This window comes from Nycticebus coucang, chromosome 16 (assembly GCF_027406575.1).
Source record: "Nycticebus coucang isolate mNycCou1 chromosome 16, mNycCou1.pri, whole genome shotgun sequence".
Classification (NCBI taxonomy): Eukaryota; Metazoa; Chordata; class Mammalia; order Primates; family Lorisidae; genus Nycticebus; species Nycticebus coucang.
Genome location: NC_069795.1, coordinates 61,523,308 through 61,811,665, shown reverse-complemented (window position 1 = coordinate 61,811,665; position 288,358 = coordinate 61,523,308). Strand labels below are relative to the sequence as shown.

Sequence of the window (288,358 nt, the reverse complement as noted above, 5' to 3'; positions counted from 1 at the left end):
CTTGGTTTTCTATTAGATTTCAAGTGTTTATGTCTCTATTTTTGTGCTAGTACCACACTGTCTTGACCACTATGGCTTTGTAATACAGACTAAAATCTGGTATGCTGATGCCCCCAGCTTTATTTTTATTACTAAGAACTTCCTTAGCTATATGGGGTTTTTTCTAGTTCTGTACAAAACACAGAATCATTTTTTCCAAATCTTGAAAGTACAGTGTTGGTATTTTGATAGGAATGGCATTGAATAGGTAGATTGCTTTGGGAAGTATAGATATTTTAACAATGTTGATTCTTCCCATCCATGAGCATGGTGTGTTCTTCCATTTGTTAAAATCCTCTGCTATTTCCTTTCTGAGGATTTCATAATTTTCTTTATAGAGGTCCTTCACCTCCTTTGTTAGGTATATTCCTAGGTATTTCATTTTCTTCGAAACTATGGTGAAGGGAATTGTGTCCTTAATTAGCTTCTCATCTTCACTGTTATTGGTGTATACAAAGGCTACTGACTTGTGGACATTGATTTTATAACCTGAAACATTACTGTGTTTTTTGATGACTTCTAGGAGTCTTGTGGTTGAGTCTTGGGATTCTCTAAGTATAGGATCATGTCGTCAGCAAAGAGGGAGAGTTACTTCCCCACTCTTCTATCCATTAGTCCTCGGAACTTATGTGAAATAAATTACTATCACTTATAATCTTTTTTTGGTAGCTATTCCAGGAAACCCCAATTTAGGACAAACTCTAGCCACATTGTTTTGTGGTAAAGATGGTTGTTCTGTCCATTGAGCAGTCAATTTATTGAGGTCATAATACAGATGGAGAAATAGTGCTCTGGAGGTTTCAAGTGCAGATTTTGGGATGATTGTCACCTGGGCGAATACCAAGTAGTACATTAAAAGGAACACGCTTCTCCTCTTATTCAAGACTGTTTTCCAATTACTCATCCTCTATTTCCTGTTCAGTGTCCCCTTTTCCCAGACAGTTCTCTTCATCTAGCAACTCTCCTTTGCTCGTGTTTCATATTTTCCTAGGCCCTCTATCCTTCAAGCCCAGGCCCTGCATTATTTACTTTTCTTTCCTGCAGTAACCTTCAATAGCTATGAAATCTGGGGCTCAAATCACCAGCAATTAAACACTAGTGTCTCTTTCCAGGGTCTGGACACTTAGTCATCATACACTATGGGGTAGTAGGGGTGGATGTTTGCTTTTCCTCCTGGGAGTGGGGAGTAATGGGAATGAGGAAGGTCAGAGAAAGTTCCTTCCCTCCTAGAATGGGTTTAATCACTCCTTCCATTGCAAAGAAGCAACCCCCAACCCAGAAAACAGGTAGTTTTATACAGGCTAAAACTCATATCCTGCTACCTCCATATTACTATACATTGTGTCTTGTATGTCAGGAGTAATTCCTTGTAATTAAGAGGAAAAAATTATGGTGGCCTGAGAACTCTGTGAATCTTGTCTTCTGCCTGCCCTCTGTTTGATGATATCTGATCAGGTAAGTAGAATGAACCTGATGATAACTGGTTCCATTATAAATTTCTCTTTTTTATTAAGTTACCTGGTCACCAAATCTCTCCAACATCTTTGGCTTGGCAGCAGAGGCAACTGTGGAATATTGTCACACCAAGCAGCTTGGATATCTTTACAGTGTGGAAATGCAAAATGAACAAGAAAAAGCCAGTGTGCTTTTATTAGCAAAATCTCCAGATACTACAATGTGCAAGTCAGAGGAATGAGTGATAGAAAAAAGAGCATTTTGCAATATGTTGAGCCAGCTCTTGAATCTCTAAGGAATGAAATCTTATTTTGGTGTGCACAAAGACTTAAAGTTTCAGGTTTGCTTGTCTCCTGGAAATTTTTCTCTCCCTCCACATTCAACCAGTTGTTTCAGACCCCTAAGCTTATTTTTTTTTTTTTTATTTTTTTTTTTTGTAGAGACAGAGTCTCACTTTATGGCCCTCGGTAGAGTGCCATGGCCTCACACAGCTCACAGCAACCTCCAACTCCTGGGCTTAAGCGATTCTCTTGCCTCAGCCTCCCGAGTAGCTGGGACTACAGGCGCCCGCCACAATGCCCGGCTATTTTTTGGTTGCAGTTTGGCCGGGGCCGGGCTTGAACCCGCCACCCTCGGTATATGGGGCCGGCGCCCTACTCACTGAGCCACAGGCGCCGCCCCAGACCCCTAAGCTTATTAATATTCAGTAATAACTCTAGCCTTGTGTAGATAAAAATAGTCAAGCCATTTCATCTAGAAACAAACTTTTATAAGCACAAGCTTATTTTCTCCACCTCTGCAGGTATAACTGTTTTTTGACTATAACTGTCTATGGATGGATAGTCCATTTCTTACCAGTGACCAGCATCCAGAATAGTGGTTACTTAGTTATTTTGTCACTTCGTTATTTTGTGAAAGGCAGCATTCTTTTGAGCTCTGCACCTTTGTCTGTCTGTTTCTCTTCCTACTACACTTTTACCCGCACCTCCACAAAGATAGTAAAGTGGTTAAGTATCTGTTAAATATCCCTTCTATCTGTTAAGGGAAAGATTCCCCTCCAGTAAAATGCTATCCTTAATCATTCCCCATGTTACCATGATCTTCACACTGTAGAGCTGTGCTGTGTAACACAGATGCTGCTATGCAAATGTGAATATTTAAATGTAAATTTATTAAAATAAAACTAGTTTTTCAGTTGCACAAGCCACATTGCAAGGGCTCCATAGTATACACAGAATGTTTCCATTTTTGCAAAAGTTCGATTCAACAGCACTGCTCTTGAGGCTCATTTGAGTAAAGATGTCTGTTGAAAAAAAAATCAGGTTTTTAAAGAATTAAAGGTAGTTTTGCTCAGAAGTCTGACCAAGGCCTATATCCCAGGATCAGTTCTTTCAGACTGCTTCAGCACAACGTTTTAATCCCTTGCTTATATATAGGCAAAGGTTCAGTACATGCAAAATTGCATCAAACTTGCTCAGAAATAATATTAAAGCAGAATCACATCAAGATTTGGGTATAACAGTACGTTCTGGTTATAGTTTAAGGAAGCATAATCACAAACCCTGCCAGATATTAACTGATGTGCTGGAAAAGGTGAGGAGTGGGGTCATTTATCTCTTAAGAAATAAAGTGCTTTAGTCAAGAGACGTAGAGGAGAGGTAGTGTGTGCTCTATCCTGTTCTGTTTTCAAAGCATCTTTCCTCAGAATCAGGGCCTTTGTGAAATTGTACTGGCAAACAGAGATGAGCAAACATGGCTTCTTACATTTGGTACTTGGTCTCACACATCATACAGAAAGCTCTCAAATTGGCTCTAATGAATATATTTATGCCAATTCAGGAACTCGAATCAAGTTTTACTGAAAGTTTTGTAGGTTTTTTTCTTTGCCAAATAATTCATGTTTTTTAATGTGAAAAACAAACCCTTAGATCTCTTGGATCCTGGATCCATCTAACTGTAGTAATTCAGCTGTCACTACGACTAGGCATAGAGTCTCCCTCCATTTCAGAATGTAGATTCTTTCCCATAAAATAGAAGCAGTTATTTGCCAGCCCTGCTGTTTTATCAATAGGCTGTGATTGTTGTTATGTCTTATTTTTTTTTGTACTCAAGAAGCTTAAAGCAGTGAGTGGTACACAGATGGTGCTCAATAAATGTTCTTTGAACGAAACAATGAAATAATGCACATGGATCTCCTTTTTTCCTTCAGATTCCTCTTCAGTGTGTATGTATATAACTCGGTGGAGAATTTTATTCACCAAAATTTGAGGAAAGGTGCTGCTCGCAATGTGAAACTGGGAGAAGAAAAGATGTCTAAAGAGGATTTTTAGAAAGTTTTAAGGAAGTAACAACAAAGATCTAGTAAATTCTTGAAAGCTTTCTGAGTCAGAGTGATGCTGTTTAACTCTTATACTTGATTACACCTGGCTTCAAAATAAGACTAACTGGGCCTCATTTTATGTGGGTTTCAATCATATGGAGATTAAATATAGATTGTGTAAATTAGTTCCTTAGGACCCATTTAAATGATAAAGAACCTTCTCTTTATTTTTTTTTCTCACTACCTCCAAGTCTGTATTATAACCATAGTTCTGAGAGAGTTTAGAGAGAGTGCAATAACTCCCTGCCCAGTTTCCTCACAGATGTCATATATAAGGCACATCTTTTTATGAACACTCCCAGGGCAAAGCACTGCAGACCACTGACCAATATGCATATCAAAAGTCAGGCTTTTCTCAAGCAGGTTTTAAATGAACAGGGAAATAAGCCAGCCAGCCAGATGTGTGTGCACTAGGATTCCAGCTGAGAGGAGCACAGAAGTCAGGCTGTGCTGGCAGTCTGAAGGAAGGGTTGGGTTACTCTGGGAAGACATTCTGGAAAGAAGGACCAAATGTTCAAAACAGATTAACACCCTGACAGATTGGGAATTGGTTTGAGAATCTTTGGGGCCATGAGACTATGAGGAATACATTGTTCCTTGCTTTTCTTTGTAAAGCCAAAGTGCAGATGTGCTGAGCTCCAGGGGTGAGCTGGCCAGGCACACAGCCCAGTCTCAGCCTCTTTTTACTTTCCAGGGGGATGAAAGTCGGCTTTCTGTAGTCTGTTAGCACAGAAGAACCTGGTTTGGTGCTTTGCCATTCATTGTATGTTACCTTTACTTAGGTGATTTCAGGAGAGGTCATCTCCATTAGGCAGTGTTTGGTGGGCCTACACTCATTTGCATGTTTCAAGTTCCATCAAATCCCTGAAGTGGTAAAATGGCCCTGGCCATTTACTTTTCCAACTCTGGCTTCTGAGTTTCAACATCTTTTTTTAATTTAATGGGAGTGTGGTATACAGGTGAGGAGTCTGGAGAAGTTGTCCCTTTTTTGGTCTGATATTACATTTTTCTGTTACTGCTGAAATTCTCAAAGTACACCTGAAGGTCCTCCAAATATCGATTTGATGCAGAACTAATTTTGTAAATTCAACAAATAACATATTAATATTCTGATATCCCTTTCTTACCACTTTAAAAAAATTGTATTTTAATTTTCTTATTTTTTTGGATAGTGATTCCAGATCCGAGTTTGTTCAAGATGTCAGAAGCTTTTTTGCAGACAATTGGAAGCATTTCAAGCTTTCTCATTTTTGTACTAAAACAAAATTGGCTTTTTATATCCTTTGGCTCTTTATAGTGGACAGAAGTCTGGATCCCTTTGGCCTAAATATGGCCGTAATCACATTAATAATTGATCAGTCCCAAATCCTGGGCATTGCCTCACTCTCCTTTCCCAAAACACATATAATCTCAGCTTATCTTGGGAGACTTTGTGGTGTAGGGAAAGGACACTGGAGGGACAGAGTCCAGAGGCCTAGGTTTTAGTTGCCACCAACCAGCATAGGCAATTCTCTCTACTCTTCTGTCTTCCTTAACTGCAAAGTGATAATGCTGGAATAGGTAATTGCTAAGGCTCTGCAGGCTTCATGCCCTAAAACCATGAAACCTGGAGAAAACTAAGTCAAATAATGATAGGGAGGTAAGAACTCATAAAGAAACTTCATCTTCTCATTGTAATCAGAAGAAAATTCTAAGCAGCAGACTTTAGACTTCTCAAGTGGTACTTTTCGTCTGGTTTGGAAAGAAACCAGAAAGTAAAAGATATCATAAAAAATTTTGCTCAAAACTACTTTTTAATGAATTTCCTTAAAAAGAAATGCCCTAAGTATTTCTCCAGAAATAAGAGATTTCTTTTTTCCCACATCTTCCGATTCCAGGAAGTTGCTAAGTTGCTAAACATTTAGTAAAGTTGTTGACTTATTATATGAGATTATGATAATAATATAGTTATTTTTGGATACTTTTACTTGAATACATCCATGTCTTAGAATTTATAGTGTGTATCAATAAGAAAATGGATCAATTCCCAAGAAAAGTGACATTTCAGAAACGTATCTATTGTGTAAATTAACTCACCTTTTCCCCAAAGTTCCACATTGAGTTTCTGTGCCACATGACTCCACATCCTGTGTGTTCTTTTCTGTTTTGCCCCGCTAACATGTGCACCAAGTTTTGAGCAGTAGCTCCTAGTCCATTTTCATAGCCTCCCATTCTGGCAGAATTTCTATAGAATGTTTGGTCTTTATAAAACAATCTTTCATTCAGCTAATGCAACAAATATTTTATATACCTGACACTTTACTAGGTCATGGAAATGTATGGCTCAAAGGGGTAGGGCGCCAGTCCCATATGCCAGAGGTGGCAGGTTCATACCCAGCCCCGGCCAAAACCCACAAAAAAATAAAATAAAAAATTAAAAAAAAAGAGAGAAAGAAAGAAAGGCCTGCAGTATTGTAAGAGAAGTAGATATTAAATGAATAACAGCTGATTAAACAATGCTTCTTAAGGGAAGTCACTGTGCCTCAAGAGTATAGAATGGGGAATCTTATTTGTCAGTGAATGTGTGGGAAGAAGGTTAGGAAGACCTCCTGGAGGAAATGTTATTTTCTTAGACTTTAAAGGAAGATGAGAAGTTGTCCAATTGAAGACAAAGTTGGGTGATGCCTAGCATATTTGTCAACAAATATTTGCTGAATGAATCCATAGCAAATCTTTTAGCTAGGAGATTGATATTGACTGCAATACTACAAACCATAGTAGTTAGCATGTATAAGAAGGAGGCAAAAGCTACACATAGGGATAGACAGCTCTTATTTATCCTGGCAGTGACAAGGAACTGGGAAAGGCCAGCTGATCTTCTGAGATCAAACTTTTGACCTTGCTTTCTTAACCCAAGACCCTAAACCACCAGGGTGACTAGATACAGACAACTGTGATGTTTGAATACTTTTAAAGCCTTCAATAGGAAGAATATTGACTCTTTTATGAAAAGAACTGTCAATCACGTTTGCATTATAAACTGAAATGTAACAGAATAAACCATGATTGGCCTATATAGTAAAACGATCATATTTTTCATAATAACTGTGTAAAGACATTATGAAATCACAATTTTGGAGTTTCATATCTATCCATTATAGTTCAAGATGAGCAACTTTTGACTATGTAACTTCTGGGCTATAGAGGCTGTGTTCCATCTTTGTGACATTAAAGGTGACAAGCATAAGGGTGGACTGGAATCCCAAAGTTTTCACCTCCCTTTGATTCCAAGCCAATCCTAAACTTTGATCAAAAGTACATAAATCCTTTTACATATTAGTAATCAAGAGTGTGTAACAATTTGCAACATAGGCTATTTCTCTCTTGTAGAGGAAACATCAGCTTCCTTCTTCCCTGCCTGGATCTTTTACCCTGACCTAGGAGAATGAAAATCAATCTCACAACATCTCCACCAGTTTCCTTTCTGCTTGAACACAGTGCACTTCCTCTTAGATAACCAACCGCCCAACATATACTTCATTTGCATGCAAGGAATTCTATCAAGCAATTCACCACTTCCTCCCAGTCTCAAAGAATTTTAAGACTGGCACTCCCAAATCTAAGGTTTGTAGCATCTACAGCCTTTATTAGTCTATACTCAGTTTTTAGCTCTTCTAATGAAAAACAAAAAGAATAATCCAGAAGACAGCTAGTATTTAAAAAGCTCTCTCCCTTAAAACTTAATATTGTGAGTGGCAGAAAATTTGTGAGCAGTACAGAGTTGGTTTGGAAATCCCAAAATACTGAAAAGTGCTTAATTTTTTTAGTACTAGAACATGTCAAGTTTTTATGTGCTTTTTTCAATTCTCTCTGTGGGCATAGAAAATTCAGGTCTATGAAAAACTATAAAACATCTTAACTCTGCCAAGAATTCCATCTGAATGAAGGTTTAATTTAATGGATAAGTCAAAGGTTAGTAACAGGGAGAATTGGAATCTAGTCATAAAATTTCTAATACCCTCTAATATTTCTTGGCTCAAATTTCACCTATTCCTATGTAAAATGGAAAAAATAATCCCAGGCGGTGCCTGTGGCTCAGTGAGTAGGGCGCTGGCCCCATATACTGAGGGTAGCAGATTCGAACCCGTTCCCGGCCAAACTGCAACAAAAAAATAGCCGGGCGTTATGGCAGGCACCTGTTGTCCCAGCTACTCGTGAGGCTGAGGCAAGAGAACCGCCTCAGCCCGAGGGCTGGAGGTTGTTGTGAGCTGTGATGCCATGGCACTGTACCAAGACGGACAAAGTGAGACTCTCTCTAAAAAAAAAAAAGAAAAGAAAAAGAAAGAAAAAACAAACCCCTGAGCCACTCCCATAGTCTTAATGAACTATCCTATAGCTTAGTCCCTGTGTCCTTCACATTAAGGACACATTTTCTGGGTTCATGGCAAATATCAGAGTTGATATTCAAGCATATTCTTTCAAAGTGTTTTGTGAAATACTGAGGTTATCTATCTTTAAACTGCTATTGCAAAAGTATATTCTTTAATTTGTAACCTGAGAGTAAAATATGATATAGATATTTGTAACCTGAGGGTAAAATATGATAGATATCTATAGATATAGATATTACAAATTACAGTGAGATCTTTCTAGATGAAAATGATGTGGCAATCATGAACTCCTATATTATTTCTCACTATCTCATAAAACCTTTTGTATAATTTTGCTCTAAAATGTACAACTCTATATAATTTGAAGAGAAAAGATCATTTGGCCCAGTGGAAAAGTGAAATCAAACAGAACACCTACCTCAGATGGAAACGTGTCCTTTAATTTCCTGTCCTCCTACCCACCTCTTCCATTCTCTCCAGGAATCAAAAATGTATGTTTACAGTGAGACAAAAATCCTTCAACTTATGCATTAGAGCTTTTGAAATGGGAGGGGGGGGTGTTATGGGATAGGACAAATGGAATGACAATATCTTGAAGTAGCATTTGCTAATTCAGACCACACTAAGGTTGTCAGCACAGAATCCGTCTTCCATGTACATGAGGGAACATTACCAGGGCGGTCAGGCTGATTCTTTCAATCTTTTGGAGTTTTCATAAAAGAATTGCATGTCCCACCTTCTCCATGAACTCAGCAAAACTAAACTAAACTCCTCATCTTCACAATTCACCCAAGGGTGCCCACTTTGAACTGTGGATGGGCCTCTTGGGCAGTGCTGGTCTGGCTGGGCACCCTCCCCTCATGGCCTGCATGGTTGACGGCCAGCCTCACGCCTAGTAGGCGTTTAATAGCACATCTCTGCTTTAGCAGCATGACCAGCTTTGCCGATATACTGTGGCTGTCCTGCCCTCAGGGCTGCAGTGCCTGACGGGGTGACATGCGGTCTCGGGCCCCCAGACTCTCTCTGCCTGGCCAGAAAAGAAGTGTCCTTTTGGCTCCTAGCTTCTCTCCTTGACAGCTGCTGGGCCTGGGAGGAAACATACCGCCCACCTTCTTTCCTTGATTGGACAGAAGACTAAGGGGTGTGGCTAGGGGGCGGAGAGTAGGAAGCGAGTTACAGTTACAGCCAGGTAATGCTCCGCAGTCTGAAAATAGTGAGGATCCTCTAGTGACTTTACAGTGACCTGGGCCCCCTTGGGTTCATTATCATATAATTAAATTCGCAACTTTCTACAGCTCTGGGTTCCTTGGGAAGTTTGTGGATGTAACACCAACCTGTCAGTTACCTCAAAGGCAGGAGGCAGCAGCCTTTGGGGAAAAGGTGGGGCAAACTAAGCAGGTTAGTTAGCCTTTAAAAAACCGGGTGTTGAGACTTCAGGTCTCTTCTCCGCTTATGGAGAGGGACCCATTTGGCTCATGGCACATATTATCCTTATGATCTGTGTACTTTTGTTCTGTAAAAGATGTATGTTCATTGTGATTACTTTTGTGATCGCTCCATCATGGGCTAGGCACCAGTGCTCATTTTTGGCACTGGGAGCCAAGAACCAGGGAGCAACCTCTTCTTCCTCCTTGAACCAGAGAACAACCTCCTCATCCTCCTCCTCCTCTGGAGAAACCTAGCCTTCAGCTATTTGCCCTTTTAGGGCCCTCCTTTGCCCTTGCTTTTCTTGCAGTATTAACTACTATGCCCAGGCAAATTGTCTGGGGCTCCAGTATCTTGCTCAGGACTTGACCAGGTTGCAGAATGTTTTTTCAAGTATTTTTGCTGCAGAGGTCCCATTCTAGCTCTTCTAATTGATTAGTTCAGTGTTTTCAGCTACCTGAGTCTTCTAAGTCAAGATAAATGGGTTCTTGGGAGGTTTGTAACTTCTTCTTTGGTTTCTTGTGTTTTCCTGTCTTTGAACTTGAGGAAAACCAGCCCTGGATGACCACAACATTAACCAAACAACTAAACCACGAACCAGAAAGTGCCAGAAGTGCAAGAAATTCTTCATTTCTCTGAAACACACAAAAGTATAATTGAGTGAAACGAGCAGAGTTTCTGGATAAGTCACTACACATTGGATTTTCAAATTAATTTATTCGTGACCATCTCTTATGAGAGATTTTCAGGAGAGGTAGCTATACTCCTAAAAGTCTGTATGCTGGCCTTTATCTTTTCTAATTTACCAAATTCTTGTCAGTTCTGGTCACAGACTTTGATTAAGTCTGTTTCTACTGTCAATTGTTCATACAGTCTAGTAATAGAAAAGGACAGTTTTCAGACTGTGCTCCATGAAGCATGAGGGGTCTGAGAAAGTGTTTCAGGGGCTATTATGGGGCAAGCAGGAGTCTGAGTGAGTCAGGAATTAGATCACATTGTTTCTGTCACCCAAATATATAGAAATAGATAGATATACCCAATATACATATTTACTTTAACAATGAAACCCTGTATAAAACTTTGGGGGAAAGCATTCTTTAGTTAAGATGAGCATGAAAAATCTCTGAGTTGAGTATTCAAAATTCTATATGTAATTGGACACAGCCCATGAAATCCTAAATAATATAGTAATAGAGAACAGAATTGCCAAGATTATACCCCTCTTGATTAAGCTCTGTGTGTTATTAGAAAGAACTCAGTACAGAGAGAAAAACCTGTGCTCATTCATTTACCTAGTCATTAATTCAACTAGTATTTATTGATAATTGTTTTTTGTGCTAGACCCTGGGAAGACTATCTTACTTTTGTGAGATACCATGGTTTTACCTGTAATGCTAATGAACATATTTTAACAAGCACAAATAACACTTAATTTTTTGAGGGCTTACCCTATTTTCTCATTTCTTCTTTTCATCAAACTTTCAACCTGCAAGGTAAGTATTATTATCTGCTTGCCTCAGATAAGGAAAATAACCTCAGAGAGATTAAGGAATTTCTTCATGGTCATTCACCCAGTAAATTGCCTTTCAACTCTTTCCTAGTCCTCACCAGCTTATCAGTGCAGCTGTGGAACCTCAGAGCTCAGCTGAATCATATTTAAAATGTAGCTACTATCTTTCCTATCTCATGTGATTGTAAAAATTAAAACAAGGTAACATGTAATGGTGATTTTCAAGATAAAATGCAAATTTTATACTGGTAATAGGTGATGGATTATTTTTTACTGGATATCATGCCTGATTTTGTATTCTGGGAACAGCTAATCACACACTTATTGATCAAGAGGAAGGCACTGGCGAATGGAAAGACAAGTTAGGACAGTGCACCAGCTAGTTCTTTTCAAACCCCAGTTCCTCATGGATGAATGTACAACATATAAACCTCTCTTTTTCATAAGTTTCAAGGGATTTAAAATGATTATTAAGATGACAAAGCTTAAAAATTTCTAAATGTAATTCTCAATTTCTGTATGAATGTCATTATAGACTGATAAAACAGTTGGCAGTGGCCTGTGAATACACTTTCAATAGCACTGGCTTAAGTGATCTGCAGACTGATTGGAATTTTCAAAATTCTTTACAGAGCTATCCTTGGATCTACAAATAGGAGCCAAAAATGAGCCCCCAAAGAGAAGGGACAATGGGAGAGGACAGCTTCTATAGTCTAATAGCAGTCACACCATGATTTATGCAACAGAAATGCTCCAACTGAAGAGGCCATACAACCAATTTGCATAAGGTATGTTTTATGAGTTTCTATCAGAAAACTCCTCTACATGTTTTAACTGATATTGAGATGAAATTGAAAGATTTTGTTTTCTCCATCACAGAGTGAAGTTCTTTTGATATTATTTGTGCTTTTGAATTGGAAATTGACTCAGTGCCTGGCTATTATAATAAGCCAGCAGAATTTCAGCTTTTGGGTGTACCTTTCTGACCAGAGGCCTCTCTTCCAAGGCTTTTCCCTTGCTATTACGCACAAGTCCTTATAGCAACTCCCATATCTTAGTTCTCTTCTTTTTTCCTAGTAGTTAGAATGTCTAACAAAGCTGTAAGTCGAGTGGCATATTTTGTCATGAGGTTGTACTGATTAATGCAGAAAATTCCCAAGTTAGACACTCTGGGTCATATACAATGAGCAATTCAGAAGTTAACACTTCAGAAAATCAAAAGCTGTTGAAATGAAACATATATTTTTGGCTCCTGGTAGTCTATGTTGCTATAATGGAAGGTTACAGTCAGCAGGTTTAGGAAATATATTTTTGGAGCTTTCTAGAGGGAACAATTTGAATGGTGTCAGCAGCAATTCTTTGTGAGCTTAAGGCCTCATACAGTCAACCTGTCCTTGTAGAAGTGAGAGCAGGTTCTTACAGGCCACATCCTGCCCTTCAGCTAGAGATATCAGCTTCTACCAGAAAATAGTTCCTTTCTTACTACACATAAATAGGTAGTGAGAATAATTAATACCAGCATTTTTTTTTTTTTTATTTATTTGTTTCTTCACAGTGCAGCATGCATAAATGGTGTTTTTATTGCAATAGTCAATGTTACATGAAGGCCCATTCCACAAGTGGGCCAAGTATGAAGTAGGAATAAAAGCAAGAATGGAATCACAGCCTAGATTTTCACAGAGTTACACACCAGTACAGGCAGATTGGTTGTTTGTATCTTGCATCTGTGCTGAGTGATTGGTGGCTGTGCCATTTCAGTTGCTATAGTTTTGAATGCCAGCTCTGGATGCACAGTTAGCCTCTGAAAGCTAAACTGGGGAAATACAGCACATAAATAGATACAACAAGCTATCTTCTGAAACAACCAAAAGAATTCCCCTGAAAGTGAGCCTGAGACTTGGTGCCCATAGTTCAGTGAGTAGGGTGCCAGCCACATACACCAAGGCTGGAGACTTTGAGCCAGCCCGGGCCTGCTAAACAACAATGACAACTGCAACCAAAAGATAGCCAGGAGTGGCAGGTGCCTGTAGTCCCAGTTACTCAGGAGGCTGAAGCAAGCGAATCACTTAAGCCCAAGAGTTTGAGGTTACTGTGAGCTGTGATACCACAGCACCCTACCGAGGGTGATATAGTAAAACTCTGACTCCAAAAAAAAAAAGAAAGAAAGAAAGAAAAGAAGAGAGAAAAAAGAAAGGGAGCCTGAGAAATATAAAAACACTCAAATTCAGGGTGTAAATGGAAAGAAGCAGGTTTAACATGTGATCAAAAGTAAGAAAGCCCACACATAGAAATTTGTATTTACAAATAGTTTTTAAAGGGAATGGAACAGTGCTTGTCCAGGGACCTAGGAAACAGGCTTGCTATAGCCACCTTGCTCTGGAATGTGGAATAACAGGAATTAAGGACAAGACCAGAAAACTTTGATCCCACGTTCCAATGGGATCCCCTGTGCACCAGGATGGGGATGCAGAGGCTTTTTTCTTCTCCCCTCAAGGAAGGCCGTTTCCACTATTTTCTCTTTGGGCTCAAACCAAGGCTTCTAACTTCATCATATCCACGTGGATGGCAAGGAAGGGCATACAAAAGCCTGCCAAAGCAAAGGGAGGGCCAGCCTTCATCTTCCTGTGGGCTGCGGACACTGTTCTATCCAATCTGCCCAGCCCATTTTCTCTCAAAGTGGGTCGAGCCACAGCCCAGAGCAGCTCCTAGTCATCTATTATACCATGTGTAGAGGGAAGAAAGACTCCCAAGAAAGAAAATGCTGAGAAAAGAGACCACAGGGTTTGAATGGGGGCTCAAATAAAAGTCCTTCTTGATATGGCCAGATGTACAGCTCCTCTTTGGGGCTGGAGCCTTGCTTTTATGGGTGCGGATTGGGGTTGGGGGTGGGGAGTGATGAAAAGAAGGGGAATGAAACCAGAGGCCTGGAGCTCCCCCTACAGGACAAATGTATTTTACCCTGACTGAAGAAAGAACCTGGAGTTAAAGGTCTGGTGGCTTATGAAACCTTTAATGAAAGACTAAGAATCAGCAGTATTTTGTTAGCACTATCCAGGAAGGAGAGAAATACTAAATTTAGTGAACATAACTGGGTACTTGAAAGGAAGTGAAGGTCCAAAATCCTGTGTAAGCAATTTCAAAAACTAAAAAATTCTGAAAATAGAAACTCTTTTGAGACTCATCTGGCAACAAACCTTCACCTGATTTATTTTAGTGTGGATATTTTTATCTTTTGTGAGAGATACGTTGATGTGTTTTGAGATGCTGCCCAACTAGGGGTATTTTAATATATGTGTATAGTATATGAACTGTTTATATCTCCATAATCTTAGATAATTTTTTTTTTTTTTTTAATTTGGCCGGGGCTGGGTTTGAACCCGCAACCTCCGGCATATGGGACCGGCGCCCTACCCGCTGAGCCACAGGCGCCGCCCTATATCTCCATAATCTTAATTCTGAAATCTGAACTACATCTGGCCCCAATCAGCTATGGGCTTATGGGCCTGCATTTTATAATATTAATATTAATATTAATATTGTATGGACCTCAATCACAGCTCAGCTGTGCCATGTGACTTCAAATAAGTGACTTCTTGGCTTTCAGGTTTGGTTTCTTCTTTAGTAAGATTGGGCTATTACTAGTTTAGATACTGAAGGAGATGATTCACAGTGTTCAGCCCACAGACAGGCAAATAGCAAACATCTTCTCCTGGTAGTGGTTATTATTACTTGATTTGAAAGAGTGCACACCTCACTGTACTCTGGTTTATAGTCAGCAAGAAGTCATCTGACTACCAGACCAGGTACCAGGCATAAGAGATTTTGGATCACTGATGATCCATTGGAAATCAATAATTTGGCATTCTAAAGAATGTCTCAATCTCTTGAATATTAAAAAAAAAAATCAAACAAAAATCAGAGGTAGCATCAGTTTGGAATAACACCTACACCACTACTGCTTGTCAGCAGCTTTTAGTTAAAGACAGCCAGAAAGCCAAGAGCATTAAAAGTTAGATAAATCAGAGCAAAAGAACTTACAGAATGAATTTTCTTTTTGACACAAGCATGATAATTTTATGAGGGGTTTGGCTACTGGTTTATAATAATGATCCAAGAATCTAGAATAAAATTTTCTAAAATATTTTGCATGAAATGCAAGAGGTTTTGTGAGTAAAAAATTGTTCCTACAAGTTATTTCAAAATGAAACCCTTCCTTCAGGGAACATTTATTAACACCCACATAATTAGTGTTAATGGAGTGTACTTGGGGAAATACTATGTTAGAGAGTATTAGGTTTTAGTATATTTTCTAGGCAGATAGTTTTTAGATATTAAGTGAATTCAAAGGTGTTAAAATTTAACTTTTAAGAGGTAAAGTCATCATTCTCATAGAAATATAAAATGAACGCATGCTGAAGGTTTTATTTAATACATTAATTAATGAAAGAATCTGTAAGATGTGAAGACTGATTCAAAGAAAATCTGCAGAATAGACACATATATGTACAGGTAATTAGCAATGTGGAAATGAATTTACTACTAGTGGATACAGAACTATTTTTATCTACAGAAAAATAAAATGTGATGTTTGGAATCATCTTTTCTACAGAGCAGAAATCAATTATATATCTATCAGACAAAATGCATTTGAATTTCTATAGAGGAAATTTATTTGCATTCCTCTCAGTTTCTCCAACTAACACAGTTATAAAAAAAAATGATGGAATTCTATGCTATACCAAAAGATGGCAACTTGGCATGTGGAATATGTAAATAAGTTTGTATGTTTTTCTGTTATTAATCTGTCTTTTGTTATAAGGGCCTGGAAAATGAGCCAAGATCAGTGCAAGGAAAAGATAATTGTGACACTAATTATCTCTGAATGAGCAGTTCTTCTTTTTAGTAAGTTATGTATCTCTGTAAAAAGTGATCTCTCTTGGTCCTCTCTCTTGAACATTTTTCATCATGTTCAGTGCAATACTGCAAACTTTGAATAACACCTGTGGGACGCATATAAAGCACCACTAGTGATGCCAGAAGTATTTCCAAGAAGCAGAGAAAAGTTGTAAAAAAATGTTGATTGATAGGTACCATAAACTGAAGTCTGTAGCTATGGTTGCCCACCATTTCAAACTTAAGATTCATCTCATAAACAGACAACATAAACTTACAGCATTGATAAATGGAAGTGAAGGAGGAGCTCAGGAAATTTCACCCCAAAATATGATTTCTTGGTATTTTGAATTAAGGGCCTTAGAGATACATGCTCTTGGAAAAGAATAATTGCCTTCCTTTCCCCTCCCTGTTATCTCACTATATTGCAGGGAGAAATAATCAAGAATTCAATCAAGATAAGTCAGTCTGTTCCCCACTAACACCAATTCATTCATCCAAGTATATTCAGCCTCCCTAGCAACTGTTATTGCCATTAAACACAGAATTACCTATACTCATTCCCTCCCCTCTAAAAGGCATGTATAAAAATATCTGGATCCCATTGAGATATTGAATAATCACTCTGTAATTCTCCCCATGGACATAGCAAAATAAATCTTCTTCTTATTAATCAGCCTTAATTGTGAGTTTATCTTTCAGCAAACATTTAGGGGAAAAAGCAAGTTTCCCCTCACTCTCACACTGTAAATATGATACAATACTGTACATGTATTTTCTCTTCCTTATGATTTTTAAAATTTTTTTCTGAGACAGAGTCTCGCTCAGTCACCCTGGCATCATAGCTCACAGCAACCTCAAGCTCCTGGGTTCAAGCTGGATCTCCTGAGTTCACGCAATCCACCCACCTCTGCCTCCCAAAGTGCTAGGATTATTACAGATGTGAGCCACCATGCCTGGGGTGTGAGAAGGGCCTTACGGTTTTCTTAATATCATTTTCTTTTCTCCAGCTTACTTTATTGTAAGAATATAGTATATAATACATATGAGATATAAAATACGTGTTAATGCAATGTTTATGTTATCTCTAAAGCTCTGGTCAACAGTAGGCTATTAGTAGTTAAGTTTGGGGGGAGGCTAAAATTATTCCAATTTCCAACTAAGTGGAGGATCAGCACCCTAATCCTTTACTTGTTTAAGGGGTGACTGTAGTAATGGTATATACCTCTACCCATTCTCTTTCCTATTAGGAGGTTTATTTATTTATTCATTCATTCATTCATTCATTCATTTTTAAATTTATTGAGTGCCTCTAGTGTGCATGACCCTTTGCTAGACATATTAAAATTTAGGCACAAAATAGGTACAAGATCCCTGACCTCAGGACCTTATAATCTAATTAGCAAAATACAGATTAGAAACAGTAGAGAAGATGATTACATGTCAATGCTCAATGACTTGAGTCAACCAACATTGAAGAGCTGGAACTTAAGTAATCCAAAATGGCATCTAATCCTAAAATCATTTATAAAATGTATTTAGCCTTAGAATCCATAGGACTTCAATTAACTGCAGATAAACAGTCACAAAGATGCAAATACTTCGAAACTTAAGAACCCTATTAATGACTTCCGTTATTTTGGATCTTCTGTTTTCTTCTTATCATGGTCTGAAGCCTTCTTAATACCAATTTATTAGACAGAAGCATGTCATCTTGCCATTCTAGATAATCCTACGTGGAGGTTTAATTGAAAATGCTTGGTGTGGGTACAAGACCTAGAATCTAAATTACTAAGTGCAAAAGATATCCTTGAGGAACTTGTACCTCCTCTATCCTTTGCCCTAGGAGGTTAGAATTACAAGCTTTAGAAGAAGGCTGAAGAAAGTGCTTGAAAATGGACAATAGAAAGGAGAGTTGCTGGTGGTGGTGGTGGGGTGTGTGTGTTTGAGAGGAGGGCGTTACTGAATAGGTCTCTCTGAAAAGTCTGTGAAGTCAAAGACCAGGGGATAAAGTAATGCCCCACTTTGGATGAATCCTGTGGAGCACAGCCCCAGAATTGCAGCCAGACCATAGGGCTATATGGAAACAGGTCATCAAGGCTCAGACACAGCAAAGATTACCCTACTAGCCACCCACAATTTCCCCTCAGGGTTGGCAATTTGTGAAAATTTGTAACTTCCTTTTGGTCCCAGAGAGCTTTTGATGTTAGTTGGTAGTTTACATTTATTCACCAATTGTAAGAGGCCACCTGAGACACAAAAACACCAAAGTATGCTCATTGATTTCTGCCTAGGGAAAGAGGTAAAAACACCCTTAACAAAGCAATAAAGGGGTGCAAGGGAGAACTGTAGTAAGGGCCTAAAACTCTGCAAAGGCACAGGCCTAGCTAAAAACAATGAAAATAATCAACCATTATCCCCTGATTGGCTTGTTAATATCAGCTTCTGTCCACCTGATTGCTTCTCTATAACTGCTACTCTGTTGTCACATAGCTTATGGTCGGGAAAATTCTTAACTTTCTCCATAGATAACATCACCTCTTCAAAACCTAAATGTGATATCTTCCAGCCCGCATTACAGTGGAAGGGCTCACCTACCCAGACCAGTGGAACTGATTCAACAGGTCCTGTGACCTCCACCCAAAGACTGACTCAGCAAAGGAGACATTTTTTTATACCCCTATGTTTCTGTATCAAACCCAGCCAATTAACAGACCCAGTTGCCTGGCCTTTTGTCTGCCAAATTGTCTTGAAAAATCTCTTCTCCCAAATTTTCAGGAGATGGATTTGAGAAATTCTTCCCATCTCGCATGGCACCTACAATATTAAACCCTTTCCCTATTGACACCTGCTGTCTCAGTGTGTTGGTTTCCTCTTGAGCAGGAGGTAATGAACATAGTTGGGTGGTAACAAAGGTAGAAGTAGCTACCTGAAGTATTCCAGAAGTCTCCTGGAATCAAGTAAAGCCACAAATCTTCCTAGGGAGAAGAGGGTTGTTACATTACAGTCAGTTTTTACTTGCTAGTCAATATCAGCTGCTCACACTGGCACCAGACTGAGTGAACTCTTGAGCAATGCAGAAAGAGAGAGCACAGGACAGATAGTATGAAATGGAGCATTCTTTTTTCTTCTATCCCAGGCTATTGATCCCAAACTGGCTTAGAGAGGAAAAGAAAGAAACTCTTGGGGAACTGGATTCTTGGATAATAAGAATTTGGATGATGGCAGAAAATTTGGCCCAAGATTTATGTGAAGTTATAGAACAAACTATTTCTGTACTCCTGAGTTAAGTGAACAGTTGTAATGGGGAAACGTCATACCAGTTTTAACAGGCAGGAGCAAATAATTCAGAAGCGAAGTCAGGAGGAAAAAAATCCCAAGAAATCGGATAGAATTGAAGCCAATGTCAAGAAGTTAATGTGTAGGGAAAGTGATTCAGAGGAAGGGGTGATAGAATCTTCCGAAAAAGTAGCAGCAATTGACTCCTCAAACCCACTAAGTACTGGCTGTTTTGCTGATCTCTTTGGGAATTAATTATATAGCTGCCAAAGAAATCTGGAATGTATTGCTGGTGACTTTTGAAGTCCAGGCTACAAATTGAAGCATTTGGAAGAGGGAAAGGCATCAGGGAAGTGAACCGTTGGCCACAGAAATAGTCTAAAGTGTTTTAGTCTATGATTTGTCATGCAAGAACATCTAAGCCTTGGCAAGGGATGAAGTACAGCCCATGAGAAGAAGAAAACTGTGTTTGACAGGAGAATTTCTAACCTGATCAAAAGGGATTTAACCTGAAATATAATGGAGGGAAAAGAATAGACAAATGTCTAAAGTAAGTTCGATAATTAACTGATGCAACATTAGAAGAATCATTACAAAGAAAGTGCTGTTATTCTAACAAGAAAATATCAGAGAAGAGATTCAGCAATTAAATATCAGAGAAGAGATTCAGCAATTACCCTGCCTTAACAGATACCCCAGTGGCTCTATCTTACCAGATATCCCAGTGCACAGGAAACAGCTACAAACCAATAAACCTTTACATTTAGCATGGATGGTCAAAGTGATTTCATGAACATCAAGGAAGACCTAGCAGGATGGGGTTTATGGATGTGATGTAGTATGAAGGGATAACTAAGACTGCTCCAACTGGAGCAGCCACACTGGAGAATTAAGTGGCTGGTCTTGGTCAATTTACTAGATGAATGTCTGCAATACAGCAATTTGTCCTTGGGATCTATATCTCAGAGTCTTTTGCTTAGTCTCTAATTTATCACAACCATTTTGGTGGTGATAGGAAATTGGAGATAATTAGGGTGTCCATCAGGGTAAAAAAAGTAGATAATCAAATGTAATAGATGAATAAATACCATGGAACTTCACATAGCAGCTAGAATCAGCAGATTAGAAGTAGACAAAGCCTCATGAAAAAGTTGTACTGAGTGAAAAAAACAATAATGGTATATACATAATACAGTAGAATAATATATATTCTAAAACATGTTCACATGAAAAAATCATATGTATTTTGAAAGTATATTTATAAACACACACAAATTCATTAGACAGGTGACAGTGATTTGGGGATGTTAAGGTATGGTGATAAAAGGGAACTGGGACAGACCAATATGATAATATATCATGACCTAAGGAGTATGCAAGCTCAAGTCCAAATTGTGCTGAGGAGGGCAGGGGGAAGAGAACAAAAGTGAGAGAATGCCTTAATAGAAGGAGAGAAACCTCTCTGTAGAACAAAATGGAATGAGTGATGCTTATAGAGAAGCCTTTCTGTTTGTCTTTGTGCATGATAAAATCTTGTATAATTATGTCATCAATAACCCAAATAAAATGTAATAATACTTAAAAAATTTTGATGTGACACAAATATTGAATAAGTTGTTACACTGGATAGTGGAAATCAAGGATAACACCTCAGAAGTAGGCAGAGAAACAGTTGCTTTCAAGCCCAATGCCACTGTCTTTCTCTGGTGGTTGTATATGTGATACTTTTGTTGGTGAAGAGGAATCTGGTGACAGGAAGAAAGACTTCTAGAGAAAACAGAGCTGAATCTCTGGGTCTATGGGTCTATGCCATTACTGAATCAATGTTTTTCTACTATAAAGTTGGACACTCAGGAAAAACCCTAACCCTTTATGGGACCTGAAATGTATCCTTCTTACAGGAAAAAACTTAAGGAGTTAACATCATTACTTATTTTTCTTAAGTGATGTTATTAATAACAACACTTACTAAACTCATATTGTGGGCCTAGAACTGTTATAAATCCTTTGCATGTATTATAGGGTGTCCCCCAAATTACCCATACAGTGGCCATACATAGGGAAAATGAGAAATTGTAGCTACACGCACCTTTATTTACAAAATACTAATTACAAAATTTTATAAAGAGTTAGTCAACACATAGAGATTATTTTGTAAATAAAAGTACTTTTAACTACAATTTCCTGTTTTCCCTATGTATGGTGAGTTTATGGGTAATTTGGGGGACAGCCTGCATTTCTTTTAATCCTCATAATGACCCTGTGAAGTAGCACTATCATTATCCCACATTTGTAGATGAGGAAACTGAAGGAAAGTTAAGAGCCATGTCCAAGGTCACATAGCAACAGGAAGTAGAACTAAATTAAGTACCAACCTATCTGAGTCCAAAATCTGTTCTCTTGACTATTATACTGTAGGCTCTCTCCAAGAGTTGCTGCATATTGCACCAAGGAAAGAGAACATGCAATATTGGCAAATTCCCCCTTTAAAAGGCCCCTTTGGCTTGGAAACTCTGCTTACTTGCTTTTTCTATTTTGTTTTATTTTTTGAGTCAGCAAATGGTGGTATCTTTATTTTTTCTGTTATGCACCAAGTTTGCAGTTAGCTTTATTCTTGATTCTCTCAGGCCAAACCTGTACAATTTAAGAGCAGTGAAAATGCTTTTATAAGAAGCATTTGGACACCTGAGGAAGGGACATGACTGAAGCAATCTGTTTCTCCAATTCATTTTGTTTTCTTCAGTGCTTTCTTGAGTTTTTCATCTCTGAAAGAAGAAAGAGAAGCCTGCTCACAGTATTCCAAATGCACCGGGAGAGTAGTGTTTGGATGGCAGCATGCTATACAAGGCTCACTCTCTTGCTGTCAGCCTTGGGTCATTGAGGAAGCAATGCTGGGCTGGAGCCCAGAACTCTTGGAGAAATGAAGAACCCCACTTTCAGGCAGAGGGCAGACAGCCATGTGAGCAATTGCTGGGGATGGCTGGGCACTATTTTTGCTGGATAATAAAGGACATGTAAAACCTGTGATTTCTCCCTCTTAAGTGCCCTGAAAGTTTCATTTCATCATAATCCAAAGTACCACCTATGATCTTGGCCAGTAAAGGGAGAGATTTTTAATTTTGGCAGCCTGACTACATTTTTCTTCCAAGCTCTTACTTTTAAAAGCGATGCCACATTCCTTTACCCAGTCAGAAAAATTTAATCCTTCGATCTTTTTCTGTCCACCAGTCTATTCTTCCCCCCCTCTTTTGTTTTCCTCTCCTTCCTTACCTGTTCTGCTCTACTCTGCTCTACTTTTTGTATTTTGTTTGGTTGTATACTTATCTGACATCCCTACTACATTTCAAGTTTGTTGAGGAAAGGAATCACATTGTTTTGCACCTTTTTCATCCCTCACCTACCAATCTAGCAGAATATTTGAATATAATACTATGCAGCAGTAAAAAAAAAAAAAAAATAGAGACTTTACCTCTTTTATGTTTACATAGATGGAACCGGAAAATATTCTTCTTAGTAAAGTATCTCAGGAATGGGAAAAAAATATCCAATGTACTCAGTACTACTGTGAAACCAATTTATAATAACTCACACTTGCATATGAAAAATGAAACACAATTTTAGCCTAAGATAAAGGAGGGAAGAGGAGGGAGAGGGATGGCGAGGGGCTGGGAGGAATAGTAGGGGATAGTAGAGGGACCACAACTATGGAGCACATTGCAAGTACAAGTTGGATCAATCATGTGCTGAGCACAAATGTCCTAATGTTATAACTGGGTAAATGAGGTGAAAGCTATATTGATTAGTGTGATGTAAACACTCCAATTTATACAAATAATCAACACACTGAAATTGGCATAAATGTATTTATGATCTATGTGCAAAAGACTTAAAAAAAAAGAATATTTGAGTATAGAATTTCCCAATGAATATTTGTAAGTTCATGTATATATGCATCAATTAATTATGGTTACTAATATGTGTCTTTCTAGGAACACCAAGGAAAATTGCCTGTAGTTTTCAGTTGATGCTGTTTCATGACTCTGACCTTCTACACTCTAGAAAATATAACTGAGGTAGTCTACAGATGCTCCTCAATTTACGATGGGGAGTATATCCCAACAAACCTATTGTAAACTGAAAATATCAGAAGTTGAAATGCATCTGATTATATCCTGATAAAAATATTTTATCAATAAATATTTTTGAAATATTTATTGAAAATATTAGTTGAAAAATCCTAAGTTGAACCATTTAGTTGATATTTTTCAACTAATATTTTCAATATTTATTGAAAATATTAGTTGAAAAATCCCCAAGTTGGGGAACTATTTGTATTGTGTAAGGGTAGAAATAAATTCTCCTTACACTGAAACTTACATGCAACTCAGAAAATCTTATTCTCCATTTTATTTCTTTTTCCTCATCCTTTTCCTCTTTTCTTCATTAATATAAGCTGTAAGAATATTTTTTCAAAGAAATAAAATCATTAATTCTAATAAGACTCAGGCCATCAATCATTGTAATAAGTTGTAGGCCTATTATATGTATTTATTGGGTAGACTATTTTTCTTTAAGCCCACGACCTAGGCTGGATTTGATCAATTTTTATGGGCATAAAGATGTAGCCCATTGTTATCTTCTGCTTAGGGTAGGGGTTGGGTGGGGTGGAGCTAAATGTGGTTGGAGGAGGCAGCCTTGGCTTCTGGAGTTTGATTTTGTGCCAGTTTGTGGAAACTTGAGAGTTTCTAGTTCTATTCAATATATTACATAGTAAAGAGAAAAATGTCCAAACTAGGCAGCTGAGAAATAATTTTCCTTAAATCATAGAATAAAAAACTGAAAAACCAATTTTATTTTATTTGGCTGTCATAAAGCAGGGAAAATTAAGAGATATTTAAAGGTACTTAATGTACCAACAAGAGCAAATAGCAATTTAGATGATCCTTACAAAAGGTATGCATTTTTTTCTGTACAGAAAAAATAACGTAGCCTGTTTTGGAATACAAAAACGCTAGTGCTTCAAGTGAAATTCTCAAAAGTGTAATTTATTAATCAGCTTTACAATGTGCCTTTACACTAAGCCAAGATATTTCTTTGAAACTATTAATAGTAATGAATGGCAACTTAGACTTCCGCCCACCTCTTTTTGTTTCTGACCTTCCATTATTTGTGCCATGTATCCAAAGAGTCTCCAATTCTCCCTCTTCCAGAAATGCATTTCTAGTTACTCATCTTTTGGGAATGTGATCAGGGTTAGATAGCCTCATGGAAACATTGTTATCATTCTATATTTATCACTATGTTGTATGTTGTATGACTATGCTGTATGTCCTTTGCCATAGTCATTGGAAAACATTGATTGCTTTTTGGTGTTATCTGACAAATATATCCACTTAAGAAACATGGCACGTAGTGCTTTATTGCATTAACTTTTTATTCTTGGAGACCTATGTAATGTCAAGATCAGCCATGAAAAAATTGTGATAACAATGTATTCTTGTCTCTAATACTGTCCAGAACCCCCTATATGTCTCTGCTAGTTTCTCTGAAGTTTTTACTATGTTTTAAGGGGTTCTGCACTGCTTGAATGAATTCCACATTGCTCATCTAATCTTTCTAGACCTCCTTTTCTGCCTAAGCACATAATATGTTTTTCAGCCCTCATGTAATTATATGTCACCATTTGACTGAGTTCTGGCCAATAAGATTTGGGTGAAAAGAATATGCCCACTTTTAAAAATGGAGACTTTACATCCTTTGTATTAACCTGGATGGAAGTGGAAGACATTATTCTTAGTAAAGCATCACAAGAATAGAGAAGCATGAATCCTATGTACTCAATTTTGATATGAGGACAATTCATGACAATTAAGGTCATGGGGGGGAAGGAAAAGCAGAGAGAGGGAAGGAGGGAGGGGGGTGGGGCCTTGGTGTGTGCCACACTTTCTGGGGGCAAGACATGATTGCAAGAGGGACTTTACCTAACAAATGCAATCAGTGTAACCTGGCTTATTGTACCCTCAATGAATCCCCAACAATAAAAAAAAAAAAAAGAATATGCCCACTTTTAAGCCTAGTCTTTAAAAATCTCTGGATCTATCCTTTAAGCCTTTGTTCTCAGTTGGTAGCAATTTTGCGCATGCATGAAGGTCTGCACACATGTATACACACACTGCCTTAGGAAATTTTGATTGTCCCACCTGGAAGGTGGTTACTGGCATCCAGTGGGTGGAGGCCAGGGATACCACTAACCATCCTACAGTACAGAAGCAAATAAAGCAAATAAAGAATGATCCAGCCCAAAATATCAACAATACTGTATTAGTCACAGTTCTCCAAAGAAACAGAATTAATAGGGTATATGCTACCTATGGATATACACATAAGAGGAGATTGACTTATTTATTATAAATTACGTAATTACAGAGACTGGAAAATCCCATATATTCCAGCTGGGGACTCAGAAAAGCCAGTGATGTAATTCAGTCTGGGTGTGAAAGACTGAAGTCAGGGGAGCTGGCGGTGTAACTTCTGGTCTGAAGCTGAAGGCCTGAGAACTGAGAGGGCAGCTGGTATACATCTCAGAGTTGGACAGTCCAGCTCCAACAGGGAGCTCTGATGTCCAAGAACAGAGAAGATGGATGTTCCAGCTCAAGAAGAGAGTGAGAGAATTCTCACTTCCTCTACCTTATTATACTATTTAAGCTCTCAAGGAATTGCATGAGGCCACCCATGTGGCTGAGGACCCTCAGCCTACTGATTCTAATGCTGATCTCTTCTAGAAACATCCTCAGAGACACACCTAGAAATAATGTTTTACCAACCATTTGGGCATCCTTTGACTCAGCCAAGTTGACACATAAATTTAGCCATCACACATACTAAGACTGAGAAGCCCCTGTTTTAGACACATAAATTTAGCCATCACACATACTAAGGCTGAGAAACCCCTGTTTTAACCCCTTGAGGCAGAAGATCCACAAGAGGATTCTGGGAACCTAAAAGTTGGACAAATTACTTTTGGTCATTCAGAATGGGGCTCTGAATCCTTGCATAATGGCCTTCACTTAATATATGATTAGTGTGGGAACTGAGCAGGAGGAATTACTTTCAGTCATTCAGAATGGGGCTCTGAATCCTTGCACAATGGCCTTCGCTTAACATATGATTAGCCTGGGAACTGAGCAAGAAATAAACCTTTCACTGTGTTAAGCCACTGAGATTTCAGGGCTGTTTATAAAGCTGTAAGAAAACAAAACAAAACTAACAACAACAACAAAAAAAAAAAAAAAAACCTAGTCTAATACAATCTCAGATACTGGCAGACTATGTAATCTCTTCTTATCTTAATTTCCCCGTCATTAAATAGAAATAGTAATAACACCTATTTTCTAGGGTTTTTCTGAGCATTGAATGATTTTGCACTTGTAAACACTTGGAACAGTGCCTAGCTAATGGTAGTTTTTGTGTTCATAAAAACGTATCCGTCCTGTGACCCATATCCATAATTGACTGCTCTGTGACACTTTTTTTTCTCACTCTGTCACCCTCAGTAGAGTGCCATGGCATCACAGCTCAGAGCAACCTCAAACTCTTAGGCTCAAGCAATTCTCTTGCCTCAGCCTTCCAAGTAGCTGAGACTAATGGCTTCTGCCACAATGCCAGGCTATTTTTAAAGATGAGGTCTCTGTCTGGCTCAGGCTGGTCTCAAACCTGTCAACTCAGGCAATCCACCTCAGCTTCCCAGAGTGCTAGGATTACAGGCATGAGCCACCACACCTGACCTCCATAAATGACTGCTCTGTGATACCTGATGAGCATCTCTGAACTCCAGTTCAGGCACTGGAGTTAGGAGCCACATTATGTAAATCATCTCAATCTCTAGGAGGTATCATTGTTGTCTTCATAAGCAAATTGATTCCTGAACAAAATTTCACAGTGACTTCAGTGCAAGACAGAGATTTTAATTCATCTTTAACACCAATAGCAATGCTTTTTCTATAAGGATTAACAATGCCTTGTAGTGCTGTCCTTCTCAAAGAACTGTTTACATAATGGGCTCATTCAGAATTTTTAACCTCAGAGGGAGACTAAAGGTGGTTCCTTCTCTAGGGTATAAACCATCTCTCAACAGTGCTATCCAATGGCACTTTCTATAATGATGCACATGGTCTATGTCTGTGCTGGCCACCACTGTAGTCAAAACCTACATTTAGCTATTAATGTCTCCAAATAACAGCTAGTGCAATCAAGGAACAGAAGTATAAATTTGATTTGATTTTAATTAATTTCAACTTAAATAGCTACAAGTAGCTCGATGCTACTATATTGGACAATGTAACTCCAGAATACAAATTCCATGAGATCAGAGATGTTCTTATTTGTTCATTGTTGTCTCATCAGTGCTCAAACTGTTGCTGGCATATTGGAGCTGCTCAATGAAAACATTGTGAATGAATTTTGGTTCATACAGAAGATTGTATTTAGGGGAGCTATATGCCCATATAATGTAATAAGAGCAAAATTAGTGTCTGGACTAAAATTTGTTTTACCCGTTGTTCTCATTGAAGAGCTCCTTATCTCAGATATGAGTTACTTCATTGCTATTCTGGATTCCCATAATCTTGCACCCAATTATCTGTGTAGCTAAGTAAGACTATACTCTCCTTGACTTTATTGCTGCCTTAGGTACAAGCTCCCACTCACCAGAGCCAAGGCAGGTACCACTGACATATTTCTTTACCATGCTGCACCTTGACACTGCTGAGAGGATGGCAGAAGCCCCTCTTAATATTAATGCAGAAGAAACCCTGAAAGTATGATGATCACTTGCTAGCCATGAGCCTTCCTGATCTAGCCTGAGCAAAGTCTCTGAAGTTAGATGGCCTCATGCAACATCAGTACTGTGGTTACTTGTCTACACTTGCCTGTAGGGCTGAAGCAGATCAGGGAGGAGCTTTGTAGGCCTAGAGGCACAGTGTGGTCATGCTGAACTCCCAGAGATTTGGGTTAATATAAGAAAGTCATGGTGGCCTTATGAAGACCTTGACATAGCCAGTTCACATGTAGGCTGCCTTGCCAGGTCTATAGGGTAAGACACCTACATTTTCCTTTTCATGTTTCTGACTTTGCCAACTTTCCAGCTTGCTGTTGAGTATGCTATGGAAGAGTGTGGCTGTGGGCCTCGAAGATGACCAGCAGTGTATTCTAATTCCTGCACATAGTCATAGATTGTAAGTGGACTTCAGGAAGAAGCCCAACACCTCCCACCTGACAAGGGAAAGCCAGACCTAAGTCGGCAGGGCCCAGAAACTTGGTTCTATAGCAAGTAGGTGTGGAAGGCAGTGGCCTTTGTGAGGAGAAGGTGAATAAAGCTGGTCTTCTCTATATCAGGACCCAATATTTCTATTATTGTTGTGCTTCTCCCTACCATCCTGAGCTTTAGCCTCCATCCCAAGAGCCATGTAGGTCCTTCTGCTACACCCACCCAAGACACCAATATTTCCTTTTATCTTTGAAGACTAATTCTCTGTGGCTCAGCTTTTCCCCAATCTCATCTTTTTCTCCTTTGGAAACTCTCTTCAAGAATTCTGGGATTGACATCTATATTTACCTAAGGAAGTATGGTGGGTCAGACAGCTTCATTTGTACCAAGAAAAACCATTTCTATCCCTAATACTGTTCATATCGGCCCTCTGTATCTATATGCATCTTCAAAATCACTGTGTCTCCAAATCACCTGAGAACTTCATAAAACTACAGATGCCTAGACTCTACCTCCAGAGCATGGGATCCACTGAAGTCAGCATTGAGATTGCTAACATATACCATGCCCTGATTTATAAATTTAAACAAATGACAATCACTCTGCATTTAAAAAATCCAATAGGATGGGTTCCTCAAAAACATAAGAACCAAACCCTGAGGAGACAAATAACTACAGGAACAGATAAGATCTTCAAATATATAGATTGGTTAATAGATTAGATAGATTAGATTTGAAAATTTTGAGAGGCCATTACATCTGTGAAATAAGCTAGGACAGTATAAAGGAGGGGAAAATATTTGCATATAGCATTTAAGATCCGTTTAAACTTCCTCTTTCTCTCCTTACACACCTCCAATTCCTTCTTTGAGGAAAGACCAATGGTATTTAATAAAAGAGTCCCAAAGAGCATCTGCTCTACTCCAAGAGAAGAGCAATGGCATTTAAGAGAAAGAATCTCAAAGAGAAGTGCCAATACAATTGGTCAGCTCACCAGGAAATCCTACTGTAGTGATCTTGCCAAACAATATCTTGGCAAGGCTTGTTTTGCTTTAAGGTATACTCCTAAATTATATATTTCTTAAAAACAGACATAAAGACTCTAGTTGTGATAATAACAATGAGCATTAAGTGTTTACTTACCTAGCACATGTCAGGAACTGAACTTGTGTTTTGCCTAGATTGTCTCACTCAAAATTCAAAATAGCAGCCAGTCAATTAATTAGAAGTTATTATTGACATTTTACATAGGGAGAAACTGGGGCATAGGGCTGTGAAGAAATTTGTCCAAGGTCAGGCAACTCATAAAAAAGCTCCACAGAAAGACCAGTTGACAGCAGTGAGACCGCTGTGAAGAGGATGGCTCACTGTCACACAGACACAGGTCTGAAGTGTGGTATGGTCGAGTAACTTCCAGTTTTGAGCCTCATTTTCTTCATCTTCACGTTCAGGATCATAAAGACTAAATTCTTCAGAGTTATGACGTGTGTAAAGCTTCAAGCAAAATGTCTGGTACACAGTAGGTGTTTAATTAGTGGTTATTATTCCAGAGGCTGAAAGGACCCCTCTGGAATAATATGGACCCCATAGTTCTCTGTGCTCCTGCATTGACCCTGGCTTCCGTTTTTACTTCATTTTTCTGTTTACTCCTGGCCTCAGCATCTATATATTTTGTGGTCAATATTTTATGTCTCACACACTTGCCTCTCCTACTCAACCTATATTTGGGGCCTTTGTGTTCTGGAGGTTTTTACACGTGTATATTTTGTGGTCTACATTTTGTGCCTCAGACGCTTGCCTCTGCTGCTCAGCCTGCATTTGGGGGCCTTTGTGTTCTGGGGTTTTCCTGTGCCCATGTGACCTCTACATTCAGATCGCCCTGCATTCCTAGTCTTGATGCCTGGCTCCCTGGACTTGTGTCCAGTAAGGCTGCTGCTGAGCTGGGACAATTAGGATTCAAAGAAGTTGGAATGGGAAGGTTTAAGTAATGCTTATTAGAAGAGCTGAAGAAAGAATAGCTGCAGAATTAGAGAGCCACAAAACGGAGCAGGAAAACCACTAATGTGGTAACAACAAAGGTTGAAGCTAAGTGTCATTTTCCTCTGACATCTATGTTGTCTGCTCTCAATACTGATACATCCGTGAAACTGCCTTAGGTTAGAGAGTTTGAACCGAATGGAGAACCAGCACCAAAGGAATCTTTTGAAGCATGGTGAGTTGTTATGGCCAAAGAGTAAACTGCTTGCCTACTGTGGGCAGGAGCCCACAAAGCTTGGGAGACATGTGTTTGCGAAGCAAATGCTGGCTCTTTGTAGTTTTGAAAGCTGCCACGGACAAGTTCTTCCCTCTTTTTGTACTAGGCCTCCTGCCAATATCAACAAGCAATTTTAACTCTTAAAAATAAAATATACCTATCTCAAGCTTGACCTCGCAATCTTCAACCACCATCTGCAGAATTGAAAACATTCTTGCATATGATACTTCCTTCTCCTCCATATGGTGGTGAGCTAGTGAGCTGAGGGCTTTGAAACCAAAGGCTAGGAATGTTCCTTAGAGAGAACATCCCTGCTAAGAAGAGGTTAGGACACAGTACATCAAAAAGGTTTATGAGAGTGAGGGAAACTTTAAACCCCAGACTAACAAATAATAAATCAGTGATTGACAATTTGCCTCAAACACATGAATGCAGACCATTTATTTCATTTAACTGAAACACAGCCTAATCTGTTTAATTTGTGATAAATTTTCACAGACATAAGCACACAACACTTTGGTTTTACAGATGCTTATAAAGCAAATTTTGGCCCTAAGTTGAAAAGTGTAAAGAAACAGCTTCCCAGCCTTCTCTATTCCCATCAAGCCATTGAGCAAAAGGAAATCCTGGGGGCAGAGGGAGATGGGGATCTGGGAGAAGGAGTGTGGATTACAATAAATACCTAAGTGTCTAGTTATTGAGTATGAGCCTTTGCACACATACTACCTGGAATGAAGCATAAGACAGTTCCTGGAAAAACTTGAAAGAAGCTTTTATGTTTCAACTTTGGCAGATTAATTTGCTGGAGTTCCCAGCACAGCCAGCCCTTGAAGAAAGCAGCACATGGAATTCGCATGCCCTGAACTTGACCCAGCACAGCATCCTGGCCCCTAGTGTGACCTTCCCAGATGATGGGCTGTTCTTGCCTGGCGTTTTCCCACTGTGCTCTTGCTTCCAGCATTAGTCTTGACAAGTCCTACTGCCATATCCAACATCACCCTCTCATAGTACTCTTTCCTTCAACTCTAGGAAGTTCCCTTGCGATGAAAGAAGCAAGATAACAAGGATTAGGGGCAATGAGCTGACGAATCAGGAGAAACTCATAAGTGTATTCAATCAACAAGTACTATCATATAGTCACCTGTACCAGGCACTAGGACTTCACTGGTCAGTGGGGTTGTCACCAGCTGAGCTTTAAAGAAACTTTGTCTTAAACATGTATGTGCTTGGGTTTCACTGACTATCACATACAGTTAACAACTACTGAACCCTTACTGTGTGCCAGGCATTGTGCAAAGACCTTCATCATACCAAATCCCCACATTATTTACCCTTATTAAGAGGTAAATTTATAGTTTCTATTTTGTTAATTGAAACTCAAGAGGTTGAATCACTTACCCAGGCTCATAGAGGATGTAAAGGGGGAAGCTAGCGTTTTACTCAAGTCTAACTGCTACCTCAGGGCCCTTCTGTGTTGCACTGTGCTGGTTTAACATCACAGATGCTTGCATTGTCACTCTTAAATGTTTATAGAATTGAACTGTTTGTTCAGGAAAATGCTGTAGGATTAGCTTTGTGAATGAGAGAAGGTGGTGACATAGGTGATGATAATATGATGGATTGCATCTGTTCTAGAATTATACCATTGGGATTTATTCTAGGAGGTGACTAATTACTTTCTGTTCAGTTCTCTTTCAAAGAGTGAGTAACTGTGGAGCATGGATGGAGTTTTATATCCAGGCCTGAACATCTTAATGAGCATTGGTTTCATGATCTTTTTTTCCCTCCATACATAATGAATCTCCTAGAAGGGAATTTTGAAGAGCATTTAGAATGCTTTGAGAGCCAGCGAATCTCCCATTGTCATTTGGAGGCTAAGGTTAGTCCTGGGGCTGATAGACATATGTTTTATTAGAAATCAACTACTCTGTTGTGGGACTTTACTTTTGGCAAGGCATCCATCTCAAATCATAGCCTATTTTGTGGTCAGTACTCAGCATTTCTAGGAAACCCACTACTTATCTGAATCTGTAATAATCTCCTTGTTTGGCTGAAATGCTGAACAAAACAACATCCTCCTCTCTGGGTCAACAAGTTTTTTTCTAGCATGGTGAAGTCAGTCTCTCCAGGTGACTTGGAGGACTGCAAATTACATTCAGTCAACCAAGCTATCTTAGAGACTATAGTAGGGAACTTGCTTTGTCCCCATATTGGGAATTTTCTATTGTCAAGGGGAAAGCACATCCAATAAAGCAAAGACCTGGGCAATTATTTCCAAAGACACAGCCATTTTATTGTCCAGGTCTGCAAAAATAGGCATGGCCCCTTCTGGGACAGTACCCTTGTAATTCAGCTATTGTCTAAACTCCAAAGCCTGAAAGTTTTGTTTGGTTTGTAACTCAGCAGTGACATAGTTGTTGTCAATCCCTAGGCAGACACAGCTCTATCTGGTTGGCAGGACAAAGCCCATCTTCACTGGGAAACATGAGACAGTTCTAACATTGTTTAAACCAGTGAATCTCTATAAGAGAAAAAATGTTAATTTCGGACTTGCAAATTTTTTTCTTTCCTGAGCAGACCCAAGGGTACAAAAGGAGTGACATCTTAGTAACAACAACCATTTGTTCCAAGTCTGAGAACCCTTTGCTTTTTTCTACCCACAAAGAAGCAGGTGGCAGAAAGGATCAGGTGGTAAAAGGATTAAGATTTCTCCAAGGAAATACATTCTAAATATGATAATCTTTCAAAAATAATCCATCCAAGAAATTTTTTATCTTATCAACTGATTCATTTTCCCTTTTGAAGGTTAGTGTAATCTTAAGTAATTCTTTCACAGTGCTTGCTCTGTATCAGGAATAGCCTTTTTTAATTTTTTAAATGTAGATTAAGTCCTTAAATTCTCACAGCAACTCAATGAGGTATGCAGCATTTTCATTTCCATTTTACAAAAGGTGAAATGAAGACACAGGATCAGTAATTCACCCACGATTCCTTCCATAGTTAGGAAGTGGTAGAGTCAGGAGTTGAATTTAGGCAGTCTAGCACTAGAGGATTAAGATACTCCAAATGCTTTCATTAGAGTAAAAGAGAGAATTTAAAGACAGATAAAGCAGCATTAGGTATTTCTTTTCTTTGATGCAGTTGAATATGCTTCACATTTAAGTAACAATAATTAATCCACAATTCTCTAACCAGCACCAATGCACTATGGCACTGGAATCCAGAGTTCTGTCCCTTTGTTCTTGTCACTCCCTCCATGGCCTGGCAGGCTCCTCCATAGTCAAGCTGGTATCTGTGCTGATTATGTTAAGCATGGTGTTGGGAAAAATGGCATATGTCCACCAGTAAGCTCAGTCAGCATTTCTTGGTGGGTTGGATCAAGTCACTTTCTTTTCAGATATATTACAGAAGCCCACACATGATCTCTGGTTAGACAGTATGTCACTTTCCAGAACTCAACACATGATTGACATATTTCTATTTGGAGGTGACATTTTATGAAATACCAGATGTTCCTTAATGTTTGACTAAAGTTAAGTAGAAAAACAGCTATGAATCCATAGGTATAGAACAATAATCTCCCCCCAAAAGTTTTCTATCTCTCAGATCACTGACTAATAACTGAGTGAACTAAATTGACTAGGTGAGAGTGTTGCAAAGTGAAGATAATTGGCTATAATGGAAAGGGAGCTCATCCAAGTAGCAAAATAAATGAATTGAGCTCATGGAGGTAACAGAATAAATTTTTGTCATCAATTTGTTTTATGTTGTGTTTCTTATATCCATTTTAGTGACCAGGAAAAAATGTTTTTCACTTTTTGACTCTGTTTTTCCTAGTATTGTAGTAACCTCTATTTTACACCCATTATTTAATATTTCACATTGTAGATTCATGGCAATTGCTTCCAATGCTAAGGTCTCCTCCAACTGTTAAGAGTTTGGAAAAACATTAGGACCATCTGGGCCAATCAACTTGTTTTGTGTATGAAGAGGCTAAGATCCACTCAGGCTAAGGGACTTCTCCAGGTCATGAGTGGTATAGGGAGAGATGACACTTTATAACTTCCTTGGTTTTAGAGCTCAGATGCCAGCAACCACAACATGTGCTGGGATGGAGACACAGGAGGGCAGGAAGCTGTCCAACACTGGCAACATCCATTCTCCAATCTCTGCACTAGGCTGTGCTGTTATGAACACTGGGTTCTGTAGTGATGACTCTGGAAGCAGAAGGGTGAGATAGGGAAGGGATTTTTCCTTTCTTGCTTGATCATTTTTGTTAACAATAGTTTATTTTTACATACAACTAGTTTAGAAATCTAAACGTCCTTTCTTTTATTGATTATTTTTTATTTTTTCTAAATGTCTTTTCTAATGGTTATATTCTGTTATTATTTTGCATTATGCAGAATACAGCCACAATGTATATCCATGTGTGTATTTATTTATATTTATGTTGCAAAATCTACTCGTTCTGATATCTGGAAACTTGTGTGGGAAGCTGCAGGTTCTAAAGTTACACATATTTAATCTAAAATTAAGACCATCTTCTGACTCTTCTTTACAACCTTCAGACGTGGTTTTTCAAGTAAAAATGTCTTTTTTTTTTTTTCAAATCTCTGGCAAAATAACCCCACCATGTTTAGTGGGGGTTTCATAAATCTTTGTATAATACTCCTGTCACACTCCAGGGCTTCCAGACAGGAACCACGGACAATCCTTCAGAATGGGTGATGGATTGAAGGACTCATGACTCCTGTTTAATCCTGATGCCGCTATACTCTGCTACCCTCTGCATGTTATAACTGAGCATGTTGAATTGTTTGGGGGCACAAGTGGCTTTGTCTAGCAAAGGAATCCTCCTATTGATTTGGGAGATTATGAAATAAACATTCACCAAGCTCTGACTCTGCCTGTTGTGAAATAGGCAATCTTTGTCTTTGGTTCCTGACATGGCTTTGTGCTTCTCCTGCAGTCTGCTTCCCTCTCCGCTGTGGGTCTAGGTTATCACCAAACTGCTCTCAACTGGAGCCACCAATCTGACCTCCCTCCCAGGACTTTATTCTGTCCTTGTGTCCTGAGTTATCATATAAGAAATAACTCCCTCCAGTACACTGTTGTTTAATGGGTTGCCCTTCCCAGAAACACTTGTGGCTAGAGGAAAATTCCTGGGGTAAACAGCCTTAATCCCTGGGATGGAATTTTTAATGGTAGAATTTTAAAAAGCATTGAGACAGAGGACAAAAATTAGGATGAAGGGAGGGCAGCTATACCTTTTCAAACTCTTCCATACACTCAACGTGGTAGAGCACATATGGTAAATAGGGTGGTATGATGTTTCTCCCAGAAGGAAAAAGGTACACAGAGGGCCATGTGAAGGTTCTATCTAATCTTTCTTGAGGACAAATGAATTAGAAAAAATGACTGATTTCAGATAAGACTAAAATCAGAGGTAAATCCACGAGATTGTAGAGGTTCACTCTTATATAGTATTTGAGAGAGCTTCACGAGGCTTCAACAGAATGAGAACTATACCCATCACTATTATAAAAGAAAAGAAGGAGGGTAAAATGTTCCCATTTATATCAGTCAATAGATCCATTGGAACATTAATAAGAATGTATCCCAAAGAGTTAATAAATGACTTAAATTGTATTTCAAATGTATTGTACTTTCTTTTGCAATATGTTTAATGTCTTCATGAATGTTAAAATGGGCTATGAAAAGCTGGAAGACTCTAACCTGATAATAAATAAATAAGCTACAAAGTAGACAACCCACAAAATGTATATGTGTGCAAATTACTGTATAACTTTGATTAACACTGTTATATTACATTCAAATGTATTTTTAAATAACTCAAAAGGAAAACCCTAGCCTGGGCAGAAGCCAAGTGCTAGAGCAACTTTAAAAATAAGAACAGCTAGGGCCTAAGTGACATATCAGTAAAGGATAAAACAGAGAAGTTTTCATAGTCAAAAATATAACTTCAGTCCATATCATTTTTATATTTTCATCCAATTGTGGAAGAGAACTGTCATTTAAAATTATTCTATAGGGTTTAAATAGAATAATTAAATCAAGCCTAGGCAGAGAAAAAAATCTTGAATCTAGGAAAAAAGACAGACTGATTTTTATTCTTAATGTCTTAGAGTTTGAACTAAAGTTAGATTGAATTAAATGAGGATTGCAACAATTGAACTTAGTGATAAACAGCAGTCCGTATGTAGGCATAAAGATTTGTATTGGGGGGAGGAGACAAGATGGCTGACTGAAGCCAGCTTTCCACAGAGGCTCCCGTCCAGAAGGAGAGTTAAAGGATAAAAATTCAGCAAGTAACCTGGTGGATTTGAGCTGCACTAAGAGAGAAGGTTGTAGAACGCACGTCAACCCCGCTGAGGCGAGCTGTGACCATAAGGATACAAACAAAAGGTACAAAATCCATCACCAAGCGGACGGGAGTCCCCTGGCCCATGGGAACGGCTCAGAGTGCCCCACAAACAACCAGTCAGAGTTCAAAGTTCCTCCCACTACACTCCACGGGAGAGACCCCCTAAAAACTGGACCTACCTCCCCTACTAGGGTGCCACGGCATCCTCCTGCCAGGCATAAAACTGTATAAACTGTATATAGTCTCTACCTGGAATTCTGAGCTCCCAGTGCTCCCCTTCACTCACACTGGGGTCTGGAGGCCAGTCCTGGTCGGTCGGTGGTGACGGGACTGCACCGGAGTGGCAGTTCCCTGAGGCACAGTGCGACAGCCGTCTTTTGGTGACAATACGGCCAGGCATAAAACTGTGTGGAGCTCTGTGTGTTCTCTGCCCGCAACCCCAGGCACCCAGCGCTCCCCGCACTCCCCTCTACTGTCGCTCCAAGGTCTGGAGGCCTGTCCCCCAGGGGTCTGGACTCTTGGGCGATTGTTCGAGGGGTGTAGACAGTGCTGGGCTGCAGCCTGTTGGTGCAGACTCTGGGGTACAGGAGCAGAGAGAGGACTGTTGGGCAGAGGGGAGCTACACCAGAGCGGCGGTTGCCTGAGCCATAAAGCAGCGGCCCTCTTTTGCTCACTACCGAATATTCTGAAGCCACATCCCCTGTCTCCCTGGGCAACCAGAGACTCTGAGTTTGCCTGAGGCAACTCCAGCTTGCAAACCAGGGAAACTCCCAGGGTGGGGCTGACCCAGAGGTCCCCTTTACTAAACCTAAGACGCACGTGGCCCTCAGGGGATCGTCAGCCTATAGACAATACAGGAGCAAAGACAAGCTGATTTGGAGCTCAATTCAGCTTCTCTTCTGCAGGGGAACTGCAGAGTTGTTCTGTTCTGTCAGTAACATTAATCAGGGGCGAGACTGGACCTGAGTGAAAACCCCTCAACCTTCATTAAGTGCCCGAGGTTGTCAGGCCTCACCTCCTCCTGCTGGAGAGAGGCAGAGCGCAGCGGCCTGGCAGACTTCCTTGTGATTCAGGCAGGTACAAACTCTTGGAGTACTGATTCAAAACAGGCAAATGGGTCAGCCAACTGCAGGGCTATCAGTGACTGGATGTGAAGTGGTGCAAGGTGGGGAAGGAGGCAGCAACCTTCCCAGACTGATTTATTGGCTGGGTGGCTTCTCCTGACTCCACGCGGCACTGGAGCAAGCCACACCACAGTAGTCACCAGACCCCTGTGATCCAGTTCCCAGAGACCTCTTAAACTCTCTCACCCGAGACAGGTGCAGAATGAGACAATTGATTTGGACCTTTTTGAACTGAACCAATCGCCTGAGGACAAATCAGGTGGTGCCCTGGGTGCACGGTGAAGGTTTGATTTTTTCTTCTCCAATTGTTTGCCAGTGGGGGGCGGGGTGACTTAATTGCTGATATTTCTCCACAGCTGAGACTTCAATCCAAAGTATCTGTTTAACTAGGGTGGAACAGAAACCAGCTGAAAACAAGACAGAACCACTTACCCCACCACACCAGACAGGGCCCCAGTTTCTCAGGCCACAACACTGTACGGGCCCTCGAAAAAGCTCCAGGGGAAAAAATCAGAGGGAGTAAAACAACCATGGGGCGGAATCAGCAGAAAAACTCTGGTAACATGAATAACCAGAATAGATCAACCACCCCAAGGAAAGACATGGCAGATGCAATTGAAGATCCCATTCATAAACAACTGGCTGAGATGTCAGAAATCGAATTCAGAATTTGGATTGCAGACAAGATTAACAAAGTGGAATTAGGAATTCGAGGAGAAATTCAAAAGCTGTCTGAAGAATTTAATGAATTTAAAGACAAAACCACCAAAGACTTAGACACACTGAAGCAAGAATTTGCAGCCCTCAAAGATATGAAAAATACAGTAGAATCCCACAGCAACAGAATGGAGCAAGCAGAAGAAAGGATCTCTGACATCGAAGATAAAGCCTTTGAATGCTCCCAAATTCTCAAAGAGGAAGAGAAATGGAGAGCAAAAATGGATCATTCTCTCAGAGAGCTATGGGATAATTCAAAGAAGGCTAATATCTGAATAATTGGAATTCCTGAAACTGATGAAGTGGCCTCCCTGGGCACAGAGGCCCTTCTGCATGAAATTATGAAAGAGAATTTTCCAGACATGCCTAGAGATTCTGAAATTCAGATAGCAGACAGCTTCAGAACCCCAGCACGACTCAACCCCAATAAGACATCCCACAGGCATATCATAGTTAACTTCACTAAAGTTAATATGAAGGAGAAAATCCTCAAAGCTGCCAGGAGAAAGAAAACCATTACCTTCAAAGGGAAGAATACTAGAATGACTGCAGATCTCTCTGCTGAAACTTTTCAAGCCAGAAGAGGGTGGTCACCGACTTTTAATCTCCTAAAGCAAAATAACTTTCAACCCCGGATCTTGTATCCAGCTAAACTGAGTTTCATTTATGATGGAGAAATTAAATACTTTAATGACATTCATATGTTGAAGAAATTTGCCATAACCAAACCAGCTCTTCAGGATATTCTCAGACCTATCCTCCATAATGACCAACCCAATCCTATACCACAAAAGCAAACTCACTCAGAAACTTCGGACCAAACTCCAATTTCCACACTGGCAAAAGGATTAAAAATGCCCACTGGACTTTTGAAAAACTCAATACCCAAAACTTCACCACATTTATCAATATTCTCTATTAATGTGAATGGCTTAAACTGTCCTCTAAAGAGGCATAGGTTAGCTGATTGGATACAAAAACTCAGGCCAGATATTGGTTGCATACAAGAGTCACATCTTAACTTAAAAGACAAATACAGACTCAGGGTGAAAGGATGGTCGTCCATATTTCAGGCAAATAGTAATCAGAAAAAAGCAGGTGTTGCAATTTTATTTGCAGATACAATAGGCTTGAAACCAGCAAAAGGAAGGAAGGACAAGAATGGTCACTTCATATTTGTTAAGGGTAATACTTAATATGATGAGATCTCAATTATTAATATCTATGCACCCAACCAGAATGCACCTCAATTTATAAGAGAAACTCTAACAGACACGATCAACTTGATTTCCTCCAGCTCCATAATCGTCGGAGATTTCAACACTCCTCTGGCAGTGTCCGATTGATCCTCCAACAAGAAGCTGAGCAAAGAAATCTTAGATTTAAACTTAACCATCCAACATTTGGATTTAGCAGACATCTACAGAACATTTCACCCCAACAAAACTGAATACACATACTTCTCATCAGCCCATGGAACTTACTCCAAAATCGATCACATCTTAGGTCACAAGTCTAACCTTAGTAAATTTAAAGGAATAGAAATTATTCCATGCATCTTCTTGGACCACCATGGAATAAAACTTGAACTGAGTAACAACAGGAATCTGCATACTCATACAAAAACATGGAAGTTAATTAACCTTATGCTGAATGATAGCTGGGTCAGAGATGAGATTAAGAAAGAAATCGCCAAATTTTTGGAACAAAACAACAATGAAGACACGAACTATCAGAACCTCTGGGACACCGCAAAGGCAGTTCTAAGAGGGAAATTTATTGCACTACAAGCCTTCCTCAAGAGAACGGAAAGAGAGGAAGTTAACAACTTAATGGAAAATCTCAAGCAACTGGAAAAGGAAGAACATTCCAACCCCAAACCCAGTAGAAGAAAAGAAATATCCAAAATTAGAGCAGAACTAAATGAAATTGAAAACAAAAGAATAATACAACAGATCAATAAATCAAAAAGCTGGTTTTTCGAAAAGCTCAATAAAATAGAAAAACCTTTGGCCAACCTAATCAGGAAAAAAAGAGTAAAATCTCTAATCTCATCACTTAGAAACAACAAAGATGAAATAACAACAGACTCCTCAGAAATCAAAAAAATCCTTAATGAATATTACAAGAAACTTTATTCTCAGAAATATGAAAATCTGAAGGAAATTGACCAATACTTGGAAGCACATCACCTTCCAAGACTTAGCCAGAATCAAGTGGAAATGTTGAACAAGCCCATATCAAGTTCGGAAATAGCATCAACCATACAAAACCTCACTAAAAAAAAAAAGCCCGGGACCAGATGGTTTCATGTCTGAATTCTACCAAACCTTTAAAGAGGAATTAGTACCTATATTACTTAACCTGTTCCAAAAGGTAGAAAAAGAAGGAAGACTACCCAACACGTTCTATGAAGCAAACATCACCCTGATCCCCAAACCAGGAAAAGACCCAACAAGAAAAGAATATTATAGACCAATATCACTAATGAATATAGATGCAAAAATATTCAACAAGATCCTAACAAACAGAATCCAGCAACACATCAAACAAATTATACATCATGACCAAGTCGGTTTTATCCCAGGATCTCAAGGCTGGTTCAATATATGTAAATCTATAAATGTAATTCAGCACATAAACAAATTAAAAAACAAAGACCATATGATTCTCTCACTTGATGCAGAAAAAGCTTTTGATAATATCCAGCATCCCTTCATGATCAGAACACTCAAGAAAATTGGTATAGAAGGGACATTTCTTAAACTGATAGAGGCCATCTACAGCAAACCCACAGCCAGTATCATATTGAATGGAGTTAAATTAGAATCATTTCCACTCAGATCAGGAACCAGACAAGGCTGCCCATTGTCTCCATTGCTTTTTAACATTGTAATGGAAGTTTTAGCCACTGCAATTAGGGAAGAAAAGGCGATCAAGGGTATCCATATAGGGTCAGAAGAGATCAAACTTTCGCTCTTTGCAGATGATATGATAGTATATCTGGAAAACACTAGGGACTCTACTACAAAACTTTTAGAAGTGATCAAGGAATACAGCAGCGTCTCAGGTTACAAAATCAACATTCATAAATCAGTAGCCTTTATATACACCAACAACAGTCAAGTTGAAAAAACAGTTAAGGACTCTATCCCATTCACAGTAGTGCCAAAGAAAATGAAATATTTGGGAATTTATCTAACAAAGGATGTGAAAGATCTCTATAAAGAGAACTATGAAACTCTAAGAAAAGAAATAGCTGAAAATATTAACAAATGGAAAAACATACCATGCTCATGGCTGGGAAGAATCAATATTGTTAAAATGTCTATACTACCCAAAGCAATATATAATTTCAATGCAATCCCTATTAAAGCTCCACTGTCATACTTTAAAGATCCTGAAAAAACAATACTTTGTTTTATATGGAATCAGAAAAAACCTCGAATAGCCAAGACATTACTCAAAAATAAAAACAAAGCAGGAGGAATCACGCTACCAGACCTCAGACTATACTACAAATCAATAGTGATCAAAACAGCATGGAATTGGCACAAAAACAGAGAAGTAGATGTGTGGAACAGAATAGAGAACCAAGAGATGAATCCAGCTACTTACTGTTATTTAATCTTTGACAAGCCAATTAAAAACATTCAGTGGGGAAAAGATTCCCTATTTAACAAATGGTGCTGGGTGAACTGGCTGGCAACCTGTAAAAGACTGAAAGTGGACCCACACCTTTCACCATTAACTAAGATAGACTCTCACTGGATCAAAGATTTGAACTTAAGACATGAAACTATAAAAATACTAGAAGAGAGTGCAGGGAAAACCCTTGAAGAAATCGGGCTGGGCGAGTATTTTATGAGGAGGAACCCCCGGGCAATTGAAGCAGCTTCAAAAATACACTACTGGAACTTGATCAAACTAAAAAGCTTCTGCACAGCCAAGAACACAGTAAGTAAAGCAAGCAAACAGCCCTCAGAATGGGAGAAGATATTTGCAGGTTATGTCTCTGACAAAGGTTTAATAACCAGAATCCACAGAGAACTCAAATGCATTAGCAAGAATAGAACAAGGGATCCCATCGCAGGCTGGGCAAGGGATTTGAAGAGATACTTCTCTGAAGAAGACAGGCGTGTGGCCTTCAGACATATGAGAAAATGCTCATCATCTTTAATCATCAGAGAAATGCAAATCAAAACTACTTTGAGATACCATCTAATTTCAGTGAGACTAGCCTACATCACAAAATCCCAAGACCAGAGATGTTGGCACGGATGTGGAGAAAAGGGGACACTTTTGCACTGCTGGTGGGAATGCAAATTAATACATTCCTTTTGGAAAGAGATATGGAGAACACTTAGAGATCTAAAAATAGATCTGCCATTCAATCCTGTAATTTCTCTACTGGGCATATACCCAGAAGACCAAAAAGCACATCATAACAAAGATATTTGTACCAGAATGTTTATTGCAGCTCAATTCATAATTGCTAAGTCATGGAATAAGCCCAAGTGCCCATCGATCCATGAATGGGTTAATAAATTGTGGTACATGTACACCATGGAATATTATGCAACCTTAAAGAAAGATGAAGACTTTACCTCTTTTATGTTTACATGGATGGAAACATATTGTTCTTAGTAAAGTATCTCAAGAATGGAAGAAAAAGTACCCAATGTACTCAGACCTACTATGAAACTAATTTAGGGTTTGCACATGAAAGCTATAACCCAGTTACAACCTAAGAATAGGGGGAAAGGGAGGGGAGGGAGAGGTGAGGTGGGTAGAGGGAAGGGGATTGGTGAGATTACACTAGCGGTGCATCTTACAAGGGTATATGTGAAACTTGGTAAATGGTCTGTAAAGCTAGTGAATGATGCCCCATGATCATATCAATGTATACAGCTATGATTTTATAAAAAAAAAAAGATTTATATTTATAAAAATCCTGTTTCAGTTTATTCTTTAACTCTTTCTTGCACATATATTTTAACTAGATATGATTTTCCTTAATTTGATATTTAATATTAAAGTTAAAATTTTTAAAGAAAACATTGAATGTATATTCTTAGTTCATCAAGTCAGGGAAATATTGGTTTATTAAATATGAAATGTCCAATTTCATTAAGTACTAAGTTTGACAGTTAATGTCTCTGACATTTCTTTTTGACACTTTCTTTTTGTTGTGAAGGTACAACCTCATTTTTTTCAAACACGTGTTTTGGCTTGCGATTATCTTTCAAATTTTTTTTAGAGCAATCTTTGCTCTAAATGGATAAGTCAAAAATTTGTGTTATTCTGGAAAATGAGTTCCATTGTGAACCAGTGCTACACAGGCAACTTGAAATATAAAAGAAGTATTTGGGAAGGATATGGCTAACGATGCACAGTACTTCAATAGCTTGAGAAGTTCTGTTCTAGTGATTTTAATCTTGGAATTGAGCCACCTGGGTGATCTGAGACCAAGTTAGATAATGAAGAGCTGAAAGCTATAATCGAAGTGAATCCATCTCAACTCACAGGTGAATTAGCAGCAAAATTTGACATTATTCCAGCAATATTAGATCATTTGAAATAAATTAGCAGGGCAAATAAGCTGGACATAATAGGTTCCACACAAATTAAACGAGCATCAGAAGAGAAAAGCCTTCTCATAGCTTGCCTTTGTTTGCTGTCACAACATAAAGGAGAGCCATTTCTACATTGTATCCTTATGTATGATGAAAATGGATTCTTTTTAATAATTGCAAGTGTTTGGCACAATGGTTGGATAAAGATGAAGTGCCAAAATGCAGTCCAAATCCAAATACTCATCGAACAAAGCGAATTGTGCCTGTTTAGTGGTCCACCGCTGGTACGTATATCATTCACTACAGCTTCATGAAATCCAGTCATCATTTGTAGCACATGTCTACTACAACAAATCAGATGAAATGATGAGGATGCTTGTGATTAAGCAGCTGAGATTGGCCAATAAAGACAGGCCAATCCTCTTACAAGACAAAGCTCAACCACATGTTGTACAAATAATCCTCAAACTACAGAAGCTGGACTTGGAAACTCTGTCATCCTCTGTATTCATTAGACCATGCAACAACTAACTATTACTCCTTCCAGGTTTTGGACAACTTCTTGCAAGGAAAAATATTCAACAAGCTGTGGAAAACGCCTTTTGCAATTTCATCACCACTCACTCTCCAGGCTTCACCACTGCTGGCAGACACAAGCTACTGTTAAGATGGCAAAATCACATCAATAGTTTAGGTGCATACTTTGTTTGCACCTTGTTTGAAATATAATAAACTAAACTTCTGATTCAAATCAGACATTTCTTGTTTAGTGACCTAAATACTATGGATCAAACACGACAATAATGAAGGCATCCCCCTTCACATGGTGGCAGCTGCCACAGGAGAGGAATGAAAGGAAAATGGGATCTTTTTATTTATGGCAAATATCACAGGATACTTCAAAGCTGGGTTTAATTTTCCCATTTCCAAGAGGCAAAAAAAAAAGCCTCTAAGAATTTCTCTGACCTGACCACAATGAAGCTTGGCAAAGGAGGACTGAAGACTGTTCAATGTACCAATGTGTTCAATTTGCCTATTCTGCATCTCTTCTCTTTGCAGAATTTATACTCAGCCAAATTCGTTGGCTTAGATATTTCCTCAGATAAATAGCTCCAAAGTGGGCTGTGAATCACAGTTGCCCAAGAATATTGAGTACACTATTTTATAAATCCCTGTATCTAAAGTCTTCAGAGAGTAAGAAAACAACATCCTAAAATATCCTAAAGATTTGGCAGAGGCTAGGAAATATGAGCTTGTTAGGGGAGAGAATTTCATTGAGACTTCTGAAGGAAGGGTGTATTTCAGTCTTCTGATTTCAGTAGTCAGTGAAAGGGATGTTAGCTGGATGCCAGATAGGGAAATGAAACCAGTAATAAAAAACCCTACCATCAGAAATCCAACCACATCTTCCTAACACTCACTGGAATTTTGTAAAACAGCTTTTGCAAAGTAACCTAAGAAGTATAAACATTACACTCACATCAGCCTACTGCACTAATCTGCCTAGGATTTGTATGTTCTTCAGCTCCGAAAAACAGAGAAATAAAGGTACTCCTTAAATTATATTAGATAGATAATCTGTAGTCTTAGGAAGAAACCAAGATAGGAAGGCTAAGCCCAGCCCTTACTGGCTACATGCAGCCTACATATGCTTACTTAGCTTCAAAAGAAACTCCAGCTTGGCTGGGTGTGATGGCTCATGTCTGTAATCCTAGCACTCTGGGAGGCCAAGGTGGGTGGATTGCCTGAGCTCAGAAGCTGGAGACCAGCCTGAGCAAGAGGGAGACTCTGTCTCTAAAAATATCTGGGGCCTTAAGTCTTAGCTACTTGGGAGGCTGAAACAGGAGTATTGATTGAGCCCAAGAATTTGAGGTTGTTGTGAGCTATATGCCACAGTACTCTACGAAGGGTAACAAAAGTGAGACTCTGTCTCAAAAAAGAAAAAAGAAACTCCAACTCACCTGAAGTAAAATTTTATCATGGTCAAATGTAACCTTAACAAAGGCCCTGAAGAGTATATCTATATCAATACAATTTTAAATGATTAAAATTATATGAATATTTTCTTTGATAACAATGTAATAAAATTAGAAATCAATAACAGAAAAAATTTGGAAAACTTGTAAATAGGTGGAAATAAAACCCCACACTCCTATGTAACCACTGGGTTAAAAATTACCAAAATGGACTCAAGAAGAAATAGGAAATTTGAGCAGATCTGTAACAAGAGATCAAATCAGTAATTAGAAACCTCCCAACACTATATGTAATTACAAAAGACCAACAAACACTATATGAATTCATTGGTGAATTATACTAAGTAATTAAAGAAGAATCGATCCAAATCCTCAAACTTCTCAAAAAATTAGAAAAAAAGGGAATAGTTTCCAACTTATTCTATGAGGTCAGCATTACCTTGATGTTTAAACAAGACAAAAGTATCATTTAAAAGAAAAAGAAAACAACTATAGAACAATTTCCCTCATAAATATAGATGTAAAAATATTCTAAACAAAATTTTAACAATATAAAACCAATAATATGTAAAAGGAATAATATATCATGAACAAATTTTGTTTATCCCAGGAGTGTAGTGAAATTCAGCATTTTTCATGTTTGTTGACCATTTGTCTATCTTCTTTTGAAAAGCTTCTGTTCGTGTCTTTTGGGCCTTAAAAAAATTTTTTTTCTTGCTGATTTGAGTTCTTTGTAGATTCTAGATCTTAGCCCTTTATCAGACATATAGATTATGAGTATTTTTTCCTATTCTATAGGTTGTCTATTTGTTCTATTCATTATTTCCTTTGCTATGCACAAGTTTTTTTAATCAAGTCCCATTTATTTATTTTTGTTGTTGCTGATTTTGTAACCTGAAAATCTGCTGAATTTATTTATCAGTTCTAGTTGTCTGTTGGTAGAATCTTTGGGATTTTCTAGTTACAAGATCATATTGTCAGTGAAAAGTGACCCCAAAGGCAATTACCACCCTAGGCTGATGTATAGAAGAGTTTTTTTCTACATTTTCTTTTAGAATTTGTATGATTTCATGTCTTACATTGAAGTCTTTTATCTATTGTTTTTTGTTTTTTTTCTCAAGAGACAGAGTCTTACTTTGTCACCCTGGGTAGAGTGCTATGGTGTCACAGCTCACAGCAACCTCCACCTCTTGGGCTTAGGTGATTCTCTTGCCTCAACCTCCCGAGTAGCTGGGACTACAGGCATCCGCCACGATGCCCGGCTATTTTTTTGTTGTTGTTGCAGTTTGGCTGGGGCCGGGTTTGAACCCACCACCCTTGGTATATGGGGCCAGCACCCTACTCACTGAGCCACAGGTGCCGCTTATGAATTATTTTTTGTAAGTGGTGAGAGATGGGGGTCCTGCTTCATTTTTCTGCCTGTGGCTATCCAATTTTCCCAGCACCATTTATTGAATAGGGCTTTCCCCCCCCAATACATGTTGTCTCCTTTGTCAAAGAGCAGTTGGTTGTAGGTAATTGGTTTCACTTCTGTGTTCTATGTTTTATTCCATTGGTCTATGTCTGTATTTTTGTAACAATATCATTCTGGCTTGATTACTATAGGCTAGAGCATATATTGCCTCAATGTAATGCTTGCAGATTTTTTTTTTTTTACTTAAGATTGCCTTGGCTTTTTATGCTTTCTTTGTTTCAAACAAAATATAGAATTATTTTTTCTAGATTTGTGAAATATGATGTTGGTATTTTAATGGAGATTGCATTGAATCTGTAAGTCACTTTAGGCAGCGTGGACATTTTAATAATATTGATTCTATCAATCCATGAGCAAGGGATGTTTTCCCACTTGTTTGTGTCATCTGTGATTTCTTTCCTCAATGTTTTGTAGGTCCCCTTATTGAGATCTTTCGCCTCCTTGGTTAGGTATATTCCTTAGTATTTTATTTTCTTTGCAGCCGTTGTGAATAGTATTGACTCTTTGATTGACTCTTGGCTTGATTGCTATTGGTATGTAGAAATGCTACTGATTTGTGCACATTGGTTTTGTAACCTGAAAATCTGCTAAATTTATTTATCAATTCCAGGTGTCTCTTGGTGGAGCCTTTGAGATTTTCTATATACAAGATCATATGATCAGTGACAAGTGATAGTTTGACCTTCTCTTTCCTTATTTGCATATACTTTATTTCTTTATTTTGTCTGATTGCTTTGGCTGGGACTTCCAGTACTATGTTGAATAAAAATAAATGACAGTGGGCACTCTTTTCCTGTTCCAGTTCTCAGAAGGAATGCTTTCAACTTTTAAGAAATTTTATATTTCTTTTCAAATAATCAACCTTTTGTTTTTTTGATCCTTTGTATTGTTATTTTATTTTTCATTTTGTTTAGTTCTGCTATGACCTTTGCTATTTCTTTCCTGCTACTGGCTTTGGATTTGGTTTGCTCTTCCTTTTCTAGCTCCTTGAAATGAGACATTAAGTTGTTAATTTGTGGTCCTTCTGTCTTTCTGTTATAGGCACTTATGGCCATGAATTTTCTCCTCAGGACTGCTTTTTCCAGATGTTATAAATTTTGAAAACTTGTTTTCCCTTTGTCTCTCAGTTTAAGGAATCTTTTTATTTCAATCTTAATTTTATTACTGACTGAATATTAGTTCAGCAGCAGCTTGTTTACTTTCTATGCATTTGTCTATATTCAAGTATTTCTCTTGGAATTGATTTCTAGTTTTATTCCCCTGTAGTCTGAAAATACACATGTATGATTTCAATTTTTCAAATTTTGTTGAGACATGTTTTGTGGTCTCAGAGATAATCAATCTCAAATAATGTCCCATGTGCTGATAAGAAGAATGTATATTTAGTAATTTTGGGATAGAATATTCTGTAACTGTCTGCCAGTTTCATTTGTTCTAGAGTTCCATTTTAGTCCAGTGTTTATTTATTTTCTGCTTGGATAATCTGTCCAGATCTGTCAGTGGAGTGTTGGAGTCCCTGGCAATTATGATGTTAGCATTATACATGTATGTATCTCTTTGCTTAGATATAATAGAATTTGCTTTATGAATCTGGGAGTTCTTGTGTTAGGAGCATTTATATGTCTTGTTTAATTGCTCCTTTTACCATTATATAGTGATCATCTTTGTCTATCTTTATCATTGCTGATTTAAAGTCAATTTTATCTGATATGAGAACTGCTACACCCACTCTCCTTTGGTTTGCATTTGCATGGAATATTTTTGTCCATCCCTTCACCTTAATTCTGTGTAAGTCTTTGTGGTTTACATGTGTTTCCTGAAGACAACAGATATTTGGGTGGTTTTTTTCATTTCCATTCAGCCAGCCTATGTCTTTGAGCGGGGCATTAAGACTGCTAACATTGAGTGAGAGAATTGAGATGTGGGATAATGTTCCATTCATCATGTTGAGTAGTACTTATTGCTTTGTTTTCCCCCCCTGTACTATTGATTTATATGAGCTGTGAACTATACCTTTTCATAATTCTACCCTGGTGGGCATTTATTGTGTTGATCCATGTATAATGCAGTTCTAAGTATATTTTGCAGGGCAGGTCTGGTCACAAAAAATTTGCTCAGTGTTTGCTTACCTGGAAAAGTCTTTAATTCTCCTTCATTTATTAAACTTAGTTTTGCAGAATTAGAAATGTTATGCTGGCAGTTGATCTGTTTAAGAAGACTGACAGTAGGAGTCCAATCCCTTTTGGTTTGATAGTTCTCCACTGAGAAGTCTATAGTTAGCCTGATAGGTTCTTCTTTATAAGTTACTCAATGTTTTTGCCTCACAGCTCAGGAATTCCGAATTCCTCCTTCATGTTGACTTTGGCCAGTCTGATGACAATACATCTTTGCAGTTAATCCTCCGGGTGTTTGTTACATTTCTTCTATCTGGATGTCTAAATCTCTAGCAAGACCAACAAATTTTTCCTCAATTATTCCCTCAAGTAGGTTTTCCAGGCCTTGTACTTTTTCTTCTTCACCCTCAGGGATGTCTACAACTCTTTTATTTGGCCATTTTACATAATGCCATATTTCTTATAGACTTTGTTCACTTCTCTTGATTGTTTTTGCTTTATTTTTGACTATCTGGGTAAATTCAAAAGAGTTGTCTTCAAGCTCCAAAATTCTTTCTTCTGCTTACTCTAGTCTTTTCTTAATGCTGTCCATTATGCTTTTTATTTCCTTAAATTCTTTTTGTTGTTCTCTAATCAGAGATCAATATGTTGTTCTCTTATCAGAGATCAATATGTTGATCTCTTCAGTGATTTTTTTCATTCATTTCTTGAGTTGTTGTTCTGGTTTCTTTGAGGTGGTTTTCATTTTCTCTTGAATTTCATTGATCTTTACAATTCATATTTGGATCTCTTTATCTATCATGTCAGTGTTCTCATTTTGATTGAGATCCGTTGCTAAAGAGCTGGAGAGCTCCTTTGGAGGGATCCTTTTACTCTGATTTTTCACACTTATAGAATTCTTGCACTGATTCCTTCTCATCTGGGGCATCTGTTACTTCTTGTTTTGGATTTTCTTCTGTTTAGATGGAGATTTCTCACCACCACCCCTTCTCACTGTTAAGGGCATGTCTGTAGCATATGTTGGGTAGTGACCTTTGGCTTTGCTTGTGGGTACTTTGATAGGGAGTCTAGGTTATAGATTTCTTTAGTGTGGTAGTTTGATCAGTTGGTAGTTATTTGTAGGCTGTAGTGGTGATGTATTATGTGTGTTGAGAAATTTCTTGTCTCTTGTTGATGAGGGGATATGGCGGTCTTAAAAATCCTTTCTCTTTCCCCAGTCCCTTGGTCTTAACAGTGTGAATTATAGGGGGACATTTAATTTAATCTCTGAGACAGTAGGTGGTGCTTATGGTTAAGAATCAGCCACACCCTGTATGATTCAGTCAGTAAAAGATGGAATGTGATGCACAAGTTGTCTTTCTTGCCAGTAGGTGGAGTTTAGAGGACAGAACCAGCTGCTGTGTTGTTATTTGGAACCTATGACTGCCTTTAGCCCCTCAGGAGAAGCACTCAAATGCTTCAGGTACTGGGCAGGGGCCCTGGACCTTCCAAGTGAGTCCTTATTCTCCACCACAATAAAGGTACGTGGAGGAGTGAGGTTGGGCAGGGCTGGGTCAGATGAACCTAGTTTCAGGCTCCACAAAGGTAGGCACAATAACTGTCTTGGCAGGGGTTGAGGGTCACTTCCCAGGCTACTTAGAGTATTCACTCTTTACAGCTGCATTACACTCTCTCTCTTGAGACAAAAATCTCATTTGATTGCTGAACTGAGCTTACTGTCTTAAAGTATAAATATTAAAAGAGGAGGGAGACCTCCAGGAAACCAGGAAAGACGGTGAAATAAGGGTCAGAAAGTCACCCAGAATTGAGTTCTTTAGAGATAGTCTTAAATCTGGCTGTGCACCTGTCCTGCCAGGGCATCCTGACTCTGCGTGTAATATTCTACTGCCTACGTCAAGTAGGTCAGCCTAGATCTTAACTCTTTTTCTCTTTTGTGTAGATTGCCTCTGTTTCTGCTCCAGGCCAATCTTGATATGCAAGGCCTTTCACCAACTTTCATAAGAAATACAATCACACTAGGCAACTCCACAGTTTTGTTTGTAGTTTTAGGGGAGATCTGGAGATTTATGGGAAAGGGGTGCATCTCTCAATGCACAGCTATTCTCAGTCCTTCCATCTGTGTAAGTATCTGCTTTACTAAGGCCTTCTTCCCTCCCCCAGCCACACTCCCATCATTCCTCACATTTCCCTTACAGCACTTGGTCCTACTCTTCCTTCTACAACTAGGCCAACTAGGCTGTGTCTTCTCTCCTCCTCACAACATCAAAGACATTCTTCCTTGGGAAATTATCATGCCACTGCTAAGAAGATACTTGTGCCTCCATATCCTATTAGGTACTCTTGCTGTCTTCCCAAGGCTGACCTGATAAGTGCATTGCTATTGTGAACACATCTTAAAGAAAAAGTATGGAAAATGAGACAGGACCTATTTTCTAAGGAGGAATCTCAGCCCTTAGGTCTAAAACTCAGAGACTAAGGCTCAGCACCCAGAGCACAGCGGTTACAGCGCCAGCCACATACACCTAAGTTGGTGTTTGAACCTGGGTTCGAACCCGGCCCAGGCCAGCTAAAAAACAATGACAACTGCATAAAAAATAGCTGGGTGTTGTGGCTGGCGCCTGTAGTCCCAGCTACTTGGGAGGCTGAGGCAAGAGAATCACTTAAGCCCAAGAGTTTGAGGTTCTGTGAGGCACTCCACTGAAGGTGACACAGTGAAACTGTCTCAAAAAACAAACAAACAAAAAATAGAGGCTAAAGCTCAAGTACCCCTCAGGAATCAGATCTAGGTTTTTTAGACTGACATCAGATATCCATTGGTAGCTAGTGGGCTCGCCTATATCAATTTGTATGGTTCTATTAGGGAAATGATGTAAAAGATTTGCACACTTTTCCCCTTCCCACAGTCTTTGCCCAGCTGCTTTTCTTGGGCTTGCAAAACATAGTTTCATACATTAAAGTGGAATTAATACAGGAGGCATTTATAACTCAAGGTCTCAGGTCTTCAGGGGTAGGAAAAACAGAACTAGGGTAATGTCTGCTACCAGTCTGGATTGCCCCTGCCATCCCCTCTCTGTGATAGCATTCAGGAGAGTAAGGGGTAGAAAGGGAGAATGAGAGAGTGGCTGGGGCCTCTCCAGCAGTTTGTGCACTATGAGGTGGTGAGCAGGATATGCACTGTGAAGGAAGTGAAATCCCTGTGGGATTTGTCCTGCCTCTTCTTTGCTATGCACTAGCTCATGCACTCCAGAGAAGACTAAGCAGCTGATTCATTGATGGCACACCCAGAGGAGGGGTTCAAAATTGAGAAAGGCTGGGGAGGGTACAAGTCATAATGCCCGTATCCCACAAGAGCAGAGGGTATGTTTAAATATGTGTGGCTGGGAGAGAGGGCTAGGAGGTAGGAGGTGTCTGTAAGCATGTCTTTTGATCACTTCCAGCATTTTACAAAGGCCTGAATTAGTTGCCAACATGTTCAAAAATTGAGATCTTTTTCTTACATGAAAATTTAGAATTCATGAATTAACATCAGCTAATCTGGTGTCTTCACCCGTATTATTTTAATAACTTCCTAGCTGGTCTCCCTGATTCCATTGTTGCCTCCCTTACAGTCTGTTTTCAACCCAGAAGCCACAGTGATCATTTTCCAATGCAAGTCAAATTATATCATTCCACTCATTAAGATCTTCCCATGTTGTCCCATCTCATTCAGAGCCGAAGTCAGAGTCCCAGATATGATCTGCAAAACCTTATATGGAGTGGGGGGGATTCGGCTGTACCTTTCCTCTCTCTCTGCTTTCCTCCTTCTTCTCCAACCACTATTACTAGTATAGAAGCTGAAGCTAGATTATTCTCTGGCTCTATTTTCTGTGTGTTTTGGGGTAGATTTCTTAACTGATCTATGCCTCACTTCATCATCTTTAAAATGAGGCTAACAATCGTATGGTTAAATGAGGACAAAGTGAGTTAATATTTTTAAAAGTCCTTAAAACAGTGCCTGACATAAAGTAAGGAAAATGATGTTGCACCCCTAATCCAGCCATACTCACTTCCTTAATTTTCCTCAAATAAAACAAATTTGCCCACACCTCCATGCCTATGTAGTGCTGCTTTCTCTACCTAGACCTCGCATCCACAGATACCCACAAGATTTCAAGCCTTTGTTGCTGGTATTTGGAATAAATCAAAAATTAAAAACCAAAGCGGAAGTGAATAAAAAAATCCAACAAAGAAGAAACGAAGAATATTGATTAAATTCAGGAACAAGTAAAAGAAAAAGACAAAATCTTTTTCAAAATAAAGACTCAATTCCCAAGTGGCTTAAGGAGAAGAGATTAAAATGAAATTTTAACAAGGAGCATTGGGGAAAAAAAAAAGAAAATAACCAAGATAATTAAAGTATGGGATACTTTTTTTCTAGAAAGTCATAAGGACACCTTGAGTATAATATGCATCAGCACTGTCTACTTTATGATTTACCTTAAGGCATCTTACTGCTCTAGGTATTTCTGCCAAGCACCCAAGACCAGGTTTCCACTGTCCCTGACCATCAGAAAATCTTTTTGCCACTTGCTTCCTTTCTGCTTCCTTCCCAGTCTGAGCTTAACTGTCTTGTTTGGACCCATGGCCCACGAGGAAGCAGTGGGTCCTGATTCCTTGTACTTGTATCCAGGCCAGGCTGACTTGTCCACCACCAGGCACCTATGACCATCCGAGTAGCAAATCATGCCACATGCACATCTGCTCAGCCGCTCTACACCCTCTGCATCTTTTCTTCCCTCTCCAATCTCCAGGTCCTCCTCTGACCCTGTGCCTCTCCTGTTTCTATTCAGCATGCCAGAAGTTATTGCTTTCATTCACCCATCAATAAAGATTTATTGTAAGCCATTAAGTACCTAGCATTATTTTTCCCCAAAGAACTCTGAACAATTTTATGTTTTAAAAAATTATTTCCAGAGAGTTCTGAAAACTCACTGGAAGATACTTGGAGACTTTAGTATTTATTCATAAATCATCCATTCAGAGATAAGGAGAGGATGAGAGAGGGACACTCTTCACATTCTCTTTGTGGTCTTGGGGAAATGAAATCACATAGAAGGATCTCATCTATCCCATCTGGAAAATTGTTTTTAGCTCCTGGTCCTCTTGGCCCTTGATGATTCCTGTTTGGGGCTCTTCCCTTTACAGGGAGGCCCTGTCCAAGCATAGATTCCTAGCAAGAATCTACCTCCCCACTTTGTCCTAAAGAAGTGAGGCTTAAGTCTGGGAGACCCAAAGTCAAAAAAATGGACTCAAAGAAGTGAAAATGAATGTCAAATGATGGAAAAGTCTTCAAAATATTAATAACCTCAGAGTGGAGAGGATGAACAAAAATATAGGGAAAATACCAAAACATTTGTATGGATTTTGTTTGATTTCATTTGAATGAGATAGAGCTGGAGGAAAAGTAGAGAGAATAGAGTTGTTAGCTTTTCCCATAGAATTTTTCTTTTTTTAATGGATTTGTGAGACTCAGATGTTAATTTATTTTTGTATTAAGGAAGTTGTCAGATAGACTCCTCATTTAACCACTGTCTGTCTCTTCAAATGAGATCATTGTTTGCCTAATATGTTTTGGGGTGGAAAAAAGTTCTATGGATATGTTACAGAATAGATAGTGTCATTGTGACTGGTTCATTGTTTGATTACAAAATTTCCCTTTTTGAAATGCTAATAAATTCACCATTCTGCCATGCTCTCTCCCCTCCTCTGATCTCCTGAAACTAGAAGCAGAGTTCTATGAGCAGGGTGTGAAGAGATGCTCTGGTTCCATGTTCTCACCCAAATGGGACCCTAATGAGCATTTGCATGACCCTATTCAGGATGTCACTGTTGTCTTGGCTTTGGGCAAAAAGAGAAAAGAGCAAGAAGCAGTGCCAGGGAGAAGGATAAATTAAGAGGCCAAACATAACATTCATGAATGTTTTCTAATGAAAATTGATGTTTACACAAATGTTGATTCTGAAAATAACAAATTCTTCAGAAATCCTAATTTGTACATTTTTACATTTAAGACCATATTAGTATTCATTTCTGTCATTACACAATATACCACTTCCCCCAGTTTCTCATCCAACCCCACTATTACCACAGCCTGCAATTGTGTAAGATTGTACTGCTTGAATTTTGACTTTTGAAATAACATATGTTTATAAATATAAAATAAGCTGCCATTTGAAAACTCAGAAGTGAATGGCTTTCAGGCTATTACCCACATTGAGAGTATCAGGGCTTGAAGGACAATTTTATTTATGTCCTCATGCCCTTCAGACCTTGCCATCTGCCCCATGCACATCCTTGACCACCTCTGCTCCCCCTCACTACCACTGGATGAAGCCTGGTTGCTGTCTCTGAATGATGGTGTGTCGTAAAGGATCGTGGTTAATACCACAATGATAGCAAGCTGCCTGGCACCTCACTCTGGTGGCTCTCTTGCTTCTTAACTGTGTCACCTTGGGAAAGTCAAAAAATCTCTGTGCTGTATCATTTTTAATATAGAGGATCATTTAGAACTTATAAGGATATTATAAGGAATAAAATAAGATGTATAAAGTGCCTAGAACAGTGCCTGACAATGTTGTGGGATGTAAAATATTGTTATTTTTGATCCTAGTATTTACATTCTTCCTCTATGAACCCCTCCAGGATTTCTCTTCTTGCTAATAATTTAACCAACCCTTGTCCTTTCAGTTTAGATAAATCTCCTTTTTCCTGAAATCTTTGCTTGTACCATATACTTAATACATTCCATATTCTATCTGACTGTGTTTTTTTTTTCCTTATGAACTTTTCATCTTTTAAAAATAGACTACTATCTTCAAGGACAATGAGATTTCTGCCATCTTTTAATCTTCTGTGTCTCTCCTCTATTTAACATTCAAACTTCCATTCCTTGTTCTCTATGGAAAAGAGTTTTTGTTCTGTGATGTTCCAGACTCTTCTTGCCTTTACATAAATGGTTCCCCTGGCAGTAATATCCACCGAGCTTTTCTCTCTAGCTAAATGCTTGGCACACAGTAGAGCATTGAGTATATTTTTGTTATTGGAACTAGTGAAGAGAGCAATTATGCAGATTTTGGAAATAAGAGCATGGCAAAAAAAAAAAGTAAAGAAACTCTATTTTTGGTATATTGGCTCCTGTTCTAAGATGAAAGAATCCAGATCATCTATGCAGGCAAAAAGGCAGAATTTTCATCTTTTCTGGATTGGTGACCCTGGAATCAACATAGTTTCCTTTGTTGATACCATGTGGGTTTTATTTGAAATGTTGCCACATTTGGCACACGGGTGGGGATTTTCATTTATCCTCAAATTGGTCTGATAAGGAAAAGATATGGACATCCTTCAGCCAATGCAGTTCTGATTCTAATTCAGTATTTCTGCAATAGTCTACAGTCCTTCTGCAGAAATCTCTGCAGGATTTTGGCAGAGGGTTACTCAGCACGTGGTTACCACATGTAATTATCTAGAAGACAGGGACTCTGTACAGACTGGTGTGACTGGTGTTCTTGGTGAGATTCCAAGATGGGTGCACGAAAGTCAATGCAAGAAGTGGAGAGCAGAGACAGACAGGCATAAAGGCCAGCTCACGCTCTCTACTGCTCAGGGGGAGGAGCCTCCCTAACTTGGCTTAATTTTTAGAGGCTATGGGTTTGTGCTGGGAAGAACGCAAATGGAAAGAGTTTGCTGTAAATCTAAGCTCAGTGCTTGAAACACTAGTGCCAAATTAATGTCTGTTGAATGAAGAAATGAGTGAATCACTTTAAGAGATCCAAGTTTGGTTCTAGGCCCTCAACTCTGAAAGATGTGAAAAAGACAAGGTTGGTTTGAGTGTCTGTCCCAGAGGCTTCTGGGACACACACCGTCTCCTGAGTTTTTGAATAAAATGGTGTCATGAACTTGTACACTTTTTTTACCCAAGGCTCTAAAGCTTATACAATCCTCTAATCCATTGTTAGAGTTGAGACACAAATGTGATCATATAACAGACCCTCCTTCAGGGGCTTTTTGCTGTGCTCAGGAAAACTTTTAAGACCTCAGCATAGCATGCAAAGTGTTCCCTGTTTTTTCTTTTGCCCTTTATTCCTATCTTGTCTCTTATCTCTCCTCTGTTCAACATTCAAACTTTCATTTCTTGTGCTTTGACTGTAGAAGGGATTTTTTGTTCTTCGATATGCTAGACTCTCTCAGACCTTCTCGGCTTTTCTTTTCTTTCTTTCTTTTTTTTTATTAAATCATAGCTGTGTACATTAATGTGATCATGGGGCACCATACACTAGTTTCATAAATGATTCCTCTGCAGGATTGCCCACCAGGCTTTTCAGCTTTATCTGATTCCCTCCTAGGCAGTTAGCTGCTCTCTTTTCTGTGTCCTCCCAGCAACCTTTGCCAGTCTCTTGTTTCACACTTAACCTGTCCCTCAAGACTGTGGCTTAATTGATAACAAATATTCCATCATATCATAGAACATAATTGTGATAGTTACTGCTGTCTATAAATATAATTATGAATTTTAATATTACTACATAAAATTGGTTATATTATGAAGTTGAAGTTAGTTGAGTCTGTTTGCATCATAGGACCTCCATATTTGGAACTGTGTCAATTGGGTAACCTCTCTAAGCCTGGATTTCTTCATCTGTAAAATAGAAATAATAATTATATCTACCTCATAGCCTTGTGTATTAAGCAAAACAATGTTTGAAGATGTCTCAGCAGCACCTTGAACACAGTATGTATTCAATATCATAGCTGCAGGTCCAGCTGGAGATAAAATTTGTTTTGATTTTTCTCTGCTTCAACAAGAAAGAAGCTAGAAAACCACTTTGACCTCACCAAGACCAATGGTCCATAGTACCTAAGGTTGAGATTAGGAATATTCTTTGGAATCACCATAGGTGGCTATGTTTAGATGGTGACTGCCTCATTGTCTAGGGCAAAAGGGTGGAATAAGACGCTATGCTTTGAAGCCTAAACCCTGGGCTGGAAGTGGGGAGGAAAGAAGAATGGAATCAGAGTCTGCACTGGCCAACTGAGCTGAACTCAACTCTATACTCTAGGCCCAGCTAGCAGCTAAAGTGGAGTGAGCCTGTAGAAGGGAAACAGTGACATAAAAAGGCTTGAGTGGAGAACTGGCCCTGCAACTCAGTGTAAAGGTCTGGTCTCTAGGCCAACTTCAATTAGTGTAGCAATGTGGGATGGTGCTGGACTGGAATCTCCTCAGCCCGTAATACACTTACATTGTAATAAAATAGAAAGTCCAGCATCTTGGTTCCCATTACTAGCAGGTAGAAGGATGGGCGTGTTCATCAATTCTCTGAGTTGAGCTGGGTCATGTTAGTTACATAAGAAAATTTTGAAAGGGGTATGGGATATCCACATGTTATTGTCATTGATTGTTAAATGAATGCTGTAATGAGGACTTGTTTTTGAATAGCCTAGTAATTTCTACATGGGATGAATGTATCACAGAGGTGCACAAGATAATCCACTGTCTTATTAGATACATTTCAACAAGGCAAAAGAGGCTATCAATTGAAGAATCATTTTGCCTCTATGTGTAATAATTTTTTTCTTTCCTTTTCTTCAAGCCATGGATTCTTTACTATTCTCTGACACCAGACAGATATATGCCAAATGGGAAGTATAATCATAACTGGTATAATGTTTGTTCTCATATAGGAAGTTTTGGCCACAACTGTGTGAATACTTTTCTTTCTGGGACTTTAAGTTGCTCGGAAATTTTCATTAAGAAATAAAAACTGGCAGGGCGCCCATAGGGCACCAGCCACATGCTCCAGGACTTGTGGGTTTGAACCCCACCTAGGCCTGAGACAAAAAAAAAAAATAGCCAGGAATTGTGGTGGGCACCTGTAGTCCCAGCTACTAAGGAAGCTTGAGGCAAGAGAATCACTTGAGCCCAAGAGTTGGAGGTTGCTGTGAGCTATGAAGCCACAGCACTCTACCGATGGTGACAAAGTGAGACTCTATCTCAACTAAAAAGAAAAAAATGAAAAACTGATAAACATTCTGTTAAAAATCTAACATAGACTCAGTGACTTAGATTTTAGGATTTCCTGTAAGATAATCACTTCCATTAAAAATATTAAAACTAAAACTTCATTTAATCTTAATAAGAAAATCAGAATTGCAATATACTCAAGATTACATATATGTACTCTCTTCAAATTAAGAAAGGAAAAAAATTACATTTATGTATTTTACTATATCCTTTATTTAAGAGAGTAACAGAGACCAATCCATCAGGTAGTTCAGAAACTGCTATCATTTTTAGACAAAAATGCTCATTTTCTACCTTTCTTCTGAAGAACCATGCCTACAACTTGCAAATATAATGAATGCCAAACTTTCCAATGTATGGTTATGGGTTGTCCTGAATACTGTTCCACTTATCTTCAACCTTCCTCCAAGCCTAACACCAAATCTCAGGAAGGTCCTGGGGAGAGGAGAATAAAATACATCAGTTAGGTTTAGGTTCATCTGAGAGTGACATGGACAACTCTGTCTCTCCCCTGCTCCCTTCCACACACATGCACAAAGTACCTTTAAAATAGGTAGATGTGTCATTCTCTCTTATGTAACATAATTTCAGAAATATTAAATCCAGTAATGTTAGTCACCTCATCAGGAAATGGGCTTTCTCCAAGGCTCTGCTTCAACATGATTAAGGTGGTCCTTGTTCGAAATGGCTGCTGAGACTCTAGCCATCACATCAGCTGGATGGAAAAAGTGGGGGTGGGGTGGGGAAATTAATCAGTCTTTAACCCTATGGACACAAGAACCCAGAAAAACAGTTTGATTTTTTTTCCCTATGTCCTGAGAACCCAAAAAGCCAGTTTTATTAATAGTGGCTTAATCCCTGAAGTCTGATAGATAGTTCACTTTATTATTTGCTGACACTGAATATTACAGAGCATGTGAGACAATTTTACTTTTTCCTATATAAATATATGGTATAATGTTTTTATAACTTATGAAATGTTTTTTGTGTTGAAAATTCTAAATAATGAGAAAATTGCTGAGGAATTCAGGGATGGGGTTAAACTGGTACGGACTGGAACTTTTAAAGATAACTCCTGAAATATCACACAATACCTCCACTTATATCTTATATGCCAAAATTAAGCCCATGGTGACCCCCATTTAAAAGGAAGATTGGGTAAAATATGGAATTCTTATTATTAAAAAAGATAGGGAGAATGACTATTGAGAGGCAACTACAGTATCAACTTGTCATGCCTCCCATTCCTTCCTTCAATTATTTCATATTTTATAAGCCTATTTCAACTATGTAAAGGGAAACCTTTTGCACTGTGGCATCTTCACCATTTTATTCCATTTTCCAAAGACTTTTGAGTTACTGGCTGGAAACAAAACCCCAGATGGCTATATTTTCATGACAGTTGCTTCTTGATGCAACTTCTTTCTTTGCTCCAATCCAAAGGCCAATGATTCCTCAAACCATTTTTTAAATTAATGATTTATTCCCTTATTATTAATAATAATAGCCACTAAGACTAAATAATCTCCAATATATTCAGATTCACAACTTATACTCAGAATTCTAAGCAGTGCTATTCAAAGTGTGACCCAGGAACTGGTACTATAGTCTGTAACAACATGAGGACAAATACTAAGAGGTTTTAGAAACTTTGTAGCAAGTTGGTCTTGCTATGATTTCCAAACACCTATTTTCTTTTCTGGCAACTTATTCTTACTGTATTATAAAAAGTATTAGTTTAAAACCAGATGTACATTTAAAAAAAAATTAGAACTTTATCATACAGAGTTTGAGAAGCACTGACTCAAGGTACTCAAAGTTCAGTCCTTTCCACATTAGACTTGAGAATACTAAAACTCAGAGTGCTCAACACCATAGCCCGGTGGTAGGGTGCCTGCCACATGCACCAAGGCTGGCAGGTTTGAACCCGGCCCAGGCCTGCTAAACAACGATGAATGACAACTACAACAATGGAAGAGGAAGATTGGGTAAAATATGGAATAGCAGGGCATTGTGGCAGGCACCTGTAGTCCCAGCTGCTTGGGAGGCTGAGGCAAGAAAATCGCTTAAGCCCAAGAGTTTGAGGTTGCTATGAGCTGTGATGTCACAGCACTCTATCGAGGGTGACATAGTGAGACTCTGTCTCAATAAATAAATAAATAAATAAATAAATAAATCTTACAGAAGTAAAGCTAGCAAATTAGAAGCAGACTTTGAACCTAGGCATCCCAATTCCTGTTCCACTGCACTTTCTCCAATGACTCTCAATCCCAAAACTAAAATTACAATTTGTCACTTGAGTTAGAGTATCCAGTCCACTATCTCTTTTTTTCTTTTTCCTCTTTTTCAGCCTATACTAGGGGACCATTTTAGGACTCAGAAATATCTCTACCAGTGGGGGATTCCAAGGTAACTTGGAAAGAGGGCAGAGAAAGGCTGACATTTTGGAGCCCTACGTCCCTGTGTTCTTCTCTTCTGCCAAGTAAGGTGGGAGGCACCAGACATCATGTATTCATGCATGGTATAGGCGATACCTGATGTCAGGAGCCCTTGCCTGTCTAGAAATAGGTCTCCTTAGTCTTTGGACAGAAATCTTAAATTCCTATTACTAGACCATTAGAAAACATCCTTTTCCCCTTTCCTGGTAACATGAAATACACTTTAGTACATTTGTCTCTCTCCTTGGAATTTTGGGGGCTTTTTTCTTTACTTGAAGATGGCTCATTATGTACTGAGTACTCATTGCCCATCTGGAAAATCAAACAAAACTCCTATTCTTCAAAAGGTAGTAGAGATGGAAAAAAAGAAGCTTGGTCAATGGAGAACTAAAAAATGGTTTCGGAAACATTAGTCCCCAGGGATAGTTATATGGGGAAGGGCAAAAGGTCAGACTCCCCTATCAGTGTGACATCCCAGCCCAAGCCATTTCCACTCAGGTCTGAGTTTCCCTGAAAAGGGGCGTGTTTTCTTCTTAGCCTGCCTCTTCCCCTTAACATTCTCCCAGTTTCCTCTAAGAATTTTCTCTAAGAATGCCTTTTGGAAAATCCCCATCCCTCTCAACTAATCAAAAGGAGAGATCAAACGGACTGAAAGACAAGATACCCAGGAGGATCTAAAGGTATGGGGGTCCAGAGGTGGTGGCCACATGTATTTGGAGAGATAGGAGAGAAGGGGAGAGAACTCTGGGGATCATTTTGATGATATGTATCTCTTTCTGCCTGGCCCTTCTTTTCTTGTCGCTTTGACCCTCCTTTGCATTAGACAACTAGAGGCAGAGGTATACTCTTCCCAGAAGTCCTCAACAACTAGGGGCTGGGAAGGAAGGCCCTTGAAGATGAGAGGCTTCATGGGCACCATCACAAAGATGGAGGAATCCTAGTGGCTAACTATCTCCTTAGAGTGCACAAAGGAATCAGGGATGGAGATTTTGAAGGCAGGGTGGAACACCATAGTAAGGACTAGAAATGCTTATGAAAAATGGGTAGCAGTGGGGTCAGGAAACTGGGGATGAAGAGCTAGGACTGAGGGGCAGACCCTGAGAGGGGAACTAAATGTAGAGACTAACCCCTTCATGATTTCTCCAGGACTGGGTTTATGATGAAATTATAATGTGAGGTGAACTTTTGCTCCCATAGATAACATACACTCTTCTCCAGGTTTCTTGAATCTGAATGAGTTTTGTATAGCACTTAGGAACTATTTTAAATTATTGAAATTTTATATTTAATAAAATGGCACTGGGTGGGAAACAGTTATCTTTTTTTTTAAAAAAGGAATAGAATTATAGGTCCTACAATATCTCACTGTTACCAAATTTCCAGATACTAAAACATTGTGAGATCACAACTACTTGATGATTGCCCACTTCTTTATTTACAAGGATATTTTGGCCTCATTTTAAAAGTTCTTTCTTCTTATCCAATTCTAAATTTTAGAAAAATCATCTTCTTGATATTTCAATTTATTTTGTAAGGATTTTGTGAGTTATTTGTAATATCTTTCATCTCTAATTCAAAATTTATTAAACCCACTTCTTTATTGTTAGTAACTTCCTTATCTGTCTTCCCTAGTACTTTTTAACATTGTTTCAAAATCATTGGCTGGCTTATCAATAATTCTTAAAACTTTTGGAATTCTTGATAATAGAGGCTACATGTATAAAAATATATATAAATGTGTAAATGTGTACCTCCTGCTTAATTTCTTGCAAAAACATCTTTATATCAGGAAGATATGGAGAGATCAGAGAATTCTAATTGAGCTTTTCCTGTGCTAATGTGGTTCCTTGATTAGAATGTTGTATATAACACTTTTGATGTTTCTAAATGGTCAAAGACAACATATAATGCTCCATGCATGGTTTTCACAAGATGCTTTGTTAAAACTTTTAGTTAATGAAATAGAGGAGTTAAAATTAATTTACATGTTTGTATAAAATTTGTATATACCTTTCGATTGGCCCTCATGTGTTTTCTGGTTTATTCTTCATCAACTGAAGGCTTCAGGTCACTATTGTTCCCTTGATGTTGTTCTTATGGCTTTATCTGTTCTCCTTCACTCATTCTGATTCATCAGAGTAAGAAGGGGAGAGCAAAAAAAAAAAAAAGCGTTGGAGGCATAGACAAAGAGAGAGGAGGGCAGCAGTTACGGGTATGTCAGAGGTCATGACATGAGTCAGGTAACTATCTCCTTCAAAATTATCCCTGTTTATTGTATTAGGATTGCAGGGTATATCTTATGAAAACCTGAAGAGTGAACATCCTCTGGGTCTACAGCTGCTTAGATCAGGAAAAGGCCATAAAGAACTATTATGGTGGCACACCCCAGCAGGAGGAGGAGGCTGGAGAAGTATACAGGTGGGTAGTAAGGCTGGAGGATCCCAGAACTCTTCCAAGACCTGAGCCAGACAATTGAAGGGGAGGACCTGATGACGAAGAAATGACAGTTAACACCGGGGTGCATGACAGTTGTAAATCCTGAGAGGTCAGGACTAGGGATTATGGTAAAGAAAGGAAATTGTTCTTATCCATGTAGGTGGAGATGACAGGGAAGATGGACAGAGCTTTGGAGGTATCTGCAAGGATATCTTCTCTTGCTTTATGTTTCCAGAAGAGTGCTGATCTCTCTGGATGTAGTATCTCCACAAAACCAACTAAAAGCCAGGAAGCCAGGTGCTCGTCAAAGAAAAGAGACTACTTCTCTACCTTCAGAGAAAGAACTTCTGTTTCTATTTAAATTGATGTGATATTAATTGCCACATTGTGGAAGCAATTTAAGTGCCATCAACCCATGAATGGATCAACAAACTGTGGTATATGTACACCATGGAATATTATTCAGCTGTTAAAAAAGATGGAGACATTACATCTTTTACATTTACATGAATGGAGTTGAAATACATTCTTCTTAGTAAAGTATCACAAAAATGGGAAAATAAATACCCAATGTACTCCATAGTAATATGAAATCAATATATAAACAATTGCATGGTCATAAGAACAATAAAACACTAATATAGTCCAGTTGGGAGGTAGTGGGAAGTGGGACGGGGGAGGCTGTTTGGCAGAAGGAGGGAAGGCATGAGGTAGGATCTCACCTAATGTGCACATTGTGAGAGTGTATAATACGCTCCCTGGGTGAGGGGCTCTTCTACAAATGGAACTTTACCCTGGAAGTGAGAATAATGTAATCTAAAAATTGAACCCTCATATTAATTTGAAAAAATTAAAAAATACTCATAAAATAAATTGATACGATTTTTTAGAAAACCCCATTTAGAAGGTACATTTTTAATATTTTCAGAGTTGGCATTTCAATGCCTTAAAATAGCTATGTATGTTTCTTTCAAGAGGGTTGTTGCAGTGAAGAACCTGACAACAATTCTAAAGTATGACCATGAAGACAATAAAAAGGAGACATGAGATAAAATTTTGAAAAGTTTGGTTCACATAAATATTTTGCACTGCCAGAGAGCCCATGGGATCTGAAATTTCCACAAAAGATTCTGTATGATGTTAGTCCTGGATCACATTTTGAGGGTAATGGTTGCATTCAAGGATGATTAGATGTTGCTAATCTGCTATGTTTTTTTAGACCTTTCTTTACATCCATATCACCATGACAGGGATGTGGTGTAGATACCAAACAGGGCTCATGAGAATTTTATTAGAGCACAGAGCTTTGGCCTTGAGGTCTTATGTTTCGATCCAAAACACTTTGTGAATGACTAATACCTGCTGCTGCTTACCAGTAGTTTAGTAATTGAGGTCTGCACAAAAACAAAGAAAACTTCATTATGACTACAACCACAGTAAATATTGAAGGCACAGATTTCATGGGGAGTGGTAAAGGTAGATTAACATAAACTTGTAAATGAAATGAATTCCCACTTAGAAGTCATGTTAAAACATGCTATCTTTCAGAGGAATTATTACAGTTTTGGATTGAGCTTCCCAAAAGCAAACTGATATGGAAAAGTCAAAGAAATACCATCCGTATGTCTCCATGAGGTCAGGCGTGGTGGCTCACACCTACAATCCTAACACTCTGGGAGGCCCAGGTGAGTGGATTGCTTAAGCTCAGGAATTTGAAACCAGCCTAAGCAAGAGTGGGATCCCATCTCTAAAAATAGCCAGGCATTGTAGTGGGCACCTGTATTGCTAGCTACTCGGGAGGCTGAGACAAGAAGATCACTTGAGCCCAAGAGTTTGAGGTTGCTGTGAGTTGTGATGCCATAGCACTTTACCAAGGGCAACAAAGTGAGACTCTCTCTTAAAAATAAATAAATAAATAAATAAATAAATAGCACACAAACTTATGGACACCCTATATATTGCTGGCATGACAAAACAAAGTAAACACATTTAATAAGTAACAATAATCATAATAAGCAGACACTAAATATTAAACTCTTACTTAAAAAATAATTCTTTTTAAGTGTCTTGCTTTGTCACCCAGATTGAAGTGGCATGATCATAGCTCACTGTAACCTCTAATTATTTGGCTCAGAGATGCTGCCTCAGCCTCCTGAGTAACTAAGACTACAGGCACCTGCCACCACTCTTGACTAAATTCTTTAATTCTTTACAGAGATGGGATCTCACTATGTTGCCCTGGCTTATCTCAAACTCCTGGATTCAAGCCATCCTTCCTCCTCAGCCTCCTAAAATGCTGGTGATTTTAGGTGTGAGCTACCACATCCATTCCGAAACTCTCACGTTCTCATGTATGCACTAACAAAACACAAATTCTCAAGCATCATGATTTGACCACCAACCACAGTGTGAAATGGTTATGAAAGAAGACTCAGAAAAATACAAAGTAGGCTCGGCGCCTATAGCACAGTGGTTACAGTGCCAGCCACCTACACCGAGGCTGGAGGATTTGAACCCAGCCTAGGCCAGCTAAACAATGACGACTGCAACAAAAAATAGCCGGGCGTTGTGGTAGGCGCCTGTAGTCTCAGCTACTTGGGAAGCTGAGGCAAGAGAATCACTTTAAGCCCAAGCGTTTGAGGTTGCTGTCAGCTGTGATGCCACAGCACTCTACCAAGGGCAACATGGTGAGATTCTGACTCAAAAAAAGAAAAAATACAAAGTAAAGTTTCCTGTTTTGAGTTTAGGTACAACTATTGTTGTTAAACCAGAAGAAAAAATATCTTCCCCCAAATTTCATACAGAAAACAGAAGATTTGGACATTCAATAAAAAATTAAATTTGTCATTTGAATTTAAAATTTTTTTATTTGAATTTTACAGATTTTAAAATAAAGCATGCTTAGAAATAAAGCGGGAATGTCTACATTTTACAAATAGAAGTGATGATAATACCCACTTCATCACGTTGTTCACCTACATAACTCCAGTTGCAAGGAGGATGCTCCGCACATTTGTTTCCGCTCCTCAAAGAGAATCATCACAATGTAACTATAAATACTCCTCCGGATCACTAAGCACAAAATAAACTGAGATGGATATTTAGTTATTGTTTACTCTCAGTTCAAAACAATTCTTTTAGAGGAAAGCAGTGAACTACAGTAGAGATAGAGAAATGTTTAGAAGATTGCCCTCTCTCTGCACCCCAACTATCCTCACACAATGCTACTAATGGACGTGGCAATAGTGACTAAGCCCCTATTCAATGACTCTGGTGTCTATAATTAATAGACAAATATTTAAGTTCAATTAACAAAATTCTGAAGAGAACTTCTTTAATAAAAAGGGAAATACAATGAAATTGGTTTCAAACAACAACAAATAAAGGACAACTTAAAGGCCTCTTGTGGGAGACTGATGTGATGGAAAAACACATGCTGTCTATATTCATATAATATAATCATATAATGTGTATGGAATTCCAGTCACACACATAACTACTGTGTGTCTTGGAGATTATCTTTCCCTGACTGTGATATGAAGATGAGACCGGCTGTGAGATTAAAAATAGTGAGTGTAATAGACTTAGCCCACTACATGGTTCATAGTATTCACTCATTCATTTATTCAACAAACATGTAATGAGTTTTTGTACCATGTCTGAAAATGCGATGAACACTGAAAATTAAACAGTGAAAAAATAGACATGGTTTCTGCTTTCATGGAGTTTAACATATGGCAGATCAATGGTGCAAATAATAGTTTAATAAATAAGTAAGAGTTGATTCTGACTAAAAGTTCCCTTTCTTTTTTATAATGGAAAAACACCTGTTTTTTCTACTTTCTCTTAACAAAAACTAAATAAAATAACGGATGCAAATATACTTTGTAAATTCTGCACAGTAAAGCTCTCTACAAATATTTATTGCTATATTTGTAATAAATATTTGCCTAGCACATGTTCTTCATAAGGCCCTAGTGAAAGTAGAAAGAATAAATAGAAACAGGTTCTACCTACCCCTGTTGGAGGAAGGTAGGATAATTGGGCACTAGGAGCTATATTTCTGGCCAGAAAGAACTAATAGGTGCTTTGAGACAGGGATGGGGAAAGGGATTAAATATTTGGAAGAGAGAGAGATTGGCTCAGTTGGGAGGGCTCAGGGAAGACTTTAGGTAGCAGATACATTTGAGCTTGGTCTAAACAATTAGGGGACATCTGAACTTGAGGAGATCAGGAAGCTGAATAAAGAAAAGCACAGAAGTGGGTGAACAAGGGGCAACAAAAATCCCCAGTGTGGGGTGGCGCTTGTGGCTCAAGGAGTAGGGTGCTGGCCCCATATACCGGGGGTGGCGAGTTCAAGCCTGGCCCCAGCCAAAACTGCAAAAAAAAAAAAAAAAAAATCCCCAGTATATAGTCCATTTGGTTAGATTGAAAGAGGCATTAATGGCAATAGTCAGCAACAAGGATTTGAACAAGTAGTTTGAGATCAGGATGTAGAGGGCCTTGAATGCTGAGCTAAACCGCGTGAACTGTATTTTTAACATCTGTGAGCTATTGGAGGAAACTGGGCAACAGAACAACACAACTGAGACTGAGAATCAGGAAGGGTGAGCTGCTAGGCAAAAAGAGTCAGCTACAGCTGCATGTAGGATAGGTTGTTATAACTATTGAATGACTTTACTGAAGAGTTTGAAAGAGAATCTTTAATCTTATATTTTAGCCCTCTTGAAATTCAGGGTCCAGAAGTGTCATAAATTTTTGTATTTGATGGTACTGAGGCATGTAACAAACTTTTTTGTTGTTGCTGTTGTTTTAGAGTTTATTATAACCACTTCTTGGGTGCAGGACACGACCTAAACTTTTTTCTTTGAATAATATGGAACTCATAAATTGGGCCCAAAGAGCATATTTCTTTGGAGAAAATAAAGCACTCTCTGTAACTACATATGCCTTAAAACAAGTCACATTCTCTGTAACCTCATACCATAGAAATAGGGAAGAGTAACGCCATGAGATAAAAACAATTGCTCTAAAACCTAGGCTGCTATGACTCAGTATCCTAAAAGGTACATACCAGACCCTCTGCCTCTTTCACTCCCACTCAGAGCTGTGACTTTAGCATTCAGCAATGGCTGACCACAGCATTTTCATGAAACATCCTCCCTGGTTCTGGAGCTCCTATGGGCTGTGCACACAAAACAACCTAACCCTGACCTTATCCCTTCCCATGAGGCTTCAGAGCCAAACCAGCTGTGGGAGATGAGTGGCAGCTGGTCAGCCAATGGACAAGCAGCTGGTGGATGACAGTTCTATTTGTGACTCTACACAGATGGCAGAGGAAGCCAAGTTACCCTGCCCAGCTGTGTTTAGAACCTTTCCATGGAAAGAGAAGAACAGATGTTCACTTAAAAAACAAATTCCAAACCCCAAAACATAATTTTACTGCATATACTCATGCCAGTGAATGTTTGGAGGATAAGAACACATTTTGCCAGTCCTCACAGGGTGTCTGGATGACAAACACAGAGAGAAAGGTCTGCGTATTTCTAACCTCCATCACATTTCTATGATGAGCTCCAGAAAGTATGAGACACTGTCTTGGTATTTCCCACGGAGCTGCTGTCAGGCTTGTGCTGAATCTGTTGAGAGCCAGGGGCAAACATGAGACTGGGCTACCTATTCCCAAGGCAAGGAGAGCTAATTAAGTAGGAGCAAGATGGGTAGCTGAAGACTTTGTCCTATTACCTCATGTAAAAGTCATTGCATTAAACAAACACATCTGGCATGAATTTACCAACATAGAGGAAAATGACACCAAGCCAACCAGATAAGCTTTTAACGAATTCAAAATCCAGAATTTAAAATTCTCTTTATCCAAATAAGCAACCAGTTCCTAGCACTGGGCCCTCAGGGATGAAAGATTATGTAATAAAGGAAGGCAGCCAGAGGTTAAACCCTTTCTCCCAATAATGAGCAAATAAAGAACTCCCAAAAAGAAGAATGGTACTCAAGGCCTTTCCTTCAAAAACTTTGCCTTCCTACTTTACCTCAAAGGTCAGTGTATTTATGGCCAAAATCTGAGGTCATGAATTCTATAAAGGGCAAGGAAGGTGCTAGAAAGGTCTTGAAAGGCTTTCTGCTATCTCTCAGGCTTGTCTTTGGGCTCTAATCTACATTTGTGGCTCTTTCTTTACTGAAATTGCCTCTAAAGTCCTCCTTTAGAGGCTCCAATATAAAGAAGACTTATTGCCCCACCTCAGTACCAGGATTTCCTAACCACTCATCTTACTCCTGGGGCATTGCTCTGTGACCAGGGAAGGAACAAATTGACTTCCAGTAAACTGGAGTTTGAGAGTATCCAGGGAACTTTTTGGTAATTCATTGGTAAGATGCAGTGTTGGGAAACAGTGAGATTTACTTTAAGAACCATAAGTAATACCTCTGAGGATTGTGGGAGTAGAATTTGACTCATACCCTAAGACTAATGTGCTGACCCCCAAAATGCTGAAGGTGGTCAAGAGGCTGAGGCAGGGTTCAAAGAGCAGAGGTCACAGGCGGAGCTGCGAGAAACCTAGCTCAAGAGTAGATAATTCTGTCCAGATATGTTGAATCCTCTAAAAATATGATCCAGTCACCCATAATGGCATTCAATGACCAACACCCCATGGGATGCTCCTGACTTGCATAAACTGCTTTTAGTCTAATTAATTAATGGAATTATCTTAGATTCCTAAAGAGCTTTTGACACAGAGGCTTAGACTTGTCCCATTATTATTATTATTATTATTATTTTGCAGTTTTTGGCCGGGGCTGGATTTGAACCCACCACCTCTGGCATATGGGACCGGCGCCCTACTCCTTTGAGCCACAGGCGCCGCCCAACTTGTCCCTTTTTAATTGACATATACCTGCTATTTCTGCTGTGAGTTTGTATAGAGTAGGAAAATTTAAATAATTTCTTAAAATTCATTAATATGATGCATCTCATTCTATATATTTGTTTTCAGGTTGTTTTAAGGAGCTCCCTTTGAAATCACCAAAGTTTTTGTTTCTCGACAAAAATTTAGTCCTAAAAAACGGTCACTAAAAGTAACCCATCTCAACAGGTAATCAATGTCATAGAAATAAAGTGTGTTTGAAACTATCTTGAAATATAACAGAAAAATATGACAGGTTTAATTTTACATTTGACAAATTGAGTTGTATTAATAACAAATGTTCACTAAACTTAGGATAATGAAAGAGTTACTTAGCTGTTGATTTGGGGTAAAGCAAAACTACATAACATGACCTTGTGTGCATTGCTTCACAGTTGGATTTTTATAGCATAATTGTACCAAGGATCACAATTTTAGGCCAATTTGATAGCTTTTTTTGAGAGACTTTTCTTTTAAACTGTTGATATCCAAATAATTGTCTCTTGAAGAACCAATCGTGTTTTTATTCCTGTTGATTTTCTCCTCTGCTAGGTCCATTTGTTAGTATCTTTGCATATGATTTTAGCAGTTCTTGATCATCTCTTGTTTGATAAAGGTACTGATTGATGGGCAAAAGTTGTTACATGGAAGAGGATGTTTAAGAACTACTTTTGTTAAGTGGACAGTTCATTAGGAAATATTTTTGTGTTACAATAACACTTGTTTCTCCTATCTTGTGCTTTTAGATGACAATTCTGAAAAGGGGTATTTCATGCAATTTTTTTTTCTTAAAAGGAAACCAGAGAAATTATTGTATCAATTCATACATAGTAATTAGAATAACCATGGATTCCCAGACTCTTCTAGGTTAAACATTCACCTGGTTTAGCCTCTCACAAATGCTTAAGTTCTCTGTTAAGGATTTCTTCTTTTAAAACCTTCAAGAGGGGGATCACTGGCTCCCCAGGCATCTCTCTGCATCTTTGAATATGTCTGATATTTATAGCATGTCTCTTATCGTAAGCTGAAATGTTCTCTAGTATTTGGACTTGTGAAAGTACAGCTGAATAGATGCTTGAAAACACAATAAAGGAAAAGGAGGGGAAAAAAATCAACTTTTTTTTTTTCATTGAAGTAAGTTGAATTTGAATAGTCAGGCAAAATTTAATTGGCTTTATTGCAATTGAAAACACAGAAGAGAAATTGGTTCTTCAAACCATCAATCAAGCTCTGACTATTTGTTCTATAAATAGTTTCAGATTCACCCTAGGTAATTATGCCATGTCAATAAGCTGGGTAGATATTATTCACTTGCACATAATAACATAATTGCTTTCAAGAAAAACTCTCGAAAATAACTCCTGGATTTAAGATATTATTTTCTTCTATATTTCTATATATAATCATTTACTTATACAGAAATCTTGCTAGTTCATACTAGCTCTCCATGAATAGGTATACATGTGGCATGTTTTAATGACATTCTATTTTGAGATGCCATTAAATTAAAAATAAAATTAAACCCACAACTTAAGAAAAAATAAGTTATTTTGTTCTGAAAAAAATAGAATTAAAGCCACATTCTGCCTTTAAAATGTAGCTTTACATATAGCCAGGTTAATTTTGGTCCAATATGGTAAAAAATTCCAAGTTTGGACTCGAGCACATTTTTTATAACTAAGTTGTTAAAACTCTTAATTAATGGAATCACTGCCTCTCAATTTCCAAATCATGCTATTGAGCTGCTGTTTAATTGGAAGCAGAGGCTCCATGGTTTTGCTTTCCCTTCATATAAGGGAATGTTCATTATTCAGTGTGCACCATGAGGTGTGTCTAGAATGCTATGTAATTTCAGTAAATTTTGTGTATCCCACACAGGTTTTGTAGGTTAGGAATTTGGGAGCAGGCTTGTCCTCTCTCATGGGGTGTAGTCAAGATGTTGATCAAGACTCTAGTCACATGGAAGATAGCCATGTGACTAGAGATAGCCCATTCACATGGAAGACAAGTCAGTGTTGGCCGTTGTCAGGAAGCCTCATTTCCTTAGCACGTGGCCTGCTCCACAGGGCTGCTTCAGTGTTAGATAGCCATGTGACTTAGAGATAGCCCATTCACATGGAAGACAAGTCAGTGTTGGCCGTTGTCAGGAAGGCTCATTTCCTTAGCATGTGGACTGCTCCACAGGGCTGCTTCAGTGTTTTCACAATATGGCAATTGGCTTCTTTCAGGGCAAATTATCCAAGAAAGTATAAAGCAGAAGTGGCTATGTCTTTTGTGACTAGACTTGGAAATCACTCTATGTCCTTTCACAATATCTAGTTAGTTATATAGTAAGTGTTTGAGAAGTGTTTATGGGAAAAAACAAATTCTGTAAAATAATTTAGAGAAGTTTATTCTGAGCTGAGTATGAGTTACTGCCAACCTAAGAAACATAGCTCAAGAGGTCCTGAGAAAATGCACCTGACAAGGCAAGGTTATAGTTTGGTTTTGCCCATTAAAATATACTAGAGAAATATATTTTGGTGTGTAATATTGTTGTTGTTGTTGTTTTTTTAACAAGCTGATATTGCTAGTGGTGGAACTTGACTTTCTGCAGACATAGAAGGTTTTAATTGATTTTAGAGCCCTGTTTCCCATAATTCATCTGTCAGTTTTGACCAAGAGTTGGTCAGATCCAATGTAAAACAGACTAAAACCAAAAATAGAAAAAGCAATTACACAACTAATATACTGTTAAGATCTCTAAGCATAAGGAGACATTGTAGCCAGCTGACAATAAGCCTTAACCTTTAGTTATCAAATTCTAAATGAAACCCAGACCATCTCTTTACCTGGAGATGGGACCCAAGCTGAAGACTGTTCTCTGTTGTCAAAGTAGCAAGAAACTCCTTATTAGAAGCAAGCAAAATTCCTTTAAGGAGTTTCCTGGCAAAATCAACCTTGGATCTCAAACCAAAATGTTGGGAAACTGGGGAACTCAGGAGGAAGCCACTGTTCCCCTAATGTTGGAATTGGTTAGAGTAAAACTTTAGCTGGTGTTAACATTAATAATGGCCTAAAAAGTGGTAAAAACATTTTCTGTCTCTTAAAAACCTCTTCACCCTTTTTGAGAACTAAAATCTGCATCTCTGCTTCAGGCCAGTGCATGGGAGGGGCAGAGGAGTGTCATTTGTACTTTGTGCCATAGGAGATGCCTCAACAGAATTGGCCAGATGGAAGTCCAAAAAAATTGTCTTCACTCCAGGTGGGACAGATCAAAATAGCAATAGTGTGAAGCTGGAAACCCTCCCTTTGAAAGTTCTGTTTTTCTGCTTATGAACAGGATGATAGCCTTTTAACACTTGAGTTTCCATCCTCCTCATTTGCTGGCAAATTAATAAACTTCTCTTTCCTTTTCATTAACCACTTGTCCTTGTTCTTTTGATGAAGCCTTGTGCTAGGAGAATCCCTTCGAGTCAAAAGGGACTCTACTCTGAAGTATCTGTTCAATGTGGCTGCCATTAAGAAAATCCAAAATAAGTGACTGAGGCAATGGTTTATTAAGCCAAAGTTTAAGGATGTGCCCAGGAAAACACGTACTACAGACATATCTGTGACTGTTTTCTGCTGGTGAATTTGGGAACAGCAGTATCTAAAGGGGACAAGAGAAACAGAAAGAAAAAGTGGTTGGTGACAGTGAGGCAAAATGGCTGCATACTTAAGAGGTCCAGAAAATATATATTTTATATGAGATAAAGTGAATATTTGAAGAGAAATAGGGGGGGAAGAATCTTTTATATGGACATTCCTGGGTAGCTGGAAGAATGATTGATTGTGTCATCTCTGTTCTGCACTTGGGAAAATAAACTTGTAGTCAACATTATTAGTGTAGAATCCAGTGGACTTTAGTTTTAGGAACTAGACTTAGTCTGAAGACCCAAAGTTACAATTTTCAGGCACTTGTTTATGGGAAGGCAACAAAGAATATCCTTCAAATGCTCTGGGAGTAGTGTTTTAGATGCCTTAGATCTTTCACCTTCCCCTGGAGACCTGGCTGATGTTAGCAACACCCTTTTCCAAACTTTGGAAGGGGGTGTTGCCTGACTCAGCCTCCAGGCTTTGCCTTTCCTTTTGCATAAGGAGTTAGGGAGGGAACAGGAATTGCTGGTAAAATCAGGTCAATATATAGAAAGTACACATTGGTTTGGCCTGAAAGGGCAGGACTTCTGGAATCAGAGGTTTACGGGTTATAGATGGCTTCTGAGATTCTTTTATTTGTAACTGGTTAGAGAACTAAACCTCTATCTAAAGGGTTGGAATCCGTAGAAAGGAATGTTTTAAGATAAGGAAGTATATTAGTTATAGAGCATGCCACAATGCACTGACTTCAAGTGATTTGTTAAAAGCAAATTTGTGGCATAGAGGCATGACTTAACCTTTGCCTTAGAAGGCTTTAAGTCTCCTTTGCAACTAGTCAAAACTCTGGAAGTGCTTGACCTCCCTTTCCTTCATCATTGGGAACTGAGTTTTACAGTTTTTCTGGGGTCTTTTTGGCCAAGAGAGGGGCTCATTCAGTCAGCAGGAGATTTAGGATTTTATTTTTAGTTTACAAAGGACTGTGGAACAAGCCACAGAGTAAAAAAATACCTCCTTGTATCCACTGAGAAGAAGAACTGTTTCTTGCAAGTATGAGGTAATAGCAACACTAAGTATGAACCTGTAGGTCCAACAATTCATATATATATGAGTGTGTAGTATGTGTATATAATAGGGGTGCCAAAAATGTATGTGCATTTTAAGAGATGTTATCTGTATATTACTCTTCAAAATAGAATTGAATTACGACAGCAATGTGTAGTATGATGCTTATGGCATTAATCAAATGAATGCTAGCATCACCATGTGACAGGCAGTCACAGAAAATGACAGAAGCATGACTGTCATTCAAAAAGTGCAAGGCCATTTTGAAGTGGTATTTAAAATACACAATGACAATGGAGGTGTGAGTATTCAACAGAACCTTCAACACACCTAACAATTGCATACATTCTTGGTAAGTTTGAGGAGCATGGTGTGTGTGATATGCATGAGGGAATATCTGGGAGGTCTCACACAGTAACAAGTGCTTTTGTCAATGCTGTTTAACAGTTGTCTGGACCCTGATGGTAACCACTGTGAGCAGCTCTTGTAAATGCAGAGGTCAAACATGACTTATATTCATCTTTTGTTATCAGTATATATTGAGTATTACAATTTTAATACTGTTTTTTCCTTTCTTAAAACATGTATACATTTTTTGCCATCCTCTGAACATATACTCACATGTGTAAATAGGTATAGATATAAGCATATTTAAATAATGCTAAACTTTGGGTGTGTTTTAAAAATGCAAGTAGTAGGCATAATCAGAGATGCTCATATTTATATTTAACAGTTACTGCTTAATCATGGATTTTCCTTTTCTGACTAAAGTAGAAACCAGTTTTCCATTCATTCCAAAATGCTACTTTGAATAAAAACCTATAAGTTTTTGTGTGTTTGTCATATCATTCATTCACTCATTCAACAAATTGCAACTGAGAGTTTACTATCTACTAATTAAACTGTGTTTGATAGATCCTGAGAACACAGTCCTTGCTTTCAAATTGCTTAGTGTTTAGGGTAGGGAAATAGACTGGAAATGGTGCTCATTAAAAAGTAGAATCTACAGATTTTTATAAAAGTGTAGAGAGGGGCACCAAGTTCAGTCTACTTGGAGAGTGGCCAGAAAATTCTTCTAAGTGTTATTATAAGACATTAAAGCAGAGCTTTGAAGGGTGAATAAAAATTAGGTAGACAGATACATGATGAAGGGCGAGGGGCTTTCCAGAAGGAAGGAGAAGCACGAATCCTATGTACTCAATTTTGATATGAGGACAATTAATGACAATTAAGGTTATGGGGGGGGAAGCAGAAAGAGGGACGGAGGGAGGGGGGTGGGGCCTTAGTGTGTGTCACACTTTATGGGGGCAAGACATGATTGCAAGAGGGACTTTACCTAACAATTGCAATCAGTGTAACTGGCTTATTGTACCCTCAATGAATCCCCAACAATAAAAAAAAAAAAAAGGAAGGAATATCATAACCCTGGATGCCAAGATGTGAGAGAGGAAACGGTGTCCTAGGAATGGTAACAGAGCTACAATAGTTTTCAACGTAGGTATGCAAGGGAGTAGGAAAGCCAAGATTATACATGTAGAATAGACCACGGAGGCCTGGTGACTCTCATTTAGAGGTTGAAACGTAGCTTGAGGACAGTGAGGAAAAATGGTATGGAATTTGCAGCAAGAATAGAATATTGATATTTTGGGAAAATTATAGTGATGGCCATTTGGAGGATGGATTACAGAGATTGAATTTGGCGGCCATAAGACCAAGTGGAAGACTACTGTCGCCATGGAAGTGAGAGCCAATGGGAGACACAAAGTACATACACTGCTCTGTCTTCTGATTTCATGACCAGTTGTCATGGAAATATTTAACAGATACATCTCACATTTTTTAATCATTTCTCTTTGCATTGGATGCTTTGTACCTCTGTCTGACCCTTGAGTTCTTTCACACGTTGTTTTGATAGCCTTTAGCCTTTTGGCTGTAAGTTTGAGTTTAGGACTTCTCTTCAACAGGTTTCATTTCCTCCACAGTTAGCTGGGGATAGCAGTGTGCTAGGCACACATTGTAAATTAAAAATAACTATTCACAGTTAAATTCAAAGACACAGAAAGTAAAATAGTGGTTATCAGAGACTAAGGAAAGCAGGGAGCAGGGAGTTACTGTTTAATGGGTACAGAGTTTCAGTTTGGGGTGACGGAAAAGTTCTAGAGATAGACAGTAGTGATGGTTGTGTAACAATGCAAATGTACTTAATGCTATTTAATTGTGAACTTAAAAATGATAAAGTGGTAAATTTTATGTATCTAGAGCAAATTAACCCAGAAGTTTGCTCATCTTCAGGACATTTTAGTTGTGTAAGCCAACAAATTTCTTACCAAGTAGATGGGGATTTTTCTGCTATTTGAACTAGAAAGCACTCTAATAAGTCATCCTAAAAAATTTAACCCTGTTGTTAATATAAAAAAATTCACATTTTTATAAAGGAACAGGTTCAGGAAAATTGACAGCTCGCCCAAGTCACACAACTAGTGAGCAGCAAACCTAGATTTCAAATTAAGGTCTATTTGGCTGAAAATTTTGCACTGCCCTCTCAAAAACAAAACAAATCTTATTCAATACATGTAATATCCAAATATGGGGACTGTTGTCCAATCTGGAGTATTTTTTTTAATCCAAACTATTTCTCTTGTCTTTGATGCAATTACTTACTAGCATTCATTTCAATTGACTCTGAATTTTCCTGATAGTTAATGACAATGTTTCTGCCCAAACCATTACAAATTATTTATAAAGGAATCACATGCTTCTATTTTCTATACTTAACTTTTAAAAAAATAACATTTAATACTTTGGAATGTTACCCATTATATTCAGAACAAATTCTACTTTACACATTTTAATTCATTTCGAAGACTATGTATTGTCTTTGATCTTTGTTCTGGAAATTTTGCAAAAGACGTTGTTTAAAAGAATCTAAGCTATAACTTAATATAGCTTTTAAATAGAGCTTTATGAGATGTGATTACAAACTAATGTGAATATTGAAAAAGAACAACCAGCAGAATTCAAATTATTGTCATTGACTTCAAAGCAGTCATCTTGGGAAACTGTAGATAGTGATGTTTAAATTACTCATTTATTGAAACACATAGAATTTATTCTATACTAGACACTCAATGGATTTTTTTTTAATTTCTTTTACATATTTATTTTTGAAGTCAGTTAATGAGCTGTGTGGGAAACTTATTTCTTTATAGCCATCTATTATTTTGACTCCGACCAGAATTAAACAATTTGATCTACCTCATTCAATAGAATTGAGTTATAGAGATTTCAAATGAAGGAGCTCAGGAAATTTTACCACCAAATATGACACCTTGTTATAAAGAGCATTTTGAATTAAATTCCCTTAGAGATTAACAGGCATTGGAAGGGGTTTTCCCTCAATCTGCATAAAGCAGACTGACACATTAAAAAGAAAAATTAACTTACTTTCCCTTCCATGTTATATCAATATATTGTAGGAAAGATGATCAACAATGCAACCAAACCTGGCTCAAATCATTTGTAATATAATGCCTGTCTCTCAGGTTAATTTATTTAGCAAAGAGAATCATTTACAACTGCAGTCTCCAGTCCCCTCCTGATACCTGTCCAAAGCCTATTAGGAACTGGGCTTCACAGCAGGAGGTGAGCAGTGAGCAAGCCAGGGAAGCTTCATTTGTATTTACAGCCCTTCCCATTGCTTGCGTCACTGCTTGAGGTCTGCCTCCTGATAGAAGGCAGCAGCATTAGATTCTCACAGGAGCATGAACCCTACTGTACATTGTACATGGAAAGGATCTAGGTTAAATGCTCCTTATGAGAATCTAATGCCTGATGATCTGCCCCTGGCAGCTCTATTTTCACAATACATGCCGAATAGGATGACTTTTCTACACCCACCCTGCTGCTAGCACCCCAGTTTAAGCTGCAGGCCCCAGTATAATATCTTCCTCACTGTTCTCCTGCTGCCATTCCTGCCCTCACACTCTATTCTCCAGATAGCAGTCATAGCAATCCTTAAGGATCATATATCAGGTTCTACCCTATCTTTGCTTAAAATCCCTCAACATAGCTCTTGGGGAACACACTTGTAAAACAGCCCCCACTTTAGCACCTTGCATGCTCACTGTTCCATCTATTTTGAATGTTCTTCCCATCCCCAATGCTTGGGTGACTTGCTCCCTGCCTCTTTTAGAGCCATCCTTGCCCCCCATTCAAATGTCCTCCTTCTCATCATCACCTTTCACTTCCATCCCTTTTAAAAATCTCCTTCAAGCAGGTATCCAGGTATATTTGTTTTTATTCTTACTGTTTGTTTCCCACCATTGTAATGTAAGTTCTCTGAGGTCATAAAATATTCATTGTTTATGTAGTTATTATTGTGGTGAGAACAACAACAACAAAAAAGGTAATGTTCACTGCTATATCCTTAGTAACTACAACAGTGCCTGGCCTTGAGTAAATATTTGTTGAATAAATGAACTGTCTTTCTTTTGGTTTACACTTTTTTTTCTTTCTTTTTTTTTCAAGCATGAAACAAAGTTTATCGGGGAAGAGAAAGATAGGTTTACAGAGTAAGAGCAAGATATAGGCTGATAGAGCAAGATACATTCACCATAAATAGAGACTACGTCCCACTGTCCCAACAAAGAAAAGGCAAGGAGGCCCACACTTTCTTATATAAGGTAATGTTCGAATGACATGATCAAATCCTGGCTTGCAAGATCAGTACAGTGAAAAACAGAGCAGGACAGGTGCAGGAGGCAGTGCCGAGATTGGGACTGGAAGAATGAGCAAGGAAAGATCGTCAGTCAATCTAACACATCCCGTCAGGCAGAGTATCTGGGGCTTGCAGATTCCACAGCCAATGGAACATGCCAACCAAGATCTTCCAGGTGACACACAGTTGCTGTCACAGGGAGCCTGTTTCTATGTCCAACCTGCTCTAGGAATCAGAGAAGTAAAGTCTCCAGCAGAAATGGATTCTCTGCATGTTGGCTGCAGTCATAGTTAGCACTGAATTTTTATATGCAGAGAAAGTTGGCAGTGCTGCTGCAGAGAGTATAATATTTGTTTATCATCTCCAGTGGGGTATGAGCTTCTAGCCAGGAGAGGCTGCCTGGTTCTCCATCATTCTTGGTGTGAAGTCTGCACTTTCGGCAAATGTTTGAGAGAAAGGTTGAACAAACAGAAAAAAAAAATATATTGTATTATCTTCACTTTTTAGTTGCACCTAAGGGCATGGAGAGAGGTACAATCAGAAAGTTCCCCTGTAAGCCCAGTGGAGATAAATCTTTTGTATGTATTAAATGGCTCCTGATTAAGATGAATCCACTCCTTCCAAACCTAATCCTCCAAAGTAGCAAATTCATATGCCCACAAGTTCACACTTTCCACATAGAGCACCAATCAATTAAGATCCGAACTTCAAATCACTGACCTTAGAGTTTTAAAATGAATCATTAGGTCATTCACACAGCTCTTTAATTTCTACTAGGGCAAGACCATTCAATGCACTGGTTTTTAATATTTGATTTTTTAATTTAGTTTCCCCATTTATCAGGGGAACAAGACATTTTCTTAAATAAAAACCTTCTGCCTAGAAAAAGGGGCCTTTAAGTTATTCCCAACAAACTCTAGTTAAAAATAAATGAATAAATACAGAACATTAACAACTGCTCTTCCCAAGAGTTTTGGCCATTATCTCACCCAGTAAATTTTTTTTAAGTGTGCATTTCCTTCAAGTTTGGCTTAATGTTAACATGTGCCCTTGTTAACATTTCAGGGACAACATCAATATTTCTTTTTAGGGGTCATCCTTTCTCAGAATCTTCTGGGTCTGCAACAACATCTTAAGTGAATTATCATCCTGGGTTACCCCCCTCAAATTTGCAGTTCATTTTTTTTAGTTTATCCTGCACTGTTGAGTTTTAACAAAGCAGAATTCTTTTTCATTCTGAAGGACACAAATGGAGCTTAAGAGTGAACATTTGATTAAGATCTGCAAACGGAAAAAAAAAAGATCTGCAAATGGAAAAAGAAAGCATGTAGCAATATCCTTAATGTGGGAAAATTAAAGATCTGCAAATTGAAAGAAAAAACATGTAGCAATATCCTTAATGTGGGAAAATTGTTTGTGTCTGCTATAGAGATGTGAAGAAAATGGCTCTGCTAACTTTTCTTCTGGGGATACCAATGATTACAGAGCCGAAGAGGTGGTTACCTTCCAAGACCACACTGAAAAGCGTATTATTTTTCTTCTTCCTCTTCTTCTTCCTCCTCCTTTTTTTGGCTTCCTCTTGAGCAAATGATTTTTTTCAAGCAATAGAACAATATTTTGAATTTGGTTCAGTAACATCCACGAAGGGTTACTTTGTGCAAGAGAACCAACTGCAGGCAACAAGAACCTTTGTTTCTCGAGGGTGCCTGGGACAATGTGTTTCCCTGAGCCTTGGTGCCAGGTTACTGAAGCCTTAGGTCAGCTAGCATGCCCCCTTTCTGGATGCCTTCTCACATTCACTCCAGACTTCATCAAATAACTTGCCCCTGACCCTAGTTTCTCTAAAGCAATTCTGGTTTGTATTAATACGTTCTTTCCTTTCCTCTCCCCAAATTACTGTGCAACCAATATCAGATAGTTTCCTGTAAGTTAATTCCTAAATAAGCATTTCTAAAATATAGTTTTGAATCTTATTTCTTTCACCTTTCTCTGACTCAATGGCTTCTTCTCAGTTACCCCCACCCTGCCCCTGCCACGCTCATTGGTTTGGTTGTTTCTTTCTTAAATTGCAGAAAAATGAAAAGATCTAAATAAGGGACTTTTTAATACTGAGCTCTTAAATAATGGACTAGGAATCGAAAATCATTACAAGCCAGAAGTCATTAAGGCTTCGCCAGAATTGGATGGATGTGAACTTTTAATTAGTTTTATTAAGCATGTGTTCCACAGACTTCCCTAGGGGTCTTTTCTGGGATCGCAGGTAAGGATTCGGACTTTAAGATGGAAAAATCCTGAATAAACATGAGAAGGTCTACTTGCCAGTGCGTATGTATGTGTGTTAGGAGGAATAGGGAACCTTCCCTAGGGGGTAACAGTGATGGCGGAGTGTTAGTTCCTCTCTCGAGTGTGTGTCTAGCGCGCCATCTAGTGACTGAAGCTCGCAGAGAGAGTAACACAAGTCCAGGGAAGACAAATAACAGCTCAGCACCAGGGTAAGCGCACCTTCTGGGTTATTTCCAGGTCACTAATATGGCTGCAGTTTAGCTTTAACAAAGCAAGGGTGATGAAGGTGGTGCACATCATAGAGAGTTTGGTGGAAGCCATGAGATATTCAAGAAAAAGAGAGAAAGGCCTTAATGACCTATTAAGAATGGCAAAAAGCACAGATACACAGTTATTCCAGAAAGTAAGACTCGAATCAAATGAATGAGACTCTTCTGAGGATGTGGGAAACCCAAAAAGGTATCAAAAAAGAGGGGGGGAAGGTATGGGAAGAAAATGAAAAAGGGAGACAGAATAACATCACACTTTGAAGACAGTCTTAAACATGAGTTCAAATTTCAGAACTATTGCTCACCATTTGTGGGATAGTATGCAATTTATTTAAACTCACCAAGCCTCAGTTTGCTCATCTATAAAATGGGGATCATCTTACTTCATAGGGGTATTGTAAGGGTTAAATAAAAGAACATATGAAAGTACTAAGCATAAAGCTTTACGTGGCAATGCTCAATAACAAACAATAGTTGTTATTAGCAGAAGAAGAGAAAAAGGAGAGAAAACACATCAGGGAGACAGCTCCGTAAGAATAGTGTGAAACACATTAGGAAATCATGAGAAAGGAAATAACATCTAGGACCTTCCAACTTATTAGCACCTGGAATTTGATCAGCCTAACAGGTGAATCCCATGGAAGCTGAAATCTTCTCTTATGCCAGGGGATAGAGGTCTCTGTCTGAAGCTCACCTTGTCACTGTACTCACAAGTGTCTGAGAGGGTGCCTCAGGAGGGTCTTCCTTCTCAGCATTCCTTGGACTTCAAGCTGTTAGCTAAGAGCTCTATACTTAACAGGACTTCCTCAGTTTCATGCTCTTAGCTTGACATGACAGACAAATCAGCAGGACCGACAAATGTGACCAGGATTAGACGGGGCTGAGCAAGGGGTAGGGACTAGAGATAAGGTTTGATCCAATGGGAAAAGCCATTAGTGTGGCCAGGTTGCAAGGAGGCTTCTGAGAACCTTGCCTTGCCACTGTCGGTGGCAGTTGATACTGACTTGTAGAGGCAGTACACCCTTGAAGAGTCTGAAAGAAATATCTGTATAACCTGAGGCACCTTCTCTGTCCACAAAAAGCTGAATCCTTGCGGGAAATCCAGGAGGCGAAAACACAAATCTGCCCCAAACTCTCCTTTGGAACCAGACAATGCTATTTCTAAAGATTGCCTTAAGCTCTCCAGATACCTTGAGCCTCCAGACAGCAAAATATTGCATGCATACATACACTCATGACCTCCAAGGAAAGCTTTAGTCTACCACCTGTAGCCAAAGCGCTGAAGCTGGAGATCATAATGCCCATTCCCCGATGATAACAGTCAACTGTAATCTCAGGGGATGAGCAGCCATTGCCTGAATCTCTGACCTTTTACCAGCTTCCTTTCATGCCAATGGGGAAACTAAGACCAAGAACACAGTAACATGATCCCTAATTAGCATAAATAAAAACAACCCAGTCATGTTTTCCATGGGCTTTTCTAACCTCAAACTAAAAGCATGAAGCAGGGATAAAGAGATAAAAATATACTCATGAAAACAAATATATTCCCATGAATATATATATGAATGCGGGAGAGAGACTGTGTCTGCATAGCTAAACACCCTGACTCAAATGAATATCTGTCTCTTAAGAAAACCAAGCAGCCAGCTACTGAAATCTGAGAATGTTCTCCTTTCAAAGTTCAGTGTAAGAAAAGACAAGAAGAAAGGACCATGATGACTTGGTATGGAATGGGTTAAGTCCTCACTCATCCTATTCCAAAGTGATTTATGATGATGTGTAGAGTTTCAAAACTTCCCCCCACTCCAGAGAACAGCCCTCTGTCTCCTCACTGAGTCCACTCTCAACGTGCTGAAATGGGAAGGAGGCGGTGTTTTGCTGATCTGTTAAATTCTTAGTGAAGTTTCCTTGATTTCCAGTGGCTGCTGTTGTTTGAGTTTGGTTTGGAGCAAAACTGAGGTAGTCCTGACATTTCTGGGACTGAATCCAGGCAAGAAGAAGAAGAAAAAGAAGGGGAAGGAAAAGAGAAGAAAAAAGGTGGGGAGAAGTAAGGGAGGGGAGAAGTGTAGGAAAAGAAAAAAAGTCCTTTTCAACATCACATTCCTGTGTTTTCCCTCAGCCTGGAAAACATATTAATCCCAGAGCTTTTACGCCCGGAAACAAAGGGACTAAGCCAGACTGTGGGGGAAAGGGAGATAAGAAGGATCCTGGAACCTTAAAGAGGGAAAGAGCAAGCTTCAGAAATCGCCAGGACTCAACTTCAAGGGACGTCCTGTGTCAGCACAAGAGACTGGCTCACAACAGACACATACGACCAAGGAGAAACAACAGACAAATGGAGATACAAAGACTTAGAAGGACAGCTCCTTTCACCTCATCCTACTTGTCCAGAAGGTAAAAGGACACAGCCGGAAGGAAAAAGAATCTGCTCAGCTCTCACATCAGGACACTGGTGCTGTGGATCCGTGGTGCTGGAGCTGCAGCATACCCCTTTTGCATTGCTCACCCTCAGAAAGCAGGCAGAGGGCTGGGAGGAAGAGTGCTTCGTCTAGGAAACTGTCCTGGGGACCAAACTTCACTTTTCTTTTGAAACGCTCTGCATTCCATCTCTATGAGCCACTATGTAAGTGTGTAATCCTTTCTATCTTTGCTGTGTTTGTTTCTTTGGGGCTTATTTGAAAGAAATGAAATGTGAGTGTTGTCATAATTAATAAGCTCAGTTTGCATTTTCTCTGGAGCATCCAGAGTGTTAGTTGAAACAGTGCAAGCATGATGATTGGGGAACTGAGTTGGATTTCCTGCCTAATGTAACCGTCTCTGCTAAACACTGACAAATTACAGGGACTTAAAAGTAACAAGATCTCATCCTATTTTCCATTCCGTGACCTCCTTCCTTCTTCTCTAATCACTCCTTTCCCCTCCCCTTGGCCAAGATGGAAAAAGAGAAAATGACCAGCTCTGTTTTCAATTAAATAATTTTCTTTCTTTTCTCTCCCCATCCCTTTCTGTCTTATGCATCCCAAAGTGGATTACACAATGACGTGGAGAATGGGACCCCGTTTCACCATGCTGATGGCAATGTGGCTGGTGTGTGGGTCAGAACCCCACCCCCATGCCACGAATAGAAGGAGCCACGGAGGGCAGAAACTGCCTTTGGTTTCCCCAGTGGGCAGTAGGCCAGCTCGGCTTCTGAGGCATACTGGGAGGTCTCGTGGAATTGAGAAATCCACTGTGGAAGACACAAACCTTCAGCCTCTCCAGAGAAGGAGGACTGTGCCAGGGTTGAGACTAGCTCGCCCAGCCGAGCTGCCAGCTGCCTTGGGCATCAATGGAGCCGCAGTGAGACCTGAGCAGAGACCAGGAGCCAGGCGCTCTCCCCGGGAGATGGTCCGAGATGAGGGGTCCTCATCTCGGTCGAGAATCTTGCGCTTCCCCTCCGGGTCCAGCTCTCCCAACATCCTTGCCAGCTTCGCGGGGAAGAACCGGGTATGGGTCATCTCGGCCCCTCACGCCTCGGAAGGCTACTACCGCCTCATGATGAGCCTGCTGAAGGACGACGTGTACTGTGAGCTGGCGGAAAGGCACATCCAGCAGCTCGTGCTGTTCCACCAGGAGGGCGAGGAAGGGGGCAAGGTGCGCAGGATCACCAGCGAGGGCCAGATCCTGGAGCAGCCGCTGGACCCCAGCCTCATCCCGAAGCTGATGAGCTTCCTGAAGTTGGAGAAGGGCAAGTTTGGCATGGTGCTGCTGAAGAAGACGCTGCAGGTGGAGGAGCGCTACCCTTACCCTGTCAGGCTGGAGGCCATGTACGAGCTCATCGACCAAGGCCCCATCCGCAGGATCGAGAAAATCAGGCAGAAGGGTTTCGTGCAGAAATGCAAAGCAGCGGGCATGGAGGGCCAGGTGGTGGAGGAGGGGAATGGTGGTGGGGGAGGAGCAGGAAGGCAGAGCCCGGGCAGCGAGAGGAGGAAAGAGGACCCGAGGAGAGCCCAAGTGCCGCCGACCAGAGAGAGCCGGGTGAAGGTGCTCAGGAAACCTGCCACCACCACGGTGGCTTTGCCCCCTCCTCCCCCAACCCCGCGGCCCACAACCCTTCCTCCAGTTCCAGCCACAACAGGGACTAGGGCCACGGCCCGGGTGGTAACGCCAGCCAGGAGACCTACCACCACCACTGCCTTTCCGACCACTCCGCGGCTCTGGACCCCCTCGGCCTCCCACAGGCCCCCTGCGCCGACTGACGTGACCACTGCCAGGGGCCCCTCAGTCTCAGAGAATCTCTACCCTCCAGCTCGGAAGGAGCAGCACAGGGAGAGGCCTCTGGCCACCAGGCGGCCCGGCAAGGCCACCAGCTTCGAGAGCGTCACAGCCGCCCCTCCCACCACCTTCTCCGAGCCCAGCACGAGGGCTGCTGGCCCCGGCCGTGTCCGGGACAACCGCACGGACAGGCGGGAACACGGCCACCAGGACCCACATGTGGTGCCAGGTCCTCACAAGCCAGCCAAGGAGAAACCTCCCAAAAAGAAGGCCCAGGACAAAATTCTCAGCAACGAGTACGAGGATAAGTATGACCTCAGCCGGCCTACCGCCTCCCAGCTAGAGGAGGAGCTGCAGGTGGCGAATAATTCCCCCCCGAAAACCAAGGAGTCTAAAAAGCACGAAAGGCTTGAGAAACCAGAGAAGGAGAAGAAAAAAAAAGTGAAGAATGAGAAAGCAGACAAGTTACTCAAGAGTGAAAAACAAATGAAGAAGGCTGAGAAAAAGAGCAAGCAGGAGAAAGAGAAGAGCAAGAAGAAGAAAGCAGGTAAAACAGAGCAGGATGGCTACCAGAAACCCGCCGGCAGACATTCCACCCAGAGCTCCGGGAAGTCGGCAGCCGACCTGCTGGGGTCCTTTGAAGGCAAGCGCAGGCTCCTTGTAAGTAAGCTTCTCCTTGGCGTTGTTCTGAGCCAGGCGTGTTAATGTCTGTCTCGTTTGTGTAAAATCACACTGCTAGATGCCAGACTGTAGCTGAACCTGCACCGAGTCAGGAAGATCCGGAAGTCTGGCAAGAGAGAGCAGCAGGCCAGTAGCTCCTTTAGATGAGGTGTGAAGTGCTTTGCACACAACTCGTGTCCCTGAGGAGATGGGGTCAATGCCAGGGGGCCCTAGGCACAAGAGAGGGCTCTAGAGGCATCTTCTTCCAGACCCAGAGGACCTCTCCACCATCTTTATCACTCTATTCCAAGGGTGAAAAAGAATGGAAGAGTTCCTAAAATGGACACATTATCTCTAGTGACAACTTAGGAAAAGGGTTCTTGGCTGTGTGAACTTGGGAATCAGAAGAATGTGTATGGGAAAATGGCTTAGTTTCCCTCTCTCTAACTAGCTGTGTTTCAACATTGGAGGCCTCAAAGAGGAAAGTAAGGCGACCTGGGAAGGGAGGTGGGTAGGACTGGGAGAAGGGAAGGGGCTTGCTGGACCCTCATGAATCCTTTTAAAACCCATTGGCTGAAATCTTCTCCATTGAAAGGTTGCCTTCCCCATCACTGCCAACTACCAGTAAAAGCCAAGGGAATGGAGTGTGGGAAACTGAGTTAATTGCTCTGAATTTCGAGTCTAAATGTCAGTTTCTCCTGAGCTCCAGTGAAATGAAATGTGTGAATGTGTGCATGTACCTGTGTGCAAAAAGAGACGAGCGGTCCCTCATTCCCCTTTGCCTGTGCAAGTCACAGATTCATCTCAGTAATCCTCTCTTTTGGCCATTACTTAGCACCATCCAAAGAATGATAATAGAATTAGGTCAACTGAATGAGGGCTTTGGGTCAGAATAAGCCCATCCTAAGTGTCAGGGCAGGTTTATCCGTGACATGGGAACCGCTCTTTCTCCTGTCATGTTGCCCTTCCCTCTCTTTTAGCACCCCTTCAAGATTTCTATGCCTGGCTTCTTCAGCCTATATTTTTACTCCAGGCTGTCAGGGGTGTGTTACAATTAACTTAAAGTAAAATATCAGTAAATTAATGTGCGGTGATAAGAGTTAGGAATGATTTTCTCGGGTACCTAGCTGAGAGAACCAACTCATGCCATAAGGAGAGCACCCACCCCACTGAAGGTGCCAGGTGACTCCATGCCACGCATTCCCATACCAAAAGAGACAGGCACTCTCTCTCAAAGCATTTTTCAGAAGCTCGTGTAGTTATTCTAATCTGGTCTAAATTTAGATTGATGGTCAGGTCAGGGGGACTTTGGTACCCATTTATCTCTAGTAGTTTCAAAAAGCTTAAATGTGCATTTGAAATATTACTCAGAGCCAAGTTCTTTATGATGCTTATCATAGGTAGAGCATGTCTCATATTCTCATAGCTGTTTCCATCAACAGTGGATCTGAATATTAGAACAAAACTTAGCTTTAGTTGATTCTAAGGATATGTGTGTCTTGTTACATAGTTTTTGTTCTTGCAATTTCTAACCAGAGACTTAGGTAACTAAATGCAGGTTATCAGATGATAGGCTATCCGTTAAAGTAGTTTAACAGCTGCTTGGATATTCCCAGAGTATTTAAAGTGGGAATGTTCCAGTTAGAACCAAAAAAATCACTGATTTCAGAGTAGAACTCTACTTGGCACCTGAAGATCTATTATTGGGCCATGGGGCAAACTGCCTCTTTGGGGCATGGAAAAGCATTAGTGGTATACCTCATTTTTCTTCTCCACAATACCTGGGACTTTGGCCCACTAACGCACATCACCCAACTCTGCCCATTTAGCTGACAGGGCAGGCAAAGTGTTCCTTGTGGTCAGATTTTAACCAGAGAAAAATAGTCATGAGTGAAATGTCAGAATTGTAACTGTGCACCCATCTGGCAAATACTTCCATGGCCCCTAGTTTCTGAGTCAAAAGAAAGGGGTTTTCATACCATATTACTGATATTCATTGTGCTTTCCATTTCTCCCTCCTTTTCTTTACTCCCTTAGTCAGGGATCTGAAAGCCCAGCTGGGTCTTTTCTGCTTTTAACAGTATCCCTGGTCATAAATTTCTAGCAAATGAAACTCAAACGACAGCTTCTGCTGATGTCATGTGAGGCAAAACAGAAACCAGCTGGAATCGCTCTTGGTGGCAGTTGGCTCTGGGCTAGTGAGAGAATCAGGTTTGTTGTTAGAAAGAAAATACCAACAGGAGGCAGTTCAGTCTTTCAATCCTACACATGCCCAGCAGATGATCAGAAATGTGTTTTCTGAAGAGGTAATGGTGTTTTGTGTAAGAATGGATTAGGAAAGATCTGATGAACTAACATAATGCAAAAGGAAAGGAGAGAGAGAAAAAAGTGTTTCACCCGATAGAGGAGACCAGTGCGGGGGGGGCGGGGGGGAAGCATTGTTGGTGCCATTTATCCCTTTTCTTTTCAACTCACTTTCCCCCATCAAAGTTGGCTGATGTTATTCAGGAAGCTTGGTGATTCACTTGCTATTCATTAGGGCTCAGCACTCTCAAGCTGTTCTAGTATGGCTGAGAAGGTTTACAACTGCCCTCAACTAAACCCAGGGTTAAGCAGGTTTGCATTCCAAGAAATTATGCAGGCCTTTCAGCTCATCTTTCCAGCTTTTCAGTAACCTGGTAACTTCTAAAGCCCTAGAAGTTTGCATTTATTTTTACCATTCTTTAAATGTGAACACATCACATAACTACTACTTAACCAATTACTTAGAGAAAAACACTGGCAACAAAGGTATGGGTTATGGTTGAATATGTGGCATCCTCAAGCCTTCCCAGGAGCTGCAAATGGACCCAGGCCTGTTATTAGGACAGAGTTCAATCCTTCAAGTTCACCCCTGCAGCCAGTTTGTATAGAAAAAGACACTCCTGCTTTGCAGAGTCTGTGTGGATTCATTCTTGCAAAAATCCCACTTTAAAGATGAGAAAACAGAAGCTTAGAGAGGAGGAGAAATTACCCAGGATGAATAGCTAGTGTGTGGGCAAGCCAGTATCAGAACTCAGGTCTGTTTTATTTGCAAGCTGGAATTCTGTCTTCCTGTGGTTCTGAGCTTCCTGTGGAGTATACCGTGATATGCTATGAAGCAAAGGGGAAACTGAGGAATTAATCTTGTTATTTAATACATATGAACACCATAAAATTCATTTTCAACCTTGAGTTTCCAAATAAATGTTAAGGGTTAGCAACTGTCAACATTTTGTGCTAAGCAAAAATGTGAAGTTTCTGCCTTTAATACCCAGATAGTTCTCTGCACCTCAGTTCTCTGGCTTTCTGGGCGGTCAGTCAAGAACAATAGAATGAATCCCAATTAACCTAATCCTTTAGACAGCATGGCATTAGTTTGGGGTTGACTATTTTGAGAATAGGTAAGCTTTTTATCACTGAAACATTGAACTGTGGGGAATATAACTGACAAGCCATCATTTTGTGCTCTGAGATCTACTTACTTGTCAGTTAATAAGGGGACTTAACTGCTGAATTGCTTAAATACAATTGCAAATTTAAGCATTCTTTGGCAACTGAACCTCCTGTAATTGAAGTGGGTTAATATTTTCAACTTTACTTTAGAAATCTAGATATTGGGACAAAAGTCTACTTACTTGGTTTCATTTTAGAAAACAAGTTAAAGTTCTGCTTTACTAAGACAGAATGCTAGTCTGAAAGTTATTATTTAGAACCTTATAAAAATCTAGTCTTTTGAGCCTAACACAGTTTGTAGAATAATCTGAGATTTAAAGTATCTTCCCCCAGCCTCTTCCTATTCTTTATTCCCATTACTTATGAAACAGCCTTCCTTAGCCTCTGAGGCTCATTGAGTCAACACACTAGTTGGAAAATAGAAACATGAAAAAGAACCACAACACCATTTCAAATTCATGATACATCCTCTGATTTATTGACAGCAAACTGGTAAGCAGCCAAGTGACAGACAATAATGTTTACTGAGGAGTTCTAGGATGCTCTTTTTAGGAACAGGGTTCTAGATATGGTTTCAGTTTTAAACACTGTTTGAAATATTGCCAAACTAGAAAGTGAATGGGATAAAGATGCCAAAACATAGTGAAAGAGTCCCTGAAATGTGTTCAGATGGTCCGCCACCTCTATGGTCTCTTATGCCAACTGAGGGGGAGCAGATTAAATGTACAGGAAAGTATCTTCACTAACTGATTTGTGTGCCCCAGTATATACCCTGTTTCCCCGAAAATAAGACAGTGTCTTATATTAAGGTGTGCTCCCAAAGATGTGCTAGGTCTTATTTTCAGGGGACGTCTTATCTTTCCTGTGAGTAGGTCTTATTTCGGAGGATGTCTTATTTTTGGGGAAACAGGGTAGACTTTCACTACCAGGGAGCCCCTTTGTTCCTGAGTCCCTCCACTACTGTGGCTGGAGTGATCTGTGTAACCAGAGGAACCTGGGCCAGCATTTGTGGCCCAGTAATAGGGTCTGGGGCTTCAGTGCCTTGAGGAATTTATACTCTGGGAGATGTGACATTTAAGATAGTAAATGAAGGAAAAACTTGAATTCCAAGTGAATAATGCCGATAATAAGAACAGTAAATCAAAGGAGAAGGTGGGACCATTGCCGGCTATAAAAGGCTTTAAGGAGGATGACGCATTGGAAGAAAGACTCAGATTCAGAGAAGAGGGGCCATTCGAGGTGGGAGGAGTGAGTTGGGCAAAGACAGAGGAAGGAATGTGTGTGAACTATTCAGAGACAGCAGTCCTGTATGTGGTCAGGGAACAAGGCTTAGACAGATATATTGATTTTTGCTCAAATTCTCACAGCTCTGTGAGCAGGGAGATTGTTCCATTGTAATGATAACTGAGCTTCATAAGATTAAGGGGCCTTATTAAAACTACAACTAGCCAAGCGTTTAACTGAGGCTAAAATGCTAGCCCCAGACTTTGGCTGTGATTGCCCTTTTTCTATGCCTCTCTGCCCAAGATTCCTTTCATTTCCTAATTTAGACTGCTCTTGCTATGGGAGGTGAAGAGGAAGGAATAGGAGGACTTTCCTGGGGCCAGACCATGGAGACCAGAATCTCACCTCACTGATGGGTAAAGGCCCTGAGGTGAAAATAAACATCAGAGATTTTTATTTATGTAAGCAAGGTTCTCACTGGCTATCTGTGGTCTAATGCTACCATGTGTAGAGCTATGGGAGAACTACCATGCAGGGTGTCTAAGGTTCTGTTTGATTATATATTATCTGAAATTCTTAATCATACACAAGAGGGAAATGACTAGAGGGGGCTTTGAGGACTCATAAAATTGTGTCATATTATGGTCTGTCATGGATTGTAAGGGTCTGTGGTAAAGTATGAGATGAATGAAATTGAGTCTGTGTATGAATTTGGCTAGCTGTCCCCTTCAAACTCCTCTAAATATATTTTAGGTATGAGCTATTCTTACTTTAAAGTAGGGAGTCCAAAATCATTAACAGTACATCTCTTTCTCTTATCTTTGTTTTTTATTGTTTTGTGTTTTTACTTGAATGTTCATTTTATTTATGTCAGTAGAATGTATTATGAGCAAAGAACAGTCAGAAAGAAAGACCTAAAATACACAAACTTAAAACAAAACACTGAGGTCTTGGCTGCCATCGAAACCTGAGGAAATGTTTTCAGATGCCATAAAGCAAATTAAAAATAAATAAGTAAACCAAAATACCACCACCATAGCTTTTTATAGCCTCCTTAAATCTTTTCTTAAGGCTAAGTATGAATCAATGAATAAATTTGGGGGAATTTTATTATTTTCCCCTTAAGAAATTACATTTCTAAAGCAAACATTTCCTACCCACTATGTTCATTTGGCATATAAACACAGAATCAAAAATAAACTAGAGTACATTTATTTAAAATAAATAACAATCAGAAAAAGTAAATAAATGTGAAAATTTTATCCCAGAAAACCTTTGTTAATGTTCCACTTAAAGGCTATTGACCACATTTAATTTCCTTAATTGTGAAGGAGAGTATTTTGTCATTCATATGGAACTCATAGAAGGGAAAGTCTATGGCAGCAATAAACACATCTCTGATAGAGAAAAACAAATAGCTGAGACCAGATTTATTAACCATTTTTGATAAAATAGTTGGAGTAGGCTAATTTCCCCTCTGCAAAATGCTAAGCTAACCACCACAAACTTCAGAAATAGTTTATAAATTTAGGTGGATAAATAGGAATAGACTGAAAAATTTGAATTTGGTCACATGCATGAAATTATTTATAGAAAAATAGGTTATAGAGGCTTGCTTCAGAGCTTAATGATGAGTCAACAAACGGTGAATAGACAGAGTTCATTGTAAACATCAGCATGGTCAACAAAGTCCTGGTCATCAGAATAAAATTTTGCATCCTCCCTCTGCAGCATGAGCAGCACTATACTCACCCACTCATGGAGTGTAGTGCACAGCTCTGTTTCAGCTTGAAAAAACCTGGTGAAATCAGAGAAGGCTCAGAAGAGGGCAACTAAAACAATTGAGGAAGCAGAGATTACTCCGACTAGAGTAGGTTAGATAAAAACGTTGAGACATTCTTAGAGTAAGGGTTTGAGAGGATCTCTAAATAATAGGGCTATCTTCATTTTTTCCCAAATAATTATGTTTTCTCAGATGGCTGGTGAGTAAAGTATGTCTTTCCATTGCTCTTGTCTTTTCCCAGAAGTCAGAGTTCACAAAGTGAGGATTAGATTCAGGGGCCTAAGTGAAAAATAACAGGTCTGCTCAGGGTGACAGCTCGAGACTCTGTCTCAAAAAAAAAAAAAAAAAGAAAAGAAAAGAAAGAAAAATAACAGGTCTGAACTGAAGAGAAGGCTAAACTAAAAGTGAAAACCATTCTGTTGGAGGAGCGATATCAAAACACATCCACCACTGGCTCTATGCAGGCCTAATGTGACAAGGAATATTTTCTGTGTGGCAAAATATGGGCCAAAAAGCAACCATAAAAACTTTCTGCAAGGTTGCTTAATAAAAATTCTAAATCATAGACTGTTTCATAGCACCCAGGGTCTGGCTGGGTGGAATGTGAACAACTAGGTTTAAGTGTCTAGTTAGCTAATGAGGATAATGAAGATCAAAATGAGGGGAGAGATAATATTTATTGAAGAATTAATGCATGCCAAGTATTCACATAATGTTCACAACAGCCTTGCGAAATAAGTATTCCTATGCAGAGTTCACAAATGAGAAAAACAGAGACACCTGGAGACTGGTAATGAAGGTAAATAATGAAAGTGAATAGAAAACTCTAAGCTTCCTGGAGCCGTGGAAAGAAAAAAGAGGCCTTTCCAAATAGCCATTTTGGGGCCCAATTATGCCAGTCGTTCTACAGAATAGTGTGTAGTTTAGGTGTGAGTCATTGCCAGTCTACTCTTCCAAGTCATCACTTTGGGTTTTGCCTCAATCTGAAACTATCACTATAAATTATTATTTGTTTTTACCCACTTTTAGCTGATCACTGCTCCGAAGGCTGAGAACAACATGTATGTGCAACAGCGTGATGAATATTTGGAAAGTTTCTGCAAGATGGCCACCAGGAGAATCTCCGTGATCACTATCTTTGGCCCAGTCAACAACAGCACCATGAAAATCGACCATTTTCAGCTAGGTTCTCTTAAACTTTTTAATTATATTATTGTTTTTCTTATATGTAAGGTGAAACAGACTTTATGGGAGAGATAGGGCAAGGCGATAAAAAGGAAAATACAAGTGTCCAGAGGATGCTGTGCTTTGGTGACACAGATCAGTTTGCCTACTTATTTACACAGCCTTTCTATGGTGGCTCTGGGTTTAAGTTTTCTGCCCTTTGAAGTGAAAAATCAGCAAGCACTCTATTGTCTGAAAGTCAGTAAGATGGAGGAAATTGAGAAAAGTAATACAGTGTGGGGGAGGATCAGAGAGGTATTCAGACATGTTCTTCTGGATCTTGAGTCTTCCTGCCTGTGAGCAATACCATCTGATCTTCCTGCAGACTTTATGCTGCAGGTGACTCATCACAGCTGGGGCCTGCCAGACTCCTGGAAGTACTTGACTCTGGTAAGCCTGAGGAGGGAATTAACCAGAGCTGAGAGAAGCTGTTATGCTAAATGAAAAGTCACTGAAAATATGGACTGAATTGCACCCAAGTCCTTTTGGAGAGCAGAAGAATTTGGCTGAATTTAGAGTTTTCACAATTTTACATATTAATGATGTATGTGAGACTCATGAGGCATACAGCTTAGTGTTGGGCAGCTCAGATCTAACTCATTGCTGTTCTCATGGGAATGTGGCAAGACTTACTGTAATTAGTTAAGCTGCATAGTCAGAAGCCCCAAGTCTGACCCACCCAGTTTCTTTTATAATTACTACATCTCTTGGACTTTATTTAAAAAAAAAACACTAACCTTTTTCTTATATGTATTTTCTACTGTTTTACTGTTGCTGTTCTTGTTTTGATGATAATGAAAATCCTTAGAATAATCTTTCCATTCCATTCTTTGCATAGGCCAAATAGTTTTCATGAAATATATTTAATCTGAAAGCATCTGGCAGAATATAAAATGTATTTTCCCTGTTAGTTAACTTTTAAATTCAATATGTCCAACACATTTTCTCACAGATTTTTCTGGCATATGATCTTTATGTAACTGAACATATATTAGTCATAATTATGTAATAATAATGTCAATTTGATCTGAATATGGTTTAGATTTCTTAATCATATTTTTTTGGTGTACATACACTTGACAAGAAGTCATCCCTCTTAGTAAGTTAAGTGCATAATACAGTATTGTACAGCAGATCCCCAGAACATACTCAGTCAATGTACAGTAGATCCCCAGAACATACTCAGTCAGGGGTAAAATGTCAGTTATTCATTCTCTATATTAATTATTTCACCTTCTCCTAAGATGGTTATAAAGGGAAAATAAATAGCATCTTTTCCAATATACCATCATAAATTACTATGCATCAGTGATTGGTCTGTGGACATTTTTCCTGTGCTGTGTGTATGTCTGCAGGGGGAGAAAATTATTATTGATGTTGTAATTTTGGTCAATGATAAAATAGAAATGTCCTTGACGAAAATTACAACATCAATAATAATCACACAAACAAAAGACAAATCAAGAAATTCTGAAGGCAATCCAGACTCACAATTTCTTTGTTGTATGAGCTTGGGCAAGTTATCTCCTGAGTGTTAGCTTAGAAAAGAATTGAGTCTGTTTTATAGGCTGGGATAATGATTAAATATGATAATGTATACAAATACCTGTCAGGTAATAGGCACTATTATTGTGGTCATTGTCATCACCACCATCTGATTTGGCAGTCATCAGGAGGTCAGTGAGCTGTCCTAGTTGTTACTGGACACGTATAATTAATTGGAAAATACTTATAATTGCTTCTGCTAATTATAGAATGTTGACATGGGAATCCTGACAACTACTTTTTCAGGTCAGCCTGCAGTACTGCTCCTGGTGATAAAACTGCAAACCTACATATGTACTGGTTAACTGGGATTCAGCCCTTTGTTTCCTGGATTTTCAAATAGAAGCATGAAGCCAGTGAGCTTAATTATACTCCAGATGTCTAGAGAGGAAGTAGAGAGACTGGTGCTGGCTGGTGATGAAAGCCCTTCTCAGCCAGGTGTTCCTGGTGTCAAATGTGTTACCCACCAACTCTTCCACAAAGTGTTCTCATTCCTCATTTCAGAATTTGGAAAAATCATTGTACCTCCCACCTCAACCTCTATATGGTCTCATTATGAGCATCTGGTACTCTCTTGGCAAATTTTTAGCACAATCCTGCTGTTTTCTAGACATCTGGATTGAATATGAACTGTAGAGGAGTTGAGGTTTTCTTTTCTGTCTTATGGAAGTCAAGTATTATGACTTGAGTATTTACCTCTCTGAAGGCAGCCTGGACCTGATGGGAGGGCTTTTATTTTGTTTTTCATCTAACTCCTGGAAGGCCTTTTTCTCCTTGTGTCATGTCCCAGGTTACCCTTATGGGGAAAGCTAGCACTTTCAGCCAAGACTGGGAGTCAGCCTTGGGAAAATAAGAATTGGCATGAGCTCTGGTCTCAGTGAACCAAACCCCAGCCTTGACCGACTTTCAGCTGGAAATCTATCAGATGGCCTCACTTTCCTTAAAAATAAATCAAACACTCCTTACTATTCCAGGCTTTTATTGGGCCTTGAAAGTAGAGGCCCACATCCAACTAATGTGTGGGCTGTATTCACCAGTTCATCCATCTTGCTAAATGTATTTGGACATCAGTGATGGACTTACCAAGACCGAGAAAACTTACCTTAACATTTCAGGCTTCCGTCCAAAGAAAGTTGTTTATGCCTGAGTAAATTCCAATGCCACCTGGTTTTGACAAGACAGAGTATACTATACATGAAGTTTAAAATGACCTAACACGGTGGTACCCCTAACAGGTGTCCTCAAACTTTTTAAACAGGGGGACAGTTCACTGTCCCTCAGACCGTTGGAGGTCCGGACTATAGTTTAAAAAAAAAAAAAAACTATGAACAAATTCCTATACACACTGCAGGTATTTTATTTTGAAGTAAAAAAACAAAACGGGAACAAATACAATCACACCGCCTAATGTGGCCCATGGGCTGCAGTTTGAGGACCTCTGGCTTAGGGGGTAGGGTGCTAGCCACATATACCAGGGCTAGTGAGTTCGAACCTGCCTGGGGCCAGCTACAACAACATTGACAACTGCAACAATGACAACAAAAAAATACCTGGGCATTGTGGTGGGTGCCTGTAGTCCCAGCTACTTGGGAGGCTGAGGCAAGAGAATTGTTAAGTCCAAGAGTTTGAGGTTGCTGTGAGCTGTAACACCACAGCACTCTACCCATGGCAACAGGTTAAGACTCTGTCTCAGAAGAATAAATAAATAAATAACCAAATAAAATAAAATGGCCTAAGACATAAAGGCATTCTTTAATGGTATTTAAAATGCTAGGTTGGAGTAGAAATATTGTGGGTGTATGTTAAGTGGGCAGATTATAGACAAAGTTTGTCAGATAGGAGGAAGATGCTGGCTAATGGCACTTTACTGCAGCACGAGGAGAGGGGAGAAATACACAGCAAGCATGTTTCTTAGCAAAATAGAGAGATGAAAAATATGTTGACACACTATTTTATCACCAAGCTTTAAGGGCCAGAACACAGGACATACAAAATCTCCCTAAAAAGAATAGCCCGGGACCAGATGGCTTCACGTCAGAATTCTACCAAACCTTTAAAGAGGAACTAGTACCTATATTACTCAACCTGTTCCAAAATATAGAAAAAGGAGGAAGACTACCCAACACGTTCTACGAAGCAAACATCACTCTGATCCCCAAACCAGGAAAAGACCCAACAAGAAAAGAAAATTATAGACCAATATCACTAATGAATATGGATGCAAAAATATTCAACAAGATCCTAACAAACAGAATCCAGCAACACATCAAACAAATTATACATCATGACCAAGTCGGTTTTATCCCAGGATCTCAAGGCTGGTTCAATATATGTGAATCTATAAATATAATTCAGCACATAAACAAATTAAAAAACAAAGACCATATGATTCTCTCAATTGGTACAGAAAAAGCTTTTGATAATATCCAGCATCTCTTCATGATCAGAACACTTAAGAAAATTGGTATACAAGGGACATTTCTTAAACTGATACAGGCCATCTACAGCAAACCCACAGCCAATATCGTATTGAATGGAGTTAAATTGAAATCATTTACACTCAGATCAGGAACCGACAAGGGTGCCTATTGTCTCCACTGCTCTTTGACATTGAAATGGAAGTTTTAGCCATCACAATTAGGGAAGAAAAGGCGATCAAGGGTATCCACATAGGGTCAGAAGAGATCAAACTTTCGCTCTTCGCAGATGATATAATTGTATATCTGGAAAACACCAGGGATTCTACTACAAAACTCTTAGAAGTGATCAAGGAGTACAGCAGAGTCTCAGGTTACAAAATCAACATTCATAAATTGGTAGCCTTTATATATACCAACAATAGTCAAGCTGAAAAAACAGTTAAGGATTCTATTCTGTTCACAGTAGTGCCAAAAAAGATGAAATATTTGGGAATTTATCTAACAAAGAACGTGAAAGATCTCTATAAAAAGAACTATGAAACTCTAAGAAAAGAAATAGCTGAAAATGTTAACAAATGGAAAAACATACCATGCTCATGGCTGGGAAGAATCAACATTGTTAAAATGTCTATACTACTCAAAGCAATATATAATTTTAATGCAATCCCTATTAAAGCTCCACTGTCATACTTTAAAGATCTTGAAAAAATAATACTTCGTTTTATATGGAATCATAAAAAACCTCAAATAGCCAAGACATTACTCAGAAATAAAAACAAAGCAGGAGGAATCTGCTACCGGACCTCAGACTATACTATAAATCAATAGTGATCAAAACAGCATGGTACCAGCACAAAACCAGAGAGGTAGATGTCTGGAACAGAATAGAGAACCAAGAGGTGAATCCAGCTACTTACCATTATTTGATCTTTGACAAGCCAATTAAAAACATTCAGTGGGGAAAAGGTTCCCTATTTAACAAATGGTGCTGGGTGAACTGGCTGGCAACCTGTAGAAGACTGAAACTGGACACATACCTTTCACCGTTAACTAAGATAGCCTCTCACTGGATTAAAGATTTAAACTTAAGACATGAAACTATAAAAATACTTAAATAAAGTGCAGGGAAAACTCTTGAAGAAATCAGTCTGGGGGAATATTTTATGAGGAGGACCCCCTGGGCAATGGAAGCAGCTTCAAAAATGGGACTTGATCAAACTAAAAAGCTTCTGCACAGCCAAGAACACAGTAAGTAAAGCACATAGACAGCCCTCAGAATGGGAGAAGATATTCACAGGTTATGTCTCTGACAAAGGTTTAATAACCAGAATCCACAGAGAACTCAAATGTATTAGCAAGAAAAGAACAAGTTATCCCATTGCAGGCTGGGCAAGGAACTTGAAGAGAAACTTCTCTGAAGAAGACAGGCGCACGGCCTACAGACATATGAAAAAATGCTCATCATCCTTAATCAGAGAAATGCAAATCAAAAGTTCTTTGAGATAGCATCTAACTCCAGTAAGATTGGCCCATATCACAAAATCCCAAAACCAGAGATGTTGGCGTGGATGTGGAAAAAGGGAACACTTCTGCACTGCTGGTGGGAATGCAAATTAATACATTCTTTTTGGAAAGATGTTTGGAGAACACTTAGATATCTAAAAATAGATATGCCATTCAATCCTATAATTCCTCTACTAGGTATATACCCAGAAGACCAAAAATCACATTATAACAAAGATATTTGTCCCAGAATGTTTTTTGCAGCCCAATTCATAATTGCTAAGTCATGGAAAAAGCCCAAGTGCCCATCGATCCACAAATGGATTAATAAATTTGGTATATGTACACCATGGAATATTATGCAGCCTTAAAGAAAGATGGAGACTTTACCTCTTTCATGTTTACATGGATGGAGCTGGAACATATTCTTCTTAGTAAAGTATCTCAAAAATGGAAGAAAAAGTATCCAATGTACTCAGCCCTACTATGAAACTAATTTATGGCTTTCATATGAAAGCTATAACCCAGTTATAACCTAAGAATATGGGGAAGGGGGAGAGGGAGGGGAGGGAGAGAGGAGGATGGGCAGAGGGAGGGTGATTGGTGGGATTACACCTGCAGAGCATCTTACAAGGGTACATGTGAAACTTAGTAAATGTAGACTATAAATGTCTTAACACAATAACTAAGAAAATGCCAGGAAGGCTATGTTAACCAGTTTGATGAAAATATGTCAAATGGTCTATAGAACCAGTGTATGGTGCCCCATGATTGCATTAATGTACACAGCTATAATTTAATAATAAAAAAAAAGAAAAAAGAGAACACAGGACATTTTATAGGCCAAATGAAGTTCTTCAGTAGCTACTTTTGAAGGAAGGAGAGTTTGAGAATAATCAATAATAAGAGAAGTGGAAAAGTTGAAGAATGTGAACTATGACAAGGAGAATGTGTCCATCTGATCCCTTACTTCGCTGAGTAAGGACTTTATAGGTGAATTTTTAAAATAATATCTATAAATGAGAATAATACAGTACATATCATACTCTGCCTTTGATCCTGTTGAAGAAAGTCATTCTTTATGGATAAGATTCACGATTATCAGGATTCATCTATTGAGTACATTGTAGGGGTATATGGCACCCTTCCTGGGAGAAGGACCCAACTACAACGCAGACTGTGGACTTTATACCTTTCAGATATAAATAATGTAGACTAACTGTTTGTATCCTCATATTAACCCATTAAAAAAAAACCCCAATGCTGCTTTCCCTCTGGGGAATTCTAGAAAATTGACCCTTTGCCCCCAATCCTTTTTTCATTAGTGGGTGACAGAGGCTGGCAGCTGCCTTCTCTATAGTTTGTCACCCTGAGCTGGGAGGTGAGGCTAGAAGGGTTGTTAGATTTCCACATACTGGCCAGGTGTTCCCCTTTGTTTATTCTGTCTTTGCTTATGAACCTCGAGTGCCCTGCAGGCTAGGGAGCCTGTATCCCAACTTGCTGAGTCATCCTAGTCCACTGCCCTTGCTACTTCCAAGGTCAAGCATATCAATGCCAGAGGATCAGAGGGTGAAAAGTCCCTAATAAGTCCAATGTACAAAGTAAGTGTTTGAGGAATACAGTGGAAGGGTTAACTCTTCCATTGGCAGTCATCAAAGTATCAGAGAATCTTGAAAAGTGGGTTGATTTAAAGGAGGGGCCTTGAAAAAGGAGTACTCTTTTTTTTTTTTTCGCAGTTTTTGGCCGGGGCTGGGTTTGAACCCTTCACCTCTGGCATATGGGGCTGGAGTCCTACTCTTTTGAGCCACAGGTGCCACCCAAAATGAGTACCTTTTTTGATAGGTGATGGCTCTATCAAGGTTTCTTGTGTTTTTGTGTAATTTTTCAAAGAAATGATACATTTTCTGGATTCTAAAAAGGTACACACAGAGAAGTTGTATGTTTCTCCTGACCCCTTTATTCTGATACTCCCTGCACCCATAGATAATCATTTTTATAATTCCTTGTTTATACATTTAGTGTTTGTTTATGCAAATGCAAATAAATATAAGTACCTATTTTCCCCTTCTTTGATTCAAAATATGTGTGTATATGTATATTACACACATACACATATGTACACACATACATGTATGTACACACACACACATATATATATTCTGTTTTATACCTTGCCTTTTTCACTTAAATTATATCCTGGATATCTTTTAGACACTTGTATTATTTTTAATATTTTATTATTATATATTATATACATTTCATATATATACATCTCACATACATAGAATAATAACTGTACAAATTTATTACTTGTGAGATTGTTGGTACATATTTATAATAAAGCCTAAGAAGCAGGATTTGTGACCAAACAGAAATATATCTAATTTTGTTGGATACAGCCAGATTTCTCTCCACACAAGTTGTATTATTTTGCCATTCCACCAGTAATATTTAAGATTGTCTATTTCTCCAAACCTCTCCAATTTGAGTATATGATCAAACTTTTGAATATTTTTGACCAATGTGATATGTAAAAATGGTGTCAGTGTGGGGTAGTGTTGGTTTACATGCCTCTTTTTATGAGTATGGTTGAAAAACTTTTTATATGTAAGGGACATTTATATTTCTTTTTTTTTTTTTTTTTTTTTATTGTTGGGGATTCATTGAGGGTACAATAAGCCAGTTACACTGATTGCAATTGTTAGGTAAAGTCCCTCTTGCAATCATGTCTTGCCCCCATAAAGTGTGACACACACTAAGGCCCCACCCTCCTCCCTCCATCCCTCTTTCTGCTTCCCCCCCCCATAAACTTAATTGTCATTAATTGTCCTCATATCAAGATTGAGTACATAGGATTCATGCTTCTGCATTTTTGTGATGCTTTACTAAGAATAATGTATTCCACTTCCATCCAGGTTAATACGAAGGATGTAAAGTCTCCATTTTTTTTAATAGCTGAATAGTATTCCATGGTATACATATACCACAGCTTGTTGATCCATTCCTGGGTTGGTGGGCATTTAGGCTGTTTCCACATTTTGGCAATGGTAAATTGAGCTGCCATAAACAGTCTAGTACAAGTGTCCTTATGATAAAAGGATTTTTTTCCTTCTGGGTAGATGCCCAGTAATGGGATTGCAGGATCGAATGGGAGGTCTAGGTTGAGTGCTTTGAGGTTTCTCCATACTTCCTTCCAGAAAGGTTGTACTAGTTTGCAGTCCCACCAGCAGTGTAAAAGTGTTCCCTTCTCTCCACATCCACGCCAGCATCTGCAGTTTTGAGATTTTGTGATGTGGGCCATTCTCACTGGGGTTAGATGATATCTCAGGGTTGTTTTGATTTGCATTTCTCTAATATATAGAGATGATGAACATTTTTTCATATGTTTGTTAGCCATTCGTCTGTCATCTTTAGAGAAAGTTCTATTCATGTCTCTTGCCCATTGATATAAGGGATTGTTGGCTTTTTTCATGTGGATTAATTTGAGTTCTCTATAGATCCTGGTTATCAAGCTTTTGTCTGATTGAAAATATGCAAATATCCTTTCCCATTGTGTAGGTTGTCTCTTTGCTTTGGTTATTGTGTCCTTAGCTGTACAGAAGCTTTTCAGTTTAATGAAGTCCCATTTGTTTATTTTTGATGTTGTTGCAATTGCCATGGCAGTCTTCTTCATGAAGTCTTCCCCCAGGCCAATATCTTCCAGTGTTTTTCCTATGCTTTCTTTGAGGATTATTATTGTTTCATGCCTTAAATTTAAGTCCTTTATCCATCTTGAATCAATTTTTGTGAGTGGGGAAAGGTGTGGGTCCAGTTTCAGTCTTTTACATGTAGACATCCAGTTCTCCCAACACCATTTATTGAATAGGGAGTCTTTCCCCCAGGGTAAGTTCTTGTTTGGTTTATCAAAGATTAGGTGGTTGTAAGATGTTAGTTTCATATCTTGGTGTTCAATTCGATTCCAAGTGTCTATGTCTCTGTTTTTGTGCCAGTACCATGCTGTCTTGACCACTATGGCTTTGTAGTACAGACTAAATTCTGGTATGCTGATGCCCCCAGCTTTATTTTTGTTACTAAGAACTGCCTTAGCTATACGGGGTTTTTTCCGGTTCCATACAAAACGCAGAATCATTTTTTCCAAATCTTGAAAGTACGATGTAGGTACTTTGATAGGAATGGCATTGAATAGGTAGATTGCTTTGGGAAGTATAGACATTTTAACAATGTTGATTCTTCCCATCCATGAGCATGGTATGTTCTTCCATTTGTTAATATCCTCTGCTATTTCCTTTCTGAGGATTTCATAGTTTTCTTTATAGAGGTCCTTCACCTCCTTCCTTAGGTATATTCCTAGGTATTTCATTTTCTTTGAAACTATGGTGAAGGGAGTTGTGTCCTTAATTAGCTTCTCATCTTGACTGTTATTGGTGTATACAAAGGCTACTGACTTGTGGACATTGATTTTATATCCTGAAACATTACTGTATTTTTTGATGACTTCTAGGAGTCTTGTGGTTGAGTCTTTGGGGTTCTCTAAGTATAAGATCATGTCGTCAGCAAAGAGGGAGAGTTTGACCTCCTCTGCTCCCATTTGGATTCCCTTTATTTCCTTGTCTTGCCTAATTGTATTGGCTAGAACTTCCAGCACTACGTTGAATAGTAAAGGTGACAGAGGACAACCTTGTCTGGTTCCAGTTCTAAGAGGAAAAGCTTTCAGTTTTACTCCATTCAGTAAAATATTGGCTGTGGGTTTGTCATAGATAGCTTCAATCAGTTTTAGAAATGTGCCACCTATGCCTATACTCTTCAGTGTTCTAATTAGAAAAGGATGCTGGATTTTATCAAATGCTTTTTCTGCATCTATTGAGAGGATCATGTGATCTTTATTTTTGCCTCTGTTAATATGGTGGATAACGTTTATGGACTTGCGTATGTTAAACCAGCCTTGCATCCCTGGGATGAAGCCTACTTGATCATGATGAATGACTTTTTTGATGATAAGCTGTAATCTGTTGGCTAGGATTTTGTTGAGAATTTTTGCGTCTATGTTCATGAGTGAGATTGGTCTGAAATTCTCCTTTTTGTTTGGGTCTTTTCCTGGTTTTGGTATCAGGGTGATGTTTGCTTCATAGAATGTGTTGGGGAAGATTCCTTCTTCCTCAGTTTTTTGGAATAATTTCTGCAGTACAGGAATAAGCTCTTCCTTGAAGGTTTGATAGAATTCTGGAGTGAAGCCATCTGGACCAGGGCATTTTTTACTTGGAAGCTTTTTTATTGTTTCTTTGATCTCAGTGCTTGAAATTGGTCTGTTCAGGAGGTCTATTTCTTCCTGGCTAAGTCTAGGGAGAGGGTGTGATTCCAAATATTGATCCATTTCCTTCACATTGTCAAATTTCTGGGCATAGAGTTTCTGGTAGTATTCAGAGATGATCTCTTGTATCTGTGTGGGATCAGTTGTTATTTCCCCTTTATCGTTTCTGATTGAGGTTATTAGAGATTTTACTTTTCTATTTCTAGTTAGTCTGGCTAATGGTTTATCTATTTTATTTATTTTTTCAAAAAACCAACTCCTTGTTTCATTAATTTTCTGAATGATTCTTTTGTTTTCAATTTCATCGATCTCTGATTTGATTTTGGATATTTCTTTTCTTCTACTGAGTTTAGGCTTAGATTGTTCTTCTTTTTCCAATTCCATAAGATCTCTTGTGAGATTGTTGATGTGCTCTCTTTCTGTTTTTCGAATGTAGGCATCTAAAGCGATGAATTTTCCTCTCAAAACTGCTTTTGCAGTATCCCACAGGTTTTGGTAGCTTGTGTCTTCATTGTTGTTATGCTCAAGGAAGTTAATGATTTCCTGTTTTATTTCTTCCTTCACCCATCTGTTATTCAACAGAAGATTGTTTAATTTCCATGCCTTTGGGTGGGCTTGAGCATTTTTGTTAGAGTTGAGTTCCACCTTTAGTGCCTTATGGTCTGAAAAGATACAAGGTAAAATTTCAATTCTTTTGATTCTGTTGATATTTGTTTTGTGTCCCAGGATATGATCAATTTTGGAGAATGTTCCATGGGGTGATGAGAAGAATGTATATTCTTTATCTTTGGGGTGGAGTGTTCTATATGCATCTATCAAGCATAGTTGTTCTAGGGTCTCATTTAAATCTCTGACATCTTTGTTTAATTTCTGTTTAGAGGATCTGTCCAGCTCTGTAAGAGGTGTGTTAAAGTCCCCTGTTATGATGGTATTATCAGATATCATATTGCTCAGACTGAGTAAGGTCTGCTTCAAGAATCTGGGAGCATTTAAATTGGGTGCATAAATATTTAGAATGGAAATGTCTTCTTGTTGTAGTTTTCCCTTGACCAATATAAAGTGACCATCTTTGTCTTTTTTGACTTTAGTTGCTTTAAATCCACATGTATCTGAAAATAAGATTGCAACTCCTCTTTTCTTCTGAATTCTGTTTGCCTGAAAAATTGTCTTCCAACCCTTGACTCGGAGCTTTAATTTGTCTTTTGAGGCCAGGTGTGTTTCTTGCAGACAGCAAATGGATGGCTTGTGTTTTTTAATCCAGTCAGCCAATCTATGTCTCTTCAGTGGGGAATTCAAGCCATTAACATTTATTGAGATAATTGATAAGTGTGGTAGTATTCTATTCGTCTTATTTGGTGAGAGTCCATTGCTTAGTTTTATCTTTTGCATCAGTGTGGAGGTTAGGTTTTGTCCTTTGATTTCTGAGTTCTTACTTTGCTGCTGATCCATTGTGGTGGTCAGTGTGCAGAACAGGTTGAAGTATTTCCTGTAGAGCTGGTCTTGTTGTGGCGAATTTCCTCAATGTTTGTATATCCGTAAATGATTTGATTTCTCTGTCAATTCTGAAGCTTAGCTTAGCAGGGTACAGAATTCTGGGCTGAAAATTTTTCTGTTTAAGTAGGTTAAAGGTAGATGACCATTGTCTTCTTGCTTGGAAAGTTTCATTAGAGAAGTCTGCAGTAACTCTGATGGATTTGCCCCTGTAGGTCAACTGGCGCTTACTCCTGGCAGCTTGCAGAATCTTTTCTTTTGTCTTGACTTTGGACAGGTTCATCACAATGTGTCTTGGAGAAGCTCGGTTAGAGTTGAGGCGACCTGGGGTCCGATATCCCTCTGAAAGCAGTGTGTCAGACTCTTTGGTGATGTTTGGGAAATTTTCTTTTATAATATTCTCTAGTATGGCTTCCATTCCTCTGGGGCATTCTTCTTCCCCTTCTGGAATTCCTATAACTCGTATGTTGGAACGCTTCATAAAGTCCCATAATTCTGACAGTGAACGTTCTGCTTTCTCTCTCTTCTTTTCTGCCTCTTTTACTGTCTGAGTTATCTCAAGAACTTTGTCTTCTACCTCTGAAATTCTTTCTTCTGCATGGTCTAACCTGTTGCTGATACTTTCCATTGTATCTTTAAGTTCCCTAATTGACTGTTTCAGTTCCTTCAGGTCTGCTATATCCTTTTTATATTCTTCATATCGTTCATCTCTTATTTGATTCTGTTTTTGGATTTCCTTTTGGTTATTTTCCACTTTATTAGCAATTTCCTTCATTGTTTCCATCATTTCTTTCATTGTTTTCAACATGTGTATTCTAAATTCCCTTTCTGTCATTCCTAACATTTCTATACTGGTGGAATCATCTGCAGTAGCTACCTCATGGTCCCTTGGTGGGGTTGTTCTAGACTGGTTCTTCATGTTGCCTGGAGTTTTCTGCTGATTCTTCCTCATGAGTGATTTCTTTTATCTGTTTCCTTGCCCTAATTTTCCTTTCACTTCCTCTTGCTCTTTAAGTTCTTGTGCCTGTGGACTAAGGGTTATAGGACCAGAAGGGTGAGAAGGTTGAGGAGCAAAAAAAGGGGATGAAAGAAAGGAGGACTGAGTGATAAGAAAAAAAGAAAGATAGAGAAAGGAGAGGGTTGGGTATAAGGAATATTGACAAAGAGAAGAGAGGCACAGAAAGAGGGAGACAGGGCAATATAGGTGTACAGTAGGGTACTTTGACACAACCTTAAAAAACCCCACCTTCTGGGGGTGCCCAGTTGCGTGGTTCCCTTGAGGTCAGCAGCGCTTTGCTAACCTGATCAGACACAGTACCCCACCTCCACCAAGTAGAGAGGAAAGACAAAAATGCTATAAATCAAACCAAAAGAAGCAAACAGAAAACTTTGCGGGGATAAAATTGGGTGAAAAACCAAATAATATCGGTAGAAACACTAGCAAAAATGAAGTTGAAGTTATTAAAAAAGGCAGCAATGGGAAATTATAATTAAACTAGGAAAATTGAGAAAGAAAAAGGGATCTGTGTGGAAAAGATTGAAATTAAAAAAACAAAAGAACATCAGCAACGTCAAAATAAACAAACAAAAAAAACAACCAAACCAAAAAAAAAAAAGAAGAAAAAAATACACAACCAAAAACAAAGCAGTTTGTATATGTTATTGAATATTGTCTGGGCAACACGTGGTCTTCTGGGGTATGAGATGTTAGTCACAGTTCTGATACGACTGGAGGCTGCTGATTTCTCAAACCCCAGCAGGTAGACACCCTAAATCTCTCTTCAGCCGACTTAAAAGGCACTTTGAACTTGTAAACTTGCTGAGCAGAAGCTTTCCCAGCTTTCTCGCTGGAATCGCTGCTGAAGTGGCTATCCACTTACTCAGTGTGCCAAAACCGGTCTCACTCTGCCCCTGAGGGTTAGGGCTGCAAGGCGGCTCAAACCCCACCCTTAGGCTACTTGGTTGCTGGGTTACCAGCTCCCACCCGTTTCTAGCTCTGGGACCCTGAGGGCGGAGCTTGCCGGGGCAGATCACTGACAATGGATCCGTGTGACCCACCGCCAAACTCTATTAGCTCCGTCTGGCTCAGCGGCTCAGACTGGGGCCCTAGAAAACGGCCAAAGTTCTCCGCACTCCCGCTCAGGCCTTCCCCACGGCGGTTCAACTCAGTGCCAAGTCCAAGGACATCAAAACAGTTCACAGGTAAGGCCTTTCTGGTTTGCAGTCTCGCTGCTACTGAACTTACAGTTGTGGGCGGGTTTAGACGGATTGAACACACGCGACCACCCGCCGGTTTTCCACTGTTTTAGTCCTCCTCTTGGGGTCCAGAAGTCTCTCGCTGACTCCCTGTATCTTCATAGGAGTGATGATAGGCAGTTCCCACCAGCCAGAGATGCCTGGAGTCCTATCTCCCCAGACTCACGGTGCCCAGATGCAAGGAAGCTGTTACTCGGCTGCCATCTTGCTCCGCCTCCGGAACATTTATATTTCATTTTTTGTGTTTTTTGCCCATTTTTCTAATGGATTCTTGGTCTTTTTTATCTTCATACATAAACATTTTATATAAATTAGAAAAAAAAATCAGACTCTGAGCTCCCTTTCCACTCTAAGACAGTGACTCATTACTTTAGGGATAGGGTCCAGGAATCTATATTTTTAAAATGTTGTTCAGGTGATTCTGATTTGCAATTATGTTTGAGTTAGAGTAGAAGGTTGAGTACACAGTAGGATGGAAAGAGAGGGCTAGAAATGTAGTTTGACACCTGATTTTAGATTTCAAATACGAGAACAAAGAATTCAAACTTTATTTGGTAAACAAAGATTTCTGAATGTATTTTTCAAATAAATTTTAAATAGATTTTCAGACTTGGTGGAGTCAGTCTGTAGGGCAGAATATCACCTGGACAGGACACTGATAGGACAAGTTGGTCTTTCTAAAGAAGAAGTGAAAATAGCAACTTCGTGATCAGGAATGGCCAGGTTAGTTCCACCTATCAATTCAATCCAGTCACTCATGCCTCTGTGAGCTAGCATGTAGGAAGATGACTTACTCACAGAGTGAAAGAAGAATAAGTGGATCAACTGTAACATCACTTAAATTTATATATTTCCAATCAAAAGGAAGTAAGTCCCAAGCTAGAGGCCAAGGGTATCCTAATCAAAATAATCTGCCATAGACTGCTCAACAGTCTTGAAAATATTCTTAAAATAAAAGCAATTCAGCTTTTGCTGGAGTCTGCCTCCAAATACATCTTAAGCACAACCAAGAGATTATTAGCCTGTACTGACTTCTCAAAAAGAATAGTTATATTTTAAATACCTTATAAATATGTTTCATACAAACTCAAATTTTAAAAATGTATATGGATGTTTTCTCAAAAACGTTCTGGCTGTTTGTGGGGCTCACAATCTCAAAGGACGGTGTGAGGGTTTGACAGTCCCAGAATCATTCATCTTATTGACTCTGTCCCTCACTACTCTCTTTTTTCATGTGATATGATACCCTTCCTAAGGGAGAGTTTTAATGATTACCAAATCTTTCCAGAGTGCCAGAAAGTGTACAGGCTGGAAGGATATAAAAGACCAAGATTCAGTCTTTGCTGTTGAATTATTGTTAGGGGGAAGACAGGCATGTAATTGGTTGCAATACAAGGTGATAAGCATTATTTCAAAAGAATGCAAAAATGTTTTGAGTGCAAAAGTGACGTAAAGACGGATTGCACAGGTAATTAAGAGGACTCATGTGGACAAGGGGCTGGATAGTATTGCAGGATAAAAAGGCTTGTTTTTAAAAACTAAAAATAAAGAATTAGAGCATAAAATATGGAGGAAGAGTTAATAAATAAGTTAATTCAGATAGGCTGGATCTATGTCAAAAATGGCCTTGCATGCTATGATAAGGATTTGGATTTTATCCTGTGGACAGTAGCTCTGTCCTTAGAGTGCCCCTAAACTTGTTAAAATTCAGATTCCTGGGCCTCACTGCCTATGATTCTGATTCAGTTGGTCTGGATTCAAGGTGTGCAATTGTGACAAGTGACCCAGGTGATTGTGATGAAGGTAGACAGTGGGTCTACTAGAGGGAAACTGGAAAATTCTGAAGCAATGGGAGCGTCTGAAGTAGCCCAGACATTGATGGAATGGTCAGAAGTTAGGGAAGAGGAGGTCAGAGAAGGAGAATCTATGGATGTCACAGAGTAGAAGCAGTTGCATATGGAAGCCTTAAACATGATGTCTGGCACACAGTTAATGTTGAGTATGTAATAATCAAAGCTGAATTTTCTGCAGTGTCATTGCTGTCTATAGTCAGTCATGGAGAGACAAATACATGAAGAGATTTACTATTATCTGAATTTGACCACTGATATTTGAGGCCAGGGTCTCTAAATGATAATGACCTAGGCAAATATCCTACTTCTAGATCCAGTTCTTAATAGCAAGCAACAGAGTTGACCCTTCCTGGCTATCCATTTCCTCAAAAATCTTAGGTGCAAATTTCACATACGGGCTTAGATTTGGAAAACACTTCAGCTGAATCAGTACTGTGTGCACAGTTCAGAATTTTTTTGTTTGTTTGTTTGTTTTTGTTAAATCATAGCTGTGTACATTAATGCAGTCATGGGGTACAATGTGCTGGTTTTATATACAATTTGAAATATTTTCATCAAACCGGTTAACATAGCCTTCATGGCATTTTCTTAGTTATTGTGTTAAGACATTTATATTCTGCATTTAGTAAGTTTCATATGTACCCTTGTAGGGTGCACTGTAGGTGTGGTCCCACCAATCACCCTCCTTCCACCCATCCTCCCCCCTCCCTTTCCCCATATTCTTGGGCTATAATTGGGTTATAGCTCTCATATGAAAGCTATAAATTAGTTTCATAGTAGGGCTGAGTACATTGGATACTTTTTCTTCCATTTTTGAGATACTTTACTAAGAAGAATGTGTTCTAGCTCCATCCATGTAAACATAAAAGAGGTAAGGTCTCCATCTTTCTTTAAGGCTGCATAATATTCCATGGTGTACATATACCACAATTTATTGCTCCATTTGTGGGTCAATGGGCACTTGGGCTTTTTCCATGACTTAGCAATTATGAATTGGGCTGCAATAAACATTCTGGTACAAATATCTTGTTAAAGTATGTTTTTTCATCTTTTTTGTTTCCAATCCCTGCAGCCCTTGACAAGAACTAGAGAGGTTAGATGGAACTTGGATGTATTTAACAAAAAACTGCCAACTCTGTGTTGCTTTCCCAGAGTGAGGAGACCCTCCTGTTTACTTAGCCCAGAAGTAGGCAGAAGGCAGAGTGCAGCAGAGATCTGTGGCGGGAGCAGGAGCTGGCCTCACATGCACGTTCCTCAGACTTTGGTCTGGAGTGGATTCTGTCCTACTGTAGAGTTGCCCCCACCCTAGTTGGATCCAATGCCACTTGTGAACTTTTTTTTTGTTGGCAGATTCTCCTACTCAGCATAAATATGTAGCTATTTCTACAGTTTGTGAGTGCAAAATGTTTCATTTCCAATGTTTGGTTGAAATAATTCAGAAAACATTTTGTCTGAAAGGATAACCTAGACTATGAAATTTGGGTTTTTACTGTATACTAGTAGAACAAAGTTTAACTTAAGTCTTGGTTCTAGGTCCTCTCTACCATTGAGTATGAGGCATTTTGGTGTAGTAGATAGAGTACTGGATGGAGTTACCTGAGTCCAGCCCTTTACCACTCATTATTAAATAGCAATGTGAACTTAAGCAAGTCATTTCTCTTCTCAGGTTCTGTGGCAGACTGAGTTTTCTGAGAAGCAGACTCTGAGTTTTGCATGCAGGAGGTTAATGGGGTGTATGCTCAGAAACAATGCAGTCCAAGGGTAAGGGATGCATGATTGACCCAAGGAAGAATTTGAGCTGCAAAGCATTTAGTTCTTCAGAGTAGTCCACTTGTAGACAAAGGGGGCAGCTTTTACATCTATCCCCTCCCTCATTGCACCAACTATTAAATGTGAGTTGTCCCCTGATGGTGGTGTGACTTGGGGAAGGCAGCTGTCCTCTAAGGACAGCAACTCTCAACTCTCCCGCTGCTAATGTTCATAGCAACGTTAGTTCTGAAGCTAGGATCTGTATGGTACACCACAGTGTCCTCTATAGTTCCTTAGTTTCATCAATAATTGGTTAGGTTGGCCTGGTTGATATCTGTATTCAGTTATCTATTGCTACAGTAAGGCTATGTAGCAAAACCCCACAAAGCTCCATGGTTTACAACAATAAACGTTTATTTAATGACAAGTCTGCAAGGTGCACCAGATCTGGGCTGGGCTTGGTTAGGTTTGCCCATGCATCTGTAATCAGCTATGGTTTGGGTGGGAAGTTCCGCTGATCTTGGCTGGGCTTGAACACATGTTGGGAGTCAACAGGCTGTCAGATGATCTAGATAGGCTTGGCTTAGATGAGAACAGGGTAACTTGGTTGCACTGAAGCTCCAGAAGGCTAGTGTGGACACATTCTCAAGGCAATGGCAGAGGCAAGAACAATCACAAACATATAGGCCCCTTTCTAGCCTCTGTCTGTGTCACATGTGCTGTAATCCCATTGGTCAAACCAAGTCCTGCTGGTAAGGTCAGAATCAAGAGACAGACCATTCAACCTATTCACCATGAAAGAGAGCTACAGTTACAAGGCAAAGGGTGTAGTTTCAGGGAGGGGTAGAGAATTAGTGCCATTTTTCAAATCTACTACAATCTCCAACTTTCTTCCATCTCAGCCATTCAATGGCTTTTGTGACTTTATCTGTTACATTGCTGCTAATTAATGGCCTAATTTTTATTCTAACTTGGAACTTGAACTCTGTCCAAGTTATGGATCTCTGAATCTAGCACCCTGCATAGAACTAACATAGGACACCAGTAATAAATATTTCATTGAATAAACAAAAGCAAAAATAAACTTATGTTGGGAATTAAAAATTATAATTCCTAAGTACAAGATAAAATTTTGTTTGTAAGTCTTAGAATCAGAACATTAATTATTAAGGACATGTTTAAAAATCAGTTTTTAGTGGTTTTATTTATTGTTATTACCATTATTATTACTATTCACAAAGTAAAATATACTTTCTGTTAAAATTTGAATAGTAGAGACATGCAGAGTAAAAGGTAAAAGTTTCTACTTCTTTTCCTACTGTAGACCTTTTCTTATGTGTATTCCATGTAGATATATTTTCTTTTGCTTTATTTCTTTTTAACCAAGGATGAAGTCATACTGTAACTTGCTTTTTATACTCAGTAAGATATAATAAAAGGATCCAGGAATCTAACAATTCTTTTAAATTAACTTATATTTTTTTAATGATAAGAAATGTACATTTGAAAAATTAGCTTATATGTAGAGGCATACCGTTTTTCATTTTGCAGACAGTGTTTGGTCCTCATATAAATTCTCAGCTCCCATGTCTCTGAATCACCTCTGTGAAGCAATGTTACAACTTTGGGAAAGAAAACAGACACATTTCTTTCCCCTCTCATTTTCTGTGTAGGTTGTAAAAATGAAGCTCCTTATTTACATATTTTCAATAATGCTACTCAGGTAAACCAAATAATAGTTCAATTGTAATTGTCACCTTTTTAGCAAGAGTAATAGTCCATGGTATTCAAGCACATTGGAACTTAAACTGGGATAGGCTTATTGGGGAAGGCAGCTGTCCTCTAAGGAACAACAAAATCGTGGTTATTGCTACTGTAGTATATGGTAGTACAGTATTATTCACTGCATGGTGACTAATGGTGGTGGTAACTGACAGACACTCTGCTGATATTCCTATCAGCACACATTTGCTAACTTTAACTTATTCATCCTTGTTTTTAATAAAGGAGATTATTCTGCAGATAAAAAGTTAGGTAGGGTTGAGAAAAACACTGTGACCTGCTTGGGAGAGAACAAGTAAATAAAGCTGCCCTCTCTTTGGAAACAAAATGCTTTTCAGACATACAAGTTGCCACATACAGCCATAGGTGTCTTGATTTTCATGCTTCCCATCAACCCAGTGATATCTTCAGAAATGATTCTGAATTCTAAGGATTTATTTTGGGGGGTTGATGATTGAAAAAATACATGATAATTAAAAACTTCCATAAATTGTCACATTTTGCTTGAAATTATTAACACATCACTTAACAAAATTTGTATTATGAATAGCTTGACTTCTTTTGGAGCTAAAATGAGCCTGTGACTAGTCTTAAACATAAACTTTCTATTTCTCTCTATAGATGTGACATGTTTACTGAATTCCAAAGTCAATTCTGTACTAAAAAGGAAGAACAGACACTGGGTTTAGACCCAGAATTATGTTTAATGGAAATAAAACTTAACAAAAGTGTCTGGGCCTGGTTCCCTGGTGAGCTGGGGTGGCGACTCACTGTCTAGGTGAGGTAGCAGTCTTCTTCCAGGGATGACGCAGCAGTCTCCACTGTCACTTCGTTCCTTCTGATTCATCACGAACAAGAGAAGTCTTGATCATCTTAGAAAAGTGGCTTTCAAGACTCATTTATCCATTTGTTTGTTTCTGTATTTGTTTATTTGCCCTGGAACTTTGGTTCAAACCCAATGTGAGCCCAAATTAATGAAGGCTGGTGTGATTAGATTAGGATGGAGGCCCAGAGCTTCTACTCATTTACTTCCCAATGATATCTGTCTTGCCACACCCATATTTATTCACATTTTATTTGCCTCAAGACAATGAGAAACCCATGCGAGTGGTGGATGATGAAGACTTAGTAGACCAGCATCTCATCAGTGAGCTGAGGAAAGAGTATGGGATGACCTACAATGACTTCTTCATGGTGCTGACAGATGTGGATCTGAGAGTCAAGGTACAGGTTCTTGTTTTGGATGATGCAGTGCTGCTCCTGTGAATAGCAAATCTGATTTTTTTTCTGTCCATTAGAAGTATGAGTAAGCATAAATTATTTCATAAATGAGAAGGTTTTGAAATAGCCCAAATAGTCCATGTTGTTCTATGAATTTGCATCCAGAAATGTGGTCTCTGGAAAAAGACTGAGTTGGAGGGACCTCCCATGGCCCTTGACTCAGAAGTGACTCAGACTAAATTTTTCTTTAACATCAATGTTGTGCATTCATAAGATGCTTGTTAAATAGCAATGATGTGCCAGGACTTAGGGATAAAAGGTGACGAGTAGTCTCTGCCTTCAAAAAAAACAAACCACAGTTAGTATAGGCCTATTTTGGATGGGCCTGCAAGTTCACTTCCTGATCAAACACGGGCAAAACTGTAGGGTTTTAGACCTACTTTCTTCCTGTATTTAGGCACAGAAGTTCTGTATTGTGGAAACTTCTGCCATGTAGTCATATATTAATAATAACACAATTAGCTACTTTACTGAGGGCCTTCCTTACACGAGGCACTCTGCTCAACCCTTTGCAATCCTTATCTCAAATCCTAGTGTTATTTTTCATAGAAGAAAAACTAGAGCCCCCAATGGTTAAGTAATTAGCCCTACTTCACCAGGTAGTGCTGGACTTCATTCCCATACAGGCTGGATCTGGAGAGAGATTACTTCATTAATGCATTCTGCACACGTGCCACCCCATCTTTGATAGGAGGTGTACTAGATAATCTCTAAGGTCCCTGCCAGCTTTGATATACTAAATTCTCATTGTGGGCAGAGCTCTACGGCATGACCAGACTGATCTAAGCTTATGCTGGTTATGCTCATCCAGCCCCCAAATCCATCTCAGGTTGATTGTTTTCTTACGCCCAGATAGCTGTGATTCAGGAATTTTATTGTCTTTAAGTAAGAAAACATGAGCTAATTTTAAAAGATGCTCACTCAGTAAAATAATCCCTGGTAGAAAACCACTCAGGTCACATCCTGTAACATGTCATTCCATTTGGTTTCCTGTGTTAGGTACAGTGTTTCTCCCCTCTTTTCCAGTTGTGTGGTGAACAGGAAACAGCTTAGTCCCAAGGGTAGGGAAATGAATCTATGACTTGAATGGTGAGGAAGGAAGGACCCTTTCTAATAAAAGGAGTGCAATTAAGAAGAATTCCTCGTAAAAATGGCAGTCGTTTCATGGATTCTGAACCTTAAATAATTAGCAGAGGGTAATATTGTAGGAGAGTATTTACACTAATATTGTAGGGAAGTCAATGAGCCCTCTAGGTTCTGATTTCAACGATTTCCCCAGAGATCCTCTGGGTTCTCCCAGGTTCTCTGTCTTCTGAACAGAGAGAAGAATTGCACTTATACATTATATTCATTTTCTTCTTTCTTAAACAGCAATATTATGAAGTGCCTATAGCAATGAAATCTGTGTTCGATCTGGTCGATACTTTCCAGTCCCGAATAAAAGACATGGAAAAGCAGAAGAAGGAGGGCATTGTTTGCAAGGAGGACAAGAAGCAGTCCCTGGAGAACTTCCTATCCAGGTACATTGCCTTTGGTGTCCCTGAAGAGGCAGGCATGAATTTGTTCTGGGTGAACTATGAAAATGCCAAAGAAACACAGAGCCCTGTATGTGTTTACAAAGAATAACCCTCTGTGAAGAGAGGTCTTGTATGTCTCACAGCACTCTGCCTCCTAGGCTTAGTTTTGTCCTGTTGGAAGTGGCTCTGGTCACAAGGCTTGCTGAGTTCAGCTCCAAGTGTGAATGTTGATTTGGTTGCTATGGATAAGTCTTTTCTCTCTTTTCTGCCTTTTTTTTTTTTTTTTTGATATAGGATATAGAATGCTAACCTGCCAAGAAGGCTAAATTATTCAGAGAATTTGGAGAGCTCCCTATCTAGCATTTTTACTTTACATATTTATTTATTAGGCTCTTTCTGGTTCCAAACAGGATTTGGCACACTGTACTTGATTTTCTGTTTCCTTCCACCTCTGCAGAAAACAACAAAAGCCCCACTAAGACCTCAAAAGGAGAAATTCTCTTGATGCATTTTCCCAGTTCTCTGGGAAGAAGAGCCTTCCCATAGCAAGCCTTCCTATAGCAACCCCACTGCAGAAGCATACCCAAAAGAGTATAAGAACAAAAAAACAATCGATCCACATTCTGTCTGTCTCTCCATCCCTTCCCTAATGTTGAGAGAAAATTCTGTGGGGACTTTGAGGCCCTAGGAGGTACAAAGTTTCAGAAATCCCCACACATCAAATTCCCAGAGCCCTTAGTATAAACACCATCTCAACAATACTGTGTGGCTGAGGGCTCCAGAAATGGAGGCTCAGCATTAAATGTGTATCACATAGGCAGAATCTTTACTCATGTTTATAAAAACACATTCCCCATATGTGAGTCAGAGCATGATTAGTAAGTAGATAATAGGAATTCCCATAGATTCAGGAGGCTTGAAGCTTCTAGGACATAACATCATGATATATAAAGAGCAAGGGACTTATCATTCATCCCAGTTTGAGGTCTGCAGCTTACTAACTATGTTGACCCTATGCTTCTCAATTAAGCTGCCTTAAAAATCTCTCACCCATAAAATGAAAAGGATAGTAAGTAACCCTACTTCTATTCTGAGTTGCCGTGATGGCTTTTCTTGTGCTCATCTCTCTTCCAACCATGTCGCCTTCATTCCCTAGTTTAATCCTTACAACAATCCCATGAAGTCAGAACTGTAACTATTGTCATGTTGCAGGAGAGACAACTGAGGCAAGTGGAGATTAAGTAGCTTTCTCTTACCTCTGAACTATTGTCAGGTCTAGGAGCCAGTGTCCCAGGACAATTTGACTTTCAAAGTCTACCTTTCTATCTTATACTCCTTTTGAAAATATAATGTGAATTATTTTCAGTTCTGGATCTAGAGATTGAGAGTTTAGAGCAAAGGAAGATACTCCTAAACCCATAGAATTTCAGAGCTGAAAGAAACCAGAGACTCTTCCTTTATCCAATTTCTCAGTGCAGTGCAAGTATCCAAAATGAAATGGAAGGTCCATGCCTTTGGAAGGACTTAGGACTCAACTCAGCCATCAGGCTTCCCTCCTCTGGGAAAGAGCTCTGAACTTCACTGGACAGGTGGCTTTTTGTCTTGGAGCAGATTTTTTGCTGCTCTTGAGGTATTTTTCTTTTTTCTTTTTAAGGTGGAAAATATTCTTTACAAGTTTACTTTTGATTTTAATAATTAGTGTTAAATATATTCAAGTTTTAAATTCAAGCCCTCGGTTCTCTCTTAAACTTTCAAGTTAGGCTTATCACTTTCATATATAACCTAGTAAATTTTGATCATCACTTTTAAGAGGGAGTTGAGTAACATTAGATCTTGCTTATAAACTCCATAATTAAATAACTTCATCATTTCCTGTAATCATTTTATCTTTAATATATTTCTTTCAATTATTTGATATAAATAAATAAAAGTTCTGTAATTATTTATAATTAAATGATCTGTACTTTTAATAAGTCAATACATTTAATCTAATGCTCTCTTAGATGTTTAAAACCTGTGTACACTTAGATTCTACCTTAAGCCACATATCTAAGCCAATTATTATTCAATTGCACATTCTAATTTGGAATTTCTATGGTGTCATTTTATTAGGCTAAATTATCTGAAGTTTCACAATAACATAAATTATGTATATAAAAACTCCAGAACCCTTCTAATATCTATTACTATGATTTTAATTCTTTAGAAATTTTTCTTCTTAATTCTAAGTCTTCAAAGACTAAAGATGCATACTTTCTGATCCATCTCAGTAAACTCAAGTTGCCCACTCTATAAACCAGATAATTATCGTCCAGTTCACTGATGTTACTTAATACCAGAGACTTGGGTCAATTGTGAGACCTACAATTATAGACATCCTGAATTCTTCTCACCATCCCGAGGCAGAATGTTTATTTGTAATCACTGTTTTATGGGTTTCGAAATTTAAAAGGGAAAGCTAACTTTATCTCACTTAGGTTCACTCACAAATGCTTGCAATACTTATTATACAGGTGGATCACTGGTTTAAATTTGTCATTTCTTTGATGCTTAAGAAATGTACAATTGTTTTGCATCTAAAGTCTTTTGAAATAAGTAAAGTCCTAAGATAGGTGATGTATTTTTCATCTAATATGAGATTTTCAGGGGCTCTTATATTCATTACTATTTCAGGAGCATTCAAAGTGGTATATGATTACAGTTTGGATGTCCCATGCTGTGCCTGACTTGTGATCACAACTCATGAAATCATTCTGCTGATAATTGTCATCAACCTTAAGAAGTAAAGTGCAATAGCCTATTACTTAAAGACATGAGCAAGATAGCCTTGAGTTTGATTCCAGATCTTTCCAATTACTATGTGATCTTGGGCTAATTTCTTAACCACTATGGGCTTAACTTTTCTCATTTGCAAAATGAGGATAAGTGCATCTATTTTTAAGGTTGATGTGAAGGGTAAATTCCACACTAAAAGTAATGATGGGCCAGGACATAGTACAAAGTAAGTAATCAATAAATGCTAACTACCAGTAATCATAGCATCAGTTACTTAGATACTGTTATAAAACTTTGACATCAGTGTGGTGCCTGTGACTTGAGGAGTAAGGTGCCAGCCCCAAATACTGAAGGTGGTGGGTTCAAACTGGACCTGGCCAAAACTGCAAAAAAAACCAAAAAACAAACAAAAGAAAAACTTAGACGTCAAGGGAGAGGTAATAGAAAAAGTTTTAGTAAACACTCCAGAATTGAAATCCTAGCAAAGAGAAATCAGAAAAAAAAATAATAAGTTCTATGAATAAACCAGTATTCAATTGGGAATTTTCCTTCAGATTTGCTGAGTTGTTGGTGTATCTGTACAGCCTGGTTTCAGCTGACTAGACCCTGAAGCCAGTCTGGCCTTCAGTGACGCTCATTTTGGTTCAGGGTATAATTACCTCTCCCTGAGACAGAAGCCCCAAAGAGTGGGCCAAATGCATGCTAATTCGGGAATACCAGCTAAGAGAAGCAAACACATGCATAGTTTGTAAGGTTGTAAGGTTTTTATTTACTAAGAAGCTAAAATGACTGAAAAGCAATTTGCTCAAAATAAGGATCTGGGTCAAGTCCACAACTCTTGTTACATCTTTTGGAAGTTATTTCCTTTCAGTTTCTTTAGCTGAGGCCTTGTCTCTTAATGTAAGGTCTGTGGGAAGATGAATCATTACTTAGGGGAAATGACCTCCTTTCAGTTTTGTCTGGGACAGGGAGTCTCAGATCTCATCCTTCTCCAATCACGACTTCATTCAGTGGTATACAGAGGTAAACAAGCCAAAATAGACCTCACCCAAAATAACTCCCTCCAGGACACCCTACAGCTCTCCGTGAGGCCAGGAGGACTGGCCTGGTTTGGATCCAGGCTGCAGGGCCAGTGCTGGTCTGGCATGACTCCTAAGGAAGCAGGGGAAGTGCAGGAGACCGTGTTTGTGATCCGACAGCAGTCACTGTTCCCTTTCCCAAGGAACTTCTGGCAGTCTCAGACACTCCTCTCTCCTTCTCTGTGCCAAACATATTCATATCCCTATCCTCAGTAGAGAGTTTAGTTTTTCTTTCCCTTTAAAGAAAAACAAGCAGAGGAAGTGAATGTAATGTCACAGCAAGCAATTCTTGGCGAGCCTTGCGACAGGCATCCATTCAGAGGTTGTATTTCATCAGACTATCATTTTCTCTCATTCACCCAAACCACTATTCCCCCAAGAGGCCATTTTCTTGAGGGTTGAAGACTCTCATGTTCACTCTTGAGGCTAGAAGGGGCACAGGGAGAGAAGCTATGAATAAAATTAACTGGCTGCCAGCTCATTGAGCACACTCACACCCTGAGGTCACCTGCTCAGAAGGCAGAAAGCAAAACTCAGTGAAGATGCAACTTGAGACAACTCCGGACAATTGCTCTTTGGATACATACCCTTTCTCATTCATACCCTCTTCAGGACTCTGACAGCACCTTATTTCTGAGGGTGGTAGCTTAGGGAAATCACCAGACTAGGAATCAGAGAAGTCTGTATTTTGGTACCACTCTTAGATTTACTAGCTGAGTAAGTTAGTCACTTCTCAAAGCCTCATTGTGTTATTTGTAAAATTGGGAAAATAAGCCATGCTCTCACTGGGCTCTACTGGGGAACAGTACCTTGCAGATGAGAGTAAGCTATAAAACGATACACATATAGAAGGATTAAAAGTTTATCACTTGGCATCGTAATGGATACTGTCCCCAAGATCTGTTAAAGGACAAAGTTTTATGTCTGAAGGCTACAGATTTAGACACGCTCTTCTATATCCATGTGATCACATGGACAACTCACATTAATAGGTTTTAGGGTTTAATTCTTATAACACCCCTTTGAAAAAGATTCTGCCATTTCTTTTATTTCAAATTAATATGAGGGTACGGATTTTTAGGTTACATTGTTCTCACTTCCAAGGTAACGTTCAAGTTGTAGGAGAGCACCTCACCCAGGGGGGCGTGCTGAATACTCTCACATTGTGCACATCAGGTGAGATCTCATCAGATGTCCTCCCACCTCCCTCCAATTCCCTTTCCCCCTTCTCTTCCCCTCTCCCTCTTCATGTCTCTCTCTTGCTACACTGTATTTGTTTTATCATTCATATGAGTGTGTAAGAATGTACGTGTTGGTTTCATATTAGTATTGAGTGCATTGGATACTTTTTCCCCATTCTTGAGATACTTTACTAAGAAGAATGTTGTCTAATTCCATCTAGATAAACATAAAAGATGTAAAATTCCACGGTATACTTTGGTTAATTGAGTTACATGCTCAAAGACACCCAAAAAAGTAGCAGTGGTGACACTGGAGCTCACGTTTCCCAGCTACAAGACAGAAGCTCTTTCTACAATTTACTGGAACTGTAAGAGCAGAGACCAAGTTTACTATATATTCTAAAGTCCTATGGCTCCAGGCTTGGTACCATTCCACTTCACAGGGGTACTCTTTAAGTGTTGGTTCTTATTAATAATAATAGGATAAGTTTTAGAACTTACATTTGCCTCTGGAAGAACCACTAGCTACTAAGAAAGAACATAAGGTTTTGTTTTCCTAGGAACCCTCTTTGACCTTTTCAGTCACATTCTAACATTTTCTTTTCTTCTTGTCACTGTTACCTATTTAAAATTTAGTACCCCCTGAGATCATAGAGAAAACTTTCCTAAGCCAAGTTCTTTTCTTGCCTGGGTTGCTTATTTCTGTTGTTACAGTTTTACATAATTTTGGCCAGTCTTCCTTGTAACAGAGAGCTTTGTCTCTCCCCAGTGACCTCATCAGGCCTAGTGGCCAAAGACTCATGCTTGATACACCATGTAAATGCGTAAGACTGTGCAGATAGAACAGAAATAGTGCAAGAATGTGGTGATGCAGTTTAATGGTTTTGAGGAGCTATAGGACAATAAAGGTCAGTGTTTTTTATTTGGGGCATAGAAAAAACTGACAGGCAAAGTTACTCTGCTTTCTTACACTGGCCTCTATTGTTTGAAGCAGTAACGGTGGCTGCTTCTTTTCCAGGTTCCGATGGAGGAGGCGGTTGCTGGTGATCTCTGCTCCTAATGATGAAGACTGGGCCTATTCACAGCAGCTCTCTGCCCTCAGTGGTCAAGCATGCAATTTTGGTGAGTGAGAAGCCACCTCATTATGGCTTTCCCATACCACTCTCCTCTTGGTCAATTCTAAAATAGAACATAGAAGCTTAGATCATCCAAATAATTTCCCATAGGTTCACAGACACCTATTCTATTATACTGAGTATAAAGTTGCTTTCATACTGGAGCTTTTAGTCGATGTCCATCTTCCCCCACCGCCGGCCAATATCTGTTTCATTCAAGTGTTTGATATTATCTACTGCTTTACTTTTAATAATCTTTATTATTTTCCCAGTTTGTTTTTTAAAGTTTTGTCTCAAGGCCATAACACTTATCTACCATCATTTACTTAGGTAATATTTATGTAACTCCTTGGGTACCATCCTTGGGTTCTTCTCCATTGATTAATTACCTTTTGTAAAATAAAAATGGCCTTGAGAATTAATGTGTTAATTGATGCAAACTATACCATATTGCCCTTCCCTTAAAAAGGATTTTGATGTATAACTGAGCAGTAGGAAGACAGAAAGATCTGTTAAATAGAACATTGTTTTGAAGACAATCAGGTTAAAGAGAAACATAGTTTACTTTGTATGTTTTTGTAGTGAATTGCTCAGTATTTTGAAAATTAATGTATACATTATTTAGGAAACATTATTATTCTAGTGGCCTGAAAGAGCTAGTATCATTTTGAATATGGATAGACAGTAAAATAAATAGGACAAGGAATTTATTACCAAGCACAATGTAGATAATGACAATTTCAAAAGTAGAAGTCATGACTGAAATCTGAAAGGAGATATGCCTCTGCAAAGTTAGAATTCTGAAAGATTCACGGGGGAGGTTGGGGAGTAGTTAAAGGCTACATGTTAAAAAATTAATAATTAGAACATATATGAATAAGCATTATTTTGATACTTCTGTTAGGAAGAAGAATCATCTATTAGTTATAATACCTGTGTTTGATTTAAAAGGCGGGGGGGCATGTACATTTTGTAAAGCATTAACAGAGCCCCAGTCCTTGTTATGACCTAGTACATGTAAATTACAAGTACATTTCAATTTTAAGATATGACATAACTCAAAAGAAGGCAGAAAACAAGTTCATAATGGTAAAAGTGATAGAAAAATTCATGACTTTTTACTTACACTATTGTCAAGGTTAATAATTTAAGACTTTATATCAAAATATGGAAGATTAGATTATGTTAGCATCAAATTAAGCATATGTTAAATTATCTTAAATTATATATACCCACCAATGGTGCTAGTTAAGATAGTAGTTCTTAGAGACATTAGTGACTCGTGACAATAATATAAATAAAGCCCTAGTTTGTTAATTTTCAAAAGATGCCTTCCCAGCAGCAATTAGGTAGTGCTTTACAGTTTATCTGCACACAGAGCCTATGTCCTATCAGTGACAGCAAGTCCTTCTGTAATATAAAGGAGATGTGAACAAATCATGTCATGAGCCTCCCTTTTGAAATCATGACTCACCAATATTTAGAACAGAATGCTTCACTTCTTTGGGAAAAAAGTAATGATAGAAAAAACATTTTAGGAACAGCATTCTGCCTTGATTTTAGCTTCTCCTTCAAAGAGCTCTCCCATGGCAGTATTCAGTTTTCTCCCCTAAATAATAAGCACCGATAATCTTATTATTAGTTCTGAGCTATTACAATGATTAGGTTGTGATTTTATCTGAAACCATGAAATCTTGACATGAGGACTTGACAGGCCCTTTGGCCTCTTCACCCTTCTCCTGAATCCCTTCAATATGTTCTTTATCTTCAAAAGAATTCCAACAAGCTACCAGGGCCTGACCTTCCCTCCCCTCCTACAACTTTAGCCCAAACATGAAGGCAAGCTAAAGTCTTTCCCCTTTGAATCTTCTAAATAAGTGATAAGAACTTGCCCTTTAAGCCAGCAAACTCTGGTGTGAGGAAGCAGAACTATTTTTTTAACTATCACAGTAGATGGGATCTGCAGTCCTTTCTCTGAAAGTTATCTGTAACAGCTGTTCTAAATTCAGGCTTGACTATTTTCAGAGCATAAAAGCTGAGGCAAGAGAATCACGTAAGCCCAAGAGTTAGAGGTTGCTGTGAGCCGTGTGACGCCATGGCACTCTACCCGAGGGCGGTACAGTGAGACTCTGTCTCTACAAAAAAAAAAAAAAAAGCAGCTTAGATAATCTCAGATCTTTTAAGGTTCCAAGGGCTTTGTTGCTGCTGTTTGTTATTAGTAGAGTGAGAATCACAGTTTAAGAGCAAAATTCTTCTATTTCCATATACGAAAAAGAAACTTGACTCTGTTGTTAATACTAAAATTTGCGATTTGTTTATTTCAATATTTTAAAAGTATTTATTGTAAGTTTATAAAATAGATTATTTCATTTAACTAGGTTATGTTTTATATTATTTTTAAATTTAAGAGATTTTTTGCTCACCATCTTTAATCATCAGAGAAATGCAAATCAAAACTACTTTGAGATATCATCTAACTCCAGTGAGATTAGCCTATATCACAAAGTCCCAAGCCCAGAGATGTTGGCGTGGATGCGGAGAAAAAGGAACACTTTTGCACTGCTGGTGGGAATGCAAATTATTACATTCATTTTGGAAAGATGTATGGAGAACACTTAGAGATCTAAAACTAGAACTGCCATTCAATCCTGTAATTCCTTTACTGGGCATATACCCAGAAGACCAAAAATCACATCATAACAAAGATATTTGCACCAGAATGTTTATTGCAGCCCTATTCATAATCGCTAAGTCATGGAAAAAGCCCAAGTGCCCATTGATCCACGAATGGATTAATAAATTGTGGTATATGTACACCATGGAATATTATGCAGCCTTAAAGAAAGATGGAGACTTTACCTCTTTTATGTTTACATGGATGGAACTAGAAAATATTCTTCTTAGTAAAGTATCTCAAGAATGGGAAAAAAAGTACCCAATGTACTCACCTCTACTATGAAACTAGGGCTTTCACGTGAAAACTGTAACCCAGTTACAACCTAAGAATAGGGGGAAGGGGGAAAGGGAGGGGAGGGAGGGGGGAGGTAGGTAGAGGGAGGGGGACAGGTGGGATTACACCAGCGGTGCATCTTACAAGGATATATGTGAAACTTAGTAAATGTAGAATGTAAATGTCTTAGCACAATAACTAAAAAAACGCCAGGAAGGCTATGTCAACCAGTGTGATGAAAATGTGTCAAACGGTTTATGAAGCTAGTGTATGATGCCCCATGATCATATCAATGTACACAGCTATGATTTAATAAAAAAATAAAAAAATAGAATTAAACAAAACAAAAATAAATAAATAAATAAATTTAAGAGATTTTCTACTGTCAGATATTAGGCTTTTGAAGTAAAAGATGACCTAACATCCTTTCCTCTAATTCTATGGCTTTGTCTTTTTTAAATTTTCTTTCAGGTCTGCGCCATATAACTGTTCTGAAGCTTTTAGGCCTCGGAGATGAAGTCGGAGGAGTGTTAGAACTATTCCCTATTAATGGTAATGTGCCATTATCTTAAAACGGTATAAACTAGTTATGTTTAGCTATATGCAAGCAGTGGTGAACGCAGTTCAGGGAATCCTCTTTCCAATGTGTGTGTGTGTGTGGTGTATGTATAATACGTAAGAAGGAGGCTGGAGTGCAGTGACTAATATTGTTTTTAATATAAAATCATGCAAAGAATAGTAAAAATATCCATTTTCTTAACTAATTTTTTGTTCTATATAGGGTGTTAATTTTCACAATAGTTTTATGAAGAAAACAGGTCATATCTTATTGATAATGTTCAACAGATAAGGACACATAGTCTTAGAGAAGTAAAAAGAAAATTACTATGACTAAAGGTTTCAGAGTGCAAATCTCTTTCTTCTTTCTAAGACAGTGTGTGCAAAATACTTGGCAGAGTGCTGGACAGAGCAGACTCCCCCCTCCCCTCCTCCCTCCTTTTTCCTTCCACTTTCTTCTTTTCACTAATTGCAATAGTTCAAATACATTTATCCAGATCTTAACATAATTGGTATTTTTCAATTGTGTTTCAAGACAGAGTCTTGCTCTGTCACCTGGGCTAGAGTACAATGGCCTTAGCCTACCTCACCACAACTTCAAACTCCTGGGCTCAAGCAATCCTCCTGCCTCAGCCTCTTGAGTAGCTGGGACCGCATACACATGCTGCCACATCTGGCTAATTTTTCTACTTTTAGCAGAGATGGAATCTAGCTTTGCTTAGGTTGGTCTTGAAGTCCTTACCTTAAGTGATCCTCCTGCCTCAGCCTTCCAGGATGCTAAAATTACAGGCATGAGCTACCACACCCAGTCAGTATTTTTCACTTTTGACATAAAAACATTTGTTATAAAGAAAAATGTCAGAAAAGTATAAAGATGTAACTAAGCTAATTGGAAATAAACTTTAAAATATAAATAATATAATCTTCATTAGTGACAAATTTTAAAGAATTTGATCTTACCAGGATTAAATTAAGGGACTGGTTTTATACTTTATAACATTGCTACAGAAGACACATCATGTGCCCCCTAGGTTGATCCGAATAATGTTGTAGAACAGCAGGGACACTTAGTTTCTAGTAAAAACAACCCCTGCAAACTTCTTTAATGGCATTTTGAGCGAAAGAAAGCAGGATCATGGGTCCTTTCCTATTCTAAGTGATTTCCTCTGACTTTGACCAGTTTTCTTGAATACTGACACTTTCTTTAATCCACTAACAACAAGTACTCTAATATCATTCTAGGGAGCTCTGTTGTTGAGCGAGAAGACGTACCAGCCCATTTGGTGAAAGATATACGTAACTATTTTCAAGTAAGCCCAGAGTACTTCTCCATGCTTCTTGTTGGAAAAGATGGAAATGTCAAATCCTGGTATCCTTCTCCCATGTGGTCCATGGTGATTGTGTATGATTTAATTGATTCAATGCAACTTCGGAGACAGGAAATGGCCATTCAGCAGTCACTGGGGATGCGCTGCCCAGAAGATGAGTATGCAGGCTATGGTTACCATAGTTACCACCAAGGATACCAGGATGGTTACCAGGATGATTATCGGCATCATGAGAGTTATCACCATGGATACCCTTACTGAACAGAAAAATGTAACCTTAGCCTCAGCCAGTTTCTCCTGCAGTTGCTAAAGCCACATGTGGCCAGCTCTGTTCTTCTACACTGCCTACATTCCCTGCCTTTTCCTTTCAGTGTTCTTCAATAGCAAACTTTCACCTATTCATGAGTTGTTATTAAAAACTTTAAATTATAAGAGAATTGCTTGTTTCTCCAACTGGATGGGATCTAATGGTGGTACTAAAAATTGGTATTATTTTACTTTTCCTATGTAAAGGACATTATTTGGTATGTGAAATTCTATAACATTTATATCTCTTTTTCTTATTTTTGTATTAATTGCTAAGTGAAAACTCTGAAAATTAAAAATCACAGTGCAAACATTTTCTGGAAACATCTGAACAGATAGAACAAGGAACAGATAGCTTCTTAACTATTTTTGAAATGGAAGCTTGAAAATAATTAAGAAAGCTCTTTGTATGAGTTTCTTATATGAAGCTTGATACCACAGGAGTCCAGCAATCTTAGCAATAAAGGGCGAGAAGGTACCAAACCCACCTTTGTTACCATAGCCCCTTCTGGGCCCTGTTTCTGTTAACTTTGGCGTTTCAGACATAGATCAGAGCGTCAGGAAATCCTCACCACAATCTGACACTGCAAATAGTAGTGATATTTCCAGAATTTTAGCAGGTTGCCATGGAATTCCTGACAGAGTATTTTGACCCTTTGCACTTGAACGCCTGAACTGCACAGGCACATCTTGGAGATATTCCAGGTTCGTTCTGGACCACTACAATAAAGTGATTATTGCAATAAGGTGAGTCACACAATTTTTTTTGATTTCCCAGTGCAAATAAAAGTTATGTCCACACTATGTTGTAGTTTATTTTATTTATTTATTTATTATTTTTTGCAGTTTTTGGCTGGGGCTAGGTTTAAACCCACCACCTCCAGTATATGGGGCCGGCTCCCTACTCCTTGTGCCACAGGCACCACCCTATATTGTAGTTTATTAAGTGTACAATAGAATTATGTCTATAATACACATACCTTAATTTAAAATTACTTCATTAGGCCAGGCATGGTGGCCCATGCCTGTAATCCCAGCACTTTGGGAGGTAAGACAGGAGAATCATCTGAGTCCAGGACTTCAAGACCAGTCTGGGGAACATAACCAGATCCTGCCTCTACAAACTCCATAAACTTTATTCTTGAAGTGTTAACATTCATTTAAGCCCGAATTTTCAGCAAGTCATAATTTTCTTGCTCAGGGTGGAGTTGCCTTTACATTGGTAACTACTGACTGATCCAGGTGATGGTTGTGGATAGGGTGGCTGGGAAATTTCTTAAATAAAACAACAATGAAGTTCACTGCTTCAACTGACTCTTCCTTTCCTGAAGGATTTCTCTATAGCATGCAATACTGTTCGATAGCATTTTGTTCACAGTAGAACTTCTTTCAAAATTGGAGCCAGTCTTCTCTCTTCTGCTGCTCTATCAATTAAGTTTATGTATAATAACATTCTAAGTCCTCTCGTCATTTCAACAATGTTCACAGCTTCTTCACCAGGAATAGGTTCCAACTCAAGAAATCACTTTCTTTGCTCTTCAGGAAGAAGCAAACCTTCATCTGTTAAAAGTTTCATCATGAAACTGCAGCAATTCAGTCACATCTTCAGGCTCCACTTTTAATTCTCGTTCTCTTGCTATTCCCACCACATCTACAGTTTCTTCTTCACTGAAGTCTTGAACCCCTTAAAGTCATCCATGAGGGTTGGAGTCATCTTCTTCAAACTCCCATCAGGTAGCTATTTTAATCTCTTCCCATAAATCACAAATGTTCTCAATGTATCTAGAATGGGAAATCCTTTCCCGAAGATTCTTAATTTACTTTGCCCAGATCCATCAGAGGAATCACTATCTATGGCAGCTATAGCATCATGAAATATATTTCTTAAACAGTAGGATTCAAAAGTCAAAATTACTCAACTCACAGGCTGCAGAATGGACATATTAGCAGGTATGAAAACATTAATCTTACACATCTATATCAGAGCTCTTGGGTAACCAGGTGCATTGTCAATGAACAGTAATATTTTCATGGGAATCTTTTCTTCTGAGTAGCAAGTCTCAACAGTAGGCTTAAAATGTTCAATAAACGATGCTGTAAACAGATGTGCTGACACATAGGGTTTATTGTTCGATTTGAGACCAAGTATAGTAAACTTAGCATAATTCTTAAGGACCCTAGGATTTTTAGAATGGTAAATGAGGAATTGACTTCAACTTAAAGTCAGTAACTATATTAACCCCTAACAGGAGAGTTAGACTATCCTTTGGAACGAAATGGCATCTTTTTCCAAGAGGCAGCTGTTTCTTCTACATTGAAAATCTGCTGCTCAGTGTTGCCACCTTCCTTGATTATCTTAGCTCAACCTTGTTAGGAACGTGTTGCAGCTTCTACATCAACATTTGATGCTTCATTTTGTACTTTCATAGTATGGAGATGGCTTCTTTCTTTAAACTCCATTAAACCAGTCTCTCTTAGCTTCAACCCTATTTCAGGATGTTTGGTTTTGATTCCTGGCCAAGATAAGGGGAAAGGGATTCATGATGTGTTGAAAATCTGCAACTACTCTGGTGATCACCAGAGTCACTTTCTTTAATGATGGTTTCCAACTGGCCTAATAGATTGAATAAGCATGGCTAATTACATGGCCAGAAAGACATAAAGAACCTGCTGGAAAATTTTACTCTGAGCTCTTCAAAAGTCAAGATTCCTTACAAGATCTTGGTGCAAACTGGAGATAATGAAGACAGTGTGGTCTGAGTGTGCAAATAAGGACCTGGGAGCTTATGTATGAAATGTCTTTTGAATCCTCAATGTCTGTGCTCTCTTTTTCTTGCTGGACTATATCCTCCGTTTTTATATAAGTCTTATGTGAGCATGCTCTATGGAGTCTGGTAAATCCTTTCCAATATACAAACTTAGGAGATCTTTACAGGGCGGAATGTGTTCACACATACACACACACACAAGGTGGCCATAAAGTTCGTGTGCAATTTAAAACTGCATACTATTTTAAATTGCACATGAACTTTATAGCCACCTTGTATAATTTTACATAGTTTATAAAACATTAAATCTAAAATACTAAAATATTTTATATATTACATAATAAATATAAAAACATAAAAACATTATATAGTATTTATAAGTATACAATATAAAAAATTCTAATAGCCATAGAAGAAACTTGTGTGCTGTTTCAAGGCACTTTACTTAACCTGACTTCTTACCAAAGCAGGGAGCTTAATCTAAAACAACAAACTAAAACTCCAGTGGTAACTCCCTCCTTAAAAGCAGGAAATAGTATTAACCATATCTGTGTAGGACTGGCCCTGAAAGCAGTAGTTTCAAGCAACACAGAAGGAAAGCACATTCCCTCATTGCAATTTGCTATGGTTCCTGCTTCTCTGCCACCTCCTTGAAGCAGCTTCCTTTAGCATAGTAAATTCAAAGATGGCATTGAAACTGTGTCTAGGTTAAGAGGGATAGGGTAAGGGAGATTGTACCTGCACCAGTCTGTGGCAAATATGAAGATCAACTGGAAAGTTGGGGGGGTTTCTGTTTGTTTTGAGACAGAGTCTCACTCAGTTGCCTGGGGTTGAGTGCTGTGGCGTCACAGCTCATAGCAACCTCAAACTCTCAGGCTTAAGCGATTCTCTTGCTTCAGCCTCCCAAATAGCTGGGACAACAGGTGCCCACTGAAATGCCCAGCTATTATTTTTAGAGACAGGGTATTGCTTGAACCCAGTTCAGGCTGGTCCTGAACTCCTGAGTTCTGACAACCCACCCACCTTGGCCTCCCAGAGTGCTAGGATTACGGGTGTGAGCCACCACACCTGCCTGGAAAGTTAGACTGTGTTTAAAGATGAATCTCCAGAAACTTTAAAGACACATATACATACATACATACACACACACCCATAAAAGGCATTCAAGCTTAAAAAATAGCTTACCAACAAAGAAAAAATATATAAATATTATGTATACATATGTATACACATATACATTTCTAATAGAGAAGGGAAACATTTAATTTCTTGGTAACACTGGATGACACACAACAAAGATAGATCTCTGAAAGAAAAAAAGGGTGACTTAAGAAATATTCTCCAGAGTAGCTGCATTTGTATTAAATGGCTATAGAAAAATGATAAAAAAATGCATAACCTCTTTAAGCAATAAGATTATTATCTACAATGGAGAATAAAAATATTTATTAGATAACCAAATATGTGTAAAATATATTTTAAAAATATACTAAACCTCAGGAAGTGTATCATCCAAAACTCTTTCAAAAAAGAAAAATCTATTTGAGACAGATTATAGATAAAAGATAAATTAGCATTAAAAAAACATGAATAAGGAACTTGCAACATGAACAAATTAATTTTAATTAGTTGTGTTAATTGGGATTACAAACTAAAAGGCAAACTATTAATAATTGAAGGAAAAGGTATACAATACAAATTTTTTAAAAAAATCTTTCATCAAACTATGACAGCACCAATTCTAAAAGACACCACTATTTTATATCTACTCAAAAAGTACACCATCATTTAAACACAATACCATTTTATCATTTAGAATTTTTATTTTATATTTGTTTAAAGAGCTTTTAAAGCTTATTTATCATGTATCACTCTATAATAACATAAAAAGGGAAACAATAAATGAAATAAATTAAACTATTCCTAAAATTCTTCCCATTTTGAGCCAGAATCCTTTGAATCACTTTTTGATGCAAAGCTATAGATGTCTCAGGTTTTCCATACGGAATAGTTCTCTGCACCATTGAGAGAAATGATCATACATAATTTCTTCTTCTTCTTTTTTTTTTTTTTTATTGAGACAGAGTCTCACTATGTCACTCTCAGTAGAGTGCTGTGGTGTCACAGCTCACAGCAACCTCCAACTCTTAGGCTTAAGAGATTCTCTTGCTTCAGCCTTCCAAGTAGCTGGGACTACAGGCGCCTGCCACAATGCCTGGTTATTTTTTGTTGCAGTTGTCACTGTTGTTCAGCTGGACGAGGCCGGTTTCGAATCCATCAGCCTCAGTGTATGTGGCTGGTGACAGGCACTAAGCTGATACATAATTTCTTAAAGGATTTTCTCTGCTGTCTCCAGGATTTTCTTCCAAGATATTAATATCCATTCTGTAAAATCTGACACTGGCATGTTCTTGATCTTACCAGGAAGTATCAATGAAAGACTTTTCAGGCAACAACCAGGACTCATATTTTCTCCTTCTGAAGTGTGTTGTTAACTAAAATGTCAAGAAGTTGTATTTCTCTAGTCATGCCAAACACCTGCTCACATAGGCAAAGACAACCTCATTACTATCACCATGAAGCTGTAGCTATGTTACATGCAAAACATTCTAGTTGCAGAGATGGTAACACATAAAAAATACGAGTCTTAGAATGGTTGCATGCATTATAGTTTGCAGCCCTGGATAAAATTCTCAGAGCTTATGAAGAAAAACTAGGAGATGAAAGAAAATATATTCCAAGCTCCTCATCTTTCAGTGAAAGGAGTCAATTACTACATTTTAATTTTTGAAGTTGGTAAAATTACAAAGTTCTAACTTTGTTTTTAAAAATGCAAAAGTAATCAATAGTTATAAAACAGACTGGAAGTATAAGTGTAATAAATTTAAAATACTATAAGAAGTTCTCAAGACTAGTTCAAATATCAAACCAATGCTAACTTTCTCAAAAAAGTTACTGCATACTAAGGTACAGACGAAAGTACACCTAATAATGCAATCAAATAAAAACAATACTTAATATAATATTAATATTGAGACATCAACATTGCCAACATTAACATTAATATGTAAACATTAGTAATATTACTATTGTAATACTTGTATTATGAAATATTCAAACAGTATTAGCAGTAATAATATTGGACAAGTAAAATTAAATATTAAACAGCATTAAATTAGAAAAAGTGGTAACTCTGTTAATGATTAAAAGCATACATAAATCAGTTAAGATACTATTGGTATGATGCTTTCTATACCAAATATCATAACAGTAAATGACACAAAATAAAGATCGTCAGAATTGAAATACAAGGGGAAAGTGACAGAAACCCTGTAAAAAACTTTGCATTAAGAAAATAAAGTACATTCTATTTAAATGGCCATGAAACATGCATAAAAATAGTCATATAGGAAATATCTATAAATTCCAAAAAACAGAAAGAATACAGATAACATTTTCTAACCAAATGTATGAAAATTAGGAATTAATGAAAGTATGAATAAAAACCTCAATTATTACCCTAGAATCAAAATAATTAGCAAATAATAATACTATAATTCAAAGTCTTTAACAACTATTATATGCTCATAATAATTAAAATTAGAAATTTAACAATATAGTAAAAAAAAACAAAAACAAAGTCTGAAGGATTGGCCTAAGGTATATATACTTCAGGAAAATGTTCCTACAAGCTATAAACATATTCATTAGCAAACAAGAAAGAAAATAAGTGTATTTCAACTAGACACAAGGAAAAAATAACATAAAACAAACCCTACAAATACAGAATATAAAATGAACTTTATTAAAATAAAAATAATTAAACAAGAAGATTCTAGGAAGATGACAGAATAGAAAGCTTCAGAAATCTGTCTCCCCACCTAAACAATACTGCACTGGCAAAGTCTGTCTGATGTATTTTGGAACTCTGGAGTCTATTAACAGGATTGTGAGAAATGAGGGGGGGAAAGCTTCAAGACATATAGAAAACAAATAGTAAAATAACGTAAGTTTCTCCTTACCAGTAATTACTGTAAATGTAAATGAATTAAACTCTCCAATCAACCAACATAGGCAGAATGCATTAAAAAAAATCATTCAGGGCGGCGCCTGTGGCTCAGTGAGCAGGGCACTGGCCCCATATACCGAGGGTGGCGGGTTCAAGCCCAGCCCCGGCCAAACTGCAACAAAAAAATAGCTGGGCATTGTGGCGGGCACCTGTAGTCCCAGCTACTCGGGAGGCTGAGGCAGGAGAATTGCCTAAGCCCAGGAGTTGGAGGTTGCTGTGAGCTGTGTGACGCCACTCTACCGAGGGCAATAAAGTGAAACTCTGTCTCTACAAAAAAAAAAAAAAAATCATTCAATTATTATCACACATTATGCAAGTAATTCACTTTAGTTCCAAAAACATAAGTAGGTTAAAAGTGAAAGAATGGAAAAGGGTATTTCATACAAATAATAACCAAAAGAGAACAGGGGTGACTATACTAATACTAGGCAATATATACTTTAAATCAAAAAAAGTTATAAGAGACAAAGAACATTATATATTAATACATTATTCAATACATCAAGAAGACAGAATAATTGTAAACATTTATATGTCTAGTAACAGACCATCAAAATATATGAAGCAAAAATGGACAGAACTGAAGGAAAAAATGGAAATAACTACAATAACAGTTAGATACTGGGCGGCGCCTGTGGCTCAGTCGGTAAGGCGCCAACCCCATATATCGAGGGTGGCGGGTTCAAACCCGGCCCTGGCTAAACTGCAACCAAAAAATAGCCAGGCGCTGTGGCAGGCGCCTGTAGTCCCAGCTACTCGGGAGGCTGAGGCAAGAGAATCGCTTAAGCCCAGGAGTTGGAGGTTGCTGTGAGCTGTGTGAGGCCACAACACTCTACCGAGGGCCATAAAGTGAGACTCTATCTCTACAAAAAAAAAATAAATAAATAACAGTTAGATACTTCCAATACCCCACACTCAAAAATGGATAGAATAACCACACAGAAGATAAGAAACAGAGGACTTGAACAATACAAGAAAGTACCAGATTTAACAGATATATACAGAACACTCTACATAACCACAGAATACACGTTCTTCTGAAATGCACATGGGGCATTTTCCAGAATAGATTATAGGTAGATTACAAATCATGTCTCATAGATTTTAAAAAACCACATATCACATAAAGTATCTTCACTGACCACAACAGGATGGAGTTAAAAATCAGTAACAAGTAGCAAATTCACAAATATGTGAAAATTAAACAATGTACTCATAATGAATGGATCAAATAAGAAATAACAGGAAATATTTAGAAATGAATGAAAATTATTCAATTCTAAGCTTATTGTTGCCATATATGAAGGTTACTGATTTGTGTACATTGATTTTGTACCCTGAGATTTTGCTTAATTTATTTATCAATTCCAGGAGTCTCTTGAATCTTTGGAGTTTTCTACATATCAGATCTTATCATCAGCAAAGAGTAATACTTTGATCTCTTTTTCCCATATGAACCCCCTTGATTTCTTTCTCTTGCCTGATTACTATGGAGAGAACTTCTACCACTGTGTTGAATAAAAGTGGTGAAAGTGGGCTACTTTTTCTGGCTCCAGTTCTAAGCAGCAATGCTTTCGATTTTTCCCCATTTAATATGATGTTGGCTATAGGTTTGTCATATACAGCTTTTATAATTTTGAGGAATATCCCATCTATACAAATTCTGTTGAGTGTTCTTATCATGAAAGGTGCTGAATTTTGTCAAATGCTTTTTCTGAGTTGATTGGAAGGATCATATGGTTTTTGTTTTTCTATCTATTTATGTGGTGAACTACACATTTATAGAGTTGTATGTTGAACCATCTTTGCATCTCTGGGATGAATCCCACTTGTCCCACTTGATCATGGTGATTTTTTTTTTTTTTTTTTGATGTGCTGCTGAATTTGGTTAGGTAAAATTTTATTGAATATTTTTGCATCTGTATTCAAAAGGAATACCTTTTACCGCAACATCAGAGAAAATAAAATACCTAGAAATATACTAAACAAGGAGGTGAAAGATCTCTATAGGGAGAATTATTAAACATTGAGGAAAGAAAATCTGATGTAAACAGATGGAAAAATACATCATGCTCATGCATTGGTAGAATCAACATTGTTAAAATGGCTATGCTACCTAAAGTGATTTACAGATTCAATGCAAGCCCCATTCAAATACCAACTCCATTTTTTGCAGATCTAGAAAAAGTATCTGTACTTTGTATGGAACCAGAAAAGACTCCAAATAGCCAATGCAACTTATGTAATATGAACAAAGCAAGAGGCATCACTTTATTAGATTCAAGCTATACCATAAGGCTCTAGTACCCAAAAGAGCATAGTACTAACACAAAAACATAAACACAGACCTATGGATCAGAACAGAGAACCCAGAGATGAAATCAACCTCATATTCCCATCTAATTTTTGACAAAAGAAAATACACTGAGGAAAAGAATCCCTATTCAATAAATGGTGCTGGGAAAACTGGATAGCCACACATAAAAGACTGAAACAGGATCGGCACCTCTCACCAATCATAAAAATTAACTCACAGTGGATAAAAGACTTAAACCTAAGGCAGGAAACTATAAGAATTCTAGAAGAAAATGTTGGGAAAACTCCTAATGGTATCAGCCTAGGCAAAGAATTCATAAAGAAGACCCCAAAAGCAATTACAGCAACAACAAACATAGATAAATGGGACCTGATCAAATTAAAAAGCTTCTGCATAGCAAAGGACACAATCAAAAGAGTAAATAGACAATCCACAGAATGGGAAAAAATATTTGCATGCTGTAATTTGATAAAGGACTTATAACCAGAATCTATAAATAATTCAAGCAAATTAACATAAAAAGATTAAACAAAGCCCCTAAAAAGTAGACCAAAGACATGAACAGAAAATTCTAACAAGGACAGACTAATGGTTAACAAACACATGAAAAAAATGCTCAGTGTCTCTAATTATCAGGGAAATGCAAATAAAAACCACATTGAGATTATCACCAAACCCCAGTAGGAATGGCTCACATCATAAAATTCTCAAAAGAATAGATCCTGGCATGGATGTGAAGAAAAGAAACTCTTATACACTGTTGGTGGGACTACAAACTAGTTCAGCCTCTATGGAAATTGTATGGAAGAACTTAAAGTAGACCTACCATTTAATCTAGGAATCCCACTGCTGGGTATATACTCAAAGGAAAAAAAGGTCATTCTGTAAAAAGGACAACTGCAGTCTAATGTTTATAGCAGCAAAATTCCCAATCACAAAGACATGGAAACAACTTAAGTGCCCACCAATACACGCATGAGTTAATAAAATGTGATATATGCATACCATAGAGTACTAATCAGCCATAAAAATAATAGTGACCTACTATCTTTTGTAACAGCCTGGATGGAAGTGGAACCCATTTTTAAGTGAAACATCACAAGAATGGAGAAATGTGTACTCAACACTCAATTGATCAACACTTAAGTGCATATATGGAAGTAAATCTCAGTAAAAATTAAGCTGGGGGGAGGGAGAAGAGGATGGGTAAATCCACACTTATTGGGTACAATGCACACTTATAACTCTCACTCAATCTATACAAAAACAAACTAACAAAGTACGTAAACTAATATGTATACCCCCTAATATTCTGAAATTTTAAAAAATAGAATAAAAAAAGAAATGAGTGAAAATGAAAATACATATTAAATGTATGTGATACAGTGAATACAGTGATAAGGAGAAATTTTACAGTTATAGACATTTTAAAAAACAAGATTTGAAATCAACAACCAAAGGACAACTTAAGGAATTAGAAAAACAACAAAATAACTCAACTCTAGCAAAAGAATGAAAATACTAAAGTGCTGAATACTAAAGAGATAAATGAAATACAGAAAAATAATATAGAAAAGCAACAAAACCCAAAGTTGGTTCTTTGAAAAGGCCAAAAAAAAAAAAATTAACAAAGTTTTAAGTACATGAACTAAGGAAAAAGTCTCAAATTACTGAAATCACAAATAAAAGTGAGGCCATTATAACTGGTTTTACAGAATTAAAAAGGATTATAAGTGAATACTATGAGCAATTGGATATCAACAAATTGGATAACCTGGATGAAATGAACAAACACCTAGAAACCAAAACTACCCAAACTAAGTCACAAACAAATAGAAAATCTGAGTAACATAATCAGTAAGAAGACCGAATCAATAATCAAAAACCTCCCAACAAAGAAAAGCCCTGGTCTGATGGCTTCACTGGTGAGTTCTACAAACATTTAAAAAACGAACACCAGGTAAAGAGGGAAGGAGTCAGTGACACCGGCTGTGTTTTTATCAAGACTATTGGGCCAATACAGAAGAGTAAAAGGATTCCTTGCAGCTCCACAAATTCTAGTCCAGCTTACAAGTAACAGGGCTTTCACATATGGATTCACAGGTAAAAAAAAAGCCTTACAGTTATAAACAGAGTAATTCTGCCCCAAGAGTCACTTCTGCATGTGGATCTTGAAAATCTACAGAAGTAGAATGTAGCTGGCCAAGGACTGGGATACTTGGTTCTGTTTTCTTTCCCTTTATAACAACAAACAGCCATGTTCCGGCTTTTCTTCAGTATTGGACACTTTTCTGCACTAGGAAAAATGACATAGCTATGCTATTCACCGCAGGTCCAAGCAAAGGCTATTCAGAAACTACAAAGATGAAGAAACTATACACAGTCAAAGCATTAGATGGAAGGTCACAATTGCTCGGAAGAGAATTTCAATATAGGAATATAGAAATCACTTAGTCCGACTTCTATACTAATGAAGGAATTTCTTCTAAAACATCCTAATCTTCAGGAAGGCCTTTTCTACTGTTAAAAACATCATTTGTTGGAAGGCTTCTTTATGATGACAAAATAATCATCACCCTGAAACTCTCACTGTAATTTGGTTCTCCAAAGTAGGAAAGAGTCTTCTTTGTCCACATGACAACTGTTCTTTTCTCCAAGTTATATAATTCTTTGATTCCAATAAAAGGGAAGACTTCGACATGTATATACATAATTACAAATTACAAATATTTGATAAACTTATCTCTTTGTATATTTGGAGAGTATGGCTAATGTGATTATTACAAGTTTTTTTGGAAATCTGGAGGGCAAGGGAAATAATCTGAATATATGTCTTGTTGATTTAATAAGTACTGAGCCATTAATGTAGTGTTTGTACTATTAATATTCCTGTATCAGTTCCTTAGAATTCTTTAGCCTTTGAGTCCCCTAAGCCTTGGATGAAATTTTCTAGGGAGTGATTAGATATAAGCAGAATATTATGCTTTGAAAACATTCTTGATCAAAATGAAAAGAAAGATAAATATTCCAAATGCTGAAAATATGAAATAAAAGTTTGTGAGAGCTGCCAACTATATGGGTACCAATTAGAAAGTATCTTCATCTGACTCATCACTCTTGGGTTTGGTAAGTCTTTCCAGTTCTTCTCCATCCTAAAAGGAAATATACGAATCAAATTAAATTAATTAATTAAAACAAAACTAGAAATGTAGCCTTTTTAATGATTACTAAGGGGAAACATTATTAAAAAATCATAGATCTTATTTCATTAAATTGTCAAAATAATACAAATTAAATAAATACTTATGTTCTTATAAAGTTAATTTTAGAAGTATATTTAGATGATGAAAAAGTGAAATGCACTCAGTATTTGAATTTTAAAGTTAACCACATGAGCACCATCTACTGGTCTGGAGGGGAAACAGTTAGAGGCTGGAGAAATTTATAATCTAGGCCTTGTTACATAAATTGATTTTCTTTACTTAAAAATTAGGACAAAGAGCATTATCAGCCCATTGGAAAATAATACAGGATTTCTGAATGTACACTTCTGGCTAATATCAGGGCATCTGGGACATAAGCGTCTAATTTTCTCATGTGAAGAAACTGTTGTATCACCCCTCCAGTGGCATTATACATAAGGAAGCTCTGCCATGAGCTCTAATAAGCAATGGATTAACTTTCCCAAAGAGTGAAATGTCCGTTGTGTGAAACATTTATAGGTAATGTTTTACCTATAAATAGGCATCTAGCTTTAGATTTACAATTTTCATGAAAATTGTAAATCTAAAGCTAGATGCCTATTTCATTTCTTTAAACATACATTTAACGCCTTAAGTTTCCCCAAAATTATTAATAAAATGATGAACTCTTCCAAAACAATTAAAAGCAACTAGAAGATATTCAGAAAAAAACCGCTTAAGTGGTTTTCTAGAAAATATTTCACTCCTACTTGCAGATATCCTTTTGGAAACTATCTTTTTAGTGAAATAAACCCTGCTGTCCTGGCACACTATGGTTTAAGAATTACAGGTAGGCTTTCTATTTAACAACACTTACTAATGTAAAAGATTGTCTTCTTCCATGAATTAACTTATTTTCTCAATTATGACAGAGTAAAAAGAACAGGTGCTAGAAGTCAGATCATGGGTTTAGTACCAGTTCTTTCACTTATTACCTATAAACCACTGAACCTGTTTCTTTACTTGCAAAACCAGGGAGACTGGAAAAGTATAATCTGTGAGGCATCATTTAGATCTGTAATTTGTAATAGTCAATGACACAATTAAGGAATAAAGTCCTTGAGACTGTAATTTATATTTTTTTCTATATCCCTCACTGCATTTATCAGGAGCCCTAGTTCAATGAATGCTTGTTGAGTGATTTTTAAAAGTCACTGAAATCCAATATATTATTTGATAAATCAGTACGGATCTTTCCTTTCCTTTAATAACCATGCTTCAAATTTGGGAGAAACAAGCAAAAAGCGGTATCCTCATAAACTTACCCCACTGGAACGTTCCCAAAGGCTGCTACTTAGATCTCGGATCCTTTCTTGCCTAGGTGCATATTCCAGACCTTGAGAGTTGCTGGCATTATAAATAAATATAGAGAGAAGGACTGATGGAGATTCCAAGAAAAATCCCAGGGAGGGCCTAAAGTCAAAGACCAGGACAGACACTGCTGTGATGATGACAGTGGTGATCTGGGCCATCAAGACATGGAACATGTTATCCAGGAACTTGAGAATGAAAGCCACTGAAAGGCCCTGGAATGCAGTTACAAAAATAAGGGCTACTGAAAACGCATTATGGCCATAAAAAAATCCACAATTCTTAATCTGATCACGGTTACTCTTTTGAAGGTCCAGGGTCAGCCCATTAAAAAGAACACCAAAGAAATAGAGTTTGCTGTTCTGTATGAAGATGCTTTCAGTGAGCTGGTTCCCTTCCTTCAATATCTTTTCATTATAGATATTGGCCATTGAAGAAATAAAACACTGGACTATAATAAGAACATGACCTAACCCAAGACGAATGTGACTGAAAACCTCAGCTGTGGCGTTCCACTTAGCTTCAGGAAAAGTCCACTCCTTTGCTGTGCAATTATCTTTTATGGGACAGTCATTTCTGAACAGAAGGCAGGAATTTGAAGGGCTGAAGAAGGCATCATGATGAAATCCATGTCCTGCCAAGTTATGGTGTGAACTTTTAGTCCCAGCAGTCAAAGCCACAATAGACAAAAACAGAATCAGGAGGCTAGCCCACTGTATCCAGTTTAGGTGCCGCCTGTTCAAAGATGAAAAACAAAATTTTACTACTGTCTCTCCCCCATATCAAGTGTTTCTATAGAAAACTCTAGATACTCGAGAACTTGGTTGAATAAACATACCCAGTTTTTGCTAGCACTTCCTACAATTCAACTTTAAAGAAATTCTGTTGTTGCCACTGCTTCTCAAATGTTGCATTTTTATTTACTTTTATTATGCTCATCCCTCAAGGCAGTGGTTCTCAACCTTCCTAATGCCACAACCCTTTAATATAGTTCCTGTGGGTCGTGACCCACAGGTTGAGAACCGCTGCCTTAAGGCCAGTCATTTCTCCTGTTTGTATGTTTCCTTTTAACTACAGGTTTAACTAACATTCCTTTCTACCTCTAGAGCTGATCTTGAACCTTTGGCACAACTTTTCTCTATATTACTATAAAGTCAATCAGTTACTCTCAGCCTAGTTTCCTGGAATCAGAAAATACATAGATGAGCTTTAGAAATCATCCATATAGGTGAATCTCCAGGCAAGAGATTTTTGAAGCTTTGTCAAATCTACAAAGGTGTTCATAACCCAAAAGATTTAAGGAGGAAGTTAGCTCCTTGATCCCTGGACTAATCATAAAGCATTTTAAAGCAAACTACTGGCTGATAAGATAAGCAAAAAATGGAAGTTTCATTCATTTATTTTTCTGAACTATAAACCTGTGAAATATAGAAAACATGTATTATGATTATTCCATTTCACGGATTCATTCAGTTCAACAGACATTTAGTAAGCAGCTACTATGTGCCAGGCAACCTGGGGAGAAACAAAAAAACTTGGTCTCCATGCTCAAGTTTACACTTGAATAGTGAGAGACCCATGAAACTAAATGATGTGACTATGTTGTGTGACAAGTGATTCATGCAACAACTGGAGTATTCTGAGGAAGAAACACTTGAATTTGAAAATGGAGTCAAGAATTGTTTCAAAGAGAAAATGGCATTTGAGCTAAAAGATAAAAAATAAATTGTAGTTTACCAAGTAAAAAGGGAATTAGTGATATATCCAGGAAAAATCTATGCAAAGGCACGGGAAAACACAGTGCTGAAACAGAGGAATACCATAACTCCCTGTATCTAGAACTCAAGCAACCAGCACGCTCAAGCACCCAGGAGGCGACCCAGCCAGAAAAAAAATAAATAAATAAAAATAAAGAGTTTAAACCTAGCAGAACCATGCCTGGCTTTCAGCAAGCAAAGGTTTTGTGTATCATTCCTGCCAGTAGCAGGTGGTCTTTGTAACAGTTTTAAGTGTTAATGTGTGTTACTTGACGTTAAAAAAGTACTGATAGTGAAGGTGAAAAGTGTATTGACTGCCATTTACCTAAAACTTTACACTGCATTTACAAAACTGTTTAAAATTTGATTCTTTAATGTATTTCCATATTCAATATCAAGTCAATACAGAGTTTATGGTATGATACAGCATAGTATGGGGTACAGAATTAGTGAGAGCTACTTTTTTTTTGGCGAATATATAATATTAATTCTATTCACATTATTACTTTTGCCAAATCCAGAAACTGGTACTATGAGCCCCAACGGCCCACCAAAATAATTACCTGAGCAGTTAGGCCTATTTTTAATAGTAACTCTTAAGCAACTAGAAACAACTTATACAGAATCTACCAATCCCCATAGATGTTGGATAATGGGGGAGATAACTATATCTGACTCAGACTGGAGTAGTCATGGAGGCCTGCAAAGGCAACAAAATCTAGATGTTTATTATTCAGGTAAAGAAGGGGGACACTCAAGAAAATAACATAAGGAAAGGCAACAGTGTAAAGCAACAATGAGAACAAAAAAATTATAAGAACTTTGCTATCAATGGAGCATTTATTGGGCACTTAGTGTGGATCAGAAATTTCTGCTCCAAGAGAGGCAAACAGTTCTGAGGCTGATTTCCCTAAGGTCATGTATTTATGAAAGAGTAAGGAAGGGATCTTATTTATGGTTTTGTAAGTCTTCCTTCTGGATCAACATACATAGTACCTCCTAAGGATATTTCGAGCTCCTACTATGCATATACAGGAAGATGTGTCTTATTTCACCAATGCTACTACAGAGCTTCATGCTCTGAAATTGCTAAATGCAAACCAGCCTAGATAGCAGCCTATTTGTGCACACTATTGTATATTTTCTCATGTATATTATAATTTTCAAATAGCTTTCAACTGAGATCTAGAAATTAGGTATGAGGTTAACATAGCACTAGGCCAGGAGGTAAGAAATTATGAATGAGTCACTTCAATTTCTGAAAGTGCAGCAGGTACACATTACATAGTAGAAAGCAAACACAATGGAAACAGAAAAGATAGAGACAAAAAATGGCTGTCCATTTTACAAAAATCATTATATAAACAATTATTGTACATCACACACAAATGAAGCAATAACAATCTATAGCTCCTTTAGAAATTTTCAATTCTGACAACTACAAATTTTACAAAAGAAAAAGATTGTTGCTTTTATGAAAACTAAGTTGAACACTTTGGAAAGACAGCTGAAGGCCAACCACTCAGAAGATAAAAAGCTGCCTGTGACTTACATATAGGTGAGTTATACTGACATTGGGAAAAAAAGAATCTAAAGAAAATAAACTCTTAAATGAGCTAAAAGTATCTACTGCAAACAATTACTCTTTCAAGGTAATGTTCTAAGGAAGATAAAATTTATTAAGGATTAGGCTAAAAATTAAAAGTGGTGGATTTTTAGCCAAAAAAAATAAAGCCTAAATTACCCTGTAACATCAGTTAATGATCTGTGCTTTTTTTTTTTGAGATCGTCTCAAGCTGTCACCTTGGATAGAGTGCCATGGTGATATCATAGCTCACAGCAACCTCCAACTCTTGGGCTCAAGAGGTCCTCTTGCCTCAGTTTTTTATATTTTTAGTAGAGACAGGTATCAGTCTGGTTCAGGCTGGTCTCGAACTCCTAAGCTCAATCAATCCACCCATCTTGGTCTCCTAGAGATCTGTGCTCTTATAAATGAAGACTGATTTTGCAAGACAGTTTGCCCTTTGGTTTAATTGATGCACACACTAGAAGCTCACTTCACTGATACTTTCCACTAATCCCATGCAACAGTGATCCATGCTCAGAGCTGAATGCATGTGGCTAGGTTACTCTTCTTACTGAAGGTTGCTGCTCCCAACTGAATTGTTTGCTCGTACAGTCTCTGTTACTAAACCTGTGTTTTCCAGGTGACTTCAGTGTTGTCGTTATAAATCTTAAATAATTATGTAAATGATAAATGAGGAGTATGGTGGGCGCCTGTAGTCCCAGCTACTCAGGAGGCTGAGGCAAGAGAATCGCCTAAGCCCAGGAGTTGGAGGTTGCTGTGAGCTGTGTGACGCCACAGCACTCTACCGAGGGTGATAAAAAAGTAAGACTCTTTCTCTACAAAAAAAAAAAAAAATCTTAAAAAAAAAAGATAAAAGATAAATTATGAGTAAAAGAAAAAGATTGTTGTTTTGATGAAGGCAAACCACTCCGAAGATAAAAAGCTGCCTTTGAATTACATATAGACGAGCTAATTATAAAAGATTAGGGAATGAATAATAAAAATATAGAAGAGTTCTATTCTGAAAGTATTTTCAAAGACTTCATGCCTCTTAGGATAAATGAAAAAAGCAATCATGGATAATGTATAATGACTGTGGCTTCATGCAAGAAAGACCTTGAAGAATTCCAAACAGTAAACCCCGTACATGTTCAAATGTCTTAGTTCAGCGTCAAAAGAATGATGAATAATATATTTATATATTTTAATTTAAAATAGTTCAGATATTATGTATGTATACATATATATGATTTCTTACCATAAGTTTTCTTAGTCACCAAACAGTTTCAAATTACTATGTAAGAGTACTTCTACCATATTTGGTGGTAGTAAACTACGGTAGAGGTACAGAACACATTTTTTAGTAGGAGAGTGTGTCAGAAGCAGGCTTATGATTATAGATCATTAAGATTTACCAAGTGAATGAATGATTTTGGAAAAATGCTTGTACTTTCTGAGTGGTACTTTTCTTTATTCTTCCGCTGGTTTGGACAATAACTAAACTTTACCGTAAGTTCCAAGCATCTATCATGCATATTTCAAAATGTGTTTAATGATTTTTTTCCCATAGCTTTTCTTTGTAGAGATTTAGGTAAAAATAAATGTTGGTCTTGGTCATCTTTTGCCCCCAAACCTCAATGTTCAAGTTAATGTTATTTCCCAAAGCCAAAGCAAACAAGACTATACAACTTTACTAAGGCTTAAGAGCAAATCAGTGAGACAGGATGTGAGGCATAATGCCGGCCATCAGTTTCCACTTTGAATCAGTAGCTATACTTCAAAGGAAAAATCTATTTTGACAAAGGATTTCTTTAGAAAAGACAATACAACAATTAGATGGTAATATTTTTCTTTTTCCCACTTTTGAATTTTTCCAAGTAATCCTTACATTAGTCACTAGAGTTATTTTTCTTATTTTTTATTGCCTTATATTCTTTACCTATATGAAAAAGGTATTTGATGGCTCTGCTAGAATCAAGTGTAAGACAACACCGTTAGTATTCTAAATGAAAAATGAGTTATTTATGACAAAGAATATGTAATAGAACTCTTACACTGCTACTCCTAGGTCAAATTTCATCACCTAGGGCAAAAAGGTATTCAAATAATTCACAAAGAGTAAATTAAACAGGGACAAATGACATATACACCAACAATAAAAAGACCAAAATAGAACAAGGTTAAGTTCATTTTAAAATGTAATAATAGAGGTACATACACCAATGCAATATTACTCAGCTTTTAAAAAGGAAATCCTATCATATGTAACAACATGGATGAACTTTGAGAACAATGTGCTAAGTAAAATAAGCCTGTCACAGAAAGACAAATTATATGATTGCATTCATAGGAGGTATCTAAAGTAGTAAAGTTCATAGAAACAGAAAGTAGGTGTTTCTAAGGGGTTGAGAAGATAGGGGAAAAGAGAGTTATTTAATAGGCTTAGAGTTTCAAATTTACAAGATGAAAAAGTTCAAGATCTGTTTCACAACAATGTAAATATAACATTAATGAACTGTATACTTAAAAATGGTTAAGATGATAAATGTTACATTATGTGGTTTTTTGTTTTTTTTTGAGACAGGGTCTCACTTTGTCACCATCAGTAGAGTGCTATGTCATCATAGCTCACAGCAACTTCCAACTCTTGGGCTCAAGTGATTCTCTGGCCTCAGCTTCCCGAGTAGCTGGGACTACAGGTGCCCGCCACAACATTCAGCTATTTTTAGAGACGGGGTCACGCTCTCGCTCAGGCTGGTCTCGAATCAGTGAGCTCAGGGCAATCTACCCACCTTGGCCTCCCAAAAGTGCTAGGATTACAGGCATGAGCCACAGCGCCCAGCCTCTGTTATGTATTTTTTAACACAATTAGAAAAAAGGAGTTGAAAATGTAATAAAAGAAAATGCTTACAAGGTATCCTCATAAAAGACAGCATTAGATTTATTTAGCACATTATTTCAGCTCTATTTAGAGTAAAGTCAGTACTGATTTTTTAATCAGTTAAATTAAGACCCACTCAGGGGGCTATGTTAGCACTTGTGGAAATAATAAGAATGTAATGTTTATGGTTTTATTATTATTCAAAATAAACACTTTTAAAGATTCAAAAATAGACATGTTAATAAAGCAAACACATGCCTAACAATATTACTGCTCTAAAAGAGGTAAAGTATGAAAAAAAAAAATCTTGAACTTTAACTCATACCCCAGTATTAATTACTATTAAAATTACCAAAATGTAATTATTATAATCAATGGTATTAAAAATAAACACTTAAAATTTACAGTATAAATATATTTGAATTTGGTTGTAATTAACTTGCCTAATACAATTTAGCAGAGGATATTTACTTTAGGGCAGAGCTAGAGCTAACTGCCAATTTTGGGTCACGCAATACAGAATTTTTATGTTCTTTCTGGTAAATTCACTTTTAAATTGATATAATTTTGACCTACTACTTGCATACTATATAATAACAAGTATAATACCCTATGTACACATGAACTGCCATTTTATAGGAAAGACCTTTACTCTCTGTTACATAGTGAATCCTTTATTATGTGCTAGAACTAATTTTCTTTATCTTCATGGACGTGCGTGTCTAGTTTTATCCCAGGAATTAATATAAACATATTATTGCTTATATAGATTTTCCCAAAAGTCAATTTTTTAAGCCTACAAAGTGAGTTTCATGTTGATTTTAAAGACTTCAAAATGTTTTTGGAATAGCATTAACTAAAACTATTTTCACAATTCACAAGTAAAATAAACATGATACATAAAGCAAATTTCAATGTATTCTAACACTTAAACTGGACTAAATGTAACATTCATTTTTTTCATCTCTCACATTAAATATCAAATTCAATGTTTCTGTAAGGTAAAAGAATTGCTTCAGGAATTTCATATAATTTATGTATTAAGTACATCATGGATTCAACAAATACAGAGGGTGCCCAAAAAATGTATACACATTTTAAGAAAGGAAAAACTGTATGAAAATTGTAACATTCAATGTATACTAATAAAAAAAGTCACGTTGAACACCTCTTATAATTGCAGAAATCAAATGTGACCTGAGTATTACAACTTTAATACAGTTTTTTTTTCTTTCTTAAAATGTATATACATTTTGGTGCCAAGCCAGTTATCCTTTTGTACACATAAATTATGAAAGAATATTCTATCACATAGCACATTGAGAACCAAAAAAATCAAAAAGAGAGAAGAGAATGTAAAATTAAAAAAAAACACAACAAATATAACAAGAAGTAAATTTTATTTTTTATCATCAAATTAAATTAGAATTAAGTACCCAAATACATATCTTTGATCTTCGCTTTGCAGCACAGCCTTGTTACTTAAAAATGTTTATACTATTCAGTGATCCTCCTGAAGACAGCAAAAATTGTGGATAGCATTTTTTTAAAGTTTAAAAACCTATCATTCTTATTAACTGTAATTTTGACTAGATTCCTCAGAGAAATCTTCTTCCAGTTTAGCTTAAATCATATACTCATCTCAATTAAAGAATACAGAATAAAGAATTTGCCTCTTTTTATCACCTCCAAATTCCACATTACAAAGGTATTAACAATCTTAGAAACCTCTTTGTTCTTTATTAGTATAGAAAGATTTTATATAAAAAGCTCATGAATTCTTTTTAGAAAATATGGCACTAAAAATAAAAATACTAATTATAACTCAGTTAATTATTTTTTATTTTTGAGATGTTCAAGACACTTTATACATCTATTTGCAGAGGATTTAAACAGGGTAGCCCTGGAGCTGCTTTCCCGATGGGTTAAACAACAAGCCCAATACACAAAGCCAATTAGGAACAAAATCCAGGCCTTGGGATTCTGAGGAGTTAGTGTTCTGGGCATATCATCTAAAACCAGGCTGTGCTGTTATAAAGTATGATATATGCTTTCATAACAAGTTACTTACTTCAACACTATCCTGAATAGAAGAGCTGTTGTTATAATGCTAAAATTTGAGAAGATAACAGCCATGGCCTAGAAAGAAAAGAGAAGATAGCGTTACAATCCAAACAAAGTACTGACCTCAGAAATCTCCCAGTTTGCAGTTTACCTGACAAAAAAAGCTTTCTGGTCAAAACCCAGAGGGGTTATTAGGGCAGCTATTCCACTAGAGGATTAAATTCTATTTTTATTGCTTGTTAAATTTATGCAGATATAATCAAATTATTGCCCAGGCTTTGAAAATGTGTTTAAATTCAGCAAATGCCTTTGTAACTAATCTGTATGCGCAGATCTGGAAACAGTTATAAATTCTAAAGGTTTAGGTCTAGAAGTGACAGTTACCATGCTTGTGAAGTATACTTTTCCAAGTTTTTGAAGTGCTTTACAGACTTATAATACTGTTTCTATGGGTACATAGAAGGTAGATACCGTTAGGCCCAATACATAAGAAAACTGAAACATAGATTTTTTTAAGCAGCTTTGCCATTCTAGGAACTACAACAATTTTCCTGGATGAACCGCAATGACTCAATATCAAATGTATATTTGACAATCCTTTGAATGAAATTGTTCAAAACACTTAGAAACGTGTTAGCCAGATTTTATAACAGTTTGTTTTTGTGAATTGTCACAAAACATGAGAGTACTGATCTGAACATTTTGCTCAGAAAGTATGAAATTCCATCATCACTCCTCATAATTGCTCTGACAGGGCTGGATGTGGTGGCTCTAGCCTGTAATCCTAGTACTCTGGGAGGCAGAGGTGGGTGGATAGCTTGAACTCAGGAGTTCGAGACCAGCCTAAGCAAAAGCAAAACCCCATCTCTTCTAAAAAAAATTAGAAAAACTGAGGCAAGAGGATCATTTGATCTCAAGAGCTGGAAGTCGCTGTGAGCTATGACGCCACAGCACTTTACCCAGGGCAACAGCTTGAGACTCTGTCTCCCCAAAAAAAGAAAAATTGGCTTTGACAGTATTAGTAATTTTTATTTTTTAATTTTATTTATTTTTAATTAAATCATAGCTGTGTAAGTATGTTATTTTTAACACAAAGCCTATGATTTAGTTCACTCTGCCTTCCTGCTTGCTATCACATTAACTTGATTAAACCTCAGAGGGTATTAATAGTCACATGTACCACTAATAACAGCAACCACTTTTAGCTAATATACAGCTAAATTAAAGAAATAAGAGTAAAACCAATAAAAACTTGCAACAATTCCGAAATATAAATTTGTTTTCAACTTTTATGGTAATCACCATTTTACAGTTTTCTCAGTGTACCTGACTGTGGACAAATGCCTGTGAACTAGTGAGGAGAACAGCAAAAGATGAGGCAAATGGTTGGTAAGAGTAGGAAAAGTGGAGGGGAAAGTGGTGGCTCTGGTCAATCGCATTAAGGGCAGTGCAGAAGAACCTAGCCAAGCAGCCTGGCTGACTCAATGAATTCTAAAAACTCTCTTCATGTAATAGTATGGAATACATAAAACATCAGAGTTCTTTGCCCCAACCTTCCATGTATCTCTATTTAATTCCTTAAATAGACTCAGGAACAGTAAAACACAAGAGTATGCCATGTGATTTATTTCAAAAGACGTGGGGTGGTACACAATCAGGATGGAAGTGCAAAGCAATCAGCTAGAAGAAGAATAAGGAAGTTGCAGTCTTGTACTGGAGACATGGGAAAAGGGTATATATTTAAAGCTAATCTATTGAATACAAATAAAATAAAACAATGTTTATTTATTGAATGCGAATAATTATGTTGTGTATAGGAATTCTCAGGTCAAAAAAAAGTGGAAATGAGAAAGGAGAGGACACATACTGGATGAACTAGGCACACACTAACATGGATCACAGAGCTAAAAGGAAATTTAGGTGATTAATCTGCCTAGGTCTCTGCCTTTGAGCTGGTATATTATTATATAGATGAGACAACTGAAACTTTAGAGCAGTTGGGGCCTGCCTAGATACATGGCTTCTAAATTGTGGAAGAAAGCCAACCACTTGTTTTCTACTATAGTTCTACATTAACTTCTTTTCATCCCACTCAGTCTGATTCGGTTATATTTAACAGGCTTCACATAGAGGACCGGTGCCAATAAAAAAATCTATTCATAATCAAATGTCTGAATTTACTTTCTAAAGAATTTTAAAACACATTTTGATAATACAGGCAACAGAAATCTTCATTTTATAAAATATTAGGGGGATATATACATGAGACCCAAAATGAGTAACAGGTAAAAGCAGAAGACCAAACTCTAATTCTGATTACTAATGGCTTTTAAAATTATAAGAAAGGATGCTGATAGACATGAGAAGTATTCCTAGAATTATCAGGTATAGATGGTATGTATAGTTGGTAGGACACGATCCCTACCCTTAAAGAACTTCTTGGTTACATGACGGGACTAACAGAACAAAAAATACACATAGAATATATATAAACTACATTAAAATAGATGTAAGAGTTAAAGGAACATAGAATATATAATTTCAGATAATCACGAACATCTGCTTGGAGGTCCTAATGCTAAGATTAGTATTAGAGGCTGGTGGCCATAAATTGGCTCAGGAAATAGGCAGACTGACTAAGGTTACACAAAGAAGGGTGGCTTCAGATTCTCTGGACCAGGAAGCAACTGCTCCATAGTCAGCCCAATTTAATACAGTAATCTTTACCAGTGAGAGCATACGGTAAGCAGACCCAGTAAGTCAGTGTTCAGCTGATTCTGGGCAAATCTCAGGAAGGCCAATGAGGGCAATGAGAAACTAACAATGCCAAAGAAAACAAAAAAAACATTAGTTCTGGGATTCATTTCTCTGTATCTTTTCAATGGTATTTACTTACAGGCTGAAGATAGGATAGGACATAGAAGACAATCAAGTTATCCAGGAAGTAAAAAAACCCAGGAATGGACCACTTCATGAAATTACAGAATTCCTTCCAGGAAGCACATTTCAAGTTTCTATTTTGATGATCTTAAAAAGAAAGAAAGACAACAATGAATAAATCATCTTCATAAGAATGCCCATATTTTTAAAGAAATTACATTGCATTTGATTACTGATACAGTTCTTCAAAAGGGGCTTGAGGCTGAACACCTATAGCTCAAGCAGCTAATGCGCCAGCCACATACACCAGAGCTGGTAGGTTCAAATCCAGTCCAGGCCTGCCAGACAAAAATAACAACTACAACCAAAAAATAGCCAGGCATTGTAGCGGGTGCCTGTAGTCCCAGCTACTTGGGAGGCTGAGGCAAGAGAATCACTTAAGCCGAAGAGTTGGAGGTTGCTATGAGCTATGACGCCAGAGCACTCTACCTAGGGTGACAGCTTGAGGCTCTGTCTCAAAAAAAATTTTTTTTAATTAAAAATAAATAAATAAAAGGGGCTTGAAAAATGTGCCTCCATAAGTGATTAGCCTAAAGAAATCAGATATTAACTTCATTACTGTCCCTCTTTAACCCACCACCGTATTTTATTACTGACAATCAGCAGCACCTTAGGAATACTGAATATCCTAATTCCTGTTAACTTGAGATACTACAAGGACAGCAAGGCACTCAGAATACATAAGTGGTTTCTCTTACTGCTCTGAGAGCATAAGGGCAACAGGAAGATCAAGAGGTACGTAAATCGAAAAAAATAATCAAGCCTTCATTCTGGCATTGCCCCCGCCTCACACCCCTACTTCCCACAGCCAGATCAAGAAAGGGAGATACTAAGTAGAAGTTTATATATCCCATGTCCAGTTTTCCAAAAACTTAGGAAGGTAGTATAGCAGAAAAAATATAAAATACAAACATGGAAAACAAAGGCAGTTTTAAATTTAATCCCTGCAAACGATGCCTGAGTTTTTATGAGATTAAGAAACATACTGAAATCCTTGAGTATGAAAATACATCTTGCTGGGCAAACACTTTCATGCTCTAAATTCTATGTGTACCTCATATGAGAAGGCAGATCAAAGATGTACAGAAAGCTAAGGCTTGATAATTGGGGAACTAAAGTGGAAGAATACGTATTAAGAACCTACACATTCCACAAAAGCCTACATACTTGACATTTGAAAAGATTACTACCACTATTTGATAGTTTAGGAAACTGGAGCTCTGAGAAGTTAAAATAATGTGTCTCGGAACACAGTATTTTTCATTGCAGTGCACTATGCTGCCTTCCCTGCAGGAAATAGGAACTGTTTTGAAATAAATCTATATAGACAGTATAGTAATTTAGAAAACCCCCCGAATTGGAATAAAAACTAACTCACTGCATAGAAGTGTCACAGGAACAAGTCATGAGGTACAGAAATGGGTAAGACATTGGGAAACACGGGTTGGTGTCCCAGTTCTGCCCCTTCCTTTCCAGCTCCATGTAACACTCTCTCTCTGAGCCTGCTTCTCTACCCACAAAACACACTAATTCTTGTACCTTAGCTTCCTCATAGAGAAAACAAATGGATCAGACCAAATGTTATAAAATATTCCTCCAAGTTCTAATACATTTTTGATTCTGTGATCTTTAACAAGTATAGAGTACCATCTCAAGACTCACCTTTCTTTACAACACAGAATGACACAAGCACACAAAAAATGAGCTTTACCAGTTCTGAGCACACATTCACAGTAGTTGGAAGATAATCATACTTGTTCTCTGAAATGTAACAGAAATTTTTTAATAGTAAATTTTATTCTCTAAATATTTGTATACACTAATTTACAATTGTTTTTAAATTTAACAGCTGCATTTAATACTCATTATGTTAAGTTTCTCCTAGTTGGCTTTGCTCGTTTGGATTTTTTCATCAATTCACACAGCGAGCAGAGTCTCACTATGTTGCTCTTGGTAGAGTGCCATGGTGTCACAGCTCATAGCAACCTCAAACTCTTGGACTTAAGTGATTCTCTTGCCTCAGCCTCCAGAGTAGCTGGGACTACAGGCAGCTGCCACAACGCCTGGCTATTTTTTTATTGTTGTTGCAGTTATCATGGTTGTTTAGCAGGCCTGGGCCGATTCGAACCTGCCTGCCAGTGTATGTGGCCAGTGCCCTAACCAGTGGGCTATGGGCACAGAACCTACTTTTTCTTTTTCATAGTGAGGGGTCTTGCTCTTGCTTAGGCTAGTCTTGAACTCCTAACCTCCAGCAATCCTCCTGCTTTGGCCTCCCAGAGTTCTAGGATTACAGATGTGAGCTTTGCACCCAGTCAGAATCAATTCTTTATTCATAGTTCTTCTTCTAGCACTACCTATAAAACTTTTTTAGTACCACTTGTCAGATTCTATTATAATTATTATTATTTTTGTTGTTGTTGTTGTTGCAGTTTTTGGCTGGGGCCTGGTTTGAACCCACCACCTCCAGTATATGGGGCCGATGCCCTACTACTTGAGCCACAGGCACTGCCCTATTATAATTATTTTTTATGTGTTATGTCTTACCCTTAGAATGTAAGCTCCTTCTAAGAAAGGAACTATGTTTCTACCTTCCTATACCTGTCACTTTCTATAACTGTTGATACTCAATAAAGGTTCACCTTAAGTTAAACAATGGCCTATTCAACTTTACCATTATTCAAAGCCTAGTTAAAACATCTCCCATTTCAGAGCTCAAAGCTAGACTTAAATCACACTGTTATCTTGCACTGATACTTCTCATGATCTCTTCCATGATCTCACCTGAGTCAACATGCACACACAGAATGAGAAGCTTCAGATTACAACTTTCAAACCCTTGTCACAGTTTGTGAACTCACTCTTTTCATTGGTTCTATCTTGTATCCTCTGATGGTGGATCCCAAACCGTGTGAAGGCATGGTGACCTCCCTCCACGCCTCTCCTGCCCACAGTCACACACTTGATTGACACTGCACCCATCTACATTGGCTTGTCTTCAGTCCTAGAGGAAGCAGCCATGGCCCTAATATTTACCCACTCTCCCCTTAAAAACCTCTCTTTCTCCTCAGGGACTCAGCACCAGTAAGTATTTTACTCCTCCTAGCTACCATGCCTTCTCTTTCTCTAAAACCGGACCAGCATTCCTTATCTCCACTTTACTCACTTTCCATTCAGGTCTTATACCCAAGGAATTTGCTTTCTCAAACTGCATGCTCTCAGAGGTTACCAAACATCTTCAAATTCCAAAGGGCATGTTTTAATCACTATCTTATCATGATGTGGCAATTCTCTCAGTCTTCAAACTGTTTCCTTCCTTTTTGGGAATCATGTGCATTTTGTTCTCTCCTCTAACAATTTCTTCTTAATGTTCTTCTGAATGTGAGCATGCCACTTAAATGTTGGCACTCCTCAGTTTTTGGCCCTCCTCAGACCTGAGCCCTCTGATCTTACTGTTTTAATTATCAATTTAACCTTAATGTATATAGCTAAAACTATAATCTCTCTGAATTCTTCCCAGCCTACTCTTCCTTCTAATAGTTACCAGCTCAGCTGAGACTGAGCACTCAAATCTGAATGAAACCTTTGAGCCATTCAATATATTATCTCCTTTTATCCTCATTCAATACATTTTCCAAATCCTGTCTTGTCTTTCTTCCTTTTTCTTTTTAGAAATGAGGTCTTGGTCTATTGCCCAGGCTGGAGTACAGTGACATGATCATAGCTCACTATGGCCTTAGGCTAAAGCAATCCTTCCTGCCTCAGCTTCTCAAGTAGTTGGAACTATAGACAAAGCAGGCCTAGCTAATTTTTTATTTTATTTTATTTGTGAAAATGGCATCTCATGCTATGGGGTGGTCAGAACTGGCCTTAAGTGATCTTCCCACTTTGGCCTCTTAAGTTGCTAGGATTACTGACATGAGCCATGTTACCTAACTCAAATCTTATACTTTCTATGTTTTAATCCAAATAATTTCTTGAATCTATCCTCTCTATGACTATTTCAAAAATCCTAAGTTACTTTTCATCCTTTGTGGCTTGAATAGCCCTTAACTGGCTATCCTGCTTCCCATTGTTTGCTCCACTATCCAGCTACCATAATAATCTTTCATTTTATCCTCCTGTTCATAATCCTTCAAGTATTCCTTATCCCCTAGATTCTAGGGTATGATTTTCTTTTTCTTTTTTTTTAGAGACAGAGTCTCACTTTGTCACCCTTGGTAAAGTGCCGTGGTGCCACAGCTCACAGCAACTTCCAGCTCTCAGGCTTAGGCGATTCTCTTGCCTCAGCCTCCCGAGTAGCTGGGACTACAGGTGCCGGCCACAATGCCCGGCTATTTTTTTGTTGTTGTTGCAGTTTGGCCAGGGCTGGGTTTGAACCCGCTAAGTATATGGGGCCAGTGCCCTACTCACTGAGCCACAGCGCCGCCCTGGGGTGTGATTTTCAACTGGTGTGCCATGAGAGAATCTTAGGTGTGCCACAAAAATGTTTAAAGATCATTAATTATTTTCAAAGGAAGTTCAAACCACAGTAAGAATATGTGTTTCTTTACTTTTTTTTTGATCAACATAATGTAAGTGTGCTATGAAGTTTGACTATAGCTTCAAATGTGCTGTGTGATAAAAAAGGTTAAAAAACACTGTTATAGGGGGTGGGGCCTGTGGCTCAAAGGAGTAGGCCGGCCCCATATGCCAGAGGGGGCGGGTTCAAACCCAGCCCCAGCCAAAAAAAAAAATAAATAAATAAAAACACTGTTATAGGGCCTACAGAATAAGGTCCAGCTCCTTAACGTAGCATATGAAATTCTTAACAATCTGATTCTAACTGCCCTCTCAAGCTAAACACTCCTTCCCCCTCCTCCAAATTCTTAAACTTTTTGCTCAGTAATTCGGAACTACATGTTCCAACATTCCTTTTTTGTGCTTCTGTTCTTTTACAGGCTGTTGCTCCTACTTTGAATACCCTTGCCTATTCTGTCTTTAGGTGACAGTTCCCTAATCTGTCTGAGCTCCATATCATCCACTCCCATACAGAATATCAATTTCTCCTCTAGTCTATTTCTATATTTTTTGGCTTATCTATATTCTGCATTTATTATAATGTATTTTCATGTTGTGTTTACATGTGTTATCTTCCCTAATTAAACAGTGAGTTCTTGAAGGCAATGGCTATGTCTCATGCATTTTGAACCATACTGCTAATACTTAGCCTAGTGCCTGGCAAATAAATGTTAACAGAATTGTAGAGACTTATGTATACATCTGACTCCTCAAGAAAGTCATAATGTCATGATTTTATGTATCCTCAATAACTAGTGAGGAGTAATCAATACAGTTTTGTCTGGAACTAATGTTTGTTTAAATTCTTACATTAGGCTCAGGACCCGTAGCTCAGTGAGTAGGGCACCGGCCACATACACCAAGGTTTGCGGGTTCCAGCCCAGATCAGGCCTGCCAAATAACAACTGCAACAAAAAAAATAGCCAGGTGTTGTGGGGGGCGCCTGTAGTCCCAGCTACTCTGGAGGCAGAGGCAAGAGAATCGCTTAAGCCCGAGAGTTTGAGTTTTCTGTGAGTGTGACACCATGGCACTCCATGGAGGACGACATAGTGAGACTCTGTCTCAAAAAAGAAAAATAAATAAATACTTACATTAAGAAAATCGATTTCTTAAACACATATATATCAAAACTTATTATCTATACTGTTGATACCATTGGATAATACAATAATGTTAATACTGTATCACTTATACAGTCATTATGATAGTGCCTCACAAATGCGGAGTGACTGAAAAACACAGCTTATTTCAAAATAAGCGGCAACTATATGTACATTTTGCTATAGGCCCAGAAACACTTGTTGATTGAAGCACTAGGCAGATGTTATGATGTTTTGCACCACAGGGTTCAATTCTATACTTGCCTGACCCAAATTTCATCCATCATCAAAAATTCTTCTTGTTGAGGAAAAACAATCAAATTTAAACATGCTTTATCAATGACACAAAGCAAAGTACTTGATAAGGTATTACCACCACCTTCTGTATGCCAGGAAAGCAAAGAAGAGAGAGATAATGTGGTTAGAGAGAAGTACTCCATACACACTCTGAGTTTTTACCTTACCTTCATTGGCAGAATATTTTACCAATAAGATGCGACTTGAGCTTAAAGTGATGAATATGGCACCTAGCAGGAACGTGTACATTGTTGGCAAGGAACATAACAGAGGCCGACTACAGCACTTTCTTTCCATTCCTGTTTCTTAACTGCCTTAAAAAGAAGAACACTTTCATGAGCAACCCTACTGCCAGACCTGAAGATTAAGCACAATGCCACTACCACTGATTGTGAAGAGCAGAAAAGAAATTGTTACATGTTTGGCTAAGACTATATCAGAACCAAAAAAGCTGAGTCGTATATTAAAAAGTATGGGGTAAGGAAAAGAAAAAGCCAAAATCTAATAGAAAGGCATACTCCAGAGACGGAAAAGGCAGGGCTAGATTACAAGTGCTTATAAAGCAGCAAGTAGACAACTGACACTTTGGGACTACAGAAAAGAATTCTGCAGAAAAGCAATTCTTTAATTTTTATTCTTATTAGCAATTTTGCTGTAGAAGAAATTTCAGAATTGCATTTTTCTCCTTATTACTATCTCTTCCCTCTGAGAAGAAAAGAGAACTTGCTCAGAAAGATTTCATTATAATAATGACCAAAATGGAAATATTTGAAACCCTCCTGTTCATTTTTACTGACCTAGTGTTAGAAACAGAAGCGATCTTAGAAACTGATGAGCCTAAGGGCCTCAACCCAGGCTGGGAAGGTAACCTGCCCAAAGCATCCCCGTGTACCAGTAGGGATGGCGCATAAAGCCTGTGTGGACAGGTGAGAAACGCCAATACTGACAACACACTGCACATGAACCAACAAGAGACCAAGGAGACACCTCCCCACAGGAAGAGGACAGGTTTCCATTCACCGCCAGGGAAACCTTCCCAGTTACACATGCGCACAAGGGATCTCGTCTACCGCGCCCTGCCCTGTTACGCACGCGCAAATCCCCTATCCGCGAGGCGCGGTTACCTCGGTCTCTCAGAAGAGCTTCTTGTGACAGAACGTACATCCTAGAGCTGACACCGTGATTGTCTAGTTCCGTAGTAGCAGCAGGAGCTTTTAGGGTCCATGGTGGAGAAGCTAAAGGTGGAAAACGAAGGCGATCGAGGATCTGCCCCTAAGCCTGGTCGTGCGGAACAAAAAGCACAATTACCTCCCAACAAGGAGGGAGCGCGCCCGGCGCCCATTGCGCAGGCGCGTCCGGTGTTACGCTTCCGGAGGGAGGGGATAAGAGTGGGACCTGATCCCACCCAAGCGCGGCCTTCTTCGCGTCACGTGCCAGGAGAGTCCGCGGTCACGTGAGGCCCAGGTGGCGGCGGAGCTACGGCAAGAGAGTGAGAGAAGGAAGGGGAAGCTGGAAAGAGCGCGAGTGAAGCAAAGGGAAGAAAGACTGCGCCCGAGAGTGCAAGGGGTGCGCGTGCGCCCGTTTCTAACCCCAGCTCTCCCCTCGGCCCCTCTACCCTCACTCAGAGGAGGTCGGGACTGCGGGGCCTGGTACACCCGCGCGCTGCCCGGGGCGCTCGCGCCCTGCCCTCGCGCGCGCGCTGCCCCTCCCCTTCGTCCCGTCTGTCCCGTCGTGTCCAGTCCTGCCCCCTCGGGTGTCGCCGACCCGGTGCTGATGCGAGTCGGCGGCAGCGGGAACATTTTCTGACTTCCCAGCCCCTGTCTCGGCCGCCCTTCCCACCCCTTCGAGGGGCCGGCTGCTACTCCGGCCCCAGGATGCAGAATGTGATTAACACGGTGAAGGGAAAGGCACTGGAAGTGGCTGAGTACCTGACCCCGGTCCTCAAGGTAAGCCAGGCCGAGTTTGCCAGGGGCTGTCAGACACCTGCTCAACTCCGCTGGGACCCCGCGCGGGAGGAGTCATAGTCTTTTTCCAGCGGGGAAAGGTGTAGGAAGGTGGTGAGGGCGGGACGCAGGTCCTGCCCCCATCCGTGGTCTTACCCGACTCTTCGGTAGGGCTTACTGGCTTTTAGGGGTAAACTTGGGGCGACGCTCTGTGCGTGCTCCCCTTTTTTCCGTCATAATTCTGCGCGTCTCGGGAGGTCGGGTTGGAAGAGGGTCAGCAGCCAAATAGGTTTAAGAACGTTAAATGCTAACATATAAGTCTTAAAGCAAGGATTTTGCTTGTCTTTTTAAAAAATGAATTTAATATTTTGTATAAAAATGATATATGTCACTTGCAAGTTTTATAGAAATACTCTTACATGTAGTAAGAGTATTGGAAATACGAAATGGGTAAGTTGTTACTGAGGTCCACTCGGTTAGATTTTAGAGAAAAGAGTTGGAATTTTTAACATCTCATTCTGTAACCTTGAACTCAGCTAATAAGCAAAACCTTTCTTCCCCAAGCTTTTTAAATAGCCGTAGCTGGTTATTTATCTTAAAACAGTGATAGTAAGGAGCGGCTTCATCCTTTTGGATAGTTTTTTTTTTTTTAATTGGTAACAGTATAACATTTTTAAAGCAAAAATTGTGCCACATTAGTTATAACAGCAGCGACTGTTTTCTGGAACAGCGATCAAGTTTTTTAAAAATAACTTCTGTAGTTAAGTTTTTTGTCATAATTTTATTTTTGCTTTCTGAAAAGCGAGCAGTGTTAGTAAATGAATGGCAAGCTTTTTTTTTTTCTTTGAAGTTTTCTTTCAATTAGAATTTTACCAGTCTCAGCGTGGGGGTGACAAACTCTGATGTACGAAGAAAAATAGTGGACAGTTTTACTTTGCTCCCTTTCCATGACAGAGGGAACTGTTAGATCTGTGCTTTTTATTCTCAGACTCCTTTTAAGGTGATACCTTGTTGGGCCAAATAAGAACAAAGTTAGGAACAATTGTAAATGCGAATTCCAACTCCTGTGTGTTTATATTTATTTCCTGTGAAAGTTATCTTAATTAAGATTAGTCAACTTACTTAAAATTTGAAAATAATTTTGATGTTTGAACCAAATGCTTTTACATACTGTTAACCTTTTCAGAATAGCATATCTACTTTCAGAATAGCGTATCTACTTAGCATATCTACTTATACATACATACCATTTTAATAATACACAATCGTTAATGACTTTAGTTTCAGGGAGAGAGAAAAAAACTACCCAAATTAAATATAAAATGGCTATTTTATAGGCCAGTTGTATTTTATTGAACTTATGGCATAGAATTACATTGGGGGAGTCATTTCACTCGTTCATCAAACTGAGAAAGAAGCTTTAATATCTCAGTGTGTAAGGTGTCTATGTTTAGAAAAAAGGAAAGCAGAATTAGCGACCCTTTCCTTGTCACTCTTTTGCAAACTATTGGTTTGCACAGAAAATGTTTATAGTTTCCTGCTAGGTGAGGGAAGGGAAGTAGAAAAAGCAAATCCCCAGGAAAGAAGTAGTGTCCTTCTCTTAGCAAGTAAAAAGAAAAAATCAAATGGAAACCTAATAAACACATGTATATGTAAATTTTTTTTTTAAATTAAGAAGAAATCATGTTTTGTTTGAAGGACATACATGCAGTAAAAACTAAAGTCCATACAAACATTTTTAAGGCTCTGTCTTTTTTTTTTTTGCAGTTTTGGCCCAGGCGGGCTTGAACCTGCCAACCTCTGTATATGGGGCCAGCACCCTACTCCTCGAGCCACAGCCGCTGCCCTTTAAGGCTCTGTCTTTTCCTCTGTACAGTGATTTCTCTTGCTTAAACTAATCTGACCTCCTCTGCATTATTTCATTAAGCACACTCATGCATCCAGGGTTTTTTGTATGTGGTCTTCCCTCTTTCTGCTTGAAATGCTCCTCTTCCTAAAGTCTGACCGCTTGTTCCTTTCCTTAAAGTTTTCAGGTCTGTGAAGTCTTTGTTCTCTTATCATTCTGTTTTAAATGACCATTACCCCCACCTCCCATCGAAGTTTCCTCTCTGCTTCATTTTTCTTTGCCTGTGGTGTTCATTACCAGGCTTTTCTCCCTCAACTACAGTTGAAACTCATTATGAGGGGAAGAATGAGTTAGTTTGGTTTGTTTTATTCACATGCTTGCCTCAAATAGTGCCAGGTGCGTGTAATTAAGTAAACATGAATAATATTGGATGAATAATGTTCATAAATGAATCTTCATTTTTGTAGACTCTACCACACAATCTTTCATATAACTTAAAGTTTAGAAGTAAAGTATCTTAAAGTATCTTGTAGAGATGAGAATTACGGGAAAATGCTAAATGATTTCTAGATTGCTTGCTAGTATTTATTTACTCAGTTTAAATAAGACATTGGCTGAATTGTAAGATGGCTAAGAATCTTTAAGATATTTTTATTGTACTGTAAAATAAAGCTATCTGGTCATTTCACAGGATCACTGTAAAGCTTCATTTTTGTTTAGATCTTGGAATATTTTTCCATGGACCATTATTCTATTATAGCACTAATCAAATACTATTGTAATTATTTTCATGCCGTTTCTTACATTAGATTTGTATATTCCTGTGGTCAGGTACCCAGTATATATATGTATTTTGTATGTGTTCCATGTGTAGAATTTTTCCTAAAACATTTTTAATTGACAGTGAAAGAGTGTAATACTGTTAACTCTATTTGCTCTCTTTAGGAATCTAAGTTTAAGGAAACAGGTGTAATTACCCCAGAAGAGGTGAGTGTTGAAGACATTCTGAAGGCTTTATATTTTACAATTATGTTAAAGTAGGTGGGCTTTTCTGCTTTATAGAAAACATTTTGAACTTTAATTTTAATTTTAGTAAAATTAGATTTTGTTGACTATATTAGTGATTTATTGAGCCTTTTACTTCCCATAGAAGAAAAATGTAACTTCTGTCTGAATTTGCCACTTCTCATATTTCTCTATAGTTCCTCATTAGTTAGAAATGAGGGTGGAGAAGGAATGGAAAAAGAGTCCTATAGTCACTTATCCTTCACTCATATTTGTGTTATCCTGAACAACACAGCAAGCTCTTTAGTGTTTGCTGCCTTGGCTCCATCTATACCAGATGTAAGGTTTTATGGCTTGCCATTAGGAAACTTTGATTACTACTTAGATATTATTTTCTCTTAATGTTCAGCATAAATATTTTATTACTACATACTTGACACGGATTTTTTCAATCATTATTTCACTTGTTCTACCACCCACGTAATGTTGAAAGTGCTTAATGCTGGAACTAACAGCCAATAGGCCAATTGTATTTTATTGAATTTTTCACATAAAATTGTATTTTGAGGAATCTTTTTACTTGTCCATCAAATTTGTATAATACTTTTTTGTTTAGGTAGTTTATTTTATTGTCCCTAGAGAAATAAATACTAGACTAAAACATTTTTGACTCAAGTTTTGTGAATAGTTCTGGCTTTATCAGGCTTTTTTTTGTTTTTTTAAAACTCTTCATTTTGTGCAGGCTGGAATACAAGTGGCATCATTGCTCACTCAGCCTCAAGGCCCTGGGCTCAAGAGATTTCTCTACTTTAGCCTCCTGAGTTACTGGGACTATAGGTGTGCATGCCACTGTGTCTGGCTAATTTTTCTATTTTTATTAGAGATAAGGTCTCGTTCTTGCTCAGGCTGGTCTTGAACCTCCATTTATCCTCCTGCCTCCCAGAATGCTAGGATTACAGGCATGAGATGAACTACCACACCTGACCTTAGAGACTTATTTTGTTCTTAATAAAAGACTATATAAGCTTGATCTTTTAACTCTCACTGAAAATACCACTCATTGGCAATAGAATTCTATTAATTATTTTGAAAAAAGCCATGTTGTGTGATGACACTGTTGCTATAAATTCCAAGGCCTCTAGCCAGAGAATTAACTGATCTTCTAATTTTCAATTGTGATAGAATCTCTATAGTCCAGAATTCTGATGGGTTTTAAGAATGATTTGCTAAATTGATCTTTTATTTACAGTTGTCTTTATTTTTAGTGAAGATAATGTAGTGATATTGAAATAACCTAGGAGCTTGGCTTTCTAGACCCATTTTTCTAATTTCTCTTAATTTCAGCAAATCAGTTAAGCTACCCAGGCTAGGCCTCGTGTTTCTTCATCATAAAATGAAAGGTTTGGGTTAGACATTTTCTGAAGGTCCTATTCTAACTTAGATTTCATTAAGTTAATACCTCAAATGCCAAATAAAACCAAGGTTTGATGTTGAGGATATCATTAACATTCTTGCCAAACAAAGCCGTAATTTAGACCTGGCTCTTTAAGCATCTGAAATCAAGAGTACAGATGAAAAGTATGCTGTTCTTCCTGGTCTCTTTTATCTCCTCTCTGTGAAGATGAATTGTTGAATAGATAGTTGGAGTTAGAGGTACAAGTCGGTGGTCATTGGATAGAATTAAGCTGTTTAAAACAGGGATTCATCCTAGAATAAATAATTATACTTAATTACATTGTAAAATAATTTATGAATTATCCCCTTTTTAAAAATATCCAAGGCAAAACTAACCCAGCTGGGTACCAAGCATATAATGTTGGCTTGGGAAAGAGCACAGGTACAGAAATGAGTTAGACTAGAATGAACTTGGAGGAGGAAAATGGGAAGGCATCATTACTTTAGGTAAATATACTGAGTTGATTTGTTTCCTCTTACTATTTTTGGGTTTCTGCCTGTCAAACTCCAGCTATCTTTTTGTTTTCATTTAGAGGTATGGAAATACTGTGTTTAAAAAAGGGGTAGCTAGTGTCTAATATTCTGTCATCTGAAAAGAACACTTCAGTGTTGGGTATGTGTATGGCTTGATTAAGTAGAAAACTATTAATAGGGTAGCTTGATGAATAGAGTTGTTCACCAAGATACATCGGTACTGTCTTGCTGGAGTGAGTCAAAATTGTTTGTTGATATCACAAGAAAGTATTTAATAACTATGAGTGTTTAAGTATTTAAAAGTATTTAATCATTTAATTTAATGATACTGCAGGCAATGTTGTTCATTTAGAAATTTTGTCTGTAGCTTCCTTTTTATTTGCACATAGGAAGCAGGTAATAGCGATCATTGCCTACAAGGGCAGATGTACACATATACTAATTATTGGTACAGTTCTGCGTGTCTTATAATGTTCCTTAATGTCTAGTGTTTCTGGGTTTTTTTTTAAAACAGATACTGCTGAGGGATAAAATATTACAGTATTGGTACTTCAAGGTAGTATGGTTAAAGAATTTTTATTTTTAAATCTTTGTCTTCCTTGCATTTTGTTTAAATGATTACTTTTGGTCGTAATAAGTTCATGATAACTACAGAGCTAAATGTAACATTTGGTTGCAGTGACCTCAAAATGTTTAAAATTTGAGAAAGAAACTATTGTCTTTATTTTGGTTTTTGTTTTTAACCAGTTTAAATAATAGATTATTTGAGATAAAAGAACAAAAACATTTATAAAGTTCTTTTGGAGATACAGCTTGTTATATCTTGTTCATAATTCCTGCTAAAAGAGGGTTATTTTCAGGATTCTTATTTGGTAGAATTTTACTGTCAAAATAGTGTATTTTATGTAGGCATACTTTCTCAGAAAAATAATAGATGAAGTATATTGTAATTTTTTGCTGTGTAATAAACTCATAAACAATACAAGATTTTAATAAGTTAGAGCTATTGTGAAATAGAAGTAATTGAGAAAGTATGTGCACATACTGCTTGACTTGGGACACTGCCGTTAAGCTGAACAGACTTCTCTGCTCTCAGAAGTAAGCAGGATTTCTGTCCTTTGGTTCATGTCCATGTAAACTAAACTCCTTCTTTCCAAGTTCAGTTTTTAATTCTGAAGAAAAAAACTTGCACAGTTCAGCTTGCGCAGAAAGTTCAGAGTTTGTTTACACAAGCGAAAAGCTTCTAACCTTTTCCCCATTGTTTGGCACTGCATTTCTCTATTAGTGATTCCATAAGAGTATGGAAAGCTTTCAAAATTAGCTATTGCTTAAATTTTTAAAAATAATAAAAGGAAGGAAAAATGTGCACTGTGATGTAGTAAAATAGGTTTACATTATGGACTTGTATCTATTTAGTAAATTTTTCAGATTTTTACTATATTTCAATGATTACTTACTACATTTTATTTATTCTTAAAATGGATTTTGACATTTTAATCTTATAGCCTTACCTTTATTAGTTGCATGATATTGTATGCTTTTTGCATATTTATTTATTTGTTGAGACAGAGTCTCACTTTGTTGCCCTCGGTAGGGTGCTGTGACGTCATAACTCACAGCAACCTCAAACTCTTGGCTCAAGCGATTCTCCTGCCTCAGCCTCCTGAGTAGCTGGGACTATAGGTGTCTGCCACAGCACCTGGCTGTTTTTAGACATGGGGTCTTGCTCTTGCTCAGACTGGTTTCGAACCCATGAGCTCAGGCACTCCACCGACCTCAGCCTCCCAGAGTGCTAGGATTATAGATGTGAGCCACTGCACCCAGTCCTTTTTGCATTTTTAAATCCAATGATAAACATTGAATATTTTTTAAAAAATAGTACTGAGTGTATTTTTCTTCCAAGATTGATTCAAGTTTTTATGGATGTTAAATGTTTTTGGAGATTAATAATGATGAAAATAAATTTTAAGGCTGGTAAAATAGGTTTGGTGCTTTTTGCATTTTAATTATTAAATATTAAAGGTATTCAGAACAATCAGTTTGGTATTTTGCCACCTGATATTCAGTCTTTCTCCCTTTTTTTTACATTCCTTCCACATCCTGAATAGTTTGTGGCAGCTGGAGATCACTTAGTCCATCACTGTCCAACATGGCAATGGTAAGTAATATTGAGTGAAGAAAAAATTAGTAAAAGGTGTGGATTCAGAATTATGGCAAAGTAGGTCAGTGTGTGAAAATTAGAATGAGCAGTTTGTTATCTCAGTAAATTTTATGTTAAAACTGGCTCAATAATAGCCAAAGTAAAATGAAGAACAAGTGAGTGTTACGACTTTTAGCTCTTTAGCACAAAAGTGAACATATTTGAGATAAATGCATTTACTTCCTTTCTTTATTGAATTTAGGTCTGATCTTGTAATTCTTTAAAAAGTAATGTTCAAGAGTTTAATAAATTTGATCAGCTTTTTTATTAATAAATGTTTATTGAACATTTTTTGTGACAGTGTAGAGATTTTGCAGTTTTATGTTCTTTAAAACAAAAGACATGAACATTTTCTGTTAAGATTCAAAAGTATGTGCCCCTTTTAAGGAAGTAAAAATTCATGACCCTGATTATGGTCTTAACCATAAGTCTGCTTCTTAAGAGACTTTAAATTTTAATTTTCCTCAGTAACTTTTCTCTTGGTTACGAAAGTACTTTGAACAATTTAGCAGTTCTCACAACATATATTTTAAAATATCCCAAATACTAATACAGTATCATTATTTTCAAGTACCTATGGTAAAAAATCTCTGACAGTAACTGGAAAAGTGATCTCAGTAGTGACAGAACTATTTTATTTGAACTGGAATTCTTTGGAATTACCACCTTTTTGGATGGGGGTGTTTCAATTTATTTTTATTCAATAACATTTTTCAGTCATAGTTGAAAGGTAGAGTGTTGATTGGGGGTAAAGGTTCTGTAATTAACAAGATTCTAATTGTCATAATGTTTTTGTTACTATCTAAAGAGCTTAAATAATTAAGCTTTTTAAAGTCAGAGTTGGAATTCTGTTTCATCTGTGGCCTATTTTAGACCCCTTCATTCTTATATTTAACTTGTACTTGATATAGTCGTCACTGCTTTTTGTCAGTTGCTTTTTAAATCTCCTACGGCTTTTTAATCTCCTATGGCATACTAAAAAAGATCAAAATATCAGAATCATTTATTTTTATGTCTTTTTCTTTCCCACATGTATTTTTGTTCCATATATAAAATGGGGCTCATCCCGGTAGCTCTCTGATTTAGTAAGAGATTCTTTTTTTGTCTCTATCCTAAATTTTCTGTTTAAAGTATATTTAGCTAAGTTTTGATCTGAATTATATATATATTTCAAGTTAAATAGGTATATAAAATTTAACCTGATATTTTGTGAAAAGAACTGGTTTAGGATTTTTTAATATGATGCATATGCATTGTCTTTATTGAGATTTCTTTGTCATAGCCATTAATTGTCTAAATAGTTTAGGTGTTGATTTATAGTATTGCTATAGGGGTTTATATTATGGACAGAATTTTCTGTTTTTTTTTTTTGTTTGTTTTTGTTTTGTTTTTTTTTTGAGACAGTCTCACTTTGTTGCCCCTAGTAGATTGCATGGCATCATAGCTCACAGCAACCTGAAACGCTTGGGCTCAAGCGATTCTTTTGCCTCAGCCTCCCCAATAAGTGGGACTATATCTGCCCGCCACAGTACTGGTCTGTTTTTAGAAAGGAGGTCTCACTCTGGCTCAGGCTGGTCTCAAACTTGTGAACTCAGGCAATCCACCTATCTCTGCCTCTCAGAATGCTATGTAGAATCTTCCATCTGGTACCACTAGTTTCCATTTATGTTTTATGAATTTATTGTTGCAGTAATTTTATTCTAACTTAGAACTCAGTTACACCCCACCTCATTGTCTACACTTCTGGCTAAATTACTGAGCCAAAGGAATAACTCATTTTAAATCAGAGCTACAAACAGATTATTTCCATGCTTCATATCCAGAAGTGCTATCATGACCTTATTCTAACTCCTTGTAGAACTTCAGGCGTTGCCGTGACATTGTTGAATCTGACAGTTGGCATTTGTAAAAAAACCTAGAAGACTGCCACAGCACCTGGCTAGTTTTTCTATTTTTAGTAGAAATAGGGTCCCACTCTTGCTCAGGCTGGTCAAACTCCTACCCTCAGGTGATCCACCAGCCTTGGCCTCCCAGAGTGCTAGTATTACAGGCATGAGACTGCACCCGGCCAGCATTACCTATCTTTTAGAGTTATGAGAATTAATTGAAAATAGTACATGTTATAGTTCTAAGCTCTATACTTAGGCACTTAGTAATAAGGGATTTCTTGTTATAAATAAGGGATTTCTTGTTATAATTTCAAGCATTATTATTCTCAACATCATCATCTTATTCAAAACATCTTATGTCTCTTAGTTGCAATTTTAATTCAGTGGCAGGAACAGAGATTTTTGCCAACCACCTACATTGTTATATAATGTCATGCAGCTTTTCCCCTGCTTTTTCTTGTCCTCAAGATGAACAATACTTTAGGAATAAAAATCTGAGAGATTATGTAATAGGCTATAAGGAGCAGCATTATGTAATAGGCTACTAAGGAGCAGCATTTTCTTTTTGTATAAAGACAAACATGATAGTTACTAGATTGTTGTCTATTATTCTACTTTGTTGTCTAATATTTAATCCAAATTCTGTTAGCTCTATCTGTATCACTTAGTATATTTCACTTATATTATTATTGTGCTTTTACATGCCCTAACATATAGCTTCCTTCCCGTATCAGTTTTAAAAAGTTTTCTCAGGGGTTTGGATTCTATAGTTTTGAGATTTATATGTTTGAATTTGAGTTTGAGGTTAATATCTTCTGTATTTGCCTTTTTAAATATATTTTGTATTTTTGTGCTTTTTACTGTTTTTAAAGGGCAACGGGGGAGGAGGTAAAAGTGAAGGCATACCTACCAACAACCAAACAATTTTTGGTAACCAAAAATGGTAAGAATTATGTCATGTACATTAGTAAATTTTGTATAGTTATATTAAAATCAACCACATGAAAAACACTTAGCTCTTATTGATCCAAATTTTTGCTTAAAGCTATTCTTATAGCTTCTCTCAAATAGAAATTCAGAAATTTAATGAAGCTCTAGGGTTTTTACTGCTGGAAATTTTTTTTTCTTAGTTGATTTTATCTCTTCCCTTTTTATTTCTTTTTGCCAAAAAGATCTAGGAAACATAAGGAAAGTTAGACTTATTCCTATTGGATTTTTTTAAGTTGACATCATAATCTTTTTAGGTATATGATTTTATCTTCTTTAGACTTAAATTTTTCATGGAAAATGAAGTTGGTACCACCTTTGACATCTAAAAACTCAAAGGTTTTATTATCCATTATGCCATTGAAGGATTGCCTGTAGGCACAAAAAATGTTTGAAACATGTAGTGTCCTTTGAAGGTAATTTAAAACAACATCAAAAAGGTGTTACAGTCCCTAAATAATAAAATAGTACATTGATTTCTACTCTAATTTACTTATAGGAAAAGGGAAAATAATATATACAAAACAACAGTTTTTTTCTTGCCCATAACCATCATAGTAATTTATATCCTGCTTATTTAAAAAAATAGAGTAATTTTAATTTGTTGACCCACACCATGTTTTTACTTTATGTTCACATTTAGGTTTATACATCGTAATATCTGTTAGTTGACATATTTTCTGTATGAAGAACTCTGCACCAGTTTGGAATAAGAAAGTGAAATTGAGCAATTTGGTGAATTTTAAACTATTTATTGGGAATAACTAGAACTTAAATATGAATCTTGAAATTCGTATTGAACATTATTTTAGCTTTGAAAACCAGAGGTTACCTACCACCTCAGAGTATGAGAGGTAGTACCATGTTACGAGAATAAGCCATTAAAACAAGGTAGTATTGGGGCAGCTCCTGTGGCTCAAAGGAGTAGGGCGCCAGCCCCATATATCAGAGGTGACAGGTTCAAACCCAGCCCTGACCAAAAAATAAAAAAATAAATTAATTAATTAAAAAAAAAAAACAAACAAGGTAGTATTCATTAGCCTGAAATTGAACAATGTCATCTCTGTCTTCAGCCTGCTGTTTTTCACAGACTGTCATGGTAAAGAAATACGTAGAACACTCCGAACAGCCTTTCTACTTGTCTTCTGACAAAGCAATATTGAGAAAGATGAATGTGGTCAAATAATTGTCTGTGGCCTAATATAACTTTCATTAAAAGTAAAATATATTCACTTAATATTTTGTTAGTTTATTCCATAAAATATAATATTTACACTATCTCTTCTTTCTAGTGGATTTATGGTTAACAGATTATGTCTTAGTAACTGTATTCGCCATGGTGTGGTGGATTTCTTTTTTTTTTTTATAGTGCCATGTTATAAGCGGTGCAAACAGATGGAATATTCAGATGAATTGGAAGCTATTATTGAAGAAGATGATGGTGATGGAGGCTGGGTAGATACATATCACAACACAGGTAAGAGGAAAATAGAATGGCATGTACTTAGGTTAAGTTGTTTTAAACTCTTTCACAACCTTTTGTAACAGCTTTGAGTGAAAAAGAGGATATGGAAGGCACAGTTTTGTTCCGGTATACTTTTACATGAAAAAGGAAAAGGGACAAATTAGAAACAAAGGAAAAAAATGCCTTTTGGGTGGTGCCTGTGGCTCAAAGGAGGAGGTCGCTGGCCCCATATGCCGGAGGTGGTAGGTTCAAGCCCAGCCCCGGCCAAAAACTGCAAAAAAAAAAAAAATGCCTTTGGAGTGTGCCAAATTTCTATAGTACCTGCTACTTCATTTGCAATTTGAAAATACCCCTATTATTTTCTCTTATGTTTATTTATTTCCTTTTTTTTTTTTTAGAGTGCTAAAGAGTGCCACCCTGGGAAGAGTGCTGTGCCATCATAGCTCACAGCAACCTCGAACTACAGGCTTATGCCACCACTCCTGGCTAGTGTTTCTGTTTTAGTAGAGACAGGGTCTCACTTTTGCTCAAGCTAGTCTTAAATTCCTGAGCTCAAACAATCCACCTGCTTCCGCCCCCCAGAGTGCTAGGATTACAGGTGTGAGCCACTGCTCCTGGCCCTTTTATATTTCTAAATAGAAGAAAAAATAAAGCCAGTCAGAAATACTGAGCATGCCTACTGCATTGCTTTAGAATTTCTTGCTTACATGTCATTTCATTGCTGGCTATGACCTCTGTGACAGGAACTATACTATACTTGTATTTATTTTAACCAGAGGACTGACATGTAAAAGTATTTAATTATTTTTTCAATGACTACTACTAGTCATTCTAGTAGCTTTGAGCTACTAGAATTTCTGAAATTTAGAAATTCTGAGCTCTCTGATTGTGGAGATTCATTGTTGAATTCTCAGTGTCCATCATATTGTATGATATGGAAGTTGTTCATTAAATATTGTTTAATTTAAGGCTTTCATAAGGCTTATTTTGGAACTCCAAGTAAGCTTTTTTATTCTAAGTCCTAAAACCCTTCGTTGCCATTATATTTATGTAACTAGTATTATGTGTTACTTTAGCTACCATTTATGACTTAGTTTTGATGAAGAAAATGTTTTCTAAGTTTAAATTCATAATACTAAAAACAGGTTTTCTCCCTCTGAGTCCTAGGAGGTACACACATTTATCTTTAGCAGTAGTAACAGCAGAGTTTCTCAACCTTGGTGCTGTTGACATTTTGGGCCAGAAATTCTTTATTTCGTGTGCATTGTAAAATGTTTAGCAGTATCTGTAGTTTCTGCCTACTATATGCCAGCAGCGTTCCCTAGTTGTGACAAACAAGAATGTCTACAGACATTACTAAATGTTCTTGGAGGGGAATAATTGCTGCCCCCCCACCCCCCATTGAGAATCATCTGTATTCCACAGAGGGTTGAGTAATCTGCACAGATTAAAGTACCTCCTTCAGTCTGTTTCTCCTGTAGTCTGAGTAAGGGATGCTGCGTGGTTTGCTTATGGAGATAATGGGCATAGATTAAGGACTTGGGCTTTTTGATCTGAAATTTATTTGCTGCCTTATGAGCTAAATATTGTTATATCAAGGCCTAGAGAAAAAACAGGTTGAACAGATTTTTAAAATGATTTCAAAAATTACCCTTTTTTTTTTACCCGCCAAGTAGTGCTGTCAGACTTTTTTCCCCTGAAGTTTCTAAAATTTTTAAACTATTCTGCTTTAGTTTTCCTATAGCAGGAAAATGTTGGCAGCAAATCAGTAGTAAATTCTGTACTGACGGTCTAGCACCATTGATAATAGCGCTGTTTCTGATGTCAAGTTAATGAGTTGTCTAGTTGTAGTCTGCCTTAATCACTGTTCCAAAATTCATGTGCATATTTCACAGTCATTTGTCACATAGATAAGTAGGTGTCAATATGATTGGACACTAAAAAAATCTACAGAAATTCAACTCGCAACTAGAAAGTTTTTCCTAATATTTTCATATAGGGAAAAAAACTACAGTTCATTTAATGTAATAAATTGTAACTGATGTTTATGAGAGATACCCATAGAATTTTATCTTTAAAATTTGTCTTTGTTTTCTGCTGCCATAACAATACCACAGGCTGGGTAATTTATAAAGAAAAGAGGTTTATTTGACTCACAGTTCTGGAGACTAAGAAGTCTAACATCAAAGGGTCACATCTGGTGAGGGCCTTCTTGATGCATTATGACATGGCAGAAGGCATCACCATAATGAGCAAAGAAGTGTGAGAGACTGAGGGGGCTGAACTTCATCATTTTGTCAGGAAACCATTCCCAAGAATATCCTGTTGCCAAAATAATATGTTAATCCATTCAAGAGGGCATACCCCTCATGACATACTCACTTCTTAAAGATCCTCTTAATACCATCACAATGGCAGTTACTAACATGAATTTGGGAGGAGACATTAAAACCATAGCAAATTACGTCCTAATTTGATTAATGCAATGCTTCTAACTTACTCATAAGACCTGGTGCTGGTTACTTATTCAGCTTAGTTCCCCTTGCTTCAGCTCTGCTTTAACTGGGTTTCTTTTTTTTCTGTTAGCCCTTGTATTTGTTTTGTCTCTTCAGAGAACAGAGTATCCCTCTTATCTTCAATTCTGCTTTCTATACCTTCAGTTAAATGTGGCCATCCACTGTCCAAAAATGTTAAATGGAAAATTCCAGAAATAATAATATATCAGTTTTAAATTGCACAGTGTTTTGAACAAATAGCTTACAGGTAGAGTATCTCTAATCCAAAAGTCCACAATCTGAAATGGCTTCTGTTGTCCCACCCCAACCTGCCCAAGATGTAGGTCATCCCTTTGTTCATATTCTATATACTACCCACCCATTAGTCACTTAACTGTCTGGTTATCAGATTGACTGTTGCTCATAATGTATATAGTATTTAATACAATCTGGTTTCAGGCATAAGTGGGGATGACTGCATAGACATAGATGTAGATATAGATAGATTTATTTTAAGGAATTGGCTCACATGATCACAGGGGTGGCAAGTCTGAATTCTACAGGGCACACCTGCAGATTGGAAATTCTGCAAAGTGTTGATGTTGCAGTTGAGTCCTAAGGCAGTCTAGAGGCTGAATTTCCTTCTTGTGGAGTACCTTAGTCTTTTTCTTTTAAAGTCTCAAACTGATTGGCTGAGCTTCCCCTCCATTATGGAGGGTAATCTGCTTTACCTAGTCTGCTGATTTAAATGTTCAGCACATCTAAAATATACCTTTATACAGCATTTAGACCAAACATCTGGGCACTACAATCTATCCAAGTTGACATAACATTGACCATGACAGCCTTTACCTTCATTAGAATCATTTGAGCTTTCTTTTTCTTTGCCAACTGTATCTGTCTTTTTGAATACTCTGGTTTATTTGGATGCTACTACATTATACTACTATGTGTAATTGTTTTGACAAATTGAAGACATTTATTTGGTTTTTATGTACAGGATTTAGTGAATCGTTTTGTCGATATGTTACAATTTGGGTTTTAATGTTATGAAATAATCATACCTATTATATAGCAATGTCTGGAAAAACTATTATGAAGTAAAAGCTTTATGCTACATCTCTGGGTTCTGACATCTTTCATTTGCAAAATTCTTTCATTTAGGTATGTTGAATAGATACATCAGAATTTTAGAAGATTAACAAGGGAGCTAAGCATGTTTTGTATTTAGTTTTTTTCTGTAGTAACTTTAGCTATGTTTGTCTCTATTTCCCATCCTTGCCAAACAAATTATTTGAGAGCACTGACAGGTTTTTTGAATTTATATGTATTTTCTTACTGATTGCTGGTACTGCCACTTGCTTAATACATTCATTGAGACAGGTAGGTTCTGAGATAATTGCTGAGTGAGGGATGGTGGAGAGAAATGAATGACAGGTAAGCTGCTGTGGATTTCCATATCCCAGTTTCCTCATGTAACTGGATGTGAGACACAAGCCAATTACTTTACCTCTCTGGGGATTTCATTTGGCACACAGTTACTCTAACTGCTTCACAGGACAGTGTTTGTAAGGATTAAATAAAACGTGGAAACCGTGGAAAGCCCATTTAAGTGTGATATATTAAGTGTGTATATTTGGATGTTCTAGATTTCTAAAGCAAATAGTTTATATACAGGTGAAGTGTCCCTAATCCAAAAATCCAAAACCTGAAATGGCTCCAAAATCCCTTTTGAGTGCTGATATGATGCTCAAAGAAAATGCTTTGGGGGAATTTTGGATTTTCAGATTTGGGTGCTTGACGGATAAGGATGAAAATATTCCAAACCCTCCCAAAAGTCTGAAATCTGAAATACTTCTGGTCCCAAGTGTTTCAGATAGGGGACACTCAATCTCTGTCAAGATAACCAATTCCTTTTTGAGAAAATTTTGATGCCCATTTAACAAAATATCAATCCTGTAGTCTCTTAATCTGTTGATTTAAAAAATATTTTATAGAGACTCAAGGAAGAATGATAGAATAGGATAATTAATGGTAAATTATTCTATTAATCTCTTTTTAATTTGAAGGAAGTGCCTTTGGGATTATTTATTCCTACTAGAGTTCATACCTGAAGATGCTGCTGATATTTGTCTTTTTATTTCAGAGAAATTGTGAGAATTTAGGTAATTTTAAATGTTTTTATATTGCTCTTAACAGGTAAATAGAATTTTTACAATTTAATTTTAATTATTTTGTGCTGAATCTTAAACAGGTATTGCAGGAATAACTGAAGCAGTTAAGGAGATTACAGTGGAAAGCAAGGTACTGGTTAAATTAGTTATATTTCTAAATTTAATGACCTAGTTACATGTTTATATGTAAATATGTACTTCTATTTTAAGATCACTAACCTCTTATGCAAACTCTGGTTATTTATTATCAGCCTCAGAAATTCTAGCTATTCTTTTCTCCTCCATTTTTCTTTATCAGCATAACAAAACAACTATTTCCTAGTGCTTCTCTTATTTTCCTTGTAGTTGGTTAAGAAAAACATTTTCGAGATTGTAACTTGTACAGACTACTAATTTTCAGTAATTGGAAAGACTTCTTTCTAGTTCAGAAGGATGCCTTTTTCTTTTTAAGTATATTTGGTAGCAAATTGTTGTGTAACTAGATTATTTTTGTGTGGAGGATATCTACTTGCTGATGAGTAGATGCTAATTAAGTTTTGTAGTTTAAATATTGTTGCAAGCAATTTGCTGTATGTATTCTAAATTACTGGTAATTTGGAGTTTTTTATTTAAAAAGTTTAAATATAAACTTTAGCTTATTCAAATTCATGACGAATGAAAGCTAAATCAGTTAAGTTTTATTATATGATTTCCTGGGGGGGGGGTGGGTAAAGTATGTGGTTGGATAGAATTTTTCAGCTTGCAAGTTTTGAGTTATTTTAGGCTGTGGCTATTAGCTTTTTGTTTCTTAAATTGAGTACATTGTCTTCATGGTTTTATATACCTGTAGTTTGAAAATATATGAAAAAATACAACATGCCTTCACCTTTCTCAGAATTATTTTTTTAAAAGTTAGGTTATTTAGAGCAGGGGTCCTCAAACTGCAGCCCACGGGCCACATGAGGCAATGTGATTGTATTTGTTCTTGTTTTGTTTTTTTACTTCAAAATAATATATGTGCAGTGTGCATAGGAATTTGTTCATAGTTTTTTGTTTTTTTTTTTTAACTATAGTCCGGCCCTCCATCAGTCTGAGGGACAGTGAATTGGACCCCTGTTTAAAAGGTTTGAGGACGCCTGACTTAGAGGATAGGCTATTTGGATGGAATAATTGTGTTCTTTCTGTTCTTAGGAAACATTCACTACAGTAGTTACTAACATAAGATATTCTTATGTGTGATTTTATCATTTGGAGCTTTTGGAATTTGTTACTGGTGTTTAACAAAAAGTGTTACATACTAAAAGTTTTATTTTTTTCATTACACAATTTTTGCTTTCTAGGGAGTAAGTTTCTTGGCCTGAGATTTTATCCTTTTGAAATTCAGCTTTTTTGAAGAGTTGGGTAATTAAGGAGAAATCTCACGAGTGGTTTTGCTGCTTACTCTGGCCATTAGTGTATATGTTTCAGACTTTGGGAATGATAAATGGCAAAATGGTATGAATAGCGTTATTTTGGAATGGTGACTTTATCATAATTCTCCCAAGAATTTTTAAAGAATGCAATAATGTTTATAATACTTGGTATTCACTTAACATCCTCATGTCTTGCTAAAGGATAAATATTTAGAATAATTTATAACTAGAATATATCTTTCTTATTTCCTATTTAATATAGGATTTATATTATTTTTATAACGTAGTGCTTAGAATACTTACCATCTAGATGCAAGTGTTAATAACCTTGGTTGTCAGTTTCTGTTGTAGTCTATATTGTGTGTGAATTTGGCCAGCATGATTCAAATTTCCTTTAATAATTAGTTTAGATATTAGCTCACCTAATAATTATCCAGACACTGGCAGTCTTTCATCTGTGGTTTCATATTTTGAACATAATAATGATACATAGGATTTAACTTTCTAATGGTAAATAAAGCCACCTCTAAGTAAAATGTAACCTGGGTGAAACCAGATGTCCAATTGATTCATTTACTATATTGATCACAGATTTTTCAGAATATTAACTTTGTGAAAATGATAAATTGTATTTTAGGCTTGTCATTGGTTAGCATTATTCTTTTCCTTGTAGTGCTAATATATTTAAGAAATTGAACTGAAATCTTATATATTGTAATAACTGTAAAGTCTGATAACTGGATAACTTAATTCAGCTAGGATATTGTTAACAAATTAAAAAGCCAGTGTCTTATTTGTAATTTATTTTAGCTTATAAATGTATTGTGATTTACATATATGTAGATATACTTTTTCTCCTTTAAATTATAAGTGTCATACAAGTTAACATAACTTTGGATTGACTTTCTAATACTAATGATTAAAATTTTTTATTGGGAGTGCAACTGGCAATTATTTTTAAATGGTTAGCTTAGATGACTTAGTGCTTTCATAATATCTTTGATATTTTTCAGTCACAGCACTTAGCACATTACTTTTAATAATTGATATATGGGTTTGTCATCTCTACTAAAGTTGTTGAGTTTCTTAAGGATAAGAACTACCTTACTGCTCTTATTTTCAGTAATTAAATGTGCTAGTACATGAGTGTTCCATGTTTGAACTAACAAACATGTTTAAGTGATTTTAAATACAATTGATTTCAAAGGATAGTATACAGCTGCAAGATTGTTCAGCACTATGTGAAGAGGAAGAAGAGGATGATGAAGGAGAAGCTGCAGATATGGAAGGTATTTGTGTTTTAGACTTGCTTTAATTCTGCTAGAATATTGATTATGGAATATTTGTAATCCATGTGGATTAAGAATTATCTTCCATTGAGTTTTAAATTTTAGCACTTAGCAGCCTAGGAAGGATTTTGTTTTGTTTAAATATCATGAGTACAAAACTTGATCTCTGTCTCATCTATTTTACCTAGAACCTAATCTTAGATAACTTTATTTCTACTAGGATAAATATTAGCTATGAATCTTTAATGCAGGTACGGCTATAAAATATTTATTCTTAACCTAATTATTTCAGAGCAGAACAAAGTTTACTTGTGGATTTTTGTATTTTACTTTCTCCTTTTTGATTGTATCTTTGCATTAAAACCTAAAGATAGTGATTTTTAATGAGGCCTTTTGAACTACATAGAATCCCCTCACAGTTCTATAAGATTCGGAACCTTCCTAGGCTTGCCAATTGAGAATCTCTATACACATATTAGGGAATCATTGTTAAAGAAGCTATAGAAACTCACTAAACTAACAGAATCAAGTAATACAGGTCTGTGATACATAACTATTAAAAACTTTGTATTTCATTAATTTGATAATCTTTAATGCATGTGAAATCTTATGTATTTAAAAATAGATGAAGAAATTGCTGTTATTGGTTGGGCACCCATCACGCAATGGTTAGAGCACTGGTCCGTGCACCTGGGTGGTGGGTTCAAACCCAGCCAGGGCCTGCTAAACAAAAAAAAAAAAAAAAAAGAAGTTGCTATGACTAGGGTGACCTCTTTGTTAAATCCAATCTGTCTTTATTCTGCCTTTTCTGCATTATTTGGTGCTTTTAAACAGATCCTCTTTTTTTCCTTCCTTGGATTCTGTAACACTGTTGTCATCATCATGGTTGTTGTCGTTGTCTTTTGACTCATCTAAATTCTTTTGTCTTTTGCTGTGTTTCATGGAGATACAATATTTTTTTCCTTGCTCATTCTTTATATTCCCAGATTTTGTCTTAAGAGTTTCTGTAATGGCATACTGACATGAAAGTTTGTGCAGTGTGAACGATGGTGTCTGAGTTGCATCAGATTCTCTATGACAGTTTAAATGTGAATATGAGTATATATATAAATAGAGAGGGTGTGTGTGTTGAAGTTGGAAAAAGGAAAAGAATATGAAAAAGAGGGCAGACATTGGAGGCTATAAGGTGACCGAATCCTAAAAACTACATAGAAGTTAGGGTGAAGTAGGCACGTTGTGTAGCTTAGAGAAGTATTTGATTGTGCCTGATAAAATTGAAGCACTATAATAGTAAATGATGTTTGCTGGACTAAAAGTACCCTTAGAAATTATTTCTAAGTCTCCCTGAAACCTAGCTGTGCTAGGGTCCTGACTTCAACCGAGATAAAAATAAATTTAGTGAGATTCTTATTCTTAGTTTTACGATAAACACCTGTTCCTTGAGGAAATATGAGAGTTACTTGTAACTAAAATTGCTTACGTATCATCTATATGCTCACGACTTCCGTATCTAAATCTCCAACCCAGATCTCCTTAACTTTAGATTTGTTCAGCTTCATTTCCATCTTGATGTCTCACAGTTGTTAGAAAATAAATTTACCATCTTTTTGCACAAATATTGTTTGTGGATTCTATTGGTCTCTGAATGGCATACAGTTGACCAAGCTGGGAATGGGGAGATGGCATAAAAATCATATGAGAAGAGCACTGTTTTTAGAGTCAAGCTATAGGCCTACCTTATATATAAAGTCTTTTCATATTTTCTTTGGGTAGAGTTTAAGAGCAAATTGCTATATGTGGAATTTCGTTCAAAAATCAGTGCTGATGGTATCTAATATAAAAGGTAATTTTCATTTATTCAGCAGTATTTATTGAGCAATATAGTATATATCAGGTACTGTTCTTGGTACAAGAAATAAAACAGTAGACAAGGTCTTATGGAATTTATATTCTAATTAGGGTGAAAAAATAAAATATATACTATATTAGATGGTTGTAAGTGGTAGGGAGAATAGTAAAGGAGGAAAAGGGATAGGAAATCATCGGGTGGGAATGAGTGTTGCAGTTGCAGTTGCAGTTCCTAAATAAGTCAAGAAAAACCTCATTGAGAGTATTTAATTTGAATAAATCCTAGAAGGAAGTGAGTGAATAATGTATTTAGATATCTAGGAGAAGAGTTCAAATGCCTTGATGTAGGGATCATGTGTGGTTTATATAAAATACTGTGAGGAGGAACCTATGTCGACATGAAGGAGGGGAGAGTAGTTAAGGGTAGACTCAGAGAGGTGACAAAGAACCAGATGGTGTAGGGTCCTGACTTCCACTGAGATTAAGACAAGAAACCACTGTGGGGTTTTTAAAGTAGAGGACTGACAAAATTTCACATTTCAACAGAATGACTGTGAACTGCAATGTTGAGAATAGACTGAACGGGAAAAGAACAACAGTTGAGAGGCTATTTTGATAATCTAGGCAAGAAATGATGGTGGTTTGGGCTAGGGTCATAACATTGGTAATGAGCAACAGTAGGATTCTGGACACATTTCAGGGTAGGGCCAAAGGGATTTGCTGATGGACTAGATGTGGGATATGAACTACAGAGTAGTCAGGTGTGACTCCAAGGTTTTTGATCTACAAGGATGCCATAAAATGAGATGGGGAAAATTAAAAGAGTGATTAGCTTTGGCGAAAGGAGTCAGGAGCTCAGTTTTAGATGTGTGATATTTGTAGTGTCTGTTGGTTGTCTAGTGGAGATGTAAACTCAACAATTAAGATACCCAAGTCTGCAGTTAGGGAATAAAATCTGAAAGTCATAGACAGTGAAAGCCACTAAGACTAGGTGGAATCATTACAGGAGTTAAGTGTGGATAGAAAGAAGACAAGGCCTTGGTTACTATGGCGTTTAAGTGGAGTCAATGATGAGAAACAAACAGCAGCCATATTGAAGGAGCAGCCAGTTGAAGTGGGAGGAAAGCCAGGAATATAAAACACCTTCTTAAAAGTCAAGGAAACAGACTGTTAAAAGGACCAGGGAATAAATCATTCCACATGTGACTACAGGCCAATTAAGATGAAAATTGTTTGTAATTTTCCTTTATAATAATATATTTTTTCCATTTTTTAATATCAGGTGTATTCAGATGAAGTAGAATGATTTTGAAGTATTTCTTCTTTTTCTATTGTCTATAAGATTTGGCATGATCTGTTTTTTTTTGAAATTATCTTTTTTTTTTTTTTTATTGTTGGGGATTCATTGAGGGTACAATAAGCCAGGTTACACTGATTGCAATTGTTAGGTAAAGTCCCTCTTGCAATCATGTCTTGCCCCCATAAAGTGTGACACACACCAAGGCCCCACCCACCTCCCTCCTTCCCTCTTTCTGTTCCCCCCCATAACCATAATTGTCATTAATTGTCCTCATATCAAAATTGAGTACATAGGATTCATGCTTCTCCATTCTTGTCATGCTTTACTAAGAATAATGTCTTCCACGTCCATCCAGATTAATACGAAGGATGTAAAGTCTCCATTTTTTTTAATGGCTGAATAGTATTCCATGGTATACATACACCACAGCTTGTTAATCCATTCCTGGGTTGGTGGGCATTTAGGCTGTTTCCACATTTTGGCGATTGTAAATTGAGCTGCAATAAACAGTGTAGTACAAGTGTCCTTATGATAAAAGGATTTCTTTCCTTCTGGGTAGATGCCCAGTAATGGGATTGCAGGATCAAATGGGAGGTCTAGCTTGAGTGCTTTGAGGTTTCTCCATACTTCCTTCCAGAAAGGTTGTACTAGTTTGCAGTCCCACCAGCAGTGTAAAAGTGTTCCCTTCTCTCCACATCCACGCCAGCATCTGCAGTTTTGAGATTTTGTGATGTGGGCCATTTTAGATGATATCTCAGGGTTGTTTTGATTTGCATTTCTCTAATATATAGAGATGATGAACATTTTTTCATGTGTTTGTTAGCCATTCGTCTGTCGTCTTTAGAGAAAGTTCTATTCATGTCTCTTGCCCATTGATATAAGGGATTGTTGGCTTTTTTCATGTGGATTAATTTGAGTTCTCTATAGATCCTAGTTATCAAGCTTTTGTCTGATTGAAAATATGCAAATATCCTTTCCCATTGTGTAGGTTGTCTCTTTGCTTTGGTTATTGTCTCCTTAGCTGTACAGAAGCTTTTCAGTTTAATGAAGTCCCATTTGTTTATTTTTTGTTGTTGCAATTGCCATGGCAGTCTTCTTCATGAAGTCTTTCCCCAGGCCAATATCTTCCATTGTTTTTCCTATGCTTTCTTGGAGGATTTTTATTGTTTCATGCCTTAAGTTTAAGTCCTTTATCCATCTTGAATCAATTTTTGTGAGTGGGGAAAGGTGTGGGTCCAGTTTCATTCTTTTACATGTAGACATCCAGTTCTCCCAACACCATTTATTGAATAGGGAGTCTTTTCCCCAAGGTATGTTCTTGTTTGGTTTATCAAAGATTAGGTGGTTGTAAAATGTTAGTTTCATTTCTTGGTTTTCAATTCGATTCCAAGTGTCTATGTCTCTGTTTTTGTGCCAGTCCCATGCTGTCTTGAGCACTATGGCTTTGCAGTACAGACTAAAATCTGGTATGCTGATGCCCCCAGCTTTATTTTTGTTACAGAGAACTGCCTTAGCTATACGGGGTTTTTTCCGGTTCCATACAAAACGCAGAATCATTTTTTCCAAATCTTGAAAGTACGATGTTGGTATTTTGATAGGAATGGCATTGAATAGGTAGATTGCTTTGGGAAGTATAGACATTTTAACAATGTTGATTCTTCCCATCCATAAGCATGGTATGTTCTTCCATTTGTTAATATCCTCTGCTATTTCCTTTCTGAGGATTTCATAGTTTTCTTTATAGAGGTCCTTCACCTCCTTCGTTAGGTATATTCCTAGGTATTTCATTTTCTTTGAGACTATGGTGAAGGGAGTTGTGTCCTTAATTAGCTTCTCATCTTGACTGTTATTGGTGTACACAAAGGCTTCTGACTTGTGGACATTGATTTTATATCCTGAAACATTACTGTATTTTTTGATGACTTCTAGGAGTCTTATGGTTGAGTCTTTGAGGTTCTCTAAGTATAAGATCATGTCGTCAGCAAAGAGGGAGAGTTTGACCTCCTCTGCTCCCATTTGGATTCCCTTTATTTCCTTGTCTTGCCTAATTGTATTGGCTAGAACTTCCAGCACTACGTTGAATAGTAAAGGTGACAGAGGACAACCTTGTCTGGTTCCAGTTCTAAGAGGGAAAGCTTTCAGTTTTACTCCATTCAGTAAAATATTGGCTGTGGGTTTGTCATAGATAGCTTCAGTCAGTTTTAGAAATGTGCCACCTATGCCTATACTCTTCAGTGTTCTAATTAGAAAAGGATGCTGGATTTTATCAAATGCTTTTTCTGCATCTATTGAGAGGATCATGTGATCTTTATTTTTGCCTCTGTTAATATGGTGGATAACGTTTATGGACTTGCGTATGTTAAACCAGCCTTGCATCCCTAGGATGAAGCCTACTTGATCATGATGAATGACTTTTTTGATGATAAGCTGTAATCTATTGGCTAGGATTTTGTTAAGAATTTTTGCGTCTATGTTCATGAGTGAGATTGGTCTGAAATTCTCCTTTTTGTTTGGGTCTTTTCCTGGTTTTGGTATCAGGATGATGTTTGCTTCATAGAATGTGTTGGGGAAGATTCCTTCTTCCTCAATTTTTTGGAATAATTTCTGCAGTACAGGAATAAGCTCTTCTTGAAGGTTTGATAGAATTCTGGAGTGAAGCCATCTGGACCAGGGCATTTTTTGGTTGGAAGCTTTTTTATTGTTTCTTTGATCTCAGTGCTTGAAATTGGTCTGTTCAGGAGCTCTATTTCTTCCTGGCTGAGTCTAGGGAGAGGGTGTGATTCCAAATATTGATCCATTTCTTTCACAGGTCAAATTTCTGGGCATAGAGTTTCTGGTAGTATTCAGAGATGATCTCTTGTATCTCTGTGGGATCAGTTGTTATTTCCCCTTTACCATTTCTGATTGAGGTTACTAGAGATTTTACTTTTCTATTCCTCGTTAGTCTGGCCAATGGTTTATCTATTTTATTTATTTTTTCAAAAAACCAACTCCTTGTTTCATTAATTTTCTGAAGGATTCTTTTGTTTTCAATTTCATTGATCTCTGATTTGATTTTGGATATTTCTTTTCTTCTACTGAGTTTAGGCTTAGATTGTTCTTCTTTTTCCAATTCCATAAGATCTCTTGTGAGATTGTTGATGTGCTCTCTTTCTGTTTTTCGAATGTAGGCATCTAAAGCGATGAATTTTCCTCTCAAAACTGCTTTTGCAGTATCCCACAGGTTTTGGTAGCTTGTGTCTTCATTGTTGTTATGCTCAAGGAAGTTAATGATTTCCTGTTTTATTTCTTCCTTCACCCATCTGTTATTCAACAGAAGATTGTTTAATTTCCATGCCTTTGGGTGGGGTCGAGCATTTTTGTTAGAGTTGAGTTCCACCTTTAGTGCCTTGTGGTCTGAGAAGATACAAGGTAAAATTTCAATTCTTTTGATTCTGTTGATATTTGTTTTGTGTCCCAGGATATGATCAATTTTGGAGAATGTTCCATGGGGTGATGAGAAGAATGTATATTCTTTATCTTTGGGATGGAGTGTTCTATATGCGTCTATCAATCACAGTTGTTGTAGGGTCTCATTTAAGTCTCTTATATCCTTGTTTAATTTCTGTTTAGAGGATCTGTCCAGCTCTGTAAGAGGAGTGTTAAGGTCCCCTGTTATTATGGTATTATCAGATATCATATTGCTCAGACTGAGTAAGGTCTGTTTCAAGAATCTGGGAGCATTTAAATTGGGTGCATAGATATTTAGAATTGAAATGTCTTCTTGTTGTATTTTTCCCTTGACCAATATAAAGTGACCATCTTTGTCTTTTTTGACTTTAGTTGCTTTAAATCCACATGTATCTGAAAATAAGATTGCAACTCCTCTTTTCTTCTGAATTCCATTTGCCTGAAAAATTGTCTTCCAACCCTTGACTCGGAGCTTTAATTTGTCTTTTGAAGCCAGGTGTGTTTCTTGCAGACAGCAAATGGATGGCTTGTGTTTGTTAATCCAGTCAACCAATCTATGTCTCTTCAGTGGGGAATTCAAGCCATTAACATTTATTGAGATAATTGATAATTGTGGTAGTATTCTATTTGTCTTATTTTGTGAGACTCCATTGCTTAGTTTTATCTTTTGCATCAGTGTGGAGGTTTGGTTCTGTCCTTTAATTTCTGAGTTCTTACTTTGCTGCTGATCCATTGTGGTGGTCAGTGTGCAGAACAGGTTGAAGTATTTCCTGTAGAGCTGGTCTTGTTGTGGCAAATTTCCTCAATGTTTGTATATCCATAAATGATTTGATTTCTCCGTCGATTTTGAAGCTTAGCTTAGCAGGGTACAGAATTCTGGGCTGGAAATTGTTCTGTTTAAGTAGATTAAAGGTAGATGACCATTGTCTTCTTGCTTGGAAAGTTTCATTAGAGAAGTCTGCGGTCACTCTGATGGATTTGCCCCTGTAGGTCAACTGGCGCTTACTCCTGGCAGCTTGCAGAATCTTTTCTTTTGTCTTGACTTTGGACAGGTTCATCACAATGTGTCTTGGAGAAGCTCGGTTAGAGTTGAGGCGACCTGGGGTCCGATAGCCCTCTGAAAGCAGTGTGTCAGAATCTTTGGTGATATTTGGGAAATTTTCTTTTATAATATTCTCTAGTATGGCTTCCATTCCTCTGGGGCATTCTTCTTCCCCTTCTGGAATTCCTATAACTCGTATGTTGGAACGCTGCATAAAGTCCCATAATTCTGACAGTGAACGTTCTGCTTTCTCTCTCTTCTTTTCTGCCTCCTCTACTATCTGAGTTATCTCAAGAACTTTGTCTTCTACCTCTGAAATTCTTTCTTCTGCATGGTCTAACCTGTTGCTGATACTTTCCATTGCATCTTTAAGTTCCCTGATTGACTGTTTCATTTCCTTCAGCTCTGCTATATCCTTTTTATATTCTTCATATCGTTCATCTCTGATTTGATTCTGTTTTTGGATTTCCTTTTGGTTATTTTCCACTTTATTAGCAGTTTCCTTCATTGTTTCCATCGTTTCTTTCATTGTTTTCAACATGTGTATTCTAAATTCCCTTTCTGTCAATCCTAACATTTCTGTATGGGTGGAATCCTCTGCAGTAGCTACCTCATGGTCCCTTGGCGGGGTTGTTCTGGACTGGGTTCTTCATGTTGCCTGGAGTTTTCTGCTGATTCTTCCTCATGGGTGATTTCTTTTATCTGTTTCCTTGCCCTAATTTTCCTTTCACTTCCTCTTGCTCTTTAAGTTCTCGTGCCTGTGGATGAGCAGAAGCTTTCTCAGGGAAGTGCTTGTCGCTGGAATCACTGCTGAAGTGCTGAAATTATCTTTTATTTTTATTTATGAAAGTTGTCTATTTTTTGAGACTTTGGAAAAGAAAAAAATTAACCGATGACTCCATACTGAACCTCAGAGTCAAAGCATTCTATGATAGATATACTCTTATCTGACAGTGTGAATATTACTTTCTTTGCATTATTATTATTACTCAATATTTGTTGCAAAAAAAAGAAGATGAAAATTAGGAATTTACCCCACTGGATGCAGCAAAGTAGAAGTCACTGATACATCGATAATTTTTTTTGTTTTTCCCAGTTTTTGGCCAGGGCGGGGTTTGAACCCACCACCTTGGGTATGTGGGGCTGGCACCCTGCTCCTTGAGCCACAGGTACCATCCTCACTGATAACTTTAATTGGCATACTTATGCAGTTAGATAAATAACCTTGTCTACACTGTGGAGTCACTGAAGACTCTACAATACTATTATGTCAATTGATATTAATAGACTAGCATACACCAAGCCTTAAACATAGTGACTTTTTCTGGGATTTTGTTATGTGAAGTATTTGCTGTTTTAAAGTATATGTATGTATATACATGTAAGTGTATGTGTATACATAGTGTGTGTGTATATATATTTAGTATCTTCATTTAAAAACAAAAGCAAAACCCCGGTATTTGAATAATAATCTGAAATAATATACAGTTTGGTTTAAGGAATTTTCAAGAACTTGACTAATTTATTGTTGCTTTTTATAACAGAATATGAAGAGAGTGGATTGTTGGAAACAGATGAGGTTTGTAAATTGAGTTTTGTTTTTTTGACTGTTAGAAAAGTTTATTTAACATAAAGTTGAATATGAAAATGTACACAATCCAATTTTGAAGTCATAGTAAATCAGGCTCTTTGGGGAGAAGACATGGATTTCTTATTCCAAGGCTTTTAATATGATGCTACTAGTCCTCATATCACCACCATTCCAGTGTATTATTCTGTCGCCCAGTAGTTGCCATCTCCACACATTGATATGTCACAAGATTCATAAAGGGATCAAATCCCTGCAATATTCCTTAGACGTGTCTGCCACCATTTAATTTTAACAATATCTTTTTTTTTCTTTTGCAGACAATACAGTACTAAGTTTATTAGTTGTCAAAGAAGATAGACTCTTAAAAATGATGATTTAATGGAAAGACTTTTTTTTTCAGGTTATTGTGAGGGTCAACAATAAATTGTCCATAAATATTTTCAACTCCAGGAGTGAGCTTTGCTTATAATTAATCCTCCAGATCAAAGATAATTAGAAACGTAATTCATGGCCCCCAGCACGCTTCCAGAAAACTGAGTTTTCTTCAGTTAATTTTTAATGATTTAACTTGGGATTAGTGTTCTTAATAATGTATTGATGTTTCAAATAAATTTTTATTTATTTACATTGGTTATATCATATAAAATTTTAGCTTTGAGTTTAGAGTTTATTTTTGAGGGAAAAAGTAGAATGGGAAAAATAGATTTTCTAGAATGTCACATTCATACTGATTTGATGCTTGTAAATATTTCTCTATTATTTTCCAGGCTACCCTAGACACAAGGAAAATAGTAGAAGCTTGTAAAGCTAAAACTGATGCTGGAGGTGAAGATGCTATTTTGCAAACCAGAACTTACGACCTTTACATCACTTATGATAAATATTACCAGACACCACGACTGTGGTTGTTCGGCTATGATGAGGTAAAAATAAACAGAAGTATATTTTAGTGTAAATAGATTTGGGGGTTTAATTCTTTTTTCATTAGGTCCATGGGTTTATATTATGGTCTTTAATCGTTTTTTGTTTTTTTTTTAATTTTATGACTAGCATTATACTTGGTTCTTATTTTTAATAAAGTATAAATTATTCAATGTGATAACAATGCTCATTGTTAAACAGAAATAATGTTAGATATTTGTTTCATGACCTCCAAGCTTATCTCTTTAAAATGTAAGGGAAGTCGATATTCGTAGTGTACGAACGGATATGCATAGTATATTTGGTATTAACGTCTGTAAGATACATAGTCATTTATGAAATGACCATGTCATATGTATTTTTTTCCCTTTAAGACAGAAAACCTTTTAAATTCATCCACTTTTTGGAGTTAAAGGATAATCAAAATCAGATCAACTTGTTTAACCTGTGTTTCTTATGATTATAAATGGGCAACAAGAATATAAAATTAGCCATGAGTTACAAAATGAGGAACAACATGTTTTGACAGTCATGAACCCTCCTTGTTATTGGGTCTTTTCTACATTAGTGGTGGCCTGTGTCATAGTGTGGATGTGCTGACTTTTCCCCTCTTTCCCTTTTTATAAATAAATTGTAAATTTGCCCCAGAATAATTATACATAGTCTGAAATTCTAAATTATAAGTGAGTAGGATGAGAGAATAAGTATGTTATAAACTGAGGTTGAGTCTAAAGTTTTAAGTATTAATAGTAATTACAGTATGTTTTTTATGCTCTCAGCAACGGCAACCTTTAACAGTTGAGCACATGTATGAAGACATCAGTCAAGATCATGTGAAGAAAACAGTGACCATTGAAAATCATCCTCATCTCCCACCTCCTCCTATGTGTTCAGTTCACCCATGCAGGTCTGTATATGTAGAGATACATACATTTTATGCGTGTGTTCATGTTTCTTGAGTTTTAGCTGCACATCTCTAAATAGTGCATTAATAGAAAAAAGTACTTAATAAGCAAATAACATTCTTTTTCATCTTAAAAACATTGTTGTGCTGAGTTAAATATATAAACCTTCTTGTGCTAAGTTAAATATAATAGAAAAAAATGTACTTTCTTTTTCATCTTTCTTAAAAGCATTCTTGTGCTGAGTTAAATATATAAGAAAATAAGAGAAATATTTACAAGCATTAAATAAATATAAGCCTCACCAGTTTATTTTAAATTTAATTCATTAAGAATACATATTTTTTGTGTGTATGCTTAGTTATAAAATATAATTTGTTATTTTACCTCTCTTTAACTTTGAGAATACTTTGGGAGATTCTGTTTTGGACTTTACTCATTATTTAGATAAGGTTTGCTCTATTGCTGATGTGTCTTTCTGTGGAACGTAACCATATAATGTTAACTTCTGTGCTTACTCTATGACCTAGCTATCTCTTCTTACTGGTTAGTGAGGGGAGATGTGTGAAGAGCTTCTCTACTCCTTTTTTGTTTGGGTTTTTTTTTTTTTTTTGAGACAGAGAGTCACTTTGTCACCCTGGGTAGAGTGCTGTGGGTGGTATCATAGCCCAAAGCAACCTCCAACTCTTGGGCTCAAGTGATCCTTTAGCCTCAGCCTCCCAGATAGCTGGGACTTTAGGCACCCACTAAAATGCTCACGTATTTTTAGAGACAGGGTCTCACTCTTGCTCAGGCTGGTCTTGAACTCCTAAACTTGGCAGTCCACCCGCCTTGGCCTCCCAGAGTGCTAGGATTACAGGCATGAGCCATTAGGCCCAACCTCTCTTCTCCTTTATTCTTTAGTTGAAAGTCTTCATCCTTACCAAGTCAAGTACATTTTATAATTTGGGATTTTCTTTGTGTCATTGTGTTCTTCACAGAACCAAATAAGTGAAACTGACCCAATGCACAGGATTTATTTAGAATGTTTCCTTAAAAAAAAAAGAAAAAGATACTACATGTTAATTTCTTAGAATTAGTTATTTCTAATAAGTGACTTTCACAGTACATTGCAAAATACTGGTAACATACTAGTAAGAGTGTTTTGTTTTTTTTGAAGAAAACTTTGATATTCCATTGGTCAACCCGATGAAACATTTAGCTTTTTCCTTCCTCTAGTTTTAGAGCATTTTCTGCAGCCTCTTTACTCTTAAACTTTATCACATGGAAAGCCTTGACCATTTTTTCACTTTATTTATGTTAAGGACTTCAATATTGCTAATTATGAAAGGTGATTCAGCAGTCATTAGTTTTAGTTTTGAATTACCTGATCTAAAAGATTTCATTCTTTAGAGTTCTGTTTGTTCCTCTTTTGGCTTGAGATTTTGGGGTGATGCTTACCAAAATGAAATATGTTTCTTTCTGAGGTGTAAATTTTACTCACTTGGGGCAAAAAGATAAATAATTTAACTGATAATTACATTGAACACTTTTAATAAAATGACTATTGCGGAATGGGACAGAAATGTAGCCAAAAAAGCTGGGGGCCAGTGCACTGAAACTTCAGGGATATTTTAGGCCTTTCTATGTGGCTGCACTGGATTGTGCCTTCAGATCTCTGAGCTAATATATTTATTCTCATTCTATGTTGACTGCATCTGTCATGAAGGATATATTCATAAAAACCAAAGTGGCATTATTTAAGGCAAGATATGTATGAAAGATGGTTACTTTTGTACATTGCCCTTTTCTTAGATTGTATGCCAGATAGTTATTTTGATATTCTTTTCTGTAGTACAAGTTAGATACCATAAAAAGATAGCTAGGAAAGTCTTCAGATATATACTTTTATTCATATAAAGCCAAAAAATATATTTTAAATAGAATCATAAATTTTAGAATACTTATTAGAACGAAGAAAAGCACAAACTTCTTAACTTTGATCAATTGACTTTTCTTGGACCCTCTTTTCCTAATTAAATAGTCACAATCACAAGGTTATAGATATCTTTGTTTTTTTGAGCATGTAGCTTTGAATTTGCCTGGTCTGAACTTTTCTTTTTTATTAAACATAGCCAGTACTTCACATTTATCCCCTGGTGTAATTTCCCCTGCTCTGGTTTTCTTTCCTTGCTCTTTTTCCCTGTTACCAGAAAGCTAATTAATGTCATTGTGCTTATGGTGACTACAATTTTGTAAAATTACCTTTTCCCCCAGTAAAACTGTCTGTAGGACTCAATTGTCTGACTTGTTAGGGAGTAGAGAGTAAAATATTTTATAATTACTTAAATTTTAATTTACTAACTCTAACAAAAGTAGAGTTCTTTATAAACCCAACATGCTTTTCTCATTTTGTTCTAATTGACCTAGACTAGTAAGATTTATTCTTTGCTTTTAGGCATGCTGAGGTGATGAAGAAAATCATTGAGACTGTTGCAGAAGGAGGAGGAGAACTTGGAGTTCATATGTATCCTTTACCTTTGTATGTGACTGGTGATAAAATGGCTTTTAGGATTTACTTTTTCTTTTTGAGAAATTTAGTACCTATAGTTTTAGGTACTATATGTAATTAAGATTACATATAATTTTAGCCCCTCAAATCTTGAAGTCCTAGTAAGAATCTTTATTTAGAAAATGTTATATTGCGATAGTAATGACTTATTTGGTTGATTAGAACATGTCCTGGTTGTACCAGTTAGCTCTACCTTGTTACAGAGGTAACCTACTAATTTAGAATAACATGAGTATCTTCTGTATTTCCAGTTTTACATGGAATGAGATATTTGCCTTCCCATCAGGTATAAGTAAAGTTAGATTATATCAATCTGAGGTCTCCCTCCTTAAAGAATTCAATTTAAAAGGTATATTATATGAAGTCCTTTAGATATTGTTAAAATATAGTGTATTCATTTTCTCCAGAGAAGAGCACACCTTTCTTATAACTTATTGTGGTTCTACTCAATTCTCTTGGGTTGATGAGAAGGAATAAATTAAAGTTAATGCCCAAGCAAATTTGGATTCTGCAGAACATGGGTACTCACAGCATGGATTCATCAGAAGCAAAATCAATGAGTTGATGTTAAATATCCTGAATTAGCTTATTCCTAGGTTGATACTGGACCTGGTGGTGTGTGTTACTTGGTATTAGATGAAAACTAAAGTGTTACCACTGTCTTGAAATTATAAATAACGTAGGCGTCACTAAAAAAGTGTGTCCCTTGAAGGAATTTTGCACTGATTTGATAATGAAACAAATCATGAACTTTTGGTTCAAGCCACATTTACTCCTCAAGTCTTAATTACTATTCTGCAAAATTGGCACATTCATCTCTGTTAGAGAATAGGTAGCAACTTGGAAGACTATATTATTCATAGTAGAATATTCATTTTCCCCCAATAAAAATTAAGCTGTTACTGTTCCCAAGTACAAATAGGAGCATACAGGATGTCCCAAAAGTCGCCCCTAAAGTCACTATATATAGGAAAAAATGGGAAATTGTAACTAAATACAAAATATTTATTACAAAATATTTACAGAATATTCTGTATGTGTTGGCTACCTCTTTGTAAAATTTTATAATGGTAATTTTGTAAAGGTACATTTAGTTTTAATTTTCCATTTATCCTATGTATGGCAACTTTAGGGGTGACTTTTAGAATTTTGTTAAAGACAGTCCATTAAAGCTGATTCTATGACAAGTACAAATATTAACCTAGAATAATTTCATTATGAAGGGTTTTCCATTTAATTCCTTTCTCTTTTGCTATAGCACTTTATACTTTTTTAAGCTGCCTCTTTTTCTAACATTCTAACAAACTTTTATAAACAGGGTCAAGTGAATTGTTAAATTTTAGACTCATTTACATGGATAGCCATGTCCTTATTTTATATCAAAGTCATTGTGCCTATATGGACTCAATAAGAAGTTTCAAATTGAAATACTGGAATTATGTTGTTAGGCATAAACATAATTAAAGTTATAGAGAACCTCATGTTAAATAGACAAAAATTTGCATGATTTTCTTTAATAAGACTTAATATAAGATTTTTGTCATACATCTTTCTGAGAAATGAATTGCTTAATGAAATGGATAATTACAATGTGGGCTTCAAACAGAAATTTTTACAAATCTTATTTTCCTTAGCTAAAGACCTTTAGGTATCTTCTAATTTTCTTGAAATTTGTACAAGCTGTCATTCCAACAATAGAATATGACTACACGAGACACTTCACAATGTGATGAAGAGAGCAATAGAATCTATCCTAATTATTGGCTCTGATTTTTGAAGAACTAACCCATAGATGTGACCATTGACCATATTCACCAATACGTACAATTTCTCTAATAAAGGGACTTAAATGTTTATGCATTAAATAAAAAGTTCCACTACCAGCCTTATTTGTTTAATAAAACTGAGTGTAAAGAGACAGTTTTCTTGCTTCTTATCAAAAGAATATAATAGGATTATATTTTCTCTAAATAACAGCTCTTTAAATACATGTCTTTATTGTCGTGAGACAATAATGACATGTATGAGAGAATGACAGTATTTTTGGTTCACATTAATGAAAAAGGTGTTAAATGTGTATATTGTCAAAACTAGGACTAGAAAATACCACATGCTAGACTCTTTCTCTTTGTTTTTTCTTTCTTGTTTTCTCACTAGTTATCTGTTAATGGTACTTATGAAGCACTTACTATATGTGCAGAATAGTTAAGCACTTTTACTTATACTGATTGTTTTAAGTTGACACCACAAAAATTATTTTTTTATTAAGAATTCAGAAATATTTCTTCTATTGTGATTGCCTGGTAGGATATTAGAAATTATTAAAGGGATTTCTTTGTTGTATCATGTCAGTTTATAGATCGGAGTATAGGATACTGTTCAGAAAGGCAGATGTACTCTGGGACACACACTTCAAGCCAAGGAGGTACTTGGACTCTTTTTCCTCTTAAACTTTCTAAAACCCTGCATTCCTTTCATCCGTGTTCTTTCAGTAGTCTGCCAAAGTGGGGTGGCTTATCTTGCTTCTAAGGATTAGTTTTGTTTTCTCATCGTTCAATAATACTCTTCTTCAGTGCCTCTTTATTTTCCTCCGTTTTCCAATTGTAGTGCAATTCTTGTATTACGAGGAAATCTCCATAATGAAGAGAATGACTTGATGAAGGTAATGTTTTTGATATGGTATAATATGGAGATAAAAACCTGGATATCATCCTTTAATATACTTCAGATATCCTGCTTGCTCTTGAGCAAGCAAACTACTGCCCTTTGTTAAGTTCATCTTCCAAACTGATTTTATTGGAATATCTTATTTCTGAACACCTTTAATCTTCATATTGGATGTTATCATACTGTCAGCATTTTTCTCCTAGTTAAGTCATTTAACAAAATTATAGACACCCTCATTTTTTTTTTTAAGTTGGGTAAGCAATTACATTTACCTCAATCACCACTAGATGGCACAAATAATCCTTTTATTCAAACCTCTTTAGTTCTTAGATCTTTTTTACAATTGAGATACTTGTGTGGCTACCAACTACATAAGGAAAAATGGGTATTTTAATGGTATAAATGTGTTTTTATGAATTGTATTTATAGTACTCATTGATAATGCGTTTTGAAGAACAGTGAATTTGTTTTGACAAGCTTGAAATTCAGATTATGGATGATTTTATAAGCCTTCATATCTAATTTTTTTTAATTACAGTTACATGGTATTTTAGAACATTTGATTTACATAAGTAGTAACAAAAGGTAATTTTTAAATTTTAGAGAATAATCTTTCAATTTACAGAACAGTTTCAAAGATAGCAGAGTCCTGTATACCCTTCACCTAGCTTCCTCTAATGTTAATACCTTATATAAATGCAATACTTCTTAAAGCTAAGAAATTTATGTTGATATTATAACTACAGATTTATTCACATTTCCCCAGTTTTTCCACTAATGTTTTTCTATTCTAAAATCAAAACTAGTGTACTATATTGTATTAAGTTGTCATGTCTCTTACTTGCTTCTAATCTATGATGGTTTCTCTGTCTAAAGTCTTTCATGATCTTGATCCTTAGAAGAGTAAAGGTCAGAAATTTTATGCAACATTCCTTAGTTTGGGTTTGTCTGACATTTACTCATGATTGGCTTCAGATTATGAATTTTAGGAAGCAATAAGAAGTGACATGCCCCTCTCTTTGCATTATGTCAGGGAGTACTTGGTAGGTGGTGTCTGCTAGGATGCCACCTTCCCTGCTGTGGACTTGTTTCTTTTCATTGTTAGAAGTGAATCACTAACTATGCAGGACTTTATAGCCTCAAGAAGGAGAGGAATTAATCTTTGCTGCTGGAGAAGAGAGTTTCAAGGACTATGTGGTCAATGTGTTAAGACTAGCAAAGAAGTAATTAGTAAATTTTGAGAGAGATTCTTTGAGGTATACAAAGAATTTTTTTCTCATTAAAATTTCATGCAGTAATTTTAGCATTCATCAATGGATCTTGTCTGAAATGAGTAATGTAGTGTTCTAATTTTGAGGCTGTTCTTTTGCTTGTATCACACTGCCTTGGTTACTGTAGGAAACCTTGAAATTGGATAATGTGAGCTTTCCAGCTTTGTTCTTTTAAATAATTGTTTTGGCTATTCTAGTTTCTTTGCCCTTCCATGTATATTTTAGGATTAACTTGCTGGTATTCTGATTGGAAGTACTTCCTGATTGGAAGTACATCAAGAAGAATTCGCATTTTAACAATACTGAGTCTTCAAATTTATAATTACAATTTTCTCCCATTTTTTAATTTTTTTATCTTGCACATATTTTGTTAGGAATTTTGAGGTGGTACTATTTTTTTTTTAATCCAAATTCTAATTATTTATTCCTTATGTATGGGAATGTGTGGGTCATTGCCAAAGTTTCAAGATACAGCAAATTTAGGAAACAAAAAATCTATGTGGATGGAAACAGATGAAACCGTTCTGGCAACACCAATAAGCCAAGCAGGTTCAAACTTGCATGGGTGAATGAGAAAGAATACTGTCAACTATTTCTTTGAAGTGAAATAATGGACCATAACACAATCTGTCTCAAAACTTTCATAGTGACCTACATACAGTTGACTTTTCTATACTGACCTTGTATCTTTCAACCTCACTAACGTTATTTTTAATTCTAGTAGTTTATTGTAAATTCTTTTAGACTTTCTACCTAGACAGTTATGTAACCTGAAAATATAGGTTTTTTTTTGCTTGTTTTTTTTTTTGTAGAGACAGAGTCTCACTTTACCGCTTTTGGTAGAGTGCCGTGATGTCACAGGACTCACAGCAACCTCTAGCTCTTGGGCTTCCACAATTCTCCTGCCTCAGCCTCCCGAGCAGCTGGGACTACAGGCACCTGCCACAACGCCTGGCTATTTTTTGGTTGCAGTTCAGCCAGGGCTGGGTTTGAACCCGCCACCCTTGATATATGGGGCCGGCGCCCTACTCACTGATCCACAGGCACCACCCAATATACAGTTTTACTTCTTACTTTCTAGTCTATTTTTTCTTGCCTCTTTAAATTATCTAGGTCAAATTCCAGTAGTGTTGAATAGCATTGTTGACAGAGGACATCTTTACCTTGGTTTTGGTGTTTGAAAAACTCAATTTCTCATTATTAAACAGGATTTTAGCTATAGATTTTCATAGATTCCCTTTCTTAGTTTAAGGCAACTGTTACCAAGCTCTAATTTGCTGAGAGTTTTTGTCTCTTTAAATATTGAATTTTTTTTAATTCTTTTTCTATATCTATTAGAATGATACATATTTTAAAATTTAGTCTGTTAATTTGATATATTGCATCAATGATTGAGATAGCCTTGCACTCCTTTGATGAACTTCATCTTGTTAAGTTTTAACAATTTCATTAACTCAAACAGCACTGAGGCTGCAAACTGGAAAAGCCTTACCTGTGAACTGTTACGGTGTTTTTGGACTTGGCACTCAATTGAACTGCCTTGGGGTGAGCTTGAGCAGGAGTGCAGAGAATTTTGGGCAGTGTACAGGACCCCAGATTGGGGCCTGAGCCATTGAGCTGGGCTGCAGGGAGCCACTGTAGAGAACTGCCCCGGCAAGCTCTGCCCTCAGGGTCCCAGAGTAAGAATTGGGCGGGACCTAGTAACCTAGTGACTGAGCAGCCTAAAGGCAGGGACTGAGCTGCCTTACAGCCTTATCACTTAGGGGCAGAATGAGATGGTTTGGGCACACTGGAGACTTGGTGGGTAGAGTGCTGTGGCATCACAGCTCATAGCAACCTCAAACTCCTGGGCCTGGCACCACACGGACCTCCATAAGAGCTGCACCACTAACCCCAACCCACGACCCACACCCACCGGGCCTCCGCATGCCCTGACCAGGAACTACGGGAGCCGTGCAACCCTGCGTCCTCACTCCTGTGTCCTCCAGGCCTCCACACGGGCCCACTCATCTGGCCAGGCATACTGGTAGCTGCATGCCCTCTGGAGCCCTCCCTGCCTCTGCGCAGAGCCCTTCTCCTGGCCAGAGACTGCTGAATCCTTGGGCTTTCTGTGCCAAAGTCACTGGGCACCAGGCACTCCAAGAATCCAGAACCGTGTGCACCACCTCCTGCCTGTTGTTGGATCCAGGTGTGTCACATGCCGGAGCTGTTTCCACAACCAGAACTCCTTAGCTGGGGTAGCACCAGAGGAACTACACAGGGTCACTCCCTACAAAGATCCAGCAACAATAGAGTGAACCCGCTGGGGTCTAATCTTGGAGAGACACCTCCCCAACTCTGAGGAGGGCCAGAGGCAACAGTGAAAAACAAATCATGAGGTGAAATCAACAGAAAAACTGGCAATATAAATGATCAGAGTAGATCAGCTCCCCCAAGGATCAGTGGGGCAGACACAGCACAAGATCCCTTGCACAAACAAATAGCTGAGATGTCAGAAATCGAATTCAGAATCTGGATAGCAAATAAGATCTAATTAGAACTCCAAGCAGTAACCCAAAAGATACGTCAAGAATTCAACAAATTCAAAGACCAAATGACCAAAGATTTTGACACATTGAGACAAGAAGTTGCATCCCTCAAAGATCTGAGAAACACAGTAGAATCCCTCAGTAACAAGGGAGCAAGCAAAAGAAAGGATTTCTAACATTGAAGACAAAGCTTTCGAACGCTCCCAAACTCTCAAAGAGGAAGAGAAATGGAAGACAAAAACAGATCACTCTCTCAGAGAGCTCTGGAATAATTAGAAGGAAACCAATATTCGTCTAATCGGAATCCCCAAAAGCGACGAAGTGGCTTCACAAGGCACAGAGTCTCTTCTCCATGAGATTATGAAGGAGAACTTTTCAGACATTCCAAGAGATTCTGATAGCAGATATTCTCAGAACTCTAGCACGACTCAACCCGAATAAGACATCCCCCAGACACATCATAATCAATTTCACTAAAGTTAATATGAAGGAGAAATTTCTGAAAGCTGCCAGACGAAAGAAAACCATTACCTACAAGGGGAAGAATATAAGAATAACTGCAGAACTCTGTGCTGAAACCTTTCAAGCTAGAAGAGGATGCTCATCGACTTTTAATCTCCTAAAACAAAATAACTTTCAACCTGGAAACCTATACCCACCTAAACTGAGTTCATTTTTTACGGAGAAATCAAATACTTCAGTGACATTCACATGTTGAAGAAATTTGCCATAACTAAACAAACTCTTCAGGATATTCTCAGACCTATCCTCCATAAAGACCAGCATAATCCTCCACCACAAAAGTAAACCCACCCAGAAAATTTTGATCAAATTCCAACTTCCACAGTCGCAAAAGGATTAAAAATGTCCACCGGACTCTCAAAAGGCTTATCAATATTCTCAATTAATGTGAATGGTTTAAACTGTCCTCTAAAGAGGCACAGGTTGGCTGCCTGGCTACAAAAACTCAAGCCAGATATCTGCTGCATACAAGAATCTCATCTTACATTAAAGACAAATATAGACTCAAGGTGAAGGGATGGTCATCTATATTCCAGGCAAATGGAAAGCCAGAAAAAGCAGGTATTGCAATCCTGTTCGCAGACACAGTTGGCTTTAAACCAACAAAATTAATTAAGGATAAGGATGGACACTTCATATTTGTTAAAGGTAAATACTCAATATGATGAGATCTCTATTATTAATATTTATGCACCCAACCACAACGCACTTCAATTTATAAGAGAAACTAACAGACATGAGCAACTCTATTTCCTCCACTTCTATAGTAGTTGGAGATTTTAACACCCCTTTAGCAGTGCTGGATAGATCCTCCAAAAAGAAGCTAAGCAAAAATTTTAGATTTATACTCAACCATTCAACATCTGGACTTAACAGACATCTATAGAACATTTCATCCCAACAAAACTGAATACACATTCTTCTCATCAGCCCATGGAACATACTCCAAAATCGACCACATCCTAGGCCACAAATCTAACCTCAGCAAATTTAAAAAAATAGAAATTATTCCTTGCATCTTCTCAGACCATCATGGAATAAAGGTTGAACTCAATAACAACAGGAACCTACTTACCCATGCAAAAACATGGAAGCTAAATAACCTTATGCTGAAGGATACATGGGTTATAGACGAGATTAAAAGGAAATCACCAAGTTTTTGGAACAAAACAACAATCAAGACACGAATTACCAGAACCTCTGGGATACTGCAAAGGCAGTCCTAAGAGGGAAATTTATAGCACTGCAAGTCTTCCTCAAGAAAACGGAAAGAGAGGAAGTTAATAACTTAATGTGACATCTCAAGCAACTGGAGAAGGAAGAACACTCCAACCCCAAACCCAGCAGAAGAAAAGAAATAACCAAAATCAGAGCAGAACTAAATGAAATTGAAAACAAAAGAATTATACAACGGATCAATGAATCCAAAAGTTGGTTTTTTGAAAAGATCAATAAAATAGATAAACCTTTGGCCAATGTAACAAGGAAAAAAAGAGTAATATCTCTAATTTCATCAGAAATGGTAAAGATGAAATAACAACAGACCCCTCAGAAATTCAAAAAACCCTTAACGAATACTACAAGAAACTCTACTCTCAGAAATATGAAAATCTGACAGAAACTGACCAATACCTGGAAGTACACCACCTACTAAGACTTAGCCAGAATGAAGTGGAAATGTTGAACAGGCCTATATCAAGTTCTGAAATAGAAACTATACAAAATCTCCCTAAGAAGGAAATCCCAGGACCAGATGTCTTTACATCAGAATCCTACGAAACCTTTAAAGAAGAATTAGTACCTATACTACTAAACCTCTTCCAAAATATAGAAAAAGAAGGAATATTACCCAACACATTCTACGAAGCAAACATCACCTTGATCCCCAAACCAGGGAAAGACCCAACAAGAAAAGAAAATTATAGACCAATATCACTAATGAATATTGAGCTAAAATAATAAGATCGTAACAAACAGAATCCAACAACACATCAAAAAAATTATACAACATGACCAAGTGGGATTTATCCCAGGGTCTCAAGGCTGGTTCAATATATGTAAATCTATAAATGTAATTCAGCGCATAAACAAACTAAAAAATAAGGACCATATGATTTTTTCAATTGATGCAGAAAAAGCTTTTGATAATATCTAGCATCCCTTCATGATCAGAACACTTAAGAAAATTGGTGTAGAAGGGACATTTCTTAAACTAATGGTGGCCATCTACAGCAAAGCGACAGCCAATATTGTATTGAGTGGAGTTAAATTGGAATCATTTCCACTTAGATCAGGAACCAGGCAAGATTGCCCATTGTCTCCATTGCTCTTTAACATTCTAATGGAAGTTTTAGCCATTGCAATTAGGGAAGAAAAGATGATCAAGGGCATCCACATAGGGTCAGAAGAGATCAAAATTTCACTCTTGGTGATGATATGATCGTGTATCTGGAAAACACTAGAGATTCTACTACAAAACTTTTAGAAGTGATCAAGGAATACAGCAATGTCTCAGGCTACAAAATCAACATCCATAAATCTGTAGCCTTTATATATACCAACAATAACCAAGATGAAAAAACAGTCAAGGACTATTCCTTTCACAGTAGTGCCAAGGAAGATGAAATATATGGGAGTATACCTACCAAAGGATGTGAAATATCTCTACAAAGAGAACTATGAAACTTTAAGAAATAGCTGAAGATGTTAACAGATGTAAAAACATACCATGCTCATGGCTGGGAAGAATCAACATTATTAAAATGTCCATACTATCCAAAGCAATATATAATTTTAATGCAATTCCTTTTAAAGCTTCATTGTCATATTTTAAAGATCTTGAAAAAATAATACTTCGTTTTATATGGAATCACAAAAAAACCTCGAATAGCCAAAACATTACTCAGCCATAAAAACAAAGCAGGAGGAATCACACAACCAGATCTGAGACTGTACTATAAATTGATAGTGATCAAAACAGCATAGTACTGGCACAAAAACAGAGAAGTAGATGTCTGGAACAGAATAGAGAACCAAGAGATGAATCCAGCTACTTACCATTACTTGCTCTTTGACAAGCCAAGTAAAAACGTTCAATGGGGAAAAGATTCCCCATTTAACAAATGGTGCTGGGTAAACTGGCTGGCGACCTGTAGAAGATTGAAACTGGACCCACACCTTTCACCATTAACTAAGACTCACTGGATAAAAGATTTAAACTTAAGACATGAAACTATAAAAATACTTGAAGAAAATACAGGGATAACTCTTGAAGGAATTGGCCTGGGTGAATATTTCATGAGGAAGACTCCCCAGGCAATCGAAGCAGTATCAAAAATACACTACTGGGACCTGATCAAACTAAAAAGCTTCTGCACAGCCAAGGATATAAGTAAGTAAAGCAAGCAGACAACCCTCAGAATGGGAGAAAATACTTCTAGGTTATACCTCTGATAAAGGTCTAATAACCAGAATCTACAGAGAACTCAAACTTATTAGCAAGAAAAGAGCATGTGATCCCATGTCAGGGTGGGCAGGGGACTGGAAGAGAAACTTCTCCAAAGAAGACAGATGCACAATCTACAAACACATGAAAAAAAGCTCATCAGAGGAATGCAAATCAAAACTACTTTGAGATATCACCTAAACCCAGTAAGAGTAGCCCACATAACAAAATCCCAAAACCAGAGATGTTGGCGTGGATGTGGAGAAAAGGGCACACTTCTACACTGCTGGTGGGAGTGCACAGTAATACATTCCTTCTGGAAGGATGTTTGGAGAATACTTAGAGACCTAAAGATAGACCTGCCATTAGATCCTATAATTCCTTTACTAGGTTTATACCCAGAAGACCAAAAGTCACAATATAACAAAGACATCTATACCAGAATGTTTATCACAGCCCAATTCATAATTACTATGTCATGGAAGAAACCCAAGTGCCCATCAATCCACGAATGGACTAGCAAATGGTGGTACATATATACCATGGAATATTATGCAGCCTTAAAGAAAGATGGAGACCTTACCTCTTTCATGTTTACATGGATGGAGCTGGAACATAGCAAAGTATCTCAGGAATGGAAGAAAATGTATCCAATGTACTCAGCTGTACTATGAAGCTAAATTATAGCTTTCACATGAAGGCTATAACCCAACTATAGCATAAGACTATGGGGAAAGGGCCAAGGAAGGGGAAGTGAGGGGGGAGGTCATGGTGGAGGGAGGGTAGTAGGTTGGGCCACACCTATGGTGCATCTTAGAATGGGTACAGGCAAAACTTAATCAATGCAGAATACAAATGCCTACATACAGTAACTAAGAAAATTCCATAAAGGCTACGTTGAACAGTTTGATGAGAATATTTCAGATTGTATATGAAACCAGCACTTGTACCCCTCGATTGCACTAATGTACACAGCTATGATTTAACAATAAAAATAAAAATTTCATGAACTCTGCTTAGATAAAATGCTATATACCTCATTGTTGAATATCACTATATTAACCTTCAAAGTACTCCTTTAGGAAGTACACATCAATGCCAGTGCCTCATTCACCTTTAAAAGCAATTTTGGAACTTTCTGGGATAACTATCAGAGCTGGCATCATATGACACACAAAAAACACAAGAATGAGCACCACTCAGCAAAATGCCACCACATGTCAACATGAACAAAGCTGTGAGACACTGATATACCAAAATTATGAAACCTTACTGAGTTGTTTGTATAGTGCTGGCAATGTAAGTGCACAGTGGCAAGGTTGTGGACTTAATTGATAGACCTTGTGTGACATTTTTGATTATCATTTCAGAAAAAGAGTTCTAAAATTTCTTTGAAGGGTAGACTAGGTGCTGGCATCAGTTCATAGCTTCCCAAGGGGACTACTTCAAAGGTGACTGTAGTGATATTCAACAATGAGATATATAGCATTTTTTCTGGGACGAGTTCATGAACTTAATGGTCAGATCTTGTATATTGCTGGATTCAGGTTTTTTTAATTCTGTGGATGAATTTTACGTTGGTACTTACAGGGGGTATTGGCCTATTTTTTTATCTTTTGTGTTTATCTGATTTTGGTTTTAGGGTAATGCTAGTCTCGTAATACTCAATAAGTATTGTAAAAGGTTTCTTTTGTTTTCTCAGAGAAGTTGCATAGAATTAGAATTTGCCAGTGAAACCATTGGAGCTGGAATTATTATTATTATTATTATTATTTAGTTTAAAATACAATTGTTTTTATATAGGACCATTTCTTGGGTGAGTTTAGTAATTTGTTTTTTTAAGTAATTTTATTGTGAGGTATAAATAGAGGAGGAAGATTTTGGTGGAGTTTGTGCCCCTTGTGCATAGCTGCTGTTCTCCCCAAGGTCTGCACCCTTAAGGTTCTATTTGACCTTATCTGTGAGTGCCAGATGGATTTCATGTAAAACATCGCTGTAAGAGGATGTGGACTCCCCCACACTAAGTTTGGCCCCAGGGATTTCACATTGTTCTGCTATTTTGCACTCTGCTGTCACCAGTTCATCTGCTGTTCTAGGTGAACTACCCCAAGTGGGCTTGTGTCAACTCTCCTCCTGTAGAGGAGTTTTGGGGCCATTTATTTTCTCTACAACCTCAGGTCTTGTAGGGTTTGCACAGAGTTAAATTTGAAGTTAGTCTTTTTCTTTTGCTGCAAAAGGTAAAATCACTACTTTCTCCATGTTTTCAAATCCTGAGGCAGAAGACTCTTTATGTTTTTTTTAAAACAGTTCAGTTTCAAAATACACTCCTCAGGCTAAATGGTGGAAGAGTTTATTTTGCAGACTTCTGCACATAAATGATTTTACCTGCAACTATGAGATAATGTAATGGTTTACAATATACCCAGCATTTGCTGCATAAAATGCTCATATTTGGTTTTTAGCAGTTTTAAAAATAGTATATTTTAAAAATGTAACTCAAATGAGTGATATGAGAACTCAGAAAGTACAAAACTCACTTGTTTAAAGAATACATAGCTTATTTTCTCAGATTTGGACTGCTGTTTCAAAAAAGGAGGCAACTGATTAACTTAAGCCTAAAGTATTATAAAAAATGTTAAGAATGGCAGGCCTGTAGAAGGAATTCTATTATAAGTACATGAACTCTAGTAAGTTGATCCATAGTTAAAGCTTACTACTTGTTAAGCTTACAAAATGGAGGATAATTTCTGTTTATATTTCTTCTACTTCCAAGCGAAGATTTTAGGGGAGCATATTCTGATAGTGAAAACTAGCAAGTTGGTGCTGACTGGTGGCTTTTTTCCACCTTGTGGAGCTCTAAAAGGCTGCTTAGCATCCTTAGGATATGACAGTAGGCTTTTCCCCAAGAAAGTCATCTGAAAGAGTGAGGCATAAGTCACAATACCTCATGACCTAGTCTGAGAATTCATGTGCTGTAATTTCCTCGGTATCTGTTGATTACATAAGTCAACAGATTCAGTGTAGGAGGGAACTCCACAAATGTGTGAATGCTATGAGAACAGTGATCATTGTGAGCCATCTTGGAAACTCAACACCACAGCCAGGAATTTCAATTTAAGAAGACAAAAGGATGGAGGCATAATCAACATGGCTGGCTAAAGTCATCCAGTAGTCAGCTATTTCACCAAGGAAAACCAGAACAACCACATGTCAGTGTCTACAGAACACTGGTATTCAGAGAAGTGACAGGGACCCTCTGAGGCACAGAAACTCAAAATGACAACATAGAGATGGAAGTGAAGCACCCTGCCAGAATTGGCTTATAACCAGGAGGGACTCACCATTGTAGGGAAGAGGTAAGAGGGAGATCCCTACGAGTCCAAATTTCCATAAAAGATACCTACAATTGTAACAACGGACGAGTCCCTTAGCCCACATGAGGCTTGAGCCTAGAATAATGAGCTGCCTAGAGTTATAATAGCACTGTTCCAGAGAGGGAAGTAATGCTGGGTCTCTCTCACCCCTAGGACTTAAGCCACTGCCATCTGGGGAGTGGGACCACCACCAGAACATCCTGCCCTAGGGCCCAATAGCTCCTGCATCTGTACATCTCTGGGGCCTTGCTGACATCTGCCCCTATCCACCCAGAGAGCTGTAGCATCACATCACCAGCTAGACCCAGCACTGCAGCTGCATACCTGGCACCTGAGCCTAATCAGTGCTCTACATCCTGTGGGAATGGTGATCCAAGACTTCAGGGTGTCCCCTCCCTTATATAGGGAGCTAAAGCATTCATTCGTGGGGTATGAGAGCCACCTGCCCAGGTGTGCTGACTAATCTAAGGACAACCTTCCTGGGACCTGCTGCTGGTGCCCACACATGCTGTCCAAGGACATTCTTCCTGGTGACCCAAAACAAATGACCCTGTCCTCTTCAGTAGTAAGGCTGCAGCATTCCTGCACTAATTGCCCAGAAGCTTGAGAATTAACGTGCCTAGGGCCCATGCATGCCCTGCAGGGGCTCAAGAACCAGCACGCCTAGCATACCTGTCCTGGCAAAGACTCACTACAGCCTCCATGAACAACAGCAGCCTAAACCACTGTAGAAGTTGCAGGTATCCCTGATGTTGATTACAGAGGAAGAAATCAAATTGAGACTACCCTATTGCGCCCGCTGAACTAACACTATAGATAAATTTATAGGAAAGTCTTTTCCTACAGGAGCTACTACATAAAATTAGAAAAAAAAAAAATGACTCTTACACCACATCTGCAGAAATCAATGCAGAGACACAAGAAACATGGAAAAGGAAACACCACCAAAGGAGCACAATAATTCTCCAGTAACAGAGTGAAGGAAAGGAAAACTATGAAATACTTGAAAAGGAATTTAAAAATGATCCTAAGGAAACTTAGTGTGATACGAGAAAAAAACAAACTTGGATCTGAACAAGAAATTTAACCAAGAGATACATATAAAAAAAGCAAACAAATCCTAGAATTAAAGATTCAGTGAATGAAATTAAAAAAATTAAAGAGCGTCAGTAATAGACTAGATCAAGCAGAATTTTTTAACTTGACAGATGTTTAGAAATAACATCAATAGCAACCACAAAAAAAGGAATGAAGAAAGCCAATGTTATGTATGGGGCATCATCAGGTGAACAAATACTTGCATTGGGGGGATTACAGAAGGAAAATAGATAGGAAAAGACCTAGCTGAAATTTTTCCACGTCTTTGGAAACAAATAGACAAAATTTTGGAACATCAACACAATGAAGGCCATATATAACAAACCCACAGCTAACATTTTACTTGGGGAAAGCTGAACGTGTTCTAAGAGCTAAATAAGATAAGGATGCCCACTTCCACCACTTTTAACATAGTACTGGAAATTCTAAACCAAAGCAATTAAGAAGAAAATAAAGGTAATCCAGATTAGGAAAGAGCAAGTCAAATCATTCCTCTTCGCAGATGACATTAAAAACGGGGGGTGAGGGGGGAAGTTCCTGTGGCTCAGTGAGTAGGGTGCCAGCCCCATATACTGAGGGGGGAGGGTTCAAACCCAGCCCGAGCCAAACTGCAACAACAACAAAAAATACCTAGGAATGAACTTAACAGGGGAGGTGAGATGTCTCTACAATGAAAACTACAAAAAGAAGAAAAATTGAAGAGTCTTCCCCCCAAAATAGAAAGATGGGAGAGAACATCCCAGAAAGCCATGAGCAGCCCCACTGCCACCACTGGGCAAGTTATGATACATCAGGAGGAGCCGCGGTTGGCCCAAGTCAACATCACTGCTACCGTAAACCGTAGGCTGAAACCCAGCAGCCACCTGCTGCACCTGCCCTCAGTGCTGCTGACACCAAGCTTAGCAACAGGCAGCAGGGCAGAGAAAAGGGCCACACATCGGTGGTGCCTCCCATTGGGGACAAAAATAGCATCACAACAAAGGTTTTGGGAAAAGTAAAATGGTTCAATGTAAAAAACAGATAAGATTTCATCAACAGGAATGACACCAAACAGATACATTTGTACACCATAAAGAAGAATAACCTCAGGAAGCACCTTCTCAGTGTAGGAGATGGAAAGACTATGGAGTTTGATATTGAAGGAGAAAAAGAGTGCAGAAACAATAAATGTTATAGGCCGTGGTGGAATTCCAGTCCAAGGCAGACCGTAACCATTGTAGGAGCTATCCATGTCATGGGGGTCCTCCATGCAATTACCAGCAGAATTAACAGAATACCAAAAGCAGGGAAAAGAACGAGGGATCGAAGAATGCTTCTGAAGGCCAGGCACAAGAATGCTGGCCCTACTTCAAGCAAAGGTTCCCACCTTACATGTGGAGACCCTATGGGCATTAACCACAGTAGTCTAACTCTTCGTGTGCAGGGAGAAGTGATGGAGGGTGCTGACAACCAGGGTACAGGAGAACAATGTAGACCAGTATGACAGAATATGTATTGGGATTTTAGAACAGAATTCCCTGGGGCCCTCCTCACCAAAGGCAGCCAGAGAGGATGACAATGAAGAGGATAAAGAGAATCAAGGAGATGAGACCCAAGGGCAGCAGCCACCTCAATGTCAGTGCCATCACAACTTCAATTACTGAGACAGATGCCCAGAAAATCCCAAACCACAAAATGGCAAAGAGACAAAAGCAGCTGATCCCACAGCTGAGAGTTCATCCTCTCCCAAGGCTCAGCAGGGCAGGGCTGAGTAAATGCTGGCTTACCATCTCTACCATTATCCAGTTTAGTCAACAAGAAATGAGTATGAAATTCCATTAAGAAATGAACAAAAGATTGGAGCTGACGACATTACCGTACTTGCTTTTTTGCCCCTTGACCAGATAACTAGAACTATCTGCATGGGATTTTTTATTATTTTTACCTAGAGACATCTTTTTTGGTAATAATGCATTTTTTTAAAAGGCTAGTTTTTCTCAATATGCCTTTAAAGGTTTTTTAATTGTTTGATATCTGGTCAAGTTGAGATTTTTAAGAACTTCATTTTTAATTTGTAATAAAAGTTTACAACTTGATTTTTTCAAAAAAGTCCATAAACTGCAAGCACCTGTTAATAAAGGTCTTAAATAATTAAGAAGACATCCCCTGCTCATAAATTGGAAGAAATAAAAATGACCACAGTACCCTAGGCAATTTACATACCCTAGGCAATTTACAGATTAATTGCAATCTCTATCAAAATGCCAATGGCGTTCACAGAAGTAGAAAAAACAATCCAAAAACTTGTGTAGAACCTCAATGACCCCAAATAACCAAAGCAATACTGTGCAAAAAGAACAAAGCTGCAGGCATCATACTACCTGATTTCATACAAAGCTATAATCAGAATAGTGTGTTACTGGCATAAAAACAGACACATAGACCAGTGGAATACAATAAAAAAAAAATCCAGAAATAAATCTATATATTTCCTATCAACTGACTTTCAAAACAAGTAACAAGAATATTGGGGAAAGAGTACCCTCCACCATAAATGGAAGTGGGGATGGTATTCTTCATATGAGAAGAATGAAACTATACCCCCTACTTCTCACCACATACAAATGACCATTCCAAATGGATTAAAGATTTAAACATAAGACCTGAAACCACATAACTACAAGAAGAAAACATAGGGGGAAATCTTCAAGACATTGGAGTAAAGATTTCAATGGGCAAGATTTCATGGGCAAGACTTCAAAAGTACAGGCAACAAAAATAAAAATAGACAGCGGGGATTATATCAGACTAAAAAGCCTTTTGCACAGCAAGGGAAGCAATCAACAAAATAAAATGAGAGAAAATATTTGAAAAGTATTCATTTGAAAACAAACATTCCCAATATATAAGGAACTCAATTCAAAAGCAAAATAATAGTAATAATAATAATCAGATGGGCAAATGATTTGAATAGATGTTTCTCAAACACATACAAATGGCCAATAAATATGCATAAAGATTCCCAACATTACTAATCATCAGGGAAATGCAAATCAAAACCACATTGAGATATCTCACCCCAGTCAGAATGACTGTTGCCAAAAGGATAAAAAATAAATGCTGTCAAGAATATGGTGATACACTGTTAGTGAAAATATAAAATTACTTCAATCTTTACAGAAAACACTGGAGATTTTTTTTAAAATTGAAAATAGAACTATCATACAATCTGTCAATTCCTTTCCTGGGTATTTATTCTAAGGAAATTAAATTAGAATATCAAAGAGATGCCTCTACCCCCATATTTATTGCTGCACTATTCTCAATAGCCAATGAATGGAATCAACCTTAATGTCCATTAACAGAGCGCCCTCTGGCCCTGTTCATATTGAGAAAATCCAGTGTGTGTTCTCTGTCTCATAACACAACAGCACCACCTGGCATCCAGGAAATATATTGCAACACAGACATATTGTTTGGCTTTTTTCAATTTTTCCTTAGTTTTTTTCTGTTCTTTTTTTTTTTCTCTTCTATTGATGTTTTTATTTAGTTTTTTGTTGTTGTTGTTGTTGGTTGGTTGGTTGTGTTTTTATTTTTATTTTTCTTTTCATAGCAACGCTCTTCCATTTCTGTTAAAGTTTTTCAGCCCCTTTTATTATTTCTTTTTAATTTCTCTTCTTTTTCACTCTTTTGGTAGATATTTTTCTACTTTTCTCATATTTCCCACATAAATTTCTCATAGACAGCAAAGATATCCTTTTCTTTTCGAGACAGAGTCTTACTTTATTGCCCTCAGTAGAGTGCTGTGGCATCACAGCTCACAGCAATCTCCAACTCCTGGTCTTAAGTGATTCTCTTGCCTCAGCCTCCTGAGTAGCTGGGACTAAAAGCAACCACCAGAATGCCTGGTTATTTTTTTGTTGCAGTTTGACCAGGGCTGGCTTTGAACCTGCCATCTTCAGCATATGGGGCTAGCACTCTACCCACTGAGCCACAGGCACCACCCAAGATATCCTTTTCTTCCCCTTTAACTTATTCAATTATATTTTTATTTATTTATTTATTTATTTTTTGCAGTTTTGGCGAGGGCTGGGTTTGAACCTTCCACCTCCAGAATATGGGGCTGGCACCCTACTCCTTTGAGCCACAGGCTCTGCCTGATATATTTTCAATTTTTCATCGATTTTTATTTTATTTTCATATTTTTCTCTGAGGGCTGGGGAGTCATGACTTTTATTTGGCTGGTGGGTCATAGCATTGGTCTGGTTCAAGGAAGTCATGAGCTCACAAGCTAATGGTCTCAGGTGTCCTTCTTGCTTTGGCCTTTGGGGAAAGGTATTGGTTGACCCCTACTGCAACATACTACTTATTTCTTTCTATATCTGGCAGAGGTGGGGCCTTGCTTTTGCTCAGGCTGGTAAGAAGCTCCTGACTTGAGCTACCTGCCCAGCCTGGGCTCCAAATTCCTAGAGCTTTGGGCATGTTTAAAGGACCCCACCAAATACCACCATATCCTATTACTGTCTTTCACTCTTACTGTCTTTTTTCTCTCCTTTTCTCCAATTATTTCCTTCCACCCACCCACCCCATTGTTTCCCTCTCTATCTTTTCCTTCTCTTTCTCCAGTTTCACTCTTTAATCTTTCTTTTGGTGTTATACCAAAAGGCCATTTCAACACCTAAGACCTGAGACAAGGTAACACACAGGAGCAACCAACAGAAAAATTCTGGCAACATGAAAAACCAGAATAGAACAACCCACAGAAGGGGTCATCAAGTAGCAACTGCAGAAGATTTTACTAATAAAGAAGTAATGGAAATGACAGAAAAGGAATTCAAAATATGGATGGCAAAAACAGTAAAGGGGATTGATGAGACAGTGGAATAACAGAACCAGAAAATGGACCAAAGATATGAAGAATATAGAAAGGATATGGTGAAGCTTAAGGACTTAGAAGAGTCAATCAGGCACCTGAAAGATGCAGTAGAAAGTATCCAATAGCAGATTAGACTATGGAGAAAATAAGAATCTCAGAGCTAGAGGATAAAGCTCTTGAGCTAACCCAGGCAGTGAAAGAGTCAGAAAACAAGAGAGAAAGCAAAATATTTGTTCAGAGAACTATGGGACTTCACAAAGCTTTCAAACGTAAATTATAGATACTCCTAAAGGGAAAGAAGAACGTCCCAAAAGAATGGCAATCTTATTTGAGGATATCATAAATGAAAACTTCCCAAGTATCAATAAATATTAGGAAACACTCCTTTTAGAGGGATATTGGACTCTAGGTTGTCTCAACATAAAGAACATGTTCAAGACACATTGTAATGAAACTGTCCAAAGTGAAGATGAAGAGAAAATTTTGCAAGCAGTCAGTAGTAAGTGCCAATTGACGTACAGTGACAGATCCATCAGGGTGACAGTGGACTTCTTAGCTGAAACTTTCCAAAACAGAAGAGAATAGTTAGCTGCCCTTCATCTTCTTAAACAAAATGATTTTCAACCCAGAATTCTGTATCCTGCTAAATTAAGGTTTAAAATCAACGAAGAAATCAAATATTTTATAAATATGCAAACATTGAGGAAATTCATCAAGACCAGCTCCATTGGAAATACTTAAACCTATTCTCCACAGTGACCATCACAATGGATCACCAGCGAAGTAAACACCCACAAACTAAAGGGCAAAACCTAGCTTCCACAGTGGTGCAAAGGATAAAACTAAGCCACAGACCTTCACAAAATAAGATGAATAGAACTTCACCACACTTATAAGTTCTCTTAATAAATGTTAATGGCTTGAATAAAATGAAACAAAACAAAACAAAACAAACAAACAAACAAAAAAAACCCAAGCCATCCATATGCTATCTCCAGGAAACACACCTAACCTTGAAAGATAAGACTCAAAATGGTTGGAAAACAATATTTCAGGCAAATGGAAGCCAGAAGAAAGGAAGGCTCACATTTTTATTTCCCATACAAGTGGATTTAAAGCAAGTAAAGTGAAGAAAGACAAAGATGGTCACTTCATACTGGTTAAGTGAACAGTAGAACAAGAGAGCCTTTCAATTTTAAATATTTATGCACCCAACTTAAATGCACCTAGATTTATGAAACAGATACTGATTGTTCTGAGCAATGTGATATCCCAAACACCATAATAACTGGGGATTTTAACACCTCTCTGGATGAACTGAGCAGATCATCAAAACAGAAACTAAAAAAAGATACAAGAGACTTAAATGCAACTATAGAATAAATGAGCTTGATAGATATATCCAGAACACACCATCCCAAAGCTAAGGATTGTATGTTATTGTGCATGGAACATACTCCATAATAGATTATGATCTATGTGTCACAAATCAAACCTCAATAAAATTTTAAAAAATGAAATATACCTTGGATCTTCCAAGGTAGATATCTTGGACCTTCAGACAAGGCAAAAAAAGTGAAACTCAACTCCAAGAAAAATTTTCATTCCCACTCCAAGGCATGGAAATTAAACAACCTTATGCTGAGTGACAGCTGTTTAAAGAAGAGATAAAGGAAGAAATTATTAAATTCCTCAAACATAACAACAATGAGGCTACAAGTTACCAAAGCCTGTGAGATACTGTAAAAACAATACTGAGAGAAATTTATTGCATTAGATGCCTATATTTTTAAAAAAGTAGAAAACACATCAACAATCTAATGAACCATCTTAAGGAAATGGAGATGCAAGAGCAGTCTAATCCCAAACCTAGCAGAAGAAAAGTAATAACTAAAATTAAATCAGAAATAAATGAAATTGAAAATAAAAGAATCATTTAGTACATGAAACAAAAATTTGGTTCTTAAAAATAAATAAATAAAATTGATAAACATTTGGCCAGATTAACTAGAAACAGAAAAGCAAAATCTCTAACAACGTTAATCAGAAACAAAAAAGGAGAAATAATAACAGATACCACCGAAATACAAGAGATTATCTCTGAGTACTACAGGAAATTCTACACCCAGAAATTTGAGAATGTAGAGGAGATGGACCAATACTTGGAATCATACCATCTCCTTACACTTAACCAAGAAGAAACAGATCTCTTGAACAGACAAATGTCAAGCACTGTGATTGAAAAAATAATTTAAAAAATCTTACAACAATAAAATCCCTGTATCATATGGCCTCATGCCAGAATTCTATTATACCTTCAAAGATGAGCTTGTACCTGTATTGCAGAAGATAATTCCAAAACATTGAGAAGTAAGGAGCATTCTTATGCATACTATGAAGCAAACATCACCCTTATACTGAAACCAGGAAAGCACCAAACTAAAAAGGAGAACTACAGACCAATTTCACTAATAAATATTGATGCAAAAATATTCAATAAAATTTTAGCAAATAGATTATAGCTACACATTAAAAAAATTATACATCACAATCAATTTGGCTTCATCCCAGGGATGCAAGACTACTTTAACATATGCAAATCCATAAATGTCATTCATCTTATCAATAGAAGGAAAAACAAAGACCATATGATCCTCTCAATAGATGCAAAAAAAGAATTCAATAAAATTCAGCATTCTTTTCTAACAAGACCACTTTACAGTATAGGTGGCATATTTCTTAAAATGATTGAAGCCATCTATGACAAACCCACGGCTAATATACTGAAATGAGTAAAACTGAGAGCTTTTTCACTTAGAACTAATATTCTAAGGATGTCCTCTATCACTCAACACAGTGTTAGAAGTTCTAGCTACTTCTAGCTAATGCAATCAGGTAAGAGAGGATATAAAGGGCTTACAGAGGAGGTCAAATTTTTGTGATTTGTTGATGATATAATCTGATACTTAGAGAACCCTAGAGACTCAATAACAAAACTTCTGGAAGTGATCAAGAAATATAATATCTCAGGGTATAAAATGAATTTTGTATATGCCAATACAGCCAAGTTGAGAAGCTAATCAAAATACAATTTCCTTCATAGTAGCTTCAAAGAAAATGAAATGTCTAGGAATATAACTAACAAAAGAGGTGAAGAAACCCTATAAAGAGATTCATGAAACCCTAAGAAAAGAAATAGCAGTAAGACTTCAACAAATGGAAGAACATACCACGCTCTTAGCTGGAAAGAATTAACATTGTTAAAATATCTATACTACCCAAAGCAATCTACAGATTCAATGCAATCCCAATTAAAATACCAACATCATACTTTGAAGAATTGGAAAAAATAGTTCTTCATTTTATACGGAACCAGAAAAAACCATGGATAGCCAAGGCAATTCTCAGTAATTAAAAACAACACTGGAGGCATCACTCTACCAGCCCTCAGGTTGTACCACAAGTCCACAGTGATCAAAACAACTGGTAATGATGCAAAAATAGAGACGTAGACATATGGAAACAAATAGAAAACCAAGATATGAAATCAATCTTCTATATCTATCTGATCTTTGAGAAACCAAACAAAAGCAATTATTGGGAAAAAGAACTCCTATTCAACAAATTGTGCTACAGGAACTGGATAACCACATGTAAATAACTGAAATTGGACCCACACCTTTCACCACTTACAAAAATTGACTTAAGTGTATATAAGATCTAAATCTAAGGCAGGAAACAATAAAAAATCCCAAAAGAAAGTGTGGGAAAATCTCTTAAGGATGTCAACCTGGGGAAAGATTTTATGAAAAAGTCTTTAGTGGCAATTGCAACAACGAAAATAAACAAATGGAACTTAATTATACTGAAAAGCTTTTACATAGCTAAGAACACAACAATTGAAGAAAATAGACAAACTTCAGAATGGGAAAAGATATTTTCACATATACAAATCTGACAAAGGCTTGATAATGAAGATCCATAGAGAACTGAAATTAATCAACAGAAAAACAGTAAACAATCCCATCTATCACTGGGCAAGAGACTGAAAAGAAACTTCTCCGAGGAAGACAGATGAATGGCTATCAAACAGGAAAAAAAAAAAGCTCATTGTTTCTATTTCTTTCCTTTAGTTTTTTTATCTTGAATTTTTTTATTTTTTATTAAATCATAACTTTCTACATTGATGCATTTATGGGGTTCAGTGTACTGCTTTGATGTACAATGTGAAATGCTTAACATTGAACTGACACGTCCATCTCAATTATACTAATTTCTTGTTTTTTTTTTTTTTCTTTTTGAGATAGAGTCTCACTTTATCACTCCCGGTAGAGTGCCATGACATCACAGGTCACAGCAACCTCCAACTCCTGGGTTTAGGAGATTCTCATGCCTCAGCCTCCCAAGTAGCTGGGACTACAGGCTCCTGCCACAATGACCGGCTATTTTTTTGTTGCAGTTTGGCTGGGGCTGGGTTTGAACACACCACCCTCGGTATATGGGCCCGGCACCCTACTCACTGAGCCACAAGTGCTGCCCTGTACTCGTTTCTTAATAGTTTTGAAATGCACCATTGCATCACACACATTAGGTGAGGTCCCACCAAATACCCTCCTTCCACCCATATCCCCCCTCCACTCCCCACTCTCTCCACTTCCCTTCTACTTTCTGGACTATAGTTATGTTTTGCCAATCATATGAATTTGTAGGTGATTATATATTGATTTTATAGTAGGATTGAGTACATTGGATACTTTTTTCCATTCTTGAGATACTTTACTAAGAAGAATATGTTCTAGCTCCATCCAGGTAAACATAAAAGATGTGAAGTTTCCATCCCTCTTATGGCTGCATAGTATTCCATGGTGTACATATTCCACAGTTTGTTTATCCATTCATTGGTCGATGGGCACTTGGGCTGTTTCCATGTGGGCTATTATGAATTGAGCTGCAATACACATTCTGTTGCAAATGTCTTTGTTATAAAATAATTTTTGATCATCTGGGTATATACTTAGTAGAGGAATTGTGGGATGGAATGGTAGGTCTACTTTTAGTTCCTTGAGTGTTCTCCAAACTTCTTTCCAAAAAGGTTATATTAGCTTGCATTCCCTCCAGCAGTGTAGAAGTGTTTCCTTCTCTCTGAATCCATGCCAACATCTGTAGTTTTGGGACTTTGTGACGTGGGCTAATCTTACTGGAGTTAGATGATATTTCAAAGTGGTTTTGATTTGCGTTTCTCTGATGATTAAGGATGATGAGCATTTTTTCATGTTTTTGTAGGCCATGCACCTGTCTTCATCAGAAAAGTTTCTGTTCAAGTCTCTTGCCCACTTAGAAATGAGGTTATTTGTTCTTTTCTTATTAATTAGTTTGAGTTCTGTGTAGATTCTAGTCATCAGACCTTGTCGGAAGCATAACCTACAAAAATCTTTCCCTATTCTAAAGGTTGTCTGTTTGCTTTACTTACTGTGCTCTTGGCTGTGCAAAATCTTTTTAGTTTAATCAGATTCCAATAATGTATTTTTGGTGTTGCTTCAATTGCCCAGGGGGTCCTCCGAGGACAATTTCTTCAAGTGTTTTCCCTGAACTCTCTTCTAGTATTTTTATAGTTTCATGTCTTAAGTTTAAATCTTTTATCCAGTGAGAATCAATTTTTGTTAATGGTAAAAGGTGAGGGTCCAGTTTCAGTCTTCTAGACATCGCCAACTAGTTCGCCCAGCACCATTTGTTAAATAGGGAGTCTTTCCTCCACTGAATATTTTTGATAGGCTTGTCAAAGATCAAATAATGATAAGTACCTGAGCTCATCATTTGGTTCTGTCTTCTGTTCCATTAATCTAACTCCCCGTTTTTGTGCCAGTACCATGCTGTTTTAATCACTATAAATTTATAGTATAACCTGAAGTCTGGTGACGTGATATCTTCTGATTTATTCTTATTTGTGAGTAATGTATTTGCTATTCAAGTTTTTTTCTGATTCCATGTAAAATGAAGTACCATTTTTTCAAGTTCTTTAAAGTATGATGATGGTATTTTAGTAGGGATTGCATTGAATTTGTAGATTGCTTTGGGTAGTATGGACATTTTAACCATGTTGATTCTTCCCAGCCATGAGCATGGTATGTTTTCCATTTGTTAACATCTTCAGCTATTTCTTTTCTCAGAGTTTCTGTGAAACTCTGAGAAAATTTACCTCCTTTGTTAGGTAAATTTCCAGATATTTCATTTTCTTTGGCACTACTAAAAAGAAATAGAGTCCTTGACTATATTTTCAGCTTGACTATTGTTGGCATATATAAAAGCTACTGATTTGTAAGTATTGATTTTGTATCCTGAGATGCTGCTATATTCCTTGATCACTTCTAAGAGTTTTGAAGTTGAGTCCCTGGAATTTTCCAGGTACAGGATCATATCATCAGCAAATACTGAGAGTTTCATCTCTTCTGACCCTATTTGTATACCCTTGATTGCCTTCTCTTGCCTGATTGCTATGGCTAAAACTTCCATTACTATGTTGAATAGCAGTGGAGACAGTGGGCATCCTTGTCTTGTTCCTGATCTGAGTGAAAATGTTTTCAATTTTACACCATTCAATATGATATTGACTGTGGGTTTGCTGTAGATGGCCTCTTATCAGTTTAAGAAATGTCCCCCTATGCCTATTTTCTCAAGTGTTCTGATCATGAAAAGATGCTGGGTAGTATCAAAGGCTTTTTCTGTGCCAATTGAGATAATCATATGGTCTTTGTTTTTTATTTTATTGATGTGATGTATTATATTTATAAATTTGCATATGTAGAACCAAACCTGTAACCCTGGAATACAACCACCTTGATCATGGCATATAATGTTTTTGATGTGTTGTTAAATTCTGTTTGCTAAGTTCTTATTGAATATTTTTGCATTGATATTCATTAATGATATTGGTCTGTAATTTTCTTTCTTTGTTGAATCCTTTCCTGGTTTGGGGATCAGGGTGATATTTGCTTCTTAGAATGTGTTGGAAAGTATTCTTTCTTTTTCTATGCTTTGGAAAATGTTGTATAATATAGATTCTAGTTCCTCTTGAAAGGTTTGATAGAATTCAGATGTCAAGCCATCTGGTCCTGGACTTTTCTTTTTTGGAAGATTTCATATTGTTGATGCTATTCCAGTGATTGATATAGTCTATTCAAGATTTCTAATTCTGGTTGAGTCTAGGAAGGTGGAGGGCTTCCAGGTATTGATCCATTTCCTTCAGATTTTCATATTTTTGGGAATAAAGATTTTTGTAGTAATCATTGAGGATTTTTTGAATTTCTGAGGTATTATTTCTACTTTATTGTTTCTGATAGAGATTTTACTTTTCTATTTCTGGTTAGGTTGGCCAAAGGTTTATCAATTTTGTTAAAAAACCAACTTTTTGTTTTGTTGATCTTCTGAATTATTATTTTGTTTTCAATTTCATTTAATTCTGCCCTAATTTTGGTTATTCCTTTTCTTCTACTGGGTTTGGGGTTGCAATATTCTTCCTTTTCCAGTTGCTTGTGATGATCCATTAAATTGTTTGCTTCCTCTCTTTCTGTTTTCTTGATGAAGGTTTCCAACGCTATAAATTTCCCTCTTAGGACTGCCTTTGCAGTATCCCACAATTTTTGATCTTTTGTGTCTTCATTATCATTTTGTTCCAAAAATTTGGTGATTTCCTTCTTAATCTTGTCTTTGACCCAGCTATCATTCAGCCTAAGATTATTTGGTTTCCAAGACTTAGTTTGAGTATGAGTATTCCTGTTGCTGTTGAGTTCAACTTTTATTCCATGATGGTCTAAGAAGATACAAGGAATAATTTCTATTCTTCTAAATTTTCTGAGGTTAGCCTTGTGTCCTAGGATATGATCTATTTTGGAGGATAATCCATGGGCTGATGAGAAGAATGTATATTCAGTTTTATTAGGGTGAAATGTTCTGTAGAGGTTTGTAAAGTTCATTAGTTCTAGGGTCAGGTTTAAGTCTAATATTTCTGTCTTTAGTTTCTTCTTGGAGGATCTCTCCAAAACTGTCAAAGGGGTGTTAAAATATCCAACTACAGGGTAAGAAGATATCAAGTTGTTCATATCCATTAGGGTTTGCTTTATAAATTGAGGAGCATTCTGGTAGGGCGCATAAATGTTAATTATCGAAATCTCTTTATGTTGAGTGTTTCCCTTGACAAATATGTAGTGACAATCCCTATCTTTATCTTTGTTGTTTTAAAGCCAATTGTATCTGCAACTAAAATTGCAACCCCTGTTTTTTTCTGGTTTCCATTTGCCTGTATTATAGAAGTGCATCCCTTCACCCTGAGTCTATTTTTATCCTTTAAGGCAAGATGAGATTCTTGTATACAGCAGATATCCAGTCTGAGTTTATGTATCCAATCAGCCATTCTGTGCCTCTTTCCAGGATGATTTAAACCATTCATATTAATTAAGAGAATTGATAAAGCTAGTTGTGTTTGGGGTGTCATGATTTTTGGATGTCTAGTGGATATTTTTAATTCTTTCACCAGTGTGGAAGTTGGATTTTGTTTAAGTTTACTTTGGAGGTACAGCATTGCACTGGTCATTGGGAGGATGGATCTGAAAATATCCTGGAGAGCTGGTTTAGTTATAGCAAATTTCTTCAATGTTTGTATGTCATTAAATTATTTAATTTCTCCATCACAAATGAAGCTCAGTTTAGTTGGATACAGGATCCTGGGCTGGAAGTTGTTTTGTTTTAGGAGATTGAAGGCTGATGACCATCCTTCTGGCTAGAAATGTTTCGGCTGAGAGATCTGTAGTCATTCTGATATTTCTCCCTTTGTAGGTGATGTCTTTTCTTTTCTTTTCTTTCTTTCTTTCTTTCTTTCTTTCTTTCTTTCTTTCTTTCTTTCTTTCTTTCTTTCTTTCTTTCTTTCTTTCTTTCTTTCTTTCTTTCTTTCTTTCTTTCTTTCTTTCTTTCTTTCTTTCTTTCTTTCTTTCTTTCTTTCTTTCTTTCTTTCTTTCTTTCTTTCTTTCTTTCTTTCTTTCTTTCTTTCTTTCTTTTCTTTTCTTTTCTTTTCTTTTCTTTTTACAGTTTTTGGCTGGGGCCAGGTTTGAACTCTCCACCTCCGGTATATGGGGCAGGCACTCTCCTCCTTTAAGCCACAAGCACTGCCATATGTGATGCTTTTTTTACGTCTGGCTGCTTGTAGAATTTTCCCCTTCATGTTAACTTTGGCAAAGTTAATCACAGTGTGGCTAGAAGACACTTTATTTAGATTGAGTCTTGCTGGGGTTCTGAAACTGTCTACTGTCTGAAGTTCTGTATCTCTTGCAATGCTTAGGAAATTCTCTTCCAAGATCTCTTGGAATAGAGCATCTGTACCTTTAGGACCATCTTCTTCTCCTTCGGAAATTCCTATAAGACGAATGTTTGATCTTTTAGAGTGATCCCACAACTGTCTCAGAGAATGATCAGATTTTACTCTCCATTTGTCTGCCTCTTTGAGCATTTGAGAACGTTCAAAAGCTTTGTCTTCAGTTTCAGAGATCCTTTCTTCTGCCTGGTCAACTCTATTACTGAGGGATTCTACTGTATTTTGGAGCTCCTCAATTAACTTTGAGCTCTAATATCTCCTTTCTCATTATGTCCATATCTTTGGTGACTTTGTCTTTGAATTCATTAATTTCGTGTGATAATCTTTGGAATTCAATTTCTATTTTTTCTTCCATTCTATTTATCTTATTTGCCATCCATATTCTGAATTCGATTTCTGACATTGCTGCCACTTGTCTATGCATGGCATCTTCAATTTTATGTCCTTTGTCATTTCTTGGGGGAGTTGATCTACGCTGGTTATTCATGTTGACAGAGTTCTTCTGTTGGGTCCACACCATGTTTATTTTCCACCATTTGGTTATTAGAAGTGGTAGTGTGAGATTGAATTGGGGTTTCCAGGTAGAGATAGCCCCTTACCAAAGTGCTAAGCTTTGTAATTGTGGCTTATCTCCTACAACCTTATAAAGGCCCTTTTCAGAGTTTTGGCTGGAAACTGAGCACCTACTTGGTGAGATAGCGCAGGCTAGCTGTGTTTTGTTATCAGTCAACCTCTACCCTATCCTAAGAAACCACGGTATTAGGTTTAAATCTTGGCTATGAAGAGATACAAACAGCTATGGTGCCCAGCCCCCACCCTTCAGTTCTTTTCCACTACAGAACTTTGAAGGTCAACCTCAGAATGTCCCCGAGTAGACACAAGTTTCAATTAAATTGTCTCAGGCAAACCCTGCTCAACAGAGAGGGATTCAAGGATCTCCAACAGCACAATTGGAGCCAGGGATCCATACTTCCATCCTCCAGACTCAGTCTACACTGTTGTCCACTTCTCTGCTCATAGGCCCAGTTGGAGCCAGAGGCTTCACCCCTGTCTGCCAATCTTAGTCTACTGCCTGGCAAACCTCTGTTCACAGGCTCTGTTGGAGTCAGGGCATCACATCCTGCCTGCACATCTCAGTCCTCACCTACTAAGTCTCCACTCACTGGCCCACTGGAGACAGAGGACCATGCCCTTGCCCTCAGGTCTTTGGTTCACACCCAGCAAGCCTCTGCTCAAGGGTTCTTTTGGAGTCAGGGGACCACGTCCTTGCCCTCAAGTCTTGGTCTATGCCTGGTAAGCTTCTGCTTACAGTCCCAGCAGTGGCTGGGGAGCAGCCCTTCCTGCCAAACTCAGTCCACACGGAGCAACCACTCTCCCACTGTGGGTGCTGTTGGAGCCAGGGGTTCTGCACCCCATTCCACCACATACAGCCCATACCGAGGGTCAACACCACGACTGGCTGGGTGTAGTCATAACCAGGGGACTGCTCTTCCTGCTGCCGAGCATCCCTTTCTTCCTGCACCATCTTTCTTCCCTGTTAGTCACAGATTCTGTCCTGATGGTTGATGGTCCACACTATGTCCGGATCTCTCAGGAAAAGACCAAACACTCTGTGCTCTGCAGGGGACAGAACTTCAGACCACCATGCAAGGGGTGAAAGGTGGAATGGGAGTTTGGACTTGTGGGGGAAAATATTTCTTCAATTTTATGCCTGGTGGGGTGGTGTCTAGTTTCAAAAGTGGGATCTCCCTCCCTGGGACCTGGTGTTTAGAGGCTCTCTCCAATGACTAAAATGAGAGGTCTTTTGTTCCCTTCTACTTGGGGGAGAGGTCTCCTGTCCACTAGTCAATAGGTTTTGTACCTGTAATTTGTTTTCTTGAATGCTCTTCCTTGGAGTTATAGCTTGCTGAATTTCTTTCTTGGTTCAGCTCCCCACCTTTGGCTTCATAGAGTCTGATTCCCTCCGGTTTTTCTCCCTCTGGTCAGGAGCCTCTGCTGAGGGTCGCTATTGGTTAGCCATCTTCCCAGAATTCCCTCTAGTTTTAGTTTTTTCCATTGTCTGTAATCATCTGAGATATGCAAATCAAAACTACCTTGAGATATTATTTAACCCCAGTGAGAATTGCCCACATCACAAAGTCTCAGAGTTGTAGATGCTGACAGATGTGGAGAGAGAAGGACCCTTTTACACTCTTGGTGAGACTACAAACTAATATAGTCTCTTTGGAAAGAAGTATGGAGAGTCCTCAAAGAACTCAAATTAGACTTTCCATTTGACCCTGCAATCCTAGTACTAAGCATCTACCCAGAAGAAAAGAAAATCATTTTCTCATAAAGACATTTGCACTACATTGTTATCGTGGCTCAATCTACAATTGCCAAGATGTGGAAACAACCTAAATGCCCATCAATTTCAGAATGGATTAACAAGCTGTGGTTTATGTATACCATGGATTACTATTCAGCCATAAGAAAAGATGGTGACTTCACATCTTTTCTATTGACCTAAATGGAGTTGAAACACGTTCTTCTTAGTAAAGTATCACAAGAATGGAAATGTAAGCATCCAATGTACTCAATTTTATTATGAAGCCAGTATAGGCTCTAACACACACCCACATAGGAGAAAAACTCAATTCTATTCAAGTTGAGGGGAGGGAGAAGAGGAGACAGGGATTGCTGTGCTCCCACTTAAAGGGTAGAAGGTAGTGTATGGCACACCTTTTCGGTGTGGGACACAACTATAAGAGGGACTCTACATAACAAATTCTAAAATTGTGACCTGGTTGTTAATATCTTCACAATAACCTGAAATTCAAAATAAATAAATAAATAAAAAGTTAAAGAAAGAAATGTGGTCATTCATGGCAACATGGTTGAGCCTGGAGGCCATAGTTAAATAAAACAGGTACAGAAATATAAATACTATATGTTCTCTCTCACATATGGAAGCTAAAATAAAATGAACTTATATTTATCAAACAAGCTCAGAGCTGATCATTAGTTCTATTGAAATTCATCTTTTTCTCATAATGGAAAAACTGGAATATGATCTGCATGATCTTTCATATGGAACCACTATACTCTGTCATGACAAGATTCATTAATTTATGGTAAGACGCTCTGTAATATGTTGGTATGGATAAAACATACATCTTCACTTTAAAAAAACTGAATTCATAGAAGTAGAGAGTATGGTTGTGGTTACTGGAGGCTTGGAAGGCTGAGGGGAGGGAAGTATAGGGATAGCTTGGTTAATGGATACAAAATTATACCTAAATAGAAAGAATGTTCTAAAGTGTTCTAAAGCACTGTAGAGTGAATGCGGTTAACAATAATTTGTTGTTTATTGTTTAAAAACTATAAGGGAAATTTTGAATGTTCACAACACAAATGATAAATGTTTTAGGTGATAGAGATACTAATTGCCCTGATTTCATCAGTACCCATTGCATACATGTATTGAAATATAACTCTCCTCCCATAAACATGTACCATTATCTGTCAAGAAAAGGGAATAAAGATGAAATATGAATAAGAAATTTACTGAAGAAGAAAACCAACAAGTATGTAAAGATACTCAAACTTATCAGAGATACATGAACTAAAATGAGATAAAAAATAGATTGCATGGTGGTTAGCATTCAAAGAATTGCGAAGATAGGAGAACCTTTGTGCACTGCTGATGAGTGTAGACTGGCACAACCACTTTGAAGAGGAATCTGACAGTATCTAGTCAAATTAAGTATATCTTAACACTGTAAAGAAATGATGCACAGGATTTTAAGAAGGTGTATAGCAGGATGGTCATGCTGTGTTGTTTGTGGTTGCAGGACTTGAAAGCAATCTGGTCATTTATTACTAGTACAGTTATGAGGTAGCATGCAGCAATTAGCACATGAAACAACACAAATAGATGTTAAACATACAGCTGAATCAAAAAAGTAAGTCACAAGGTTCTTTTTATAGTTTTCTCTATTTTCCATTTTTATTTTGGGTAGCTATTTAGCATTGTAAACATAACATGTCTAAACCAGAAAGCCTGACTTTATGTCCACTACCAAAAAAGCAAGTACCGTGACTGAACTGACAATAAAAACCCATGCTTCTCTTACCAATCTTTTCCATCTTAGTTAAAGTCACTGCTATCCACCAAGTTGCTGAACCAAAAATTCTAAGAGTCAGCACTGATTTCACTCTCTCTCTCCACCTCACACCAGTAACACATATTTTATTTCTCAGCAACAAGTCTTGTCCTCTCTATCTCCAAAATACATTATGGTGCCTGGGATTTGAGTCAGCATCTCACTTCATTCTAATGCTTGAGATTCCTGAGACACACTTTGAAAAACTCTGAGAAACATTTACTTGAGTTCTCAGATGAGGAGTACACTTTTTCTCTTTGATAAATTTTAGGCCTTCTTCAGAGGGAAAAATTAAAGGAAGATATTCATTTTTGGCTTTTTAGAATAAAGGTCATTTTTGTGATTCCATTGTTAGTAATCAATGAATCAACATGTCCAAAATGGTAATACCATTCTGATTTTATACCAGTACACCTGACAGAGTCAACGTTACATAAGAGCTGAGCTCTGGAACCAGTATTTAATCCTCAGATATTTTACTTGAGTTGTGTGATCTTGGTTTACTTACCTCTGAGTCTCCAGGTTCTTTACCTACAAAGCAAAGATAGTATTTTCTAGACATGGAGTTGTTAGGAGGATTAATTAAATGAGCCAAGGCATGTAGAGCATGTGGCACAGTGCTTGACCTTGACAATGTTGCTGATGGTATGAGGATGACAATGATTACCATTGCTGTGACTACTACCACCACTAGGACTTCTGATTTTAAGACCACAAATACTATGTGCAGTCAGCAGAGGGCAATAGAACAGCACAGATTTAAGTAGTACATAAGGCTACTGGAGATGTGAAATTGCCAAACATTACTTCTCACATTTTCTTCTGATTTTTTTTTTTTTAATGTGCAGAGGACATAGATATTGATGAAGCTCCTTTATGTTTGAGATTCTCCTTCACTTACTGAATAATAACGTGTGCAGATCAACACAAACTTTGCTTATAATTATTTACAATCTCAATCTCCTAACATTTTTATTGTCCTTCACATCCAGTTCACCTCACCTCAGGGTCATTTTCTGAAGTGAGAGGAGTATACTACATATTCCGGTTTAAGTCCTGTTCCTTGGTGCTGCTGTGGATGTCAGGGATGGAATGTAAGGGCTTCAGTTCTCAACCCACCACTGGCTACTGAAGCAAATTATCATTTATTTGTTTGGCACATTAATGTTTCTATGAAATTTTATTTTTGGGAAAAAAAACCAAGAGCCCCTTCCAGCTCTATCCTTCTACGTTCCTAGTTTACTGGAAACTTTGTTGTTTTTTTTTGTTTGTTTTTAACAAATAATAGCAATTCTTATCTAGTATTTTTCAGTATCTTGCCAATTCATCCCTTGCAAAATCATTTATTGTCACTGAATTTTTATATGAAATAATGGAATATAATAAAACAAGTAAAAATACCTTGATTTCATCTGTAGTAAGACAAAAATTTGTTTTGAAACCTTTGTTTCAGATATGTTTGTGTGCATATACTTGATAGAGAGGTAAAATGAATTTTATATTGTAAGTTGTAATAAAAAGTTTGAAAGCCACTGTTGTATATATTGATATCCTTGTTTTTATCACTATTAATCTGCTAGGGCTGCCATAACAAAGTACCATAGACTGGATGACTGCAACAATAGAAATTCATTCTCTCACAGTTCTAGAAGCTGTAAGTCCAATATCAAGGTGATAGCCAGTTTTGTTTCTTCTGAAGGCTTTCTCCCTTGGCTTGTAGGTAGTCTTTTGCATGTTCCCATGGTGTTCTCCTTTCTTTGCATATTATTAAAGAATAAAAATATCCAATACCACTTATTAAAGCATAGTAAAGAAGACTTTATTTAAGGCCATTGCAATAGGTATAGTAACCATTGCAATGGGATTTTGCAATGGAGAAAAGAGTTTGGGATTAACACCAAACACATCACAGGCAAGTGAGAATTTATGTCCATGAAGAAGGTTGGGGATCAGCAGGTAGAAAATTACTAAAAGGAAACAGCAGAGATAAGGAGGGTTCTGGCTGAATCAACCTTACATGGTTCTTGCTGAAGATAGGTCAAGGCAATCAAATATGACTTGGGAAATAGTAGAGGATGAATTTAATTAAATACTTTCAACTATTGAAAGAAGGAGGTTCTTGCTAATCTGACTACATAGAGTTTTGGCTAAAGCTAGATTTTACAAAAAAAGTGGACAGGTGGGCCTAGGAGAAGGTTTGGGAGCCTGACTAAAGTTTGATTGGAGAATCTTTATCAATACCTATGTCCAGATTTCCTCTCCTTACATTGACATTAGTCATACTGGATTATGGCCTACCCTAATGACTTCATTTTAACATAATTACCTCTTTAATAACTATCTCTAAAAGCAATCATATTTTTAGGTACTGGCTATTAGGAGTTCAACGTGGAAACTTTGATAGGTGACACAATTCAGCCCATTAACAATCACATAAAAAAATTTTGGAGATTAATCTATATAAATATATAAAACAGCTGGATTTTATTATGAATCTATATCTCTTTCTTCTGCCCCACCTCCCCCATACCCAATCTTGGATAATAACTAGTGTATTTGTAAAGGATTATCTGTTCACTATAAAAATTACAAAGAAGGAAGTTTCATTCCCATCTCTTAGATCTAAGACTTTTGTCATTTTGATCTCCCAATAATTCCTCTATGTCTAAATACATGCATAAACCTGTTTATGATATAAGTAAGTGAATAGATGTTTCCATACATTTACAAAAATGGAATTGTACCATAATTTTTGCCTCTTAAACAATATGTTGGGACCATCTTTCTTCATTACGATAAATTGGTACATATCCTATTTAACAACAGTTGCTTACTATTAAATTGTATGGGTGTTCCATTAATTAACTAACTAGTCATTTATTTGCTTATATTTTTCTTTTATAATCAAAACTGCTGCAAATATTTATTTTCATACATCTTTGCACACTATATGACAATTCCTTTGGAATACATTCTTGGAAGTAAGAATACAAAGTCAAACACCCATTTTGCATTTCAATATACACAATACTTCTGTGCTTTCTTTCAAATAGGTTGTACTACCTTATATACCCGTAGCAAAAATAAAAGGTAAAGGGAGGCGGAGCAAGATGGCAGCCGAGTAACAGCTTCCTTGCATCTGGGCACCGTGAGTCTGGGGAGATAGGACCCCAGGCATCTCGGGCTGGTGGGAACTGCCTAGCAGCACTCCTATGAGGATACAGGGAGTCAGCGAGAGACTTCTGGACCCCAAGAGGAGGACTAAAACAGTGGAAAACCGGCAAGTGGTCACGTGTGTTCAATCCGTCTAAACCCGCCAGCAACTGTAAGTTCAGTAGCAGCGAGACTGCAAACCAGAAAGGCCTTACCTGTGAACTGTTTTGATGTCCTTGGACTTGGCACTGAGTTGAACTGCCCTGGGGAAGGCCTGAGCGGGAGTGTGGAGAACTTTGGCCGTTGTCTAGGGCCCCAGTCTGAGCCGCTGAGCCAGATGGAGCTAATAGTGTTTGGCGGTGGGTCACACGGAACCATTGCCAGTGATCTGCCCCGGCAAGCTCCGCCCTCAGGGTCGCAGAGCTAGAAACGGGTGGGAGCTTATAACCCAGCAACCAAGAAGCCTAAGGGTGGGGTCTGAGCCGCCTTGCAGCCCTAACCCTCAGGGGCAGAGTGAGACCGGTTTTGGCACACTGGGTAAGTGGATAGCCACTTCAGCAGTGATTCCAGCGAGAAAGCTGGGAAAGCTTCTGCTCAGCAAGTTTACAAGTTCAAAGTGCCTTTTAAGTGGGCTGAAGAGAGATTTAGGGTGTCTACCTGCTGGGGTTTGAGAAATCAGCAGCCTCCAGTCGTATCAGAACTGTGACTAACATCTCATACCCCAGAAGACCACGTGTTGCCCAGACAATATTCAATAACATAAACAAACTGCTTTGTTTTTGGTTGTGTATTTTTTTCTTTTTTTTTGTTTGGTTGTGTTTTTTTTGTTCTTTGTTTATTTTGACGTTGTTGATGTTCTTTTGTTTTTTAATTTCAATCTTTTCCATACAGATCCCTTTTTCTTTCTCAATTTTTCTAGTTTAATTATAATTTCCCATTGCTGCCCTTTTTAATAACTACAACTTCATTTTTGCTAGTGTTTCTACCCCTATCATTTGGTTTTTCACCCAATTGTATCCCCGTAAAGTTTTCTGTTTGCTTGTTTTGGTTTGATTCATAGCATTTTTGTCTTTCCTCTCTACTTGGTGGAGGTGGGGTACTGTGTCTGATCAGGTTAGCAAAGAGCTGCTGACCTCAAGGGAACCAGCCAACTGGGCACACCCAGAAGGTGGGTTTTTTTAAGGTTGTGTCAAAGTACCCTACTGTACACCTATATTGCCCTGTCTCCCTCTTTCTGTACCTCTCTTCTTTTTGTCAATATTCCTTATCCCCACCCCCTCTCTTTCTCTATCTTTCTTTTTTTTTTCTTATCACTCGGTCCTCCTTTCTTTCATCCCTTTTTTGCTCCTCAACCTTCTCACCCTTCTGGTCCTGTACCCCTTAGTCCACAGGCACAAGAACTTAAAGAGCAAGAGGAAGTGAAAGGAAAATTAGGGCAAGGAAACAGATAAAAGAAATCAAGCATGAGGAAGAATCAGCAGAAAACTCCAGGCAACATGAAGAACCAGTCCAGAACAACCCCGCCAAGGGACCATGAGGTAGCTACTGCAGAGGATTCCACCTATACAGAAATGTTAGGAATGGCAGAAAGGGAATTTAGAATACACATGTTGAAAACAATGAAAGAAATGATGGAAACAATGAAGGAAACTGCTAATAAAGTGGAAAATAACCAAAAGGAAATCCAAAAACAGAATCAAATAAGAGATGAACGATATGAAGAATATAAAAAGGATATAGCAGAGCTGAAGGAAATGAAACAGTCAATCATGGAACTTAAAGATGCAATGGAAAGTACCAGCAACAGGTTAGACCATGCAGAAGAAAGAATTTCAGAGGTAGAAGACAAAGTTTTTGAGATAACTCAGATAGTAAAAGAGGCAGAAAAGAAGAGAGAGAAAGCAGAACGTTCACTGTCAGAATTATGGGACTTTATGAAGCGTTCCAACATACGAGTTATAGGAATTCCAGAAGGGGAAGAAGAATGCCCCAGAGGAATGGAAGCCATACTAGAGAATGTTATAAAAGAAAATTTCCCAAACATCACCAAAGATTCTGACACACTGCTTTCAGAGGGATATCGGACCCCAGGTCGCCTCAACTCTAACCGAGCTTCTCCAAGACACATTGTGATGAACCTGTCCAAAGTCAAAACAAAAGAAAAGATTCTGCAAGCTGCCAGAAGTAAGCGCCAGTTGACCTACAGGGGCAAATCCATCAGCGTGACCGCAGACTTCTCTAATGAAACTTTCCAAGCAAGAAGACAATGGTCATCTACCTTTAACCTACTTAAACAGAACAATTTTCAGCCCAGAATTCTGTACCCTGCTAAGCTAAGCTTCAAAATTGACGGAGAAATCAAATCATTTACGGATATACAAACATTGAGGAAATTCGCCACAACAAGACCGGCTCTACAGGAAATACTTCAACCTGTTCTGCACACTGACCACCACAATGGATCAGCAGCAAAGTAAGAACTCAGAAATCAAAGGATAGAACCTAACCTCCACACTGATGCAAAAGATAAAACTAAGCAATGGACTCTCACCAAATAAGACGAATAGAATACTACCACACTTATCAATTATCTCCATAAATGTTAATGGCTTGAATTCTCCACTGAAGAGACATAGATTGGCTGACTGGATTAAAAAACACAAGCCATCCATTTGCTGTCTGCAAGAAACACACCTGGCTTCAAAAGACAAATTAAAGCTCCGAGTCAAGGGTTGGAAGACAATTTTTCAGGCAAATGGAATTCAGAAGAAAAGAGGAGTTGCAATCTTATTTTCAGATACATGTGGATTTAAAGCAACTAAAGTCAAAAAAGACAAAGATGGTCACTTTATATTGGTCAAGGGAAAACTACAACAAGAAGACATTTCCATTCTAAATATTTATGCACCCAATTTAAATGCTCCCAGATTCTTGAAGCAGACCTTACTCAGTCTGAGCAATCTGACATCTGATAATACCATCATAACAGGGGACTTTAACACACCTCTTACAGAGCTGGACAGATCCTCTAAACAGAAATTTAACAAGGATATAAGAGATTTAAATGAGACCCTAGAACAACTATGCTTGATAGACGCACATAGAACACTCCACCCCAAAGACAAAGAATATACATTCTTCTCATCACCCCATGGAACATTCTCTAAAATTGATCATATCCTGGGACACAAAACAAATATCAACAGAATCAAAAGAATTGAAATTTTACCTTGTATCTTTTCAGACCATAAGGCACTAAAGGTGGAACTCAACTCTAACAAAAATGCTCGACCCCACACAAAGGCATGGAAATTAAACAATCTTCTGTTGAATAACAGATGGGTGAAGGAAGAAATAAAACAGGAAATCATTAACTTCCTTGAGCATAACAACAATGAAGACACAAGCTACCAAAACCTGTGGGATACTGCAAAAGCAGTTTTGAGAGGAAAATTCATCGCTTTAGATGCCTACATTCGAAAAACAGAAAGAGAGCACATCAACAATCTCACAAGAGATCTTATGGAATTGGAAAAAGAAGAACAATCTAAGCCTAAACTCAGTAGAAGAAAAGAAATATCCAAAATCAAATCAGAGATCAATGAAATTGAAAACAAAAGAATCATTCAGAAAATTAATGAAACAAGGAGTTGGTTTTTTGAAAAAATAAGTAAATAGATAAACCATTGGCCAGACTAACGAGGAATAGAAAAGTAAAATCTCTAGTAACCTCAATCAGAAACGATAAAGGGGAAATAACAACTGATCCCACAGAGATACAAGAGATCATCTCTGAATACTACCAGAAACTCTATGCCCAGAAATTTGACAATGTGAAGGAAATGGATCAATATTTGGAATCACACCCTCTCCCTAGACTTAGCCAGGAAAAAATAGAGCTCCTGAACAGACCAATTTCAAGCACTGAGATCAAAGAAACAATAAAAAAGCTTCCAACTAAAAAATGCCCTGGTCCAGATGGCTTCACTCCAGAATTCTATCAAACCTTACAGGAAGAGCTTATTCCTGTACTGCAGAAATTCTTCCAAAAAATTGAGGAAGAAGGAATCTTCCCCAACACATTCTATGAAGCAAACATCACCCTGATACCAAAACCAGGAAAAGACCCAAACAAAAAGGAGAATTTCAGACCAATCTCACTCATGAATATAGATGGAAAAATTCTCAACAAAATCCTAGCCAATAGATTACAGCTTATCATCAAAAAAGTCATTCATCATGATCAAGTAGGCTTCATCCCAGGGATGCAAGGCTGGTTTAACATACGCAAGTCCATAAACGTTATCCACCATATTAACAGAGGCAAAAATAAAGATCACACGATCCTCTCAATAGATGCAGAAAAAGCATTTGATAAAATCCAGCATCCTTTCCTAATTAGAACACTGAAGAGTATAGGCAGGGGTGGCACATTTCTTTAACTGATTGAAGCTATTTATGACAAACCCACAGCCAATATTTTACTGAATGGAGTAAAACTGAAAGCTTTTCCTCTTAGAACGGGAACCAGACAAGGTTGTCCTCTGTCACCTTTACTATTCAACACAGTGCTGGAAGTTCTAGCCAATACAATTAGGCAAGACAAGGAAATAAAGGGAATCCAAATGGGAGCAGAGGAGGTCAAACTCTCCCTCTTTGCTGACGACATGATCTTATACTTAGAGAACCCCAAAGACTCAACCACAAGACTCCTAGAAGTCATCAAAAAATACAGTAATGTTTCAGGATATGAAATCAATGTCCACAAGTCAGTAGCCTTTGTATACACCAATAACAGTCAAGATGAGAAGCTAATTAAGGACACAACTCCCTTCACCATAGTCTCAAAGAAAATGAAATACCTAGGAATATACCTAATGAAGGAGGTGAAGGACCTCTATAAAGAAAACTATGAAATCCTCAGAAAGGAAATAGCAGAGGATATTAACAAATGGAAGAACATACCATGCTCATGGATGGGAAGAATCAACATTGTTAAAATGTCTATACTTCCCAAAGCAATCTATCTATTCAATGCCATTCCTATCAAAGTACCTACATCGTACTTTCAAGATTTGGAAAAAATGATTCTGCGTTTTGTATGGAATCGGAAAAAACCCCGTATAGCTAAGGCAGTTCTTACTAACAAAAATAAAGCTGGGGGCATCAGCATACCAGATTTTAGTCTGTACTACAAAGCCATAGTGCTCAAGACAGCATGGTACTGGCACAAAAACAGAGACATAGACACTTGGAATCGAATTGAACACCAAGAAATGAAACTAACATCTTACAACCACCTAATCTTCGATAAACCAAACAAGAACTTACCTTGGGGGAAAGACTCCCTATTCAATAAACGGTGTTGGGAGAACTGGATGTCTACACGTAAAAGACTGAAACTGGACCCACACCTTTCCCCACTCACAAAAATTGACTCAAGATGGATAAAGGACTTAAATTTAAGGCATGAAACAATAAAAATCCTCAAAGAAAGCATAGGAAAAACACTGGAAGATATTGGCCTAGGGGAAGACTTCATGAAGAAGACTGCCATGGCAATTTCAACAACAACAAAAATAAACAAATGGGACTTCATTAAACTGAAAAGCTTCTGTACAGCTAAGGATACAATAACCAAAGCAAAGAGACAACCCACACAATGGGAAAGGATATTTGCATATTTTCAATCAGACAAAAGCTTGATAACCAGGATCTATAGAGAACTCAAATTAATCCACATGAAAAAAGCGAACAATCCCTTATATCAATGGGCAAGAGACATGAATAGAACTTTCTCTAAAGACGACAGACGAATGGCTAACAAACATATGAAAAAATGTTCATCATCTCTATATATTAGAGAAATGCAAATCAAAACATCCCTGAGATATCATCTAACCCCAGTGAGAATGGCCCACATCACAAAATCTCTAAACTGCAGATGCTGGCGTGGATGTGGAGAGAAGGGAACACTTTTACACTGCTGGTGGGACTGCAAACTAGTACAACCCTTCTGGAAGGAAGTATGGAGAAACCTCAAAGCACTCAAGCTAGACCTCCCATTCGATCCTGCAATCCCATTACTGGGCATCTACCCAGAAGGAAAAAAAATCCTTTTATCATAAGGACACTTGTACTACACTATTTATTGCAGCTCAATTTACAATCGCCAAAATGTGGAAACAGCCTAAATGCCCACCAACCCAGGAATGGATTAACAAGCTGTGGTATATGTATACCATGGAATACTATTCAGCCATTAAAAAAAATGGAGACTTTACATCCTTCGTATTAACCTGGATGGAAGTGGAAGACATTATTCTTAGTAAAGCATCACAAGAATGGAGAAGCATGAATCCTATGTACTCAATCTTGATATGAGGACAATTAATGACAATTAAGGTTATGGGGGGGGGAAGCAGAAAGAGGGATGGAGGGAGGGGGGTGGGGCCTTAGTGTGTGTCACACTTTATGGGGGCAAGACATGATTGCAAGAGGGACTTTACCTAACAATTGTAATCAGTGTAACTGGCTTATTGTACCCTCAATGAATCCCCAGCAATAAAAAAATAAATAAATAAATAAAAGGTAAAAAGAAAAGAAGCTCTTTTTTTCCTTCACTGGCAGCATACTAGATGTTAATATTGATATTCCTTTAAGGAAAGAGAAAATCTTAACTTTTGATTTATTTGTTTAATTATAAGTGAAAGTGTCTTTTCTCCCCACATTTTATTTACAACATACAACAAAGTTTGAAATAATTTTACAGTGAACATTCACACACTCGCCATCTTGATTCTACAATTAACATTTTACTATACTAAAAATATAGCTATCCTTTTATCCATAACTCTATTCATCATTAGTTCATCTTTTAAAATGTATTTTATATGAATTTTCAGGCTTCTGTACAATTTACCCAAAATTCAGCTAATCCTTAAACAACACAGAGGTAAGCTGCATACAGTCCACTTATGTGCATATTTTTTCAATAAATACAGAGGGCTTCAAAATATGTATACGCATTTTAAGAAAGAAAAAACTGTATTAAATTTGTAATACTCAAGTCACTTTGACTTCTACAATTATAAGAGGTGCTCAGGATGACTTGTTTTCATCTTTTCTTATCTATATATATTGAGTATTACAATTTTAATAGTTTTTTCTTTCTTAAAATGTGTCTACTCTTTTTGACACCCTCTATATATTGAAAATATTTTTTGGAGGTTTGTGGCTGTTTGAAAAAACTCACAGATGAACAATGTAGCTTCGAAATATCAAACAAATTAAGAAAAAGGCATGTCATAAATCTATAAAATATATATAGATACTAGTCTGTTTTACTATTTACTACCGTAAAATAAAATAGAAAAAGTTAAAATTAATCAAAACGTATTCATACACAGACCATATATAGTGCATAGTTGAAAGAAGTGTAAACAAATGTAAAGTACTAAATCAGCATTAAATTAACCACATCAAACTTATACAACGTTAAATCAACTGCATAAATTTAACCATAGTTTCTACTATATTTCTGTAATAATTTCACAGCCACCCCATTGCTATTACAGTAAGCTGTGATGCTAATCATCTCATGTGAGCAGTCTGTCTTTTAAGTATCTTGCATATCACAGTAAAAAGTACTTTCTCATGGTTTTCATATATTTCATGACATTTAGTGTAATACTGTATGTCAACCTTAAGTTACACCATGAAGTACATACAAAGTGACACCGATGATACTGGAAGTGTTCCCAAGAAGCAGAGAAAAATCATGACATTACAAGAAAAAGCTGAACTGTGCTTGATACGTATCATAAATTGAAGTCTGCAGCTGCAGTTGTCCTTCATTTCAGATAACCATAAACTTACAGTATTGATAAGTACAGTACAGTAATGTAAATTTGATTTCTATTTCTTATGATTTCCTTAATAAAATTTTCTGTAGATTACTTTATAATTATAATAAAAGTATATAATATATATAACACACTAATAGAACCTCTTATAACAACTTTCAGAACCTCTTATAACAACTTACCAAACCTCTGTAAGTTGACTGCTCAAGGGACTGTAGCAAACTGGTCAATGTACAGAGGAGGTAAACATAAGGAAGTAGGCCTACTGTACTGATATGCCCATGTACTTTACTTTCTTATGCAGCTTTTATTACAGAATATCATACAAAATCATACTTCATCAAAACACAGTAAAATCATATATACGGTATCATACAAAATCAATACATTCACTGTTTTCTCATGGTTTAGTTATTCTTTCTAAAAAAGAATCAATCTTGGTCTCTGATTATACAAACACAAATGGAGAAAGCACTCCCAGTGCTGGCTATACCACTCAGCATGCCTGGGCATTTTCCCACAGACTTCAACTATATTATCAGATGCCTGACATCCTCTTCTTTTAGAGTCTCTGAATTCTGTGTCATCCTCACTTGCTATTTCTACTTTACCAGCTGCTAACACTTTTACACTGCTCTGTACTTTAATTGGTATTGCTTGGAAATTGCTTCTGGGTCAGAAACATTATAGTTTCCCACCTCATCCTCCATTGCAACAAAATCTTTAAAATCTACTCCTTGGGAGATGGACTGTCTGATTGGGCTAGGGCTAAAACATTGTGCTTTGGGGTAGTGACATACCCAACTTTCCTCAAATACTTCTGTGTAATTTCTGGCTTAAATTTATTCTAAGCAGAACTGATTCAGAAGGCAGTATCCAGACTTGATGCACTGAATGAAGTTGCTTCCACAGGTGGACCACAGGTTTGTGTTTTGGTAATAACCCACTACAGAAGCTGGGCTAAGTAGTGCATTTTAAATGTTCTGATGATGCCTTGGCCAAGAGATTGGATTTTTGAGGTCATGTTTGGAGGTAGAAATTTCAGAGTCATATTAGTGAGATGATTCGCTTGCAAGTGGCCAGGTCAGTTGTCTACTGTCAGTAGAGCAGACCCGTTCTTCTTCATTTCTTAGTTAATACCACTTACCCACTTGTCAAATAGGGCACAAGCCATCCAGGTACATTTATTTTATCTCTAAGTGATGGGGAGGTCTTCAGGCTTCAGGTTCTTGAAAGTGCATGGGTTGACCAGTTAACCATTCAGCAAGGGCTTTAGCTTCTGTTTGGTTGAATTAGTGCAAAACAGAACTGTGAAGTATTCTTTGGAAAGTTTTTCACTCTTTCATATGTCACCTTTCATGATAAGGCTCCTGTCAGATGTCATCTTGAAAAAGAGGTCTCACTCTTCAGTTTTAAACATATCATCATCTTTGAAACCTCTGATGAAGTCTGGGAGTTTCTGATGAACTCTTTTACAACTTCTACTGGAACTTCATTGGATCACCACACAAGACTTTCTGAGATATCTCATATTGCATTTTAAATTTCTTGAGCCAACCAGTTGATGCTTAGAAATCTGCTGTCCTGAATTCCTTTGTGAATTTTTTAGCCACTTCTTGGATTATTGGCCCAGTAAAGATACAACTTTATCCTCATTTGTTTGAACAAATTTAATGTGGCTTCATTGACTTTACTGAGGGAAGTTTTCTTTCTTTTCCACTGTAGGTCTCCACTTTCCTTACCATCTCTCTCTAAGTACTCATGTTTACATTTTTGAATGTTGCCAACTGTGGTCTTGCTAATACCAAAACCTTCTGCTCTCTTTGACGGCTGCTTTCTAGAAAATGTAAAGATCAATCTTTTCCTTCAACATCAGCTCTTTGAATTCTTTCGTTTGGGCCATCACATCTCAATTCACTGTAAAATTTTTCAGTAATTCGCCTGTATCTACAATTCAGACCAGTCCATTAAAAATAAAAATCTTCCACAGCACATGATAAACAGTAGGACGTTAGGCCTAATCCAACATGTGGTAATAATAAAACATGAAACAAAAAAGTATACTAAAGAAAAAATAAGACAAGTAAGGGTACAAAACTCATACCTACTACCCCTTGGTGTAGAGTGGACTCAAACTGTTAAGTTATAGACAGCAAATTAATATTGTGTCAAAATGCACATGGTCAAGATACAACTTACAGAGGTGGTCAATATATAAAAGTCAGTCTTCAATTGATTACATGTGGTGCATGTCTGGGCTATGAAAATTAAGTCAACTTAAGGAAGTACTCAATGTAGGGAGATGGTCAACTATGAAGGTTCTACTGTATGTGTTAATTGATTACATATATTATTCATATGGTTCCAGTTAACAGTAAGCTGTTAGTAGTTGAGCTTTTAGGGAGTGAAAAATTATATGTCAATTTGTGACTACCTGGGGAGGAGGAATGTGTGCCTCTAACCCCTGTGTTGTTCAGGGTTAACTATAGAAATTATTTCATAACATTGAGAAGGAGAGAACCCATCCCAACTCATTTTATGAAGCCAGTATCACCTTGATACCAAAATCAGGAAAGAGCACAACAACAACAAATAAAACCCTACAGACCAATATCCTTTATAAATAAATGCAAAAATCCTCAATAAAATGCTAGCAATCAAAATTCAACAGCACATCAAAAAAAAAAATCTAACATTACCAAGTGGGCTTCATCTTAGTGATGTAATGATCTAATGATGTCAACATATAGAAATCAATACATATGATTCCCCATATAAACAAAAGAAAAACAAAGATGATGTGATCATCTCAATAGATACAGAAAAGATACATTTTCCAAAATTCAGCATCCTTTCCTGATAAAAACTGTCAAAGTAGGCATAAAAGGAACATATTTCAAAATCATAAAAGCCATATATAACAAATTCATAGCCAACATCATACTGAATGGGGAAAAGTTGAAAAACATTCCCACTAAGAATTGGAACAAGACAAGAGTGCCCACTATCACCTTTTCTATTTGACATAGTTCTAGAAGTCCTATCCAGAGCAATCAAGCAGAAGAAGGAAATATCCAAATTGAGAAGAGGAGGTCAAACTATCACTTCTTGCTAATGATATGTATGATCTTACATCTAAAAACTCCAAAGTCTCCACCAAGAGACTCCTGGAATTGATAGATACAACAAAGTCTTAGGATACAAAATCAACGTGCACAATTCAGTAGCATTTTTTTCTTTTTCTTTCAATTTTTGACTGGGGCTGTGTTTGAACCCACCACCTCTGGCATATGGGGCTGGCGCCCTACTCCTTTGAGCCCCAGGCACCGCCTTTGGTAGCATTTCTATACACCAATATTAGTCAAGCTGAGAGTCAAATCAGAGACTCAATATTATTTACAATAGTCACAAATAAAATAAAATACTAAGGAGGTGAAAGAACTCTATAAAACGAATAATGAAACAATGTGGAAAGAAATTGTAGATGACACAAACAAATGGAAAAATATATCATGCTCATGGATGGGTAAAATCAGCATTATTAAAATATGCATGTTGCTCAAAGTGATTTATAGATTCAGTGCAATCCCTATCAAAATGCCAATGTCATATTTTACAGATCTAGAAAAAATAATCCTGCACTTTGTTTAGAATTAAAAAAGAGCCAAATGGCCAAAGCAATCTTAAGCAAAAAGGACAAATCTGGAGGCATCACATTACCAGACTTCAAACTACAAGACTATCATAACCAAAACAACATGGTATTGGTACAAAACCAATGGAACAGAACAGAGAACACAAATATAAAACCATCCATACAGCAACTAATCTTTAACAAAACAGAAAACAACATATACTCTAACTCCTGGGCACAAGCAATCCTCTTGCCTCAGCTTCCTGAGTAGCTTGGACTGTAGCAACCACGATGCCTGACTATTTTATATTTCCTTTTCTTCTGATCTTATGCCAAAGGTATTTAATATTATCTAGAGGTAAATGTGGATCCCTGTTGGGAGGGATATATATTAATTTAAATAATTAAATTAGGAAACAATTTAATGTTAGCTAGAGGATATATGTAGATGCCTGTTGGGAGACAATTCTTTGTGCTCTTATGTTGCTGTATGTCTTGTGAGCAGATGCCATAACCATATCTTTGTTCTGGACTATCTTTTCAGGATATTTTATAGTGAAGAGCCTTAAAAGATACTGTGTCTCCCGGGAAAATCAAAGGAAAGGTTTATTTACTATACAGTGTCATAAAGATAATGTCTCCTTCTGGGGGCAAAAGTCAGGCATGTTTGTTTGTTGTTCATTATAGAGATATTTTGGTTCCTTAAGCTCAGAGTTTCATTTTAGTACTGCAAACGACTCATATATAGGCATCAACTGGCCCTTGTTGTGTTCCTCTTTGCAAACTGGGGCTTGGGAAACAGACATAAAAAATGATGGTATCCTCGTTACTGCTATTTCTCCGAGAAATGTGCTAATAAGCTGTCCTTTAGAGCTGATCCAAGAGTCTTGTCTCCTGCCAGCATCATTGAACCTGCAATAGGATAATTTGTTAACCTCCAAGTAGAATAAAATCTCAGAACTTTTCCAGTTCTTGACACCAATATTACTCAGATTGAGAAAGGTCTCTCCTATGGATAATTTAGTGAGAGCTTTTATTATGAATGAACATTGAATTTTGTCCAATTTTTTTACCCTATTGAAATTAACATATACTTTTCTACTTGTTTTACTAATATTTTATAAATTACATCGATTAATTTTTGAATGCCAAGCCAATCTTGCATTCTTGCCAAGATTGCAAGATTTTGAATGCCAAGCCAATCTTGCACCCTATTTATTATTATACATTATGCATTTTGTTATTACTGGATTTGATTTGCTAATATTTTATTAAAGGATCTTTTGCTTCTATGTTCATTAGGTATTTTGGTATATAATTTTCCTTTCTTGCTCCCTTCCTTCTCTTTCTCTCATGATTTTGCAATATTTTTGTCAAGTTTTGATATTCTGGATGTGTTGACCTTGTAAAACAAGGTGGAAAATTTGTCTTTCTCTGTTATGTTCTGATAGGATTTGTGTAAAATTGGTGTTTTTCTTTCTTAAATTTATGACAGAATCCACTAGAAGCAACTACTTGGGTCAGAAGTCTTCTTTCTGGAAAGGTTTTGATGACAGATGTAATTTCTTTAATACACTAAGTATACAGAGGCTTATACAAATTTTCTGTTTCCTCCTTGTGTTTATGTTAGTTAGTTATATTTTTCAAAGAATTTTCTCATTCACTTAAGATGTCAAATTTGTGTAATGTTATTCATTATATTTTCTTATCCTTTTAATACATGTGGGATCTATGGGGTTCTTTTCACTTCTTATATTGGTAATTTTTTTATAGCTAACATTTTATCAATTATGTTAATATTTTCAAAGAATGAACTTTTGCCCTTGATAATTTTCTTACTGTTTTCTTATTTTGTTCATGTACATGTGTCTGCTCTTACCTTTATTTCTTCCTTCTGTAACTTTGGGTTTACATTGTTATTCTTTTGCTAGCTTTTTGAACTCTAAACTTAGCTTATGATTTTTGACCTTTCTTCCTTTATAAAAAAAAGCATTTAAAGTTACAAATTTATCTCTAAGCACTTGTTTTAGCTATATCCACAAATTTGGATATGTTGTATTTTTATTATAATCCTATTTAAACTACGTGTATACAGACAGTCCGGCAAAAATGTATACACATTTTAAGAGCAAAAGCTATCCTATTCATGCTTTTCACATGGTGATTCTAGCATTCATTTGATTAATGCCATCTATGATCAAATGTCATACTACACATTGGTACCATAATTCAATTCAACTTTGAAAAGTAATACATAGATAACCTCTCTTAAAATGTGTTTATGGTTTTTTTTACACCCCCAGTAGTTTCTTCCTCCTTGCCGGCTTTATTCAGGTATAATTGACAAATAAATAGAGTTAAACATTATAGAACTAAAAAATATTGTGGTTTACTTTTTGAACTATTTCCCCCTCTACTACTTTTAAAAGCCTGTTCTTTGTCATGTCTGTCATATTCTGCTTTGATGCCACTCCTAGAAATTTCTACACAGTGTAGAGTCCTGCTGGCTCAGTTTTGAAGATTCACAGGGACTTGAATTCTTTAGCTCCTGTGGTTCTCACAGCAGGCTCCTGTGATTATTTGCTAATGGAGCAGCACACTCCTCCCAGGTTCAGCTGCTGTTTCTATTTGGCCCAGTGTGTGCCTCCATGAGTTCCTCTTAGCTATTTTGAGAGTTCTTTTGTTTCAGGTCTTTTAAATGGTACATCGCATCCCTGTACTTCCTTTTGCACAGAGGATGATGCACATATAAGTACCTGAATTTTTATGCCTGTTGGTAACTTCCTCATCTGCTTATATTTTGTGTTCTGTGTCCAGTTACCCAATTAAAAAATCTTTTTGTAAATGTTATTTAAAAATGTAAATGGTTCTTGATCTGTTGACAGTTATAAAATAGTGTTTATAATAACAGACATCTACCATTTATTTATAGCTTACCTATGCTCCAAACACTGTTCTAAGCCTTTTACATGTACAATTCTTTAATTCTCACAATCATTTTATAAAGATTTAAGTGCTGCATAGTTGACCTATTTATTTGGATGTGAGCATTTAGAAAGATTAAAAAACTATGCTGCTGCCACCACTGTCTTCCAAAAAGGAACAATGAACTCTTGAATCATATTAACAACACAAAGTTCTGTATAATATATTCTGTTTCTTTCAATAAATCTTTCAAAGGGAGAAAGTTTCTTTAGGGTTGTATTTCTCTTTTATTTATAGAATTCAGAAATATAGTGGCTTGCTTTCATACATTTATATAAACCTTTTCTTACATATAAATGTTATCTTTGCATAGATTCTGTGATTTTTATTCTCCCACCCTTTCTTCCTCCCTCTTTTAAAACAAAACAGGGTTTTTTAAAAAGTTGTCTGTGTCTTTTGCAGAAGATAGTGTATGATTTCTACCTATATCTCTCACCCTCACCACTTTGCTGCACATTTCCCAATTTCCAATTGCTGATAACACATTTCTTTGCCTAAGAGCTTTCCCTGGCTATAAGAGCCTGTTTTGTTTACCTAAGAATCAGGCTGATGTGCTGATGCTCCCCTTGGAATCAGTCTTCAACTAATGACTAATAAGAGAACATCTATGCAGTAGACAGAATAATGGCCCACCCAAAGATGCCTAATCCCCAAAATCTAAATAAGTCAACTCATATGGCAAAAGATACTTTGCAGTTGTGATTTGGTGATGAACTTGAGATGGAAAACTGTTTTCCATTATCCAGATGGGCTCAGTCTTACCTCATGGATCCTTAAAAGTGGAAGAAAGAGATCATAGTCAGAGAGAAATTTGAACATGCCCTGCTGTTGGATTTGAAGAAATAGTAAGGAAAAACCAGCAAAGGAATGAAGATGACCACTAGAAACTGAAAAGGAAATGACATGGAATAGACTCTCCCATACAGCCTCCAGACTCGGCTCTGCTGTCACCTTGTCTCTAGCCCATTTTGGACTTCCTATCTCTAGAACTGTGAAGTTTGTGTGTTTTTTTTTTATTGTGTTTGTGTTATTTTAAACCAACACATTTGTGGTAGTTTGTTACAGGAGCACTAGGAAACTAATAAAATATATAAATGGACCACCTTCCTTAGCCCTTGACTGGGAAGACTGAAGCATGTGTTCAAAATTGGCTCTCAGAGTCTTAGAGATAGGGATTAATTGTCTTATCCACGGCTAGAAAACTAATCAATTAATAGCTTCCTTCCCTTTTATGAGCACTTCCAAATAAACTATTTGCACTCAGATCTTTGAATTGGGGGTTGCTTCTGGTAGAGTGCAGTCGAAAACAGAACTTGAAATGGGTTTGGCGAGAAACTGATAAAGGAATTTGCTCAATCTCTTCAAGTTTGGACTGAAAGAGAAGAGAGTTTTATACTTCTTATAAATCTTTCTCAGTCCCAAGGTGAAGTGACACAGTGCAAGGAGGAAGCGAGTGGTAGCCTGAAAGTCAGATGGTCAGAGAACATAGTCTCTATCTGTTTTTTGTGTGTGCTGCTTTAGTACTTAAAGTAAGACTCTATGGAGTGCAGATATCTGCTCATGAATCTCCAGAAATGAATTTTAGGGCCCCCACTGCCACCAGGGATTCCCAATCTGATGAGGGAGTTTGAGATAAATACAATTGACTGGCTCAAAATAAATAGAATTTCTTAGCCTTTCATCATTGACATTTTAGGCTGGATAATTCTTTAGTTTGAGGTCTCTCCTGTGCATTGTAGGGTGTTGAGAAGCATTCCTGGCCTCCATCTACTATATGCTGTAGTGACCCTTATCTCAATTGTGATAGCAAAAATATCTCTGGACATTGCCATATGTCCCTGAGGGTCAAAATTACTCCTGTTTGAGAGCCATTCCTCTGTATAACTCCAACTCTTTTTTATCCTTAAATCTTCTGTAACTCTGCAGGCAGGTAAGTTAAGGATGACATTCTCCAGACTCCCTTACAAGTAGAATTCTTCATGGGACAACTTCTGAAGGCAAACTTGGAACATGGAAATGGACATCATGAGGCATGTAACTTTTCTCATAGCACTGCCATGGAAGTTTTTTGTTTTGTTTTGTTTTGCTTTGCTTTTCCTATAGCAGTAATGGTGAAGATTTGGTCTTTGGCTTCACACATATTGAACATAGTGGCACCAACATGATTTTTGCTAATGCACCCCTATTGTGATGGTTGGGACATTTCTCTTTGCTGTATTACTACTCATGTGGCATCTAAGCTTATTTCCTGGCACTTTAAGAAATTTGAAAGGAACCTTTTCTGATTAAACTAGCTAGAGATGATTCTTGGATCTGAAATATAGTCCTTTTTACCAGGATTGTGTACAGAGAACATCACAATCTAAATTTTGGCTTTAGTTTAATGAAGGAAGTAGGGAGAAAGATGCTAAGAACTTAGATTTTTCAGATCAGAAAGCTTATGGACTTAGTTATATGATGTCCAGTGGTCCTTAAATGGTAAAACCTTGCTGTCTAACCCTGTGATATTAGCCAAAATGGTAAAACAGATTCAAAGTGTTATTGTGTACAGATTGATTTTTGTGCTTTCAGCAAAGTCCCACAAGATACGAATTAATTTAAACTGGATGTAGAAGGGATAACACTAGCTACGTGTCTGTAGTCTGTAATCTAAGTAGACTGAGCCTTTAGTAATTTGGGATCTTGTAGAGTTAAAAAAAAAATCAACTGTGGTACTTACCCAAATAATTTGAAAACTTATTTCTCTCCCAAACTTGCACACCAATGTTTATAGGTGCATATTCATTATTGCCAAGAAGCAAGCAAGATTTCCTTCAGTAGTTGATTATAAACTATTGTGTATCCAGACAGCAGAACATTATTCACTGCTAATGAGAAATGAGCTGTCAAGCTATGAAAAGACACAAAGGAAATTTAAATGCATGCTACTCAGCAAACGAAGCCAATCTGCAAAGGCTTCATATGATTCCAACTATATGACATTTGGGGGGAAATGAAAACTATAGAGATGATATCAATGAACAATACCCAGGTACCAGTGGTTACCAGGGATTAGAACAGGTATAAATAGGCAGAGCATAGAGGATTTTTAGGGCACTGAAACAATTCTTTATGATGTTATAACAGGGGATAAATATCATTATATGTTTGCCAAAATGCATAGAATGTATATGATACCAAGAGTGAACCTTCATGTAAAATATGATGTTATATCCATGTACATCGTTCATCAGTTGTAACAAATGAACCACTCTGGTGCCAATTTTGATGGTGGAAGAGGTGGTACATGTTTCAGAGGACGGACTGTATGAGAGCTTTCTGTACTTTCCACTCAATTTTGCTATGGACCCTAAAACTGTTCTAAAAATAAAGTTTATATTTTTTACAAAGCTGCTGCTTCTTAACCTTAACTGTAATCCTGTAGCCTTTGAAGGAGATAAATTTCTGACACCAAGTTTTTTCAAAAAGGTGTGATGGGAGTTCTTTGCCTGACAATGGTAGCTAACTCACTGAGAAAGATGAGATTAAGAATTACCCTCCCACCCAATCCTATTTCAAATAGACTCAGGGTAGCTGTCATAAAAATAGGACCTGGAAGATGGGCAGAGAATAGTGGCTAGTAAATATATATATTTTGGTTGAATAATCCACGACTGTACAAACTCTTTATTTTATGTTTTTCTTTTCATCCAGAGGCTCACTCTGTTGCCCTGGGGTTGAGTGTCATGGAACCACTATAGCTCACAACGACCTCAGACTATTTGGGCTCAAGCGATCCTCATATTTCAGCCTCCTGAGTAGCTGGGGCTACAGGCACCCACACCAGGGCATGGCTAGTTTTTATGTTTTTAGTAGAAACAGTTCTCACTCTTGCTCAGGCTTGTCTCAAACTCCTGAGCTCAAGCAATCCACCTGCCTCAGCCTCCCAAAGTGCTAGGATTACAGGTGTGAGCCACCACACCCAACTTACACAAAATCTTTAACTGCGCTTATTTGTGCATGAAACATAACCAAAGATAATAGACACAAATCTTACCATATTTTTGAGAACCCTTAACTAGCTTATAAAAGCTTGTGACTATTAAACACCCAAACTGTACATGGGCCTTAATTTGCACAAACAGGAAGCAGTATGATATAATAAGTGTGTGCCTCGCCCCAAAGCTGTCTTCCCTAATGTCTACTTAGCTGTGATCATAAAAGAAAGAAGACCAGTATAGTGGAGGCTATGATGCACCATACAGTTCCTCTTTAGGACTGAAGAATTTATTTCCCTCAGATGTTGGGAGTTTTCCTGGCTGAGATCCCTCATCTGTCAGTCTTGTCTGTGAATTTCCCACTGCTGAGGAGAGCTCTCTTACCCAACTGCATACTACTTTTCCTGGACACAGCCTATACTGGTCAATGCAGGTACAAAAAATCCTGAACTCCTTGGCCAAATTCAAGACTACTCTAAATGGTCAACCCAGCTTCAAGACCTTCTGCCTTTCTGAGGCCTTTCTGAGACAGCATCACCTCTGATTTCTCCTTTTGCCCTTTGTTCAATCCCGTTCTCTTCTCTGGCTCCAAACTTAATGATCCTCGGTAGACTCCTTAATAAACTTCCTGCATGTTTACCTCTGCCTCGGAATCTGCTTTCCAGTGTACTTTATTTTCAAAAACTAGAAAGAATCTTAGGGAAGAGGCTGGGGCTATTACATGGGTCGTTTAAGAAATATCAGCCAGTAGTGCAGCAGGGCTCCTTGGCTGTTGACCAGTGGCTACCTATGTTTCCCTTCTCCTCTTTTCTGAACAGGAATTGTGTATATGTGTGTTTGTTCCCCAAAAACTGAAAATGAGTCATATTGATATCCTACCCCACCCCTTGGCTTACAGTCACTTTCTCAGTAATATGAAGCAAGAGTGTACCTAAAAAAGCTAGGCAAAAACTTGTTGCTGTCTTAGGCTTTGTGGGGCTGATCCATCCTTATATTTCAACCATCTTTAATCTGTCTTCTTCCTCTGCTAATTAGAGTTTTATTATGACATTTGCTTCAAAGTCTTCATCTCTATGCAATAATGACTCTGATTAGCAAACAGAGGTTTTCAACTTGTTATTCATCTTCTTCAAATAGAAGCCCACTTTATTTCACTGGTTTGAAAATAAATGTAGATGCAATTTACTGATCACTTTTCATACATCACCTCAGTTAACCAACATAACAGGTATTATTACTGTCTGTGTTTTACAGAAGAGGAAATTGAGATATGGAACAGGTTTGGTTCTCTGGAAGAAGACACTGAAATAGATTAGAATCCACACCTTTGAAAGGAAGGGAGCAGCAGAAACAATTAAACTGTGACACAGACCTGACATATCCGTGGCTGACTCAACTGAGAGTTCTGAAGCAAGTGTTGCCCATCAGCATTCCATGTCATCAAAAGGCCAGAACTTTATGCAATTTTCTTGCTCTATCATTAGATGTAGGCTGTCATGACCTTGGTCAACCTGCATGACCTTGGTCAAAGTGGGCTCTCAGCTGAGCTGACCTTGATGGAATTTTCACCTGCAGGAAGTCTGCCTGCTGTATTCCCCACAGTGAACAGCAAATACATGAATGAAGGGGATCTGAGAGGTGCATCTCTTTGTCTACCACAGACCCTAAAGATTTATAATTAAATTCTTAAAATTTAAAATCTTGTTAAAAGTTTTATAGCTAGTAAGTGACAAGGATTTGATACCATATCTTTTATGACTCAAAAGTTTATACCCTTTGCCATCTTACAACTGGTTTTCAAATATCTATTCAACCAACTGTATCAAAATCACCTTTGGAGACTTTTAAAAATAGGGATACTGGCCTCCACTTTGAGAAATTCTGATTCAATAGGAACAGGATCCAGCTATTTCAGTCCTTTTATAAAAAGTTCCCATGCCAATTCTATAGTACAGTCATGTATAGAAACCAGTACTAATAATAACATTAATGAAGAGAGGCTACCATGTAGAAGAATGTCAAGAGTTTTAAATACTGGACTACATTTCTGTTAGAAGCTATGGAATTCTTTTTTTTTTTTTTTTTTTTTTGAAGTTAAAAATATCAGAACCAAGATTCATCTCTCTGGGGTTGATGTTGTCTAACATCAGTAGTAACACCTTTCTAGGACCCTGCATCTTGTTTAGTGATTAATGGTTCTGTAGTTACATGCAGGAAAATATTGCAGGAAATGTAGCTGCTTCACAATCCATGAAAGCAATTCAGTCTGTAAGTGAACTGAAAAATTTTCCCTCCAAGTAGTATCTGAGATGTTTGCAAAGAGAGTTTGAAGACACTAAATTTTGTGTTACTTTTTTTGTCTTTCAACATAAAATTGGTGATAGGTTTATGTTTTTTAAATTGTTTCCCATATGCAATGCAATCACTTTTAAGAATGTAATAAACTTTTTAAATTTTCACATTTAAGTGAAAATTATAATTTAATGATCAAATAGTACATGACTATTATGGAACAGGGATCAAGAGAGCTTAGTTACTAAATAAGGTACAAACTGAAAGATTAACTTGTTACCGAGCTAACAAACTTCTGAGTCTGACTTCTTTCAATTCCTCTTTGCTAGACTGAAGATAGTCAGATTTTGAGGTAAGGTTTTGTCTGCAGAGAAGGTCTCAGGACTCCATCTGTGGAGGGATAAAAAGTCAGGCATACTGATAAAAGTACTATTCTAAAATACATTAGATGTTATATGAGGCTTTTTCCAAAGTTTCTGAAGTTAGCATGAATTTTTTTTGTAAGAAAATATTTAAAATACTGAATCACCAAGATTGTAATCTGAGATAAACACAGTTAATATGACTTCTCTCTGGTTTAGAATGATATTCTGAAATCCTTGACTTATGATTTATGGCTTTTAACCTGAAGATCTATTTTAAAGAGACAATGAGCTTTGCTTCAGCTGCCCCTAACACAGGAAAAGGAAGGAGTTGTGTAAGTGCTCTTTCCTAGAATGTTGACTTGATCAGTAATGAAAGTTCTAAGAGGCTATGTATAGTTGCTCTATATCATACTACATGTGGTTGAAAAGATGAATATTTAAATCCCAACACTAAAAGCCGATGTGAGGAAGTTACAAGTTCTTTAAAATTAGCACCAGGTACTTATTCAATCTTTTATCTCCAACTGTAGCACATTATTCATTTGAATCAATGAATACATACTTTTTCCCTAAACTTTATATACTTAACACTATTGGTCTTGTAAGAAAGTCATTAACTCTGAGGGAAATGCTTACAAAATCAACTTCTATTAATGACCACAAATACCACAAACCTAGATCTCACATTTGGCATCTCAAAGATTGGTAAATTTAATTCACTCCTGTAATTATAAAGCTAAACTAAGTTTCATAATCATAAGCTACGAAAAGGGGAGAAATATGTACTTATCATAGGTACTTTTATTATGAATTTCCTGACCTTGATTTGATTCAAATTTCCACCTAAAAGAGGCCTTGGAGAAAACAATTCCATGCAACCTTGAGCTATGTGATCTTGAACTTTCCTATTTCTTCCTTGTTGTTTCTATTCTACAATATCCAGACAACTACTGCATGAAAAATGTCACAAATGGAAGTTTCCTTTCATTGATATTCAAGATATCCTTTAGCTCAGAACTTTATTATTTACAGAGAACATATAGCCAGTACCAGCGACGAGACGATCTTGTTCCATTGATAGGTATCTGCACATTTTAAAATGCGGTTCTTCCCTCTTCTGTTAAGGAAGCACATCCTGTCACTCATTTTCTCCATAACCTCAGATAAGTCTTTACTCAGTTTAATGACAATAAGCCTTCTCATCTTACAGAGACATGATGTTCAGGGAGGGAAAAAAAAATCTAAAATCTTTTACATAAAAGAAGTTTCATAATCACAAGCTATGGAAAGGGGAAAAATGTGTACTTACCATGGGTACTTTTATTATGAATTTTCTGACCTTGATTTGATTACAATCTCAACCTAAAGATTACAACAATATATAGATTTCTTTAAAGTTTAATTGTTCATTTCACTCAATGTAGAATGGAGAAAAACCTCAAGGTGGGGCAGGCAAATGGGTGGTGGAGCGGAAGGAGAAGTTAAGGACTGAACTGCTTTGCAGATCAAGAGTATTTGAAAGTGAGCGGCTGATTTGCCAAGAAGCAAAAACCACATAACAGAGTACCACATCGTCTTTCTGTTCACTGTGTTTCACAAAATCATTTGGGCTCTTCCTACTGTCCTCTCCCCCTCCTCTCTATTTTCTTTTTATTATTTCAGAGATGCCACTGGGGTAGGTAACTTGATTCAACTCTGGAGAACTCAGAGAAAGAAGGGCAGCCTCCTACTTGAGCAGTTTTTCCATCCCTGATCTACACAGGAGATGAAGATACTGCCAGCCATGCTTCAAATTGGGAAATTGTTTTGGGCCCTCTTCCTAAGCCCTCATCTAGACATCTGGAGCATCCATGGTAAGCCACCAACTTAGATTATTTCTGGTTTTATTTCTCAGAGAGTCTTGGACACAATGTGTTTTTCCTTTGCTGAACTTAGTATTAGTACGGTGTGATATATGTGCCAAGTGGGTAATGGCAGATGAAACCAAGCAGTTAGATTTGTTCACTGAAGACATTATACGACATAAACCATATTAGATCACGGTGTTCACCTATCTAAATAGCAGTCACTGCAGCCATTGCTTGGCCAATTTTCTTTAAAACATGTACTGAAGGTAAGAAAAGAGAACTGAGTAGATGTTATAAATAGTTAAGTACAAATTTATAATTACTACCGGAAAAAATGCTCTGGTTACCACACTGATGGTGAATAAACAGCTTGTTCTTCCTAAACTGAATCTAGCAGAATATTGCAGTGCTCAGTTGGGTAGGACAGGTGTTCTATAACTGGGGTTACACTTGTCTCCATGGTTACTCTTGAATAATGTGGTCTCTAAATAAAATCTCTAAACTTGCTTCTGTGGAGTATGTGCCTTGAGAATACTGAATGAGAAAATGCTGATAAATATAAGAGCAAGGCATTCTCTCGCTGCTTCTATTTTGTTAAAAGGGAATGGTCCCTACTTGACTGTCAATTGAATATCAAAAACAGGTTGAGTTCTGCATAGTCGGTATTTGACCACTTCTGCAAAGACTTTATATAGGCCACAAAAGGCAATTCCTTCTTTATTGTGAAGTCACTTACTCCTTCGTGTTTACATGGGGACCCACATATTATAAAGGAGAAAGGCTTATGAATGGCTAGCAGAAGTTTCTGATTTCTCGGCTAGTTCTAGCTTCATATATTCTGTTTTATCAGCCACCACAAGCACACATTTATCAGTTTATGTGCTGAAGTTGCATGTTAGAAAATATAATCACGGAGGTCCTACGCAAAGTCCATCTTCAATTCTAAAACTGTATGGTTTGGAAATTGTCTACACCAAGATGGGACGCTGCATGCTAAGGTAGAGAGTAAACATCTGCTCAGTCAACCAAACATTTTTTATGTTTTTAAATATTTGATATTAAGTCAACTGGGTGCAAAGATGGTTGAGTGAATTTTTCACCTTCTATGAGATGCCTATAGTCACACAGTTACAACTATAGTCAAAAGTTATTAAACATAATTCATCCCAATTTGAAGAATATGTAAACTACTCTGTGACATAAAGACAAAATATTTTCAGTGTTACAGCACACTGCATGTAGTGCATGACCTATTCCTCCTCCAAAGTGCTGTAACATAGTGCTTGCAAAACATGGACTTGAGTGTTAGACTTGGGTTCATCGACTGCCTCTGCCATTTACTGTGTGGCCCTGATTGAGTTTTTTATCCTCTCTTTTATTTAGTTTCCTCATTTTTAAAATAGAGATAATAATTGTACCTAAATTATGGGTCTATTGTGAAGACTATAAATGCAGTAATATGGGTAAAGTGCTTACCATACTAAGTGTACGTAGTAAAAGCTCAATAAATGTTAATGGTATTTGTGCAAATATTATTTTCATTAAGAAACCCCCACAAAAGCAATTAAATGAGAGGTAAGTTTTAATGTTATTATTTAAAATGGATGAATTCTTTTTGAAATAAAATAAGTGAGTAAACATACTGTATGATATATTTAGCCCAAAATATACTGCATTGAATTATTGAAGAAATGAAATGGAAAGACTTGTACAAAGCACTGGCCAGATATCTTATATACCAGTTGATATAATGGATTGTAGCATTAATTACATTAAATTAAGTATATGAATTGAGCTGAGGAATAGTGGGTAAAATCTGATCTCTCAGACAGGGCTGATAGTTTCATTTCTTAAAACCACATTAATTATAATTTTTGTATCTTTGGAATTTCCTATGATTTTTTAAATTGCTGAATTATTTACAGAAGCATATTTTCAGAGTGTTTAAAGATAATCTTTGAAGATTTTTTCCCCTACTTCAAAGTTATGCACGATCCGTGTGCTTCTTCATAGGAGCAAGCCTGCATCTATAATAGGTTGGAAAAAATGTTATGTGCTCTTCAAACTTCCTGTTTAAGGCCTTTCTTTATAACAAAAGTATGCTTGCTCGCATTTTGTGTTTCTCAAAAGGAAAAAAAAATACAGGGAAAAGAAGAATTAATATCAGAAGAAATTGGCAATTTCTGTCCATATGAGTCCATGTGACAGAATGCCCTGCTCTTGTTTTCCTGCTTCTTGTTGCCCTGCTAAGTATTTTCAAGGGTTTTGAAAACACTGGTGGATCTCTGTAATAGGATGTATTGGAGATGTAAGGAAATATCTGGGAAGAACATGAAGGTGAACTTTCTCTATCCAGTTATAATACATAACCCACACTCTAAGCATCATGGATAACCACCCTTCCTCTCAAGGCAGTGTTTAGAAATACTCATGTTGGTTTCTGATAAAATGCCAAAGGCTCTTGCTGAAGCTACTGTGACCAGCTTTTAGTGTATGCTCTGTGCGTTTGCTGTTCTTCTGTCCTTCCTGAAGGCCCTGTGACCAAGGGGGATAATGTAGCCTCTCTGAAAGGCAGGGCCTACCTGTGTCAGGCAATCAAAGTCTCCCTGGACCAGAGCTAGTCTCTAGATTGTCAAGGTGAATTATTGTCCTCTACGACTCATTAAGGTGGCCAAAACCTTTTGCTACTCAAGAGGGATAATTATACATTGGCCAACTAATCATCCACCAGAAAATCATCCTTGTCACAGAGAGTGGACAGGACTCTGAGGAGTAGAGTACATGTGAACCCTCTGGCCTGGGGAAGCAAAGTCAGTGACCAACAGGTTAAAACCACGATGTTACTGGATAGAGTTGTCATGAGAAAGTCCTGAGTACAAACTTACAGAATTATTCAAAGTTTTTTTACTTCCTAATTGTGACCAGGCCAGCCTTACTGGTCAGCGTAATTCTGAAGGATCTCTTCTCTCATGCAAAAGAATGCCATCTTTGCATGAGATGTGCCATCTTTTCTATCTCTGTTATATTTGTTTGCCTTATGTAAATAACAGTTGTTGGGCATCACTGATGATTCCTATGACGGCAGTTGACAGTAATTTTTCAGACAGAGCCACTTGGGGACCTTAGCTTCCCAAGACCTTCTGAGTTTCCATATTGGCTTTGCCACTCACAGGATTTGGGGCTTTGAGCAATGAGACTCAACTTCTGTGCCAGTTACCTAAATCCATTCTATCAGAAAATATGATAATAATAATATCTGCCATTTAATGTTGTTGTGATGAGCCAAGCTTAGGGCTGAGAACTTTTCCTATAAGTTTTCATTCCCTTTCACAAAAATCCTGCTACATAAGAGCTTGTGCGTTGGAATTAGCCAAGCCTGGGTTAAAGTCTTGGTCTTGACTTTTCCTTACACCACCTGGTGACCTTGGGCAAGTGGCTTATCTTCATTTATACTTAACATTTATACCTCAACTTAAAAAATGAAAACCATAATAGTAACGACATAATAAACCATTGTGAAGACTAAAAGAGACAATACATGTATAGTACCTAAAAGCGCCTGGCATATAATGAGAACTAAAAAGAAAAAAAAAGAAAGAAAGAAAGAAATTATTTATATGCCTATTTTTCTCTTGCTCGGATGGATGTAGGATGAGTCTACTGCACATTGACAATGTGGCATGCTTGTGGGCATGTGCCAATGAATGTGTAGCAGTGATTTAGGAGGTGTTCTACCAAATGTGACATAACTATCTATCCATCTGCTATTTGATCTAATGACCTCTAAAGATATCTGCTTGTCCTGTTCTTAAATAGCTCAAGAAGAGGAAATGGTACAGACACTTTGTAAACTTGAGTAAATGCTAGAAAAAGTAATGGTAAGTACTAGTATGACTGATTTTAGATAAAAGAATATAATAATCATCCCCAATTAGATAAAAGGATATGTGGATGAAAGTTTTAAATTGATCGATATAATTAGAATGAAGAGATCTATTTTCAAATTTTCCCACCAAATAGTCATATTGCATTAATGATGGGAAATTCTAATCCTAGTAGAATTTGCTTTAAAGTGTGCTAAGTTAATACCATATGAAAGCAAACTTGAAGAAAGGTTTCATGTACAAATATAAGAAGATACACTTTGCTAAGAAGGGGAGTTTAAGAGGAAATAGTAATAAAAAATTATTGTGAAAGTTCTCTCAATTCTCTTGTTTCAGGGTCTTTGTTTTTTAAATAACGGAAGTAGATACAGATTTATACCCTGTGCATTCTTAGTGTGAAATTAGTTCTTTCCTGTTCCATTTTTGCTAAAGGAACTGTGTGTGTGTGTCTGTGTCTGTGTCTTTGTGTTTAGAGAGGGAGAAAATATCTAAAGATCAGTATCAAATACTATCCACAGAGAAGAAAAAAAACTTAAAACTTTTATACTATTACACACTCTTTTTCTATGATTTGTGTTAAATTAAGTGCTGTTTGCCAGGTAGATGTATGTGAGTATACTTTCATTTCACAGTAGAAATCGAGGCCCAATCAGTTTTCATTATATTGAGCACAAGTCACAGGGTTTTCCTTAAACTGACAATGGTCACCTTCTATGATAGAAGTTCTCATTTTAACGCATGTATGTGCATCATTTTTATTATTACTTGTACTTCTGGGATAATCTGATTTATAAAATGGATTTATTTACCACAGCATGAAAGTAGTAAGTTTGATAGACACTGCATAGAACATCCAATTAGTGATTTCTGTATGATGTGAACTCCCCATATTAATCTCATGTCATCATATTTGTGATTTTGTGAGTGTGTGTCAGCTAGCTTATGACAGGAAGCGTGCCATTGGGCTTTCTGATGCTGTGCAAGCGTTTTCCCACGGTGTCCTGATTGATGTTCTCCCAAGATTTTTAATATGTGGTTATATGGCTGCTATTACTGTGTGTGGATTTGCCTTGACTTGCTCAACCCACGGCCTCATGATCTCTAAACCCTAATTTGCAAGGCAATTATTTCCCTTCCCTGATGGCCATCAGCTCTCCCTTCCTCTCCACCATTCCAACCCTATGATTGAGTAAGGTGGGACATACCATTAAAATCATCTAGAGGCCTTTTTTTCTCTTTAGTGTAAATATTTCTCCTTCAGCAGCTTCCCAGCATGTGTCTGAAGCTTTTGTTTCTTGTTTATCTATCATAGTATCTTCTGATAGAAGTCATAATCCTGGTTGATGTCACAGAAAATTAATGGCATATTAAACCTCTAGTAATTACTTTAGTGTCACAGAAATACTTTGTTTCATTTCTATGTTCAACTCTAATACTGCCCTAGTTCAAATGAAGGTAATCTGCATTTATTAGGTCATTCATAAATGTAACTTTCAATGAAGGTAACTATTTTGAATTTTCCATAAATTTATAAGTTCTTAGGGAGAAATAGTGAAACTCAGTTGACAGTTTCCTCACAATAATAGTTACAATCAAGGCATATGGTCTTTAAAAATAAGAACTAATGGTGTTTTACAAAAGTTTTGTATTTAAAAAAATAACCAGGAGAATTCACGAATTTCCTACCTTCCTCAGCTCCTGATGGTATTTATACACGTAACCACCTTGGCTCTGATGGAAGATACTGATACTAAAGATCAGTATCAAATAATATCCACGGAGAAGATATTTCTGATATATTTATGATATAGCTTGCACTGTATACACAAGTTAACTCAGAGACTTCCCAGTGATAGAATCTTCCTAAGAATTTAGCTGCTTACGTTCATTTTGAGAGCACAATTGTTTGTGGCTGGCATTTCTTTCTGATTAGCTGGTTTGTGTAGGTGGGTAGCCACAAAATATCACTTGTTAAATATTTCTTATGTCATCCCTGAACAGACATAAATCATGCCTTTCCGCCCTACAGGCTGTAAGGTCTAGGTTTTCTCTAGTGGTTACAACTTAACCACGGTAGGGTCTGTTGGGGCACATACATTCTTCACTTCAATGCCTTTTACCCTCCTCTGTAAGGGCTTAGCTGTTTCTGCTCTGCAGTTCATATTGCACAGAAACAATTAGTCAAAACTGTCAACTAGTGATTCTTTACTTCACGCACCTCTTTCCATTCAGTCTCAGGACACATCATACCATCTCCCTTTACACTTTTCTATGGCCATCTCCTACAAAGATAGGTACCAGGCCATCAAGAAGGTGGCAAACCACATAAAAAACAGACAAACACATACATAGTTATAAAGAATGATGCATATCACACACACAAGAGAATGGGACATTTGCTAGGGTGTAGGATGGGGCAACGTCAAGTTGTCTTTGGGTGTTGGAGTGTGTGGGTAGAGGCAGGTTGCATAAGAAGTAGGGACTAAATGTCACTTAACGAAGTCTGGACACATCGTTCAGGAATCTTAGGTTTTTTAGATTAAAAAAAAAATCTTACAATTAAATTTTCATTTTAAGAATATAAACTGTGGCAGGCAAAATGTCTCATACTTGAGATTCCAGCACGTTGGGAGAATGAGGCATGTGTTTTGCTTGAACTTGGGAGTTCTAGAGCAGTCTGAGTGAGAGTAAGACCCTGTCTCTACAAAAAAGAGAAAAACTCACTGGGCGTCATGCCTGGCATCTATAGGCCCAGCTACTTGGAAGTCTGAGGCAAAAGGATACCTTGAGACCAAGAGTTTGAGGTTGCTGTGAGCAACGAAGCCATGGCATTTTGCCTAGGGTGACAGAGCGGGACTCTGTCTTAAATAAATAAATAAATAAAATATAAACTGTGACAGTGATTTGAGAATGGATTGAGTTGGGAAAAGGGAAGCCAAGCCAAGCCTGAAAAGTAAGAGACCAATTAGTAGGCCGTAACAACAATAATTCACATGGAATAGAATGAGATCCACATTACGCCGGTGTCGTGGAAACAAATTTGGAAGATATTTCAGGTGCTGAAAGAGGTTAACTTGTATGAGACAATGAAAAGGATAGAGATCAAGGTGGCTCTCACCTTGGTGGTTCTGGCCAAGATGACTGGGCAGATGATGGTATTATACTGTGATAATGGGAAGAGGACCACATTTTCCTAAAGGTAGGGCTGGAGGTAAGAAGAAATCCCCCCTCCATGAAACGTTTCCTGATTAATTTGGCCAGAAGGACTCTCTTCCTCTAGGGGATCTGAAATCTCTGAGTAGTTACATCATGTCTGAGATAAGCAAATAGAAATCTAATGGCTAGGCCATTAGTCGTGGCTCACGCCTGTAATACTAGTACTCTGAGAGGCTAAGGCAGATGGATTGCTTGAGCTCAGGAGTTCGAGACCAGCCTGAGCAAAAGAAAGACCCTGTTTCTGCTAAAAATAGAAAAACTGAGGCAAGAGGATCGCTTGAGCCCTAGTTGGATGTTTGAGGTTGCTGTGAGCTACGATGCCATAGCACTCTACCCAGGGCGACAGCTTGAGGAGACTCTGTCTCAAAAAAAAAAAAAAAAATCTAATGGCAAAATTGAAGAGCAATCTAAGCATCTTTTTGCCTCTTCTTTGCGCTAGAAAGTGTCATGTTACTAACTTGTCATAGACAGTGAGCTGTTTACATCCCCTGGATGTTGGTGACAATAAGGGGCTACATTGTCTATACTGAATTTAAAAACCACTAAAAGTTGGTATGTTTCTAATTATCACCAGAATTGTGCTAGCAATTCTGAAAAATGTCAGCGGTAAAATATTATCCCCCTTAAAATATATATATATGAAATAATATATATGAATTATATATATGTATATATAATTCAAAGTTTATTAAAAAACTTGAAAAAGTTCTCCAAAAGTCAAGACAAAACATAATAGTAGAGGCATGGTGGAAACAGCTCCCCTAAAAATATTTTTGATCTAAATTGTAAATAATTACTATGGTTACCATTGAGTTTTAGCAATATGTATGCAACCTTCAAATTAGCATGTTTGTAGAACTTGTCCTTTGATATAACTTGCATTGTATATGCAAGTTAACTCCAGAGACTTCCCAGTGATAGAATCTGCCTCAGAATTTAGCTACTTACATTCATTTTGAGAGTAAGTTCCTAATATTCAGAATCACTGGAGCCTGCTCCAAGCACCGTGTGCTCAGTCTCTAAAGCACTACATATTCCTGCCTTTCAGAACAGTCAATTTTTAAATAAATAATAATACACAGAGATTGGTATTACAAAGAAGCAGAACAGGAGCTGTTTCTGTCATTCTATGCAACCATTTTGAATTTTTGTGTTTAAAATTTAGACCAGTGAAACCGAGTCCAAACTGCAAAGTGTAATGTTTTTTGTTTGGCAACTTTAATTCGTACATGAAATGTTCTATTGATTCATATCTTTACAATTGAAATGTATTCTCTTTAAAGTGTTGTTTGAAAATGAAAGAATGAATCAAGGAAATAAAACTTTACATTAATGTTACAATTTAGTAGTCGCCTAAATTGTATCTTTGCAGAATTTCAGTTTTGTTCATTTTGTTTTTTTGAGACAGAGTCTCACTCTGTTGCCCTGGGTAGAGTGCCATGGCTTTGTAGGTCACAGCAACCTCAAAATCTAGGGCTTGAGCAATTTTCTTGCCACAGCCTCCTGAGTAGCTGGGACTATAAGTGCCCACCATAATCCCTTGCTAGTTTTTCTTTTTTCATTTTTTTCTTTTTTAGTGGAGACAGGGTCTTGCTCTTGTTTAGAGTGGTCTAGAACTCCTGAGCTCAACCAATGCACCTGCTTTGGCCTTGCAGAGTGCTACTTGCCTGGCCTGAATTTCAGTTTTAATACAACTCACTTTTAGCTACTGGACATAGTTTATACATAGTAGTTTTACACAAACTACTACACCAGACTGTACAAGATCAAAGTTCATAATTGTTAGGGAGATATAAAAATTTTTAATAAATAGCTGTTACCTTTTGTATTCTTACAGTATTTTTCAAATATTTTTTAACTTGAATGGTTTTATAGATGAAGTTGGATACTAGAAAATATTCACTGTCTATATTTATTTTGGGGCCATTTTAATGATTGTTTCAGTTCTTGATTATTTCTGAAAATATTTTTTCCTTATATAGAAATGGATTTTTTTTTTTGGAGATGGAGTCTCACTTTGTTACCTTGGTCGAGTGCTGTGGCATTATAGCTCACAGCAATCTCAAACTCCTAGGCTCAAGTGATTATTCTCTTGCCTCAGTCTCTCAAGTAGTTGGGATTATAGGCACCCATCACAACTCTCAGCTACTTATTGAGACAGGGTCTTGCTCTGGCTCAGGCTAGTCTGAAACTTCTGAGCTCAAGCAATCCACCTACCCTATCCTTCCAGAATGCTAGGATTACAGGCATGAACCAATTCACCTGGCCCTGAGAAATAGATTTTTAAAGATTATGTACTCTGGACCTAATATATACTAAGTACAACTTGGCAATAGAATATGCATAGTAATAACTAACTAGTAGTTTTCATAAGAATTTTTTAAATGAAAAGCTTTCTAAATCTATAATGACTTTTAGTTGTTTGTTTTGAGACCGAGTCTCAATTTGTCGCCCTCGGTAGAATGCCATGGTGTCACAGCTCACAGCAACCTCAAACTCTTGGGCTTAGGCAATTCTCTTGCCTCAGCCTCCCAAGTAGCTGGGACTATAGGCACCCACCACAACGCTGGGATATTTTTTGTTGCAGTTTGGCTGGGGCCGGGTTTGAACCCACCACCCTCGGTATATGGGGCCGGCGCCCTACTCAGTGAGCCACAGGCACCGCCCTATAATGACTTAAAAAGGGACATTTTATTATATAAGAACCTGAGGGTGGTTGAGGTTTTCATCCTCTTGCTGCCTATAATTACAGAAATTATTAACATTTTTAACTTTGAAAATTCCCTATGATCAGATATGAATGTTTGAGAAAAACATCAGGAACAAAAATAGCTAATAGTTGGCTTATAAGTCACACCCCAAAGCAACTATGATTGTCATTTCTTTTCAGAAAATGTTTGTTTGATAAGACAAACCCGTTGAGGCAGCTTTGTGTGTCTCCCAAGTGCCATAAGATGTGTATGCATAATTTAGAACAGGCAGAAAAGAAGTGTTAGCATGCTTGACAGATAGAAAAGTAGAATTGTATCATTTGGCTCAGTGGTTCATTCTTACACTACAAACATCAGTTGTAATCTCTGAGAGATAAGAATCATAATACCTTGTTGGTGCACAGAGATAATTTTTAATGTCAGCCTGCAAGCCTACATTCACCATCTATTCATTTCTCCTTTCAAGAAAATTTCCTATGTCAGTCAATTTGATCTTGAATGATCCTTATCCTGATGAAAAAATATTTAGGAATCATAATGGATGTTTCTAGAAGTCCATTGTCAATTATTGGCTAGGACAAATAGCTAGGTCTTTTCTGTACCTCTAATGCTCTTTGTGCACTTTTCTCAAGCATATAGTGATAGAATGCTGGAGCTTGAAGGGATATTTAGTGTGCTACCAGCATTATGTGGCAGCTTTATGACTAAGTGTAAAGGCAACCTACTGTAATAGAAACAGAGATTGTAGTCATAGATTGAGGAAGGCAAAGTTGTATGTATTTGTGTAATGGGGGCATGGTAGGTAAGAATTTTCCTATTTTTATAGTTCAGTTCTTTCATCTTATTTGGAAGAAATTGAGGACAGGAAAGACTGAATGTTTATCTCAAGTTTATACAATCTGTTAGCATTTGAGACAACCATGTTTAAATGAATATTCTTGTTTTTATCTCCATGCTCTACGTAAATATCCCTCCCAAAATTAGGTACTGTATTTTCTCATGATGGATAAGCAAAGTTTAAACTGATACCACCCAAGCTTATTCCACTTATTCTGAAAGAACCAGTGGTCTCCATATCACTATTTCAGAAAACCATGATCCAGTATATTAGTTCCCTAAATCTGCCATGAGATTCCGAGACTCTCACCCTTTGCCCTTGCACTTCCTCAATGTTAAAACACCTCCCCTGCCCCATCCTCTATTCCGATTGTCAAAGGGGTGCTCATTCTGCTCAAATATAACCTTTCTATGAAGCTTTGCCCCAGTGGCTGCAGCTGGTTGATCCCTTGCCTACCGTGCAGAGTGGTTAGCACCTCTTTGCAGTGTTGTTTCATTCTCCCATTTGTCAGGCATCTTGATTTCCCATTAGAAAATACAAAGACAGGCATCTACCCTGTTTTCCCGAAAATAAGACAGTGTCTTATTTTAAGGTGTGCTCCCAAAGATGCGCTAGGTCTTATTTTCAGGGGACATCTTTTCTTTCCTGTAAGTAGGTCTTATTTTCAGAGGATGTCTTATTTTCGGGGAAACAGGGTATCTTATTTATTCCTATGCCCTTTAACAACTAGCTTACAGGTCCCTTGACCTTGCTTTCAGCTCAGATAAACTTAAAGAAAAAGAATGGTGATAGATAGTAAATTTATTCTAGAAAAGTGCCCTGTTAGTTAATCTTGCCTTACCAATTAAATGGTAAGATCCTTGTGGGTGAAAGATCTTTGTCTGTAACCATCTTATTGTTTTTCATGATTCTAGCACAGAGTTATAGGCTCCATAAATGATTATGGACTCATCCAGGAAAATGAAAAGGGAAGTTAGGAAGCTGAGAGGGTCTATTAACTTAAGGGAGAGGAAGGGACTTTTTGCTTCTGGCCCTCCTTGCATTTTTGTCATTAGTCTAACCACACTCAGGTGTTATATTGTTAGGCACTTCCTTTTGGAAAATTATCTTACCCTTTCTCTTCAATTTTTTGAAAACCTCATCCTCATAATTTACCTTTCAGTTTGCTTGTGTTTGAATTCTGAATTTTTAGAAGAAACTGAATTAGGAAGTCTTAAAGTGCACTTGTTTGAGGTCTTAAGGTAGTTATAAGTAAATAGACATTCAGAGGTTCTAAAAGTTCTCTGCTGGTCCTTTGTCTCAATATGATTCCTGGAAGCTCAAGTTTCTTTTTCTTTCTTTCTTTTTTTTTTCCAAGGAAGAAAGGATTTATTTCAGAGGACACATCAACTGGGAGGAGGAAGCACAGGTTATCTCAAATCCACCTCCCCAATTAGCAGGGTTAAGGGGTTTTTATGGAGGTGAAAATGAAAATGCATAAAAGGAGTGAAACCATGGTATGTTTGGGGTGAGTGCAGGGCACCCAAGTGCAGTGGAAAATCATGCTAGTTTATACATCCCATGAACAAAAAATGGTGAAGAAATCCCTCCCTAGGGTGGGGTTTTAGTATTATAATGAGCTAGCAGTTAATATTGTTCGTTCTTTCAGCCTGGTGTGCAGTCTCAGTGGCTCTTGGTCACAATCTGCAGTGGCAAATTCCTTATCTTGTCTTTCTGTGGACATTCTGATAGAGTAAGGTGCTGTGATTATCTCAGAGTTGTAAGGAGGTTCTGCTTTTCCTGCCCAGTCCTGGTTCAGGTCTCCTGTGAGACTGCCATCAGATGAAGGCTTGACAGAGATCCCATTTTCACTTCCAAAGAGACTTACACACAGAACTGACAAGCCAATGCTGGCTGTTGGCAGGAGGCCTCAGTTCTGCATCATGTGGGTTTCTGTGACCAGGGTCTTCTGCCGGAGAATTCATGGGTGCACTTCTGTTCTGAGCTGGGTATTGCAACCTTCGGTCTGAGCCATACCTTGCTCATTTTGTGTTCTTGGGAGGATGTACACACTTTAAAGATACGGCTGCCACTTCCCAGTGCTGTCCTCCTGGGCCTGTAAGAGGGAGCAGACCCAGCGACCCTTGATAACCTCTAACACCAGGCCCAAGGAAAACAAAATCTTCAATCAAGTTTCATTTTGAACACAGGTTGATGAGATGTGAGAAGGAATTATGTTGAAAGGTTTACTAGGTGTTAGGAAATAGCTTAAAGTGAGAATATTTATGCTGGCAAAAGTTTAGAAATAAAGTGAAGCAATATTCCAGGTAGACAGATATGTGAAACGTGGGGCCAGAAGTTGTCCCTATAGTTCAACATTGATTAGCTATGCGTAGTATGATCACAGGCAAATCCCTTAGCTGTCTTTGTCCACTAGAGACAGTTTTGACTATAATCTCAGTTATGCTTACATCATTCTAAGCTATGATAACTATGAAATTATTAAGAAGAATGCTTGAATATGAATCAAACAATTGATGAAGTAGATGGATTAAGATACATTGTTGAGAGAAAGAGAAGTTGAAAACAGAAGAGTTTAAGAACTATAAGGATGAAGAAAAAAGAACTTAGAAATAACTCTTAGGACTATGTGTTTAGCCTTAACGTTACTGAAAAAGTAAAAAACACAAATCACAAAGTATTTAAATAAGGAAATCTTTATTTTCTTTTGTTTCACCAGCTCTTAAGGAGTCCAATTCAAAGTAGAATATTGTGCAATTTGTATACACATTGTTATACACCAGTTATGTCATGTAACTGATGCAAAAAGAGTTGTGTTTGTTATAGTAAATACATGCTGTTTTTCATGCTCTTTTTATGGATGAACCTCAAAAGGAACAATATTAGTCCAGCAATTACCAGAGAATAAAAAGTTCCACAAAAATGTATAATGTATTCTAAGTAATTGAAGTTTGTCCCTTTGGAAGCCAAAACATTTTTTTGAAGTAACCATTCTGATGAAATTCTTTGCAAAATGGGTTGCACCGTTCTTTGCTTCAAAAAAAAAAAAAAAAAAAGATGAAATTAAACATAATTAAAAGTTTTATTGCTAATCTTATTATGAACATCATTTTTAATCTGCATTATATAATGCAATTATGCCCCCGGCCTAATAGGGATTTATAGTGGAATTATAATAATTATGAATAAATTGAGATAAAGTTTGGATCTTGCAGTATCTCCTTCAGCTGCCTAGAGAAGATTTCTGTTTTGTGTATCTTGGTTCTCAGTTAAAGTTCAGATGCCGAGGTTACAAGGCAAATACTTTAATGATAAGTTAACAATAACATAAATTATCCAATGACATAAGAAATTTTTAGAAAGTTTTCTGTGCTACAGATTTTATGGGCACTTGACAATTATTAACTGGAGGTTCAAAGAAAATAATAGGAAGATCTATTTCCAGGAAAAAACTTTTCCCCCAAAGGGAGGCAAATTTCCAGTATATTGGGCAAGTAAACAGAACTTCCAAAAGAAATAGATCTTCCTTTCACTTAAAGAAACAAATAATTCAGGTTATCTTCCTATCTTAAATTAAGGTGGCCATCTTGAGTTGCTTATCTTACATAGAGAAAGTCATGACAAAAATTTCTAAAATCCATTGAAAGGAAGTAAAGAAAATTCCCATGCTAAGTATTATAGGGAAATGGCTGCCTACCAAAATATCTGTCTTTCGTTTAATTGCATATATCAGAACTGGTTACAGAAAATGATTACCAATTACTGCTCAAGAAGCAATACAGGATAACAGTTAATAAATTATAGAGTAATGGATGAGTTTAAATCTTAATTCTCCTGATTATTAGCACATTATTGTAGCAAGTTGTGTACAATCTCAGTTTCCTTCCCAGTGAAACAGGGTTCATACTAACATATCGTTTTTGTTGAGAGGATGCTATGATTTGATTGGCCTCTCCAAAAGTCATGTTGAAATTTAATTGCCCTTGTGATGATATTAAGAAGTAGGACTTATAGAGGTGATTAAGTCATGAGGGTTCTCCCCTTGTTAATTAATACCCTTATTGTAGGATCAGGTTTTTGATAAAAGGCTGAAGTTTGGCTCCCACTTTCTCTGTCTCATGCACTCACTTCCACTTTCTGTCAAGGAATAATACAGCCTGAAAGCCCTTATCAGATGCTGGCACTGTGTTCTTGGATTCCCAACATATAGACTGACTGCCAAAAGCCGTCTTTATGCTACATTCTGTCACAGTGCTCCTTGACCACCCCCAGTCATAGCGCAAGCAAGCCCAGGAACAGCTCAACCCACTGCTCAGGAAGGTATACTTTGTAAGCCCTGGCGACACCCACTCCTTAACACTGCAGTCTTGCAGAATGCAAGGGCTATAGGGGAATAGCTACCTCCACCTAGATTTCAAAGGATGTTGCTAACAGCCTGAGGGCCGAGGAAGAGCCTTGTTGCAGGGGCAGAGCACCACAGAGAGCTCCTAGTAAGGCAGTGCTGAGCGGAAATGTGATATTGGGGCCACCACAGAGAGTCCCTACCAGAGCAAAGCTTAATGGAACCGTGGGAGTGGGACGGCCCCTCCCCCTCCCCCACCCCCACTTGTAGAGCTATCAGCCTGCAGAATTAGCTTGGGAGAGCTGCACCATTGAGTCTCTTAACTTGTGAAAGCTGAAGCATGGACTGAGACCAGCAAAACTGTAAGGGCTGGGCCACCAGAGGCCTTGGGTGTCTAACTCCTACTGCAGTGTGCCCCAGCTGTGGAAAATGGAGTCAAAGTAGATTATTCTCAAGCCTAAAACTTAATGTTGTTTTCTTTGTTGGGTTTTGGATTTAGTTTGGTCCCATTACTCCTTCCTTTTTGCCTATTTTCTCCCTTTTGGAATGGAAATGTCTATCTTTTGTTTGTCCCACCATTGTACTTAGAACATTTATTTAGATTTCACAGGCTCACAGTTGGGGGGAATTTGCCTCAGGATAAATCATGCCTTGAGTCTCACCCATATCTGATTTAGATGCAACTCTGGACTTTTGAGTTGATGCTGGAATGAGTTAAAACTTTGGGGGCTAATGGGATAGAACTAATGTACTATATTTTGTATGTGGAAAGAACTTGAGTTTGGGGGTAGGGATAGGGGTAGAATGCTATGTTTGAATGTCCCTTCCAAAATTTATGTTGAAATTTAATTGTCATTGTGATTAAGAGGGGGACCTTTAGATGTAATTTAGATCATGAAAGCATTAATACCTTTATGATGAGGGTGGGTTAGCTATCATGGGAGTGGACTCCTGATAAAAGAAAGAAGTTTTGTTCCTATCCTCCTCTCTTACTCATGCTCTCTTTCACCTTCTGCTTTCAGCCATGGAATAATGCAGCACAAAAGCCTTTGCCAGGCACAAGCACCATGCTATTGCATTTCTCAGCCTCCAGAACCATAAGCCAAATGAACTCCTACCACTTCTAGATTATAGTCTCAGGTAGTCTGAGAAAATGAACTAAGATGAAGGATTAAATGATTTCATTTTTGAAGCAAATATTTATTATGTATCATAAACTCTGTTAAGGAGGATTAATAAATAGAAACTATTACCTAGGAAATTACAGAATAATGCTTGAGAAATGGTTGGCAGAAATTATTGAAGTCACATACGCATATATGGTCATTCCAGAAGAACATATTTGATTTTAGTTTTGTTTCCATTTTTTAGGAGAAGAATCATGTGATGTACAACTTTACATTAAAAGACAATCCATACACTTTGTCTCAGTGGGAAAATCCTTTAAACTTGAATGCCCTGTGAAATACTGTAATGACAGGCCTAATGTGACTTGGTGCAAGCTCAAAGGGACAAACTGTTCAGATTTTGGAGACAGATTTCAACACACAAGTTGGGAAGAAAAGAAGAATATTTCAGTTTTTGTTCTACATTTTGAATCAGTGCTTCCTAGTGACAATGGGTCATACCGCTGCTTTGTGAATCTTTCATCTAAACTCATTACAAGCCACGCAACAGCCATTAATGTGATAGGTGAGTTCTCAATGCCTAGTCCATCTAATGTTTTTCTCATCATGCTTCCAAAAGAGGAGGATCCAGATTCTGAAGTGATTGTGTTAGAGGCTGAACTCCTTTGGCACATCAGAAGTTGGACACACCTCAGAGATTATCATGTGCTTGTTTGTACACCTGTTTGTGCAGGTGTGTGTGTTTTGAGGGGGTGAATGAGGCAGGGAAGAGAAGATAAAAATATAACAAAATGTATTGCTCATGTCTTTAGGTGTTATAAAATGTATTTGGTAAATCCAAAAGTAGATCACTAAAATATTGAAAAATTACAATTAAGTGAACACCTATAGTTGTGGATAGTTCTATATTCTTTGATCTGTTTTTCTTTTATGTATTTGTCCTTGCTTTTTATTAAGTATAATTCCTTGAAGTTATGTTTGTAGTGCTTTTATGCTTGTTAATAGATTATAATTTGCTTAGAGCACACAAATGACTTGACACCCTAATGACGTTCTAGAAATATTCATAGCTTCAACTGTCTCCCTACCCCTTGTAGAGGCCTTTAATAGGTTTTAACAGCTGAAAAAAGACAGGTAGAAGTCAAGCTAGGGAAAATCCAAGCTGAATAAAACATAAAAAAATACACATAGAAAGAAGAGTAGGGGTGAGTAAAAAAATTTGATTTATGAGAATTCCACAGCCAATATTATACTCAATGGTGAAAGACTAAAAGGTTTCCCATGAGAATAGGAATAAGACAAGGATGCATATTTTTGCTGCTTCCATTTAACATTCAATTGAAGTTCTAGCCAGAGCAATTAGGCAAGAACAAGAAATAAAAAGCATCAAAATTGAAAAAGAAGAAGTAAAACTATCTTTAGTCATAGATGGCCTGACCTTATATAGCGAATCTCCCAAATTTTATTTATAAAATATTAATTACAAAATTTTATAAAGAGGTAGCCAATATGTAGAGAATATTTCATAACTATTTTGTAAACTTTAAATAAGGGTACGTTTCGCTGCAATTTCCCAGTTTCCCTGTGTATGGTGACTTTATGTGTGACCTTTAGGACATGCTGTATTGAAGAATTCTTTAAAATTCATTATTAACCAATAGAATTAATATTTGAATTCAGTAAAGTTTCAGGATACAGGATCAGCACACAAAAATTGGTGATATTTCAGGGCGGCGCCTGTGGCTCAAGGAGTAGGGCGCCGGTCCCATATGCCGGAGGTGGCGGGTTCAAACCCAGCCCCGGCCAAAAAGAAATCACACACACACACAAAAAAAAATTGGTGATATTTCTATTATTAGCAATGAACAATCCAATAGAAAATTAAGAAAATACCATTTATAATAACATTAAAAAATAAAATATTTATAAATAAATTTAGTCAAAGAAGTTGAAAGAGTTGTAGAATGAATAAACAAAGCATGGATGAAAGAGATTCAGGAAGATATAAATAAATGGAAAGAGCACATATTCATGTGTTGGAAGATGTAATATTATAAAGATGGCAATGATTCTTCAAGGTGATCTACAGATTCAGTGTAATTTCCATCAAAATCCCCAACAGCTTTTCACTGCTGTTGTGGAAATGGAAAAATTGATACTAAAATTCACACAGAATTACAATAGATATAAAATTGGCAAAATACTATGAATAGTATTCCATAGTATACATGTACCACAGATTATTAATACATTCCTGTGTTGATGGGCACATAAATTGTATACTTTATATGGTTAAAATGGTAATTTTCATGTGATGTGTATTTTACTATAATAAAAATATATATTTGGATGGAAGAAGAACACCCTTTAACTATAAAAAATAAGATGGAGGTCTTTTTATTGCCTACTAACTGACCCTGAAGCTTATTGCGAAGGATAAATTTCGGAGAGGTTTGGTGCTGTAGTAAGTAGCATCACTAAACTGTAGATGCAGCCACATAAGGTTACTTCTTTATTTTTTTTATTATTAAATCATAGCTGTGTACATTAATGCAATCGTGGGGATCAATGTGCTGTTTTATATACAATTTGAAATATTTTCATCAAACAAGTTAACATAGCCTTCATGGCATTTTCTTAGTTATTGGGTTAAGACATTTCTATTCTACATTTAGTAAATTTCACATGTACACTTGTAAGATGCACCATAGGTGTAGTCCCATTATGGATGCTATTCATTTCAATGTGTACATTTTGTGGCTTTTCTTTTAAAAATCAATTTATTGAGGTTGAGTGCTGTGGCTAATGCATGTAATTCCAGCATTGGAGGCCGAGGTGGGTGGATTGCCTGAGCTCACAGGTTCAAGACCAGCCTGAGCCAGAGAAAGACCCTGTCTCTAAAAAATAGCCATGCACTGTGGCAGGCACCTGTAGTCCCAGCTACTTGAGAGGCTGAGACAAGAGAATCACTTGAGCCCAAGAGTTTGAGGTTGCTGTGAGCTATGATGCCATATCACTCTTGTACCAAGGGTGACCAAATGAGACTCTGTCTTAAAAAAAAAAATTAATTTATTGCTTTATATCCTTAGTTTAGAGTATCTATTTGATCTTCCTTAAAGTACTCCAAAGAAGGAATCCATTGAAATTCCTTTAAAATGTTTTATTATTTATTTGAATTTGTATTTTTGAGACAGAGTCTCATTTGCTGCCCTGGGTAAAGTGCCCTGGTGTCTTAGCTCACAGCAACCTCAAACTCCTGGGCTCAAGTGATTCTCTTGCCTCAGCCTCCTGAGTAGCTGGATCTGCAGGTACTCACCACCATGCCTGGCTGGTTTTTCTATTTTTGGTAGAGACAGAGTCTTGCTCTTGCTCGGGCTGGTCTCAAACACCTGAGCTCAGGTGATCCACCCATGTGAGCTACCACACCAGCCTCTTACCACTTTGTTAATTAATGCTCCTGATCTACACTGGTCTTGTCTCTCAACAGCCTTTCATTTTGTTATGTGTTTCTTTCTATAGCTTCTGTGAGCATTGCAGACCTTCATTCTGTTCCTTCTAAATAATGCAATTAACTAATTATATGCTTGAACTCTTTCTGTTTAGTGTTTCCCTATTTTGGTCCTTTCCAGTCAAGTATTTTCTTAATAGACTTAATTTGCCTAACATTTTTTTTTCATAAGGCCACTCCCCCACAGAGCGTCCCCTGTGCTCACAATGTCAGGCTTGTGTTTGTTAACCAGCATTCAAGGTCTTCTGTAGTTCGCCTCCATCTACTTTTCTGGACTCCATATACAGCCTCTCAAAGAGCCTATTTGCCATTGCCATGCTTTCACTATGATCTTTTCTACGCCACTCTTGTCGCTTGTAAGGCATCCATTCATCTGTTTCCAACTATCAAAATTCTAACCCTTCTTTCAAACCCAACTCGTTTCCCAAATTCTCAAGGAAGCCTGCCACCATCACCTTAGGGGATGTGATTTCTATTTTCTATCAATTTTTATGCCATTTGAGGTCTCTGCCTCTTATTTATCATACATTTCCTTTCACTGTAGGAATGTATGGTAATATCTTTTAAGTTCCATGAAAGATTATAATGTCTTGGGAGGTACAAATTACATCATATTTCTTTATTTCTACTTCTATCATGAAAGTTAAATATACTGTTTAGGAATTAGCTTTAATTAAAATTATGTGTGTATTTTCCTTTAGTGAAGTGGTGAAAATAAAAATAACAGGGAAAGGCTCAAAAAAATTCCTTTTTCTTCTGAACTTGGGAGGGTTCAATGAACTAAGCAAGCATAAGAAGTGCTCAATAAACTTGGTATGAACTAAGTATATTAAAAATATACTCAGAACTATGTTTAAGGACCAGGTTTTACATAAATAGATTTTGAAAGGTATGCTAAGAGATATTTTGTTGTCTTCCCTTGAAATATGTTTCTGAAGGCATATTGTAAATTTTCTTCTTTTTCTTTTTATCTGACTCTCCTTTGTTGTTTATGTTAAAGTTAAGAATTGGTTCACTTAAGGACAGGTCTGTGACAGAGTGGGGGCTTGTGTGCTCTTGGGAAAGCAATATTTTCCCAGAATGAAGAAAAGTACTTTGCAAAATAAAGCAAAGCCCCAGGGGATAAGTTGACAGAGTTGGGAACAGTCACCAGAAGATACATAGGCCTGAAACTCCAGCCTTCCCAACCTTACCTTGGTTAGTTTCTGATTAGGAACTTCACAAAAATGGGTTGGTCCTTATCTATGCAGGAAAGTGCATGTAGAGCAGGAGGGTAGGAAGTGAGAGGTACAGTCTTTTTTCAGAATGAGCACCAACGACATCATCAAAGGTATTTTTTCCTTGTGGCCTTCCACCCTCACTTGGAGCACCTGCTGAACATGCATCTTGTTACTCAAGGTGTCAGAGGCGTCATGCAGGCTGTATTGGGTCCTTATACTTAATGAGTCAGAAGAGGACATCAAAGCAAACATGAAGGTTATGTGATATTTATCAAGTCTTTCTGTGAACAGCAGAATGAACCCAGGAATTTAATTTGTGTTCAAATCAAATTGTGTCCACCTTGTGGACCTCAAGATAATGATTCACAAATTATAGAAAACTTGAACTGGGCTATTGGATTCTGTTGGTGTGCAAATGCTGGAATCTTCTGTGAGACCTCTTACTTTGGATATACCCAAGTGTACACTCTTACTATTTTCTCAACCAATTTCAATTTTTTATCTTTTTTCTCTATTTCAGAAGAAATTCAAAGCAATTCAGAACTCCCTCTAATACGTAAGTATTAAGTTAATCAAATAAAATTAAGAAAACTAGATTTGTTTGTGTGCTTAGAAATAATCTTAATCAATCAGATTTGTTTGTATTAGGTTATCTGTTGTGGGAACCTTGGTCCTCCCCAGACAGCTCCACCCTAAATAGCAGCTGCACCGTGAACAATACAACTTTGTTCTCTGAATTACCAAACCACTTTATAGCCTGCTTCCACTGCCCCTGATCATTTTTACCCCCAAACCAAGTATCTAGGGAAACAAATCACACACATTATAACAGATCTCTTACTATAGTATTTTTAATACTGTATTAGTAGCAAAACTGAATTAAAAATAGATCTTGCATAATAAACCTTAATAATACACACACACACAAAGTTTCACAAAACCATTCTTCCCTCAGGACAGGATTTCTCCATTGACATTTTTGGGTGCATGATTCTTCACTGCAGCAAGAGGGGTGGTATCCTGAATAATGTAGGATGTTTAGCAGAATTTCTGGCCTCTCTTCACTAAATGATATCCTTCCTTCTCTCCTCTTGTGACAACCAAAACTGTCTCCAGACATTGCCACATGTTTTCTGGAGGACAAAACTGTTCTAGCTGAGAACCATGCTGTAATGTGTGTGATGCATTCTAATATTTTCTATTTTTTTCTGTTTTATTTTTTTAATGCAATTTGTGATCTATTAAATTATATTATAGCCTACTAATAAGTTCCTGCCAACTGCAGAGAAACAGGGCCTTGATTCAGGTTATTATTAATTACTTATAATGAGCATTAGCTAAATGCCAGGCAGAACATATCTGAGGATGCCAGAAGGATTCGATATTTGGACATATCAATGAGTTATGAGATAAAGTCATCGTGTTGAAAAAAACTTGAATTTAGTGTCAGAAACATGTTGACTCACATTCCAACTGCTACTAACTGTCTGAATTTGGACAAAATTCTTGGAACAATAACACTGTTCTCAAGTCATGATACTGGATAAAGTCAATAGCTTTCCTACTTTCCTTAGGTGACAAATATGGAAGTTAAAATAGATACTACAAATAGAAGGGGTTGGTGGAGTGTTACAGAGAAGTGTTATGGAGATAGTTCTATGGAAAATTAATCCTAGTGGAATAAAGGATTTTTCCAAAAGGTGAATTATTACAGAGCCACATGTCCTCAGCAATAAAGCAAGAGGTGGCTGAGGGAACTGAGGCCTGGGATTCTTGAGGAATGCCTTGAAGGGGAAATGGAGGCATCAGTCTGAAATCAACTTCATTCAAGTTCCAACAATGCAGAATGGTCTTGCTGATCCTAATATCATGTATCTCAGATTTCCTAATTGTATTTAGCATTGACTGACATTCCAGATTCATCCAGTGCCTCAGGAAGACCCTCCGAGGAAGAGATGGAAAACAGACCATGGCTCTTTTATAGTTTGCTTGCTTTGGGGGGATTACTTCTACTCATTACCTGTTCCTGCCTGCTCTTCTGCCTGAGAAGGCACCAAGGTGGGTCACATTTTCTCTCTGCTTTTACATACCACCCATTTGGTTTCTTATTCCTGGGGTTAATCGACTTGTAATTTATTCCTGTTGCTTTCTTTCCCAATCCTGGGATAAACTGTGGATAATGATTTCCTGGGGGACAACTCATACTTCCACTAAAAAGCCAAATGGGTTAAACAGGGCTCCTCCCAGTCATGGGGAGGCATGCTCATCTCACAGTGCTCCAGCCCAGGGCCATTCCACATCAAACGAGGCACACACACCCTCATGTTAATGAAGATCGGTGGGCCTACAGGGACTTTGTACCATGAAAGTCCTTACTTTCTGTTGCTTTTACAAACACACACTTGATCTCAATCCTCATGCAACAATGAAGCATTTGAAATATGTGGGTTTGGCTGGGATGGGAGAGGTATAATATTTTGAAAACAATTCCTTTGAACTTTTATTAAGAATTCCCTCGGTGTCATGAACAAAAACTGTTTACCTAAGAGAGAGAACCACAGTTAGCTCTGATCTGAGCCACTGCAGCTTTCTGTCTTTTTCCTTTTCTCTACACCTTCTCATCCCTTTTCCCACAACACCAACCACAATGTAGCTGTAGAAACTGAGCTAGACAGGGCAACCCTTCCTTTATATGCCACAGGAGAAAGCTTTCTCTGGACAAAGTGCTTCTGATATTTTGGAGTGAGCCCAGAACCTTCTCAGAACTAGGAAGAATTCTATATAACCCAAATTCTGTATCTGCAGCCCTCCAGTTCTTTTTATGGCTCTTCCATAGATTTCTTCATCTTTCTTCAGGCTAGCAGAACATCTCTCAGAACTTCAGAAAAAATGAGTCTGGAATATATGTTTTGCTTTTCCACATCCAAAGTGAATTAGATAGTAGAGATCCTGGCAAAGTAGGTGACAGGATGTTTCTAGACTTAAATATGGAATGTCCGACATCACTTTCCAAGTGATGTCCTGGATCCTGTCTCTTCCTCTTAGCTATGCCATAGGACTAGGAGGAGAAGACTGATGAGCCAGTGAGGGAAATGGGCAGCTCACTAGCAGGTGCACGTGGCACTCCAGCCGCAGCAAATGAACAGGCCCAAACTAATAACACCATCACTGGCTTGCAATAGGGCAGGCACTGGTGGGAAGGTGGTTTACCTTTGCTTGCTTTCTTTACTCCTTTTGCTTACTATTTTTCTTTTGATCTTCTAGGGAAACAAAAGAAGCTCCCTGATACAGCCAGAGGGGAAATTAACCTGGTATGTTTGATGTATTTGTTGGATCAAATACTTGTGTTTGTATTTGTGTTATACCATAGTAATTTGTCTATTTAATTATTTGATTTAATCTATGAGCTGATATAACACCACATGACAGGGACTGTTCTAAGTACTACATATAAAGACTTCTTTTTAAAAATGTGTTTATTTTGCTTTCGCATTTCTCTTTATCAAAGATTCATCAGCATTAAAAGGTCTCACAATAAATAGTTCTTTGGAAAGGCACAGGAAGCAGTCTAGACCCAAAATAGATAAGTCCAGACTGAACCATATAGGTTTGGCTTGGCTCTTGCCTGTTATGTGGTCTCAGGATATGCATTTATTCTCACAAACACAACACCTTAAAGTCTTCCTGGAAAAGAGTAGGGAGTTGATGAAAGATCGAATCCATAAACAACCTTATGAAATGACAAGGTGTCTTCACAAGTCACACCAAAAGATAAAGAGGAATGATCTCAGGCTTAGTTACCATGCAAAAGTCCTTGGGAATATATGTGGGATCATCAAGGAAGAGGCCACCAGATGTAGGAAAGGGAATTTTGGAGTCAATTTTTCCTACACAGGTAGGTATATAAAATTAGGCCTTCCTTTTTCTTTTGAAATCAGTGTTGTATAGATATTGGAAATAAATAAAAATGCAAGATGAGGCTATATCTGGTTGGATGATTAAGTTCATGAACTCATCCTAGAAATAGTGCTATATACCTCATTGCTGAATTTCACTATAGTCACTTTTGAAGTACTCCCCATGGCCATCGATCTGGTGACCATAGTGATATTCAGTAATGAGGTATATAGCTCTTTTCCTAGGATGAGTTTGAGAACTTAATTGTCAGACTTTCATACAATAACAGCTCTGATGACTATTTCAGAAAAAGAGTTCCAAAATTGCTTTGAAGGGTGGACTAGGCATTGTGGTTGGTGCACAGCTTCCCAAGGAGGGTATCTTGAAAGTGACTGTAGAGATATTCAGCAATGTAGCATGTAGCACTTTTTCTAGGATGAGTTCATGACCTTAACTGTCCAACCTCATATCTTTATAAAAATAATTTCTGGGGCGGTGCCTGTGGCTCAAAGGTGTAGGGTGCCGGCCCCATATGCCGGAGGTGGAGGTGGCAGGTTCAAACCCAGCCCCCGACCCCACCCCCCGGCCAAAAACTGCAAAAAATAATAAGAAGAAGAATTTCTGAATCACTTTAATTAAAAACAATCATAAATGAAGTTCTGCAAAAGAACTTGAAGAGTGTGTATGTGTGTGTTTATATTTCAGTAAGAAAGAGAAGTAATGAAGAGGTGGTAACCCTCTTGAATATTCCAGAAATGCCAGAGGTAGACATAGCCAACAATTCAACATATAATATTAATTGGCATTCAATATTTCCTATCTGCCTGCCTAATTTCAAATCAAACCAAATAGACTCAACTTAATCCTGTGTTTATTACTAAGGCTTTGTTTGCTCAAATAGGAAAATTTTCTTAAATATTATTTCTTCTCTTTCTGTAGGGAATAACAAAAAACTATATTCACCTATAACAAGTCTTGAGAGCTGTAAAACAATTTAAAACATAAATCTAAAATAACTGTGTAAGTAAAACACAGGTTGATTAAACCATGGTCATTTTTCTTTCACCAAACTAGATAAATTATGATTTAACTTTAACCCACATGGGGTTTTTCTGTGTCTGGGATCGTCTGGGAAGTTTGTTTTAAGGTGTTCTTAGTATTCACAGGAATCTGAAGTTTTTGCTTTGGTCTGAGTTGTCTAGCTTTTTCTAAAATATCAAAGAGATACCATATTAGATCCCTGGGGCTAAATGTTTCTTTCTTTCTTCTATTCCTTTTTTTCCTTCGTCTTCTCTTAATCTTTCAAGCTTTTATTTAAGTACAATGATCAAGGATGGATTTTAGTTCTCATTGAAAGCAGCGACATCCATGGGCACATAGTCCTCAAAAGCAGTGACCTGCAACTCCAGCACATCTATGCCAATTTCATCATCTTCAGCTACACACTATATCTGACATTTTTAAATACCACATCCCACCAGAACTAGTTTAGAGGAGCTCCAGACCAAGCTTGAATGCTTCCGGAACACTCCTCTAATGTTGCCAGATCTGTCTCATCCTCCCAAGGTTTTACATCTAGCAGGATGGAAGACTTGGCAAGAAGTGAGGGGATTCGGGGGTTCTTTTGTTCACACTGTGCAAGGTGTTCTCCACTTAGCCTCTTTGCATCTTTGCTTTTCTCCTCCTCATCAAATCCAAAGAGAGTAATGTCATAATTGTCTCTACTCCCTGGAGCTCCACTTCCTGTGGTGACTGCCATGTCAGCAGGGCCATCCTTGCCCAAAGCCTTCTCTCCTGGCAGGCTGACCTTTTAAGACTCGATGGGATTAGACATTAATATAGGGCATGACACAGGCAGGATATAGCTTCAAAGTGGCCATGTCTGCTTGGGGTGGCACAGACACTTGATGGAGCTCTCGTCCCCCAGATAATTGATGAGTACATGGAAGCTGTCAGAGTTTTTCAGGTCTTAGAACCCCATAGTCTTAGCTGTGTGGGAGAGCTAAGTAGCAGTAGAAGGAAACAGTTCAGGCTGAGGGGTCTGGTGCCAGCAAAGGAAAAAGGTCCCTGGGGCTAAAAAATTTCTGAAGTAGAGGCTCCGCACCTGTGGCTCAAGCGGCTAAGGCACCAGCCACATACACCTGAGCTGGCAGGTTTGAACCCAGCCCTGGCCCGCCAAGCAACAATGACAGCTGCAACCACAAAATAGCCGGGCATTGTGGTGGGCGTCTGTGGTCCCAGACACTTGGGAGGTAGTGGCAGGAGAATCCCTTGAGCCCAGGAGTTGGAGGTTGCTGTGAGCTGTGATGCCAGAGCACTTTACCCAGGGCAACAGCTTGAGGCTCTGTGTCAAAAAAAAAATTTTTTTTTTCTGAAGTAGAAACTCGTATGGGTGCCAGCAGAGAAACCAAAGTAGAGAGAGGGAGTGGTAAAAATGCAACCATAACATGTAAAAGCCAAAGCTCTGATCCTAATCCAACACAGTGCTTTAAGACCATAAAAGTACTTGTATACTAAAAATCACTGGATTGTATACTTACAAGTGAGCATTTTACGGTATGTGAATTATCTTTCTCACATACATATTTAAAGTGCTTTATACGGTGTCATGGGAATGGAAGGTGGGATGGCTGCTTCTGTCTTTATTGTCACTACCCACCACATGCTGGTCACCCAGACCTAAGACAGCCAGCTGCTTTGATGAGGTGCCACGGAAGAGGCTCAGCTGCATGGCATCATGCATTCTTTTACCTCATTCATCCTAACAAAATTTGTTTTTTGTTTTTTTTTTCCTTTTTTTTAATTTTTATTAAATCATAGCTGTGTACATTAATATGATCATGGGGCACCATACACTTGGTTCATAGACCGTTTGACACATTTTCATCACACTAGTTAACATAGCTTTCATAGCATTTTCTTAGTTATTTTGCTGAGACCTTTACATTCCACATTTACTAGGATTCACATATACCCTTGTAAGATGCACCGCAGGTGTAATCCCATTAATCCCCCTCCCTCCACCTACCTCCCCTCTCCCTCCCCTCCCTTTCCCCCTTCTCCCTATTCTTAGGTTGTAACTGGGTTATAGCTTTCATGTGAAGGTCCTACATTAGTTTCATAATAAGGGTGAGTACATTGGGTACTTTTTCTTCCATTCTTGAGACATTTTACTAAGAAGAATATGTTCCAGCTCCATCCATGTAAACATGAAAGAGGTAAAGTCTCCATCTTTTTTTAAGGCTGCATAATATTCCATGGTGTACATATACCACAATTTATTAATCCATTCGTGGATCGATGAGCACTTGGGCTTTTTCCATGACTTAGCAATTATGAATTGGGCTGCAATAAACATTCTGGTACAAATATCTTTGTTATGATGTGATTTTTGGTCTTCTGGGTATATGCCCAGTAGAAGGATTACAGGATTGAATGGCAGATCTATTTTTAGATCTCTAAGTGTTCTCCATATCTCTTTCCAAAAGGAATGTATTAATTTGCATTCCCACCAGCAGTGCAAAAGTGTTCCCTTTTCTCCACATCCACGCCAACATCTCTGGTCTTGGGATTTTGTGATATAGGCTAGTCTCACTGGAGTTAGATGATATCTCAAAGTAGTTTTGATTTGCATTTCTTTGATGATTAAAGATGCTAACAAAATTTGTCATGGAAATGAGTAAGACAGCCAGGTAACTGAATTGACAGACCTAAACAGGTTGAAAAGTATGACAGTTACCTTGCTGATATGTTGAGGACTTAAGGTTATTTTCCAGGTCATGACAATCTTCTTCAGTCCCTTGCCTCCTGATTTTTTTAAAAAAAATTCAGATTAGGGATGCCCCATAGCTGGCCACATGCTCCAGGGCTGGTGGGTTTGAACCTAGTCCAGGACTGCTAAACAAACAAACAAACAAAATAGCTGGGCATTGTGGCGGGTGCCTGTAGTCCCAGCTACTAGGGAAGCTGAGGCAAGAAAATCGCTTGAGCCCAAGAATTTGACATTGCTATGAGCTATGATGCCACAGCACTCTACCGAGGGCAACAAAGTGAGACTCTGTCTCAATTTAAAAAAAAAAATCAGATTAAAATACAGTTACATACAATTAGGTGATATTGTCTGCATTTGTTAGGTAAAGTCCAGTTTGTGGTTGAGACCTTCACCCAGGCCCACCTCCTGACTTTCACTATGCTCCTTCAGTGAGGTAGGGGCACTTTCCATCTTAGCCAAGCAATTCTTGCCTCTTTTAATCATCCAGGCCTAGTGTCATTTCTGAGCAGCCACCTTATCAGAGAGAGCATGTGATTCAGCTCTTATTACCATTTCTCAGGATAAAATCAGATACGCTTGCATAGTAGAACTCTGCCAAGGGGATGTCATACACATCCTCCTGCAGGCATCGCACTGAGGATGACAAAGGGCCAGGTACTGTGGACCTGATGGAGACTACCAAAGACTGTGGACCTGATGTCTTAAAGGAGTTAGGCCAACTTTAAGAACATAAATTGACTGGCAGAATTGGGATTTATAACATTGAAATAACAATCCCTAGAATTAACACAATATCTTCATTTTTACCAGGTGGATCCTTGTATAGCTAGGAATGGCTAACAAATAACTGAAAAGAGTGAGAAAACATCAAGATTCATTTTATTTTTAGTTTCCATAAATTCACTTTTTTCTCAAAATAGCTAAGATATTTGACTCTAGTTGAAACTATAAGAATTTTGCTGTGATAAAAATAACTGGAATATTTTAGAACTTTCTTTAGCTTTATCCCTCCAAAAAGGACATCAATTTTCCAATTCTAGGTTCCATATTGTAATAATATATCTTGGATAACTCATAGTATTTATTCTTTATGTGTCTTTATGAGAGTATCTATTCTGCTTTATCTTTTTATTCTAAACTACATTAATTCTGACCTTTGTGTTTTCATGGTACATTTTACACATTTTCCATAATTTTAGCTGTGCTTTCATCTTGAAGGGAGATTGAAAAGTGTACCGTGACTTCGAAAATGACTAAAAATAAAGCACAACATAACTATTTGGGAGGAACATATTGATTCTCAGGACTTTCATCCTTCAATAATTGAGAGACTGCTAAAAATATAGTCATCAGCAGTATATGTGAGGAGCAGCAGATTATTTCTTTTCATTCATAGTTTACTAAGAGACGTGCACTATCATGGGCTTGCATGGCACTTGAAACCTTTCTTTTTTATTTCATAGATTGATGTTCCCCAGCTTTTTAAGAGTGAGCAAATGGAAGAGGGCACTGGACAAAATTCTCAAGCACTGCCATCAGAAACTGGAATTTATGATAATGACCCCGAAACTTGGTTCAGGAAGCAGGAAGGGTCTGACGTTCATGCTCAGCCATGCCTAGAAGAAAACAAACAGGGCATTGTTTATGCTTCTCTGAACCATTCCATCATTGGAATGAAGCCAAGACAGGCAAGAAATATACAAGAAACACCGACAGAATATGCTTCCATATGTGTGAGAAGTTAATTCCTGTCCTGACCCCAAGTAGTGATCACTGAATGATCACACGTCAACACCATTATCTGGGCCCACAAGGATGTCAAATATTTGTTAACTTGAGAGTTTTCACTTTAAAGAGGTTCATGTTCATACTTGGATGTTAAGGGTTCACAGGACAAATGATTAAAATTTCTCCTGGAAACTTCCTTGGGAGATTTTTATCTTATAGTTTTTAACAAGCAAAGTTTCTCTGGAAAATTGATTGCTACCATGAGTAGGAGAATAGAACATTTAAACATAGCTGCGTTTTACCCAACAGATTAACTCAATCTTTACTTTGGAGTTATTAGAGAGACTTGTAGGGAAGAGAGGTTTGTGTTATCTGGATTAATTAAATACACAGTCTTAAAAGAGAGAAAAAAAAAGTCCCAATTTGACTAACCATAAATACAGCAATGATTGTATATTTCCAGTGAATCTTGCATAATAAGAAATTTTCCTGTGTCAAGCTATAAGACTGATGTTTCTTAAATGTAGAGAAGAAACATATTTTAGATTTGAGATAGAAAAGAATGGAAAGAGTAAGTGGTGCAATAAATATATAGAATACATCAATCGATGTGGGGTGAATGTTTCTAATACCTGGCACACAAATGCTTATATCCACCTTGTTTGATTGCTAAACAAATATACGTATTTATGGAGCAATCAATATATGGCAAATTTATGAGCAAAGTGGTGACTTGGTTTTGGGTTAATAGACTAATGAATATGAATGTAACATAATGCTGCTGGATTAATATAATTGTGGGCATCTGAATAAACTTGGTGAAAATAGGTATTATTAGGTAAATGAAGATTAATGGCTTAAACTGCTTTATGTTTGATTTGATAGCAAATTAAAAGCACAATTAATGGAATGAAGAAACGGCCAGAACATTTAGTAGGTTAGTCCCTACTAACCTACTAAACATAGTTTCATTCACCACATCTGTATTGCTCTCCTTCTTACTGAGGAATAGGGGCAAATCATATGTAGTGATGTATTACAGTTTGGTATCATCATTTAAAAAAACAGAGGTTGCAGCCACTTAAGAGTATAGCAAGAGGTGGCGCCTGTGGCTCAGTGAGTAGGGCGCCGGCCCCATATGCCGAGGGTGGTGGGTTCGGACCCAGCCCTGGCCAAATTGCAACAAAAAAAAAAATAGCCGGGCGTTGTGGCGGGTGCCTGTAGTCCCAGCTGCTCGGGAGGCTGAGGCAAGAGAATCGCGTAAGCCCAAGAGTTAGAGGTTGCTGTGAGCCGTGTGACGCCACGGCACTCTACCGAGGGCGGTACGGTGAGACTCTGTCTCTACAAAAAAAAAAAAAAAAAGAGTATAGCAAGAGATGGTTTCAGATTTTCTAAATTTCCCAAGTTCTTGAATCTAATTATTTCAAAAATAGCCTCCAATTTTATTTAACTGTTCGAGGTTATTAGAATTCTCAGGTGCTGCTACTAAATAATGCAATAATCTTACAAAGTGGATAGAAAATGTTAGGATCCATTTGAACAAATATGTGAGCTGCTGCACAAATGAATGTGGTGTGTGTGTGTGTGTGTGTGTGTAGGTGTATAGAGGGGGTGGGTGACATAAAGAAATAGTACAAGAGAAATTGATTAAATTGACTTTCCATTTTCCATTTGCTTATCAAGCGCAAAACACTGGAGTAAATCAGTCGTTAGAGAAAAGAATGTATGAAATTATGGGGATGGGAGTATGAGTGGAGTACACACACACACACACACACACACACACACTAACAAAATAGAGTTTTTGGTGGAGCTTTGCTTATGTGACCTTGGTGTTAAGTTTTAGCTCCTTAGATTTGGGGCTGCAGATATTATTTTGAGTCACATTTTATTTTTGGTAGCTCATTTTTTTTAAATATCATTCTATCAGTAGAATGTCATGAAAATAGAATTTTTAGCAAATAATTCTAAATAGGCGTTCAGCCAAACTACATTTATGGATAGCTTATGTAAAAAGACATATTATTGTAGAACAACTGCTTGTGGTATTCTTAAAAATAGAAACAGGAAGTAAGGGTAGGATACATTTAGCTGTCCTCTTATCAGATGAACACACAAAGCTGAGCAGTTGCTTCATAATTCTCTCCAATTTAGACACAAAACATTTCTGTCTATTGTCATTTAGCATATTTTCAGTATTTCCTACAGTAGAGATAGCATTACAGTGATTTTACTTCTGTATGTGATTTTTTATTGTGTGTGTTTTGGGCTTGCTCAAATCACAAATTGTTCTGTTTTATTCCTTCTTAATAAAACGTGTCCAAAGATATATATGTATTTACCCTAATAAGTATTTCAGTATTATTTACCTGGCTTATGTCATTAATTTATAGGCGGTTTGAGAAAAATTCTGTAATATGTGGATAATTTAATGACTTTTTATATATTTTAAGATCGGTGATTATTCCCAAGAAGGTAAATTCATTAAAATTTGTTTCAAATCAGTTTGGCACCTGCCTTTGTACCAAAAACGTGTGGATATGAATAGAAGAGAGATTCTTAAACCCTAAGGCACATATAAACAACCCAAATAACTTGGTAAACTTCAGATTACCAACTCCCAGCACTGAGAAATTCTGCTTCAGAAGGTACAGCAAGTTACTCTTTAAAACAGATCCCCACTTGAGGGGTTCCTTAGACTATAACCTGTCTTTTTTCCATGTATGAAATTTTTCAAAATAAAATATTTTTAAAGCAATAAAATAAAATAAAATAAAATAAAAAATAAAAGAGATCCCAGGAGACTTTAATATAAGTGTCTCAGCATTCATAATTCAGGAAGTAGATCTAGGTTTGGCATATGTGGTTTATCTTATCATTTTTGTGCATCAACCAAGACTATCTAGTCTCCAGCATGGATTCAATGACATAATCATATTTAATTTTCTATAGATACAGAATTGTTTCCAAAGCAGTTTCAGGTTCAGT

The 288,358-nt window shown here is 37.5% G+C and overlaps 4 protein-coding genes across 12 annotated transcripts; 3 read left to right on the top strand and 1 right to left on the bottom strand.

The window, feature by feature from the left end:
- The first annotated feature begins 51,644 nt into the window (after positions 1-51,644).
- On the top strand, positions 51,645-130,747 carry CCDC80 (coiled-coil domain containing 80). Of its 3 annotated transcripts, none has more exons than XM_053565872.1 (8): positions 51,645-51,759; positions 87,065-88,953; positions 96,464-96,620; positions 117,653-117,789; positions 119,218-119,366; positions 125,417-125,520; positions 128,935-129,015; positions 130,264-130,747. In XM_053565872.1, exons 2-8 carry the CDS (start codon positions 87,076-87,078, stop codon positions 130,608-130,610), a joined length of 2,853 nt encoding a protein of 950 aa, XP_053421847.1. In that variant the 5' UTR covers positions 51,645-51,759; positions 87,065-87,075; the 3' UTR covers positions 130,611-130,747. The 3 variants fall into 3 exon arrangements, with proteins under 3 accessions (XP_053421847.1, XP_053421846.1, XP_053421845.1); XM_053565871.1 differs by lacking the exon at positions 51,645-51,759 and adding an exon at positions 85,705-86,662; XM_053565870.1 differs by lacking the exon at positions 51,645-51,759 and having other exon boundaries at positions 87,052-88,953.
- Positions 130,748-135,047: 4,300 nt separating this feature from the next.
- SLC35A5 (solute carrier family 35 member A5) lies at positions 135,048-162,781 on the bottom strand. Of its 7 annotated transcripts, none has more exons than XR_008375002.1 (8): positions 161,693-161,847; positions 157,234-157,332; positions 155,528-155,658; positions 152,639-152,706; positions 144,317-145,097; positions 142,893-142,961; positions 137,446-138,355; positions 135,048-135,961 (listed from the first exon to the last, which is right to left on the bottom strand). XR_008375002.1 is itself a non-coding variant. In XM_053565865.1 (8 exons), the coding sequence occupies exons 2-7, from the start codon at positions 161,820-161,822 to the stop codon at positions 142,896-142,898; spliced, it is 1,275 nt and encodes a 424-aa protein (XP_053421840.1). In that variant the 5' UTR covers positions 161,823-161,835; positions 162,650-162,781; the 3' UTR covers positions 135,048-138,355; positions 142,893-142,895. The 7 variants fall into 7 exon arrangements, 5 of the variants coding, with proteins under 5 accessions (XP_053421840.1, XP_053421843.1, XP_053421841.1 ...); XR_008375003.1 differs by having other exon boundaries at positions 138,099-138,355; XM_053565865.1 differs by adding an exon at positions 162,650-162,781 and having other exon boundaries at positions 135,048-138,355; positions 161,693-161,835.
- A 193-nt stretch (positions 162,782-162,974) lies between these two features.
- ATG3 (autophagy related 3) lies at positions 162,975-197,661 on the top strand. The gene is made up of 13 exons (XM_053565869.1): positions 162,975-163,091; positions 163,340-163,471; positions 166,260-166,301; positions 170,357-170,406; positions 173,210-173,280; positions 174,694-174,801; positions 179,539-179,588; positions 182,057-182,138; positions 191,323-191,357; positions 192,137-192,292; positions 193,070-193,197; positions 195,630-195,698; positions 197,392-197,661. Exons 2-13 carry the CDS (start codon positions 163,400-163,402, stop codon positions 197,471-197,473), a joined length of 945 nt encoding a protein of 314 aa, XP_053421844.1. The 5' UTR covers positions 162,975-163,091; positions 163,340-163,399; the 3' UTR covers positions 197,474-197,661.
- A 57,203-nt stretch (positions 197,662-254,864) lies between these two features.
- BTLA (B and T lymphocyte associated) lies at positions 254,865-287,874 on the top strand. Its single transcript, XM_053565265.1, has 7 exons — positions 254,865-255,133; positions 271,490-271,810; positions 276,494-276,529; positions 277,891-278,031; positions 279,238-279,284; positions 285,106-286,469; positions 286,747-287,874. Exons 1-6 carry the CDS (start codon positions 255,046-255,048, stop codon positions 285,385-285,387), a joined length of 915 nt encoding a protein of 304 aa, XP_053421240.1. The 5' UTR covers positions 254,865-255,045; the 3' UTR covers positions 285,388-286,469; positions 286,747-287,874.
- The last annotated feature ends 484 nt before the right edge of the window (positions 287,875-288,358 follow it).

Bases quoted from the DNA above. Each gene is read 5' to 3' on its own strand.
- CCDC80 (XM_053565870.1), top strand. From the start codon at position 87,052: ATGCATCCCAAAGTGGATTACACAATGACGTGGAGAATGGGACCCCGT. The intron at 117,790-119,217 runs GTACAGGTTCTT...TTTCTTAAACAG, and splicing joins ATGTGGATCTGAGAGTCAAG to CAATATTATGAAGTGCCTAT. The intron at 125,521-128,934 runs GTGAGTGAGAAG...ATTTTCTTTCAG, and splicing joins TGGTCAAGCATGCAATTTTG to GTCTGCGCCATATAACTGTT.
- SLC35A5 (XM_053565865.1), bottom strand. From the start codon at position 161,822: ATGGAAAGAAAGTGCTGTAGTCGGCCTCTGTTATGTTCCTTGCCAACA. The intron at 152,707-155,527 runs GTAAGTAAATAC...TTTTCTTTCTAG, and splicing joins TCCTATCCTATCTTCAGCCT to GCCATGGCTGTTATCTTCTC. The intron at 142,962-144,316 runs GTAAGTTTATGA...ATTTCCTTTTAG, and splicing joins TTTGGGAACGTTCCAGTGGG to GATGGAGAAGAACTGGAAAG.
- ATG3 (XM_053565869.1), top strand. From the start codon at position 163,400: ATGCAGAATGTGATTAACACGGTGAAGGGAAAGGCACTGGAAGTGGCT. The intron at 163,472-166,259 runs GTAAGCCAGGCC...TGCTCTCTTTAG, and splicing joins ACCTGACCCCGGTCCTCAAG to GAATCTAAGTTTAAGGAAAC. The intron at 192,293-193,069 runs GTAAAAATAAAC...TTATGCTCTCAG, and splicing joins GGTTGTTCGGCTATGATGAG to CAACGGCAACCTTTAACAGT.
- BTLA (XM_053565265.1), top strand. From the start codon at position 255,046: ATGAAGATACTGCCAGCCATGCTTCAAATTGGGAAATTGTTTTGGGCC. The intron at 255,134-271,489 runs GTAAGCCACCAA...TCCATTTTTTAG, and splicing joins AGACATCTGGAGCATCCATG to GAGAAGAATCATGTGATGTA. The intron at 276,530-277,890 runs GTAAGTATTAAG...CTGACATTCCAG, and splicing joins TTCAGAACTCCCTCTAATAC to ATTCATCCAGTGCCTCAGGA.